The 288,358-nt window shown below is 43.8% G+C and overlaps 15 protein-coding genes and 1 long non-coding RNA gene across 21 annotated transcripts in view; 6 read left to right on the top strand and 10 right to left on the bottom strand.

Moving 5' to 3' along the window:
* Positions 1-3,915: 3,915 nt before the first annotated feature.
* On the bottom strand, positions 3,916-7,792 carry strc1 (stereocilin 1). Its single transcript, XM_079998140.1, has 5 exons — positions 7,746-7,792; positions 6,986-7,134; positions 6,765-6,862; positions 4,972-5,122; positions 3,916-4,231 (listed from the first exon to the last, which is right to left on the bottom strand). Exons 1-5 carry the CDS (start codon positions 7,772-7,774, stop codon positions 4,143-4,145), a joined length of 516 nt encoding a protein of 171 aa, XP_079854266.1. The 5' UTR covers positions 7,775-7,792; the 3' UTR covers positions 3,916-4,142.
* Positions 7,793-8,547: 755 nt separating this feature from the next.
* On the bottom strand, positions 8,548-10,604 carry LOC307228118. The gene is made up of 3 exons (XR_013844074.1): positions 10,499-10,604; positions 9,338-9,513; positions 8,548-8,656 (listed from the first exon to the last, which is right to left on the bottom strand). It is a non-coding gene; the product is annotated as an uncharacterized lncRNA (long non-coding RNA).
* A 39,123-nt stretch (positions 10,605-49,727) lies between these two features.
* Positions 49,728-62,786, bottom strand: tgfbrap1 (transforming growth factor, beta receptor associated protein 1). The gene is made up of 13 exons (XM_079997109.1): positions 62,690-62,786; positions 61,204-61,919; positions 60,040-60,234; positions 59,088-59,242; positions 58,777-58,859; positions 57,411-57,591; positions 56,755-56,915; positions 56,577-56,634; positions 56,348-56,491; positions 56,039-56,185; positions 55,443-55,602; positions 54,903-55,360; positions 49,728-52,820 (listed from the first exon to the last, which is right to left on the bottom strand). Exons 2-13 carry the CDS (start codon positions 61,898-61,900, stop codon positions 52,632-52,634), a joined length of 2,628 nt encoding a protein of 875 aa, XP_079853235.1. The 5' UTR covers positions 61,901-61,919; positions 62,690-62,786; the 3' UTR covers positions 49,728-52,631.
* A 1,105-nt stretch (positions 62,787-63,891) lies between these two features.
* Positions 63,892-67,579, top strand: LOC307227900 (cullin-4B-like; the record flags this gene model as incomplete). Its single annotated transcript, XM_079997341.1, has 4 exons — positions 63,892-64,191; positions 64,671-64,786; positions 67,120-67,233; positions 67,571-67,579. Exons 1-4 carry the CDS (start codon positions 64,098-64,100, stop codon positions 67,577-67,579), a joined length of 333 nt encoding a protein of 110 aa, XP_079853467.1. The 5' UTR covers positions 63,892-64,097.
* Positions 67,580-68,196: 617 nt separating this feature from the next.
* cul4a (cullin 4A) lies at positions 68,197-87,149 on the top strand. Its single transcript, XM_079997176.1, has 17 exons — positions 68,197-68,259; positions 68,398-68,471; positions 68,572-68,734; positions 71,539-71,628; positions 71,714-71,796; positions 72,164-72,231; positions 75,938-76,056; positions 77,399-77,591; positions 77,909-78,013; positions 78,722-78,832; positions 79,134-79,219; positions 79,308-79,415; positions 82,016-82,129; positions 82,863-82,968; positions 83,735-83,907; positions 84,504-84,656; positions 85,518-87,149. Exons 1-17 carry the CDS (start codon positions 68,224-68,226, stop codon positions 85,611-85,613), a joined length of 1,878 nt encoding a protein of 625 aa, XP_079853302.1. The 5' UTR covers positions 68,197-68,223; the 3' UTR covers positions 85,614-87,149.
* A 5,806-nt stretch (positions 87,150-92,955) lies between these two features.
* lamp1a (lysosomal associated membrane protein 1a) lies at positions 92,956-104,836 on the top strand. Its single transcript, XM_079997762.1, has 9 exons — positions 92,956-93,292; positions 96,289-96,395; positions 96,953-97,172; positions 99,132-99,296; positions 101,693-101,895; positions 102,370-102,495; positions 102,636-102,702; positions 102,862-103,029; positions 103,618-104,836. Exons 1-9 carry the CDS (start codon positions 93,241-93,243, stop codon positions 103,755-103,757), a joined length of 1,248 nt encoding a protein of 415 aa, XP_079853888.1. The 5' UTR covers positions 92,956-93,240; the 3' UTR covers positions 103,758-104,836.
* Positions 104,837-105,367: 531 nt separating this feature from the next.
* grtp1a (growth hormone regulated TBC protein 1a) lies at positions 105,368-122,125 on the bottom strand. The gene is made up of 8 exons (XM_079997149.1): positions 122,038-122,125; positions 119,010-119,161; positions 118,504-118,662; positions 118,274-118,398; positions 112,804-112,900; positions 112,127-112,299; positions 109,119-109,304; positions 105,368-106,219 (listed from the first exon to the last, which is right to left on the bottom strand). Exons 1-8 carry the CDS (start codon positions 122,121-122,123, stop codon positions 106,127-106,129), a joined length of 1,071 nt encoding a protein of 356 aa, XP_079853275.1. The 5' UTR covers positions 122,124-122,125; the 3' UTR covers positions 105,368-106,126.
* A 5,907-nt stretch (positions 122,126-128,032) lies between these two features.
* Positions 128,033-134,247, bottom strand: adprhl1 (ADP-ribosylhydrolase like 1). The gene is made up of 7 exons (XM_079997218.1): positions 133,838-134,247; positions 132,076-132,240; positions 131,792-131,917; positions 130,446-130,586; positions 129,645-129,772; positions 128,995-129,127; positions 128,033-128,860 (listed from the first exon to the last, which is right to left on the bottom strand). The coding sequence occupies exons 1-7, from the start codon at positions 134,049-134,051 to the stop codon at positions 128,691-128,693; spliced, it is 1,077 nt and encodes a 358-aa protein (XP_079853344.1). The 5' UTR covers positions 134,052-134,247; the 3' UTR covers positions 128,033-128,690.
* A 3,282-nt stretch (positions 134,248-137,529) lies between these two features.
* dcun1d2b (DCN1, defective in cullin neddylation 1, domain containing 2b) lies at positions 137,530-144,846 on the bottom strand. 3 transcript variants are annotated; one of them, XM_079997004.1, is made up of 7 exons: positions 144,727-144,846; positions 141,772-141,988; positions 140,713-140,881; positions 139,848-139,978; positions 139,588-139,670; positions 139,348-139,444; positions 137,530-138,280 (listed from the first exon to the last, which is right to left on the bottom strand). In XM_079997004.1, the coding sequence occupies exons 2-7, from the start codon at positions 141,824-141,826 to the stop codon at positions 138,201-138,203; spliced, it is 615 nt and encodes a 204-aa protein (XP_079853130.1). In that variant the 5' UTR covers positions 141,827-141,988; positions 144,727-144,846; the 3' UTR covers positions 137,530-138,200. The 3 variants fall into 3 exon arrangements, with proteins under 3 accessions (XP_079853130.1, XP_079853129.1, XP_079853128.1); XM_079997003.1 differs by lacking the exon at positions 144,727-144,846 and adding an exon at positions 143,975-144,407; XM_079997002.1 differs by lacking the exon at positions 144,727-144,846 and adding an exon at positions 143,828-143,958.
* A 1,408-nt stretch (positions 144,847-146,254) lies between these two features.
* Positions 146,255-161,218, top strand: tmco3 (transmembrane and coiled-coil domains 3; the record flags this gene model as incomplete). 3 transcript variants are annotated; one of them, XM_079997198.1, is made up of 13 exons in its annotated part: positions 146,255-146,518; positions 147,617-147,784; positions 149,093-149,272; positions 150,656-150,856; positions 151,719-151,847; positions 152,963-153,055; positions 153,576-153,762; positions 153,870-153,987; positions 155,929-156,124; positions 158,104-158,254; positions 158,350-158,429; positions 158,514-158,663; positions 160,108-161,218. In XM_079997198.1, 13 exons carry the CDS (start codon positions 146,255-146,257, stop codon positions 160,219-160,221), a joined length of 2,031 nt encoding a protein of 676 aa, XP_079853324.1. In that variant the 3' UTR covers positions 160,222-161,218. The 3 variants fall into 3 exon arrangements, with proteins under 3 accessions (XP_079853324.1, XP_079853325.1, XP_079853326.1); XM_079997199.1 differs by lacking the exon at positions 158,514-158,663; XM_079997200.1 differs by lacking the exons at positions 158,104-158,254; positions 158,350-158,429; positions 158,514-158,663.
* Positions 161,219-166,469: 5,251 nt separating this feature from the next.
* On the bottom strand, positions 166,470-170,264 carry LOC307228092 (potassium-transporting ATPase subunit beta-like; the record flags this gene model as incomplete). Its single annotated transcript, XM_079997611.1, has 7 exons — positions 166,470-166,628; positions 166,848-166,940; positions 167,102-167,164; positions 167,323-167,525; positions 167,631-167,744; positions 167,851-167,979; positions 170,153-170,264. The coding sequence occupies 7 exons, from the start codon at positions 170,262-170,264 to the stop codon at positions 166,470-166,472; spliced, it is 873 nt and encodes a 290-aa protein (XP_079853737.1).
* Positions 170,265-171,326: 1,062 nt separating this feature from the next.
* On the top strand, positions 171,327-179,715 carry grk1a (G protein-coupled receptor kinase 1 a; the record flags this gene model as incomplete). The annotated part of the gene is made up of 7 exons (XM_079998058.1): positions 171,327-172,028; positions 175,220-175,347; positions 175,664-175,821; positions 176,106-176,189; positions 177,497-177,621; positions 179,042-179,243; positions 179,423-179,715. 7 exons carry the CDS (start codon positions 171,327-171,329, stop codon positions 179,713-179,715), a joined length of 1,692 nt encoding a protein of 563 aa, XP_079854184.1.
* Positions 179,716-186,082: 6,367 nt separating this feature from the next.
* On the top strand, positions 186,083-210,241 carry tmem255b (transmembrane protein 255B; the record flags this gene model as incomplete). The annotated part of the gene is made up of 9 exons (XM_079997342.1): positions 186,083-186,149; positions 187,008-187,150; positions 188,662-188,724; positions 200,738-200,827; positions 202,619-202,699; positions 204,966-205,051; positions 207,093-207,255; positions 207,493-207,633; positions 209,993-210,241. 9 exons carry the CDS (start codon positions 186,083-186,085, stop codon positions 210,239-210,241), a joined length of 1,083 nt encoding a protein of 360 aa, XP_079853468.1.
* A 984-nt stretch (positions 210,242-211,225) lies between these two features.
* Positions 211,226-240,517, bottom strand: gas6 (growth arrest-specific 6). 2 transcript variants are annotated; one of them, XM_079998158.1, is made up of 15 exons: positions 239,954-240,517; positions 239,485-239,645; positions 234,685-234,709; positions 234,469-234,531; positions 230,489-230,611; positions 227,423-227,542; positions 226,257-226,379; positions 224,656-224,777; positions 223,498-223,616; positions 223,165-223,354; positions 219,489-219,653; positions 219,114-219,282; positions 218,199-218,338; positions 217,041-217,242; positions 211,226-213,044 (listed from the first exon to the last, which is right to left on the bottom strand). In XM_079998158.1, exons 1-15 carry the CDS (start codon positions 240,162-240,164, stop codon positions 212,893-212,895), a joined length of 2,085 nt encoding a protein of 694 aa, XP_079854284.1. In that variant the 5' UTR covers positions 240,165-240,517; the 3' UTR covers positions 211,226-212,892. The 2 variants fall into 2 exon arrangements, with proteins under 2 accessions (XP_079854284.1, XP_079854283.1); XM_079998157.1 differs by having other exon boundaries at positions 218,199-218,341.
* A 686-nt stretch (positions 240,518-241,203) lies between these two features.
* pros1 (protein S) lies at positions 241,204-264,513 on the bottom strand. Its single transcript, XM_079998159.1, has 14 exons — positions 264,314-264,513; positions 254,841-254,998; positions 252,376-252,400; positions 252,185-252,265; positions 251,699-251,821; positions 251,369-251,497; positions 249,962-250,090; positions 246,803-247,043; positions 245,823-246,009; positions 245,417-245,581; positions 245,094-245,262; positions 244,378-244,514; positions 243,570-243,798; positions 241,204-242,500 (listed from the first exon to the last, which is right to left on the bottom strand). Exons 1-14 carry the CDS (start codon positions 264,390-264,392, stop codon positions 242,274-242,276), a joined length of 2,079 nt encoding a protein of 692 aa, XP_079854285.1. The 5' UTR covers positions 264,393-264,513; the 3' UTR covers positions 241,204-242,273.
* A 4,114-nt stretch (positions 264,514-268,627) lies between these two features.
* rasa3 (RAS p21 protein activator 3) overlaps positions 268,628-288,358 on the bottom strand; it is a 47,942-nt gene continuing 28,211 nt past the window's right edge. The window contains exons 6-24 of the mRNA XM_079997848.1: positions 287,307-287,387; positions 287,062-287,134; positions 284,095-284,168; positions 283,858-283,962; positions 281,810-281,966; positions 281,386-281,534; positions 280,235-280,349; positions 280,068-280,142; positions 279,849-279,972; positions 278,417-278,523; positions 277,337-277,414; positions 276,911-276,988; positions 276,473-276,546; positions 274,748-274,854; positions 273,004-273,086; positions 271,841-272,049; positions 271,082-271,185; positions 270,366-270,549; positions 268,628-268,740 (exon numbers count right to left, since the gene is read on the bottom strand). Of these exons, the coding sequence (XP_079853974.1) occupies positions 268,665-268,740; positions 270,366-270,549; positions 271,082-271,185; positions 271,841-272,049; positions 273,004-273,086; positions 274,748-274,854; positions 276,473-276,546; positions 276,911-276,988; positions 277,337-277,414; positions 278,417-278,523; positions 279,849-279,972; positions 280,068-280,142; positions 280,235-280,349; positions 281,386-281,534; positions 281,810-281,966; positions 283,858-283,962; positions 284,095-284,168; positions 287,062-287,134; positions 287,307-287,387 (2,053 nt within the window). The 3' untranslated portion in view covers positions 268,628-268,664. The remainder of the gene's footprint in view (positions 268,741-270,365; positions 270,550-271,081; positions 271,186-271,840; positions 272,050-273,003; positions 273,087-274,747; positions 274,855-276,472; positions 276,547-276,910; positions 276,989-277,336; positions 277,415-278,416; positions 278,524-279,848; positions 279,973-280,067; positions 280,143-280,234; positions 280,350-281,385; positions 281,535-281,809; positions 281,967-283,857; positions 283,963-284,094; positions 284,169-287,061; positions 287,135-287,306; positions 287,388-288,358) is intronic.

The following is a 288,358-nucleotide window of genomic DNA, read 5'->3' on the forward strand; positions in this document are numbered from 1 at the left end:
AGACCATTACTCCTAGGTTTAAAATGTTTTTGAGAAGCCTAATCTACCTCCGAGGGAGGCTCCCAGTCACTCAAAATGACCCCCACACCCCTCCAGCTTCTACGAGGCCTCTCTGTCGAGACATGCTTTCGCTCTTATTTATATTGTCTGAATAAACTGTTCATATTATGTCTAAATAAGTTATATCTTGTTTTCATGCAAATATATATTTCATGAGATTTGATTTGATACCACAAACCCCCTGCATTCCTTTTCTATAGGTGATTGATGGAATGGGCCTCCTGCATGCCTTTCAAATCCGTCTCTAATTGTAGCATACCCAATGCAAAGACATATTCACTTATTCATTGACTCCCTTAAAAATAAGCTTAAAATTATACTACACCCTCTCCCCCGGGATTGCTCAATCCCAGTTCGACGTCCTCCTGCTGTGGGACCTAATACTCCTCCTGTGGTTCACTGTGTCTCCCTGTCGGTCAAGTGTCTCAGCTCGTACCCCGTAGCTGTTCCACACTCTCACACAACAACTCCAAAAGTTCTTTAGGGACACTGACGTTGTCCTTGGTACTACATAGCCACACGCATTTATTTTGTACTGAGAGTCGCCTGTCAATCAAGTCGCCTTATCTGCTCCAGTTCATGCCATGTGTATAGCTTCCTCCAAAGTTTTTGGTTTGGTGCTGCGCAGGTGTACGCCGATGCCCCCGCGATTCCCTAGCAATGATCCCACGCCAGGGAATCACGTGTGCCTGTGCTGTAATCTGGATATGCCTTAGCTGCTAGCCTACACAAATCATAGCCAAAATCACTTATGTTCTCTGCCACACTGCTTTTACGGTCCAGGAAGGCTACTCGGTTCCAATCAGCATGCACTGGTGGCTTCTGTAGAGCCCCTTTCAGATGCACATAGTTCCTTTTGAGGTCCTTGCTAAAGAAAATTCTTGAAGTCCCCTCAGCAAAAGGATAAGGTAGTTCAGACCATCTGACGAGTTCCAGACATTAACTTCAGCAGCTAGCTCATACTGCTCAATCCATGCAGTCCACTTACCCACTTTCCCCTAAAAAGGTTCCAGTATAAAAGCTGGACGCCAAACCAATGCCAAAGTTGATGAGACCGGCGCCCTCGCCTGGTGGTTCATCATCTATTCGCTTCTTTGAAGACGTAGCAAAAGCCAGCTCTGGCCACTTAGCTAGCTAGAACCTGTGGTAGTTGAGGTGAAAAATCCAGAAAAAAAAATCAGCTGCCACCAATTTGTAACGTGACATTGGGTCACTTAACTTCACGTAATTTGTTGACTCACAGTCTCACATTTATCCCTTTATTATTCAGTAGACATTCCTTTAACACCGAGCACTTTTGTTAGGCCCACGGCCTCCCAGCGCCACTAGAGGCCGCTCTTGCCCCATCTGCAGCGCCCTCCTTGAGCCAATTGCACACACCTGGGATCAATTACCTTCGTCACTCACACAGTATTTATTCAACAGCTCCCCAGTGACTCATTGCCAGACCGTCAACTAGCTTATCCGAGTTGTACTGCCACTGTCCTAGTTCCTAGCCCTTAGCGCTTGTTCAAGTCCCTAGCTTATGTCTCCTTGTTTCGTCTCCCCCTAACCTGCTTGTCTCCTCTTGTCGACCCGGTCTGTCCGTCCCTCTCCATCCAGCCTCTCCACAAGGATCCTGGACCCCTCCTCCCGGTCATCATCACCCCTGCCCAGCCCTGCTCCATCCCTACCTGACCGGGTCCCCCCGGCCATCTCCACCGTGTGGGCTAATAAACATCCGTCGTCTGCCTCCCGTCTCTCTGTGTCGTGCGTTTGGGTCCCTCCTAGCTCCGGTTGTGACAACTTTACCGCACCCCAACTAACTCTGTCGCAAGAGTTATAACAACCCTTGGCATATTTTATACTGCAGTAACGTGATAGGCTGAAAAGCTCACCTTACAGTATTTATAATATTTATAAGGAATATAATACATGTAAGTGTGGCAGACCCCCCTGCAAAACGCCACCAAGTGGTGTTTCCAGGGCCTTCTGGCACAGAGACACAGGCGATGGGGTCGAAAGTAACAGTTTTATTGTAGGGAGTAGGCAAAGTGGAACAAGCCCAGAGCAGATGGAGAACATGTCATGACAAGGGCTCCACCCCTGTGTGTGTGTGGGGATGGGGGTTTTAACCGTTGCATATTAATTGCTCTAACGAGCAACATGCGTACAGCCACCCTGGTCACGGTCCCAATTACCTAGACCCAAGACAAGTGTGGCTGCTTAAACCACACCACAATAAGGATTACATTTTGTGACAGTGTCACAAAGGCTAGTGCAAGTATCACATTATTGTGCTGATTTGAATGTATTTGACCGTATTTATTATATTCGCTATATGTATTTAACTATTATATCGCTATTATAATTAATTGTTGTGATTATTTATTAATTTTATTATCAATTGTCTTTTAAATGTGTGAAGCACTTTTTAACTTGTTTTAGGTGCTTTATAAATTGTCCTCACAAAATCCATGTATCCAAGTATTCAGAATTTTCTCTGCGATTATTAAATTCTGTATATTTTGGAGGCATGACATTTAAATTTTTTTTTTTCTATTTTCAAAAGAAAAAACAAATACTATACAAATATATCCACTATAATAGAATTTCACAATTTGTAGAAATATGTACAAGATTAAAAACAGGTTGGGGTTTTTATTTAATTTAATTAAGGCTAACATGAAGAACTCACAGCAACATTCTGAGAAAACGAGTGGTTAATTACAATAGGCAAGGACCAGTTTTCAATAAACAAGGTTTAAAAGCAACAGGTTTAACAAATAAACTCAGCATAAGTATCTTTACAGACCAAGGCTGTGATCTTCTGATTTTCTTCTTTCTTGTGATCTTGATTGATCAACAATCAAGTGCCATTAAAACAAACAAAAAAACTTGAAATAAAGAAAAAACATCATAGATTCACAACACAATAAATAAATAAGACCTCTCAAATATTGCATAAGATTATTGTAGTTTGTCATTATACCATTTAGTGTAAGATTTGTGTGTAGCATTGCATCTCTGACAACATTAATGGGTGTTTCATTCAGATCTATATATTTATATATGTATATATATATCCAATACCTTCTGTTCTGCACATCTCCCTCCCTTACACCAACCGCCTGCATGTCCTCCCTCCCCACATCATAAAGCTTCTCTTTGGCCTTCCTCTTTTCCTCTTGCCTGGCAGCTCCATCCTCAGCATCCTTCTCCCAATGTAGCTCTCATCTCTGCTACACACGTGTCCAAACCATCTCAATCTGGCCTCATATATACTGTATATAAATCCCCATTTGGAGTTTGTACATAGTTGCCCTCAATAGGTTCTTTGGTTGTTTCCACACTGATTTCACTACATTCAAAACACGTGAATCAATCAATAAATAATTTACCAGAAGGACAATACACAAAATAAATTCAGAGATTGAGAGAATAAATAAAGCGTCTGAAGTGCTGTTTCTGAAGGTACCAGACAGATGGAAGTAATTTTTTTGTTATGGTATACAGTATATATATACTGTATATATACACAGTGGTGGAAAGTAACAAAGTATAAGTACATTTTTACTGTACATAAGTACATTTTTATCTGTACATACTTAAGCATTTCCTGTTTGAGACTTTCAACTTTCACTCCACTATATTTCAAAGCAAATATGTATACAAATAATATAAACAATAATAAAAATATATATACTACAAATATATACTAAATATAAATATTTATTTATATTAAGAATATAAATGTATATTATTCCTATGTATTACTTTAAAATATATATACTTTGTATAATAAAAATACAATTTAAATTTTTTTTTTAATTTAGTTAAGTATATAATACTATAACTAAGTAATGTAGACGTAAGCAAGCATTTTATGTTAATCAGAATCAGGATCTGCATGAGCTTTATCCTTTACACCAGATATGATAAGTACATTTTTCTTTGAATACTTTTACTTCAGTAGAAATATCAGTGTCATAATTTCACTTTCATGAGAGTAATTTTGTGTCAGGGTATTTGTACTTTTTCCACCACTGTATATATGTATGACAATGCAAAATTCTTCAAAAGGGTGAGCGAGGCCACGGCAGTCAGGGACAGGGCAGCAGAATCCGCAGCGTCAGCAATCCCACTAGGAAGCACAGGGGGCTGGGGCTCAAAATCAGCCCTGATGACCTCCCTGTGGATGGAAACACAACACACACACACACACACACACACACACACACACACACACACACACACACACACACACACACACACACACACACACACACACACACACACACACACACACAGCTAGCTATTATGTAGGCAGGGTTGCTGTGCTAAATTTAAAAGCAGAGTTAAATCCTGAGTAAGAGCAGCAGGTGAGGGTGGTGTCAAGTCCCATATTGCGTTGTGTCAATTAAAGCTGTACTGGTTAAATCTAATATTGCAATATTGTTGTAATTTGTAATTAATTTGTATCCAAATATCATCATATTCACACCTAATATGAGAAACGGAGGGAACAAACCGGAAGTCCATTCGTTCCCATGGAGAGTCGGATTCCGCATTTGAAATGCTGTGACAAGCTACATCCGATCTAGGCTCCAGGTCTGACACTACGGCCGGGAGTGACGTCAGTCAAGTTTTTCATTGGAACTGGACTTAAAACTAAGTAAATAAGTCATGATACAAAATAATGACGTCATTAACATCAATGTTGTATGTCACTTCAATTCACCATCAATAAATCTATTTAAATAGAAGTGAATTGTACGTTTTTTTATTTTTGTTCATCCGGCAGCCGCTTGGGGGGGGTCCAACTGTCCGATGCAGATACGCATGACGGTGCGAAGGAGGCTTGAAGATCAGCTTTACAAATAAACTTGACTCTGACTTGACTCTTCAGTTGTTTTTATTTTATTTTTTTACCTCTGAAGTCCACAGGCCTGTCCTCCCAGGGGGTCAGCACCATGGCCAGGGCCGTCTGCTGCACGTCTGAGAGCGCGGCGCGCTGCGACGTCGTCACTGCCACCGCCTGCTCATAGGAGAACACGCTGATCTGGCTCTGGTCAAACACCACCTGTAGGGGGAGCAGGTGAGTTAAAGGAACAGGAAGAGTATACGAAAGAAGCAAAAGTCAGTCAAAGAGGCTCAGCATTTCCATATGCACTATATTTCTATATACTTCTGCAAATATGTGTTTTTGTATATAGTTCAGGAACTACAGCGATCAGCCACAACATTAAAACCACCAATAATAACCACTAATATTGTGTAGCTTCCCCTCTTGCCGCCAAAACTGCTCTGCCCGTCAAGGCATGGACTCCACAAGACCTCTGTGTGTTCTGACACCTTTCTATCACAGCAGCATCAACTTTATCAGCAATTTGTGCTACAGTAGCTCTTCTGTGGGATCAGACCACACAGGCTAGACTGCTCTCCTCCCGTGCATCAATGACGCCCATGACCCTGTCACCGGTTGTCCTTCCTTGGACCACTTTTGGTAGGTACTAACCACTGCATACCGGGAACACCCCACAAGAGCTGCCGTTTTGGAGATGCTCTGACCCAGTCGTCTAGTCATCACAATTTGGCCCCTGTCAAAGTCGCTCAGATCCTTACGCTTGCCCATTTCTCCTGCTTCAACACATCAACTTCAACAACAATCTTATCCCACCCCTTGACAGGTGCCACTGGAAAGAGCAATATTATTCACTTCACCTGTCAGTGGTTTTAATTTTGTGGCTGATCAGTGTATATATTCAGGAACTATAATATTTGGGGCTTTTTCTATTATCGATATTATGTATGATTGATAACTGAATGTCATATATTGTACATATTCTTACAAACTCTTACCATCTTCCCTATCCTACATCACGTTCCCTTACTGACTGTGGTGGAAAATACATTTTTCAACTTGCCCCCCAATACCTGTCCGACCTCCTCCACCAGCACACTAAATCCCGGAACTTGCGGTCCTCAAACATGGGTCTGCTGTCCATCCCCCCTACCAGATTACCAACTTTCGGGGACAGAGCTTTTCAGTGTGGCAGCCCCCACCCTCTGGAACTCTCTTCCTCCTGTAATCTGTAACTCCCCAACCCTGAATACTTTCAAAACAACCCTCAAGACCCACCTTTTCACCATGGCCTTTCCCCATTAGTTAGTTAGTTTAGATATTCCTTTGTTTTGTTTTTGTTCCTCTCTACCTTAATCTGTCTCCCCCTTTGTATAGGCGCTATACGAATTTAAGTTATTATTATTATTATTATTGTTATTATTCAAGTACTTCAGTGTATTTTGTTTCTCAGACTTTCAACTTTTACTCCACTACATAACACAGTCGCATTATTTTTGTGAAAAAATAAAATCTGGATTACTATTTAACAACCTGGTCCTAGGAACGGAACACGGTAGTTAAGTGAGCAGTACCTGTATTATATTAATCCAAGCAGATGTCAATATTAGTCTTATGATGCAGTTTGAAGCGTGACATTACACTAAAGACACCCCTATCTTTCCCAGCCCTACCTTTGTGAATTATATATTTTTTTTTACAATAAGTTATCCAAGATGGCCGTACTTAGTATTGACTGAAAACAAGTCTCTGGGGATATTTTACCACTGTTTTCCATATTTTATGTGGCGAAAAAAAATATATATGTACTGCACAATTAGTCAATTCAGGTTAAGGCAATCTTATCTTAACGTTGACTCACAGCAAACTTTTTGGGGGGAATCAGAGAGACGGCCAGAGGTGTGACTCCCTCGATCTGCTCCTTCACCAGAGCCGACATGGACATGTCTGGAAGACCCGCTGCACAGAGTGGAAATGTCAATCGACCCCAAAAGGACAACAAACCTTTAACCACAACGCAACATTGATCCACCATTGGCAGATGCTCTCACTGAATGTGATACAGCATTTTGATGATCGTACCGGCCAGAGCTCCGATCTCGATGAAGACGTCGGGCCCCCAGGAGCTGGTTGGTCCGAATGCCAGGCTGTGCGTCAGTAGGCGGACCAGGGAGAGGAGTTGCTCCTCCGAACAGGAAAGCCTCAGCCCACCCAGCCGCAGCGCAGCCTTACTGCGTCCACCAGGGGGGCGACAGAAGACATCCAGTCAGAAGCTTGGTCGATTTTTATGGCGATGAGAGGTTTTCGAGAGCCGGTTCTTGACGAGTTACTCGATAATAAGAGTCGTTCGTTTTTTCCAGGCACCAAAGGGTGACAGGAGACATTTGATCAGAGAAGATGGAAGCTTTGTTGATTTGTATGTTTCTTTTCCTTGTTTTACAATACTCTGGTGTCCAATTTAATTAAAATGTATCTCCCCCGGAAACTGGTGGTTGTCATTAGTATATCTAGTATACTTTTTAAGTATTCACAATTAATATGCTAAACTTATGTCTACTTTAAACTACTTAAGTTGTACTAAGTATGTTAGAAGCTGTACCTATGATGTGCTTACATATATAAAAAATAGCATTTTCATGTATTTTTGCTTACTTTTGGTTACCAAAATAATACATATTGAACAAAAACGCCTTAGTTAGTCAGCTTACTTACATAATTGTTCAATATACTCTGTTTATATACTGAATGATTGATAGTCAGAAAGACATATAGACAGATATTGAAAAAATGACAATGACTGTTACGAAAATACTGTCTTCATCTTAAAATAGTGTCTTCTCACCTGAACTCCACAGGGTTGAATGCTCCCATCTCTGTGGGTTTGGCCCCACAGACGATGTGTCCCATGGCCACCAGTGTGCTGGAGTCCAGCTGGCTGGGGCTGAGCTTGGTGGAGTTCAACAAGGTGGAGAACAGCAAAGAAAGCTAGGAGGCAGAAACACATGGAGAGGGAGATCAGACTGGACTACGGGTCAAAGTCTAATTGGATGCTGAAGTTTGACGTTTCTAACACAGTTTAACATCTTTATTTTATGTTTGTGGATCAGACTGTGAATAAATAGCGACATAAAATCTGATGTATAGCTCTATATATGCCTGAAAGAACTCTTTTGTAAACAAGAAGTGGCAATGTGGGGAAAAGGTACTGTATTTAATTCAGGCTTAGGGATCCTACTGTGAGTAAATAAGTTGTGTGCTTGTTTCTGGTGGAGTTTAAATAAACCACTTGGATCCATGTAGGAGGAGTTTTTAGGTGTATTGATTCTTGATAGATTTTTTAAGAAGAATAATTTAAACAATTTGTATATATTTCACAATTTGTATTTTATTTTTTCTTCTCCATTTTTCAGACTGTTTCAATGCAACTCATCAACTAATCGTCTGTAGCGAAACACACCAAACCTCACCATGACAAATTCCTCTATTTAAATGTACTGTACATAGCGGAATAAACAACATTCTTATAGTAAAAAATGATAAAATAATAATAATCATCTTGTCCGTTTTAATATCTACAGCCGTGTGCAGAGTGGCTACCTGTCGGCTGGTCCAGCCGTGGACGACGCCCAAGGCAGAGACACTGCCGACCTCAGTGAGACGCAGCGAGCTCAGCTCCTCCCGCGACAGCTGCAGAGCCAGCCGACCCAGCTGAGAGATCACACAGGGGCAGAAGGAGGACACGGGGCCATGCACCTACACACACACACACACACACACACACACACACACACACACACACACACACACACACACACACACACACACACACACACACACACACACACACACACACACACTCATATAAACAAAGAGAAGCACAGGTAAGGTTTCAAATGTCATCAGGATGTATAAAAAATAGCCCTTTACATTTAAGCATCATGTATTATATCTGTAATGTGTGACCTGTTTTCTTAAATATTGCAAATTAGACTGTATGAGATGTTGTGGGCAAACTGCAAGTTTAAAGGAGGCAAAATAAAAGCAATATGATAAAAGAACAGGCTTGTTACGTTCTTATTAAGTGTTTCAGGAAAATGGGGATAAGAGCCGATAGAATGACTAGTGAGTACAACCAACATTACAAGCATTACAGTACTTATATGGATAGGAATACTGTATGTACTGTATGTCTAATAATAATTATATTTAAAAAAATATATAATAATAATAATTATTATTATTATTATTAACATTAATATTACTATGCATGTTATTATTACTATTATTATTAATAACAAGAATATTCATGTGAGAATATTACAGCTTACATAGCTTCTCCATTTCTCTGCAAATGTTCTTGGTTAACGTCACACTCAATCCCTAGTGAGGATTTAATCCCCGACATGAGTGAATGAGCGATAGACAGAATGTCACCTCTTTTGCTTTGTTGAGCAGCTGGGTGTGTTGGTAGTCCGTGAGGAAGGGATCCTGTCCAATCAAATCCAGGCAGCTGGAGAAGGCCCTAGACGACATGGCCGCCAGGCTGCTGGTGGGCCATGCGGCCGGGGCGGTCGTGTGCAGGATCTCGCAGGTCGGGGCCGAGACGGCAGCTGGACGAGGAACGGGAAGACCAGACCTTTAATTTTACATATAGGGGCAGTTTTCCCTATGTACCCATATGTAGCTATGTAAATGTGATAGTATTATTAACTTTAGTAGTAGTATGGGATGTAATGATAGTAGTTTGGGAATTTTTATAATTATTAGCAGGCGCAATAGTAATACTGTTCGCAGTCATAGAAGTATTAGCGGTAGCATTGATGAACATAGTAATATGAGTAATGTAACTTGTGAGTCTGTTTGAATAAAAGCTTTAATTACTAAATGTAAATGCCACCTAAGCGTAAATAAATGTTCACTTCAAAATTACATTTAAAACTGGTCGCCATAGGTTTCCAAGGGCTGGGTGACATTAAGAAGAAAATTTATCATAGTGGTGATGTGGTTAAAGCAGCCGCACCTGTCTTGGGTCGTGGTAATTAGTCCCGGAATTGGGGTGACTGTACGCCTGTTGCTCGATAGAGCAATCAACGAGCAACATGTAAAACCCCTATCCCCACACACACAGGGGAGTGTCTGTCATGACAATGTTCCATCTGCTCCCGGCTTGTTCCATCTTGCCCAAACTCTACAATAAACTGGTGTGTTTACAACATCTCCGCCTGTGTCTGTGTCGGAGGCCCCTGAAAACGCCACTCGGCTGGCATGTGGCAGACAGATCTGTCACATTTATATTCATAATCATCGGAAAATTAACACATCAAAATATCTTAAGATATCCTATACATAGAAAAGTTTTGAGTTTCCTCAGATTGAACTACAGCATATGGGAGTGTAAAAGTATATCAGAACAAAGCTCTGCAATATCTCAGAACTCACATCACCAGTCACAGGGGCACCAGGGCACATTTTTCATCGCTTAGTTTAGACCCCAATAAAGCAACTTCTTTTACCTCAAGATAACACAATATCTTGCCCTAGTGTTATTGTATGCTGAGTGAGCGCATATTAGCAGATAACGGGCGCTCCACTCACAAGAGAGGCGGTTGGTGGTGAGGAAGCCGAGAAAGTACTGCAGGAGGAACTGCTGCCTGGCGAACAGAGTGCTGCGCTCCTCCCATGCCCCGCTCCGCAAGCAACGTACCCCCACCTCCCCCCTCTCCCACTCGGACTGGCTGAGGAACAGCCGTTCGATTCCGGCCATAGTCATGAGGTCCTGGAATCATGGAAACCCCCACACACATATACATATACCGTATAATCAGATAGAAATTAACCATGCATATACTGTAGAAAAACACCACATACAAATTTCACACAATTCAACGTATTTACACACATACATATACATAACATGTACATAACACATACATACATAACATATACATACACATAACACATACAGACATAAAACATACATACATAGTACATACATATATAGCACATATACGTACATATGTAACACACACTCTTAAACCATACATAACACATGAACATAACACGTACACAGCACATACATACATAACACATATACATACATAGCACATACATGCATAACAAATACACATACATAACCCATACACATTTTTTTGGTCCATTGTTTACCTTAGGTATATTGTTAGGTTATTTGCATCGTTTATTGTACATCCCTATTTTTCTATCTTCAAGTTAATCCCTAGTTTTCTTGTATATTGCCAATCTTTTCCAGGTCATCCTCAGGTTTATACCATATTGCTTTTTTCTTTTATGTGTATTCTTATGACTTTATTATTATTATTGCCTATTTTTGATGCGAGCCACAATTTCTATCCATCAATCAATCAATCAATCTATCATTAGTTTATTTTAATGCAACCTGGCTGTTCACGCATCATACATACACACACACACACAAACACATATACATACAACATAAAGTATATGCCACATGCACAGAAATACAGTTAATATATACATACACACACAAAAAAATATTGTAGCGACAAGATTCATCTATTCTATCAATCTATCTATTTTAAGTTTAATGTGGCTAAGTGGCCGAAACTGCCCAGATAGTCCAATACTGTAAATTCAAATATTCTACGGCTCATTTTCATTCGCTAAAAGAACAAGTAATAATTTACAGTGAAGAAAAGAAAGAAATAACAGAACCCCGAGGGAACTCACGGAGGAAATCTTCTGCAGCTTGTCTTTGGACAGGAAGAAGAGAAAGTGTCCCACCTGATTGAGCGTGGCCCTGTTCCAAGTTTCCACCGGGCTGCAGGAGAAGACAAACACTGGTTGTTATGTGATTTGTTAATGAGGGCTTTGCTTCCACCACAACCCACGGATGTACTTAATGGGAGTGGAAGTCATTTTGCATGAAGGTCTGGGCTAAATGACTACATGAGCTACTCAGGAATGCAGTTTAAGTTATGTACTCTATGTCATGTATACTGTATGTATGCAAACTTGCCCTATTTCCTATTTTTGACAAGTGTGAATTGTTGATACACAGGTTAATTCTAATTATTTATTTTAAATTTCAAATTTTTGTTTTATTGTAAATTGCAAAATCTTTATATTTGTTTGTTATTTTTTAGGTTTCTTGTGCTGTATATGGCCAATTTCTTAGTAAATTATAGCCGATTTGAAGCTGTTTGGAAACTGAATGACGCGGATTATGTGACACATTCTATTCATGCTAACGGTGGTATTGTATTTGAGATTAGTTATTAGGCAAACACTATATGATTTGGGATATATTCTGGAATATAATTCATTCATATATTCCATTTCCGAGGGACTACGGTACCCAAAAGTCTGGGGCTCCTCCAACATCGTGGCCACCAGCTGCTTCTTTGTGGCACTGTAGCAGAGCCCACGCAGGAGCTCAAGGCTGTTGACGAAGAAGCTCCGGCTCAGCTGGACGAACACTTCGTCCACCACGAAAGGCGCCATGATGCCCAGGGAAAGGAACTCTTCCTCTGTGAACTCTCCCGTGTACAAGCCCTGGAAGAAGAAGCACCAAGCCAGATCCAGGACTAAATCAGTAAAACCAAATTAATACATTACCACAGATTTCCATTGACTTGACCAAATAATGCAGCATCTGTGGCTGCAAGTGATTAACTGCACATTTGAAACAGTGGGAGAATGCTGAAGCGCAACTGAAAGTCTAACTAGGTAAGTGTAACTAGTGATGCAATGTTTTTTGGGGAATTGGTTCTTGATGACTGACTCAATAAAAACATATTTGCAATTTTCTTTGTCTTTGTTTGTTTGATTCAAGAGTCAGCGAATTCCTGTTTTTTTGGGTTTTTTTCTTTTAACCTGTGCTGTCAGCATGCTTGGCATACAACACAGCATATTTGTATGCCATTGCATCTAGAACAGAGTTAGTCTGCAAGTGGAGTTCAACTTCTCAAACTGCAATGCCACTTTTTATTCATTCTTTAATCATCAAGAACTGCTGCAATAACTCTGTCCTGTGGACGACCTGTGGGATGACAAGAGCACAGCTTTTTGTTACACAGAACCGCCGTCTCGTCTTTAAACAACTAATCACTACTCCAAGAGGAGGAGAATCACTACAGGTGAGACAGATAAACATAGAACCAAACAACAACATGTAGATGGAAAAACATAAACATAGAAACGTGAAAAACTGGAACAGCAATTCGGCGCAGGGCCACTTCCTGGCAGTAAATGAGGGAGGAAAGGAGAGGGATCCAACCAGGAGGGTGTTGGGGGTGTGTTCAAAGCAGTGGTGTGTGTGTGACTGTGATGAGTCCGGCTGTATATGGTTGGGTGTGTGTGTGTGTGTGTGTGTGTGTGTGTGTGTGTGTGTGTGTGTGTGTGTGTGTGTGTGTGTGTGTGTGTGTGTGTGTGTGTGTGTGTGCATGTAATGTGTGTGCGTGTCATGTGTCCACAGGTGACTGTAAGGGACTGTAATAATTATATGGTAGCGTCTCCAAGCAGGGGAAAAGGCCCCGAAGGCATCCCTGAGTTCCACAGCCTTATAGACATTCCATGACCACAGAAAAGCCCTGAGAACCCTTCCTTGCAGCTACAGAAGCCCGCGGAGCAATACCCACACACAGCCTCGATAAGCCTAAACCAGTCCCACAGAGCGCGCACACATACAACCCACCCACACAGGCACAAGATGCAGGCGCAGAACTGCAGACACGAGGCACGGACCGCCAGGCCACAACAGGGTCCATGAATGGCAGGACAGGCCAACACCCTGCCTGAACTGCCCACACCACAGGCGAGCTGGCCACCACGGCCAACAAGGGCGTGGATGCCGCGTAAGAGAGAGGCGTGCCCCACCGCAACCGGCCGGACGCCCCATTCAGCCCAAGCCCCAACAGCCCATCCACGTAGCCGAGTGTGCTCAGTGCAGGACATCTGGATGTTAGCCACCCCCCACGCCGACAGCCAGATACTGTATGTGGTACCTCCACAACCCACCATCCCGGGCACCCGCAGCAGAGAAGCCACGCAGCGGGAGCAAAGGCCAACAGCCGCCTCCCGCACCCCAACCAACACCCACGACAGCAAGCAGCCTCCAAGGGGCCCCGGAAGGCACCCAGCGGCACCAACCACACCCCACACCAACCTACAGCCCCGCCACCCCAGAAGACCCCAGTGCTCAATGTGTGCTGTTGGCAAATGCAGTTAAAATTATGGGATGTGGGGGTGCGGTCCTCCAAGCATGTTGCACCCAAATAACTCGCACCTCTCCTGTCCCACAGACCCTGGTCTGGTGGAGTGTTGTTCGGAGTAAGACTTTTGTGCGAGTGTATGAGCTCTAAGCTTAAATTAGTGGTATTACAATTGTAGGACATAAAGCATGTCAGGTAGGAGGGTGAGGGGCAAGATTGAAGCTGCCAGCCACATCCCTACCCACATAGCTCACACCCCAACAGTCCCACAAACCCTTGGCCTATTGTGTGGTGTGTGTACTGAGTTTGAGTTCTAGCACTGGGAGAAATAAGCGAAGCACAGCCAGATCAACGCAGGGGTGTAGTAGGCTGGGCAGCGGCCATGCGGACCACACCTCGGACCCGACCACGGAAGCCCCACCACCCCACCCACGGGGTAGACAACTCCAGTGGGAAACCCCAGCAGTGCGCTGACTAGCTGACCCGAGGGCCAAGATCCGACCCCGCAATCCGCACCCCCTGTCCCCGACTCGAGCCCCAAACCAACATGCGAATGCCAGCTGCAGGCACCCCCCAGCCCCCGTCCCCCACATGCGGAGACCGGCCAGCTAAACCCAGAGACAAGAGCAGACACACCCCCCAGCCTCCCTAACACCCCCATGGGGCCCTGGACCCCCCATGGCCACAGCACAAAGCGCCATGGACGTCCCCATAGCCGTCCCCACAGCCGTCCACACAGCCCCTTAACACCTACCCAATCGCAGAGCCTTGGTGAGACCCAGAGTGACCCGATGTGTTCGCTACGACCAAATTATTCGTCAGTTTTGCGTCACTATTTGAGACATTACGAGCCTCGTGAAAGACCAGGAGGCAGGCAAAAACAGTTGGACTCACTATCCTCTGCACGATCTTGTCCACCAGCAGCTCCTGTTTGGTTCTGGGGAGCATCAGGAAGTGATGTGGCTCATGGAGAACCATTCTCCTCAGAGTGTCCATCATGTCCACGGGGAACTTCTTAATGGTGCTTACCCTACAAGAAAAGTCAAGAAATGTCCTAAAAATCAAGATATTCAGAGACTCTGATACCTTTAGTTTAGTTGGATTATGGACAACATAATACAATATAATACAGTATATAAATGGTACCTTATTATATTAACATCTAAAATAAAAATATTTGAGAAAAGATGCAGCAATTTCAACTGCAATAATCACAAAAATCCTGATTGGACTGATGTAGAAAATATCTTCACATAGTATCGTACAATTATACAGAGATACAAAAAGTGAGTATTTTAAACTACCATAAAGGTTTCCCTGGTGTCAAGTGATCCTCATGGCATCCCTACAACAATATGCATATTAATAGAGGCAGATGTAGATGGTAATAAATGCAAAATTGACGACTCACGGCAAGGCCAGTGCCATCTCAGCCCCGAGATCCCCCAGCAGTTCAGAGAAAAACTCAAAGTGGTAAAGCTCCTCGATCACGCATTTTTTCTGGTGACAGGGCAGGGGTCAAACATGAACAATTCAACACTTATGGTCCAAGTGAAACTCACTTAACAGGCAACTTGCTTTTCATTTATAATGTTTTATCTGTATAGAATTATACAGACGGTAGGGGAAACATTGTTAATTGTGCTAAACATGGTCGGAGTACCAGTGAGGTGTGGAGGGGTCCACGCTGCTCTCTCAGAAAGTGCAGGATGTCTTTCACAGATAAGGTCGAGGGCTCTGCTTGGAAAAGTCTTCTCAGGACCTGACAGCTCACACCTTGACCCACCGTCCCCAGTTTCCTGGTCAGAAAAGAGGCAAAGTGCGATGGAAACTTCCTACACAAGTCAAAACCCCAGATAGGCAAAGTGCTATGTGCTACGGCTTCCCGCACACATTTTAAACATAAAAACTTACAGGAAGTCCTCCTTGTTGATGTTTGGCTTGGACTGAATCACCTCCTTGAATATAGCTTTAGCCTAGGAGAGATAAACCAGATATATAGTTGGTTGATCATTCAAGCTCTGCTGTGTTCTGTTGTGGTTGGAATCTCTAAGGTTAGTGTCTCCAGGTTGTTGTCCTCACATCTGGACTCAGTCTAGTGCGCATTTTTAAGGGCTGAGTTTTATCTTTGAATTGACAGGGAATCACTTGGAATTTAAACGGCCTGTTGATATTATTCCAGTTCCAGTTGAGGCAAAAAAAAATTTTTTTTTTAAATATAAGGGATAATGTATAGCCAGGCGGTCATTATCACAAAATAATCCTTGACTTGTATCACTCTTGTCTCACTCTGAAGGGGGTTATTTTGCAATACTAACTGGCTGGCTAAACTTTTCCCCATTATGTGACATACTAAAAAAAATAATTCACTAAGACAATATATTGATTCAAAATGACTTTATAACTATTATGAGTAGTGCTGCGGTGCACTCGGCGACTTTAAAGCTTATTAGCTTAGCTGAGAAAAATAGTCCACAACAATGTAACTAACAGGAATGCAACAGTACCTGGTATGTTATCCAACCATTTGGTTAGCCCCCCACGGTTCAATACCCACACATGAAATGCAGTATTATGGTATCACGTTAGCAGTCCACTGGACGCGTTGGGGCAGTGTACGGGCACTGAGCGCTGTACGGACGCGTTGCGCTGTAAGTGCATGCTTCCAATTAACATTTCAGTATTTTTGCACAAGAGGTCTATTTTTTTAATCAACTGTGCAGGGCTACGTAGCCCTTTCCATTGAAACTCAATATAAAATTACATAGAAATGTTTTTTCCAGTTTCCAGTCAGAAAATAACCCCCTGGGATGGCCGTGTCCCTCTTTATTACGACCTTTCTTCAGACACTGGCTTCTACTTGCACCAGATAGTGTCGGGTCGTTCGCGAACTATCCGATTCTTTTGAATGGCTCTATTATAGGAATTCTTTTTTTGTCAGGCTTAACAGTTTTATGTTGTGTTGTTTGTTTGTTGCCACTGGCAAATATTTCCCCTTCTATATAAGTGAGAGCCAATGCTCCTCTCTCGCCGGGAGGTGCCCTGGCTGAAAAGGAGTGCACCCACTGTCACGTCAGGTTCACAAAGCGAAGGCACACACACACTGGTCTGGCTGTGAGGTTTTGTTTCAATAAGTTATTGTGGTGTTGGGATGGTGTGGTTTGAGCAGCCACACCTGACCTGGATCTAGGTAATTAGGAAGCCAGGATCAGAGTGGCTGCATACCTGTTGCTCGTTGGTTGGTCTAACAAGCAACAGGTAAAACCCCCATCCCCACACACACTCAAGAGAGTGGAGCCCTGATATGACCTGATGTATCAAGCCCCCTCACACCAATAAAGTTGTGTGTTTTCTACAATCCCATCTTCTGTGTCTGAAGGTCCCTGAACACGCTACTTGGAGGGCACGTGGTAGACGAAACTGCCACAATAATTAATAATTTTTATATGTGAAGAGTACTGTTTATACCTGTTGTACACAAATATAACTAACTATAGTACTGGTTTTGTTTATTTTTTATTGTGAAATGTTCCAAAAATCAAACTTGAATACTAATTATTAACAATACACCCATGAACTTTAACCCCCGCCCCCGCCTGCCCCCCCCACAGACATACACATAGAGCGCAGACTACTATAAAAACATTTTTTAAACCTTTTAACTCTAAAAATAAAAAATAACATTTTTAAATATAAAGATACCAAAACCGTAGCGTTATCATGGCCCCAAAATCATGATACATACCAAACCGTGAGCCCACTGCACCGTTGCATCCCCATCCCTTTGCCTGACATGACAAACCTATTAACTGATATTAATGTGAAATTGGACATATCCGCATTCATCTCTTCAAGTCTTCCGTTGTAGTTTCTCCCTAGTGTGTAGCATTAGCTAGTGTTAGCATTAGCGTGTGGGCGGCGGGAAAAACAGGGGCCGTGAATCCAGGCAGGGAGAAGTGGCTGCCTGTCACAACCGCTATTGACCAATCAGAATCGAGTATTCCATGGCGCTGCATAATCATTTGAACCGTTGAACGTTGAACCGTTAAGGATATTAAATTTGATCGGCACGATAAGATGTCAGCCTGTTTGCCTTACCTGCTGGGTGTTCCAGGGCTGGGTGTACGTGGAGGAGTTGCTGGACACCAGTATGGGCGTTCTGGGCGTGACGCTGAGCAAAGGAGTGTCAGTCAGCAGCGGTTCCACCTTGTCTAGCCAGCTCACCACGTCGGGATAGCCCTGGACCGCACATCACGACAAGTTCACCAAGTTAATCACGAGTCGATCGGTGAGGACCTTCTTGTTATTAACTGCACGGAAGACAAGGCAGAACTTCAAAGGCAAATAAATTGTATGGCGCTCAATTCTTGAGGAAAATAAAATAACGCAAGTTGTTTTTGTGTGCGCATACTTTTATGTTTGTGTGTGTATGTGCACATATGTTTAAATGTGTATATGTCTGAGGGTCTGTGTATGTATTTATGCATATGTTCAATTAGATTTGATTGGATTATATCACATTTGAGTATGTCATATTAGATAATATTCAATGAGGTCTGATTAGGTCAGATAAATTATATTAGATTAGATAGAATCCTATTTGATTAGGTAAGTTTATATCAAATGTGATTTTATTAGGTGAAATTATTTTATATTATATTATATTATATTCATCAGATTTTAATAGGTGAGATTTAATTATATTATATAAAATTTGATTTGATTAGATTACATTAGATTATATGAAATGCAATCTCTGTTAAGTACCTCAGGCAACCCTGCGCTGCAACAACATGGCGTGAACAAAGTTGTTGAGTGGAGGGATAATAATGCTCTGGAGATCAACACAAAGGAAATGGAAGAGATTGTATATGTACATGGGATATTTATGTTTTTTTATTTTTAATATATTTGCAAAAATTTCTAAAAAACCTTTTTCGCTTTGTCATTATCGGGTATTGTGTGTAGATTGATGAGGAAAAAATGAATTTAATCCATTTTGGAATAAGGCAGTTACATTACAAAATGTGGGGAAAGTGAAGGGGTGTGAATACTTTCCTGATGCACTGTATATATAGATCAGAGAGTTCTGTGATTACGATGCCAAGAACATCACCTGCCCAGCACCACCAGTCGGAAGAGGCAGCACAAAACAGGCTCTCAGAGTGTAGCTGGGATATGATTGGGGTTAGCCCACATAAGCGCATATATATATTAAATGACACACCAAGGTTGATATACAGACTCATGTTATTGATAGACTCTACATTTTGTTGTGTTGTCAGCACTTTTAAACTGTAAAGTAATTACACTTTTATACAACATGTATATTCTAACTGTTAAATAAAAGCCTTTTTAAAAACAGAAGACGTTGTGTGTCGATGACGCTGTTTAACATTCCAGCAGGGTGTCAAGTCCCCATTCAGCAGGTTGTCAAGTGGCCATGTGACAAGCAGCCATGCGGCTTTGTTGCTCCTCCAAACAATTTGCATTCTGGGAGCTGGGTGAATGAAACCAAGTGTGGGGGGGAAACTTTGAGGGTGATTATCTCACAAACACAGTTTTCCACACCCTTGTCTTTAACAAGTCATAGCTTTAAAAATATTTGCTTGATTTGCACAAGTGACACCTGGTTCTTCACTTTCAAATTTTGCAAAAAAAAAAAAAAAAAAAAAAAAAAAAAGTCAAAAGCCACCAAATGTACCTAAAGTCTGCGGTGGGTCACATATTTTGACATAAAATAAGATAACAACTCAGTAAATTCTTGGTTAAATGCATTATTTGGTCTAGGCGGTCTGTAAACTTCTTAAAAATTGTCACCGGGTCCTTAGAATTTGACCAAATGTTCAAATTATGTAAAACTGCTATGTGAAATGGGACTGCTTTTAAAATCCTTCCTATTGATAACAGCACCCCCCCCCCCCAAGTGAGCTTGGGTTAGTGGAGAAATTTAAAATCGGGGGAGGAAAATAAAATCACGCGAGTTGTTTTTGTGTGCGCACACTTTTATGTTTGTGTGTGTATGTGCACATGTGATTAAATGTGTGTCATGATCTCCGCCTTTATCTACCTTCCCCTCCCTCTCCTTACCTGTCTCATTAATCCAACTCCATTCACCTGCGCACACAGCTGTTCCCGATCTGAAATCTAACCACTATATATGCCTCTCTCACCAGTCACCCATTGCCAGATTGTCTTCGATGCTTGCACCAGACTCTCCAGTGTTGTCCGGACTGATTCCCCGCTACTGACTCTGCCTCGCCCTGACCACATATCCTGCCTGCCCCTCCGCCTGTCTTCTGTCTATACTCCTCGTTATCGAACCTGCCTGTCCCCAACGACGTATCCTGCCTGCTCCCTGCCTGTCTTCTGTCCGCTCTACAAATAAAACACATTACCAAATATCCCTGCCTGTCTTTGTACTGCAATTGGGTCCTAACCACACCCGTTACAGTACAATCTGGCCAACAACGGACCCAGCACACAACCCTGAGTTGCTGGCACGCCTGGGAAGGGTGGAGTCACAGCTCCAACACCAGGAGGCTGTCCGAGCCTCCACCTCAGCGGACGTTCGGCTAGCAGCGGCTAGCCAGGAGCAAGGGCTCACCACGCAAGCTGCCCAGGTCCAGCAGCTCGCCATCGCTCTCGGTCAGTTCATCTCGCCGCCTGCCTCTCCGGACCCACCTGCACCAGCACCGGCCCAGCCTGGGTACTCCCTGGAGCCCCGGGTGGGGGTTCCAGAACGCTACGCCGGAGACGCAGACGGCTGTAGTCCGTTCATTACAAACTGTTCCATCCTCTTCGCTCTGCAGCCCCACACCTTCGCCCCCGAGGAAGCCAGGGTGGCGTTCACCGTAAATCACCTGACGGGCTGCGCTCGGCTGTGGGGAATGGCCGAGTGGGAACGACGCACACCAGCCTGCTCCTCCTTCCACGCCTTCGCCGCCGAGCTCCGCAAGGTGTTTGGGGTGACATCACGAGGTCCCGATGCTTCTGGTGGTCTCCTGGGTCTCAGTCAAGGGTCCCGCTCCGTGGTCGATTACGCGATCGACTTCCGCACCCAGACTCGACTGAGCGAGTGGAACCCGGCAGCCCAGATTGACGTGTTCCTGATGGGATTAGCAGAGTACGTGAAGGATGAGCTAGTTTCCCACGACCTGCCCACCTCTCTCGATGGCATCATTGAGCTTGCTTCCCGTATCGACCGACGCATCCAGGCCCGGCAGCGAGAGAGGCGTCAGAGGCAAGTGGATCGCCGCCAAGCAACCCGTCTTCCAGGTTCCTCCGGGCCACCAGCTCTTCCGGCCCGTCAACCCACGAGTGAGAGCTCTCCCATGCGGGGGTTGCCGGGTCAGCCTCACCCCAAAGGAGAAGGAGAGACGCCGGGTGGGGAACCTTTGCCTCTACTGCGGTCTAGCTGGACACTACATTTCCGGGTGTCCGGTAAAAGGGCCGGGCTCGCCAGTGAGGGAGGAGGTCCTGGTGAGCCACACCTCCAAAACCCCCTCCAACCTACGCCCCCTGTGCCAGGCTCGGCTGCTCCTGCCCCAAGGCTCACATTCCCTCGCCATACTTATTGACTCTGGTTCCGATGTTAACATCATCGACGATAACCTAGCACGGCAGCTGGGTGTTGGCTGAGTTCTCCTGCCTTCTCCGGTACCTGCCACTGCCCTGGATGGCCGCCTCCTGGGGACAGTCACCCATCAGACAGTGCCCATCCACATGCTCCTGTCCGGCAACCACCACGAGACGATACAGTTCTGCATCCTGCACTCACCTCGCCCTCACTCGCCCTCTCCTCCTGGGGTTCCCCTGGCTCCAGCGTCACAACCCACACCTCGACTGGACCACGGGGACTATTCTGGGATGGAGTCCTGCGTCCCATCAGGTCTGCCTGAAGCAAGCCGCCGCACCTCAGCCACCCACCAGCTCCAGCTCCGCACCCGACATGTTGGGGGTCCCCGCCCAGTACCTCGACTTCAGGGAGGTCTTCAGCAAGGCCAAGGCAACATCCCTTCCCCCGCACAGGCTGTATGATATTGCCATCGACCTCCAGCCCGGCTCCACCCCCCCCAGAGGCCGCCTGTACTCCCTGTCCGCCCCGGAGAGAGAGGCCATGGACACCTATATTAACGATGCCCTGGCGGTGGGCATCATCCGTCCCTCCTCATCCCCGGCGGGGGCGGGCTTCTTCTTCGTGGAGAAGAAGGACAAGTCGCTTCGCCCCTGTATTGACTATCTCGGTCTCAACGACATTACGGTCAAGAACCACGATCCCCTACCCCTCATCTCATCAGCCTTCGAACTCCTGGAGGGGGCCACGGTGTTCACCAAGCTCGACCTACGCAACGCCTACCATCTGGTCTGGGTTCGAGAGGGGGACGAATGGAAGACGGCGTTCAACACTCCCTCCGGTCACTACGAATATCTAGTGATGCCCTTTGGTCTCACCAACGCCCCCGCCGTCTTCCAGGCCCTGGTCAATGACGTGCTCAGGGACATGCTCAACAAATTCGTCTTTGTGTATCTCGACGACATCCTGATCTTCTCCCGATCCCAAGCTGAACACGTCCACCATGTCCAGACGGTCCTGCAGCGCCTCCTGGAGAACTCACTCTTTGTGAAGGCGGAGAAGTGTGAGTTTCACGTCCCGTCCGTCTCCTTCCTGGGGTACCTCGTAGGGAGGGGGACCATCCAGATGGACTCCACCAAGGTCTCCACCGTCACCACTTGGCCCGCCCCGGACACCCGCAAACAACTCCAGCGCTTCCTCAGGTTTGCCAACTTCTATCGGAGGTTCATCAGAGGCTACAGCACGGTGGCTGCCCCCCTCGCAGCCCTAACCTCCTCCAAGGTGCCGTTTTGGTGGTCCGCCGCCGCCAACGACGCCTTCCTGGCCCTGAAGGCACGGTTCACTTCAGCCCCCATTCTGGTATTCCCCGAACGGCAGTTCGTGGTTGAAGTGGACGCCTCCGACGTGGGAGTCGGAGCTGTTCTGTCCCAGAGAACCGCCTCCGACCAGAAGCTTCATCCCTGCGCCTTCTTCTCTAGGCGTTTAACCCCTGCCGAGAGGAACTACAACATCGGGAATAGGGAGCTTCTCGCCCTGGAGGAGTGGCGACACTGGCTAGAGGGAACCCAGCTGCCGTTCCTGGTGTGGACTGACCCCAAGAACCTGGAGTATATCCAGTCCACCAGGAGACTGAACTCCCGTCAGGCCCGTTGGGCGCTCTTCCTAACCAGGTTCAATTTCTTCCTCTCCTATCGGCCAGGGTCATGCAATGTCAAACCCGACGCCCTGTCCCGGCAGTTCCAGGAGGAGGAGGAAGACGCTGCTGACCCTGACACCATTCTACCGTCCTCCCGTCTAGTTGCCACACTCACCTGGGAGGTGGAAGAGAAGGTCAGAGCCGCCGCCTAGGAACAACCTGGACCCAGCTCATGTCCGCCCGACCGTCTGTTCGTCCTGCCTGACCTCCGGTCCGAGGTTCTCCAGTGGGCCCACAACTCCCGACTCACCTGCCACCCGGTTCGTCAATGCCTGCCCCACCTGTAACCAGCACAAACCTTCTCTTCTTGCTCCTGCTGGTCTCCTACACCCACTGCCGGTTCCTCATCGCCCCTGGTCTCACATCTCCGTGGACTTCGTCACCGGTCTGCCACCGTCTAGCGGCAACACTACCATCCTGACCGTGGTGGACCGGTTTAGCAATATGGCTCACTTCGTGCCTCTACCGAAGCTCCCGTCGGCCAAGGGCACCGCCGAGCTATTATTGTACCACGTCGTCTGCCTCCATGGCATCCCGGTAGATGTTATATCGGACCGAGGTCCCCAGTTCGCCTCTGTCTTCTGGAGGAGTTCTGTGCGCTCCTGGGGGCCACCGTCAGCCTGTCCTCAGGGTACCACCCCCAGTCCAACGGCCAAACGGAACAGAAGAACCAGGAGATGGAGACGGCCTTCGCTGCATGACATCACAACACCCGTCGTCCTGGTCCGAGCAGCTTTTGTGGGTGGAATATGCCCACAACACCCTGACCAGTTCAGCCACAGGCCTCTCCCCCTTCCAGTGCGCCTACAGCTTCCAACCGCCTCTGTTCCCGGCCCTTGTGAAGGAGGCTTCCTGCCCGTCCGTTCAGGCCTGCATTCGCCGCTGCCGCAGGACCTGGACCTGGGCCCGGGCCGCCCTCCTCCGAGCCGCTGGCCGCAACGCCTCTGGCACCAACCGTCGCCGCTCCCAGGGCCCGGAGTACCAGCCTGACCTCCCCCTGAAGGTGGACTCTAAGAAGCTGGCTCCTCGGTTCATCGGCCCGTTCATGATCGATAAGGTCGTCAACCCGGTGGCAGTGCGGCTCAAGCTCCCCAGGTCGATGCGCGTCCATCCCACCTTCCATGTGTCCAAAGTTAAGCCGGTCCGGGAGAGTGCTCTGGTCCCCTTGGCACCTCCCCCGCCTCCTCCGCGCTTCATTGACGGGGGTCCTGCCTTTTCTGTCCGCCGTCTCCTACGTTCCCGCCGGCATGGGAGAGGCCTGCAGTACCTGGTGGATTGGCAGGTTTACGGTCCGGAGGAGAGGTCCTGGGTCCCTGTGAGACACATTCTGGACCACTACCTCATCAGGAGGTTCCATCAGCACCAGCCCTCCAGACCGGGTCAACCCTCCCAACCGCAGACCCCACCACCTCTCTTGTCTGGACCCTCCAGCGATGGTTCAGAGGCGGACGATGTCGACCCTGTGGGTGCCTCCTCCGAGGCCCATTCAGTGGAGGACATGGAGATGGACGGGGTCTCCGACGAGTACTCCGATGAGGATCACGTGGCCCATTTCATGGAGGACCAGGAGATGGACGGGGTCTCCGACGAGTACTAGATTCCCCGCTACCGACTCTGCCTCACTCCGACCACGTATCCTGCCTGCCCCTCCGCCTGTCTTCTGTCTGCACTCCTCGTTATCGAACCTGCCTGTCCCCGACGATGTATCCTGCCTGCCTCCTGCCTGTCTTCCGTCCGCTCTACAGATAAAAGACATTACCAAATATCCCTGCCTGTCTTTGTGCTGCAATTGGGTCCTAACCACACCCGTTACAGTGTGTATATGTCTGAGGGTCTGTATATGTACAGTATGTATGCATATGTTCAATTAGATTTGATTGGATTAAATCATATTTGAGTATATCATATTAGATTATATTCAATGAGGTCTGATTAGGTCAGATAAATTATTTTAGATTAGATTGAATCCTATTTTAATTGGTAAGATTATACTGCAGTCTCTGCAGTAGGAGGACTGCAGTATCCCTGACTTAACCAAATCTCTGTGATGACAAAAAAAAAATCCAAATGATTAAAAGTAATAAAATCATGACATTAAAAGGATTATTTATTGAGAGATCTGATGTTTAAAAGACCAAAGTTTACAGATTAGGAGCAGCAGAAGGTAACAGAGGTTGTTGAGGCACTCAAATGATATTATGGTTAGGCTAAGGGGGCGTGATAATGAGCGTGCTACCATAGGTCTATGAAAGGAAATGATGGTGGTTATGGTGGAAGGCATATCAGTCACATTTAGGAGAGCTGAGTGGGGTGCTGGAGTAGAGGATGGAGGATGTGACTGTATAGTGAATGGGTGTGTTGGACTCACTGATACTACATGGGACACTTGTTTGTCCACTACTTTAAAGTCAAAACTGTTCGACCAAATAAAAATCTGTTTAAAGATTGAAGGCCAACCCTTGAGAAACTCTATGAATTAGCCTACCATAATAACTTATTAAGGCTACAAACAACATTGTCTCTGACCCCAACCATGTCTTGAACACAAATTGTTACAATCAAACCGTAGATACAGGGTTCCACGATTTAATAGGGTTAGACTGAAGCACTGTTTTGCACCAGTCAATCCTAAAATGAAATATGGAGCTTAATCCCAGATCAAATATACGTTGAAGGGCCTTGAATATTGTCTTTCATGGTTGTAATATTATGTTAAATGTAAGTATCTTTGTTTCTTGTCAGAATTTTTGTCTTTTCTGGGATGTTGCAAATGTAGCTGCTGTGATGCAAGAACAATTTCAGACTTGATCTGACAATAAAGTATTATTGCATCACATCATATCGTATTGTATCTGATTAGGTAAGATTGTTATTTTTAATTATGTTAAAGCAGGTTAAATTAGGTGGGATTATATTATATCAGATCATAATAAATCTGATCTGATCAGGTCAGATTATATTTTATTGTATTGAAGAATGTCTGATTAGGTAATATTATTTTAAATTACATTATATTAAATCAGATCTGATTAGGTCGGATATTAGATCAATCAAACAAGATCAGATTATATTACATTAGATAAAATCTGATGGAATGATGGGAGAACATTTGCTGCAATAGAGACATAAAATATACCAGTTAACTGTGTGTGTTGGTGTATTTCCGACTGAGTGCGTGTATGTGTGGGTCATACCCATAGTTTGGTGGCAATGGTGTTTGCTTGCGGAACACTGAGGCCAACGGTATGCTTGGCCATGGCGGGCAGGGAGGAGAGAAGGGTGTCGGCGCTCATCGCCCACAGCGCCTCCACCTTCACCCCGATCACAAGGGAGCCAAGAGCCTGCAGCCCACCCGGGACGCTCTGCTGGCCGACAAGAGACAGGAGGTGCTCGTCTTGTCACTGGTGACGTGTGACTCACAAACGATTCGTTTGCTAGTGAACAAATCTTTTAAACGAGTCAGGAGTCACTCCAGCAAGAGTTGTTCGTTTTTTTGTTTTGTTTGTGATGTGGTAACTTTACTCTCAATTCACTCGAACACTCGATTTACTTGGAAATTGAACAAATGTTTTTACCAAGTCACCTGTCAAGAACTGAATCTTGCAAAAGAGGACAACTTTTCATAACTGGTTGGGGCTTCACCTCTGACCAGGGCTGGGAGGTGAAGCTTGCTTTACACTGGATCCAACAAACAACAACATTAAACTGAAAGTCCATTTATTGCTATGGCGAGTCGGATTCTGCAGCCGAAAAGCTGTGGCGCTCTGTGGTGTGAGATTCACACCACCTGATTGAGGCTCCGGGACGCGTTGAAAATTTTCAATTGTTGGCTACAAAAGTAGGACCAGAAGCCATCATTGTTAAGCAACTGCTAAGCGTTGAAGTTTTAACTAATTTAAACTGCAAGTTACATATTAAATAAGGATATAAAGAGTGTTTTTTCACGCTCTTTTCAAACACTAATATAAAGGATGGGTTGCAGAAAAACTAAAGTTGCAAGAAGAGATATGGTGTTGGAAAAGGCTGCTTGATGCAAAATCTAGACACAGGTCATCCAATGGACGCTAGGGTGCCGATCCAACTGTCGGATGCGTTTTCGAAATTCAGTGTTTTGTTTTTTTAAATTCACTGGTTTAAGGAAGAACGTATTCATGTCAAATTATGCACTGTCAATGAGAATATGCGAGGACCAACAATTTGAATACTGTCATACTATAAATCAATCATTGATGGTTGACAAATCTTGACAAGTTTTATTCCAGGCCAACACATGACAGACATCAAGAAGCAGCAATGTAGAGGTATGGTATAAAAACAAACTGTTATTACATTTTTATGGCGCACATACCAATAAATATAAATTTGTGAATAAAAAACATAAATGTGATCAAATTGAATGAGTTTTCTCCCATCACAACACCGGAGGGAAACAACAGGTTCAACATACATCCCCCCAAAAAATACTCACCGTGTAACTTGGAGCCATCTTCTCCAAAATCATACTGGCCTAAAAGGAATAAAAAAACACACAAGTAAGAACGATGAAGGCCATGGATTAAGGTTTAAAAAGTGAATACGTAGAAATTGGAATTGGCAGGGAACTTCCCTTTCAAACATCAAGATGACTAAGTGCAAGTTAAAATATAGTGACATTCTTTGAGTAGTGATTTTGTCCATATTGCGGTACAATATTACAATTCCTTGAATTTTGACAGATTTGTACAAACGTCTCTTTGAAAAGGTCATATCTACCCCCAGGAAATGCTGTTTTCTAACAATTCTGCCGTTGTCTTCCTGCTATGTTACTCTTTTTCAACCTTCTTGTGGAAGCAGGATGGCTCCACAGCTGTTGGGTAGAGGGAGCTGAACCCCCCCCCCATTTCAAATGTGAGCTGAGGGTCCTCCTCTTGAAGGAGGTCTGCTTGTCGGCTGTTTAGCCGCCCCACTCCCCTCCCCCAAAACATCCCCACCAGCTGTGGACCACCTACGACTAACAGTGTCTTGAAAGGCGCAGTGAAAGGGATTGACTCATACTCAAGCTGTCCGACAGTAGACCTATCCCATATCACCTGGTAGAATCAATTAGCTAGGACAATGTAGCTCTTATAGTTTCCAATGGGAAAAGGAGTCAAGATGTTGTGGTCAAACCTGTTGTGGTTTTTACTGTAAGAAATGGATAAATCAAAGGTTTTTCACCTGTGTGGGAGTGAAGGACACAGAGGCAAGGGCAGGCAAGGCAGGGAGCAGCTGCGGTCGGGTTAGATTCTGCAGGAAGTCCACACCGAGCCACGGCAGGAAGTGAGCCAGCTCGGCCAGTTGGGACGCAGAGAGCGACCTTGGGAATTCTAACTCACCGCCGTTCAGGAACAAATTGGAAATCTGGGATGGTGGGATGGAAAATACACACATTATGGATACCTGGTCAGGTTGATAAAAGCGATAAAAGAAACCTGCCGATTTGCATTATGTCCGTTTGGGAAGCAACAAGAGCCAATTAACAGCAAAGGCCAAATAGTCGGCGCACAAATTGCAGGAGCATTGATCACAAAAACAAGAATTTCTTAATACATCAAAAGGAATAGTCTCAAAAGTCTGCATATGGCAAACATGAACAAACTGCATCAGCAAAGAGGATCAGTGGTGGCGAAGTTCACCAAACAGGAATAGATGGACACTTAATAAATGCCCCAACGTGCAGCCTCAAGAATTACCAAAGAATTGAATGAGCACCTGTGTCCCAGTCTCAACAAACACTACACCTTGTGAGCTTCACAAGCTGGGATTTATGGTTATGGTTCGGAAAAAGTTTATATCCAAGATCAACACGCAAAGAGGCATGAACCTGGTGTGAGGAGAACAAAAACAATGAAAATGTTTTCCCTGAAGCTGGACCGGTATTTATCAAACATCTGAGAAGCATTCCTAGGAGTGGCTCTAAAATTTGACTAGAAGTAAAAAAAATGCCTACTTCAGAGTAGGACAGAAATTATGGTTATGAAGCTTTCAGTTTCAGTAAGGAGTAAGACTTTTTGAGAATGAATGACATTGGTTTTTGTTTTTTTAATTTTATTTAAATATGGTAGCATCAAGTCAGTCTGTGGTCTTTTTTAAGAAAGCATATTTACTTGTCTCTGATGGGGGAATGCCCTTAATATGATGCCATCGTTGACACCTACTGTAAAACCCAGACCAGTGATTAGCATAGAGTGTTGTTTTCTGGATTACTTCACGTTAAGCGTTGGGGAAATGAATCTTCTTTTTTTTAACGAATCATAAAAAAAGCAAATATTACGGCCATGTGTTAAAGAACATGTCAAAGTGTTTTATTTATCAAATGCACAGTATAATACAGGGTCATTCTGAACAGTGAAATTCTTGTAATGAGGCAAGCGACAACTACGTAGAAGCAGCCACACCTGGCATGTGTGTAGGTAATAGGAGCCCAGGATCAGAGTGGCTGCATACCTGTTGCTCATGGGTTGGTCTAACTAGCAACAGGTAAAACCTCCATCCCCACACACACTCAGGAGAGGAGCCCTTGTCATGACACATGTGTCCATCTGCCCCAGGGCTTATTCCACCTAGCCCACTCTCTACAATAAACTGTGTGTCTGAAACCTCGTCATCTGTACCTCTGTGCCGGAGGTCCCTGAAAATGCCACTTGGGTGGCGTGTGGTAGTCGAAACTGCCACAAAGGCATTGGAAGAAGATATTGAAAAATATATATTTAAAAAAATTATATGTACATTAAATTTGGTAATTTACATGGAATGTACAAGTGACCAAAGCATACACAGTATTGTTCATGTGTCATCAATATGATTAGTAGCTTAGTATTGCTGGTTAAGAAGCCTGATGGTCTGGAGATAAAAAATGTTTGTGTGTCTTGTAGTCTGTACCCGAACGCTATGGTAACTTCGACCAGACAGCAGCAACGTAAAAAGTCCATAGCCCTGGGTGGCTGTAGTCTTATGATTTTCAATGATTTCCTCAGGCATTGTGTGTGGTAGATGCCTTGCACGGAGGGGAGATGGCAGCCGATGACTCACTTCGCTGTCTTCACCACCCTCTGGAGGGCCTTGCGATCAGCAGCAGAGCAGCTGCCCTACCAGGCAGTAATGCAGCAAGAGAGTATTAATGGTTCACCTGTAGAACTTGGTGATAGTTGTGGCAGACATGCCAAACTTCTTGAGTCTCCTCAGGAATACAGGTGCTTTTGGGCAGTTTTTATCGCAGAGTTCACTTGTCTGGACCAGGTGAGGTCCTCTTTGATGAACACACCGAGGAACTTGAAGCAGGAGACTCTCTCACCTTCAGCTCCATGTGTATGGGGGCATGACCCCACCGCTGCTGCTTCCTTAAGTCAACAATCATGAGAGAGAAGTTATTGGTTGTTGTCCTGGGACTATGTTGCCAAGATGCTGATCTCCTCTCTGTAGGTGATATCATCATTGTTGGAGATGAGACCCAAGATGATGGTGTCTTCTGTAAATTTGAGGATGACGTTGGAGCTGCTTGTAGCCACACAGTCATGCATGAACAGAGCATACAGAAGGGAACTGAGTATGCAGCCCTGAGGGGCTCCAGTACTCAGGGTCAGTGCAGAGGAAGTGAGATTACCCATCCTCACCACCTAGGGTCTGCCTGCTAGGAAGCCCAGGATCCAGTTGCCAAGGGAGGTGTTTGGAGCCAAGATTCTGAGCTTAGGAATGAGCTTAGCGGGCACAATAGTGTTGAACGCTGAGCTGTACCCTATAAACAGCATCCTCATGTATGTGTTTCTCATATCCAGGTGGGAGAGGGGTGCGTGGACTGTCAGTGCGATAGCGTCATCGTAGATCTGTTGGGGCGGTATGCAAATTAAAGGGGGTCCAAGGTGTCAGGAAGGGTCGAGCAGATTTGGTTCTTGACTAGCTGCTCTAAACACCTCATATTACCTACCAGGCGGTCATCATTCAGGCAGATCATGGAAGGTTTCTTTGGTACAGAGACAATGGTGGTTTGAAGTAGGTGGAGACCGCAGACTGATTCAGGGAGAGGTTGAATATAGAGGTCTATACCTCTGCATCTGTGTATTTGCCCTAGTAATAATATTGCTAAAAATAAATTATATTGTTTCTCAACCTCTCCTAAATCTCCTAAAAAATGATTTCGCTCCCACGCCTAAAAGTAGGACCAAATTTACATCACTCTAAGAATTGGGCAGTTAGGGACCGATTTCCTACTGTGAGCACCTTGATAAATATGGGCCCTGGATGCTTTTACCTTTGGAGAAAGCCAAATGATGACTTCAACTATCCTTGTTATTGATACATTGCAACATATTTGTGTGATTTTATCAACACCACGTATGTGTAGATAACATACATAAGCAACATTTACTGGAGACAGTAATGCCCTTGTGGTGGATGGGGTGGCTTGAGTAGCCACACCTGATGCTTGTTGGTTGGGCTAACAAGCATCAGGTTTAAAAACCCCGTCCACACACTCAGTCAGGATGGGAGTCCGGTGTCATGACATGTTCCATCTGCGCCTGGCTAATTCCGCCTAGCCTCATCTCTACAATAAACTGTTGTAAACAACTCCCCGTCGTCTGTGTCTCTGTGCCGGAGGTCCCTGAACATGCCACTTGGGTGGCGTGTGGTGGCTGAACTGCCATACAACTATAGGCCTTCTTATAAATGATAAGTATACATACGCATACATTTTGATGTAAAACAGGTTTTCCTTACAAATTCCTTGTCATCTCATCAACTGTGTTGTACAAGTGATGCACCAGATGTGGAGGGTTTTGTACCATGTGACTGGGCAGGAACTGGTTGAGACGTGCGCAGGCTTTGACAATGTCCTGGATCACAGCGTAAGCCTCGGTGTTCTTGTATATCAGCAAGTCCTCTGGCTCTGCAAGGCACGTCATGTTTCCTAACCTGAAGACACAATGCACCAATTCACCCACACACACCCGACTGCATAGCGGTATATATTACAATTACCTAGAATTCATTTTGGACTGAAGGTTCAGTGTGTTTGGATTGACGTTTCCACATAAGGGGGAGATTGAGCTATTAAATATTATGAAAATGACAACAATGGATTCAAAGATTTGCAAAAGCAGTCTGCCGGTTAATTATCTTAGTGTTTAGGTACTTTCAGAAGACCATACTTGGTCAGAACTTGAAACTGATCTCCCCACTTTGGTTCAATCCGACAGCTTTGAAATATGTTCTCATTTTTTGCATTCGATTACTTTATTCAGAAGACATTTTACTTTACAACTACACAATAAGATGTACATTTGTAAGTAGCAGGGGAAGCCACTGTACATAACACATCATCGTCAGCAAAGCATTAAATAAGCTTTATTCTATCTAGTATATCAGCATGACCCCAAGTGTGATATTGCATTTTTAAATTTGATTGCTTAAAATAACTTGAAATGAGGATTTTGCAGGCAAGCTATCTAATAGGGTAGTGTAGTGTAGTAGGCTGTTAATCTGCATACCAGCAAGCGTGGAATATCTCTGGACCAATCAAATCACTCCACCAGAACTAACAATGTGTGTGTGTAGCCTCCGCGACTGACCTGGTGAAATCCTGAGCTGTCATGTTTCTGTAAGCTCCGGTGAGGCTCTGAGCGACAAACTGCTTCTGGAGGAAGCTCAGAGAATTGCTCTGCAACACATCCAAACCCTCCAACAGCTCCATACGGACACAGACATGTTTCCCATTACTGCATTCAGTTATTTAGGCCAAAAAAAAAATCATTTTTGTATGCGCTTACTTAGCAACTCAATGGTATTACCTATTCTAAAGACAAATGAATGTGACTACTAATTGAAGCATAATTCATATTACAGCTGTCTGCTACAATCTATACAATCTACAGTATATGAATATAGTAATATTAGTATTATTGGCCTCATTGGAATGCATTTAAGCACTGTAAAAACAACTTGCAGCAGAGTGGCAAGTTTCTCAATAGTAAAGCGTTAAGCAAGGTTGTGATATGAATAAATGATGGGAAGCAACATTTTAACAAGGCTTGGGTTGGAAAGTAGCCAACGGATTCATTAAGGCAACGTAATCTAATCTCAGTTTCCACGCATCTTTAATTTTCATCTTTACACCGGGTGATCTTTGATATTCATACATCAAAATGGGATAGGTCAGAAGCTACCGAATATCCCTTATTCATGCCTTCAGACCGTTACTTATTGAACACGGCCTATGGGGGAATATCGGACACAATGGCGTTGACGGACAAAAAGGAGTCCGTACTGGCGGTCTTTTTTCTTTTTTTCCCGGCCGCCGTGTGACAACCGTAGCCCCCTGTGTGTCCCGAGGTTAATGGAGCCGACAGTCTCGCGGCTCCTCGGGTTTCGTTGCCGGGTGTCAGTGTTACCTGAGCAGGTGAGAGGTGCTGGAAGATCTGGAAGGGCAGGTAGGCGATCAGATTGCCAGTGTCCCTGATGAGAGAAGCGCTGCCCGCCAAAACGTTGCTGGGGCCAACCGCCCGGCCATACCACTGGCCAAAGGCCTGCCGCTGCTCCGCCGACATGAGGGGCAGGTTGCTGTTGATCATCTCCCTCCTGAAAGAACAGACAGGTAATAAGAAAAACAACATGAGGAATCTCACAATACTCTCTCACTATCTATCTATCTATCTATCTATCTATACTGTATATACAGTGGGGCAAAAAAGTATTTAGTCAGCCACCAATTGTGCAAGTTCTCCCACTTAAAAAGATGAGAGAGGCCTGTTATTTTCATCATAGGTATACCTCAACTATGAGAGACAAAATGAGAAAAAAAATCCAGAAAATCACATTGTCTGATTTTTAAAGAATTTAAGAAGAAGAAGAAGAAGAAGAAACAGTCTTTATTTATCACGCAACACACCACACTACAACACATGCTTGCACACACACACACGCACATGCTTTTGATGGTGGCCGGTGAAATGGATTCTCTGCTTTTGACCCATCCTTGGCTTGTCCTTCCTCCGGGGGCACAGCCAGGAGCAGTGGGCAGCATACGTGGATGCGCCCGGGGACCAGATGATAAATGTCCATCGCTGGTCAGACGATGATGGGTGCATGTTTTTAGTGGGAGTCCTTACTGACGTGAGGTGGAGGAAACCCCATGTGAGCACGGGGAGAACATGCAAACTCCACACAAAAAGGCTCCTATTTGGGAGATAACCCGCCGGAGCACGGTGCCAACAGCGCCCCAGGCGGGAATCGAACCCAGGACCTTCTTGCTGTGAGGCAGCAGTGCAATGCACTGCGCCACCGTGCCACCAATGAATTTATTTGCAAATTATGGTGGAAAATACGTATTTGGTCAATAACAAAAGTTCACCTCAATACTTTGTTATATACACTTTGTTTGCAATGACAGAGGTCAAACGTTTTCTGCAAGTCTTCACAAGGTTTTCCACACACTGTTGCTGGTATTTTGGCCCATTCCTCCATGCAGATCTCCTCTAGAGCAGTGATGTTTTGGGGCTGTCGCTGGGCAACACGGACTTTCAACTCCCTCCAAAGATTTTCTATGGGGTTGAGATCTGGAGACTGGCTAGGCCACTCCAGGACCTTGAAATGCTTCTTACGAAGCCACTCCTTCGTTGCCCGGGCAGTGTGTTTGGGATCATTGTCATGCTGAAAGACCCAGCCACGTTTCATCTTCAATGCCCTTGCTGATGAAAGGAGGTTTTCACTCAAAATCTCACGATACATGGCCCCATTCATTCTTTCCTTTACATGGATCAGTCGTCCTGGTCCCTTTGCAGAAAAACAGCCCCAAAGCATGATGTTTCCACCCCATGCTTCACAGTAGGTATGGTGTTCTTTGGATGCAACTCAGCTTTCTTTCTCCTCCAAACACGACAAGTTGAGTTTTTACCAAAAAGTTCTATTTTGGTTTCATCTGACCATATGACATTCTCCCAATCTTCTTCTGGATCATCCAAATTCTCTCTAGCAAACTTCAGACGGGCCTGGACATGTACTGGCTTAAGCAGGGGGACACGTCTGGCACTGCAGGATTTGAGTCCCTGGTGGCGTAGTGTGTTACTGATGGTAGCCTTTGTTACTTTGGTCCCAGCTCTCTGCAGGTCATTCATTAGGTCCCGGAGCCCCAGATCGAGGGAGATTATCAGTGGTCTTGTATGTCTTCCAATTTCTAATAACTGCTCCCACAGTTGATTTCTTCACAACAAGCTGCTTACTTATTGCAGATTTAGTCTTCCCAGCCTGGTGCAGGTCTACAATTTTGTTTCTGGTGTCCTTTGACAGCTCTTTGGTCTTGGCCATAGTGGAGTTTGGAGTGTGACTGTTTGGGGGTTGTGGACAGGTGTCTTTTATACTGATAACGAGTTCAAACAGGTGCCATTAATACAGGTAAAGAGTGGAGGACAGAGGAGCCTCTTAAATAAAAAGTTACAGGTCTGTGAAGGCCAGAAATCGTGCTTGTTTGTAGGTGACCAAATACTTATTTTACCGAGGAATTTACCAATTAATTAGGGTCAAGACTGGTATCTGCACGTGGTGGCCCTGCTACGGATTCCGACGACCCTGACGATCCCGATCTGAAGATACCGAAGAATCCAACAAAACCAGTCATACTAGAACTACACAGATTCTACATCAACAGCCCTCCGTCCTCAACAGTACAGTACCCACTACGCGTCTGTCAAGACGAGCCTCATGGCTAACACCGAAGTGCGTCTACTGCAACTGAACGCAGAGGGCCTGACACGGTCGAAGCGTGATCTCATCCAGCACATGGCCAACCAACATCAGGCGAACATACTGCTGCTACAAGAGACCCACTGTGTCACTGAAGACAAGCTACTCATCGATGGTTTCGACCTCATCAGCTTCATAGGTCACAACAAACACGGCATTGCCTGCTACACCAAACAGGGAATAAATGCAAGAGCCCTCCAGCAATCTCCAGCTAACTCTGCCATTGAATGGTGCACCATGGAAGCTCTGGGCACCACCTTTTGCAACATCTACAAACCACCACCTGCTGAGTTGGGTATATCCTTCCTCCCCACCATCCCAGTGAACTCTTTTGTCTGCGGTGATTTTAACTGTAGGAACATCAAATGGGGGTACTCAAACACTGACAGAAATGGCTCTGTTGCTAGCGACTGGGCAGAAAGTAACAACCTTCATCTGCTCTTCGACAACAAGGACCCCAGAACCTTTTACTCTGGCAGACACGGCACCTTGACATGCCCTGATCTGTCCTTTGTCTCCAACAACATCAGCAGACGCTGCAACAGAATGGTTCTACAGAAGTTCCCTAGATTTGGTCACTCGCCCATCATCATCTCCAGTGACATCAAGCTAGCCATCTCTAGCCTCAACAGAAGAAGATGGAATTTCAGGAAGGCTAACTGGCAAAAGTTTTCAGAATTCACCAGGACATTAACAGCAAGCCTACCTGACCCATCATCCAATGTGAATGGAGCTTATAACGCCTTCTGCATCCTGCTCAACAAGGCTGCCAAGCTCTCCATCCCAAGAGGCCGCAGGGACCCACATGTACCTTGCTGATAAAGACTGCGAGAAACTGTACAAGGAGTACCTGAATGCAACCGACACTGACCAACGCTCTCTCCGTGGTGGCCAACTGCTGGACCTTCTCGGGCAGAAGAGAAAGGTTAGATGGGAGGAGGAAGTAAACAACATCAACTTCACACATTCTAGTCGTAGGGCCTGGAATACGATCAACCGGCTAACTGGGCGAAGTTGCCCAGCTAGACCATGCCCCATAGCAGCGAATGCGATAGCCTCTGTACTCGCTGATAACGGCAGATGGAAAGACCGCTCACCTGAGGCAAAAGCCTTCACCAGAGAAGTAGTCGCAGACATCAGGAAACTCACCAGGACAGTTCCTCAATCCAGCTTTTTGCAGCTCTGAAATCCCTCAAGGTAAATAAGGCTCCTGGAAAGGATAACATCCACACTGAGTTCCTGAAGAACATGAGCCATGAGTCACTGACCTGGGTCCAGCTTTTCCTCTCTAACTGCCTAGAAAACCTGACCATACCATCCAAATGGAAGCAGGCTAAGGTGCTGGCCATACTCAAGCCAAATAAAACACCAGATGAACCAAAGAACTACCGCCCAATATCCCTCCTGTCACATCTTTACAAACCACTTGAGAGGGTCATTCTATCGAGAATAAACAACATCATTGAAGAGAGTCTTCCCACACTCAAGCTGGTTTCCGTAAAGGTCGATCAACAACAGATCAAGTGACCCGGCTAGTTCATGACATCGAAAGCGCCTTCCAGAGGAAAGAAAAGTTTGGAACAGTCTCCATCGACCTCACTGCAGCGTATCGTAGGGGATGGTAGCTCAGGCGGTAGAGCTGGTCGTCTAGTGATCTAAAGGTCGCTGGTTTGATCCCAGGCTCCTCCTGCTAGCATGGTGTAGTGTCCTTGAGCAAGACACTTAACCCCTAATTGCTCCTGATGGCTGCGTCCGTCGGTGTTTGAATAATTGTAAGTCGCTTGGATAAAAGCGTCTGCTAAATGCAATGCAATGTAATGTAATGTATGACACAGTTTGGCACAGAGGCCTCTACCTCAAGCTCCTGAAGACTTTGCCTGATGTTAAGCTCGTGAAGTTCATCATGCTGCTTATACAGGACCGTACCTTTGTACTGGAGACCTCAAACGGCCAACGCAGAAAGAGAAGAAGACTGAGGAACGGGCTCCCCCAAGGCTCTGTTCTTGCTCCTACACTTTTTAACATCTACACCGCTGACATGCCTGTTGGAGAGTGCTCGCTATACACCTACGCCGACGACTCAGCCATTGGATTTGGTGACAAAGCCTTTAGTGTGGTTGAGAATGCCCTTGAGAAAGATCTCTCGCTACTGAGCGGGTACTTCCATAAATGGCATCTCAAGCTTAGCCTGCCCAAGACAGTTTGCTCAGTGTTCCATCTTGCCAATCGATGTGCGAATACCATGCTGAACATCACACTCGACGGCACCATCGTCAGGCATGACCCCAACCCTAAATATCTCGGTCTCACTCTTGACCGTAGCCTCACCTTCAAGCCACACATCCAACAAGTTGCTGCCAAGACCGCTGCCTGTGTAAACCTCCTGAAGAGACTGGCTGGCACTGGATGGGGTGCAAACTTCACCACCCTGCGCACCTCTACCCTTGCCCTCGCATACTCCACGGCTGAGTATGCTGCCCCTGCATGGAGTCACAGCAGCCATACAGCCTGTGTTGATGTTGTGCTTAACACCACCATGAGGCTAATTAGTGGTGCCCTGCCATCAACCCCTGTCGAGTTTCTCCCCATACTGTCTGGCATTCCACCTCCAGAGCTCCATCGTAACTTCCTGACCTTGAAGCTGGCCTGCAAGAGTGCAGATGAGCCAACAAGCCTGATCCCCCCGCCTGCTGAATATGGCCACCAGAGACTCAAACGCAGACACTTCTCCACGGAAGCTAGGAGACTCCATACCACGAGCCCTCCACACCCTGGATGGATCCTTGACTGCTGGAACAAGCAATGGTCCGAGTCAACCTTTTTTTTTAACCTGTGCTGTTAGCATGCTGGGCATACAACACAGGGTATTTGTATGCCATTGCATCTAGGACAGAGTTAGTCTATAAGTGGAGTTCAAGTTCTCAACCTGTAATGCAACTCTTGACTAATTCTTAAATCATCAAAAACTGCTGTAATAACTCTGTCCTGTGGATGACCTATAAGATGACAAGAGTACAGTTTTTGGTAATACAGAACCAACACCAATCCCCCTCTTTGAACTATTTTACCATGTTTGGGTCTATAAACAACTAATCACTCCTCCAAGAGGGGAGGATTCACCATGGGTGAGACAATTAAACACAGAACCAAACAACATTTACACGGAAAAAATAAACATCGGATGACAACATGTATTGAAAAACAGAGTAAATGAGGGAGGAAAGGAGTGGAATTCAACCAGGAGGTGTTGGGGTGCATTTGAAGCAGGTGTGGTGGTGGTGTGTGCATGTGTGTATTGTGGGACCGCCTGTGTGTGTGTGTGTGTATAAAGTGTCTACCGGTGAGTGTACAGGACTTATCCCAATTGGTTCTGGTGTATAAGATCGGTATTATGTGGCGGTGCCTCCAAGCACCGGAAAGCCCCCGCCCCCGAGCTCCGCAGCTGCGTAGACACCCCACGGCTGCAGGAAAGCTTCAAGCATCCCGCCCTGCAGCTGCAGAAGACCCCTGGGCCCCCAGAGAAGCCCGGGGCCCGCGGAGCAACATGCAGCACGAGGAGACCCGGCACTCCAGGGGCGCACACATACAACCCACCCCCAGGTGCAGGCACAAGACGCAGCTGTAGGCACAGAACCCGGACTGCAGGCGCCAGGCACGGACCACAGGCCCTGATTCAGGCCCCGCGCCACCAGACCGACAACCTGCAGCAGTGCTCAGGCCACCCCCAAGGGGCTCCGGGACCCCCCATAACTACAGGCCTACGCGCCACGAACATCCCCAGAGCCGCCCGGGCACCCAACCAACCGCAAAGCCCCGGCAAGACCAGGAGGACCCCCACATGCCCCAAAACACCACGACATTGCCCCAACTTAGGAAGACTCAAGTATTAAATGATGGAGTTAGGATATAGGATTGAGATGCATTCTATCAATAATATAACCATTGGGATGTGGTGAGATTATCTCTGTTGTTCCAATTGAGTAATATTATTATCTTTACAATTGTTAATGCGATCAAAATGGGTTGGTGGTGTTTAAGTGGTGGGTCAACTGAGGAGCAGTCACCGAGGAGACATATAGTCGGGGAGACTGGGATGCTGTGACAGAGAATGGTTGATAGCTTCTTGGTGATGTTGGTTCAGAATGCTAGGATAGGTGGACAGAGCCAGAAGGGATGAAAGTAGTAATCTCTGGTATTAAGGGAACAGTGAGAACAAACATCAAACGTCAAATGTCCTTCTACTCCGGAGCAGTGGAGAGCATTCTGACAGGCTTTGGGAACTGTACTGCTCAGGACAGGCGGGCCCTGCAGAGGGTGGTGCGTTCAGCTGACCGACCACTGTAACTACCCTCCCCTCCCTGCAGGACTTATATACCAGGAGGTGTAGTAGCAGAGCCCGCAGGATCATGAAGGTTCCTCACTACCCCAGCAACAGACTGTTCAGCACCTCTGCAGTCACACAGTGAGAACAGAGAGACTGAGACAGAGTTTTAGGTAGCTATTGTGTTCAGTCTCAAACATATTTTGCATAATCACCAGGTGCGCTGCATTTACATTTCACTGCATGTATAAAAGTATGTGACAAATAAACCTCTTGAATCTTGAATCTTGAACGTTTTTATCCACAAAACCCATTTTGAACATTTTGTGTTCCATGATATGAGCTCTGTGCAGAATCTTATATTGGATGAGTTGCATTTTGGAGTTGCAGATCATAGAAAATGTGTTGTTGCAATAAGCTTCCACAGGTTGATATCGGTGGGAACAGGTATCATGATCAGTGTTGCCTAGAAATCTCTGTTTAATACATCCTTTTGATAAATTCTTCCATAATGCCCCATTAACCCCCTTCTGTTACTGGCTCGGGTAAGTCAGTGAAAATAGTGAAAGTGTTCCAGTATCCACATTATAGCTCATTGAATGAAGTATTTTCACTTTTGCCCATTATCAACAGCAGCAAAGAGCGCAAAGAGAGGTAGTGATTATCTAAATTTAAATCCAGCAACCTGGCTTTCTTTGTCCGTGCATTTATAATTCATGGCCCACCGACACCTCAGTGCATGATAACACAGGTCTCCTTATCAGCGCTTGACACCGGGGATGTGTTCAGATGTAGCGTAATGTAGATAGGCGAGATAGGATGACTGGAAAACATTTTAACCAATTACTCCACTTAAAATGCAGCTTGAGGTGTATAAAAAGTTGTAAAAAAAAAAACTTTAACGTGCAGTATTATATATTTAAAATGATCAATGAAGAGAATAAATTACAATAAGATACTCTCATACATGACTTATCTATTGATCTATATGATCCATTTTAGTTTTTTTCCCTTTTATCCTGGACTGATTACCTTTTAAATGTATGAAATATATTATTGTATTGTTTTATAAATGTGTTTGAACAGTGAGTTGCTTCTACTTTTATGATTTTGTATTAAAACACTCTAGAGCCCTAGAATTCCCATGTATTGTGAAAAATATCCACTCATCAAATAATGATGCAATATATTGCAGAATACACCAACCATTATCACTTTTCAAATGTTACATAATATATATATATATATATATATATATATATATATATATATATATATATATATATATATATATATACATACATACACATACAACATTTATTAAAAGGGTGTAACAGTACATGAGAAAAATCACAATATTTGGCATGTATTGTGAAATATATGTGGAGTCCTTCCATATAGTGAAAAGTATATTTTTAAAATCCAATTTGTTTTTTCAATATATGCTCTGTTTGTGAGGGAAGATTTCCAGGTCAAGCATGCAAACGATTATGTCTCCTCTTAGGCACGATTTCATGTGGAAAAAATTATTTGAGAAAAACAATTTGAAAAAGTGGCAAAAAAGACACATTGTGTGTTGTGACCTCACCACAGTGTGCCCTTCTTTGTTGCAGCTGAATTTAATTTGTAAACCAACAAAAATGCATTTTGAAGGTAAGATTGATACATAGATACTGTACATAGATACAAATGTAATACATAGAGAGATACATGTTACCCCCTGTACCCAGATATATCTATCCAGAATGGTCATGTTATTGGAATATTGGAATGCAATAAATACTGAATTTTTTCGAGATCAGTGTTTTCCAAACGCTGTACCCATGAGAGCTTGACAAGTGTACTCTGAATTTTTTTTCCAATTCAACTAAAAAATAAAGAAAAAATGGAAAATAGCTTTTGTTTTGCAAGGCCAAAATTTCAAGGCTGCACTAATTTGTCTAATTCATCACTTCCAGACAAAGGAGCAGCTCCAGCAGGACACATTTCAGTCTGAAAATGACGACTATTCAAGTGACTATTCAATGTTCAACTTTTTTTTGAGATTCGGTTTTTGCTGAGTCACTCAGTAAAACAAGTCGTTCAAATTTTCAGACTCTTTGTTAGTTTCATTCGGTTAGTGTAACGCGCAGTGAGGGCTGTGAGCGATGAATGACAGTTACTACTAATGTGAAACACTGTCCTAGATGGAACTATATGTGAACAGGTAGAAAACACTGCCAGACCTATGACCCGGTAATGTTACGGGGCTCAAGTGTAACACAAGACGGCTGCCACTCACACATTGACGTTGCTCTGTAGTGGAGGTAGAACTTTGATATCTGCGGGTGTGGCTCTGGGCAGCAGAAGGGCCAAGTCTGGGAACAGGCTGCTGTCCCTTGTCAGGTGGGACCCCATCAGCACGGACACCACCACCGACAAATAGTCGTCCGTCAGCTGGGAGGAGTTGGAGACAAGGGACAGTCGGCAAAATGTCAAAACCTTTACGAAAGGTCATTTTCATCTCGCAACCGTGGGGATACCGGGGGTACTCTGTTGACCTGAAGGAGGTTGTTGTGCCTGTTGTAGTACTGGAGGATCTGTCTGGCCGTGGTGGTGTCAACCGCACTCAGCATGGACCGGAGGCTGTCCAGTGGGATGCGAAAGTACTCCTGCTTAAGGTAAAAAAACAGCAACTTCTGAATACACAAGTGTTGTGTCAAAAGTGACACAATAGGTCATACAGAAGCCCAAGACACTAACCCCAAAAGGTAGCCAATTGTCTGGTTTCGGCAGTATTCTTAACCTCACTCCGTGCACATGTAAAGTCAATGGAGTGGAATAAGAATTCTGTTTTTAGCTATTTCATTTCTCCCTGCAGCAGAACATCAGAACCAGAGTGACCCCTAATACTTTTTTTCACAATTAACTGATTTTAGCACTCAAAATTTCTATAAAAGAGCTCTGGTTGAGAGCACTTGGCAAAAAGTGACATGTAGTAATCCAAGCTAGCACGCCCAAATCGCCAAACAATAAAACTTATTGTTCCTCTGTAGCTGAAGCTTTTATTTACTCGAAAACACCTCATAAGAGTAAAGAGCCTTTCATTGTCAACTCATAGATACACATCACAGAGTAAGAGAATAACTTAAGTTACCAGCAAACATCATCACCTTAATCAGGAAGAAACTGTTGCTGGTCACATCCCGTCCCGTCTGCATCAAGCTGGTCAGCACTTTCTGTGGAGGGGACCAAAAAGACCAAAAATACCTTGCTTTTTTTCTATTTTGAAATATGGAAACAGTGGATTATGGGACTCTCAGATACCGTACCAAACTGATAGACTTGAACCCAACGGTTCAATACAAATGCATGTACCATAACACCCCTAATGGACACACACACTCACAAAGTTGTGACACTATTGTTCATAATGTGTTGAAGAATCCGTATTATGTAGTAGTCTGTGGCCAGATAAATACATTTAAAATTTTGAACATAAGGTGATGACACTGATATGCTTTACAAACTGGATTAAATACATTCATTAATCAAAAGTCATTCATCCATTGTTTTAGACTTAAGTCAAATTAATGTAACAGCTGCAAAAATGCATTTTTCACTCCATAAACCTGGAGAAATTGGCAAACTCCTACCCCAAAACACTGCAGCAGAACCCTCTTGTTGTCGAAGTTGGTCTCCCTCTCCAGGTAAAGCATGACGGACTCCAGCACGCTGAGTCTGATGTTCTCTGAGACTCGCAACGAGGTCATCTGGCTCTCCTCCAGGGCCACCAAGATGACCACACTCATGCTGGCCGCCTGCTCCAGCATGTCAGCCATACGCTGAGAGAGCAGGCCTTCCACCCTGGGGCCCAGAGCCTCCACCCAACAGCCCAGCACCGCCTGTAGGGCTTCAGTCTGACCGGCTTCTGGCTGGCAGACGGACGTTAGGTCGGCGGAGCAGGTCCAGTTGAACCTCCTGACCAGCTGCTGGGCCAGGCAGGGCTGGGCCTCAGCACTGCTGCCGTTGCCGCTGTGGTTGTTAGCGCTGTGGTTCATGTAGCCGGCGCACAGCGTGCTTACCCACAGGCTGGTGGGCTCGCGGGCCAGAATGGATAGGAGAGCGACATCCAGACAGATGGAGGAGACAAAGTTAGCCTGGTCGTAATCCCAGCAGAGAGCCAACAGCGCTGCGTCCGGAAGGGCGATGCCCCAGCTGGGGTACTGGCACTGCTCTGAGGGCTTGAACCCCAACAGGCCTCCTCCTTCTGAGCCGGCTCCCCCGGAGATGGAGACATTGGCACAGTGCTGCAGCAGCCAGGTGTTGTCCAGGTTGGCCAGCAGGTTCTGCAGGACTGTGGCGTTAGAGCAGACCTTGGAGGTGAAATTGAAGGGGTCCAGTTCAGCGCAGAGAGCTAAGTCAGTCATGTCCACAATGATAGGCGTGGTCCACTCTGAGTATCTGCAAACCTGAAGTGTCAAACACCTAGTCAATACATCAACAAACTGTAAATATAATTCATGACTGGTTGGAGCTAGTCTAGATTTTATATTTTAAGTGCCAGGGTTCATGTACCAAAATATGTCACAGCTAACATACACACCTGTGGTAGCATCTCTGAAATCTCCTTCTCTGTGCAGACGGACATCAGCCATTCGTTCTGGGGTTCCAGCGTGAGCTTCTCAAACATTGGCATGTTGCAGCACACGTTCTTATGGAAGGCCGCCTGGTCATGCTGCCAACACAGTCCCACAACAGAGGGGTCCACCAGCCGTTCCTCCCAGGTGTGGTAGTTGCACCAGTCTGAGATGCTAAAGAACACAGGGGGTTTAGTCGGCAGGGAGCTCAGGGAGGCGGCGCAGTGGTCCTCCAGCCAGGCATTGCCGTTGTTGCTCAGCAACGCATTTAGAAATGTGACGTCGGAGCAAACCTCGGCAACAAAGCGCTGAGAATCAAGGCGGATGCACAGTGACAAGACGTCAAGGGAAATCAGCATGACGTCGTGCCACTCTGAGTAGCGGCAAGACTGAGCGACCAGTGCATCAAGGTTGCTGACCAGTGGTGGCAGCTGAAGCTCTGTGCAGTTGGGTATCAGGCCAGTGTTCTCAGGGTTGGAGAACAACACGGTGAAGAGCCCCACATTCTCGCAGACAAGCTTCTTCAGCCTCTCTCCGTCCAGGTCCCAGCAGAAGGCCACCAGGGAGGAGGGAACCTGCACCATGGGCTGGGCCATCCAGCTCTGGTAGAGGCAGAACTGGCTCACCAGGTGGCCGGGGTCCACGGAGAAGTTGGCACAGTATCCCCACAGCCAGTGGTTCTTCCGGTCAGAGAGAAGTTTCCTCATTAACGTCTCATTGCTGCATACCTGCTCCACAAACTGCTCGCGGTCATTGTCACTGCAAAGTGTTACCAGGCCGGCATCCACCGCATCGCCCCCTAACCAGTTAACATAGCTGCAAAGGAGCTGGCTGAGGCTGAGGGCAGCCCTGGCCACCCGTGGGTACGGGCGATCAGGAGGCGTCTCCTCGGAGACGTTCGGAGACGGCGTGGCCCAAACAGCACAGTCGGGCGACCGGGCGACGACTGGAAACAGCAGAGCTTGGACCACGTGGCAGCCGTTGCTCCAGACCTGCTCCAGCTGCGCGGGGCTCAGCATGCTTAAGGACTGGCAGAAGACGAAGACCGACGTGGAGGATCCCTCCTTCGATGAAGCAGCCAGGATGTCAGCACACAGGGTCTGGTTGAAAAGTGCCAGATTGTGGCGGTCGCACTTGAGTAGGAAGTCCTGGTGGCCGTCGTAGCCGCCTTCAGAGGAGCGGCCAAAGAGCAGGCTGTTCGGGCTCTGGCACTCTGGGCCTGGGTAGCTGCAAATAGTCTCTCCTGGGGCCAGGAAAAGGTCCAAAATGGAGTTACCGAAGGACCAGTTCACGTTGTGGTTCATGCCCCTAAAAATAAAGAAAAAGTTTCTATTGAAATATTACTATCATGTTATTAGTGATATTAGGTATTGTAGTTGTATAGCTTTCTGGCCTATACCTTAGGCTTTTTAAGCTTTTTCTCAGTTAATATTTAACTGAAATGCCAATTATTGCTTACCACATCAGGAGCTGCTTCAGATCTCCTGCAGAACAAGCGGACAATTAATTGAATTAGCACACTTTTTTTTTTTCTCGTAGAACAAAAAAATAAATTATTACACATTGTATTATGAATACCTAAACAATAGATATAGATAATAGATTACAAATAGTTAGATACATAATAGATACAATCAGATAAAATTAGATAAAACACTAATAAACATGGATATTTTGTCAGAATTTTTCTTGTCTGAACCAAGTACAAGTAAAATTCTAAGCAAGCAGTTGCAATATATTTATATCAGTGAGAGTATTTTTTCAGTAATTGATTTATTGACTACTATGCTGAAACAGAATTGAACTTTTGAACCATGGTGATGGTTCCATTATATTATAATGGAACCATCACCGTGGTTCAAAAGTATAACATGTTCTGGCTTTGAGAGGGAACCATATCACATAGGGCACATTGGCGGAGAACACGACACTGGCATCAGTATCTCATATCCCTACAGGCCACAATAAACGGCGTCATAGTCAAAATCCGAAATAATCCCAAATCCTACCTTGCTGGCACTGCTGGCGTTCATCTAACGAGGGGATTTGAATTCCAAATTGCAACCCTATCTTCACATAGTCCATAGGGACATGGAGCATTGCCACGATGAACCTTGACATGTAAGTCAGAGCCATGTCCACCAGGCCAGTCAGGGCGGACATCAGGGACCCGGACATGGGGATGTGGGACAATGTAGTCATGAACAATTCCTGAAACCCGCCCCGCCCCTCTGCCGCCGCCACCTCCTCTATCCCAAAGTAGGACCTCAGGACGCTGCCCGACTCCAAGGATCCAAATGCGGCGTTGAGCGTATCGACGCATGTCTGGGATCTCAGCGAGGAGAGAAAGGTAAGTAGAGGTTTAGCCAGTTCCAGCGACACCGTCTTTGTTAGTTCCGCTTCCAGGCCACAGTCCTGTCTCCCGGACAGGATGCAAACCAGCATCTTGGGAAGGTTCTCTGTGAATCCTTCGCCCAGTAAGGGCCTGTAGAGCGCATAGAGGCTAGTCAGAGTGCTGTAATAGGCGTTCAGGTCCAGTCTGCCCAGGGCGGAGAGGACCCCAGCATGGGATGTGGCCCCCTCTACGGACTCTTTTGGTTTTGGGGATGTGAGGCTTTTCGCACTCTCGTCTTTTTTGTTTTCTTTGGACAGTGAGTGGATTTGATGGATGACTCTGTGAATGTCTTCTTGCACATCAGTTCTCTGTATGACGTGGATTTGGGAGGAAACCTGCATCATGTCACACACGGAGCCTGTTGCATGGACGAGATGCATGATATTAAACTCTGCAGTGACTCTGGTCAATTTGATTTTGAACGCTTCAATATGTGTCGCCTTGTCATTTTTTTTAAAATTAAATTTGTAATAATAATTTTTTAAATTACTTTTTTTTTTAAGTGTTTAACTCACTTACAGTATTTAATGACCTGCTCTATAAACATGCTATGTATGAGTTATATAGCACAGGGGTCAGAAGTGAAGAAAAAAAAAAGTAATTTACTATAATAAACTTCAGTGTGCTATCTGAAAGTATACATAGTATGTTTACCACTAAATTTGATGTTTTCACACCTAATATATAAAGTTGTGAAAACCAATTCAATTGTATTTAGTGTCTTAGTTGTACTCAAGGTGATTAAATATATTAACAATATATTTCTGGTGACCAAAACCACACGATTAACCAGCTTACTGAAGTACATCCTAAATAAGGTCATTTTCTCACTAGACCTTTTGTTTGTGTATAAAATGTGAAAGTGAGGATACAGTCCTTCCACTAAACGTGCAGCATGTAAATGACTAACGCATTGCTTTGAATGAGAACAGAGAAGCAAAATAAGAACTACCAAAAAAAAAAAAGACACTTCAAGTACACCGGACAAAAAAAAGTAACACCCTTTATATTACTTTGAGTATGGAAAAATATACTTCTTTTTTCTCTCCTGGGTGGAAAGACAAGAATGAATATACATATCTACACTTTATTCATCGCAAAAACCTGAAAGTGCATCTTCACGGGCCCTGGGGAGGGCCGCACCCGGCGCTCTATCAAACAGGAAAAAACGTGCAAGAGTGAAAGAGTAAGAACGGCCACTTACCAAAGAGGAGCCACACAACACAGGCACTTGACGTCGGCCACATTTTCTCCAGGCTGCGGCTCTAGAAGCGGCCAAAGCCCCACTCACACCACCCCAAGCGCAACCGACGACGCTTCACACCCGCTTGACTGACGCGAATTGAACCATTTCTCAGTGATGCGTTTCAGGTCCCGCGCAAACGACGACTTCTGTCCCATCAGGGCGACGACGAGTGCTGCGTTGACGTGCGCTGCGTGCGTCGGAAACTCTAGACCCGCCCCACAGGAAAGTCTAATTAAGGCCGACGGTGAGAAGTAGGTGCGAAGTGAGGGCCGAGGGCCCAGGACCCGCCGAACGGATTTCACCGACAAGCACGACCGTTAGTGGTGAAATATTAACCGGCAGTGTTGATTAACCTCTCTGAAACCGGAGCCGCGTCACTGGAGACTCCCGAGAGGATGGGAGGGTGAGTTCAGTAACATATGGTGATGCTGACCCCCTCACACACGAACAGAAAAAAACAAAAACACCTTTTACTTGGAAAAAAAAACGGCACCTGTAGCGAAAAACATGGGGATATATCGGTATTCAAAGCATTATATCTAATAGATCTATTCCAATTTCCCCTGATATTTAATCGAAATAGCTCATTTCAGTTATACCTGCATTTGGCCTGCTAAAGAGTGAAATTCCCATTGGTGTGACGCGTCGGAAACATCTATAAACAAAAGCTTTAAAATACTTGTTAATATTATTCGCACAATTTTGAAAGGGGTTCGCTTTTAATTCTTATTTCTTAAAGGAAACCGGCACGAAAACCATTCTCTCTATACTGGATCGCTTGAAAAGATTCTGATGCCAGTCACTCTGGTTGACTGAAAAGGAGACAATTACATTTTCCAAAAAGCACTGAAGAACATTTTGGGGACGAAACAGGCGTCCTGAGGTGTGACACCCTTCTTGTTGAGAAAAACTGGCTTTTATTTCGACAGTCGTGGTATCCGAGAACACAATTAAGCAAATCAGAAATGACGGATTGTACCGTTAATAATGTAAAGCGGCAACTCCAGGATGATTGGTTAGCAGTTAATTTTTATTAAAATGGGACGGCTTTACAGTTTGTACATCCCACCCCCATTGTCATTAATTTACAAAGCAACAAACAAGTATAAATACTGTATATACATACAATTTATAAATTACAGTGAAATGTTTCCACATGAAGATGAGCAGTTCTTAAGGGAATTTCTGTTCAGAAAGATGCGTTTGCTACGTTCACATGAAAAAAAACCCCATTCTTTGTGCATTTCCTCCGAATTTCAATCAGGGTCGAGATCCAACGATCCCATCTTGCGTCTCCCTTCCTCGAAAAACATCCGGAAATGATGCCAGTTCTTCATAGAAATGGATGTTTTGTAGAAGCGGGCGTCAACAGCAAAGGCACCACAGAAAATATAAGACATAAAAAGAGTGAGTCTAACTTAAGACATTTGCAGGAGAAATCATACGTTAACATGGATGATCACATGGGTTCACTTGGGAGAAGCTTGCTTTGAGCATACTCAGTGATATTTGTTTTGACACTGTGGACTGTGAAAGCGAGAGGCAGGGGCTGGAGAACACCTTAGTGTGTAAGCGGTTGAGAACTAACATTATTTTCTCCCCATTATTTTCTCCTGCCAGACAATTAAATACAAAATAAAATTGCGTGAATGGACCAGAAGGTAATATTACCTTCAGCACATGACCCCCTTTTCAGACAGTGACCGAGTTGATAATTAAGTCCTGGAAGGATTATCTGACCCCACAGCCATTATTCAACTGCAGTTAAGTTTGTTTTCCATCAAATAGGGCTGCAGATAATCCTCTATAATGCCCATTCAGCTTTGTATGCTTTATTATTTTTAATATTCAAATATATTCAAAATTGTAGCGCTCAAATTTAGTACCGGGGGTTTACGCAGCTCCAATGAGAGCAAGTGTTTTCATGGTCTGGTGGAAAATGCCCGGCACGGTCCGAGAGCTGGTGGTTGGGATTTCGTCTGTGATGGTAGGGTTTATTTCCCACTTTCATCACCACATCTGTGGAACTACTGGACATTCTGGTCAAAGGCGCACTCTCCCTTGTACACAGTGAAACGCCGGAGAGGGCGATGTGCTGACGCCGTGGACTTCGCACACACTTCAACAAACTGGATGAATTTACATTAAACTTCATTGCTCATCACATGTGAATTGATTTGCTAGTGTTAGCCAAGTAAATTATAATCAGTTATTTACTTATTAAAAAAATAGACAACCGAAGGGCAATTTCAGCATTCGAATAGCGATATTTTTTTAATAATTGAATTTCGTCCCTGCAGCGCTACTGTCGATAGCATTTTGCCTTCACAGCAGGATAAATTGACCTTTTTAGAACCAATATTAACCAACATCTCAGCTTCACCGTGAAACTTGGTAGGAAGTTTAGCAGCTGTGAGTTATGCTTATGGACCAGGCAGATCAAGGAGCATCTTCAGCTAACAGTCCCACACCGACAAAAGCGTCCAAACCGCTCACAGAAATATGAACGACAACACTAACGTGTAGGTCTGTTAATTAGCGCTGTCTGACTTTAATTCTTTCTAGGGCAGCATAGTGGAGTGGCAGTGAAGGTGTGAGGGGAACAAATAGCTGCGACAAAGACCTGGTAGATGCCTTTGATGAGCGATTCCTACATTGTGAATAATATTCTATCCTTTTACCCCTTCAATTTTCATCAAGCTCAATGATAAGGCTAAAACAAGATGTATCCATTCTTAGTAAGAGATATGGAAGAAGCGCATAATTATTTTTCTGCTGTGCTTTGCTGCAATAACATTTAAACAGAGGTGGACAATCCGGCTTCAGAATGTAGAATTCCACTCTTGAGCTTTTGAGTCAACTGTGCAGATTTGCCATCCAGAGGCAACCCAGAGAGCAACGGATGAGCAGAATCAGCTGGATCAGTGTGTGGAGAAAGCAAAAACACGACAGCACTTATACTTTCTGAACCCAGAATCTTCCACCTCTGCATTCAAAAACAAAAGATCTCATCATCATCAAGGTTCCAGACATCTGAAGAGATGTAAAGACATTTGTTTTGAGTCCAGCGAAAATAGAGCCATTGGCTTTTGAGTTTTGCTGCTTTTTGCAGAGAAGAGCCTGACTTTTCTGGGTTTGTTAAAAACACTCATTGTGCGGTGTAACCACAATACAAATTCCACCTTTGACATTTTTTGTTCTTCATTTTTGGAGAGTCGTCATTCCCGCTTTGCTGCTCATAACTCACACTAACGCATAGACAGGTTCCCATCGAGCTAGAAATCTGGATTTTGTAGTATTATTAGGCACAAGAATAAATCTCATACAAATAAATCCTCACTGATGTTATCATGTGTCTATTGAGTATAAATGTGCAATAGTTACACAGGCCAGCACGTCAATGAATATGAAAAAAAAAGAAAGACGCTTGTATAAAGTTGTGTAGTGTGGTGGGAAGTTTCACGGGTCGGAGCCCTTTGGAGAGACCGAGAAAGAGCTATGATGCCATTGTTCCTGCAGTTCACATAAATCTATATCCATCCATCCAACTGTCATCGGAACAAAAATGAAGTGAGCATTGGATTCATAAGGAGCAGCCCGGGCGGTGAACTCACATGGACCTCATCCAGCAGTTGGGACCGTTTTCGATTTGATTTTGTCATCTCTCCGGTGTAAATTCACTGTTTTGTTTGTTGTTTCTTAGGAAAAGAGCGTATTATCGGCACTAAAATAAATAGCTTCCATCGTCCATTTCTCTCCTGCCTGCTTCGCTTGCGTGACTCAGTAGCCTCTGTCGCTGATTCGACTCATCAGGATAAGGGAGTTCTGTGCTTTTTGTCACCCCTGTTAATCGTTGGCCATCTTTCCAGCTCCACTTGTTCCCACTGTTTGGTGCCCTCTCGTGGCAGGCACGTTCCTACGTGTGGTTGGTGTTATTTGTCAAGGCTGTACTGGCGGGCGGGTCCCTGACTCTCTGTGCGGCACAGTGCGTGTGGACGGGGACACCTCCTGGGAGACAGACCACATTGGGCTCGCTGAAGGTGTTGTGGCACAGGTGGCAGCCCTTCTTCTCCGACACCAAGATCGGCTTCTTCCGCTCCTTCAACTGCCAAAATGGAAAATATAGATATCTTTTTTTAGTTATACAGGCATTGAGCGGCAGTAAACAGCACCGGACAATAGCCATTAAACGGTATCAAGTTCTCAAAAAAGTCATTCTTTGAGAACTTGAAGAATGACTCATATCATTGTTTACTTGAGTCAAACATGGTGTGTTTGTCTAACTGAGGGGAACCTCAGTTAAGAACAGAACCTGGGCTGTGGAGCGTGTTCCTACAACGCAGGTACAGACGGCAGACCTGCCAACCTTGGAAAAACATTTTGAGTACCAAAATAGTATAACAGGGAGTCTCCACGGGCTTTGAGTTTCTGCAACCAAATGACTCCATCAGTTATTCACACCGTAGCAGTCTCGCAACAAGGCTAGTCACATCGTACGTGAGCAACTACAGCTAACTATATACAGTATACAAATTAATCTCATTAGGATATACCCCTTAAAATACATCATCTCGTAAAGTTACCGAACATGTAACTAGAGATGCACCAATTGCAATTTTCTTGGCCAATGTCTGACCTGCAGATTCCGATCTGCTGTACGTTAATGACAAATACATCATGTTATCTGATCACATTCACGTGATAGGACAGCTGCACATACGGACTATCGCTGCAATTTTCAGTTACCACAATAGTGAGATTGCTGATTTTTGTGTTCATTATTGACTATGTAACCATAATACAACATGAAACTGTCCTTGAGTTCCAATAACATAAAACATAACATGGAACGGTCACTGAGTTCCAATAAAATACAACATGGGACTGTCACCAATTTTCAGTATAATTCAACCTGTAACTCTGACTGAGTTTTAGTAGGACACAACATATAACTTAACTAAACTTCAAATGAAAGTCTCTTTCACTTTTAAGTTCAAATGTAGCTTTCTATTATATTTATATGGTACTTGCCAGTCCAAAATAAATTGCATTCTTTACAAAATAATTAAAAATAAAACAAATCCAACACATCCAACTCTTCTCAGTCTCGTTCACTGGAAGTCCTCCTTCGTTCAACGTGCATTAAACCAACTGAATCAAATGGAACGACTTGTTTTACTGACTGAGTAGATATGCAGTCTGCACAATGTCGGAATATTGTCAGGCGATAAATAAATAATTGATCTCATCTTCTTTGTTTACCTCGAAGTACCTCCAACAACGAACATTTTCTTTAGTTCGCTCTTTTTGGGGCGTAAACTACACTACATTCGTATCGGTTTTGAGTACCGGAACATTTTTACTAGTATAGTACCTGAGCGCAGTATCGGGCGTGTAAATTTGACCGGCACAGAATCTGAAAATATATCTGACACTGATCGTCTGATCAAGAGTCATGGCCGATCAAGCTGAAAACCGGCTGCTGCTTCTCAGATAAATATATATATATTTTTTTGCATATTTTCAGCTGGCTTTTCATACCTGCGTATTTTGACCAAGAATTACATGGTTGGTACCCAAAATGGGTGCAGGTTAGCAGGTCTGAGAGAGGTACAAATATTGACAACCAGATAAATTGATGAAGTGATGCACCAGGTGAAATCAAGGCTCAGTAACGTTATTGTATTGCTGACCGTGAAAAATTAGGATAGTACTGGAATCAATAGAGCTACACAGTACATTCGGAAAATGTTCATACCCCTTCACTTTATCCACAAAATCTGTGGGACCTAATGTAGGCAGGTGTGTACCTTTCCAAATTATGTCCAATCAATTGAATTTACCACAAGTGGACTCCTGTCAAGTTGTAGAAACATTTCAAGTATGATCAATGGATATAGGATGCACCTCAGCGCAACTGCAAGTGTCATACAAAAGGGTCTGAATACTTGTGTAAGTGTGATATTTCAGTTTGTTATTTTTAAAACATAAAATTCTTAAAAAAAAAAGTTTTGCTTTGTCATTGTGGGGTACTGAATACTGGTACTGTAGACTGATGCGGATAACATACATAACAAAATGTGGAAAAAGTGAAGGGGTCTGAAATCTTTCCGAATGCACTCTGTATGAAGCATTAACAGTTATATGATTTTGATCATATCATACTTGGCGGTTGAATGGTGCTCACCCTGTCGTGCAGCAGCTGAAGGTTCTCGGAGCGGGACAGCCCCAGGGCCAGCCTGGAGGTGCGGCAGGCGTGCATGCTGGCCCTGACGGCGCATCCCAGGAACGGCCGTAGCAGTTGCAGGGACCATCCATCGGGGAGCATGCTCAGTACACGAGCTGCATCGAAAACCTCGCCATGCCGATTCAGCAGGTCCACCGCCGCCATCGCCAGATCTTCACCAGCAACATCTTTGTCCATTCCTGGGACAGTCCCAGCTAAATACACCTCCAGGAGGAAGTGGAACAGATGTTGCCTGTAGGCAGAGTCCTTAGAGGAGGAGACCCACATGCAGTAGGCCTCAGCTGAGCTGTAGTTCCTGAGCTGATGCACCAGGATGTGCAGCGCCTTGTCGTGCTCCTCCAGCTTCCCGTGGAGGGTTGCACGCTCCATTAGCAGCTGATCGCAGGTTTCCAGCTTACCTAAACGGAACGGGGAGCGTTTTCAATCTGTGCGGGGATGAGAATTGAGCGGTTCTAGCCGTCTACGAGGCAGGTGGCTCACCTAAAAGAAGCTGTACATGGTACAGGCTGGACTCCCTGAGCAGCGCCTGGAGCTTCTCTCGGGCTGCGGCTGCCTGCTCTTCAGCTGCCGGAGACTGGGAGAGCAGGTACAGCGTCCTCTCCAGGTACAACACAGCCAGATGAGTGTGGAACTGCTCCTTCTGCATCATGAAAAAATTAATACGAAAACCAACTAAGTAAGTTGACAAATTGATCTGATTAAAAAATTTTATTTCCAGATATCATTAAATTCTATTTGTGTGTTGCAATGTCTGGATGAATTAGAAAACTGTAATATAGACACTTTGTTTGAAAGTTATGCAACCATTTTCCAACAATGTCACAAATAATTAATTGAATTATTTATTTTGGGTATTGGACTGAATTTGTTCCGTTAAATACTTTTGTTATACACATCATATGGTATATATTGAAATGTTGGTAGCAATTCTCATTATGTATAAAATGTCAACATAATGAAACCTATTGTAAGCCATTTCATCAATATTGAACCGATTTGTCACCCTTTGTATTGAAATCAAATTGTCAGATCTTGCCCAATACCCAGTCCTATCAGCAACAAACACATTTTTGTACCTGAATCTGTTTCTCCAACACCAGGTATTCCAGATAGAGTAGCCCGGCCTGGCTGTGCTGCTCCAGGTAAGTGAGGACATCGTCGGGTTTCAATTGAGCTGACTGGTCCTTACCAAGGGACCTCTTGGTGAAAATTTGGATGCCTACCTGTAAACACAAGCACAACAAACCATGTTGATAGCGAACCTTTATTGTTTAATGCATTATGTGTCCAAGTTACATTTAAAGGTAGATTGAAGGTGTACGTATAGGCATGGCTTATACAATTCCATGATTGAATTAATTTCGTAGTATTTGTAGGCAGTTTACCTTGGGATCTTTCCTTAAAGCCCAGTCCGCGTACTTCCAGACTAGATCCAGGTTGGAACAGAAGCTCAGGAAGTCCACAATATACTCGTACAGGTCTGGCCTTGTGAAGTCGTGCAGATCTCCATCCACCACCCGTATCCACAACTATATGAAAAGGAGGAGATGGCATTTTATACAATGTGGCATTGGTGTGGTAGCTTAGTTTTTCCATATATGTTATATAGATCACCTGGATGGCTTCCGAATCCTGGCCATTACAATGGTATAGGAGCCCAAGTGCAAAATATCTAAAAGACAGAGGGAGGAAAAATAAGCATTCAGGTTCTAACTAATTTCTATTATGTAACATTCAGGGTACTTAAAAATAGTGGAAAAAAATAAATCCTAAATTGACTTGCAATACCCACTTGTGGTATTTCTCCAGCCAGGGTGCGCTGTCTGCAAGCAGGCAGGCGTTCTCGGAGGCCAGAAGGTCAAGCAGGCTCTCGTGGTCTTGCTCAGCATAGAGCTTTAGCAGCGCCGTGTCCACGTCCTCTCTGTAGCCGTTGGATCCCTCCGTGCCCCGAACCTGAAGAGAGAGCCGTGTGTGTGTACTGTGAGTACTGCACCTGGTCAAATTTTCTCAAACACTCTCTCTTTATCATCTCATTTTCATTTGTCTCTTTCTTGACTGCACTGTTTTTTGCTGCCTTAACGCCTGCATTTCCCTCCGGCGATTAATAAGTCTTATCTTATCTGAAACCAATTTTATATCAGCCAAAATAAATCCCCAAGCACACCAAGTATATTTCACACTTACATATTTTCGAGATATATTCTTTGATTTAACTCGCCAAAAACTCTCCGAACCTGCATTTGATTTTATTCTTTGGCGTTACATAATGAGCCGTAGTACCAAGCGACTGACGTTAAATTTGTTGGTTCCTCCATAATGGACATCAAAATAGAAAATAGTAAGGTTAGAAATGGACTTGAGTAAAAGTACTGAGTGTTGCCAGTAAAAGTCGTTGTTACAGCTGAGATCAACAACAAAAAGTTGTTGTTCCAGCCCTGAACCCTTTACCTCTCCCAGGTAGGTGATGAAGAACTTTTTGCATTGCAGGACTTTCTCTGGGTCCCCCTTCGCCAGGTGGTTGAGGTCGGCAAACTCGTGAAGTGGAGGGTGGCAGCGTGTAAAGGTGGTTGAAGAGGGCAGCAGCAGAGGGTAGAGAGAGATCAGCTCCCGCACGTCCAACTGGCCCTTCCTGAAAATTGAATGGGAGTTTACATTTTTATGACAAGGTTTAATCTCTAGGATTCCGGGCGATTCCCTTTCAGTATATACAGTAGTTTGACCACAATAAGTCACTGAACAAGCTTTCTTTTGACGATAAACACACACACACACACCATTATAGGGTTAAACACACACACACACACACACACACACACACACACACACACACACACACACACACACACACACACACACACACACACACACACACACACACACACACACACACACACACACACACACACACACACGCACGCGCACACACACGTTATTAATAGGGTTCATTCTGACATTATAAAAATAAATTCAAGGAAGCCCATGCCTGTCTTTTTATTTAATATCTATTCATTTTTGTTTGTTTCCTATATGTAGGAAACAATTTTTTTCTTAATACAACTAAGTTAAGGGACTGTGCCGTTCCGTTCCTTCTGCAACAGGGTGACTGCATTTGGCACATTACATTACGTTACGTTCCACACACACACACACACACACACACACACACACACACACACACACACACACACACACACACACACACACACACACACACACACACACACACACACACACACACACACACACACACACACACACAGGTTTTCTGAGGACGAAATTCAAGCACTACACGCACCTCAAGGACCCGGTAAGAACCCGGCATTCATGTATTCCACAGACACCCTGGACCCAGATAGTATTTGGAGTATTCAATCACAGAATGTAAAACACTTAAATAAAGCACAGTAAATGAGAATATAGGTACTCCTCACTTATTGACCTACCTGTTTAATGACCAGACTTACAACCAGCTCTCTTACCAGTCTGTATTGTACGCTGCGTACAATACCACGGTGTCTCAGCGTCAAGCATTTCATTACGCATCACCATTTATATACTATATATACTGTATACACACTATACTGTATATACACACACTATATACACTGTATACATCTCATCACCGTTCTCAGTCTCAGCCTCATTCCCGCAGTCTGTCAGTATTCACTACACTCGTGTTCACAATGGCCACGCCCCCTTACCGTGAAATAACACGGGTCCTCGCTTATCAACCAATTCACTTAAGGACCTGGTCCTAGGAACGGAACTCGGTCATTAAGTGAGGAGTACCTCTACCACAATTTCAACCTCTTACCTGAAGTGCTCTTTAGCTTCAAGGAACCGGAGTTGGCCAAACTGTATGAAGCCAGCTTGCTGTAGGATTCTTTTGCGCAATATCTGTATTGGGTTGAGGTAAGAAATAAGAACATGCTTCAACTAAGTCATCCCATGTCCTATAGTCCACAACAACAACAACAAAAAAACCCAATACAATTACAAACAGAAAATGTCGCAAATCATGGTCCCTAATCAATGCTTGACCAGTATGACCAAAAGTGTGGAGGCATGTTTCTCTCTCATAATGCTACTGCATTCTAAATATTCATCAATATTACTATATGCTACCTGGAACTTGTCTTTGGGAATGTTTCTTTGGGCTCCCTCTGTGAGGGTGAGGGCCTCCTCGACTCTGTGGCTGGCCAGCAGGTCCTGGATCTGTCGCTCCAGGGGCAGAGGTACCAGGATGTACACTGCCTTGGTGGAGGCCAGGACCACCTTACCTAGAAGATACATGGACCGCTCTGGAAAACCATCCATCTCTAGTAGCCACAGATTTACAGAACTACTCCTTGACCACCTGTATGGGAAGCCTGGCCTTTGTGGGATCATTCCACAAACATATAGGTGGACATCACTTGTTGCATCCCATACTAAAATACGGTTATATTTACGCATCACCACCTTCCCAACCCTCACTGTTTTCCTATTGGAAAGTGTGGATGTGAGCTCAGGATGTTACTAATAAAAAAAAAAAATTGGTGGCCTTGAAGATTATTTTATGGGTCATCCAAAGACAAATCAAAAATTTGAAATGTAGAAAGATGGAGGAAAAAATATGGTAAAAAAAAAAATCTGTCTGAATTTGCTGTCCAAGACTGTCCAATAATAATTTAGCCAGCAGAGGGCACAGTCGCCACAACACCCAAAACACAACAAGCTCATTCAGCTCCGTTGGGGAAAGAGTAAATTGAAGTAATTAAAATAAAATAATAAAAACATAACAGCCTTAATGAGGGCAAGTCTTCTATTAATTTCCTATTAAAGAGGGTAGTATTGAACCAGAAATAATCAGTTGGGTAACTTATAGCCATTGCATACGGCAGGTAATTCTCATTAAATTATACACTTGGCTATAATTGTATTATAAAGCACAATGTGCATATTTCATAGACGTTTAATGCCTAAAGTCAGCCTGACGGGCACAGATCGAGGGTTTGGGAGGAAACCGGCAATAACATTAATAGCAAAGGTTTTAAAATGATGTATCAAATATGGGTTGGCTCTGCACGTACAGTACCTTCAAAGTCCTGCAGGATGTGTCCGTCCCTGAAGGAGAGGGTCTGCTTCAACTGCTGATCCAGCATGCTGTGGACGGTGATGAAGCCCTCGTCCAGAGCCACCACATAGGGGAAGCACACAGCCGCGCCGATCACGCTCTCCGACCAGTTGACGGGAGCCCGCTGGGATGCGCCTTCGGCATTGGCAAACATCCCTGAAAGGGTACACGCGGAGAGTGTTAGGACAGGAGGGTAAGGAGAAGATTGTGATGGAAAAGAATGTTGGAGTGACAAATGTTGGAATGATAGACAATCTTAATAATAGCTTTGGGATTCAAAGTGCCATTTCTTCATGAGACTAATTTTCGCAGGACAAAGATCAGGCCTCATCTTAGACTCAAGCACACATTTAATTAGGACTAACTGAAACTGCCTTTCTCAGTCATGGTTAAAAATAGTCTCAGACTTGAACTAGTCTTGGTTTAAAAAAAAATTATAATAATGTGATTTCCAGAAGGAAGATTGGAGCTCATCTCATCTCGTCTAAATGGAGGCTTAAATTAAACCAGAGGCAGGTTTATCTTTGGATTAATGGATGTGGGCCTCCAAATTGACCTTGACAATAGAGAATCAGAATCAGAAATACTTTAATAAACCCAGGGGGAAATTACTTGAAAGAGAAAATGGATTATCTGGACTAAGACCACCACCAAGACCAGACAGAAGGAGCTGACTAGTCCTTCATTACCTTTGTCTAGGACTTCTTAGTCTAGAACTAGTTCTCTAATCATTTTAAATTAAGCCCGGCTCAGAAAACGCATTTAATTTAATTCTGAATTAAATGCATTTTCTGAGATGTGGGAATTTAATTCAGAATTGAATTAAGTCGGATTAGCTTAAGCCTGTTCTAGATGATACCCTGTCCGTGAAACCACCAAATACATCATCCACATCACTCTTTGTTATTAAAGGTGTACTGGGGTAAACAAGATTAAAAGCGGTCTTTGATGAAATGCAAGGTTTAGTCAAAACGAATCTACATGTTGGGTGAGCAAGCACAAAAAACACACTTGTGAAGATACAAAGACCAAGACGCAGAGATAAATAAGTCAGGTTGAAGTCCAAATCATCCTAGTCGAATCTCAGCCAAAAAGTTCAGCGGCCCAAGCTGTGGGGTCACTCACCGAGGCCCCCCGGAGCGGCCAGCAGAAACTCTTCCCTGCCGATCCTCTTAACGATGGGCCTTCTCTCCTCGCTGTTGTACGGGAACAGATCTTGGGCGGCCCCTGTGGCGTAGTTAAGGATCATGTACTGCGTGGCCAGGGCCAGGCAGAGGAAGTAACCGTCAAGGCTGACGGCGCACGGCTGCTCGGGCGTGGTCAACTCCTTGACCAGCTGAACCCTGTCCTCATACACCATGTAGATCTGCACCGTCCGCCGCTTGGCCGAAACAACGCCGATCTCCACGCAGAAGGGGTCGCCGCTCACCGGGTTCTCATTCACGCAGAACGCTGCCACGCCTTTGATCTTGGCGCCGCCGCCCGCCACCGAGGAAACCGTCTCCAGGGTGGCCATATCGACCAGGAACACCATGGCGTCGCAGAGGACAATGAGGCGATCCAGGGCCGAGGCCGCCCGGAGCTCGGCAACGGCCTTCTTCAGGCCCAGGTATTTGTGCGAGAGCTTCCGAGCCGTGAAGGTGATTGGGCCCTTCTGGGCGGGGAGCTCGTCCAGGAGGAAGTGGTGGATGAAGCAGTCGTTGGTGCCCACATACAGGTTTTTGCCGCAGCATTCTATGCACTCAATGTTGATGCGAGCCTTGTCGCCCATCAGCAGGTCTCGCTCCACTGCGGGGACAAGCTCAAAAGCCTTCACACTCATCTCCACCAAGGCATCTACACTGAAAGGCAGCAAAACATACAGACATCAACAAGAGATCTTCAACTGTAGACCAAAAAAATACACCACGTCAATATTGGATCTGACTTGTACTGATGGCTTTCTTCACGTTGGGTTTGAGTCCCAACGATCAAAGGGATCTGAAGTGTGTTGGTCTGTTATGAATTGATCTGTGATTTTATTATGTTTATTTATCAGGTTGTTGTTGTTTTTTTTTTTACTTTAGATTTCCGTGCTTTCATTCTTCTTTGCTTCTATTATATATTTTATGCTTCGTGTTAAGCACTCTGAATTGGCCTTGTGTACGAAATGTGTTATACAATTAAACTTGCCTTGCCAACTGTTCACCCTGTGACATAGGCCGAATATTAATACCATCCTGAGATACTTTGTTATGGTGTAAATTGTCTATTTGGGGAAAGCTACCCACTCTTATCTCCAGAGCATTTTGCTCCCAAATGCTCACATTTGAAGTATTACTTCCATTAGCATTAGCTAGGCTACAATGACTGCTAAAAGCTACCGACGGTCAGCGGTCTGTTCAACAACTAAACGCTTGTCATCTTGAGACTTGCATAACTCGTCGCACCCGTTCACCTGCTGATAATAACAACAATGACGATTATAACAATAATAATCGCAGGCGCACAGATAATGCACAGTTAGCTGCCTCGGAAATAAGCTAGCGAGCTAACACTAGCACCGCCTGCCGCTCGGGCTACCAGGGGCTATCGGCTGTCACTGGGAAAATGAAGCGCTTCAGCACGTTACCCCGAGCTGCAGGTGGAGTATCTGACGACGAAATGCCAAGTTTGACGACCCGCCCAGCCTCCCTTCCCCCGTAAGCCCAGCGGACTCCGGCTTGAACTCCCGCTGGCCGCAGGTGAATTGAGGGTGCGTTTCAGCAGCGTTGTGTTGCGTTCTGTTTCACGTCGGTACTCGGAGAACTCTGCGTTCCTCCTCGAAAAAGTGCAAAGGGGCGGCCATTCGGGTCACGAATTCGGGGCAGATCGCGACGACCCGAGTTGACCGAGATAACACACCTGACATTATAATCGGCACCGTAGCGGTACACACCGTTAAACGGCGATCACAGTTCCATTTGCATGTTTGTGTTTTTTTGTTGTTGTTTCTTTTCCGATAAAAACCTCTACCTTCGATCTTAACGACACGGACGTTTTGGATGACGACCGTAGACTTCGCAAGTTTCCTCATCAAACACAAATGTACTCTGGGCTCCATGTTTTCCCGAACAAAAGGGATGTAGCAAATTTTCCCTCGAAAGTGGGAACGTCGCTCGGAATTGCCGATTTCCGAGTGGTCCTGCAATGCAGCACTAGCTATCAGTCGTGGCTAAGTCATGTCTCAAAACGAAATAGTCTGAAGAGTGGTGACCACCTGCCAATTAAAACCTTCTTTTAATGCATAATCAGTTTATGTATTCAAACTTTAAAATTGGTTTGCACGACAATGACTTATCTACAATTCAAAACGGGAACGATCGTTGAACACAACTCTGGTGCCTTGGCTGCGTTCCATTGGAACTCGGAAATCTGTATTGTGTATGTAACGTCACACCACAGCCCTAGAGTAGTTGAGATCGAAGCGACACTCGTTTTTCTAACTTGAAAGCCACGCGAATGGAACTGTGTTTACAGCTAACCGGCATGCATGCGTGTTGCTGTAACACGGGTCTGTTGTCTCTGTCGGGGCCAGAGCGATCGGCCCCGAGGTTCCGGCCGTTCCTTTAAAGTTAAGAGTTTGCCCGGCGGGAGGTGGAGTTTTAAGAGTTCCGAAGTCAACGGAACGCAGCATTTTCACCCAGGATGCACCTGTCCAACGGAACGAGAAAAGCCATTTTGTTATGCTAGGTAGCAATGTGGCTAAAGCCGCTGTGGATGTAGGTCTGCGGCACGATGTTTTGCACTGCGGTGCTTTTATTTTGTATGCGTTTACATGGTAAAGTAAAAAAAATATACTCTCCAATGGTTGTCCATGTTCTAGAAGGGAGCGGAGTGATGAAGCTCTGACTTTCAAGCGCCACACAGAGGGGGAACTTCCAGCTAGCGGCAACTACCGTTATAGGTAACAGCGTATAGTTAGCACGGCTAGCTAACAGTTCGCTGTTCACTAAACTACTCAACTAGTCGCTTGCAAACTCGTTGGGTTTTCTGCTTCAATGGAGCACAACACCAACGGCGTGGCGAGGACATCTGCCGTGGCCTCGACCAAAACTGGCGCTTCCAAGAAATTAGTTATAAAGAATTTCAAAGGTAAGACCTCACAACCAGTGCGTCTAAACGTCACCTGCCTCTTCCCCAACTGGTCTACCCCACATTCACCGACCTGCCTCTTACCCAACGGATCCATGTTATTGTTACTGGTACTCACATTATTACCATTATCACCATTAGTTCTGTCATCCTTATTATGATTGTTATTGTCACTACTGTCATCAGGACTGCTGTTGTTACTGTAATGCTGTAGTTTGGACTTACTTTAGCTTAAATTCGCCCATGAGCCCTTCGGCTCACGAGTAAACATAGTCAGCTGATCAAGCGTTTCTCCCTGTCAACTTTTGTTTATAATGTGTCAATATGTATGATCTCATTTAACTTTTATCTCTTCATCTGTATCACTGTTTTACCTGCTGTAACCCCCCCACATGTATAGTTTTCATTTGCGAGTTTACATTAAGGCCTACTAACACGCATCTTGCACCAAATCTTTGCATGGTTGACCTGTAAAACAGATAGACCGAAACTGTCGGAGAACTACACCGAAGATACATGGCTGAAGCTCCAAGACGCTGTGGGTGCCATTCAGAATAGCACATCTATCAAGTACAACCTGGAGGAGCTCTACCAGGTAGGCTGATGTTTGGCTCCAGGGTATGTCTGTGATCCTCAAAAATCTCGAGGTATTCCTCACGGCGGCGTCAGGGTACCCCTGCAGGTCTGAGGCACACATCCAGCGGGGTCCAGTAGATATCAAACTAGACTGAAGGTTGAGAATGATATATGATATGACGACCTCAGTCACGATCCTGACATTTTAGTTGACAATTCATTGTTATTGTCTTTTTTCGTTAGTTTTGTGCCACACCCACTGTAATACCGGCATTAAATAAAACTTGTAAATTCTACATGACTGCCTGTTGCATAAGAGCCATGTATCGGTCTTGAAGATTGTAACATAACATTTTGGTTGAGGGTTCATTTTCCTCAACCCAACTGATGTAAACTTGTCTAATTCACATTCTATTTAATGCCACATTTCTAACACAGGTTCAAAAATCCCCTGGGGTTTGGATGGAACCGTACAATTGTGGAATCGAACAATTTTACAATAAGGCTCCGATCTGCCCAAATAATTGGGATCGGGCGATTATGTAATAACTGTAATGTGTGTGTGTGCACCGATCAGCCACAACATTAAAACCACCGCTAATAGCCACCAATATTGTGTAGCTCCACCTCGTGCCGTCAAAACAGCTCCGACCCGTCGAGGTGTGGACTCCACAAGACCTCTTAAGGTGTCCTGTGGTATCTGGCAACACTATGTAACTTTTTTTACCTTAAAATAACAATAGCTTCAAAATCATTTTGGTGGTTCACAGATTTGTAATATGGGGTATTGCACCTCTTTCATTCCCACTCACTCTCTGAACCCCTGTTCTTGCACTTTGTAACATCTGTGTTCAGGTACGAAACTGCAGGGAAAGTGCGATACACTTTACGTTACTATGTCACTAGCTTGATGTTTGGCTCCGGTAATTACTGTTTTGTTTTTTTTGCCTGGTAAAATTTATTAAAAAATAAACTATAAATTAAAAGCTTGCCAGTCAAAAGCAAAGGTAATAATGCTCACACAAAACGTAGCCGCTCCACCACCCTGACGGCCTGGGCCTGCCATTGGTGCGCTGGGCCCTCGCACCTCAACCAGTGCGTTCTGACCCTCACTTTCATTGCACCACAGGGTTTGTTTCACTCTCTGACTCACACTTGCAAGCCAATCTGCCAGGCTGAGCACATCTTGTGCCTACACTGGTAGTAGGGGGCGATCCCCACGCCCTCTCTCCCATTGCTTCCAGGGTTCCGGGGGATTTGGGAGAGAAAGGCTCCAGGGGAGCAGGGATTATATTTGTACAATGGACATTATATTTGCCTTTGTAACATAGACTTTTATTGATAAAGTTCACATTTGTCCAGTAAAATAAATACATTTTTGGACACTGGACCGAATTTTACGACAGTAGTGTAAAAGTGCAATTACATTCAAACTGTAGGGCTGCAAAATTCCAGAAGTTACACAATGGTGCTTTAAGTCCTGTAACTTGCGAGGTGGGGCCCCGTTGATCGGGCTTGTTGTTCCAGCACATCCCACAGATGCTCAATCGGATTGGCCGCTAACCCAGGCCATCCACATTATGTAGAAGAAAAGGTGATTCATCAGGCTAGGCCACCTTCTTCCATTGCTCCATGGTCCAGTTCTGACGCTCACGTGCCCACTGTAGGTGCTTTCCGCAGTGGACAGTGGTCAGCATGGGCACTCTGACCGCTCTGCTGCTACACAGCCACATACACAGCAAGCTGCAATGCACAATGTGTTCTGACACCTTTCTATCAAATCCAACATGAACTTTTTCAGCAATTTGTCCTACAGTAGCTCCTCTGCCCCCACAAGACCTAACATTTTGGAGATGCTCTGACCCAGTCGTCCAGCCATCACATCTTGGTCCTTGTCAAAGTCGCTCAGATACTTATGCTTCCCCATTTTTCCTGCTTCCAACACATCAACTTCAAAAACTGACTGTTCCCTTGCTGCCTAATATATGCCACCCCTTGACAGGTGCCATTGGAACGAGATGAGAAATGTTATTCACTTCACCTGTCAGTGGTTTAAATGTTGTTGCTGATCGGTGTATATTGTTTGCCCGGTCCTTGTTGGCCCGGTGGCTTGTACAATGTTGGGAGGGAGACTGCTGCTAACGAAGGGACTATTTTATATTTTTGTATCTTAATGCCATCTAGGTGTGTCATTACCTACAGCCTGGCAGCAGCTATGTGACTCGTAAACAAGCTTAAATCCAAGCCAGCAAAACCCTTACATCATTTGTACAAGTAGTTCTTCCTGCGATCTTCTGTTCTCTGCTCACATTGACCCCTCTCTCTCCTCTCCTCTCCCTGCGATCCTGGAAGGCGGTGGAGAACTTGTGTTCTTACAAGGTCTCCCCCACTCTATACAAGCAGCTGCGGCAGGTCTGCGAAGACCACGTGCAGGCCCAGATCCACCAGTTCAGGGAATATCCTTTTGTTGTTGTTTTTAAATTATTATTATTATTATTATTTATTTATTTATTTATTTATTTTTTATATATGCTATGACATGACTTGATATGAAAATATGTCAAATTATTAACTTGTGATCACAGACCTATGAGAGTAGGATGTTGTTTTGTGTTGTCTTATTGTGAAGTATTAGCTCAGTGGGTGTTTAACCAGATTGTACACTACTGTTTATATTTATGTTCACTGAATACCCTACGCTCTCTCAGGAAGTTCAGGGAAGTCTACATTCCACCAGCTGTACAGTCAGATATGAAATTGTCCTGTGAAAAATCTTGACAATGATTGTATATCTTTCTCTCAGTCATTGTAATAGCATAGTATCACTGAAGTTATCTGTCAGTACAAAATATCATTACGTCTTTGTTTACAGTTTCCACTTAAAAAGCTCAGGCCTTGGTGACCGTCTCAACAGCTCCTTAAATGGAGATGCTGGCCGAGGCAGACTTTTTTTTAGATTCTATTTATTCTAGATTTAGATTTCCTGACACTTCCCAGTCTGTCAATAACAGCGCACTATTTATTTTACACAATGCAACATAGGAGTAAATTTAATTATTATAATTGTCTAAGTGAAGGCTTAAATTGAACCTGGTAGAGGTAGGTTCATCTTTGGGTTAATGGACCTCCAGGTCGACCAGGTTGATATGGACTAAGCAATATGGACTAGTCCTTCATGATCTTAGTCTAGGACTTACTAATCTATAACTAATTCATCTTACTGTAAATTAAGCAACGTCTCAGTAAGGCATTTTCCAATTCTGGATTTATTTGAAGCAGGATTAGCTTAGTCCCGATTTCCCTCATTGTCCTACGCTTTAAGTCCGTACTGTTTTAAGTCTAATGACCAGGTGTAAGCATTGAGGTCTAAGCATTGTTTTAGCTTGAAGGCCAGGAAGTCTTTTCCTTAACCTGGAGCCCACAGAGTCTTTGGACAACCTGTCTTTCCTGAAGAGAATGAACCGCTGCTGGCAGGACCACTGCAGGCAAACTGTAAGGCCTGAACGCTCCATTCCAACTTTTTAATACATCTATATGCACCGCTACTTCACGAGGTTCGGCTTTACTGTGCCTCAATGTAGCTACTCTACAATGAAATACATTTTTTTCCTCTTTCTCCATCTTATTTAGATTATGATCCGGAGTATCTTTCTTTTTCTGGATCGTACCTATGTCCTTCAGAACTCCTTGCTGCCATCCATCTGGTAAGATCGCCGCTTTAGTTCCTTCCGATTTAATCGCCTCGGTCTTCTGCTTTACCCTTTCGAAACCTTAGCCTCAACCAAATTCCCATTTCTCACGCAGGGACACGGGGTTGGAGCTGTTTCGCACGCACATCGTGAGCGACGGCGGCGTCCAGAAGCGCACGGTGGACGGCATCCTGGAACAGGTCGAGCTGGAGCGCAATGGCGAGACGGTGGACCGCAGCCTGCTCCGGAGTCTGCTGGGCATGTTGTCAGACCTGCAGGTACGCTTCCTGGAGCAACTTAACCCATGTGCTTATTGGATTTTAATGGTAGTCTGCTCCGACCCCTGAGAACCAGCTGTTTTGGCCATTGCGAGAGACATACTCCCAAATGTGCCACTGGGAAGGATTTTAAAGTACCATAATCAGTTTATTCGAGGCACATTTACATATATTTTGAATTTGTCATGGTGAGGTTGGGTGCATTTCAATACAGACGATTAGCATTAAAAAAAAAAAAAAAAAAACCTCAACAGTCTTAAGAAAATAAAGAATACCAATAATCATAAAATAGAATAAAAATTACAATAAAAATTGTAAATGTCAAATGTATACAAATCAAAAAGAAATACAGAAATAGAATATAGAACAGAATATAAAATATAGAACGTGTGTGTGTGTGTGTGTGTTTGTGTGTGTGTGTGTGTGTGTTGCAATGCACAGGCTAAATTATCGTTTTGGGCATGTAGGGTTTACATTTTAAATATGAATTATTACTATGGACTACCTAGCTTATTATAGTTATATAGGGTGTACCATGGAAGAGCATGGACAGTTGGCCTGTTTTTCTGGCTGCTTGGTGTTGAACACAAAATATTGATATTAAGACCAGGTTTAATTTTATTTTTTAAATACTTACATTTCCATAGTCTGCAGTTTCTTCACAGATAGTTGGTATTAATTCCTCTTTCTTTTAAAAGATTTGTGCTGGGCTGTAATCCAACAGAGCATTTCCCAGGGTGGTTCTAATTCTAATGGAGCCCCACTTGACATAGAAAGGGGCTGCACATCTGAAGGCTTGTTTCACAACATGTTTTCTGAAATAGACAGCTCACAAAAAACTGACTGGGTTGTCTTATTTCACAGTTTGTGTGTTAGTAGGCCCATAAAAGACCCAAATGTATGTGCAAATGCACTGAAAAAGTGAGCTTTTTATAGGGAAAAGACCATCAGGGTTACAAATAATGTAACACACTTCTATAGATAGATAGATAGATAGATAGATAGATAGATAGATAGATACAGTTGTGGTCAAAAGTTTACATACACTTGTAAAGAACATGTATGTCATGGCAGTCTTGAGTCTCTTATTTTTCTGTGATGGAATGACTGGACACTTCTTTGTCACAAAAAACATTAATGAATGTTGGTTCTTTTATGAATTTATTATGGGTCTTCTGAAAATGTGACCAAATCTGCTGGGTTGCAGGTTTTGCAAATCTGCAAAAATATACATACAGCAACTTGAATGATCAATTTTGGTGAAAATTGCTTTGTGGCATGGCCTCTTAACTTCTTGTGAGTGATTAGGATTGCATACAAATGGTGAATTATCTGAGCCCATTTTAAGAGGGCTCGTTTGAAGCACTCATTAGACTCAGCCACAAACGCTACAATGGGGAAGTCTAAGGAGCTCAACGCGGTTCTGAAAAAGCGGATCATTGACTCAGACAAGTCAGGAAAGTCACCTGGAGCCATTTCAAAGCAGTTACAGATTCAAGATTCAAGATTCAAGATTTGTATTTGTCACATACATATACATACTTCCATACATATGTGCAGTGAAATGTAATAGGTCCCAAGATCAAGTATCAAGTGCATGGCATAGTTGTGTCACTGCCACGATCAGGAAGAAAACACAAGCTATCACCTGCAGCTGAGAGAAAATTGGTCAGGATGGGCAAGAGTCAACCAAGAACCACCAAAAAGCAGGTCTGCAATGAAATAGAAGCTCATGGAACACAGGTGTCAGTGTCCACAGTCAAGTCAGTGTTTTACATCGGCATAAGCTGAGAGGCTGCCATGCAAGAAGGAAGCCCCCTGCTCCAGAAACAGCACCTTAAGGCTCGACTCAAGTTTGCTGCTGATCACATGTACAGAGAAAAGGCCTTCTGGAGGAAAGTTCTGTGGTCAGATGAAACCAAAATGTAGCTATTTGCCACAATGACCAGAAATATATGTTTGGAGGAGACAAGGTGAGGCCTTGAGGAGGATTACCTAAAATACTTCAGTAAAACCTGAAATCATCAGCCAGTTGGGTGTTCCAATAGGACAGTGAGTAAAGGAATGGACAAATGAGGCGAGAATTAAGGTTTTAGAATGGCCTTCCCAAAGTCCTGAATGAAACCCCATCGAGAACATGTGGACTGTGCTGAAGAAACAAGTCTGTCAGAAAGCCAACAAATGAAGTTGAACTACACCAATTCTGTGAAGAGGAGTGGTCAAAGATTCAACCAGAAGCTTGTGGATGGCGACCAAAAGCACCTAATTGACATGAAGATGGCTAAGGGACATGTAACCAAAAATGAGCATTGCTCTATGTATGTTTTTGACCCAGCAGATTTGGTCACATTTTCAGAAGACTCATAGTAAATTCATGAAAGAACCAAAATGAATGAATGTCTTTTGTGACAAAGAATTATGTGCTCCAACCACTCCATCACAGAAAAACAAGAGTTGTAGAAATTATTGGAACTCAAGACTGCCATGACATACGTACGTACATGATCTTTACAAGTGTATGTAAACTTCTGACCACAACTGTAGATGCTTTGAAAAATGAGAAGACAAAAAAATAAATAAAAATGAGAACAAATGTCAAAAAATAAAAATAAACGGGAAAAATTAACTAATGGAATTTCCTAAAAACCTGGAAAAATTCAGAAAGATCCTAACCTTAAGAAAAGACACATCATTTGAACTAATTTTGGAAGCATCCGGGTAGGTGTAAATCTTATTCAAATTGACTTGTAAAATGGTCTGAAAATTTGTCGTTTCTAGCTCCTAAGTTCCTCCTTCTCCTTAAGGTATATAAAGAGTCGTTCGAGGAGAGATTTCTGATCGAGACCAACCGCCTGTATGCCGCAGAAGGACAGAGGCTGATGCAGGAGCGAGATGTGAGTAGCGACATCATTTTCTGGCCTATTTTTTTTCTAGGAGCTCTTTTAAGACGATAATGACTTACGTGTGTGTGTGGTCCAGGTGCCGGAGTACCTGCATCACGTAGCAAGACGGTTGGAGGAGGAGAACGATCGCGTAATCAGCTACCTCGACCAGAGCACTCAGTAAGTAATTCCCACTAGCTGCCCCCAGTTTGTTTGATTGTGAATACATTTGGGATTGGGTTTCATTTTGTGTCCACTGTGGATTATTGTTATGATATCACAGCTGCAGTGTTGGGTCAGTTTGTCCGCCATTGACCCTGTGCTGTAGCTCTATGCTAAATGGCTAAAGTGATGTTACATGCATGTCCATGTTAGCTAATGGTGCTACGAACAAGATAGGAATTTAAAGAACTCTTTAGCAGTAGATAGACAAAATTTAAATATGATGACAAATTTTGGTGTAAATGGACTCAAGGTTAACAGTATTTTCTCAATGATCTATGCCAATTTTGCACTTATAATTGTGCCCCCCTCCATTACCTTACAGAAAACCACTAATATCCTGTGTTGAGAAACAGCTATTGGGAGAGCACATGACTGCAATACTCCAGAAGGGTAAGGCTGCTGGAATCATCTGAGGATTTCCATTTAATGTTGACGGATACACATGTGAATGAAGGGGGGGGTAGTGTTTTGAACTAGTACTGTTTTCACACCAAAGTAGGGTCAACTCGCTAAAAATAGACAATTGACACCTTTCCCACTGTCAGGAGAAATGCCGTTTTATTCTGGTGTGTCACGTTCGACGTCATGAACGCGTCGGAAAAGGGGCGTGTCATGATTCGAGCGTGTTTGGGAGCAAAAGAGTAGGGGCGACAGCAACTTAAACAAACCACATATAACTGTAAAACTTGAAATAATAGTATTTTGAGCCTTTCAAAACAATCGGATCATTCATGAACGACACAACACAGTAGAAGCAGCATGGAGTGCATGCACCTGCACACAGATATGCCATGCTCCATGCATGCACCGATCCTTTGGCGGCGGGGAGCCGGGACCGGCTTGGGGCGGTGCTGGAGCTCTCGATGGGGGGGCGTTCTCCGCTGTGCTCCCCGTGGTGCGATTTCCACACTCAGAACACTATGGCTCCCCAATGCAGGAAAAGCAGTCAATAACTTCTGATTTTGATTTGGGGTAAATCTGATATGTAATGGTGGAATGATACACGGATATTCCTGTCTATTTATGCACCAACGTCAGGAGTTGAAGTTTTTTTCGCACAGGTAAAGGAGCCAAAATTAGCGGGTCGACCTGGGTGTCCTGTTCTCAGAGCTGATCGGAGGTGGAGCTGATTAAAACCCTTGTCTATTGCAGGGTCATTTAACCCAGGACTGAGACCGGGGTTTTTTCTTTCTACTGGTGACAAATGCCGACTGTTAGCAGGTGTTACCAGGTTTTTGGTGCAGTGGGAAAGGGGTATAATACAAACATGGATTATTTAATGTCTGGGGTGCTAGACAACGAGAATGTATTTTTTCGAGACACACCATTATGGAAAGGTCGATTGGGCTGATATTAGGCGTAATGGTGAAACGGAACTTAGCTGATCCTTAGGGATCACCCCTACTGTCCGGCACGCATGTGATGGTTGAATTTTGCAATTAATGTGCATAATCGCACAATCTAATCATCATAGTGAAACACTGTTTTACTGCCATTGTTACTCTTTAAAGTAGTAATTCCCTAAACCTGCGTGCTGTGTTTAAACAATGATTGGTTTACAGTATGTCGCGCTATGTTGCTGCTACTTAACGACATGTTGTGAATGAGCCGTGGATACGGCAGCAGCGAGGAGAGGGAGCGTATAGTAGACAACTCATTGGCTGCTGCTGTATGTCGCCGCTATGCGTCCACCATATTTGTGCGGTCAAGACCGCTAGTAAACAAATACAATGTGTATTGAGAGATGCAGACCTCTCTTCAAAATCGACTGTTACTTGCTTAATTCAGAACCGATTTTCATGAAATGTGGCTTGTTTTAAGCGTAAGAAATTGGCCATGATACTGGTTACCCTTTGGAATTAAATTCTCTGCGGGCTGATCTCATCAGATTTTTTTTCATTCACTACCATGCTTAAAGGAAGAAGGTATCTTGTGTGCCTCGTATTGCACTTTAATTTAGCAATTGAATATTTTATATATTTTGAGATTTTATTAAAACATTGGACATCTTGAATGTTGTTTTCATTCACCCCCCCACATGTACCTGCTGCTCAATATGCAAATCTTGTGATTATAATATACAGTAGCATTATACTGCATAATATAATCTCATAGAGAAGATTTTGATTGATTTTGTTTCCTTAGTTTCTTACTTGTATGGAAGATGAAAAACTGCTTGCTCTGAGACTTGATTTAGTAAAAACTGGATGTCTTTGTGTAAATACTTTACTTGTAAATAATAGGTCCTGCACTTCTGGAATTTGGAAAATTTATTTTCCACATTACGTTCTCTGCGCGCACGAACCCCACCGTGCGTATGTACGCTAGTCCCGATAAAGTCGTATATCGCCAATCTGAATTTTTTCACTATCGCCCAAGCCTAGTCTCAGTATCAGCAAATGACAGAACAGCACTTTCACGCTGAGATAATTGAGAATCACATAGATGTTGATGTTATAGTCGAGAAGCCCCTGGGTGGGCGTCATGGAATGAGAGAGGAATCGGAATCACACAATGGATGCAGTGGTTATGTCCCCATATGCTGTTTTCACACCAACATTAGCGGGCTGCTAAAAATAGGGATTGACACCTTTCCCATTGCCAGGAGGAATGCCATTTGTTTCTGGTGCGTCACATTCGATGTCATGAACACGCCGGAAAGGGGGCAAATCATGGTTCCAGTGTCATGGGGAATAAAACAGTAGAAGAGACAACAACTTAAACAAACAAGGCGAGACGACATAAAACTATAAAACTTGGAAAAAAAAGTATTTTGAGCCGTATCGTTCATGAGCGACCCAACACTACAGTACCGCAGTGGGTTGTGGGGGTTCTCCGCTGTGGTCCCCCCGGTGGGGTCTCCACACTCACGGCATTTCACGGCCCCCCACGCAGAAAAAAGTCAATCACTTCTGATTTTGGATTCTAAATGGGATATGAAATGATGGAATGATAGACAGATATTCCTGTCTATTTCGGTCTGGAATTTCTATGTGCGTCGCATTGCGCTGGTAAGGGGGCCAAAATTAGATCGGAGGTGGAGCCGATTACAACCTGGGGGTAAACTACTGTCATACTCCTTTCCCACTGCACCAAAAAACTGGTAACACCCACTAACAATCGCATCTCCCCCCCCCCCCCCGTTGATCAGTACGAGCACCAGCCAGAAGCCCGTTTTTATCCAAAGGATGAATATGATAAAACTGCGTTATATTCTTTGTGACACCTACAAGAATTTTTTTTTAACAAAACAATTAAAAAAAACAAAAAAGTGACCCCTCAAGCCAAGAAATTGTGTGTATTTATTTTTTTTACACCAGCTATTTGACATGTTTTTGTTTTTTTTCTCTTCCTGAAAACAAATAAAAACCCACTATTTGTGCTTTGCCAAATACCGTATTCGGCTCCACCCCCTTTCACACAGGCAGTCTTCAGCCGAATGCCACGGTTCGGATCAGACTCACCATTTTTCCAAAATGTTGCATTTAGCAGACACTTTTATCTAAAGCGACTTATAATTATTGAAACACCGACGGACGCAGCCATCAGGAGCAATTAGGGGTTAAGTGTCTTGCTCAAGGACACTACAGCGTGATAGCAGGAGGAGCCTGGGATCAAACCAGCAACCTTTAGATCACTACCAGCTCTACCTCCTGAGCTACCACCCCCTAACTAACATCCCCAAACTGTGACAACTCCTACTCAAGCACAGGCAGAGCACAAATACCCACCGTGCTCACAGTTATGAGGAAAACCACTTATTTGACTTTCCCAAAAACTAATATATTTTTTAAGATTTGTACGAAATAAGTACTGTAATAACCCACTATTTGTGCTTTGCAGAATATCATTTTCAGATTTGGCTCCACTCCTACTTTAGGTGCTTGTCCCTGCAATGTTACTGCTTTCATTTACAATACAGCCGTTCCGGCATTTCTCTGAAATTAGGTGGGAAATTGGTGGTACAGATTTCGATCCCTGCTCCCATTCACACATGACCCCATGCAGGAAATGTTCCTGAGCATTTCAGGAATAGACATGCATGTGTCAAAGGGGCTTTATACATATGTTCTAACTACTTCTTCTATGTCTTCAGGTCTGAGCACCCTGCTAGATGAGAACCGCGTGACTGAGCTAGCCCTTCTCTACCAGCTCTTTAACAAGGTGAAGGGAGGGCTGCCCACATTGCTGCATTTCTGGAGGGAGTACATCAAGGTAAACTCATCACAACACACACACACACACACACACACACTCTATGGCAGTACTTTGCACTGTGCATATGTCAATATTAGGGTTTAGCATCTCAGAAAATCATAACCTCATCATATCCCGACAACTCACTTGTATTGTGAAAAATATTAATCACAGGGTTCTTACCAGGGTGGTCCTTGAGGTGCTTGAATTTCCGCCCTCTGAAATTAGTGCTCAAAAACCTTGAAAATAGCCCCCCTTTGTGCTGAAGTGCTTGAAAAAACACAAGCATTGAAAACCTGTGATATTCCCCCTGGTTTTGTTTTTCAAATGGTAATAAAACGTAACAAAAGAAATTCAAGAATCCCTTTTATGACATAGACAATGTAGAGAAATGTACATTTTAATCCAGCATGGTTGGAAATGGACACTGATAATAGTAGATGACAATGAGATTTATATATATATATACACACATACAGTGAGACTAAGATTATATTTTAATTGATAAAGATCACATTCAAAATTGATTATATTTGTCCTTGAAAATGGTTCTTTAAAAAGTGCTTGAATTTCATTTTGTAATGCCAGAATGAACCCTTTCGTCAGGCGAAACAATCCAAAGTAATACCCCTTTCCCACTGCGGCAAAACCCAGTAACACCTGCTAATATCTGGCATTTGTCATTAATGGGGGGGGGGGGACACCCGGGATTCAGTCCCATGTCAAATTACCTTGCAATAGACACAGATCAGCATGGATTGGGCAAGCATTGGGTGTTGCTGGTGCCTGGGTGCGGGCATGGATACCCCATGCTGCTTCTACTGTGGTGTTGGGTTGTTCACGAACGATCCGATTCTTTTGAACGGCTCTTATGTAGAAACAAAGGGAACAGGGTCTTGCTGGGCGATGAGCAGTTGTTGTTTTTTTCTGTTGTTTTGTTTTATATTGTTGTTTGTTTAAGTTGCTGTCCCCTCTACTGATATATTTTTTTTTAATCCCAACCACTCTGGAACCATGACACGCCTTCTTTCCAACGTGTTTGTGATGTTGAACGTGACACACAACGCGATAGGAAAAAAAAATAAAATAATAATTGGCATTTGTCATGGCAAAGGCGTCAATCGGGTATTTTTGGCGGGTATACTTATTACACTTATTTTGGTGAGAAAATGGTATTAGTCACAATATTAGGCCTGAAATATTTGAAGGTGTTTTTATTCGAAAAGCTAAAGTCATGTCATTACATCACTTTCTAGTTCAATGTGATGCCCCTTAGTCTGCCTTATTTTTTTCCATTTCGCCCTCCTCTCCCCTCTTTTTGCTTGACTTCCAAACCCTCCCCATCCCCTCCTCATCTCAGTCCTTTGGAGGAGAGATCGTAGGCACACCGGAGAAGGACAAGGACATGGTCCAAGACCTGCTGGACTTCAAGGACAAGATGGACAACGTGGCCCACGGCTGCTTCGCACACAACGAGACATTCATTAACGCCATGAAGGAGGCCTTCGAGACCTTCATCAACAAGAGGCCCAACAAGCCCGCTGAACTCATCGGTAGGTCAAGGAGGGTTTTCCCCAGTATTACAAAAAAAGTACTTACTTTTCAGTGTTTACTGATTTAAGAACGTTTAATAATGCAATTTTCAGTTACTATGAAATACTCAATGTTACTTTACATACCTTGGTTCGCCCACTGCTTTGTTGAAGCAGAATTAGATACAGCATGAAACTGTCAATTTTAAAAGTTTCAAAAACAACATACAGGCAACTGCGGTGTTATGTTGCATTAGTATCAGGTCATGGAGTTTTTTTTTCATGGTTAGTTGTTCCCAAAGTGATGACAGCTTTCTTTTATTATTTTAACCATTCAGCCAAGTATGTGGACTCAAAGCTGCGTGCCGGAAACAAGGAAGCCACAGAGGAAGAGCTGGAGAGAATCCTGGACAAGATCATGATCATCTTCCGTTTCATACACGGTCTGTTCTATTTTGTTTTCCATGCTGTTACTTTTTTGGTCTCTTAAGGTGATGCCATTGATTTTGACAGTCAATGCATCATCATCATCATCATTGTTAATTTTTGTCCGTCTTCTAGTTAGTGTTTAGGTTTATGTACATTGCAGATTTTTCTCATTTATTTTTCAAGTAATTTTCACTGTTTTTGCTACTTTTAGGTTTATTGTATATATTGTACATATTTGTTGTTCATCAACAGGTTTATTATATATTCCTTTTTTTAGGTAACTTTTTTGTTGATTTTGGGGTTTATTGTCTCTTTTCACTTGTTTTGCCATCCTCTTGTTAACTTTTGAGGTTTATTGTGTATTGCCATCTTTTTTTTCTATTGCCTTATCATTGCCTACTTTTCTACTATGATTTACATCTAGGGATGAATAAAGTGTGTCTGTTTTTTTATGGTAAACTATTCACTTTTAATTGCATCCAGCATTGGAGTCAGCTGTACCAAGACCAAATGACAGATTTCACATCAGAGTCGCTAGGTTTGTAGTCATGCGAGTAATGTTGCTCTGCCACTACAAAAAAAAATAAGGATAAAAAATTCAGCCAAAAGCCCAAGAGTCTTACAGATCCGTTTGAAATGGATATTGTAGTTTTCAATAAACGGAGCGTCTCGCGATTCCGTTGAGCCTCGACTGAACTAACTGCTTCTTTTTCTCCCTCTAGGAAAGGACGTGTTCGAGGCCTTTTATAAGAAGGACCTGGCCAAGCGTCTCCTAGTCGGGAAGAGCGCCTCCGTCGATGCCGAGAAGTCCATGCTGTCCAAGCTCAAGCACGGTGAGTCTCTAGCTTATTATATACCACTCAGTCAGAGTCTTAGATACATTTAACTTTCACATCTCATTAGAAAGAACAATAGATATATATCGAAATGTGAAATATTGTCTTCCAAATGCAGGACTTTTTGTGATTGGGAGGTCACTTGTGCGGCCCAGTTGACTTGCCTAAAGAACACAAATGATTAATCATAAAATTCCACAACATTCTAAACATGACACGCATGTCACTCTAGCTTTGTCACGGTCGAACCAGCTGAAGTCAATCTTTATTATGTATTTGTGGTTCGGCCTTTTTCCAGAATGTGGCGCCGCGTTCACCAGCAAACTAGAAGGGATGTTCAAAGACATGGAGCTGTCCAAAGACATCATGATCCAGTTCAAGCAGGTACTGCTTACATTTTCAATCATATTTTGCACGGTGGCGGAATCGTCCATTAGTTAGAGCTTACCCGCAATTCCTTTTCTTCCCCCAGTACACTCAGAACCAAAGTGAACCCAGCAACATAGAGCTCACTGTCAATATCCTAACAATGGGCTACTGGCCGTCATACACGCCCATGGACGTACACCTGCCGCCAGAGGTAAGGGTGTTTGCGTGCAAGTATGTTCGAGTCTTAGTCTGTCTTGATGTTCAGTCTTCAGGGCTAATGCAGCAAGGTCCCTCAACACTATTATATTATATTATATTATATTATATTATATTATTTATTTATTTATTTATTTATTTATTTATTTATCTGGAAATTTTAAGGCCTCCACCCTATTAAAATAAAACATTTTGATGGGAGTGCTCTAAAACAAACGTGCTATTACACTAAGTGTGGGTTTAATCTAGGACACAACTAAGCTAACCCTACTTAAAATAATCCAGAATTTAAAATTGCCTCTCCGAGACGTTGCTCAATATTAGTTCTAGACTAAGGTTACAAAGGACTAGTTAACTCCTTCTGTCTGGTCTTAGTCCATATCAACCTGGTAGGCTTGGAGGCCCAGGTCCATTAATCCAAAGATAAAACTGCCTCTGATCAGGGTTAATTTAAGTCTTTACTTAGACCTAGATTAGCTTTAATCTTCCTTCTGGAAATCAGATTTTCTTTTTTCAGCTAAGACTAGGGCAACTCTGAGACTACTTCAAACCATGACTGAGGAAGGCCGTTTCATTTAGTCCATATTGAAACTGTAATTTAGTCTAAGTTTAGGCCTGATCTGTGTCTGTGAAACCGCCCCTAAATCACTTAATACTTTGCTGTAAAGATATACTGTGCTCCCAAATCTCACCTGTCAGTGCCCTACCATCAGGGCTGCATGGAACTTCCCCACTACCACCTTCTAGCTTGGCTCCACCCAAGATCCTGGGTCTACCTCCGTCATTGGTCAGAGGTTAATCACCACCCTCTACTGCAACTGATATTTAACGACAAAGGGAGGTGCTGGGCATTGAGTTTATTTTGAACCTAATATATACAGACGTGGACAAATTTGTTGGTACCCTTACAGCTCATTGAAACAAGACTTAATTTCTCCTGAAAAGTGATGAAATTAAAAGCAATTTTCTCATGTATACCTGCATGCCTTTGGTATGTCATAGAGTAAAGCAAAGAAACTGAAAAATAGATAAATTATTGCTAAAGAGATCAATTATAGTCTAAAATGGCTTGGAAGATTTGTTGGTACTCCTGAGAAAAGATTATAAATAATTTGATTATAGTGATATTTCAAACAAACTGTTTTCTTTAATTGGTACCACACATGTCACGCACATATAATCAGTCATTCGGCCAATATATGTATATATTTTTTAAACCTGTGCTGTTAGCATGCTGGGAATACAACACAGAGTATTTGTATGCCATTGCATCCAGGACAGAGTAAGTCTGCAAGTGAAGTTCAAGTTCTCAACCTGCAATGCAACTCTTTATTAATTCTTAAATCATCAAGAACTGCTGTAGTAACTCTGTCCTGTGGACGACCTATAGAATTACAAGAGCACAGTTTTTGGTTATAGAGAACCACCACCAACCCCCCTCTTTGGAGAACTATTTATCATGTTTGGGTCTATAACAACTTACTACTCCAAGAGGGGGAGAATCACCACGGTGAGACTAATAAACATAGAAATAAACATTGGATGACAACATGTATTGAAAAACAGTTAATTAGGTCCAGGAAAACTGGAACTACAACTGGTCACGTGGCCTCTTCCTGTCATAGTTATGGCAGTAAATGAGGGAGGAAAGGAGAGGAATGCAACCAGGAGGGTGCTCTGGTGTGTGTGTGTGTGTGTGTGTGTGTGTGTGTGTGTGTGTGTGTGTGTGTGTGTGTGTGTGTGTGTGTGTGTGTGTGTGTGTGTGTGTGTGTGTGTGTGTGTGTGTGTGTGTGTGTGTGTGTGTGTGTGTGGTAAGTCTACATGACTTATCCCCAGTGGTACTGGTGTAGAAGGTTGGTATTATGTCGCGGCGCCTTCAAGCAGTGGAAAGGGCCCTGAACTCCGCAGCCTTGTAGACACCCTACGGCTGCAGGAAAGCCCTGAGCACCCTGCCCTGCGGCCACAGAAGACCCCCAGGCTCCCAGAGAAGTCAGAGGGCTGTGGAGTAACCCCCACACCCAGCCCCGAGGAGCATTACCCACTCCCAGGGAGCACGAGGAGACCCCACACCCCAGGGGCGCACACATACAACCAACCCCCAGGTGCAGGCACAAGACAGGTACAGAACCCGTGCCAAGGCACGGACTGCAGGCCCGGATCCCGGCCCCACGGACTATTCTGAAGTGGCCTTCCATGAGCCCTGATCTGAATCCTTTCAAACATCCATGGAAAGAGCTGAAACATGCAGTCTGGAGGAGGCACCTTTAAAACCTGAGACAGCTGGAACAGTTTGCTCAGGAAGAGTGGGCCAAACTACCTGTTGACAGGTGCAGAAGTCTCATTGAGAGCTACAGAAATCGCTTGATTGCAGTGATTGCCTCTAAAGGTTGTGCAACAAAATGTTAGGTTAACGGTTCCATCATTTTTTTCAATGCCATTTTTTTTTTGTTTTATTATGTAAAATATTCTGTTGAATCAAAAATCAAAAGCAAAGTCTGATTTCGATTAAATATTGAATAAACAATGATGGGTGCCAATTACTTTTGTGAGTGTCAAGCTGGGGTCTTCTTGGTCTCTGCCCTCCTCTGTGTGTAGATGGTGAAGCTCCAGGAGGTCTTTAAGCTCTTTTACCTGGGGAAGCACAGCGGGAGGAAGCTGCAGTGGCAGCCCACACTGGGCCACGCTGTACTCAAGACTGAGTTCAAAGAGGTAAACAAAACCAGAGATAAGGATGCATCACTTCTTCACCAACAATACCAAATCCACTACTTTGGGTTAGACTGATTTTTCGCTCATGAGAACATTATGATCGACATATAAATCATTTCTAATATGTATTAATATGCTGCTGTTTGCTTTGCTCATGTCGAGCAGAAAATATGAATACCAAGACATGGTTTTTGAAATTAACTCGTATAGTAGTAGTATGAGTAGCATTGACAGGGTTCTTACCAGGTCCCTGAGGTGCTTGAATTTCGTCCTCAGAAATTGAAGTACTGGAATAACCTGAAAATATCCCTTTTTGTGCTGAAGTGCTTGAATAGTCCTTGAAAAAAAAAAAAAAAGATAATTGAAAACGTATGATATTCCCCCTGGTTTATTAATTTGAATCGAAATGTAATAAAACATTTCCAGAATCGCTTTTAAGGCATAGGTTATTCCAGGGAAATGGATACTTGTAATAGGAAATGACAATGGGATTACCATAATAATTGATAATGGATATACTAATATAAATAATAGACAACGAGACTAAGATTATATTATATTTCAATTCATAAAGATCACATAAAAAAATAATTGTATTTGTTTTGCGTGAAGTCCTTGAAAATTAAAAACGTGCTTAAAAGGTACTTGAAAGTCTTTGAATTTCATTTAGTAATGCCATAATGAACCCTGTATTTAGTCAGCCAAAATTTGTATGTGCTTGTACTTCCCGCAGGGAAAGAAGGAGCTGCAGGTCTCCCTGTTCCAGACTCTGGTGCTGCTGATGTTCAACGAGGGAGAGGAGTTCAGTGTGGAGGAGATACGAGCAGCCACCGGCATAGGTCCTATACTTTCCTATACTATATTTGTATGTGGACCATTATCACAGGGTGCCCCCTTGTTGTGGGATGGGGTGGGACGCACGATATTGGGGTTTACAATTTGATATAATGTACGTTTTCTGATTTTTAGCAGATCTCAATAGACTGCTTATATGTAATAGGCTTATAAATTATCTGATGTGTAAAAATGCGACGTCCAGATGCCAACGCCCTTAAGCTTATAAAAAGAGTGACCTAGCAGAGAAAGCTCCCAAAAAGGCATTTGTTGACCCCCTAAAATCCCCCCCCCGTAAAGGTTTTGTCCAGATATGTTGCAAAGTGTTTTTAAGACATTATCTTTTTATTAACTGTTGGACACACACAGGTCTTTATAAAGTCTGAAAGATTGTTTGAAATTTAGCTTTAGTCAATATAAGAAACCAAGCGAGTCATTTCATGACTATCCTCTCCTACTTTCATAAATATCAGAAAGAATAGATTTTAAATCTTTTCTTGATCTATTACCAGTGATGGGGTGGATAGGTTATGCTTGCAGACCCCATCAAACATTCTAAAACATCACATTATCTTTATCAGTGACATCTCTGTCACTGATCAAGCTTCAGATTTCCCTCATGAAACATCATTGTCTTTATGGTTTCACTGCCTCTGACTGCCACTTGGGATTTGGACATTTCCACTGCCGGTCAGGTCTTTTCAACTAAGATTTAACCGTAAAAAGCCCTCCATTTAACCTGGCCCGTGCTCGGCCGTCTACCTGCTACAGAGGAGGGCGAGCTGAGGCGCACACTGCAGTCGCTGGCCTGCGGGAAAGCCCGTGTGCTCAACAAGAACCCCCGCGGCAAAGACGTGGAGGACGGCGACCGCTTCAACTTCAACAACGACTTTAAACACAAGCTGTTCCGCATCAAGATCAACCAGATCCAGATGAAGGAAACGGTAGGAACCCTTGACGCCTCACTGTGTTCTTTGGGCGCTGTCTGCTGTGGTTTTACTCCTGGGGTGTGGTGGGTCCCCAAAAAATTCTGATTTATAACCGCTCCATGCCTGGTTTCCTTTATCAGTCGCACTTAACTTAGAATGGCCCAGGAAAAATCGAAAGATCGAAATACTGCAGCTGAAGAATCCGATGGCAGTTGTCGGAAATTGATGGTGTGTAAATCTGACCCCGTGGGTCTGGAATGAGGAAAGATGTCCCATGTCAAAATTAGGGTTTTCAGTTCCTGAGAGACAAGAATCAATCAGTTGATTACGCCTACATTTAAATATAATTGGGATTTGTCACGGTGAGGCCCAACAGTCTTGAAAAAATGGAGAATAAAAACGGTAATAAAGTTTAATAAAAAGTGAAGGTGTTAAAATATATAATGTAAAAAATAGTACATTGTCAAATATATACAAATAGCTGAAAAATAAAATAAATATGAAACAGAAATAGTCAGATATATATATTAAAAAAATAAATAACAATAAAAAACGCTGAAAGATGACTGAAAATGTGTGATATTCAAGGCTCGCGGCGTCTTTCCCTCCAGGTGGAGGAGCAGGTGAGCACCACAGAGCGAGTGTTCCAGGACAGGCAGTACCAGATCGATGCGGCCGTTGTGCGCATCATGAAGATGAGGAAAACGCTGAGCCACAACCTACTGGTGTCAGAGCTCTACAACCAGCTCAAGTTCCCTGTCAAGGTACACCAAATAAGCATATATTTATATTAATTTTTTTTCATTTTGGCTTAGGCTGCATCTGGAATGGCATGCTAGCATACTGCTAAGTACACCAAATTAGTAGTGTCAGTCGTGTCCAATATTATGATGTGTGAAAATAGTATGTGAAAAGTACCAGGGTGACATACTGCATTCGGTGATCGCCCACAATGCATTTGAGGCTAAGAGGCCGGTGAAAGTTTCTATGCAGTCTGGTCCTCAATCCACAACCTGCTGAAAGAAGTGGAGCAGCTAAATGATGATGCGAGTCATTCCATGAGATGGGTGCCATTTGGCCTTTCTATTTTCAGAATTTCTAATAACAAAGAATCATGAATTTTGAATTAAGCTTTTGAACTGAGCTCCTCTGTAGGCTTGAATTATGTTTTTATATTTTATGTGCTGTGTGGATGAGGAAACAGATTTACTTCTGAAAATAACAAAATTGTGATGGTAATAGATATTTTATTCTGTAATATTTGAGATGCAACTTCCATGATTCTATAAACGGACATGAAAATAAACAGACATTTGAAAATGTTATTAAAAACCTAATATTATTATTATCCACTTTGAATAACATTTTCTTATATAGTATGTTATTAATAACTTTAAATGAATAGTTTTTAGCTTGGCAAGCCTGTCAGATTATATATATATTTTTCATGTTTTGGACCACTCCTTTCATGGAATGACTCAAGTAGCCTATCTGAGAAGCCATCGTTCTTTTCACTTGCATCCTAAATGATGCTGGACGATAGTGCTAACATGTAATATGTCAGTACATTGTAAAGAAATGCAGAGAAACTCTTTTGGATGACTGACATGTGCCTCCCCTCCCAGCCTGGCGACCTGAAGAAGAGGATCGAGTCCCTCATCGACAGGGACTACATGGAGCGCGACAAGGAGACCCCCACCCAGTACCACTACGTTGCCTGAGCGACTTGTCACCTTTTTTTTTTTTTTTTCTTTTTTTCCTCAAGACAAGTTCAGAGCCGGGACACCCCCACCCCCCCTCCACACACACACACACACACACACACACACACACACACACACACACACACACACACACACACACACACACACACACACACACACACACACACACACACACACAACAGCATCCAGCCCTTCAGCCAACCCGGCTCTTCTCCGGTGCCCACCCATCCGTCCTATCAGGACCCTGAACACAGTCTGGATCAGACGGACACACAAACAAACAACCAAACTCAAAAGAGGGGACCCCATGTTGGGACTGGTCTGAGATCGGGGCTGGAGGATAAGCCCCCGGGGGTTTGTCGGATCGGTCAAGTGCAACTCGGAACGAGTCGGCTCATTCAAAACTTAACTGACGATAACTAGCACTTTTCCCACGTCACATTCTTTTTATTTTATTTTATTTTTAGTTTTTTTCTTTTCTTTTTCCAAAATTCTCAACAAATTCTGTTCGGTCTCCATCCGTTGTGGTTTAAATCACTTATATTCTTCTGTAGTAGCTTTTGTCTTAGATATATTTTTTAGCGTCTGTAGTTTTCTTTATGACAACTTCCAATGTTTTTTTTTGTTTTTTTTTTGTTTGTTTTTTTCCCCCCAGTTCTCGGCTTGTAGTAAACACCTGCTAATTTCCAGTTGAAGCGATATGCGTGTTCAGCAGTACATTTAACTGTATAGTTTCTCACCTCGATATATATATAAATCCACATACTGCCACGGACTTTTACTATTTACTTTATCTTTGTGGTCAATTCCACGTCACTTTCACAATCTGAGAACTTCGAACAAAAATGCGAAGCAGGTTCTAATTGTCCCATTCTCGTATGTATCAAAAAAAAAAGCACTCTCGTGCCATATAGGTCAGGAATGATGAATAAAAGCCCTACTTTTCACCCCAACCATCAGTGCTGTAGCTTGCTTGGTTTACTATTCCAATGCTCCTTGAAGACTTAAAAGGTTTGTGAAATCAATGAAAAATGTTATTAGCGACCACAGAGGCGTCGAGTGGCAGTTTGTGTATTTATACTGAGGTGAGGAACGTATACAGACAAATGTTCCACAAAGGTCCTTTGTGGCTTTAAGGTGCAAGAGGCGTATTTCAGCGCAAAGTTGTTCAAAAGCGTTTTGAGTCGGCAGGAGAGAAGTTTGGTCTTTCAGACTCACCGGGCTTATTAATAACTGAAGTTGACGAACCACGCGGGTTATTCCTCCAAAACATCTAATGTTTCCAGCTTCGAGCTGTTGAGTGTCGCACAAGCTGAATTTTCTTTTTGTAGATCAGGTTGAATTGTTTGTAAGAGTGGAGAGAATAAAAAAACAAAAAAAACAAAAAACAAAAAAAGTGAACCTGAATAAATGGATATTTAATGAATGGAGGATCAGCTTGTATCAAGCTTTCGGCTTGATTGTTTCATTTCTTATTTTCCTGTCTAATAGTGATCGACACTAAAGAATCACCAACAATTTAGTCATAGTGAATAAATCTTTAAATGACTCGTGAGTCGCAAAAGAGTAGTTTGTTCGCGACGCAGTAACTGCAGCCAGGCGCACAGACTGAACTGAGACTCGAATCTCGAACGAAAACACCCAAGAGCCCACGGTCAGGCATGCGCCCCAAGCAGAGGCACCGACAACCAAACCGATTCTCAGAGATCCGTGAATCGCAAGCCCCGTGTGCGGATCAACCTGTGAGAATCTTCTTCCCAACTCTTCTGTCTTTCCCACACCAACTAAATCAACCAAACGAAGAGTCGGAAAATTGAACTAACATATATATTTTTTCCGGTCATTCTCATGAAACCACCATAAAAGAAGTCCCAAATCAACTGACACACATAATCACAGAGAATGTGAAATAATTCATTAAAGTACACAGTGCCTTCTATAGGCCCACTTAGTCATTTTTAACCATGACATTATTTTAGTATTTTTTTCTGCGCTTGTCAGAGAATTAAGTACCCTAATGCGTCCGGGCAAAAATACATTGTTGCGGTAATGTACCCCGACATAACCATTACAATGTAGTATTTCATATTTTTGAAAGAAATATTAATTCTACGTAGAAAGAGCAGCGAGCGAATTTAGTGATGGAGTATACATTTTTGTGCTGTCAGTGTGTTCTGATATTTTACACTAAGCTAAGCCATAGTGCATTCATTACTGTAAGAACCATCTTGAATTGTCACGGGTGCATTACGGTAATGAGTTTTGTGGTACGAAACACTAAAATATCATAGTTAAAAAACGACTAAGAGGGCCATATAGAAGGCGTTTAACTTTAAAGTTTATATTAATTACTTCATATTCTCTGTGAATGTGTCTCAATTCATGTTTTATGGTGGCTTCATGAAACTGACCCCTTCACTGAGTCACTACATAAACCTGTCATTGTATTTCTGTGTGCACAGAAGCAGAATCCTGTGGCCCTCACTGCGGTCTTCACTGCGGTCTCCCTAAATCTAATCCGCAAATCTAAAGTCGTTACTTTAATGTTAGAGCCACAAATTTTATTATTATTATTTTTTTAATATATACAGTGGGGCAAAAAAGTATTTAGTCAGCCACCAATTGTGCAAGTTCTCCCACTTAAAAAGATGAGAGAGGCCTGTAATTTTCATCATAGCTACACTTTGACTATGAGAGACAGAATGGGGGGAAAGAATCCAGGAAATCACATTGTAGGATTTTTAATGAATTAATTGGTAAATTCCTCGGTAAAATAAGTATTTGGTCACCTAAAAACAAGCAAGATTTCTGGCTTTCACAGACCTGTAACTTTTTCTTTAAGAGGCTCCTCTGTCCTCCACTCCTTACCTGTATTAATGGCACCTGTTTGAACTCGTTATCAGTATAAAAGACACCTGTCCACAACCTCAAACAGTCACACTCCAAACTCCACTATGGCCAAGACCAAAGAGCTGTCAAAGGACACCAGAAACAAAAGTGTAGACCTGCACCAGGCTGGGAAGACTGAATCTGCAATAGGTAAGCAGCTTGTTGTGAAGAAATCAACTGTGGGAACAATTATTAGAAAATGGAAGACATACAAGACCACTGATAATCTCCCTCGATCTGGGGCTCCACGCAAGATCTCACCCCGTGGGGTCAAAATGATCAAAAGAACGGTGAACAAACATCCCAGAACCACACGGGGGGACCTAGTGAATGACCTGCAGAGAGCTGGGACCAAAGTAACAAAGGCTACCATCAGTAACACACTACGCCGCCAGGGACTCAAATCCTGCAGTGCCAGACGTGTCCCCCTGCTTAAGCCAGTACATGTCCAGGCCCATCTGAAGTTTGCTAGAGAGCATTTGGATGATCCAGAAGAGGATTGGGAGAATGTCATATGGTCAGATGAAACCAAAATAGAACTTTTTGGTAAAAACTCAACTTGTTGTGTTTGGAGGAGAAAGAAAGCTGAGTTGCATCCAAAGAACACCATACCTACTGTGAAGCATGGGGGTGGAAACATCATGCTTTGGGGCTGTTTTTCTGCAAAGGGACCAGGATGACTGATCCGTGTAAAGGAAAGAATGAATGGGGCCATGTTTCGTGAGATTTTGAGTGAAAACCTCCTTCCATCAGCAAGGGCATTGAAGATGAAACGTGGCTGGGTCTTTCAGCATGACAATGATCCCAAACACACCGCCCGGGCAACGAAGGAGTGGCTTCGTAAGAAGCATTTCAAGGTCCTGGAGTGGCCTAGCCAGTCTCCAGATCTCAACCCCATAGAAAATCTTTGGAGGGAGTTGAAAGTCCGTGTTGCCCAGCGACAGCCCCAAAACATCACTGCTCTAGAGGAGATCTGCATGGAGGAATGGGCCAAAATACCAGCAACAGTGTGTGAAAACCTTGTGGAGACTTACAGAAAACGTTTGACCTCTGTCATTGCAAACAAAGGGTATATAACAAAGTATTGAGATGAACTTTTGTTATTGACCAAATACTTATTTTCCACCATAATTTGCAAATAAATTCTTTAAAAATCAGACAATGTGATTTTCTGGATTTTTCTTTCTCATTTTGTCTCTCATAGTTGAGGTATACCTATGATGAAAATAACAGGCCTCTCTCATCTTTTTAAGTGAGAGAACTTGCACAATTGGTGGCTGACTAAATACTTTTTTGCCCCACTGTATATGTGTGTTTGTTTGTTTGTATTTGTTTTTTTTGGTGGAGGATGACCCAGGGTCTCGCAAGACTAGTTCCTGTAGCTCATACTATACATCACTAGCTGTGAATGCAAAATTATTATTATTATTATTATTAAAAAAATTTTACCTGTCATGTTAGCATGCTGGGAATACAACAGAGTATTTTTATGCTATTGCATCTAGGACAGAGTAAGTCCGCAAGTAGAGTTCAAGTTCTCAACCTGCAAAGCAACTCTTTATTAATTCTTAAATCATCAAGAACTAATGTAGTAACTCTGTCCTGTGGACGACCAGTGGGCTGACAAGTGTATGATGTCAGTGTTATATTGTAGCGCCTCCGAGCAGCGGAAAAGGCCCCGAAGCCACCCCTGAGGCCCACGGCCGTACAGACACCCCACGGCCGCAGGAAGGCCCTGAGCACCCTGCCCTGCAGCTACAGAAGACCCCCCCCCCCCCCCTAGCCCCCAGAGAAGTTGGATGCCCGCGGAGCAACACCCATGCTGGGCCCCAAGGAGCATAAACCAGTCCCGGAGCGCACAAAGGAGACCCCGCAGGCACACACTACCAACGCAGCTGCAGGCCGCAGGCCCAGAGCCAAGTCTCATGCCGACAGACGACACCCCGCCCGAATTGCCCGGCGGGGCCCCCATGCCCACGAGAGCAAGGCCGAGGCCGAGGGCCACCCTACTGCAACCAGCCAGGTGCCCTATCCAGCTGCGAGCCCTAATCGCCCATCAATGTAGCAGAGTGCTCAGCGCACACCACCTGGATGTCAGATATCAGTTGGTTACTCTGGACCTGCGTGTGTGTGTGTGTGTGTTCTAATCTCAGTTTAAACCATTCTGAAAATGAAAATGCACTCTGCCATGTTACCTATAAATTGCACAATTTTGTAATAACTTTGGGGTTATTCCATGATAATTTCCACGTTTGCAACCAGTGGTGGAAAGTAACAAAGTACAAGTTCTTTGTCACTGTACTTTTTAAGTCACTGTACTTACTTAAGTAATATTCTGTTTATTTTATTATAAAAAATATATAATATATACATAATTATTTACAGTTAAAAATGATTTATAATTAATTTTATAAATATATTAAAATGTGTGTGTATGTATATGTATATGTATGTATATATATATATATATATATATATATATATGTATGTATATATATATATATATATATATATATATATATATATATATATATATATATATATATGTATATATATATATATAAATTATATAATACATTAATAACTATAATCAGTGTATATGTCAGTCAGATTTTTTTGTAAATTGTAATCAGGATATGCATGAGCTTTATCCTTCACACTGTGTTACAGGCTCTGTTCCTTATCAAGGCACCAGATATGACAAAACACTTTACTCGTAATATCTTAAGTACATTTTAGAGCAACTACTTATATACTTTTACTTCAGCAGAAAGATCAGTGCAATACTTTCACATGCAACGACATGAATTGGTCTTCAGTCTGGGTCACGTGTTTCATTTGCCAAAGGACGAGGGCAGAATGTTGCAGCGTCAGGGTGATTCCTAGGAAAGCCAGGCCTGAAGCCTTGCCTGAAGCCTGGGCTGAAGCCTTGCCTTCATTCCTTTTCCAAGACTCCTCGCACCCCCTTGTGAATCGACGGATGCGATCAGCTGACTGTGCATGACCAGCATTGTGCTGTGCAGTCCCATGCTGGTGGCTTGCCATCAGCTATGTTGCGTAAAAAATTCTAATGTCTCATCTGATAATTAGGGTCTTTGTGTATTATACTGTAATGTAGGGGGAAAGCATAACTTCTGGTGCTTTGGTTAGTATATCCCTATTTTACCATTCAGCTAGTTTCAGAAAATACTCCTATGCTTCGACCGGTGGTCTATAAGGGTCATCCCAGTAACAAACCATTTTCCTTAACTTTATTTCATGCCTTTAGTTGTCTTGTGTTTAACGTATTTAGGCGTATGCGTCTGCTTAATCGCTTTCCTTTGTCTTTTGTCTGCATACTTCTTTGGTCTCATAACTCTCTGACATTACAGAACAGAAGCCTTTGGCTGTGCTTTGACATTAGACCTTAAGTGTGGGGGAGTCACGTCACGTGGAAGTTCCAGGAATAACCACCACCCGTTGGGAACTAGTTTGTAGTCCTAAACTGTAGCACTTTTGAGTGGGTAGGTCCTCCGTCAAAATCTACAACGATGATTGCCACTTGTGTTTCGGTCTGGTTAAAATAAGAAAGAAAATAAGAAATAAGAAAATAAGATCAGTGCTTAACAAAAGCCTACACAGTGTGCTTAACTTTGACCCGTGGTCGGTTTTTAATCACAAGCGACGGATGACGCTTGGGAAATTTGGAAAATTTGTACGTTTTTTTTACGAGCCTTGAAAATACAATGACAAAAATTGTAGTGGTGCCCTAGTGTAGTTTGGAGTTGCGTGCTGTTTCTTTGAATCTGATCTGAGGGTAAAGTGCTTGGGGTAGCGAAATCCCTCAATATGCACACTCGTTTGTTTCCACTATACAATTTATTCGAGGTGATTCCCGCCTGGGGCGCTGTTGGCACAGTGCTCCGGCGGGTTATCTCCCAAACAGGAACCTTTCTGTGTGGAGTTTGCATGTTCTCCCCGTGCTCACATGGGGTTTCCTCCACCTAATGTCAGTAAGGACCCCACCAAAAACATGCACACATCATCGTCTGACCAGCGATGGACACTTATCACCTGGTCCCCGGGCGCGTCCACGTATGCTGCCCACTGCTCCTGGCTGTGCCCCCGGAGGAAGGACAAGCCAGGATGGGTCAAAAGCAGAGAATCCATTTCACCGGCCACAATCAAAGCATGTGTTGTAGTGTGGTGTGTTGCGTGACAAATAAAGACTGTTTCTTCTTTTTCTTCTTTCTTTTATACACGCACGTGTTAAAACGGCGTGCAAAATTTAAAATCCAGCAATAGGTTTGTTTTTTGTTTGTTTTTTTGGGGGGGGGGGGATGAAACACGCGTGTCACGGGCTAAAATGGGCTACAACAACTCACATTTCCGAGTCCAGAATAGGACTTGAACACGCTCGCTTGGTGGTACTTGTGACACGGTTGCCGTCTTTCCCACGTGACCCGAACGCAGCATAAAGCCTCACGTGACGCGGGGCATTCTGGATCGTGGGTCGTAAACAAACGCGACAGAGTCGCTTCTGTTGCGTCTGTCGCGCCTTCGTCTTTTTGTTTTTCCTCCTCCTTCTTTTTTTTTTTTAATCCGCGGGTTTTTTGATTTATTCATTTTATTTATTTCCCGCTCCTGGAAGCGGGGCGTCAAGTGCGTGTGCTGCGCCCGCAATTCCACGCTGTTACCCGCAGGGACGGCTCTGTAAACAACAACAACAACAACAACAACAACAACAACAACAAAGATGGGCTACTCAAATTATTCCGTCGCCCTCGTCGCCTGTTTGGTGCTTCTAGGTGAGTTTCGAAGCGCCCGACCGCCGCATGCGAGTCGAACCGAAACGACGCCACACAGCCCGTTGTCCCGGGCGGCTCAGCGGGGTGACGCCTCCCGTGGATTTGCGTCAACCGACGTTAGATACCGCGCGTCCGGCGCGAAGCTAACCGCCGAGCAGCCCGTGTCGGCGTGCTGCTTGCAGTTCGCTCGGGTCGCAGCGTTATTCGAGCGGCGTTTGCCCTCCGCCCGGAGAGAGGAGCGCTCGGAGCCGCGGTGCGTTTCGAGCCCCACAGAGTAGTCCTGTCGCGGGCTGTTTCCAAAATAACACCAAATAAAACAACGTCGATAAAACAACGTCGATAAAACAACGCCGGCAAAGCAGTGTGAGCTCCTACAGTGTCTCCCAGCAAAAAAAAAGGTTGTCTACCAGTGTATGGGAGCGCTTAGAGTGTCTTCTAAGTGTCTATTGCTCACAGGGCGGCTCCTAGAGGGGATCTTTACTCACAGGAATGTCTCCCAGGGCGTCTCCTCGCTGATAAGGGTGTCCCCTAGTTCCTGTATTGTCCCTTGGACGGTCCCATAGCTCCTATCGTGTCTCCTACAGTGTCTATTGCTTCCAGGGCGTCTCCGAGCTCATTGAGTGCATCCTAGCTCCAAACTTGTCTGCTAGGGTGTCTCCTGGCCTCAATATTGTCTACCAGTGTCCCCTAGCTCCTAGATTGTCTTCTAGGGTGTCTCCTAGTTCCTCGTCTCTTAGAGTATATCAGTGCCTCTAGTGTCTCCTAGCTCCTAAATTGTATTCCAGAGTGTCTCAGACCATTGTCTTCTAAGGTGTCTCCCAGCTCAGAGAGTAAGGAAGTTAGTGCTAGGAGACACTCTGGGAGTCAATCTAGGAACCAGCAGACACTCTAAAATACAATCCAAGATCTAGGAGGCACTATGAGCTAGGAGACAGACACTTGGAGCTGGGAGTCACTTTAGAAGACACTATGAGCTAGGAGACACTCTAGGAGTGAGGAGATGCTCTAGGAGCTAAGGGACACTATGGATGACAATATAGGAATGAGGACTGAGAAACTCTGGGAGTTACTCCCTCCACACACATGTTTTAGATAAGGTCTCAACTTGAAGCTATTTCTTTTAAGTTGATCCAATGACTCCATCCAATCCAACAACTTTTGTAGACTGTTCTAATCAATGCCACTACCTGCTTGGTTATAATATCCAGATTACTGAAGATTGGTTCTCAAATATTTCCAACAGTAACGTGTGTGTGTGTGTGTGTGTGTGTGTGTGTGTGTGTGTGTGTGTGTGTGTGTGTGTGTGTGTGTGTGTGTGTGTGTGTGTGTGTGTGTGTGTGTGTGTGTGTGTGTGTGTGTGTGTGTGTGTGTGTGTGTGTGTAACAGTGGTCCTAATAACAATAATACCTATGGTAATAATAATAGTAGTAGTAGTAATAATGGTAGTACCACCAATAATAATATATAATTGTAACAAAAGACGGTTTAGTCTTTACACTTTGCAGCAACAGTATTCCCTCAAAAAATAACAGCAGCTGGATAGCCTCTTGTTTGACTGCGTACATATCAGTATCAGCGTGAGTGGCAGTAAATCTCCGGCGGCAATGGCCTGATTGCTGTGTTGTGTCAAAGTCTGTGTTTACCGGGTCAGTACGGAGGCCACGGCAGTGTCATGTTTCAGCCGGAGGAGGGAGGACATTAAAGAGGAGCTGGGAGAGAGAAACAGACCACAATAGACTAGACTATACTGTACTGTTCTGAGGGATGATAGACCAGAAAGGCCAATTGACAGGTCACTGTGGAGTCTTTATTACAGGGAAGAGCAAACTCTGAATTGTTAGATGGGATTCTTGGATTCATCTGCTGTGACCTTGAGCTATCGTGAAGGTGGTTCCCAAAAGTGAAATTGCTCCATTCTTTCTCCTGGAAAGTCCCTAAAGATCTTAACTCATCACAAGTGAAAGTACAAACAGCCCAGGCCAGTCAGGATAACAACTCCCCTGCAGTGATGGACGCTCTGTGGGCGCTGAGCGCCTCAAATGCCTTCACAGTTTTATCGCAGTAATTATTTTCAGTTTGTGAGACGGAGATTCACCCAATCCCCCCACACTTTTGTCAGACTCCCGACTCATTGAAATGAGTTGTTTGCTATGAATGACTTATTTGCGAGTCTTGCATCATTAACCTTTAGTAGGCCATAGTGATAAGCACAGTGACACATGTTTCTTTCATTTTCAGGTACAGCTCAGTCCGAACATGAAACCTGATATTGTGTAAAATTACCCATAATTCAGTCTTCAATATCACCCATAGCTATCCTTACATTTGCAGCACAACTCCTTGATTTTCTTTTTTTCCATTTCCTTAAGTGCGAGCAAACTGCTTTAATATCTCTCCCCACGATTCATCAGCATACTAAGTAAGGATGAGTGATTGAGGATTTAGGTGAATGACTGAGACTGTCGAGGCTTAGGTGGTTTGTTTCAGGAGATCTCCAAGACGCATGTTATCTCAACACTGGTGTAAAGCGGAATAACCTTAACGCTTTACTATTCATGGAAAAATACCTCTTCTAATTTCCTTTGTGGACCCCCCAGTGTTATCTCTTATCTACCCACAAGCAGGAAAGATAGACAGTAAACAACAATTGATAAAGTTGTTGATTTAAAAAAAAAATTTATAATAATAACAACAACTCTAACAAAGAGGTTAAAGGAGGGTGAGGAAGTCGAGTGTTTGTGAAAGCCCTTAAAATATGTCAGTCAGTCAGGGAAAGTCAATTTTGTGAGCCTGTCATGTTGTTGTGTTCACGTGCAGTGTGTGAACTCTACTGCCACCTGCTGGTTGTGAAAGGGAAGTAACAGGAAACCACGTGGTCGGCGTGTCTCAGAGTTCACACTGTTCACACTTCCAACCAGCCACAAGTCCCAAGTGTCAAACAGTATTGCTGGTCTGAAGTCACGTTGAGCATTAATAATAACGGTCGTCTGTTTCAGGTGGTGCTCAGGCCGTCACCTTAGAGGTGAGCGACGGAAACTCCACATGCATCAAAGCTGAACTCTCTGCCTCTTTCTCCATCACGTACAACACCTCCAGTGGCATGGTATGTCAAGTTTCTCAACTATCTAGAGCTCGAGTTGGTCCCTGGGCACTGTACTGCGGCTGCCCACTGATCCTGGGTGGGTCAAATGCAGAGGATATAATTTTGTTGTTGCCTACTTGTACAATGACAATAAGGTATCTATCTATCTATCTATCTATCTATCTATCTATCTATCTATCTATCTATCTATCTATCTATCTATCTATCTATCTATCTATCTATCTATCTATCTATCTATCTATCTATCTATCTATCTATCTATCTATCTCAGGCTAGAAACAGTGCTATAGGTGGTACCATAATTGCACTAATTGCCGCGCACCAAAAATGTAACGGCAGCGGGCTAACTTAGGTTTCACAAGCTACAGCTCACAGCAGGAGAACTACATTTCATGAGCCTTCAAAGTGATCGGTGAGTTGGATCCCTACTGGAAGGTTCATGAAGGAAGAAAAAAAAAAAAATAGTTGTTGTCTTCAGTATTATGTATTATGCCGTCTTCTGACATCATCAGGCTGTATCTGGGGCTCCTAAAATCCTCCTCTCCTCTTCCTTCCAGAGCACCGCACAGCTGGCTCTCCCCAACTCGACCACCGTGGATGCCGGCAGCAGCTCATGCGGCACAGACGTGGCTGCGGCGGAGCTGGTGGCCGTGTTCGGGCTGGGCCACGCCCTAGGCCTGAGCTTCTCCACCAACGGCAGCACATACGCCTTGGCCAAGCTGAGCCTGCAGTACAATCTGAGCGACGCCTCTGCCTTCCCCCAGGCCAACAGCTCCGGTGAGGACCTCAGTCCAACTCTGTCGATGGACTGGGATGGGGCATTCTAGTGAAAGGGACTCATACCCAGGCTGAATATCAAAAAATTAATTACCAAAATTTTAATCTAGTTGTGTTAGAGTAAGGTTTCCCAAGCTGGGGTCTGTTGCCCCTTCAGAGGTCCTCCATTTGATTTGTTTTTCAGGTTTATTTTTACTTTTTCATTAAATGTATTTGTATAATATAATACATTGTATGATATATATAGTTAATTTCTGTGAGATTTGCCACTTTTCGGCAATTTCAATTAAGTTGGATATACAACAGCATGGTAGTACATTACAAGCAGATAAAGTGTGTACATACTGTTTATTTATAAGACTTCCTGCTCTTGATAATCAGAGACAGATAATATGGAAGTACCAATTTAAAAACTGTTATGTGCAACACTCATCCTTCACGCATCTAAAATAAATCATTCTGTATACGCAGGGATGTAGCCAGCCTATGAGAGGGAATGGATATTAACGAAAAGTGATCCTGTTAGATCTGCATCTACTGTCTAATTTACCAAAAGGTGTTCTAAGGTTAATTGTCATTATTTTCTCCATTTTGTATTGTACTTTCCCAAATTATGGACATTAACAAAGCTAAAACACATCATATTGTATTTGACATAGGACTATTTTTGTCCTCACAGTAAAGAGCGCTTATACCGATCAGCCACAACATTAAAACCACTGACAGGTGAAGTGAATAACAGTGATCATGTTGTTCCAGTGGCACCTGTCAAGCTGTGGGATATATTAAGCAGCAAGTGAACAGTCAGTTCTTGAAGTTGATGTGTTGGAAGCAGGAAAAATGGACAAGGGTAAGGATCTGAGCGACTTTGACAATGGACAAATTGTGATGGCTAGACGACTGGGTCAGAACATCTCCAAAACGGCAGGTCTTGTGGGGTGTTCCCGGTATGCAGTGGTTATTATTGCTCCAGAGAAGTACAGCAGGTGAACCGGCAACAGGGTCATGGGCGTCCGAGGCTCATTGATGTGCATGGGGAGTGAAGTCTAGACCGACTGGTCCAATCCCACAGAGGAGCTATTGTAGCACAAATTTGTAAATAAAGTTAATGCTGTTAATGCTGATAGAAAGGTGTCAGAACACAGTGCATCACAGTTTGCTGCGTATGTGGCTGCGTAGCCGCAGATCGGTCAGAGTGCCCATGCTGACACCTGTCCACCACCTAAAGCGCCTACAATGAGCATGTGAGCGTCAGAACTGGACCATGAAGCAATGGAAGAAGGTGGCCTGGTCTGATGAATCTCGTTTTCTTTTACATCATGTGGTCGGCCGTGTGTGTGTGTCGTTTACCTGGGGAAGGGATGGCACCAGGATGCACTATGGAAGAAGGCAAGGCGGCAGAGGCAGTGTGATGCACTGAGCAATGTTCTGCTGGGAAACCTTGGGTCCTGGCATTCATGTGGATGTTACTTTGACACGTACCACCAACCTAAACATTGTTGCAGACCAAGTACACCCCATGGCAACGGTATTTCCTGATGGCAGTGGCCTCTTTCAGCAGGATAATGCGCCCTGCCACACTGCAAACATTGTTCAGGAGTGGTTTGAAGAACATGACAAAGAGTTCAAAGTGTTGACTTGGCCTCAAAATTCCCCAGATCTCAATCCAATGGAGCATCTGTGGGATGTGCTGGAACAACAAGCCCGATCCATGGGGGCCCCACCTCACAACTTACAGGACTTAAAGGATCCGCCGCAAACGTCTTGGTGCCAGATACCACAGGACACCTTCAGAGGTCTTGTGGAGTCCATGCCTTGACGGGTCAGAGCTGTTTTGCGGCATAAGGGGGAGCTACACAATATTAGGCAGGTGGTTTTGATGCTGTGGCTGATCGGTGTACTGTATATTCCACATGTATCAAAATAACGTCCTATTTCAAACTCGCCACTTTCCTCTAGATGTGGTCACTGTGATATCGACCTCTGATTTGGGGATCTGGGCCAGAGTCAACACCACCTACCGCTGTGTGACCCCTGACCCCATCCAGGTGGGGGCGACCAACGTCACTCTCTCTGACATGAGGCTCGAGGCGTACATGCCCGGAGGCGATCTCAGTCCAACTGGTATTACTCTTTATTTGATGTGTGTGTGTATGTACATATGTGGGGCAATTTGTTTTTAAATTCTGGATTTAACGTTCAGGATTTACAAATTCCAATGAAGTTGGGACATTGTGTAAAATGTAAATAAAAACATAATACAATGATTTGCAAATCCTTTTCAACCTATATTCAATTGAATACACTACAAAGACAAGATATGTCATGATCAAACTGATAAACATTACTGTTTTTTTGCAAATATTCACTCATTTTGAATTTGATGCCTTCAACACGTTCCAAAAAACCTGGGACAGGGCATGTTTACCACTGTGTTACATCACCTTTCCTTTTAACAACACTCAATAAGCGTTTGGGAACTGAGGACACTAATTGTTAAAGGCATCGTAGGTGGAATTCTTTCCCATTCTTGCTTGATGTACGACTTCAGTTGCTCAACAGTCCGGGGTCTCCCTTGTCGTATTTTGCGCTTCATAATGCGCCACATATTTTCAATGGGAGACAGGTCTGGACTGCAGGCAGGCCAGTTTACTACCTGCACTCTTTTACTACGAAGCCACGCTGTTGTAACACATGCAGAATGTGGCCTGGCTTTGTCTTGCCTAAATAAGCAGGGACGTCCCTGAAAAAGACGTTGCTTGAATGGCAGCATATGTTGCCCCAAAACCTGTATGTAGCTTTCAGCCTCAATGGTGCCTTCACAGATGTGCAAGTTACCCATGCCATGGGCACTAACACACCCCCATACCATCACAGATGCCTGCTTTTGAACTTTGCGCTGATAACAATCTGGATGGTCCTTTTCCTCTTTGGCACGGAGGACCCGACGGCCACGATTTCCAAAAACAATTTGAAATGTGGACTCGTCAGACTTTTTAAATGATATTATGGACGGTAGATGATGAAATCCCTTAATTCCTTGCAATAGTACGTTGAGAAACGTTGTTCTTAAACTGTTGGACTATTTGCTCACGCAGTTGTTCACAAGGTGGTGAACCTCGCCCCATCCCTGCTTGTGAACGACTGAGTCTTTCGGGGATGCTCCTTTTATACCCAATCATGAACCAATCACCTGTTTCCAGTTAACCTGTTCACCTGTGCAATGTTCCAAACAGGTGTTTTTTGAGCATTCCTCAACTTTCCCAGTCTTTTGTTGACCCTGTCCCAGCTTTTTTGGAACGTGTTGCAGGCATCAAATTCAAAATTAGTGAATATTTGCAAAAAAACAATGAAGTTTATCAGTTTGAACATTAAATATCCTCTCTTTGTAGTGTATTCATTTGAATATAGGTTGAAAATGATTTGCAAATCATTGTATTGTGTTTTTATTTACATTTTACACAACGTCCCAACTTTATTGGAATTGGGGTTTGTATTTTTGGTGAATTAAGTTGTCTTATTTCTGATTGCGCAACACAAAATAACAAATCTAGGCTAAACTTTATTTTCTAATGTAATTCAAAAAGTCCATCTATCTCTGACCACCTAACGTTGGTCAGGTATTCTGGAATAAATACAATGTGAAGGTTTTTCAAATTGCAATTAAATTAAGAAAGGAAATGAGCGTTTATGTTGCAAGATCAAAATTGCAAGGCTCCACTACTTCGTCTAATTCATCAGTTCCAGACAGAATAGCAGCTCCAGCAGAACAAGACTCTCTCTGAAGCCCTGGTTGTACATTGGTAGGGGCGAGGCGCTGCACTGCGCTCCGCCTGCTCCATGCAGAGTCAGCTCACCTGCTCAACTTTTTACTACAGAGGAACTAAACGGTGGAACGTAGTCACAACGCGTCATTATTGTCCCTCATTTCAAGACTCTAAAAAGAAACTGCACATAAATACTAATAAAACGTAACCTTTTATTTGTAAACTGAACTTCATGACGACGCTGTTAATTTACAGTAAAATCTCCAAATCTGAGTGAGCTGTTTGCATATACTATTTTGCCTCTGCGCCAAAAAGTAATTGGTAGACTTTGAAATTCACATCTGACTTGTGCTGCGGATCAGTGTTGTCCAACATATTATATATAAAACAATAAGACTTTTCGTAGTCAACGAGCATTTAATATGAATTACCTTTTTTTTTTTTTTTTCAAACTTTGACTTTAATTGAGTCCTCAGTAATTATTTTGAGTTTGAGTCGAAGATTCACTCTTTTGCTGGAGTGACTCCAGACTCCTGAGTCATTTAAATGATTTGTTCGCTCCGAACAAATCGTTTGAGTCTTGCATCACTCACTATTTGTAGGCCATGATAACAAGCACAGTTCTACATGTTTTGTGATGTTTTCAGCGGTTAACAGGATAGTAGGGTGCCCTGGGATTATTTCATTTAAAAAAACGGTTGGGGAAACCCCCAGGTAGCCTAACAACCGAAGACAATCTTTTTTTGTCCTCAGAAAGCGTGTGCACAGCGGACCAGGCCGTCACTACGGTGTTGCCGACGAGTGTCGCCCCGACGACGTCCCCGACCCCAGCACCGACCCCCACGGGGACCCCGGAGCGGGGAAACTACTCCATCAACATAAACGGCACCATGTGTCTCCTGGCCCAAATGGGACTGCAGCTCAACGTGTCCTATTCCTCAAAGTCGCAGAAAAAGGTAAAATATATGTATTCAATATGATTATGATGACGTGTCCGAAGAACACCGTTTTATCATATTAGAAGAAAGAAGAAGAAACAGTCTTTAATCGTCACACGACACTCCACAACACATGCTTGCACACACACACACATGCACATGCTTGATGGTGGCCGGTGAAATGGTTCCTCTGCTTTTGACCCATCCTGGCTTGTCCTTCCTCCGGGGGCACAGCCAGGAGCAGTGGGCAGCATACGTGGACGCGCCCGGGGACCAGGTGATAAGTGTCCATCGCTGGTCAGACGATGATGGGGGCATGTTTTTGGTGGGGGTCCTTACTGACGTGAGGTGGAGGAAACCCCATGTGAGCACGGGGAGAACATGCAAACTCCACACAGAAAGGCTCCTATTTGGGAGATAACCCGCCCGGAGCACGATGCCAACAGCGCCCCAGCTATTAGCAGGGTATTTCTGACTTTGTCCTCTCACCAGATGGTCCAGGAAGTGGTCAACCTGCACCCCAATCAGACCTCGGCCTCTGGACACTGTGAGACCAGCAGTGCTACGCTGGTCCTGACCCAGGACCAGAACACCAACCTCACCTTCGTCTTCACCCTGGTAAGCTAGCCCGCGGCTCCCTCATAAGGAGGCGACACGGCGAGCTCGGTTGAACTCATGTCAATGCCTTACAAACCTTAGAAATCTTCAGAAGTTCTAAATCAAGTGGGACCATTTTTTTTTTGTTTCTGTGTCCACAGAACTCAACATCGAACAAGTACCACCTGAGCTGGCTGAGTCTGGTCGCAGCTTGGCCCGATATGACAGGTAAGCAAGGAACGAAAAACATGGAATATCTGATATATCTGATAGAACTCCTGTGATGGCCGCTTCTCGCCATAAAACCTACCGTGTTACGCGGTGTTCGTTGACCTTCCCTCCTTTGGAACCTGAGCTCCTCCCAAAAAGGATCCTCTCCCTTTCCAGATCCGGTCTTGGTGAGCAACGACAGCCTGGACTACCTGCGCAGCACCTTGGGGCGCTCCTACATGTGCAACTCGGAGCAGACGCTGTTCGTCGCCGAGGGATTCGCTCTCAACACCTTCCGACTGCAGGTGCAGCCCTTCGGCGTCACCACCAACCAGTTTGCCACAGGTAGGCCTCTGTGTTGACATAAAAAGGAAAGATATTATAAATATTTTTGACCAAAATATCGCAATTATAATGTGAAAATAAACCAAATTATTAATTCATACATTTAATATTATTTAAATGTAAATTACATCATAGTAAAGTGGCAATCTTAAATGTTTAGCTGTTTTTGGCAGCACCTTTCCGGAAAGCAGTAATTGACTTAACAGAGATTTATTTAAATGGAAATCTTCTAAATTGGCGCTTTAAATTACTTTACATGAAATGGATAATTAAATAAATGTGTAATAATGTGTTTGAATTACAAATGTAAATGTTAGTTTTAAATGCATAATCATTTATTATGTAGATACGATGACCAAGCAGTGATGCAGTCTCGTCAGTTAAAAAAAATGACCATTTAATCACTTTAATGCAGGAAGAGACTTCATGAAAGCCACGTCACAGTGTTACGATACAACAGAACTGAAATGATATGATGCCCAGTCTCTGCACTGTACCGATACGGAGTTACGACCGGAGTCAATATCGACCTGTTGAGACCAAATGATGACATGCGCTTTGATTTGACTCGGTTCGTGCCGTCTCCAGCGGAGGAGTGTCAGATGGACCAGGACCAGATGTTGATCCCCATCGTGGTGGGAGCGGCGCTGGCCGGCCTGGTGCTGATCGTCCTCATCGCCTACCTCATCGGCAGGAAGAGGAGCCACGCTGGCTACCAGACCATCTGAGAGGAGACGCCGCCCGGAAGGAACCGTCCCGTCCTGTGTGCAAATGCACGTAAATGATAAAGTGATTGTGCGGGTGAATGAGAGGATGAATGGCGCCTGTGATGTTTTAAAAAATGTTTTTATTTGCATTGCTATTTAAACTCTTCCAGTTGATAGATGATTCAGAGATAAGTTTGTAAAGCTTTTCTGCCCCCCCCCCTGTCGGAATAAATGTTACGTATCGCTTTCTGGATAAGTCCGACGCTTGTGTCGCACCGAATCCGTAATCGCATCCGGCTGTCCGACCCAGGAATGAATGAACTTCTGGTTTGCCTAGGTCGGATTTGGTGTGAAGCAAGCCTGAGGACACTTACTTTTCAGTTTAGTTCAAATAATTGTGTTCTTGTTTTGGTCTTGTATTTATATTTTTGTAAATAAATGTCACATGACACAGCTGAGAGGGGACGGGAGTGCGAACAGTTACCACTCCTGGTCTGATTGGTAACAGTGCTTTCATGCAGTCAATTCAAACCGAGCACTAGGATCACTTTGCCCACAAGCCACCGTGGCTTGTCCTGCAGTTAGTCTGTATGCTGGTTTTTTCTCTTGAGGGCTTGGTTTTTAAGTCAATAATTCCTCACTATGAAAGAGTGCTATATTTTGTACTTTTTAGTGGTTTTGGGAAATTTCCAATGATGCCCAGTTCTTTTCATGAAAAGGGAATCCACTGAATGTCCACTCCTAACCATATGAATTGGTGAAACCCTGATTTTAAAAATAAATAAGGGGTTTTAATGTGGGTTACTGCTCTTTGCATGTAGTCAGAACTACATACTGTAACTGCATTTACTAAACCCGACCAAGGGCTGGTACTCTTTAATCTCACGGCTGTTTTTCCAAATAGCTCTTATTCTGAGGTTTTAAATATGAAAGTCGAGTGATTTCCTTATTTTTATAGACAGACCTTCGATCTGGTTTTGTATGAGGGGTGTCTCACTTTAGTCAATTAAAATTTACCCCAATTGTATGGTTTTGAAGTTTGCATAGATTTAGAAATTTATAAAGCAAGAAAACTTGAATAAAACTTTCAGTGAACTTGATACGTGTCGGAATTGTGTTGAATTTAAGTAAAAATGGAACATGCAAATTCACACTGGGGGAAGTCAGTCGGAGCAGCACCCGAGCATCAGGGGGGGGATGAGCAACCAGGGGGATGCTGGGTAACATAACGGAGGTGGTGGTGGTGAACTCCAGAACAGAAAGTTGACCATGGCTGGAACAAGAGTGGGGGGAAAAAAAAAAAGAGACGAGGCCGACTTCAATTCCCAGCTGCTGTTGTCCATTAAAGCTATCTTTCTATACCCTGAAGTCTAAACCATACCTCTAAACCATACCATAGGTCTATATCGTCACAAAATCAAATATAAAAAATGTGACAGGAAATGAGGAAGGAAACGTTTAATTGATGGGTCGTTACAGTGTTTTGGAATCAAATATTCTTGCATTTCTGATTTTTTAACAATTCTTTCACTGTTTGGAGTGCATTTAAACCTGAGTGGGTCAATTTGAACCTAAACATAATAGATGGACCCCCCCCCGCCCTCACCCGCCCTACATATTACAAAGGTTAATTGTGCTTGGACATTGAGATCATAGACAAAACATTACCAGGAACTATTAGGATATGTACCTACATTCTTTTAACTATTAATTTATCTAAGAAAGGGTTTAATTCTCAAATATTTCAGAGGCAGTAGGAATCCGTTCAGTGTGCAACCAGGATGCAAGCCCTGTTCTGCTCTGCTGCACCCCCTACTGTCAGCAAAGTGCAAAGCAAGATATTTGAAGTTATAACGATAGAAAAACAATAAGACAAAACTGTGTCAGATATCAAAATCAACCCGAATCGACCGTTTCGTGAGACTAGATCCTGTACTCTACATTCATTCTGTTTTCTTTTAGAAAAATCAACACTATTTATATACACTAATCTACAAAAATAGAGATCCATACAGAATAAAGTGGTTCCATGGTCTGCTTCGCAAAATGCAGTTAAGTCAGAGAAATAACATCAACAATTATTCTAAGAAAAGAAAAAGTGACTGGAAGTTTATCCCCAACACTGACTAGTCTCCCTCATCCTCTGGTGGTCTCACATTGGACTCGTCAGCCAATACGAGTATTGTTCGTAGTGCACAGTGTTCCATCCATTAGTTCAAATTAGAAATCCAATCAATGTCCATTGGAAAACCGCTGCAAGAAAAACTTTCTCTAAATTCCGACTTGGATATAGTTCGTGCATCGCAGTTCTTTTTATTTGGGGATAATCTCTGTGGGTGCCTTTCCGCTTCTGGAATGTAGGAGTGTGTTGCCAGGCATTAAGACGAGGGTCAGGACTCCTCTGCCACGATGCAAGCTTGACACGTCGTCCGCAGCTTGGTTATGGTTGCCATGGAGAGGCTTCCTGGTTCGGTGAAGACTTTCTGAGAGGTGGGGGAAAGAAAGAAAATTTATCGTACACTGTTTAAATATATGAAATAATATATAACCCTAGAATAAATACATTAAAGAATATGAGAGTGATTTGGAGGGTTTATTAGAATTTTAAAGAGCAAATGGCACAAGATCAGACAAATTCTCATCCGAGCTTCATCGCGACAGGCCACGGTAACAAGATATCTTGGGTGCTTCACCGGCTCACCCACAGGGCGGGCGGTTCTGGCTGGGTGTCGGCCTGTCGGCGTAGGACCTTGCTCTGGGCCTGTGGTCCATGTCTTGCGCCCGGGTTCTGCACTTGCGGGGTGGGGGTGGGTTGTACTGTATGTGTGCGCTTTGGGGGTGCAGGGTCTCCTTGCGCTCTCTGGAACTGGTTTATGCTCCGCTGGGTCAGAGTGGGTGTTGCTCTGCAGGCTCCTGGCTTCTCTGTGGGTTGGGGGTCTTTTGTAGCTGCAGGGCAGGGTGCTTGGAGCTTTCTTGCTGTCGTGGAGTGTCTATACGGCTTGAGGACTCAGGGATGGCGGCGGGACCTTTTCCACTCCTTGGAGCCCCGAGCGTCCATCCACGTAGCAGAGCTGCCGCCCACCTGCCGACGCCAGCAGGCCGCAATATATATGGGTTGCTCTGGTACCTGGGGCAACCGCTGCAGAGATCCCGCCCAACGGGAGCAAAGGCCGACTGCGGCCCCCCCGCACCCCAACCCCCACCCACAACAGCAAGCAGCCACCCAGGGGCTCTGGCTCTCTGTAGCCCCGCCAGGTCGCAGCACACCATAAGCCACCAGGCACAAGCCCAGCCGGCAGGGGGCCCACCCGGCGCAAGCCCGCCCGGCCATCCCCCGGCCAACCAAGCCCCCGCACCGATCCACCACCGACCTGCCACCCCAGAAAACCCCAATACTCAATGCGTGCTGGTGGCAATTGCAGTTAAAATGGCAGGATGTGAGTCCTTTAAGCAAGTCGAACCCAAATCACTCGCAACCCTCCTGCCCCGCTGACCCTGGTCCGGTGGAGTGTTGTTCGGAGTAGGATTGGTGTGTGAGTGTATGTGTTCTCGGCTAATATGAGTGGGATTAAAATTTCGGGACAGATGAGAAGCACGTCGGGGCAGGAGCGTGACGGGCAAGATTGCAGCCGCCCACCACATCCCCACCCACATAGCTCACACCCCACCCATCCCGCAATCCCTAGGCCAGGGGTCAACAACCTGCCGCTCTTTAACCCCTCCCCAGTGGCTCCCTGTGGCTTTGAAAAAAAATGATATGGAAGTGAATAACAGTCATTGTTCAACATTTTAATTTTCACTTCTCTTTGTTGTAGGCCCAAAGTGATTCTGACAGTCTCCAATTCTCAAAAATGTGTAGCCTATACACTGTATAAAAATAATGTTTTAACATTTCAGTAAACTAGTGCATCAGGGGTTTAAGTTTTCCAAGTTCAAGCTTTGATGGAACGCAGCTGCTTTGTAAGCACGCCACAGGAACGAACCAATCAAAATCGAGTATTCGGGCCCCAAAATCGAGTATTCGGGCCCCTTACTCACGCACATGCAGGCATTCCAGCCAATGGGAGAGCAGACAGCTGGGAGTGAATACTGGATGGCAGCTGCACGCGCTCTCCAGGAACGCAGTAATTAGACTGCAGCTCTGACCGAACAGCCATATTATTTATCTTCATATTTGGAACTATTTTGCGGGCAATAGCTATGCTTTCCAAATCCCCAAAAAGTCTTGGAGGAAAATAAAGAATTTAAAAGTGAGCGGACCGATTTGTTTTTTTCACCACCAACGCTGCTTACTCATGCTTAATCTGCGGCGAGAAATTAACAAACAAAAAAGATAATACAGGTACTACTCACTTAACGATGAGTTCCGTTCCTAGAGGGCGTTAAGTGAATTGGTCGATAAGTGAGGACTCGTTATTTCACGGTAAGGGGGCGTGGCCAATGCCAACGCTAGTGTAGTGAATACTGACAGACTGCGGGAACAAGACGAGATGAGAGATGTACGAGTATAATGAGATGAGATGTATACAGTGTATATAGTGTACATAGTGTAAGTATATATAGTGTATATAGTTTATATAGTATATAAAGGGTGATGTGTGATGAAATGCTTGACGCTGAGACGCCGTGGTATTGTACTCAGCGTACAATACAGACTGGTCAGAGAGCTGGTGGTAAGTCTGAACAGTTGTTAAACAGGTGTCGTCAAGTGAGGAGTACCTGCATTGAAAGACATTTCCAGAACATACACACTGCATTTGCACTGCAAGGATTCGCTGGGGATGATAGAAAGAGTGATTTCGGAACTGCTGTGAAAAGCAGAGCAAACGTACTTCTAAGAATTTTAAGAACATAAGACATTTCCAGCATAAATTTATGCGGTAAAGGCTTTATTGGTCCATAAAATCCCAACAGAAGGCAGGAAATGAAGTGTTTCACGCTCAAAATGTTATGAGGGAGGATGCCCAGACCCCCGCGACCAGCCATGGGTGCAGAGCGACCCGCCATTGCGCCTCCGCCATGCCGAGCAGCTCTGCGTCCCCATCAGGCCCCTGGTCAGCCCCCGGCCGCCAAGCATTGCATGCGCAACTCCAGCATGTTCAGCATGCTGACAGCACAGGTAAGAAAAATGAAATAGGCAGCTAACAGCAAACTGACTGGGTTGTCTTATTTCACAGTTTGTGTATTAGTAGGCCCAGAGACCCAAATGTATGTGCACAAGCACTGAAAAATAGTTCTTTATAATAGGTCCCATTTTCACCCAGTCCACTAAACTTTACATTAGCACTTCAATGTGAATTTTAAATTCATGAGCAGATATTGCAATATCGATATGTCAAATTCTCCGTGATCACTCTGATGATAAATAATGTTGGTCATTACCTTCATGAGGGTGTGGCACTCGTCCACGAACGCTCCGTGGGTGATATGTTTGAAGCTCTGGCAGACGTCCGGCAGCGACTGCGCCTGCCGGATTGAGTCCTGGTGGTGGTGAATGAGCGTCAGGGCCACACGGAAAAGGATTTTGGAGCCCTCGTAGAACAGGCAGTCCCAGATCCGCAGCACGGTCTGCGCGGGGTGGGGGGAGGGGCGGCAAAATATTTTTTAATGACAAATGCATCCACCATCAAATGTACATTCAGAATCAGGAAGCATTATAAATCAAATCACTAGGCTTTACAGTACTCTGTGAAAACAGACAAAGATCCATTAAACAGATTGTGTCAAGCTGCAGCTCGAACCTCAAATTCACATTGTAACTGGGACTTTCTTCAATTTTAACCCTTTATACACCAATCCTCCAGGTCAAAGTCCTTATCCGTAATAATACATTTGATTCGGATGTCGTCAAAATCTACAAAAGAGTACAGGTACTCCTCACTTAACAACCGAGTTCGGTTCCACGGTAAGGGAGCGTGGCCATTGCCAACGCTAGTGTAGTGAATACTGACAGACTGCAGGAACGAGACTGAGAATGGTGATGAGATGAGATGTATACAGTGTATATGGTGTACATAGTGTTAGTATATATAGTGTATATACAGTGGGGCAAAAAAGTATTTAGTCAGCCACCAATTGTGCATGTTCTCCCACTTAAAAAGATGAGAGAGGCCTGTAATTTTCATCATAGGTTCACCTCAACTATGAGAGACAAAATGAGAAAAAAAAAAATCCAGAAAATCACATTGTCTGATTTTTAAAGAATTTATTTGCAAATTATGGTGGAAAATAAGTATTTGGTCAATAACAAAAGTTCATCTCAATACTTTGTTATATACCCTTTGTTTGCAATGACAGAGGTCAAACGTTTTCTGTAAGTCTTCACAAGGTTTTCCACACACTGTTGCTGGTATTTTGGCCCATTCCTCCATGCAGATCTCCTCTAGAGCAGTGATGTTTTGGGGCTGTCGCTGGGCAACACGGACTTTCAACTCCCTCCAAAGATTTTCTATGGGGTTGAGATGTGGAGACTGGCTAGGCCACTCCAGGACCTTGAAATGCTTCTTACGAAGCCACTCCTTCGTTGCCCGGGCGGTGTGTTTGGGATCATTGTCATGCTGAAAGACCCAGCCACGTTTCATCTTCAATGCCCTTGCTGATGGAAGGAGGTTTTCACTCAAAATCTCACGAAACATGGCCCCATTCATTCTTTCCTTTACACGGATCAGTCGTCCTGGTCCCTTTGCAGAAAAACAGCCCCAAAGCATGATGTTTCCACCCCCATGCTTCACAGTAGGTATGGTGTTCTTTGGATGCAACTCAGCTTTCTTTCTCCTCCAAACACGACAAGTTGAGTTTTTACCAAAAAGTTATATTTTGGTTTCATCTGACCATATGACATTCTCCCAATCCTCTTCTGGATCATCCAAATGCTCTCTAGCAAACTTCAGATGGGCCTGGACATGTACTGGCTTAAGCAGGGGGACACGTCTGGCACTGCAGGATTTGAGTCCCTGGCGGCGTAGTGTGTTACTGATGGTAGCCTTTGTTACTTTGGTCCCAGCTCTCTGCAGGTCATTCACTAGGTCCCCCCGTGTGGTTCTGGGATGTTTGCTCACCGTTCTTGTGATCATTTTGACCCCACGGGGTGAGATCTTGCGTGGAGCCCCAGATCGAGGGAGATTATCAGTGGTCTTGTATGTCTTCCATTTTCTAATAATTGCTCCCACAGTTGATTTCTTCACAACAAGCTGCTTACCTATTGCAGATTCAGTCTTCCCGGCCTGGTGCAGGTCTACACTTTTGTTTCTGGTGTCCTTTGACAGCTCTTTGGTCTTGGCCATAGTGGAGTTTGGAGTGTGACTGTTTGAGGTTGTGGACAGGTGTCTTTTATACTGATAACGAGTTCAAACAGGTGCCATTAATACAGGTAAGGAGTGGAGGACAGAGGAGCCTCTTAAAGAAAAAGTTACAGGTCTGTGAAAGCCAGAAATCTTGCTTGTTTGTAGGTGACCAAATACTTATTTTACCGAGGAATTTACCAATTAATTCATTAAAAATCCTACAATGTGATTTCCTGGATTCTTTCCCCCCATTCTGTCTCTCATAGTCAAAGTGTAGCTATGATGAAAATTACAGGCCTCTCTCATCTTTTTAAGTGGGAGAACTTGCACAATTTGTGGCTGACTAAATACTTTTTTGCCCCACTGTAGTATATAAAGGGTGATGTGCAATGAGATGCTTGACGCTGAGACGCCGTGGTATTGTACTCAGCGTATAATACAGACTGGTCAGAGAGCTGGTTGTAAGTCTGAATGGTGGTTAAACAGGTAGGTTGTTAAGTGAGGAGTACCTGTACAAAGAATTGATATCCTCTTGTCTTCAAGCAGTGACTGAGAATGAGAATGCTTTCGGCCACTAGATTTATCTATGCAGTCTGATGGACATTCACATTAGTGAAACAGAAGCAGTTAAACTTAAGATAGAATTGAATTAAGCATGTTTTTGATGCTTGAATTAAAACATATTACATAAAATACAAGCTATAATAAACATAATTGCCATTATGCTGTTATTAAATACTGTTTTTCCATTTGCCACTTTCCACATTGTTCATCTCATATTTTACATACTATTCTTTTTGCATTTCACTGAAAATAACAACACTGTATATTCTTCAGACATATCTGTATTACTTGTTTTATTGTACTTGTTGAGCTGTTTATTACTTATTTTATTGTTCCCCACTGAGCTGCTGCAGTGCCTGAATTTCCCCTCCAGGAGGGGGATCAATAAAGTACCATCTTATTTCACAATCTCCCTCAAAAAAAAAAAAAAAGAGACATTGAAATTGATGTATTGTAAACTGTTTACCAGCTTTTACAAAATAAAAAAATAATCATGTAAAAAAAATATATAAAAGACAAAGGTTACAATGAGCCCCAGCTCACCTCCACGGGCAGGACGTCTATGTAGAGGCAAATGAACCAGCGGGAGACCACCAGGGTCCACATGACGTTGTGCTCTGCCATCGTCTGCCAAACCAGGGGAACTTTGACCCGAACCAACTCCCCCAAAACCTCCTGGTCCGTCTTCAGGCCCAGCATGGACGGGCTGTAGTAGTCTGACACACACAGACACACACTAACATTTCAATTTACCAAAACCTATATCCCACTGCCTCCATTTCCACCAATTCAATTTCAGAACATTGACTTCATTATGGATATCGCCATAGTCAGTGGTCTCCCATAATTTGCCTAGAAGTGGTTGGAGCCTTAATCCGTTTTTCATTGCTCTTGGAAACATTTCACTGGCCATTTGATCAATTAAAGTGTGGACTGTTATTGTCATTAGTTTAATCAGACAAATTTCCCCCCTGTCAGTCCCGGATGAACTGAAGCGTGCCAGACAGGCTTAACGGGAACCAGGAAGTGAAACACAGACACGCAGACTGGGATTGGTCACTCTCTCTCCGAGTGCCGTGCCAACCAAGTCCAAACACAGGTCTTAAGCTACAGACAGATCAGATCATGTGACCGCTGCCGGGCTATTTATAGTAGCAGGGCCGGACGGGCACACACGCACGCACGCACGCACACACACACACACACACAGGCACACACACCTGGTAATATCCTGCCCAGCAGTGCCTCCATTAGCCAGAAGGCCTTCTCTTCGTCTTTAGCCACGATAAGGAGGTACCCGGCGATGAAGTTCATCCCCTGAAACGGAGGAAGGAGAGACGGGGAGTTAAAAGACACTGAAGGTCAAACAAATGTTTGCACAGAGTTTCAAGATGTGGAGAAAGACACATTTCATTGTTTGAAATGATTTGGAATATAAATGATTCTCCATTTTCTTGTTGACAGCGTTTGAAGCGGTTTGTTCGCGATATGACCTACAGACACGAAAGAAAACCATGAGGCTGATTCCTACCTGATTAACGGCCAGTTCTTTCTTGGCATGTCTGTGCCTGTTCAGTGTATCACTATTTTTCAAAAGATTGTGGAAATTTGTGTTGCATTTTGTTTAATAATTCATATAATTCATCAGTTCAGGCCAGAATAGCAGCTCTGTGTTCATCAGAACACGTTTGACTCTGAAAGGGACAATTATACGTAATACGTAAAGGTTCGACTCTTTTTGAAATTTGCTTCTTGACGAGTCACTGGGTAAAAAGAGTCGTTCGATTTTCTGACTGTTTGTTTCATTCAGTTGGTGTAACGCACGGTGCGCGACGGAGGACTTCCTGTGAGCGAAAGTCAGAAGAGTTGATTCGGCTCTGGGGTGTGAATGGCTCATGTGAATAAGAGATATGCATTTCCCTTTACACCATTTATGTTCAATACATTCAATACAAGTTGTGCAAAAGGCGACGGCCTTTTTTCATTGGACTTTTTATTTAGTCAGTAATTATTTTCATTTTGCGAATTCGAGATTTGCTCGCTCTGCTGGGGTGACTCCAAACAACTGAGTCCTTTCGGAGATTTGTTGGCCTAGAACTAATCATACAAGCCTTGCATCACTATTAGTAGGCCATAACAATAAGAACAGTTCTACAAGTTTCTGATGTTTTTAGTTGTGTGCTATGGGATTCATTCATTGTAAAAAGAGTGCCGTGGCAGACAAAAAGGTTGGGAAACTAGGGATTTTGAGATTCAGATATTCTTTATGGTTAATGAACAGATGATTGTCTTACTGTGAAAATACATTTGAATTTGGCCATTATCTAACTGTGAAAATACATTTGAATTTGGGCGGTATGGATGTGAGGTTTTTAGACAATGAGTGTATAGTTGACATTTTTCAATCTTTAAATATTCTATAAAAAAATGTTTTATTGACACTATATTTTGAGTTACTTAATTTTGCTGTAATTTGTGTTCGTGAATTCCATTTGAACAGGCAGAAGTGCCAATGCTTTAAAATGGAATGAACATAAAAATCATAGACGATTAGGGCTGCCTGCGACTAAAGATTTTCCTAGTCGACTATTAGTGGTCACATCAAGCCATTAGTCGACTAATCATTGTACGTTATGATATTAATTTAATTATTGAAATATGTTTTTAGGGCATCAGAAAATGGTTTGAGTTCGAGGGCCGACAAAGAATGTTTGATAACATTGTTAACACTGTGCTACATTACAGATAAATACAAAACTTAATAACCAGCCCTTAAAATATTAATTTAATTTGCAAGCCCTGCGCACACAAAGTAAGCCACCTGTTAATAACACCGGTAAACATTATATTGGTTAAATTTATTTCGGCCTCATTATTTTAATAATGTACATATTTCAATTACATATTGATATGATTGGTACTGAAATGTGGTGTACGGAAGATTGTTTTCCTGCTGTCGGCGTCCCCTCGTTAGGGACCCCTCATTGGATGCATTTCCAGGGGCCGCGGTCTCTGTTACTCACTGAACAGCCCCGGCCTGAATCCCTGTCCCAGCGCCCCCTCAACCTCGCCACTTCCCGGGGCCGCGGACTCACTCGCTGCGTATTCCCTGTCCCCCTGGGACTCGGACCCACCTCTGGTCCGGCTTCGCCCGATCCGTCGGGGCATTTAAAATACGATTTGGTTATTGAAGGATGTGATTAACGGTTTCAAATGGCTCATAAAATATACGCAATATTTTTTCTGACTTCTAGACTGGTAGACTAGTCAAAGTTCAAACAGGGAAATCAGTAGTTAGGAACATCCCTATTCTGAGTGTGTCGGAATAACCAGCAAGGGGACTGAACATCTTGTTAATTCATCAGTAAGACCAACATGATAACTTATTACCAGCCTTTAAAATTTACAAGCGCTGCGCGGCTTGCATGCATGCAAACCATCAAAAGCTGTAATTATTATTATTATTTTATTTTATTAATGTGTAGGAACAACCAGCATTATTTTTGTTTAAAAGAAAATTTAAATGAAAAGCCCTCTAGCGTTTCATTCTATTCTACGATCAACCAACCAATGAAAAACTTGGACTCTTCTCGTCAACTAACGTTTGGTCGTCTATTTCAAGTTCAAGAAATTATTTGGGGGCAAGCCTACAGCAGATTGAAGTAACTTTGACGAACACGTGGTAATAAGCATAAACCAGCAATACAATACTGCAACTGTAACAGAAATGGCCGAGTCTGAGCGACTCAATGTATCATTGTCTCTGTGATGTTTTGAGCTCTGTAAAACCCAGCAACTGAATAGCTGCTTAAAGAGCCAGGGGCCATTTTTTCCCCCATCTGGCTAAGGTTCATCAACAAGCACGTGACAGTGAGTGATGAGTCCTCCGCCACCAGAGAAACCGCCACAGGGGCAGAAAACTGAAGCGGGGCGGTGTAGACTACAAATGAAAACAGCTGAATCCACAGAGCAGGAAGAGAATTGTCCAGGAAAAGGTAAGGATCGGTTCAGTGTTCAAGAGTGGCAAACCAGCCAAACTTCAATAAAGGGTACAACACAGGGTGGTTTAGAGTCTTCAAAGCCTTATATTCATTAGAATCACACTTATTCCTTGGGAAAAGAAAGTTATTCCTTCAAATACAAATAAAAATCTTGAATCTTGAAATACCCTTAGCTTTATCAAATGTTGTTTGACTCACTATGACAGGATTTTAATGTACTGCCCCGCTACTGATGACCTACTGGGAATTTCTAGAAAACAGGCAAAACCGGCCTGCACGGACATGTTTGCATCCAGTTTGCTTACTAAACATGGGGATCAAGCTGCCCGTCCCTAAAGCCAAATATCTCAGCAGCAATAGAAGTAAGAGAGCGTGTGGTATCAACATTGCAAATGCCCGCCCAAGTCTCAGCCTGTTTGTGGTTCGAAGCAGAAGAAAACAACTTAGCGATAGAACCTTTAAGGGTCCATGTGTTGGCGGGAATTAGGCTTTAAGGTTAAATAAGCTTAAATCATAAATATGATCTGACTTTAAATTGCCACTCTTAAAGTTTTTCATTTAAATAAATGCCTGCTAAGTCCCGGGTGTCTACAGTGACATTCCCACCATGAATTCAAATCTCTAGCGGCACAGTTAGTGACGTGTTTTAATAAGATAAAAGATAAAAATACTTTATTGATCCCAAAAGGCAAATTCCAGTGTTGTGGCAGCAATGACATACATGACAAGACAAACATCATTTACAAAAACCCACTGTTTTGAACAACGTGTGTTTGAATACATATTAAAAAAAACAACTAAATAAATAAAAAATAGAAATAATAGAAATAAGTAGAATAAAATAGAATCAAACTTAGTGAAAGGTAAAGCATAAAAGTGGAAGTTAAATGTGAAGTAAAAATGTGCCTTGTGCATTGCCATTCAGAGGAGGAGTTTCCTCTACTGGCACAGAGGGGGGGTCATTGTAGGTGGCTATTGCGGTGGGAAGGAATGACCTCCTGTAACGGTCCTTATTGCAGCGGAGCTGAAGGAGCCTCTGGCTGAAGACACTCTGTTGTCTGACCAGTAGGTTGTGTAGGGGGTGTGCAGTGTTGTCCATTATGCTGAGCAGCTTGTGCAACATTCTTCTCTCCACAACCAGCTCTCGGGGCTCCAGAGCAGCCCCCAGCACAGAGCCAGCCTTCTTTATCAGTTGGGTCAGTTTCTTTGAGTCGCTGGCTCTAATGCTGCTGCCCCAACAGAGGACTGCAAAGAAAATTGCACGAGCCACAACAGACTAGTAGAAGGTATGCAACATCTTGCTGCACTCATTATAGGATCTGAGCTTCCTCAAAAAGTAAGAGTCTACTTGGTCCCTTCCTGTAGACAGCCTCAGTGTCTTCCATCACCCAGCAGTGGTTGGTCCAGGTGCTAACTACCAACTGACTGACATCAGACAGGTGATACTGTTTGGATCTCTGGGAAGTGAGATCCAAAAAAACACACTTGTATTTACCGCTCTTCACCATAGGTGCCGCCAAAAACAACAAAACCGAAATCTTGGAGTTTGCCACTTTAAGCTTGCCTGGGAACCCGACGAATCTGCAAGCTCATGTTTTATTTGCTCTGCAGATATGTCTGGCCACCCTCCCGTGCAGACAGATTTCCAGCTGATCCCTGGCCAAATCCCATTTGCAAACTGGTCTGGCGATGTCAGGCTAACTTTAAGCACCATAAATATAATTTCAATACACTGAATTCGAAATTTTTCCCAAATTCAGTCAAGCCTTTACTACCAGCTCTGTGCGTTTCATGCACCCGTCTTCAAGGTTTTTAAAGTAAAATTAAAATAAACTTTATCCACTCAGCTCTTCGGTCTTCTGCGGCTGCAGCTTGATGCAGAGATTTGTGCTGGTCTGTGCAGCCGACAACAGAGCAGTTCCCATGCTTAGCGCTTGGCTTCGACATAATGTTAGCGGGTCCGGAGCTTGTGAGAATAAAATGGTGCACCTTGGCAAAGGTAGTTCTCAAGCCGTGGGTGTAGATACTCAGATGCGGGGGGGTGGGAGTTGGTATTATTCTTAAGCCCCTACTTGACGTAGGAGGGGGAGGCAAATCTGAAGGTCTTGCTGAATTCTGACCTAGGCTGCCCACAAAAAAAAAAAAAAAAAACTGACTAGGTTGTCTTATCTCACAGTTTGTGTCAGTGGGTCTATCAGAGACCCACATGTACGTGCACAAGCACTGAAAGTGTTTTTTTCACAAGTGGTGACCTTTAATAAAATGTGTTTTGTTGTTTTCGCATCAGTATGAATTATTATATATATATTTTTTTTTTTTAAACGCAGCTATAAAAACTGACAGAAAATGAGAACACTGGGTCTTGTTTTGCAATTCTGAACTTAAAAGCATATACAGTATGTTATGTAGGGTAAGCAGTATTACTTCCTCGCAACACATCTCACAAGCAGCTGTTGTTGAGAACTACATCTCACTTTCCTCTTCAGTGCCAACGCACGTGCCAATGGAGAGATGCGGTGGCTCATTGCCAGAGATAACTGAGTTGAAAACACTTCTGGTCGGTCCCCACGGTGGCCGCTGACATTACAGGGAATCCCAAACTACTCGTGAGTTCAAATACATTTTGTTTTTCAACAATTGTAAAACATGTCAATTGGTTTGGCGGTCTGCGGTCAGTGCCCTGTAGTACCTGGCAGTAGCCCACGGCGGGATTGTGGTGTCCGTACGCCAGCAGCACATTGTAAAGAGCTTTCTGCAGACAGCGGCTGGACGTCTTGCGGAAATGGACGTTGTCTGGAAATGTTCTGTTGAGGTCTGAGGAAGAGGACAGCACACACACAAACACAAACCAGGTGTCGGGTCATGTTCAGACTGCAGGTCAAAGTGTCCCAGATCCAGAAAAAAAGAGAGAGAGGTCACCTGTGCAAATGGTCTCCACCAGTCTGGGGTCATGCTGGGCCACCAGCATGGACTGGTAGTAACCGGGATTTTTCTCCAGGCGCTCCTGTGCTCCGCTGGCCGCCATCCATATCAACGTGCGGAACTGGTTCGGAATCCCCTTGCGCACGTAGCGCTTCACTGCGTGGGAGAGAGAACAAAGCCTGCTGCTGTTGTGGTTTTACATTGCGCTCCTGAGGTTCTAACTAAGTGAAGGTTTGGTATATTGTTCATCTCCACAATAAATGTAAATATAATAAACAAATATGGACCAAAACAATTCTATAAAAAAATGCACATTGTGCTATTTGATGTTTTTCAAGGTAATCTTGATTTGTCTATTTGGAAAATAAGATCCGTAAGTTCATTACAAAATAAATGTTTATGTAACGCCACAATGAGGTGGCCTTGCAAACAACTTGTGTAATTTGGAAACGCTTCCACTATCTATTTAGAAAAGAAATACATATTTAGCCAAGTTGTCTCACATTTTGCAGTCTTTTCAATCTTGCTCCGGCCTTTGAGAAATTTGGACCACTTGATGGAGCGCCTGGTGAGCACGGCCAGGTACTCCGACATGAGCTCCTCGTAAGACTCGTAATCAAAGTCTTCGGAGCGCTCAAAGCCGTACGGGTCCACCCTGAAGCGGGAAGTCAGAAGGACATGGCCTAGTTATATCACCAATAAAGAAAAAAAAATTGCTTTCAGACAGAGTTGCTGAACTAAACAGTCAATGGAATGTTTAGACTTTAAACGTAAATTAGCTCTATAATTTAATAGAAAGGCAAAAACAGCATTTCTATACCTCTACAGGTTTTGGGCCTTTCATAATTTGTCTTTTTCTATTCACAGGGTCCTGGCATATTCATTACGCGCATCTTCCAGTCTAGAGAGACACTAGTTCTATTCTTCAGGTGCTGTGTCATGTGCTTCAATAGCCTTTGTCACCAAAACACACGTCCAATTTTCTGCCTCCAGATTAACACTTCACGGAAGAGAGCGGCTGAAAGCAGCGTCTTAAAGATGCTTATGTAATACCATAATCTGACTGCTCCAACCTTCACGAGTGCAAAAGCACCTACAGCCCCAGCAATCCTCTACATTGAAGTGATAGAATTCATGCATGCATGGAAACACTTTTAAACGTTACTAACATACCTCAACAACACTAAACAACACGGCTCCATGCCAACGTTCTGTTGGAGTTGGCTTGTTTGAAAATGCAAATACCGGCTTCCAGCAAATGCATGCAAATGTTACACTTGCGTGAAAGGGCCATGTTTCAAACAACAACGCATAGCAGAACGTCATGTTACAGAGATCCCTGTGATCACTACGGTTGGAAAATAAGGGTCATGATGTCGTCATTACTTGGAATACCGCAGCTGTCTTTGAAATGCAGGACTTCTTGCGTCACCATAGGAAAAATGCAATTCCACCCTCTACATAAATGTAGTCATCTCTGGTCTCGTTGACAACGCCCGCCCCCAAAATAAAAATAACCGTTGAATGCTTCACAATTTTCTTTTTTACACCAAATGAACCAAAGTTACCAAAAATTCACTAGACACCTGAAATATATTATATTACCATCTTTATTCAGTGGGACGAATCACAGTTCGATTCTAGATAACTACTCCCATATCGCCCAGCTCTGAACTTTTTGATCAAAGAAAGGTTTAATCAAAATTCATGAATTTGATAAAGGCACATGACCAAAGACAATTTTCCCCCTGTCTGATTTTGCATATTTTTGACACGTAGCATTATTAATGTTAAACCCGAACTCTGATATTAAATGTGAAAGACTGATTTTACACTAATGATTTTTTGTAACTTAACTAAACGCCCAGGCCTCAGATCCAGTAACTGGTTCTGCCGCCTTTTGCAGAAACTGCTCAAATACTTCCAATTGCCATCGCTCGGTCTCGCAAAGTGCAGAGAAGAAAATGTGTGCAGCTCCTCCCTGTAGAACCGTGGCATGGTTTCAGAACTCTACCGGATCATCCAGATGTGTTTGGTATACATTAGACAGAGGTTTGTGTTTTTTCGTTCTGCTTTCTGCCTTGCTGTGCATGAATCCCCATTGTTACCCAGCGTCTTTCTGCCGGTAGAGTCATGAATACTGACCTAAGGCAGGAGCAAGCTGCAGATCCTGGGACGTTGCTCTACTCTTCCTGCACTGATGCCCAGCTCTTGGTGGATTATGGTATGTCCAATACTGTCCGAAAACTTGTCACTTTAAGGTTAATATTTATTGTTTATCAAGAGGTTATTGCCATATTTTATTTTACCGTTGATTGTTCAATCGAGGCATGGACTCCACAAGACCTCTGAACGTGTCTTGTGGTATCTGTTGCTCCAGAACATCCCACGGATGCTCGATCGGACCGTAACCTGGCCATCCACATGATGTAGAAGAAAAGGTGATTCATCAGACCAGGCCACCTTCTTCCATGGCTCCATGGTCCAGTTCTGACGCTCACATGCCCATTGTAGGCGCTTTAGGTGGTGGACAGGTGTCAGCATTCGCACTCTGATCTGCAGCAAGTTGTGATGCACTGTGTGTTCTGACACCTTTCTATCATAACCAGCATTAACTTCATCAGCAATTTGTGCTACAGTAGCTCTTCTGCCCCCACAAGACCTGCTGTTGTTCAGATGCTCTGACCCAGTCGTCTAACCGTCACAATTTGGTCCTTGTCAAAGTCGCTCAGACCCTTACACTTGCCCATTTTTCCTGCTTCCAACACATCAACTTCAAGCACTGACTGTTCACTTGCTGCCTAATATATCCCACCCCTTGACAGGTGCCATTGAAACGAGAAGATCAATGTTATTCACTTCACCCGTCAGTGGTTTTAATGTTGTGGCTGATCGGTGTAATATATAATATTCTGATCCTTTGTTTTGAACCACCCTTGGAGTTTGCCGTTCTATCACTGCACTGCTTGCTGTACTTGTATGACTACATGTGACAAATAAAGAATCTTGAAATCTCTTGAAGTTAAACGACTCAAACAACACTTGGGTTTAGATAACAAGCTGGGTAATAAAGGTTCACACCGGATGTTTGCACACTACAGAACGTAATATGTAAAATGCATAACCACTATCACAACATGACCAAATTGAACGTGAGCAATAAGCAAAAGGGGGCAAACTGCTTCAAGGAAGTGTATATTTAGTAATAAGACGTTACATATAGGGCGAGGCCACATAACATAATTTATAATCGATTCAATAATAGGCATTTGTACCACAATTTCATGTTCGGATTCAAATCATAAATCTCATATTGAATCTTGAATTCTGAACCATACGGTACGAAATTAAAAACTCAATGATGAAACCCCAATAACTGAAATTCGAGCAAATTACGCTAATTCTCGAAATACTCTACTCTCTACTAACAATCAGTCCAATGCTGCTGAAATCAGAAGTGATCTCTTTAACATCAGCATACTAAACCTTCACGAAAATATACTGCCCCCGGTGTCCGCGGAGCTTTCTCACCTCTCCACTCGGTCCACGGCCCTGACGCCGGCCACCAGCTGTCTGGAGCGGGTCCCGTTCGCCGCTTTGTCCCGTGGCTGCTCCATCGCGTCGGACCCTACGCCACTTCTGTCGAAGGGATCGGTGCCATGGGCTTCTGCAGCACACTGCGTTCAACGCTCAAGTGGAACAAAGGTCGCCACGGGAGTTGGTCAAACTTTCTCTTCCCGCCGCATCGGTACGCGCGGGGAACCGGGAGCCGCGGCGCACTTGCGCTCGGTTTGCGACTTGTGGGGATTAGCGACGCGAGATGCGCGAACGATGCGGTCGTTGCGAACGCATCTCGCCCATGAATGAACCAGGAGTCGGACGTCGGGAGTCACTCCGGCAAAAGCAAGTCGTCGGTTCGTTCGCGACTTAGAAGATTGGAGATAATTAAGAGGACTACAAATAAATGTGGTTGCGGAAAATGAGGCTCCGGCATTTGGCATACTTCATGTTGAATCATACCGATGCATACCACCAAAATCAATAACTGTGACAATTATTTTCGCATTTCTGCCAAAACAAGCAACTTTGACAGAATTGTGGCAGGGGCTGTTAGAGGCCCGGGCGTTGCATTCGTCCTCCTAAATCAATCTTTCTGACGCGATTATCTGAATGTTTTTGGCGAGAAAGCCCCCCCCCCCCCCTCGCTCGCTCACCCGCCAACTCAATCGAACAAACGAGTCGGGAAATGGAACGACTCACTTTTAGTTGAGTGACTCGTTGAAAAGCTGAATCTAAAAAAAAAAGTCGAAACTTTCATCACTAGCTCGGGCCGATGGGCTCCGTTCACCTGTCGCTGAAGCCCGCCCACAGTACACAGTACACAGTACACAGTACACAGTACAACCACAAACTGGATCGGTATTACAACAAAAAAATATATATATATATTTGTTCTATTTTAATCTATTTAGAAACAGAGACGGTTTAGCTACCTTTTCAACAGAGTTGTGAGCTGGCCAAGGTAAGGCGCCACAGGGCAATCAAGCCGAACACGCGACTTGGCCACGCCCATTTCCCGACGTAACGTCACGCACCAGCTGACGTAATTTTTACGTGCGGTTGTCAACGTGGGGTTTTGATCAGACACGCCGTTATTTCTGTAACTTTAGTAGAAACAGGTATGGATAAAAATAAAAAATATATATCTCCTCAGATGAGGGTCTCATAGACAAAATCTAGCAATGGGATCCGTCGCCAAATGCATATAAAAATGAAGGTCCTTGATATGACAAAGGTTCAGAATCACATTTGCCATGTTTCACACACGGACTCAGTTGAACAATAACATACCTGAACTACAGTTTAATCGTGCACGGGGAATCAGGCTAAATTAGTTTTTGCCAGCCAGGTGACAACATATGGCAACACATATAGATCTACCACCGTCGTCTAGTCTGCAAAGTAGCTGTGGGTCAATGTTGTTCCATAACCTTTACGATTGGCCTCATAGCTTATTTCCTGATGACCATGGATTCTCCTCCTACAACCATATAAATTCCTCCCACAATCATTAACATACATGTACTGTATATAGCCAAGCACTTAGTCATCATCATTGTCATGACTGTTCATGATTTTTGCATTGGGATTTTTGTCATAATGATTACAATAACAATATCATACTTTCAAGGTGTTTGTATTAAAACATCAAATTCTAGCCATTAAAATAAAAAATGAACTCCAAATTTGGGGAACCACTATTTTAGAAGTTAAAAGAGAAATAAATTACTGAATTGTACAAATTAAATATTCTCTTGAACTCTCTTGAAATTTAAATGTTTAAAGAGTATTTTAGGTCGATCAATAAGCATTATCTGGTTAGTTGGCATTGTCATATAACTGGGCTACACTACAGACTACAGAATTTTATGCCACATGGATGTTTATTTGTACCACACCCAACAGTACTGAAATAGCGTGAACAGTACTGACATAGGGAAAAAAATTGATTCTAGTCCCTAAGGGAACTGGGATACCGGAATAATTTATTCTGACAAGAAATGAAAGTCATGCAGATTGGTCAAGAACAATGCTGTTTTTCATCATCATAATCTAGCACATGCGGTAATATGGTAAACCTCGATAATCAAATACTCAAAAGATAAAGAAAATAAGTGCTTGAACAAATAACTTGGCCACTCTGTTCACCACCACTGTACTGTGGGTGATTTGGAGGTCATTGTTGTGTCAACATTGAGAGAAGTATTCTCTTCTTGACATAGAGAATACTTGTTAAGCAACGTCCATATACACATATTATCCTCAACACTAGAACCACTGACGGGTGAAGTGAAAAACATTGGTCATGTTGTTCCAATGGCACCTGTCAAGAGGTGGGATATATGAGGCAGCAAGTGAACAGTCAGTTCTTGAAGTTGATGTGTTGGAAGCAGGAAAAATGGGCAAGCGTAAGGATCTGAGCGACTTTGACAGGGGCGAAATTGTGATGGCTAGACGACTGGGTCAGAGCATCTCCAAAACGGCAGGTCTTGTGGGGTCTCCCGGGTATGTAGTGGTTAGTACCTACCAAAAGTGCTCCAAAGAAGGACAACCGGTGACAGGGTCATGGGCACCCAAGGCTCATTGCTGCACGTGGGGAGCAAAGTCTAGCCTGTCTAGTCTGATCCCAGAGAAGAGCTACTATAGCACCAATTGCTGAAAAAGTTAATTCTGGCTATGATAGTAAGACCCCACCTCATAACATACAGGATCTGCTGCTTATATCTTGGTGCAAGATACCACAGGACAACTTCAGAGGTCTTGTGGAGTCTCGATGCCTCAGGTGTGGTTTGAGCAGCTACACCTGACCTGGGTCTAGGTAATTGGGGACCCAGGATCAGAATGGCTGCATACCTGTTGCTCGTTGGTTGGTGTAACGAGCAACAGGTAAAACCCCCATCCCCACACACACTCAGGAGAGATGAGCCCTGTCATGACCTGTGTCCATCTGCTCCGGGGCTTGTTCTATCAAGCCCCCTCTCCACAATAAACTTGTGTGTTTTCTCCCCCTTTGTCTGTGTCTCTGTGCTGGAGGGCCCTGAACACGCCACTTGGATGCTGTGTGGCAGACGAAACTGCCACAGTGCGCTCTACCAAGTGAGACGCCTGGGTGCCCGATTAGTGATGGTTTTATTGTTGTGGTTGATCGGTGTAACTGTCCTTGAAAAAACATTTGTATCTGAGTCTTCTAAAAAATATATTTATTTGCTGTACAATGTTGCCCATTTGATGCATTTCTTTCCAGAACAATCAAAGCTGTGTCAGTTATGTTTTGTGGTAAATTATTAAACCTTAATTGTGTTAAATTTGTCAAAACAAGAAAGGAAACCACTAAATAACATAGAACCATGAGATTTATTTTCACTGAAAATCTTCCCAGAGCCTTAAAGTTAAATAATAATGCAGAAAACAGCTTTGTTAAACATGTTTAGTTTGACTGATCAAAGGTATTGAAATACTAAAAAGTAAAAGTGTCCGTGAAACGTATGATCTTGGGCTTATATGTGCGTTTCACTGAGGGGTCGCCATAGTTAATTGTTGTGTACTTTGGTCTCGCTTTTGGGTTCTCTACCTGAGGTTGACTTTGATTTACCAATGCTGAAACATGTGTCCCACCACATGCCTCACTGATGTTAACCTCAGAATGACTTATACTGTTCAGGGTATTGATTTCTCTTATATCATCAGGTGTTGATTTGCCTTCTTCTCTTCCTTCATCTTTCTCCAGTGGTTCACACTCTGCAATGTCCTCCACTCTCTCTTGTGTCAATACGTTCGGGGTTTGCAGTTTGATATGAGCAAACTGTGAGAGAGTGCCCTTTGAATGCTCTGATGACTTGCACCCATTGCTAAGTTCCATCGCGGAAGAATCAGGAGGTGCGAATGGAATTTTGAGTCCAGACGTGATATCTCCGGGGTCCGGTGCTGATCGTAGGAGTAAGGAGCTGGCTGCTTTAGGTCCTAGTAAATCCTCTGGTCCCAGAGCTCGCGGGAGGGGGTACTCAGCTGGTCCTCTGGCCTGGGAAGGATCTGGTTCTTTTAGTGGCTTGTCCCATAATGGGGCATGTGTTGTATACATACAAAGTTTCCAGTTTTTGTATTCTGGAGGACAATTGTCTTCAGTAGCTGCAGTGGAATGGCTGCTTGCATTTGCATCAACGGGAGAACAATGTAGGGCCACATCAGAAGATTGTACGGTCAAACTAGGAAATATTTCAGGGTGTGCTGTAGGTGAGTTGTCGGTGGTGGCAGGTTTTGTTTGACCAATGTATTGTTTAGGAGAGGACGTCACACAAGCCGAGGTCCACACTGTAGGACAGGGGACAATACCTGCCACATACCAGCTCATTGAAGCCTCCACTTGGGGAGAAAGTCTGATGGGCTCTGGGAGTGACCACTCCATAATGGAAGTTATATAGATTGCTGTTAGAATACCATATTTAACTTCATGAGCATGGCTATTTATTTCCTGAGCTGCCCTGTGAATCGTGCCATCTGGTTTTGAGCTCAAAATCTTTGCTGTCATATCGGAAACCTGTCCGTTGATGTCCTCTACAGAATGTGGACCTTCATGATTTTGGTGCTTGGCTTGACTTGTGACTTGTACAATCCTCAAGTAATCTCTTTGTCCCTGGATTGAATTTTCTTGTGCTAAAAGCTCCACGGGCCACTCTGTTTTCTGCTCTTCTTGTTCCTCTGTAGTTGATATATTTATTTTCCGCCGTTGTCCTACAGCCTTACTAGGTGTTAGCTGTCTTTGTCCCTCAGCAGTTTGACCTAGCTCCTTTTGTTGACCCTTTTCATGACGCTTCACTTGTTCTTTAACTAAACCCGTTGCTGTTTTCCCCTCTCTAGAAGGTCTGCCTTTTGAAAATGTCAAGTCACTTTTCTTGTACACAGTTGACATGGTTTCAAACTTTTCCACAAGGCAGGACAGTAGGGCCCCCTTACCAATCAGTCTAGCCTTCACACTCTTTGTCTCCTGTACACTCAAACCCTTTTCCTTCTGCTCAGCGGTGGCAAACCTGGCCACCATGGTCTTCACGCTTCCCGCTCTCTTCACTCCTGGTGCTCTTTGGGACCGGCGACTCTCACCGTTGGGCCGTTCGGCCTTCATTTCCTGCCTTTGCATCTCGTCACTTCTCCCACCTGATTCAAAAGGCAGCACTCCCACCTGCCGTCGGTGCGTGACAGGAGGTTTGGGTGTGGACCTCATGAATTTGGCCTGGAGGAGCTTGAATGGGGTGAGGTGTCGTGTTGTTTCCCCAGTTGTGCGGCTTCCCTTACGCTCGCCTTTTATCTTGTCAACTGATTTCTCAAACTGACCACTTGCCAAGCGACTGGAGCTGGTCCCAGCCGTCTCACCGGGGGGCGCTTTCTCTGCATCAGGCTGTGACTTTATGTCGGTGGAATTCAACTGGTAGTGATTCTGTTTAAGTGATTCTTCAACCAGCATTCCAGGCTGTTCACTGTTTATTGTCCTCCCATCGGCTGAAAGAAAAAACCCTGGGTTCTTCAGCTTTCCATTTCTTTCACTCGTCTGGCTGGGCAGGTCCTGCGTCAGATAGTGGAGGAGACTCTCAAAGATGTCTAGTAGCTCTGTCCTGCAGTTACGGTCTCTGATCAACCTCCTCAGTGTACTTTCTACATGGGTGATGCTGGTTTTCTTTGAACTTGGCCTGTGGAGAATTTAAAAAAAGACTGAATCCCAGAGCCGTCTACAGGTGCTACATATGTATTAATCCAATAATATTTACAGATGTCCACAGCAGAAGAAAGGGGTGTACAAATTATTTAATCGCTTACTTACGGCAAATAGTACCTGTGCTCGTGGCATGCTTGTAAGAGCAAATACACTTGTATGTCAGCAGAGTAGAGGAGGTAAGCTGTTTAGGCTTGAATGATTCTGGTGCTGCGGAAGCTGTTACAGGTTATTAGTTAAAGGGGGTCTTGGGCTGGGTGGGGAGAAACAGGGAGAGGAGCTTTTTTGAACTATTTGAAAAGAAAGGGTGTCAGTCATCTTCAAGTTGCCATTTTACCCTTACGGCTTAAGGTAAAGAGAGACAACACTTAAATAGTGGTATATAGTCCACTTTAATCTCATACTTACCAATCAACACATATTGGCGCTTTAAAAATATACAGAACACAATACATATTGTGCATTAACAGAGCAAAATCTAGCTACTCATCACAGTACGAATTGGATGGATTACAATGTTAGTTCTTAACCCAAATGAAAATAATCTCAAATTGCACACTGTTATCATTAGTCATTTCATAACTAGGGAGACCCAAATCCATTGGTCGTTATTAAAACTCACAATAGAACATTGGACCGGGGCTGTGTCTCAATAACGTAAAATGTCGTCCTTTGGTTGCTTCGTCTCCCTTGCTTTTGTAATGTGTGACTGTGATCCTTGGGATATAATATTCATATTTCTAATCCAGTGGATAGGGGGTAAAGACCAGAGGGAGAACGGTGTGGAGAGGAAAGGGGGCCGGTTAGGACTATTGAGATACTAGCAAGGAGAGGGAGGAAACAGTGATGAACAGAGGTGAAGAGATAGTATTCAGTCCCCCCTCATGGTCAGCAGTAGGGTTCAGGCCAGTGTTGAGCGGGATTACTTTTCTATGCACTTCTCCGCAGAAGCTGCCTTGTAAAGCGCAGCTCCCAGCTCTTCTAGCCGCTGGCGTTTATCCAAATCCTGGTACAGCGCTGCGGGCACCTGGTGGAGGCCGTGGAGAAGGCCGTAGAAAACACCTGCTATCAGGCCCGTGGCTTCACCCTCGCCTGGAACGACAGAATGGGTCGGTGAAGGCACGGTGAAACAGCGGTGAGAAGTCAGGATGTTTGGCTTGTTTCTGCTTTTAAGTGTTTCTGGAGAGCCTGTCATCTTATCTTAAAGTGTTAACTGTAGACATTACCTCCGTGGAACATGGCACGTCGACAGAGCTCCGTCCAGTCGCTCCCAGCTGCCAGAAGAGCGTCGTAGGCAATCATGGGGGCATCATGCCCCCTGCGGCCTGAACGGCCCTCTGAGCTCCAGCGCTTATACACCTGTGTGGATAAAGTGTGGATTTAATTGATTGAAAGGCCTGTGTGAAAGACGTTCTGAGAGCCCTCATAATCAAAACAAATGGGATGAAAGTCTCCGAATATACTTCCTTTCGGTCTATTTGCAACATAGTGCTGATCGTGTGTGTTGCCACCAGCCCTGGCCTGCTCTCAGCGTGTGGATGAAAAAGAAGGGGGCTGTTGTGTGAGCGGATGGGGATAAAGTTTTGATAGTTTTGTGGCCTCACACTGATTAGAGCGTGACCCGGTTGCCTGCGCTCACCAGCAATACACAATGATGAAAGAGGGGAAAGGGACTGAAGAGGCCCAACAATTATATCAACTGCCAGATTCATCAAGCCCTAACGAGATCCTACCCAATGGCTTGATGGGACCATGTTATTTGTATTTGAAATATTGTTTGTCTCTTCTTAAAATATGATGAGATTTTCCAGGTTAAACAGATGGTTGGTGTTTCTGTTAATATACAATATGCTCTGTAATTTTTTCTTCACGTTACCTTGTCTGTTTCCTCGGCATCGTAGCGGTCAGGAAACAAGGGCTTGTTCTGGCCCTCCCCCTCGATCCCCCTCTCCTCCAGGTAAAACTGCCACTTGGCCTCGAAGTAGAACCAGTTTTCCTGGTACTCTACAGAGGAACACACAGTTAGTGCACAGCAACGGGAGAACGCCAGATACCACATAGACAGAGGATAAAATATCATAGTATTGATTTTAAACAAAGAAGACCAAAAGGTTCCAAGAAACTCTTGTCTTTTTTGTGGATTTTCAAAATGATTAAAGCCAGTTGCGAGCGCTTTCAGATTTCCCTACCAAGCAAGTGTTTTATTGATGACTTTTAATGATCACTTGGCTTGTTTTCCCAGGAAGAGATGACTTCCATGTGAGGCCTAGTCTCAAAATTTGGATAGGACGCTGACATTGGAGTAGGAAGGTGCCCATTCACAAATGCAAATTTGCTACTATTTTTACCGTATTTATGCAATGTGTAGAAAAATGAATTGGGTGGGAAAGGTGATGTTCTGATTGAGTGCTGTTTAGCACTCATTTCCCAGCTCTTTCCCAAGAGGGACCAACAGCTATCTGCTATTTTGGTTGACTTTCAGGCTTTAATTTCCTTCGAAACTTTACCTTATAAATGACAAATGGTACGCCATACACTGACACTGCATCCCTTTGTATTATTGACTGATTGATTTTAGCAGTTTCACATGCTGAATTTATCTTATCCTTCATTCAGGCTTGGTAAGACCAATCTTCAGTACTAACAACAATGAAAGTTTCTTGCAACGCCCACTGACCGGACATGTGCCTTATGGTCTTCCTGCAGTACTCCTCGGCCTTCGGGATGACCTTCATCAGTTCTCGGCCCCAAGTTACGGGGGGTTTCCCCTGGATTGCGTAGGACGCAAAGAGCGCTGTGGTCAAGGAGCCCAGGAAACCTGAAGCGGGGAGTCATACCTTCACTCGGTCACAGTGATGCTACCACCAGAAAGCTCAGACTGACGAGAGTCTGAGCTTGAACCCTAAAGCCTGCTTCACACCGACTCCGTATATGCATCTGACAGTCGGACTGTATACCAGGAACACCCCAAAAGACCTGCCAAGAGACACTCTGACCCAGTCGTCGTCACAATTTGGTCCTTGTCTAAGTCGCTCAGATCCTTACGCTTGCCCATTTCATCCTGCTTCCAACACATCAACTTCAAGAACTGACTGTTCACTTGCTGCCTAATATATCCCACCCCTTGACAGGTGCCATTGGAACAACATGAGCAATGTTTTTCACTTCACCTGTCAGTGGTTTAAAAGCTGTGGCTGATTTGTGTATCTAATCTAACTATAAAGAGAGGAATCTCTGTCAGCCTGTCTGTCTGTATGTCCTTCGATTATCTCGACAACCGTTCATCTGACCTACTTCACACTTGGTTCACAATTTGGTGCAATTTGGACACGCGACACGTGTAATCGAAATAAACGTTCAATAAACAGCGAGCCAGCGGGGGGCGGGCCTTCAGGGCTCTGCGACTGCGTCACAAAGAGTGTCTTTTCCTGATGTGTGAGTTTAATGTGTGAGTCTTTCATTGTCGAACAGTACTGACATTGAGACTCTGTTAACCTGTGCCATTAAAATGTCTTTTAAAGTCTTACATTTTGAACGGGCATGTACTAGTGTTGGAGAAAATGGGAGGGATTATATTTCACAATACAACAGTGAGCAGTTTGCTCAGCAGGACATTTACCATTTTCCATGAATGAGAGTTAATAATGTCCTTTATATATATAAAAATTGCTAAAATTACACAATTCATTTATATAAAGAGAGATATGATAGTGTATAAGGTGACATCAAACATTAGGGTAAATAACACCATTATTTTATATGTGTGACTTATTTACTTGATTTTAAGCCCAATTCCAATAAAAAACTGACATGTAAATGTAATGTAAATCCAAGGAAATGAACGGACTTCCAGTTTGTTTGTCGTTTGTCAGATTCCGTATGAAGCAGGCTTTAGAGATAAAGATAGACATTGCGTGTCTTTTTTTCCTTGATACAATTATCCAGTGTGCTATAGCTATATTTAGATCCAGCCACTAAAACAGCACAGGAGAATTGACTGTAAATAGTTTTTGGGCGTCTCACCTGTGGGGTGGTTGTGGGTCATCCTGCCTGTTTCCACGCTGACCTCTACCAGCGTCTCCAGTCTTTCAGGCTGCCAGTACCTCATCCCCACACACATGGCCTTCGCAGCTGCCCCAAACCCGGAGCCTGGCGGACCCCACAGACAAACAGTATATATGAACAAAAAAATATATATTTCATTTTAGGGATGGGAAGAAAAAAACATATCAAAACAAATCAAATCATTTGTTGTGACAAATTCTTGAAATTTTCAGTATATTTCATCAGTATATAAGACGTTGCACCTTTTTCGTTGAAGGGCGTGTGCCAGGCCAGGAGGAAGTTGTGCGGGTTGAGGTGAGCGCAGCTCTCTACCGTGGCCGGATCGGGCGCTCGGCCCTGCAGGGACGCCATTGCCTCCACGTAGAGACGCACCAGCTCCCGGTAGAGATCCTCCAGACACCAGTAATCTACACGCAACAAAACACCTAGCCCATTTTTGTTTGAACGCCACTGCAGCCAAAGCGAATGACATGTAAAACGACAATTCACAGTCGATGTGTTTGGCAGACGTGCTGCTAATTTTAGACTCTAGGGCAGCTCGACTGCAGATTAGGGCCAGCGTGCCTGCAGAGCTGCTGGAGTTTCTTTCCAGACATACTGTACGATGGGGCTCCGCCGGATCCACCAGAAGATCCCCGACCCCAACACACTGAAGCTTCCTTTGTGTGTGTGTGTGGTGTGTGTGTGTGTGTGTGTGTGTGTGTGTGTGTGTGTGTGTGTGTGTGTGTGTGTGTGTGTGTGTGTGTGTGTGTGTGTGTGTTGCGTTTGAGGTAGAGTGGGTGCTCGTGTTGATGAGGAAGCATCACTTCTAATTTAGCAGTGCGGGATTTCAGAGTGAGGCAGAGGCTTTGCACTTCTCTGACACCGGCTAATTGAAGTAGAGGGGTGACATCACTTGGCTATCGGAGGATAAATGCTTCTGGCACGAGAATACACTAGAAAGAGTTTTGTAAATGAGGATATGGCAGGCTGCCATTTCTTCTTACCGAAAGACAAGAGCTCTTTGTGGTAATAATGTAGTGCTGTACCTTCCAATTTAGGTTTTTGACTCCTGATTCCCTGATACTATCCTAATGTTGATTGGACAATGGATCTAATCAATACGCCATTGACCTTAGATACCGACATTTACCCAAAAAAAATACTAATTCACATATTTTTGTTAGCCGTGTGCATTTCAGTACATGCTTGGGAGCACAAATGTGTGTGTGTGTGTGTGTGTGTGTGTGTGTGTGTGTGTGTGTGTCTGTTGGAATGTGCCTAAGCAGGGGGCTTAAACTTAAGAGCTGTCATCACCATTTTTCGGGGACTGCTGGTGGCTGGCTCAGGAACGGTATCCACGGGGGAACATGATCCTGGTGGATCGTGACAGGGGCTGGAATGCTATTGTTCAGCAAGAAAGTCCTGCGGTTCTCTGGAACGTTCTATTTCTATTTTCTACTTGTACTTGAAGCAACTGATAAAGTTCCTGACACAACATAGCAATGGCATTCACGTTGAGGCAACCACTGGCCTTTTATCTCCTCGGCGACGGGCTGTTTATGTGCACAGATTTTGGAGTGTCAACAGCTTACATCGTAAAGAAATTCTGCTACAGCCAGTTATAGCCAGATTCCATGGACTACGTATATACACTGTAAGCTATTACTGTTCCTCTACTTAGAGAACGATGAAAACTTCCAAATGGACAGATGCGCTGTGTGGTGTGTATCAAAATATGTGAGGACAATGGAAAAAGAATGAAAGGTCAATGACCTAAAAAGTTACCAATAGGATGCAATGTAGGTGTACTGTATAGTTTGAAGTGTACTTTCAAGGTGACATTTCAGAACAGAAGAAAGCGAGCCAATAGATGGAGTCAAATACTATTGTCTATGGCCATAACAGCATTTTGTTCAGAGGTTCGTTGTAGACAAAACTTAACAAAGAAAACTTATTTCCCACTCTTGATCTACAAATTCTCATCTCAGAAAGTCTTCCATCTGACTTCCATCTCAAACCTACCCGTGATAAGCGCCTCTGCTGTAGTCATATGCATCAGCGCCGCATCACTCAGGGGCCAGTTATCGGGGTCCAGTCTCAGGGCCCCCGTGCCGCCCAGTGAGGCCAGCTCCTCTTGGATCCGATGGCCCGAGGTGCAGCCCTCCCAGCGGCCCTTCCTGTATCCCAAAGCGTTGCCCGCAGCACCCAGGACCATGGCTGCCTGAAACTTCTCCATGAGATCGGAGGTTGTCTCCTGCCTGGCTCCCAACTGGTGTCTCTGACACCAAACCTATTCCACTGCGATGGGCGGTACCAACTCCGGTTGTTGACTTCAAGACCGCCTTCCGCAAGGTCCTCGGCTTTTGTGACACCTTACACATCAACAAACTGGACCAACCAACTTCACGGTTGTTCTTTGCAAAGAAGCTTTACCACCGTCCCACCTAGAAGCCCCCCCCCCGTATTATGCCCTTTATCAGCTCCAGCTTCTTTGTGTTTGGGTGGGAGCGAGTTCAACCATGGTCAGGTGTCTCCTAAAAAGGCAATCCCCATGGCTCCATAGCCTTTGTGGTTCAAAAGTGAGATGACTGGCTGGGTTGGCCGGGGGAGGTTGTGAGTGGACCAATTGGCTAATGGCAATGGCAACACCCTGCCTACCCCATGGGAGGAGGGTAGGAATTGAGCATCATCTCATACACACTGCCAACCCCCCTTACATGCCATGATACACAATACCGCCTCCTGCTTCATTCACTCATCTCATCCACGGCATTTGAAAATGCGTGTGTTTGTCATCTGATGTCATGAGAGAGGCCATTCTGCTTCAAATGCCACCCTGTATCTTCAATCATCATATCTTCTACACACCAAACCCTTTCGTCTTCTTTATCCATCCGTGGTTCCGTAGACGACTACTTTCCCAAACTGTGATCATCTTCTCCTTAACCCTACTTTCACAACTTACTCTTGTTGAAACACAAAACCTTTTGTCCCCGTTTTATAATTAACTATGTGGAGATGGACGTCGACCCCATAACCCCAAAAGTAAGGGGAGACAAAAGCAATGACCAGCAGAGAGATAATGATGATCTCCAGCTGGCATGATGCAACCCGATAGGGGTCAAGTGTTGCCATGCACACAAGTCATATACACCCACACACACTGTAAGGGGAATATAGTAACACATCATCCCCAACCCACTGAAAAATAGAAAGAAGACAAAAATATTTTTTTTCTTCTTTGTCACTCGGGTTGGGTATCGAAAACCAGTTCCAAATTGTCTTCCAAATAGCGAACCTCCCCCCTTACACTGTATTTCCTTTCCTCTTGTCCATGTTGACCAGCTGGACACTGTGAACAGCTTATAATGTATAAAAAACACTACTACACTCCAATAATGTAGACTAAATAAACACATATTTGGCAAATACATTATAACCAACTGTCAATGGCAATGAAGAAGGCTTGTGTCTATGAAGTATAATTGCAAAAATACACATAAGTAGATAAAATACAAGTCGTTTTAAGAGATAAATGACATACATTCAAAAATAAATACACCGTGCAATAATGTACACTGTAATTAATAATAATGCATTCACTGCTTAATATTGTTGACAATTTGTCAATTTTTTGGGTCAAATTCATGGAATTTAAATCCCTGTGATACCTATCCCTAATGACTACTGACTAACTTGCAAGTTACTGGGTTTTTAAAGCATACATTGATTTACTGTTACAGGGGGTAACCTTCCAAGGTGTAGGCACATCACACAATCATATTTGATAAAAAAAACAAAACAATTTGCTTTATTGAAAACCTTTTTGTCCAAAAAAAAAAAAAAAAAAAAAAGGTTCTGATTGGATTTTCTTATTAACACAAGACAATATGCTGTCAACATTTTTTTTTTTATTATTCGCCAGTGGATACTAATGATAATGATAATACTGTTTTGAGCAGAATGAGTCGTTGATATGCCTGAAAAAACATTTTCCGCAACAATGTTTAAAGAAAAATGAAGACGTACCACGTGTATCATTGTAGGACATTCCCGGACGATCTATTCTTATAAATGCTATGTCCATTTATAGGCCAACTACAATCAAGTGGGAAAGGTTTTGACTTGGCCATGCCGACCTCATCAATATTAACTGTGCCAACAACGGACTACAACACAAAGGGCACCGCAACTCAAAACGTGGGAACGTTTCTCTTCTATATAAAAGCTGTAAAACGGCTGAAATGTCTGCTGTGTGCCCGTGCGGCTATTCGAATAATGGCCAGGTTCGTCAGCCTCCGAAGCGAATATTTCGTTTGAGCCAATCGAGAACACCAGAGCGTGCCGCTTCCGACAGCAGGCCCTCGCAAATCCCCTTTGTAGCCATGTCGCGAACATCTTGTCATCTGTTTCAGTGTAATTCCCCTGGTTTAGGGACATCCAAGTGTAGTAAAAACAATGGAATGAAAAGGGATTGATTCTGTCCTCCGTCCTCGAGCTCAACTCTCTACGCTAGCCGCGTAACGTTAAAAAAACAAAACAAAAACGATCGGGCAAGACTGACGTGTCTGGTGTTCGGCACAGAGAACATAAAGCAAACACTCGTGTGGCTAAACAACAAAACACTTGCTGGTTTCACATTTTAGACTGTAGAGAACTACCGATACCTGAGTTCTTTATCTTTTAAATGTCACACTCTTTAGGCCACTATGCGTTTAGGACGCAGTGAGCCGTTCGAAAGTGTCGACAATCGTACTCAAGTCAGGCGGTCTTTTCCCGGTCTTACCACCGCGACCCCTTTCCTAACAAGCCAACGCCGGTAATGTACTGTATTCGCTGAACTGCAAAAATTAGGCAGACTAGTTCCAAGAACGATCCAAATGAAAACCTTGTAGGATGGAAGTGAAACTACGACCGTGTAAACAGAATAGCTATACAGCTGTGTGCGTGCTGTAAAATTATGTAAAATATTGAAAAAATAAAATAAAATAAAAACTTTAAAGTTATCAGTCAGTGCAGTTTGTAGAGTTGGCAAGTACAATAGTATGAGAAATCCTCCTGTGGAGATTTTCTTTCTTTTTCTTTTTTTTTTTTTTAAACAGACAGTCAACCGTGCCGGTCAGGTTGGTGCACAACAGCTTCACACGCTAAAATAAGAATTAAACTGAACCACCCCCAAACAAACAAAAACAAATTAAAAAAAAACAAAAACCCTAAAGTACGGATCTTAAACAGTTATACACATCATTTTCTGATTATAAATTCTTCTTGATATATATATATATATATATATACACACACACATACATACACGTACACACACACACACACACACACACACACACACACACACACACACACACACACACACACACACACACACACACACACACACACACACACACACACACAATATATATATTCATTATTTTAAAGCTTTATCTAGTCTCAGTCTCACGGGTACAGTAGCTCACAACTGTAACAATAGTGTATCTGCTGGTGTTAAATTTAAATGAAAAAAAACAAAAAACATGTAGCTCTGTCCATTTGATTGATTCCGCCCCCTTTTAGTGTCTTCACATAACAATAAAACCAGTCCAGAAATTTGACGCTCAAAAATGTTTTCAAAGATTTTTTTTCTGAACGAACGCACGCACACACACACACGATTTTCCTGCTCTCATGGCGATTATCGGAGGAGCCGATAAAATGGATCTAGATCACTTTTTCTTTATTCTTCAAACTTCTCCACTTCCATGGCACTGCTTAATGCTTTTTGGAAAAAATAAAAATTAAAATTACAACTAAAATAAAAACAAATAAACACACATGCAGAGATCAACATTCCATTCACAACTGGCAATGTCAGAGAATCCTGTATTCTAGTACATGACACGCTTGGATCGTGCTCTGCAGATTAGGGTGCCGGGAGCGAGGGAGCGATTCAAGCAGTTCGAACGCCCATCCGGCGAGTGGTCGGTCGGCTTAGCGGGGAGCGTCAGGACAGCCGGCGTCCTTCCCTGGAAGTCCGACTGCGGTCAAACAAAAGAAGCAAAAACTTCTCTCCTTGACGTTCCCCGGCCCCTCCTTCGTCCTCCTCTTTTCCGAAACGAGTAGTCCCAGGTCTCCTGCCCCGGGCCAAGGCCTCCTCCATCCAGTGAGAGAAAGAAATTTCTCTCACAATAGACGAGCTCGCGCACAGGCTGAATAAGATGAACAAATAGTAGTAGTAGTCGTCGTCGTCTCTTGTTTTTTTTTGGCTCACGTATAAAAATTCTCAGTCAAAAATAATTGAAAATTTCAAACGGAACTCAAGCCGAGGAGGAGGGGGGGGGGGGGGGGGGGGGGGGGGGAGCAGCGACAACAAACTCCTGCCCGTTGGCTCTTATATGGCTTTGCATTTGGCTCCCATCACGATTGGCCGAGCAAATTCCACGAAGTCGTCTATGAGAACGGGCCACGCTCCTGGAAGGGAAAGTTAGTTTAGTTTAGACAAGGTTCGTTTTTAGTTCCTGTCCGGAGCGCTTTGGGTACCGTGACTTTGGTAGCCACAGTGTCCTGGTGATGGAGTGGAGAGTCCACTGGTGCCCCCTGCTGACGTGGGATTCCGTCACACGAGAGACTTATCTAAAACGGTGTTTCTTCAACCACCTTCTCAAAAGGTGCGAAATAAGCTCTTGTGTTGCAATGTCGAAATTTTAAGGCTGTATGCAATTCCTCGGTTCCAGCCAAAATAGCTGCTCTGTTTATCAGAACAAGTTTCACTCCGAAAGTGGTCCAAAAGCTGTACCTTGTGCCGAAAGGTTCCACTCATCTTTGAGGTGACGAGTCACTCAGTCAAAAGAGTCGACTCGATTCAATTCATTCAGTTGGTCTAATGCACGATGAGCCAAGGAGGACTTCTGGTGATGAGCCAGAGCTCATTATTTTCAACATTTTAATTTAAATTGATGATTCCCTCGCTAACCCATTCTTTTGTCGAAGTGGCTCCCGACTCCCGAGTCATTTAAAAGCGTTGTTCGCTACGAATTAATCGTTAATGAGTCCTGCATCACTATCAGTGGGCCATAATAATAAGCACAGTTCTACATATTTCTGACGCTATTAGTGGTTAACAGGATGATGGTGTGGAGTTTCTTTGTAAAATGTGTGCCGTGGCAGAAAAACAACTAGAGTGTTGCTACATGTTTAAAATCCCTTCCTGACATTCCTTAAATAGTCACCTTTTTATTTTTTTTTTAGCTATTACATGTTTCTCCCCTATGCCACTCCCTGCTGCAATATCTTGATTCGACAGTCACTGCGATACTTCCCAACAAATAAATGAGAATCTGCTTTGTTTATCAATGGTTGCCACACTCCTGTTTTCTGTTTGGATGTAACTTGAGGGTAAAAGGAGGAAGTCGCCTTTAAATGTCACCGAGGACCACAACGTGGACTAATAACAACAACAGGGAAAAAAGCTTGACAGTGTGTTAATTCTCCGTGGCTGCTATAAAGCTTTGCGTTGGGACTGTGCTGCATCAGCCTACCTTCCTCGTCATAGTTTGACATGTCATCTGAAATCATGTTGCCAAAGTCCAGAAGAAGGTTCCATGTGTCCTTGGGGATGGACCTCTTGTGATGCTCCTGAACACACACAACACAGAGTGGATTGACACAGTCCAATGCATACGTATGGAAGTAGGATCAGTCTTACATAAATAATAAAAAAAAAAATTATATTTGATGGAGTTTACAAAAAAAAAAAAAAAAAAAAGACCCAAGCTCACCAGTAAAAATTGGTTCCAGAGGTCCAGGAACTTGAAGCGACCCGTCAAAACGAGATTCCAATAAGCCACGGCCATTTCTAGGTCTACAGCACAAAAGAGCATTAAAAAAGGGAACATTTGAAAAACTTTGACCTTCATTTCTGTAGCGAGCAAAGCCATTTGGCGTGGAACTTTGATCAAATTGAGGGCAAAAAAATCAAACCCAACTATCAGATTATTATTTTGTACTCTCGCGTCACTCCCAGGCCCCTCAAACTTACCCAATCCCTTTTGTCCAGGGTTCTTGGCGAAGTTGAAGGTGAACTGGTAAAAGTCTTTGAACTTCCCCGTGTCCTTCAGCTCCTGCTCCAGTCGGGGGAGGATCGCCTTCAACTTCTCGGGACTGTCGCAGCTGCGGAACGGGGTCGAAGACACGGGTTATGTCAAAAGAACAACTTTGCAACTTTAACCCCTTAAAGCAGGGGTCTTCAACCGTTTTTCAAATTTTGTTTCGCATTTTAAGCCTGGCCTATAATAACATATTCATAATGCCTTATTAACCTTAATTCATTTTGATTTATTTTTGTTTGTTTAGTTCCAGGGTGAGTGTTGATGTAATGGTGATCCGGAAAAAAATACAGTGAAATCCACCTCTCTCGTTTTCATAAATAGAATAAAGTTTCACAAATCGGAAATAGGGTTTGAAATGCTGTTTAGGCTTTTTATTATAATCTAGTCCAGGTTTGACTACTATAAGGACAGAATTTTTTTAATCTAGTCTTTTTATCTGGTCTGGAATGGCCTGTGTGTAGGAAAAAAAACAGTGATCTAACTTTTCTGTTGTTTTCGCGAATAAAATAAAGTTTTCACGAATCTGAAATAGGGTTTTACATGCTGTTTAAATCAATGCTAACCTAACCTAAACCTAATCAATTTTCTTTATTTTATCAAAATTCAGCCATACACGCTTTCAGCTGCTGTTCTAGTGTTAATTGTCGGAATTTACTCAATATTCTAATTTTTTTTTGTCTAAAATCAAAAATATATATATTTTTCACAAAAACAAACATTTGACATTAAAAAAATAATAATTGGCAAAGAAATGATCCTGGGTCATTTTCCAATGTGGACATTTTGAACGCTCACCCGAGCTCCATCATGCCTTCCAGGAACTCCTTCCTGCTGAACTCGCACTGAGTGGCGGCGCGGAACTTCCACGCCACCACCAGGACGCTCACGCTGGCCGGGTCCAGCGCCAGGTCGTCGCAGAACTGCTGGATGCCGTCGATGCCAATCTTGTTCTCATCCTGGGGGTCTGCAGAGGCAAGCGCGGGTTACGACGCAGAAAAGCCTATCTTTCTTATACGAAGAGGGCTGGGTGATAAATTTGATGTTATCACTTATCTTTCTGTGGTATTTTATTGTTTGGAATTTGAACATGACCCTCATGTTGGGATCAACAACTCTGTCATCTGAGATATAAGGATATCCAACCCCCGGGGATTAATAAATTATCTTATATGACCCAAGGAGGTTTATTTGAAAACTGCAGTTTGGACAGAGATCACAGCCATGAAGTTCAACATGATAAACTTCTGTTGGATTCTTTTAACATGGGATTTTGAATTTACCAGGGTTTATTCTGGCATTACAAAATTAAATTCAAGGACTTTTTAAATGCACTCTTTTTTCAAGGACTTCATTCAAAACAAAAATAATAATTTTCAATGTGACCTGAAGCAATTAACACATAATCTAATCTAAATCTCATTGTCTATTACTTAAATAAGTATATCTATTATATCTACAGTATATATTGATTATTAATCTTGTACTCTACGATTGTAAATGTCTATTTCCAACCATGCTGGATTAAATCTACATTTCCCTGGCATAATCTATGTCGTAAAAGCCATCCTGGAATTTTTAATTACAGAACAATTAGAATAACAAAACAAGGGGGAATATCACAGGTTTCCAATTATGATTTTTTTTCCAAGGACTTTTCAAGCACTTTAGGTATCTTCAGGGTATTCCGGTATTTGAACTTCTGACTTATATGCCAATGTTGTGATACACATGCACTTACGACGCTTTGTGTGAACTGCTGCAGCTGTAGAATTTCAGCCCTATAGGCTTGACCTCTTTTTAGTTCTGGGACAGCGGATACCCTCTTTGGTGCTTGACCCCCGAACTGGAGCACACCTTTATATCGGTTGTAGAGCTGCTCCAGCCTCTTGCGGTCCACCGACGTTTTCATGGATTCTTTATAGTAGAGGTCCGGGTTCTGAAAGTAGTTGTCGGTGGCGACCTCTAGTTTCCAGTCATTCTGTGTCAGGCAGTAGACGGCTGTCCTCTCCCCTGCCTGCGTGAAGGACACAAACTGCCGAACCTTGTCCTTCTGCGATGACTTCAGCTTATGCTGCAGGACACAAGTCACAGGTTGGACAGTTACTTTATGTGGCGGGTAGGGGGTAAGATGGGGTAAGATGTACAAAATGTTAATATTTACATACACTACACAAGGATGTATTTATAATGTGAGCAACTGGCAGGCGTCTTATTCAGAGGGGTAGACTGTGCAAATGGTACCGATAAATAAACATTGAAATATTTCCAGGATCTGAGCGCAAGGCGCAAACTTGTTGCTGTCACGGTGAAAATGAAGAGCACTCGGGTGTGCGGTGGCGATCACGGGGAGAAATAAAAGCAGAAATGGAAAGAGTTTGCCTTTCCGTGTGGACAACGCTGCGAGACGAGCAGGAAGTCTGTCTGTTATTTTGACTTGAGCTAGGGTGGCTGTCGCGGGATTTTCACTGGGGTTGCCAGAATCTCACACACACACACACACACACACACACACACACACACACACACACTCACACACACACTTTAGCCCAGTTTCAACAGCAGGGCGTGTGAACCACCGGGGCTCTATGCAGCACATGCAACATACCAAAAACGGAAAGGTACGTGCAACAGGAGCGGGTGTCAGCTCCTCAAACACCAGCTGACCTTCCGTCTCTCTCGTGTTCGCTACAGTGTCAAGAGCCGTCGCTCTCTACAATGCGACACTTCGCGAAGGACGCAGCGACGCCGCGTGTCTCCGCGCGGCGCCCCCGCCGACGCTCGGCCGCGCGTCGGCGGCCCGACCTGTCTGACGTGGCTGTAAAACGGGCTGCGATCGTCTTTTTATCTACGTTACCTACCATTTTTTATCACCCGCTGATTTGGCCAACTTGATATCAAATTGCTCCCGCTGCGCATGCGCGAAAATAGACTGCGCTACCACACTGTGGCGATGAAAGGTTCGACTCGTTCTTGAGAGTCGGTTCTGGAGGAGTTACTCGGTTATAAATAAGATTAAAAAAATAAAAATAATAATAATAATAAAGAGTCACGCACGGCGAGGGAGGAGGGGGGGGTTGCCAATGAACCATGAGCAAGAGTCAGAAGCGTCGCTTCCACCATTCTGAAAAAAATCAAACCATTTCATTCTGTCAACATTATCGGTTTACGCGGAAGAATGCGAAGCACGGGTCCAAAAAAAAAAAAAAGGTTTTAGACTCGTTCTTATTTGTGTGGAAATCAGAATTCGCTTCTGTCAAACGGCGTTATTGCGGTGGAATGCAGAAAGTACGCCACTGTTATTACTATCTGCCACTTGCCCATATCAGCCCCACTGATTGACTGTCAACGGAGATGGTGTGCGTGAGTGTTGTTTCTTATCTCGTTTCAATTTGTCTTCTCTTTCTCGACTGCATTGTTTTCTCGACCCTAACCCCATTAATAAATATCATCTCATCGCATCTCATCCCAACTTAGTCCCTGGTTATTATTATCAGTTTGCAAGCCAAAGATAATGTCGCTCGCCCGCGCAGTGAATCGAAGCTCGAGAGGCTTGTGTGGGCAGGCGACTCTTTTCGTTCTGAATCGGAATGAAGACTCAAACGAACGAGCGACTCTTGTTGTTGTTGTTGTTGTTGTTGTTGTTGTGACTCCCGGGTAATTTCAAAACTAGTTTGTTTTTTTTTCCGCTCGGCGCGACTCGTTCGCCACTCTCGCGTCACTATACCGCGGAGCCGTCGCGCCCTGGGGATCGTAGTTCTCAATAGGTTGAGCGCGAACCGGGCCCGCCGTGGTGAACGCACCTGCGGCTTTTCAACTTTTGCCACGGCAGCCGGTGTCTCCGCGTCGCGTGTTAGCCTGGCGGTAACGGCACCGGTGACTTATGACGTAGTCCTGCCGTTACGCAACGTACCATGTGTGAATCACGGGGTAAATCCACCCTGCTAGTCATCGGCCACACGGCGGTTAAAACCTTTTTTTTTGTTGTTTGTTTGTTTTTTAAACGCCGTTGAGCTTTGAGAACACCGTCCCGCCGTTACAGCCGAAACGTTACACTTACCTGACACGAGCCGTACACGCCCTTGGGAAAGGGGGAACTACAACTCCCACATCAAAACACACAAAGCTGCGTTTTGGAAGTAAAGTAACACCGACCGAAGTAGCACTACTCATAACGGGGGGGGGGGGGTATTTAGAACGCTACCGTGCGTTATGTAACCATAATGCGTCTCGGAGCAAAGTTGCTCAGATGAAGCTCCGGTTGGGCGAGTTTGAGCTTAACTCCAGCGTCGCCCGGTCACGAAATCCACGGCGAAAAGGGTCGACTCTTCAGGTTCGGTTCACCGCGAGTCACTCGGTTAAAAAAAACAAACAACAAAAAAAAAAAAAAGGGAGAGCGAGTCGTTGGCTTTTGCGAGTCTTCGTTCATTTGACTCCGTTGACGTAACGCAGGGTGGGCGAGGGGGGGTTCCGGGCGGACAATCAACCCGCACGCCTCGGTAAACTCGGTCTAAAGTGTCCCTCCGCCTCTGCGGTCGGCGTGACTCCCGACGCTCGAGTCCGAGTCGTTTGAGGGACGTGCTCGCCGCAGACGAGTCGTCCCTGCGCCTTGCGTCACCGGCGTCAAATCAGCTGGCTCCAGCTAGTCTTGACAGCTCTCGGGACCGGGGCTAGCTCGTTAGCCCTAGCTAGCCTCGTTGCCAGTCGAGTCACGGTGAAAACACTTCACACATTCCAAGTGTCGAATTCGACAAGAACCCGCCCGTCGGTTCGCTCCCCGCGCCACGTGAAAACACCCGACGGGCGACTCACCCCGGCCGTCGTAGCTAGCCCGGAGCTAACGTTAGCGAAACCCAAGTTCCTCTGAAGTTGGTCCCCAAGAAGAAGTTGAGATGTGGCGGGGGAGGGAGTTGTGGCACAAGGGCACCACTGTGCTGCCCCTCCGTCACACCGCAGGGGCACCGGGGGGGGAGAGAGCGCTGACATTTCACAGGTAGCTACAACCTTCGTTCTTCATCGTTTACTGCACAGATCGCAACTGTAACACCCTGTTTGTTTGACTTTCCCCGCTGTCGATATGATCGCGTATCGGTGCCGATTAATCGACATGATCGTGAGGTCGTTTCGTTGTAATATTGGGATGTCATCATATTTCATTGGTAATTTTGCATTTCCGAATTAATAACGGTAAGATTTTAGAATACCTCATTGTCGTTATTAAGTAAATAATACATATACGTATAAGGTTTTTTTTTTGTTTGTTTGACAAATGTCCTAACTTTATTTTAGTTATGATGTGATGGACTGTAGTTGGATAATTCCACATTTTAGGTTCATAAAGCAATATATGTGAGTGTCGAAATACATATTAATACATATTGTGTTATATTTCCCAGCTCTACTGCATAGAAAAAGACAAAGGAATTCATATTAATTGATATTCTCAATGGGTTTTGGAACGAATAATTTATGAGTGGACCATTGCATAATTTAATGCAAGCTTTGCGTATTTGTATTGTTTCTCATTATTTTGCAACACTGTCAAGCGTGGCTTGTTTTTAATTTTTTTTTTATTTTGCTTGTCACTGGGGTAGTGGGTACAATCACACCTTGAGGAAGACAGACCCCACTGGGTACCATCCAAGAATGCTGTGGACTCTTTATTCTCTTCATCCTGTCCAGACTTTTAACTCATTTTACGTGTTCTGACGTTCACAAAGTGCAACCTCAGGATTTAAAAGGCGGCAAAAAACTCTTCGGACTCAAAGCAAAAAAAAAAAAAAAACACCAGTGGCTGTCGGTCCCTTAAAATGACAGTGATGTGTATGCTGGTCCGTATGTTCTTTAGAGTAGGTGAAGTGCTGAACAGTGGGCCCATTGACTATGGGAACAGTAGCAGAGTAGCTGCAGTGGAATCAGTCAGTCACTGCCTATTTTGCTTCATTCACATTAGAAGAACTGCTGTTGATGTCGGTGAAAGAGTCTGATAATTGATTTGTGGTTGTCAGTATGGACACGTCATGCCATTAGGTATAAGTATTCTTATACATTATGTCTTTATCACCTCAGTGCCACTGAATACATGTTTGTCAAAGCTCGAACTGCCTGGATAGCTGTTCTTTTATTTGCTCAAGGTTGAACGGTACTCATTGTCAACAGAAATCTATCTTGTAAGCGCCTGTCCTTTGCCTGCTGCTCTCTATGGCTCTACACTTTAGCCAACATGTTCTTTGCTTTTACCCATGAGCTACACGCCCTCTGTCAATCCATTTCTCCTTCTCCGCTTTGTCATCCGCTTCTCACCAGGTGAAGGGTGAGGGGGGTGGGAGAGCGGGTTTGGATGCAGGTGGTTTGCGCTCTGATGTGCCTCGGCCTCGGCCTGGCCGGGGCGCTGGGTGGGCTGCAGAAGGACCACGTGGCCCAGCATGCCGTCAAGCTGCGCCGGGGCAGAGGGGCGGTGCCTAGCCACAGCTGGGTGGCCAACAACTGCAAGAGGCTGTCCGGCCTCCTGCAGCAGAAGAAGATAGCGGTCAGGAAGCTGGAATCGGCGGCGAATGCGGTCAGGCGTGACCGGGCGCTCTTGGAGCTGGAGAGGCTCTTCCAGGTGGGGGAACTAGGCTGTCAAGACAGGAACAGGGTGACCACACCCTCTCTTCTCTGTATGCTGGAGTTCAGAAGGTTGCTTGTTGCAACCTGACTGCATCATGGAGCTTTTTAAGCAATGGCTGATGTATATTTACTGACTAAGAATTACACCCTAAAATGTTGTATCTGTCCAATTTATTTATCAATATCTTGAAGCACACTGTGTCCTCTACTTTGAGTTGGTTTTAGTGTGTGTGTGTGTGTGTGTGTGTGTGTGTGTGTGTGTGTGTGTGTGTGTGTGTGTGTGTGTGTGTGTGTGTGTGTGTGTGTGTGTGTGTGTGTGTGTGTGTGTGTATGTATATATATATATATATATATATATATATATATATATATACACACACCCGATACCAGGTAGTATCAAAAGTTCTCCAGTCAAACAATACCTGCATTCGATCCTTTTCTAGAAAAAAATGACTTTGTATGGTCGGTTAGTATGACTTGCAGTCACCGCAAGTTCAAGTTTTCAATTTAATGCAACTTGTGATTGGCTCACTACTGCAGCAGCTACAAGCCAGCCAATCACCGCAAGCGTTACTCGATTTAATCCGACGGTGATTGGCTTACTACAAAGGATAGGCTTACAATTTTTCAAGTCCGTCTTAAAACAACAGTCAGGCGTCCATGTGAACAGTGAAAGAGGTTTTCCTCGCTGTAATCATTCCTCCTGTACTGGCTATTTGTCTAAAATTACACTGCCCAAATACTTCATTGTACGGTTTTGTACAGTTATTTAATAAATATTTCAATAATTTGAACACTTTCAAAATGTATTTGTCCAACAATTGTTTGGATGGGGAGGAGTGGTGGCATTTTATGCAACTGAATGCTTCCTTTCACATGATGGGTATAGTAGAAAAAAAAGTATAGAATGAAGTACTCTATTGGTATCGGTATCACTTTGAGGGTACTGGTATTGGTACTGGTATCGTAATTTTTTAAACAATACCCAGCCCTAGTGGCCCATATGTTGTTGTGAGGGCGGACATAGGCAGGATGTAGAGAGGCCATGTCTTGAACGCAATGAATGCCTGGTGTTTCACTGCCGGCTCTGCAGGTGCACACGCTGGAGGTGTTCCAAAAGGAGCTGAACGAGAGCGAGAGCCTGGTCTTCCAGGCAGTCAACAGCCTGCAGAGGGCCCTGCAGGGAGACTACAAAGACGTGGTCAACATGAAGGAGAGCAGCCACCAGCGACTGGAGGCCCTCAGGGAGGCGGCCATCAAGGTCAGGTTAAAGCCTCATTGTGCAACAGATTCTGAAGGAAACATCATATGTTGAAATGCATTAAGAATAAACAATATCTCTGGCTGGGCGCTCTAACTGTGAGATGCTCGCCTGTTCTGTTAGCATTGATGGCTAACAGTCAGACTAAATTATACTAGCATTAAATTTGCAGATTGAGTCACACTTTCTACATAGTATCGTCCACTGAGGCTCATGGTTACTGTCCTAGATGCCAGAAAAATGTGTTTGAGATTCCCAAAGAGCATTTAACATTTCACACACAATTCTATGGTAACTTAAGTGATTACTTATGCTGGCGACTCCTTTCATTTTGTGTTGCATAATATTGCAAATATTGTTTCAATTAGAGCATTGTTCATGCTCCAACTCCCTGCTCTACCCCTAGACAACAACAACCAAGAGAAGTCAGCTACAATGTCCGCTATGCTAGCTAGCACACTTACTACCCTGGTCAATATAGTTTTAACACCTTGTTGCTTTGCAGTGGAATGTGTCCCATAAAGGGGACCTATTATGCTCCATTTAACAACTGTCAATATAGGTCTCTGATGTCCCCAAAACCTGATTTTGAAGTTTTTGGCTGAAAATACCACTCAGATTATGCATTCGAAGCATTGTGACATGCCTTTAAACCCGGTCCGTTCCAAAACTGTCTGTTTCAGTGTGTGTAGCTTTAATTGCAAATGAGCAGCCAAGCCCCTAGTTCTGAGCCAATGGTGTTTGAGCTCAAGTTCTGGGTTCTGTGAGCTGATGAGTATTGAGCTTTACTCCGGCTCTGTTTTTAGGTGGGAAATAAGCAAACCAGTCGCTGAATCTTCACTCATATTACCTCTACAAGGCCCAGTTTAAAAGTAATTAATTCTGACTTTGGTTGCGGTGCTCCAAGCTTGTGGGAGACATGGACACCACACCGCGACGCCCCAGGACCAACACACAGGGATTTTTTTGTTTCATGTAAATGTCCGAAAATAAAATAAATAAATACATCCATCATAAAAACACATTTTTTTATTGGTTTTGCTTGGAGAAAAGCACAGCGGATTGGATGGGGCAGATGACCATATACAGAAATCCTGTGACGAACTGACATCAGCTCGTTCAGAGATTAGGAAAAATCCTTTAAAACCGAGCATTATTATTTCACACTTTAGCCACTGCGTGCGTGCGTGCGTGCGTGCGTGCGTGCGTGCGTGCGTGCGTGCGTGTGTGTGTGTGTGTGTGCCAGAAAATATGGAAAAGCATAATAGGTCCCCTTTAAAATGGTTTCTTCTTGTCTCCATACTTCAGGAGGAGCAGGAGTATGTGGAGTTAGTGGCGGCTGAGAAGCACCAACAGGAGGCGCTGAAGAGTGCGCTGGCTCAGAACAAAACTCTGTCCATGCTGGATGAGATCCTGGAGGATGTCCGCCGGGCAGCTGATCGTCTGGAAGAGGAGATAGAGGAACACGCCTTTGACCATAACAAGCAGGTCAGAGCACCAGAACCGCACATGGTTTTGTAAGTCTGTAGATGGAAGTTTTACTCGTATCATCACTCTAGTTGCTATAGCAAAGGAAATTCATAAATACTGTCTGAACTTTGTCACTTTTTTACAAAAAAGATCCAATATGCTTCTGCTGAGAGCATCCATGTACTATGTGCATATAGGGATGCACCGATTGTGAAATTCTGGGCCAATACAAATACCAATATTTAAAATAACAATTTGGGTGATAGCCAGTGGTGATACCCATGTTTTTATGTTATTTTATTTTTTTATTAGCGCAGTATATTTTAGCGCAGTATATTTTTTTATTACCACTGTGAGGTAACAGTGTTGTGCCACTGTTGCCTCCAAGCTTGTCCATTTTGTTTATTCTCCCTTTAGTGCCAGGGAAACAAAGAAATCTTCATTATAAAAAAATAACTTGACTGTTTTAAAGTGTTTCAGCCCCTCATCACACTATCTTTGAATGAGCACAAATTCAATCAAACAATATTATGAAGCAACCTTTCATATAACCTGATATAATCTTTCACATGGAGAAGTAAAAAAGAACTGTTTCAAAAACCTTTTTAGCCTGCCGTACAACTACCTACTCAATGAGAAGACTCTCAGTATTTACATAGCCCAACAAATTTATTTTGGGGAAACATAAATTAAATGTAAATGTAAAAGCGATTAGAAAATAAATAAAGTTAACGTAATCAATAATCATGGTTAAAATAGTTTACCATCCTCCACGATGGAATTACAGCCGGAGTTTTGTGCTGCAATGACAAACATTTTCCCAGGAATATCGCACATAAGTGGCTTAGATAAAAACCGTGGATTGATATAAAGTTGTTTTTTCTATTTATGAATTGCATTAAGGCTGTTTGGCACTGTAGCGATGAAGCAGATGGAGGATTTGGACGTGGTGGTCTCGTGTGGCACGGTTAGTCCAGTGATGAAGTTACAGCTCCAGGTTATTACTTGTATAAATTCTGAGATATAATAACAGAAACAAAATAATTTTGTTTCATATATTTTATTGCAGTACTTGTACATCACCATAGCAACATGTCGTCGCGCTTGTTTTGTGTTGCCACCCCACCCCCCCCCCCCACCCCCCCGCTTCCCCTGTGCCGTTCAGAAAGTGCCATTATTCTGTTCCCTTCCATGTGAATGTGGCATCAGACCGCAAATAACCGACGACATTTAGCCGGCGCAAAACTACGGCCCAACAGATAAACATCGGCCACTCCTGTCGGTGAATTTCATCTTATCTGCCAATGGCAGTCAACAAGGCGAATGTCGGCCGATACTAAAGTACGGCCGATAAATTGGTGCATCCTTATACATTCCGAAATTGCGTGTTTTTCCAACCAGATGAAGGGAGTGAACGTGGAGGCGGTGCTGAGGGTGGAGGAGGACGAGGAGGACGGGGGCAACAGAAAGAACTTGTCGCGACGGAGGGAGGTGGAGGACGACCTGGGACTGAGCATGCTCATCGACTCCCAGAACAACCAGTACATCCTGACCAAGCCAAGAGACTCCACCATGCCGAGGGCTGACCACCACTTCATCAAGGTCCCTTTGTCTCCACATACCCACTGAACACAATTTTATAGTCTACGTTAATGATGATTAAAAAAAATAAAAATTAAAAATAAATAAAAAAGATTGTATGATAAGTACCTCATGAGACAATCACTCAATTTGAAGAAACCTTTATCAGGGCTTGAGACAAACTTTTTTCCACCATTGTCCCAGAACCGTCGCCCAAAAAACTATTGGAACTGTCCCATAGTGAACGTAGAATGTCCCAATTTTAAATTGTTGTCATTATAATTATATCACTTGAACTTGATAACTACATTATAATTAGTAAAAGTCATCCATGTAGGTTCTTGGTATAAATTAAACACCATCCAAACAAATAGGAAATACATATTTTCATTCATACAGGCATGCATGATGACTGTTGCAGTAAACTCTCTTTTACCAACAGGGCCGGTCCGTGGAATTATGAGGCCCTAAGCACGGGTTTTGTTCACTAAGGACATCTTAGGCCCCCCCACACTGATCATGTTGCCCTCCCAGCAGTTGTTGCCCTAAACAACCACATAGTGTTTAAGCCGGCGGCCGGCCCTGTTTAACGATGTTGATCATATTACAGTACATCAGGCTAAACCAATTAGATGGTAACAACAGTCACTGACATTTTAATTCAGTAATTTTTTTGCAATTATAATTACAGTACTTATACTTACGTACTTTGAATTCTGACTGACAAAATGTTTGTTCCGGGATGATATCAAGGCGTCTGAATATGATGTTGTTGCTTAGCTTGTTATCGAAACCTCACCTAAAAGCCTTCCTCCACTGGCCCTCAGTCTCTAGTTGTTTGTCATCTGGATATTTATGCTAACCTTGTGGCCTCTGCACCCAGGACTTGGTGACAGTGGTGATGCTGTCCCTGCCCTGTGGGTGGATATGCGCTCTGTTTGGTCTACCCCCCATGTTTGGATACATCATCTGTGGTGTTCTACTGGGGCCCTCTGGCCTCAACAGCATCAAGGTGTGTGTGTGTGTGTGTGTGTGTGTGTGTGTGTGTGTGTGTGTGTGTGTGTGTGTGTGTGTGTGTGTGTGTGTGTGTGTGTGTGTGTGTGTGTGTGTGTGTAAGAATGAGTCTGTGAGTGAAACATGGCTTACCATCCGGGAGCTAGCAGGAAGGCTAGATCGATTGATGGATGAATCAATACTTTATTCATCCCCAAAGGGAAATTGCAATTGTCTCAACAGCTCACACAGGGAAAAAAATAAATAAAGCAATACAATACAAATATAAAAAAGAAAATGGTAATACAGTGGTAGCTCGACTTACGACTGCATCTACTTACGACTAATTCAAGATACGAGCAGCGATAGTCGCGAAAATTTATATTGACTTGGGACCGACTGCTCCAAGATACGACCCTGGAAATGTGCAGTTGGTGCGTCGGCGGCCAGTCAGCAGTCAGTCAGCGGGCGACCAACATCGTGTGTGCATTTGGTTCGTGGCTTATACATATTTTTTTCATCTTTACTGTATTTGTGCTGTGTATTTTGTTTATTTTCACCCTTCATGATTTCATAATTTATATGGGAAAAATTGCTTCGACATACGACTGTTTTAACATACGACCGTTCTTATAGAACGAATTACAGTCGTAAGTCGAGGTACCACTGTGTAAGGAAAAATATACAATAAACCTTATTTCGGGACCCTTGTTAACTCTACACAATATAAGTATGGCAATATACACTAAGCATAATGATGAACAACAGCTATAACCTCAATATAACAGAAAAACAATAAAAAATAAAATATAATTATGAAAAAGACCTTAAATAGTCCAAAAATTAAATATATATGGTCCTATACAATCACTTTTGAAATAAACAGTTAAGCAGAAAGATTCACTTAGGATAGAACTATTGATTTACAATAAACCTGACAGTAAATATAAGCCTAAAACAGTGAACAAAATGTTGGAAACAAACCCAAAACATACACTTCTAACCTAATAAATTAACATACTGAGCAAATTATTGCAATATTAAAACAAGAGTGCGATGTTTTTAGCTCTTGCCGATCCAGCTTGAACTTGACATTCTTCACATTATTTATAAAGTAAAACCCTTTTTTGTCAGTCTATGGTTCAGGTGGAGACGCTGGGGGAGCTGGGCGTCTTCTTCACCCTGTTTGTTGTGGGGTTGGAATTTTCCCCTGACCGCCTTCGCAAGGTACGTCAAGCTCCGCTAATAATCCAAAATGTCCTCCATCATCTCCTTCCTTCTCCAGTTTTCTTACCTTGAAGGGCATCGACGATATCAGTTATAACGTTATTGATATGTTTGTGAATTAAGTACGATTATTTTGTTTTAAAAAATCCTAGATTTGAAACGTATCTTGTATTTATTTTGCTGGCATATTTTATTTAAAAATCAGCCTTAATGTGAATTGTATGTATGTATTTGCTCCTTTACCATTATGGTGGCGGGGTCCGCGTTTCCCGGCAAGACAACTATGTTTTTTTTTGGATTGCCAATCTGGTCTAAGTACCCATTTTTTAACCACTGATGATGGCGAAAGGAGGTATACTATGTTGTAATACCCATTTTTGTGTCTGCAATGACAGAATTTCCCACCGTGCAGCTTGAGGTAGCCTACCTTCCCTTGCTCATCGTCTTGTTGTTTCAGGGTTAACGTTTACATTTACTACCTCAACGTCCCTTACATTTCTTTGCTTGTCCACGTGCGTAGGTTTGGAAGACGTCGGTTCAGGGCTCCTGCTACCTGAGTCTGCTGATGGTCGGGGCCGGCCTGTTGTGGGGGCAGGTCCTGTGGATTCGACCCACCCAGACGGTCTTCATCTCCAGCTGCCTCTCCCTGTCCAGCACCCCCTTGGTGTCCCGCTTCCTGGCAGGGGGCAGCCGAGGGGAGAAGGACGGTCAGTGTAATATCCAATACTTAGAAAAGTCTGTCTATCCTTCCTATCTATCCAATGTATCTTATCTTGTCTATCTGTCTGTCTGTCTGTCTGTCTATTGCTCGCAGGTGAGCTAGACTACAGCAGCGTTCTCCTTGGGATGCTGGTGATGCAGGACGTTCAGCTGGGGCTCTTCATCGCCGTCATGCCCACGCTGATCCAGGCTCAGAGCGGAGCCTTGGACAGGTCAGTTTGTCCTCTCACGCAGTGCTGTTTTAGTTTTTCTCACGTATCGGTGCTGTTACCACCATGACATTAACACGTCATAACATGAGTGATGATATCATATATTTGAGGGAGTTTTCTTTGGATACTAGAGTTGTGGTCTGATATCACACTTTTGATCACCATCAACGTGTTCAAAGTAGATTTCTTGTTCTCTCTGTGTTTTAATGGTCTCTTAACATTGCAATCATGACTCTTATGACATGGGCACGCTATACAACTTTCTGTCTTTTGATCGTAAATCTTGCAGTCTGATCAGCGACAGGGGCTCACACATTACAACATCTTTCACTAGAAGGAATACTGACGATTCTCTCGGGTCTCCAAACTACATTTTGTCATGAAAACACACGCAAGAATTGACTCCGGAAAGGACGCGGTACCATGAGCGAGACAGGATTATTTTTTTATTATATTCTTAATCACTGCAAAAATAACGAATAAAAGCAGAATTTAAATAAGAATATATATATATATATATATATATATATATATATATATATATATATATATATATATATATATATATATATATATATATATATATATATATATATATTAAAAACCTAGAGATGAAAAGTCAAATAGGTATGCTGTATGTTTCTCGCTGCTTGATATCTCAGCCATCAGTGAGTTCTCAGTGAGCAGTGAGACCATGTTGTGAGCAGTTCACACCACACGCTCGTCGCTCACGGGACGAGCTCACTATGATTTTCCTCTGATCTGGGACTTTGCTCGGTGATCTCCAAAAACCTGTCGGCGAGGGGAGAAACAGGCCAGAATCATGTAGTCTGAATTTGGCATTAGGTGCCAATTTCGACAACTGATATAACAATTAACATTGTCATTCAATATCAAAATGTTTTTTCCTTAAAATTTTTTGGGGTCCAGCCCGAAGGTGCTGTTCAGAACAAAATGGTGGTCGAAGTGTCTGGCGCTCAGAAAACTGGACATGAACAATAGATAGTTGTATAAGGGGCAGTTCAGCCAAGCTGTCATCCAAGTCTCATCCACATCAGGTTGAATTTGTGGAAGGAGTTACGAAAAGCCAGTGTTTTTTTGCACCCCTGTTAAGGTCACGTGAACACATTGCAGACGACTGATTGACCACAGAGAAGCGTCACTGCCTCACTGCGTCATCGTTGTATGACACAGCACATCCAGAACCAACTCATAGCACGCATCATGGCTGCTCGTCTGCAGAGATACAGCATCCAGTTTCTCTACTTATCGTTCTCGGGGTCTTTTGGGGGGGGGGGCAATTTAAGACAAGGACTCCCGAAATGTAAGCAGGAGAGAAGGGTAAAATCTGAGAGAATCCCAGTAAAAACGGGAGGGTTGACAGGTATGCCTCAAAAGCACACAGCACAATTATTTTTTAAATACTTACATTTCCCTCGTCTGCAGCTTTGTCACGGGCAGTAAGTATTGATTCCTCTTTCTTTTAAAAGATTTGTGCAGCCAAAAACAGAGCAGTTCCCATGCTTAGCTCTTAGCTTTGACATAATAGTAGCGTGTCCGGCGCATGCGCAGAAAAAATGGTGCACCTTTGCAAAAGTATTTCTCAAGCCGTGGGTGGAGTTACTCAGATGGGAGGGCGGCCTCATTCTAATGAGTCTCCACTTGACGTAGGAAGGAGAGGCAAATATGAACGGCTTGCAGAATCACATGTTTTCTGAAATAGGGAACACACAAAAAACTGACTGGGTTGTCTTATTTCACAGTTTGTGTGTAAGTAGGCCCATCAGAGACCCAAATGTATGTGCACAAGCACATGAAAAAGTGAGTTTTTCATAATATTTCCCCTTTAAGAATGCTACGTAAATATCGATTCATCTTAAAAACCGGATGAATAGTCAAGTCAACATCACTCATTGATCACTCATTGATGAATCTCCACAGCCTCCTGTTCGGGGGCGTGCGGGTTCTTTTCCTCCTGGCCCAGGTCCTTGTCTCCCTGGTGGCCGTGCTGCTGCTGTGCCTGCTGTTGAAGTCGCTCCTGATCGGCCCGTACTACAAGAAGCTGCACGCAGAGGGCAAAGGCAACAAGGAGATCCTGGTTTTGGGAACCACGGCTTTCGTCTTCTTCATGCTGACGGTAAGCTTGGCCGGGCTAGCGCAGTTGATATCCCCTTTATGGATGTTAAATTTAGTTTCGCTCCGTCTCCCCCTACTGGGCTTCCTGTGAAAACATGCAAAACATGACACCGAGGAGTGAAAGGGATATCCCACGCATTTGTCTTTGAAGATCTGTTTTTTGTTGTCCCTTTTTCTAGGGCTGGCAAAGTTAAAGCAATAATAGCGTGTAAATGCAGATTTGTTTTAAGGCCACTGCATTATTTGACGCATTAACGCACGCTCTGTTATCACCGTAGGACTTTTTTTTGAGGGGGGGATCCTTGGGATGAAATCCTCGCTGTCTGATCTCTTTGTGGGTGTGTGTGTTCTTTATAGTCATGTATCTGTAGTTGAAAGAGTGATGTATAAGGGGTCATCAACACAGATGGGCCTTCTGATATATCCATGACAATACAACATGCTTTCTTTCCGTCTTTCACTTGCATGCACGTACGCACACACACCCCTGGCCAATTCATACAGGTGTATGTACCACGCTGAGTCTGCAGAGAATACTCAAAATAAGCGGAAAATTGCCATAGCTATCAAAATCAGACTTTTAACATAATTGAAGATGGAAACTTTAGGGCTGCCCCCTGTCGTCGAGTTGAAACATCAGTCAGAAATCCTTCAGTCGACTGAGATTCCTCAAGTTGAGCAGTTTTGTTTTCATTTATTTTTTTAATAATTTTGTCAGTCAGTGTGCATTACAATAACAGGATAAAACAGATAGCATACAGAATGCACATTTAGGATTTCAATGATGAATTATAAATAAGTGGAATCATAAATATATGTGTGAATCGTCCGCCTCTGGATACGGACGCGAACATGGATCTCTGTGCGCCCAGATCGCCGTGTCCCGTTCCCCTAAATAAACCAACGAAAGACAGTGTGGGAACGGGGCACGGAGCAACAGGGCACGACTCGTACACTTGTTAGGATTATTTGTCTGCGCATAACAAATGGAGTGGGGGTGATTGTAGAGAGAGTCACAGAGAAAGTGTGCCCTTTACGCATATTTTTGTTCAACCGTTCCATACGCACTTTGTTTCGTTCCATAAGCAGACGTAAAATATAAGAACCTACACCTAAAATAAAAACGCACTGTTTTGACGCCACGATCGCGGGCACCCCATCGCCCGCATCACTAGTGTGAATATTGCTAGCGCGCATAGTCGGTTACGTTGGAGAGGGGGACAGGTGCGCAAAATGCGCCCCAATCGCTCCCTCTGTGCGCCCCCCAAGCCGGCCCGGCCCGCCGCCACTGCCCCCCCCCCGAATAGTCTAATATTTGTATTGAACAGCCAAACGGCCAGAATTTGCGATTAATCGCGATTGACTATTTTAATCGTTTGTCAGCCCCAGGTTTTTTCATTTTTTACATTATTTGTTGTTATTTTTTTTTTTTAACTACATTGTTCAGCATGCTATTGCTTTGTTTTATATAAATATATATATATATATTACTCAGACTCGCATTCACTATAGCAGCATAACCTTTTGGTCACAGAAAAGGGTCATTCTTTTTCGGTAAAAGCTTTAAAGGCCATAAAGTTCTGTCCTTATAGCCTTAGTTTACGTGACCATAATCTAACAATCACTATAAAAATGAAATACCACCACCCTTTATTTGTATATCCCCTTTCAAACATAACATGCAACTCAGAGTTCCTTACATTAATAGAAGGCCATCAAATAGTGAAAAAGCAAACAAGCAAAATGCATTGAATAAAAACAGGTAGATATTTTACACATACAGTATTATTAGGTCATCAATTTTGAACCATGAAGGATCACGATCATTCCTCAGCGAATGATTCTCTTGAATTATTGTTCTTTAATTACTGCTCTCAGTAAATAACGAAACCTGTTTATTAAAAGCCAACACCAGACCGTGTATTTGAACTCACCAGGGTGGCCTGGTGTGTAATGTTTTGGATCCTGGCTTTTGTTTAGGTGACGGACTTCTTGGACGTTTCCATGGAGCTGGGCTGCTTCCTGGCCGGGGCTTTGCTCTCCTCCCAGGGTCACATGGTGACGGCCGAGGTCATGGGCTGCATTGAGCCCATCAGAGATTTCCTCGCCATCATTTTCTTTGCCTCTATTGGTGAGCGTTGGTATTTTAGTGGCGAAATTAAAGTGCAAAAATACATTTTCTAGCCACTCACAAAGACCTTTCCTGTATTTTGTGCGATCACGCAGGTCTTCACGTGTTCCCTACCTTCGTATTGTACGAGCTGACCATTCTGGTAGTTCTGACACTGACCCTGGTCATAATGAAGGTATGAACTTCCTGTAATACCTTTTCATTCCGTGTACCTGAATTCGCCGCCCTCCCTCTCACGGCCTTCCTCATGCGCTCACAGTTCTTGATGGCCGTGCTGGTGCTGTCGGCCATCTTGCCGCCCGGCTCCCGGCACATCCGATGGGTGGTGTCGGCTGGCCTGGCGCAGGTCAGTGAGTTCTCCTTCGTCCTGGGCAGCCGCGCCCGGCGGGCCGGCATCATCTCCAGAGAGGTCAGTGACAGTAAGCTAGGTTGGCTAAATACGCTTTAGTCAAGTCTTTAAGTCAGGTATCCAGCTACAGGGCTGCCCTGCATGGTTGTTGTTTCCAACTATCAACTTGCTCTCATTGTAGAAGGCCTCTAAGCGCCTGTCACGTTCCTCCAAACACGCAAGGCGCTTAGCGATGCAATAGCATCGAGCGAAAAGCTAAACTTTGCAATGATGACTGTGACAGACGAGAGGGCGTGGTCAAGAGTCGCTCAGCGGGACCCAGCTCTGGCTCTTTCCCGTGACGGCGCACCTGCACCGGCCTGACTCGGCAGGGGCGATGTTGCACGTGATGTGTTCTCTTTCAGTGAGGAGAGGGTGCGCGGGACCCGACAAACCACGCTCCAAGAGTTATTGTTTTTTCTATTTCTGTTTGGCCAGCGAACCTTTTTTTTTTAATTTATTTATTTTTTTTAAATACGTTTCAATTAAAAGCCCATTACTTGGGCATCTCACTGTCGTTCTGTCTCCGTCTCCCTCCTTAAACCCGACCTGTGGGCCCTCAGAAACCTTGTCCGGTCAATATTCCTTTTCCGTTTTCCCCCTTATTTTCTTTTCTCAAAAGGGATGAAACGTCATGATTTAGCCACTACCCTGGCAACCAGTGATGAAAACCACTTTTTCCTGCCTGACGCGCTCACTAGCAATACTAGCTTGTTTAATAGAGAAGATTATTTTTTGTTTTTATTCTCAATAACCAAATCATAGTGTAGCTATATCTCACTGCGCTTGCTGTTTAATAGAAAAATCTTTTTTAGCGTCAAATTTTTGTACATTTCAAAATTGCAATTAATCGCCCCACTGTCATGGGATTAATTACGATTAATTGTTGTTATTGTTTGACAGCTTTAACAATAATACTCATCATTAAGCACTTTTTTTTGTACAGTTTTGACAAGTTTTAAACATTTGATCCTAAAATCACCTGTTTTTTTCATGTATGGTTGTGGTCCAAAAAAAAAAAAAAGAAAATAGTGCTACTATATAAAAATGAATGTCCAATGTCAAAAAACATAAATAGTTCAAAAATCTGGAATGCTAGCCTTCAAACTATTATGCTAAACCTTCAACTTTTACTGTTTGTTCCAGATCCAAAACTTATTTTGCATAGAATACCTAGACATAAAAGATCAATTTACATTGAAACAATTACTTGTACTCTTATAGTAAATTCTATATAGTATACATGTATTGTATGTGTATTTATATATATAATGTTTGATTTTCTTTTACTTTCTATTGAATTTGGTGGTGTTTCTTTCTTTCTTTCTTTCTAATGTAAATCTATTGTTAATGCTTCACAATATCAAACATTGTGCAAAAAGTCAGTTCGACCAGACCAGACCCTAGATGCTCCTTCCTGTCTCCTCATTTCTGGTGGTGACTTCCTGCTCCCTCCCCGCTGCAGGTCTACCTTCTGGTTCTCAGCGTCACCACGCTGAGTCTCCTCCTCGCCCCCCTGCTGTGGAGATTGACCACGCACCGCTGGGCCCCGCGGACTGAACGCAAGACGCTCACCTGACCGGAGGCGGCTCCGCTTGGCCCAAACTGCTGCTACGGACGAAATGAAACACCCCAGCGTCAATTCAGGATGAGAGGTAGACAATGGACGGATTTCGATTGTCTGCGCTTCATTCCTTTACAGAATTCTCTCTCGACGCTGAAAATGGTCTTCAAATAGCCATACGTATACACCCCCGTCCGACTAAATCCCCAGGATTTCCCGCCGATGGCTTCACTTCTTGCTCTGAAGATTAAGGACTCGACTTTCTGTTGTCGTAAAACATGTTCTGTGGATCCCAGCATCTGTTGAATTATATTTCCGCCACGGGTTATCAGTTGGACAAACACACCTCTGACGCTCGAGAAAGACAAATCCATATTCTTAGCAAATATATTGTCTTATCGGAGACTGTAATGTATAGCATTCCTTGCTGTGTATATAGGTATATGTGTCTCTGTGTGTATATAGTATATAAATATATACATACATACAGTATATAGGCATTTTCTATTAAATAAGTTGTGATGATCTACTGTCATGGGAAGTTCCCAGATTCCTGCTTTGGACGTGTTTATTCTAAGTCCTAGCGCTCTCTGGGTACTAGACTAGAAGATACTAGAGGATCTAGAAAGTTCTCTAGTATCTTCTAGATCCAGAGAAACTCTGGTACACAAGCAGCATCGAGGGCTGGGAGTGAAAATGATCAACCATTTCAAATAGAAACACTGCGTAGATTAGAACAGGAGCTGTGGCGGTTGTTTTCGTGGAGGGGATTTTGCGCAGTTTACGTCAAAATGTGCTCTTTTCACTGTCTCGAAATGACCTTTTTCGGATCTTTATGTGGGAGAAAAGAACTCCAAAGGCACCCAGTACTTTCAATGTTTTTTTTTTTTTTGTTTTTTACATGTCATTGTATGTAACCTCCATGTTGAATCATTTTGTCTGAAAAATGTTTTTCCAACGCTCACCTTTGATTGTGTAAAAATAAATAAATACAATTAAAAAAATACAGTATACAGTAACGACAAAAAAGTATCCACAATCAGTCGCTTTTGCACGCTGTCTTTTCTGATTTGTTGAGAAACAAACTGCCTAAATGATTATAGGGTGGAATGATGGAGTACAGTTCGTATTTGAACGTTAATGCTTTTCACTTGGCAAAAATATGTAGAACATCTGTGTAAAAATGTTTGTTTTTTTTAAACAACAAAATGTTTAAAATGCAGCCTTTCAAATCAGGTACGTCCTGTCCGTACTAGGGAGTGATCGCATTATGTCCTCGATTCCAAATCGATTACTTGCATGGGGAATAATACATTTTTTAGAAGGCATCTTGGCTTGGCACTGGTTAAAACGTGTGCCTAACAAAACACATCAATACCCCTGTTTTTCCATCATAATAAAGTTGTAATGCTTAGCCTATTGTCAATAAACACAGTCACAGACACTCAAAACATTTAATAAATTGAGCCAACACATATGTGACCCACCACAACAAAACTCACCATCTTGTGCATTTCTAAAACCGCCAGGAGCAGCCAAGTTGTAAAAACCTTTAGAGAAGGAAAATTAGATTTTTCCAGATTCGTGTTCCTTTGTGGGGTTTTTTTTTTAATCAAAGTATTTTCAAAACCGATTTGGATTTATAAATAGTAGAAAAATGTTAAACCGTGGCGTTAAATATTCCCGTTAGATTACACAACGTTGTGGAGGGGCAGTGTCACTGACATCACCGTCACTTCCGTAAACAAGACAAGGCTCAAGTTCAAGAGGTTTATTGGTCACATACATATACATACTTTCATACATATATGCAGTGAAATGTAATGCAACGCACCTGGTGATAACACACAATATGTCCTAGGGAAGGATTTCTTTCTAATTGACTAACTAACAGATTCCCTAAAACATAACAGTAAGTTGAATACTTGTAGAATAAAATAAAAATATATAGAATAAAATAAAGTAAAATGGAATAGATAGAGGGAATATGCTTATGTATATGGAATAGGCAATTATGTATATACAGATATGTGCATTAAATTGGCATGTGAATAGAGTGAGGTAGTGTTTGTGGGATAATACAGCACAGTATACAACAGTACGGCGCAGCAATACGGCATCACGAACAACCCAGAACAGTGACACAGTATGCGGTACAGTATGCTACACATAGTACAGTAGGTAGTGGAGCCTATGTGTGTGGCTCAGTGAGGACCCCTGGTGAGGTCAGCATTGACAGTTCTAATGGCTTGTGGGGAAAAAACTCAGTCTCTCTGTTCTCACTGTGTGACTGCGGAGGCGCTTGCATGACCGTAGCAGCTGGAACAGTCCGTTGTTGGGGTGATGAGGATCCTTCATGATCCTACGGGCTCTGCTACTCCACCTCCTGGTGTATAAATCCTGCAGGGAGGGGAGGGTAGTTACAGTGGTACGTTCAGCTGAACGCACCACCCTCTGCAGGGCCCGCCTGTCCTGGGCAGTACACTTCCCAAACCAGGCAGTGATGTTGCCTGTCAGGATGCTCTCCACTGCTCCACGGTAGAAGGACTTGAGGATCCTCACCAAGACCCGGAATTTCCTCAGCTGCCTGAGGATCAGGCCCACAACAACGGTGTCGTCAGCAAACTCGATGATGGTGTGGAGCTGGACCTGGCCACACAGTCATGTGTGCTGAATCTGATATTACCCTGGACTTGGAGAACATTTCAAACAGCGGATTTCAAAATGAATTCACTTTTCTAAAACATGTATATTCTTGCTGTAAAAGCTTTTTTCAAAACATAAATACGTTCAACGTTCCCTCAAAACACAAGAACAAAGCAGTGATTGGCCCATTCCGCAGTATGTTAAGCAGCCATGTGGCTTTGGCTACTCCATTTGCATTCTGGGAGCTAGGTGAATGAAGCCAAGTCTGGGCAAAACTTTCAAGGCGATTATCTCAGGAACACAGTTTGCCACACTCTTGTCATTAACAAGTCATAGCTTTAGAAAATATTTGCTTGACTTGCACAAGTGACAGCTTGTTTGGAAGCTCTGATTCTACTCTTTTAAATGATGCAAAAAAGTCGAGAAAAAGAAAGTATGGGGGAAAAAATCATCTTAAACAACTCTCAATCTCACGGTTGGACGTCTTCGGCTCTCTGGGTCAGTTGAGGCCTTCCACTAGAGGGTATTGTTTCATCCAAAAAAGACTGTTCTCCCTTCAGTCAAGTCCCCATGTAGTACCTCACTGGATGTGGCCCAATTGGGAACTTCAGAGGCAGAGGTCCCTGGGTTTAAACCAATTTCTTTTCACATAATATGGCTTTGATGGAGAAACTGAGAAACACAGATGGGATCTTAGATCCTGTTTACACCTGGCATTTACATGCGTCTTTGGTGATCCTGTCACAGTTCAAGAGGTCATATATATATGCAGTGAAATGTCATGACACCCGGTGATTATACCCAATAAGCTCTATAAGCACTAAAAATACTAAAAATACAAAAATGTGCAGAGGACAGCTCTAAGGCCAGGTGTAAACGCACCCAGACCACTTTGAGGGCACATTAGGAGGTGATCTGGGCCACATTGACGTCCTCTGCGTAGTACGCACTCAAGGCCTCAAGTATTTACACAAAAACATCCAGTTTTTTTCTAAATTAAGTGCCATAGCAACAGAAATAACAGGTTAAGCGTTCATTCCATTACACAGTGATTGGGACAGTCACTCTAAAAACACTGTTTTTATTTGTTTTGGCTGGAGGCACGGGAACCAAAACACGCTGTGGACCTGAGATCGCTCCCTATCCATTACGCACTGATTGGAACATTAAAAAAAAAAAAAAAATGTTTCATACAAGTAGAAACTAATGAAAACAAATAGAGATAAAATAAAAACACAGGAAAACCGGCGTGGCACGCACGGCACACCGTTGTCTGGAGGAGGAAAAAAAACTCCACTCCAATTCTTTGGGTTCAGTTTACGTTTTCTCATTTTCCGTAAAAGTAAGAAACTAAGGAAACAAAATAAATCTGATTTGCATATGGAGCGGGGAAGTGAGATTTGATCACAGGCGGTTACTCGAGACATGTGGAGACGCATGTTAATGCCCGGTGTAAACAGAGCTTATATGAGCTGATTCAAACGTAGGTTGGCACATGTTTCAATTCATGACGTCCAAGATCTCCAAATGAACACGATCCCTCCTTGGCCAAGGCCACCAGCAGAGGAGGTAACACGTGTTCTTAGAAGCGTGTATTTCAGTGACAGTGCCCCTGTTTACACCTGGCATTTACAGTACATGCCGGTTGGGTGATCCAATCACAATTGGACATCTCTAAGTACGGGTGCAAACGCACCCAAGATGCATCAAGGACACTTTGGGGAGATCTGGGCTGTAGGAAGGAAGGAAATAGGAAACAAGATGAAAAAACAAATACATCTAAAATAAAAACACAGGAAGACTGGCGTGGCGTGTACGGCGCACGGCTGTCTAGAGGAGAAAAATCTCCACTCCAATTCTCTGAGTTATGTTCGTGTTGTTAATTTTCCAAACAAGTAAGAAAATCAAGAAACTAAATGAATCTGTTCAGCCTGAACCCTGCGCTGCATACGGTACACACGGCATCAAAATTTCCGTCTCTATTGTTTTGATTTGAACCTGCGCGCCAAGGTCATCGCATTTGGTCTTTGCAAATGTAAGTGATGTACCTGTTTATTTGCATATGGAGCAAGGAAGTGAGATCCGATCACAAGTGGTAACTCAAGACGCATGTGGAGTCTATTCTAATGCCAGGTGGGAACAGAAGTACTTAGGGCTGTCCACTTGTGATCAGGGCCAGTGTGTGTGTGTGTGTGTGTGTGTCTGTATCCACATCATGTCTCCCGCATAAGCTGATAACCCACCAACCTTGCCGTCAGCAGGATTAATAGGAACCTCTTCAGCCTTGTCATCCTCTTAGCAATGGTGGAAAGAAACTTTCTTGTTTAAAAAATATATATATTTTAGTAAAACTAAATGAACTGTACTGCCTAGTAGGTCATTTCCTCATTGAGCTTCCTTTCCAGTTGCTTCCCCAAAGGTGCCAAGTTGTCCATTGGGCAGCTATTACATGCCTATAGCCATTTTGGAAGGAGGAGCCTGCTTTTGAAGGATCGGTTTGCTATTTTTAAACCCAGGCCTTAATCAAATGTGGGTCCCGTTCATATAATGTAGCACATATACACAACAGCAACACACATACAATGGCAACACTTGGCTGTCGAGAAACTTACCACTCTGCTGCAACAGGACACTTCTACTCAAACGCGTTACATTGAACATGTTTTGAGTAATAGTAATACCTCATCAATAACTACTTTTTGCAATTGCAGCGGCACATTCAACATGTAGTGTTAGGTACGGTATCTTGCCAGTAGGAAGCAGCGCAACTCCCTGTTCCTTGTCTCTTCCGTTGGCACAGGTGTAGCCAAACAGCGAATTCAATAAGACCATAGTGTCATACGTGGCACGTGGTGTACAAGAGTTACTGTCTGGTGATCTGTCTTTCATATGTTCACGTTCGCAGCATTCCACTCACTCCTCTTCCCATTACAACAACACTAGAGCCTTCTTTCTACACCTCTCTCTCTCTCTCTCTCTCTCTCTCTCTCTCCCTCATCAGTCTTGCTCTATGCACTTTTTTTGTATTTGTGCTTACAGGGTACAATGTAATCAAGGAAAGGATGTAATCATAGGATCACTGTTTTTAATATTAATTTTATTTAAGGAAAACCAACAAATGATCACATGATTTACTCGTCGGGGCTTGAAAAATCGAAATCGACGTTGATAGTTCTATGCATCCTAAATGTAAATATTCATCCACTCCATTGTATTATCATCATTATTCTTACATTTGAATTCACGGCACAAAGGTAGTCTTTAAACATGGGGAACGTCGATTCTGTGTGATATTTGGTTATTGCCAAAATCTGATTCGGTCCAGTCCTATAAAACTATCACATACAAGGCTAAAAAAGGGTATTGGTATTGGAGAGTATTCATAATACAAACATCTGAAATAATATAGAGGCTAACATCCCACATAACACACTATGTTCTATTGACCCTAAAAAGCTTCTACGTCTACACTGATAAAGTAATGGATTGAATCACCACAGGTTCTCAGAAGAAAGTGTTATTAGAGCACCCCCCCTCACTCCGTATGAACTCTAGATGTCGTAACACTGGTTCAGTACTGGCAGGGTTGCTGTTCTCCTGATTGAACAGTATTTGCATCATTTCAAAGCCTTGAGGAAGAAGACAACTTTTCCCTCATAGGGGTCGTGGAAGTTTTCATAGCTGATCTTCTCAGAGACCACCCTGCACTGGATCTTGGCCGTTTTCTTTTCAACCAGGCTGAAGCGCACGGCCACCAGAGGGTTGACGTACTTGGGCTTCACAAACGGGAGAAAAGGGGAGGGGTTTGAAGACGGTTAACCAGGCGGAGGGTATTTGTAGCTGACTTCAAACCAGTTTCCGATGGCCCGTCCGTGGGCTGACGTATTTCATCCATATTGGAAGACGTTCTGAAGTATTAAATGAGCAGATATCTAACAAAGTTATTCAGTGCCTTTCTGTCCTTAATTGTGTTCGCCGTGTCGACGCCTACTTACCTGGGCCAGTCTGCCATAGTATGGGAAGTAGGATCGATCTAGAATTCCCTTTTCGGGGAAATATTCCATCTTTTCCACATTTTCTTGTCCGTCCTAGACACACACACACACACACACACACACACACACACACACACACACACACACACACACACACACACACACACCCACAGAGAATGTATCCGCGCATAATTTTATACAAACCGCACAAGTTGTTGCTTATTATACTTCTTAATCCAGTATGCGTTACTCACCAGCACGGTGCAGTTGACATGTAGGGGTTGGTCAGTTTGGTTAGAGGGCAGGAAGTTAATAATCTGAAAAGACAGCATTCAGTTGAGGCGCCTCACTCTTTGTTTTCTTTTGATTATTATTGTTTTTTTAATGCTTGGATCAAACATGGCCAACACTAAAGACAACCTCCCTTCTGGGTGAAATGGAAAGGTCCTTAGTTCTGCTTTCTCTCTTAGCGTACCCTGTTCATCTTGATGATGACGCAGGGCATGGTGCAGTTGTAGCCGAAGGTGGGGTCCTCGAGTCCTGAGCAAGGCCCGAGCGCGCTTTGCGGGAAGGGGCACGACCACTTGGTATGACCGGGGGCGTTAAAGCTATTCTGGATGAAGTACTTCCCTTTGGTGCAGTTGTGGTGACAGTCGTGCTGCAGAGTGTCGTTGTAGGCTGAGAGCAAGACGTTTGTAGATTTTACATATGGGTTAAAATTCTATCCTAAAGCCTCCTCTTCTGTGGCTCAATGGGGGACCCCCGATTTGAAACGGTACTCACGTTGCAGGAAGTCCTGGAGGCATTTGGACATCTTCATCCAGCTGGTCTTGTCGGATATGTTGTAGGTGATCTCAACCTGCTCCTCCCCGTAGGTGTCGGGCCACACCATCACCCCTTGCCCCGTCAAAACCCACACACACACACACACACACACATGAGGGTCTGGGCCGAGATAATTCTTTCCTTATCCACTTAATATTTCGTGGGGGGTTGGTTTCACCTGGCGACTTGAGCTGGTCTTGGTAATCGGGGGCGTACGGGTCCAATGTGTACATAAGCACCCAGATGGCCAGGGAGAAGAGAGCGGTCATCACCACGTAGAACGCCGCGTAGTACAGACTGATGTACACTGTGTGTGTGTGGGGGGGGGCAGGACAATTACACATGATGTACTTTACAAGCAGTAATGCCAAAGAGAAGAGTTTATGTAAGTTATGAATGCAGTTGTGTTTGAGTTAACCGAGATCACCAAGGTCGAGGCGTCTCTCTCACTCTCAAGCTTATCTTCCACCTCTGCTTATCTCCGCACCAGCCGCCCCAATGTTATTCAAAGGACAAGAAGAAGTCATACGCTCGGGTGCTCACGTGTAAGCACACACACAGATGTGGGCTCACATGCCCTTGTGTGTGTGTGTGTGTGTGCCTGCCTGCCTGCCTGCCTGCCTGCCTGCCTAAAGGCATTTCTGAAGATCATTTTGTTCCATCTTGTGAAAAGATCCATTTATGGACCTTAAAGTCCTAGGTCATAAGTACCCTGGAGTCAGCTTTGAGTCAGCTTTGCTCAAACCAAGAAGTCATTGTCAAAATGTGAATGTGACCCGGCGACCCGAGTTATTTGTCAAAATAAAAGAAAAAAAGAAATCAAGTTTTTTACATTGGTACAGCACATACAAATGTCAAATCCCTAAACTGGAAAATAACAGGTTTACTCAAAAAGGAAGAGATATCTGTGTTCCTACAGAAGGGAGGAGTAAGGATCTCTACTCTATCTTCCTCTACTCTACCTCGACCCTACCTTTACTCGACTCTACCTCTACCCTCTACTGGACCTCTACTGTACCTTTCTCTAACTGTACTCCCACCTCTACCTCTGCATATCCCAACATCAACCCTTCTACTTCTGCTCTTACATCCCTCTACTCTATTTGGCTCTCTTCTACCTCTACCTTGCTCTTACTTTACTCTACCTCTACCTCTACATACCCCTACCTCTACTCGACCTCTACTCTACCTTCCTCTAACTGTACTCTACCACTACCTCTGCATATCCCTACCTCTTCTCTTCTACCCTACCTTTACCCTACTCTACCTCTACCCCTCTTCCCCTAGTCTTACCTCCCTCAACTCTACTAGGCTCTACTCTACCACTACCTCTACTGTACCTTCCTCTAACCTTACTCTACCTCTACCTCTGCATACCCCTACCTCTACTCGACCTCTGCTCTACTTCTACCATCCTGTAACTACTTTACCTGCTCTGCTCTACCTCTATATCTATCTCTACTCTACTCATTAATACATTTAAGAAATTAATTGAATAATTAATAAATCAATTAATTTGTTAGTTATTTATCTAGAAATTAATGAGCCAGCAATTTTCAACAATATCTTCATGAAACCATGAACATGAAATTGTTTAATATTTTGTTGATATGAAGACATATATATGATATAAAATGTTGCCTATTTTTTATTGATAACCTGTTTTCATAGGTGTTAATTCATTGACTCATGAGACGATAGCCCCAAAGTTTACCTTCCTCAGAAGTAACATTCTGCTAGTAGGTAAGGGTGCTTGAGCACTTCAAAATAAAACAAAAAAAAATGTCCCCACGTGTTGGCTTTCTTTATCCAATAATTCCTGCCTCCTCCCTCGGGCTGGGTATTGTTTAAAAAATTACGACACCAGTACCAGTACCCTTAAAGTGATACCGATACCAATAGAGTACTTCATTCAATAGCTTTTTTTTCCTCTGTACCCATCATGTGAAAGGAAGCATTCAGCTGCATAAAATGCCACCACTCCTCCCCATCCAATTCATTTGAACACAAATACATTTTGAAAGTGTTCAAATCATTGAAATATTTAATTAATAACCGTACAAAACTGTACAACGAAGTATTTGGGCAGTGTCATTTTAGACAAATAGCCAGTACAGGGGTAATGATTACAGCGAGATAAACCTCTTTCACTGTTCACATGGACGCCTGACTGCTGTTTTAAGACAGACTTAAAGACAACATTTTGAACCTATCCTTTAACAGACTGTTAAAGGATACTGTGTTCAGACTCTACCGTAGCTGCTGCTGCAGTAGTGAGCCAATCACCCATCACATTAAACTAAAGAACGCTTGCGGTGAGTGATCGTTTGACTGGAGCAGTTTTGATACTACTTGGTATTGGGTTATTTCAGTCGATACCTTAAAGGTATTGAGTACCAATACACAGCTCTACTCCTCCCTGACAGTAATTTAAAATACCACATCAAGTCTTGTGAGACTTCCTTTCATTCCATTCCTACCCCATTTCTCTGGAGTCCTGCCCATGAATGTCCCATTGTCTGAGTTCCAGACAAAGTGTCCAAAGTCTTCGCAGCGCTGGCCACAGGTCCTCTTCTCCTTCAAGGTGGCCATGATGAGGCTGGAAACACGCGACGATCCACAGCACAGTTATTTTACGTACTCTTCCTCTGCACCTCACCTTTCCTTTTCACTAACCGTGTCCCAAAGAAACTAAAGCTTTTATTAGTTTTTGTTTATTTTCCCCTCGTCTTTCCTCTCCTCTCCGGTGCTGATGTCTTTTTGCTATTGTCTTGCTCCTTGATCTCCTTCTCCTACTCCTTAAAAGTTGAATCTCGCCCGTGGGCCCTGCACCTCAGAGGTTGAGGCCTTATCTTTCATACCATATTTATATGGCCACGATAAGGCTGCTGTCGCTCGTGTACGGGGAAAACAAAGGCCTGGCCAACGTAGAAATAGGGAAAACTTTCCCCGTGCAAGTGTCCTTTACCCCTTGTGGTTGAAATGTAGAGAATCACCTTGAGCAGTTGGTATAACTTTACCAGGAGTGCAACAAGTAGGTTAGTTTGTGTGATATCAGTCATAATATTAATGAGCCACCCATGAAAAGTCCAGATACAATGTCAGTCCACAAGGAATTGGCTGAAACTGAAAAAGCCCAGTGCTTTCAACCTCCAAACATGAGATGTTGTATGTTCATATTCATATTAACATGTATGAACATTTTGACAGTGTGCCTCGCCCCCGTTGCTCCTCCAACTTAGGAAATTCCCCTTTTCCGTTCCCTCAGTGTTGTACCCTGCTCTATTGTTTGGCAGCGTGCCCGTGGATGAGCCCAGGATAACGTCTTATAGAGTTAGCGGACAAAGCCCCTTAGAGAAAGTTGATGAGTCAGATGGATGTGTGTGTGTGTGTGTGTGTGTGTGTGTGTGTGTGTGTGAGAGAGTCTGTATTGGAGTGTGATCCTATAGTCTCAAATTCTGCGATATCCTTGCTGAGAGCTCACTCTCTCGTGTCTTGCGCGTGTGACAGACAAACGGTACTTTCTACTCCCTGGAAAATCTTCCGTCCTGTCTGGGGTTCTGGAGAGTCCTCCCCCTGACTGAGTCTGTTGCCACCGGAGAGCTGGTTATTTTGATTCATTTCATAACTCTTCTTCCTTTCCGCTGTATCACCATGGATATCGGTGACTTGACAACGGTGGTGGCCAACTCTGCCTATATCTCAGCCCGAGGGAGCTTCGACGGCACCGCCAACCCGGCGGCCAACCGGGACAAGAAGTACCACGCCCGGCTCAAGCTGCCGCACATCACAGTGTGCGAGGGCCTCAGGGAGACCCTGGACTTGGGCTTCCAGTCGGTCTGCGTGGAGCAGCCCATCGGGAAGCGCCTCTTCCAGGAATTCCTCGACTCCAACAACGAGTACAGGGGTACGTGCCGTCTGTGGAAGGACATTGAGGCCTACAACATGGCCGAGGACGAGGACAGGGCCAAGAAGGCGGCCAATATATTATCCCGCTACATGGAGCCCGGCGTCAAATATTTCTGCCCCTTCCTGCCGGAGAATGGCATCACCAAGGTAAAAGAGAAACACCTGGAGGCCGGGGACGACCTCCTCAACGAGACCATGGAGAACGTGATGGACTTCCTGAAGGAAGTGCCCTACACCTTCTTCCTGGAGAGCATGTACCTGAAGAGGTTCCTGCAGTGGAAGTGGCTGGAGATGCAGCCCATGGGAGAGGACTGGTTCCTGGACTTTCGCGTGTTGGGCAAAGGCGGTTTCGGGGAGGTATCTGCGTGTCAAACGAAGGCCACCGGGAAACTGTACGCCTGCAAGAAGCTCAACAAGAAGAGGCTGAAGAAGAGGAAAGGCTACGAGGTGAGGGCAGCTGGTCAGCTCTCACTGACAAATGACGTGTTGAGCTGTTGATTGTTGCGTATGGTTTTACCCTGAATCTCCTTTTTCTTATGCTTTTCTGATGCACATTCAAGATTCAAGATTTTTATTTGTCACATACATATACATACTTTCATACATATATGCAGTGAAATGTAATGAAACGTCCATGTCCTGAAACATCCCTTAGCTTAACAAAAGCATTAACTAGAAGCACAGGGTGTTGTGATTAGGACATTAATGACCAGACAAATACTCTGACCTTCAGTTGAACATCTTAGTGGCTAAGATTATGGCTCTGATTGCATAAGACTATTACTCAGATCTATTATGCAATTTGGTAATAGTGACATTTAAGCTTTATTGTCCTGATATGAAACATTTTGGTTATTGAATTTGGCGTAATTCATGATAGTTGAGTGCACTCATTCCACGGTTATTTTTGGTGAAAAGTCCACGCTAGTTTCTACTTTTGCCACAATTGATTCTGATTTTAGAGAAAAATAAGATAATATAAATCTCTCAATTAAAATTTCAAGATTCAAGATTTCAAGAGGTTTATTTGTGACATACATATACATACGTTCATACATATATGCAGTGAAATGTCTTGGCAACGCACCCGGAGATTATGCACAATAGTTTTAAACCGACATAATAGCTAACTTAATAACTACCGAGCAACTAACTGAAACTAACTGATTCCTAAAACGTAATGCAGTTAGTCATTACAGTAGTATTAATAAAACAACATTTAAATAAAATAAGACCCAAATAGATAAAGATGTTTGTTTGTTTTTCATCTCTAGTCCTCCTTTCTATTTTGAATGGAAAGTTATCCATTAGATGTGGGTTTGATGTTTTGTCATGTACAGTACCTTCAGCTTAAGTGATGGCTATCGTATAGTATTAGAACAGCCTGAGCTCCTCCTAAAGTGCTGTTACTTCTGTGTTAATAAGTGGAACACCAGGTGAAGATTTTGCATATTGCATACTGGGGACACCTCACAAGACCTGCTGTTTTAGTGATGCTCTGACCCAGTCCAGTCGTCTAGCCATCACAATTTTTCCTTTGTCAAAGTCGCTCAGATCCTTACGCTTGTCCATTTTTCCTGCTTCCAACACATCAACTTCAAGAACCGACTGTTCACCTGCTGCCTAATATATCCCACAGCTTGACAGGTGCCATTGGAACAACATGATCAATGTTATTCACTTCACATGTCAGTGGTCTTAATGTTGTGGCTGATCGGTGTATGTGTGTGTATATGTATTAATATACTTCAAGATTCAAGATTCAAGATTTTTATTAGTCACTTACATATACATACTTTCATACATATATGCAGTGAAATGTAATGCAACGCACCCGGTGATAACACACAATTTGTCAGAGGAAAAATTTCTAATAGCCCAACTAACTGACTCCTAAAACGTAATACAGTAAGTCGAATACTTATAGAATAAAATAAAAATATATAGAATAAAATAAAATACAATTAAAAATAAAATGAAATAAAATGGAATAGATAGAGGGAATATGCTTATGTATATGGAATAGACAATTATGTATATACAGATATGTGCATTAAAGTGGCATGTGAATAAAGTTAGGTAGTGATTGGGATAATACAGCACAGTATACAACAGTACGGCGCAGCAATACGGCATCACGAACAACCCAGAACAGTGATACAGTATGCGGTACAGTATGCTACATATAGTACAGAAGGTAGTGGAGCCTAGTGTGTGGCTCAGTTAGGACCCCTGGTGAGGTCAGCATTGACAGAACTTATGGCTTGTGGGGAAAAAACTCCGTCTCAGTCTTTCTGTTCTCACTGTGTGACTGTGGAGGCGCTTGCCTGACCGCAGCAGCTGAAACAGTCCGTTGTTGGGGTAATGAGGATCCTTCATGATCCTACGGGCTCTGCTACTACTGTATGTGTATATATATATATATATATATATATATATATATATATATACTATATGTGTGTGTGTATGTATGTGTGTGTGTGTATGCATGCGTGTGTGCGTGTGTGTGTGTGTGTGTGTATATATATATATATACAGCATATATATACAGTACTGTGCAAAAGTTTTAGGCACTTTAGATGTTTCTCAAAAAACATTTATCTTAGACATTATTTTATTCCTTCTGCAATAGGGTGTCAATATGTCTGTAGCGTGACAACAAATTCAAACATACAACCAGAGCCACAAAGAACTATCCTCAGCGAAAAGAAGGAGGAGTCCAAGGAGTCCTGCGATGGTATGGCCCCCACAGAGCCCTGATCTCAATGTCATCGAGTCAGTCTGGGTTTACATAAAGAGACAAAAGAAATTGATACAGCCTAAATCCACAGAAGAACCGTGGCAAGTTCTCCAAGATGCTTGGAACAACCTACCCGCCTTAAAAGACTGTACAAGAGTGCCTAGGAGGAATGGTGATGTTTTAAAGGCAAAGGGTGACACCAAATATTGATTTCATTAAGGTTTTTCCTGTTTACCGCACTTTCTATGTTTTTAATTGAGAAATAAAAAACTATTCATGGCATTCTTTTTTAAAGCATCCTCACTTTACAGCATTTTTTCACAAGTGCCTAAAATGTTTGCACAGTACTGTGTGTGTGTGTGTGTGTGTGTGTGTGTGTGTGTGTGTGTGTGTATATACTGTATATACTTATCAAGCTTACACTCCTTCCCCAGCAGAGGTGCATACTACTTGACTTATGGCGGTGCTTTCGGTCTGATATGGTTAATTTGCTTTAGTGAAGAGACACATTATCCATGATTGTCAAGGTCTCACATCAAAACGGCTATTTTCCAAAACGGTTTACAGTAAGTGCATTTGTCGGTAGAAGTCAAAACCAATGCACATGACTTAGTTAGTAAAGCTGAGATGAGGTTAGAGAGATAAGGTTCTGCAGACCAGGAAAGGACTATAACATGAGCAGGTGCTCCAGCTAAGATCAACTAAAATTCAGATTAGGGTAAGGTTGAGTGTCCTTCTGAAGCGGAGAGGTCAGTAGGTGTTCTTGAAGGTCTATCTTGAAGAGATGGCTCTTCATTCCCCTGTGAAAAATTCTTCTCCTGACAGAAAATGAAAACCTTTGTTGGCTATCCAGAGTTCTGAAGGAAACAAACAAAAAAATGTGTCCCCTCTCCTCCAGGGGGCCATGGTAGAGAAGAGGATCCTGGCTCGTGTCCACAGCAGGTTCATCGTGTCCCTCGCTTATGCGTTTCAGTCCAAGACGGAGCTCTGTCTGATCATGACTATCATGAATGGAGGAGATTTAAGGTGAGTCGTAGTAGTTAACACTGACTTTAAGCCTATCCATCGACAATTCCTACTTATGCCCCAAATATTCTACACAATCGTTTTTGGGTTGGGGTTAGGTTTAGGGGTTATCGCAATGAATTATTTTCATTTGATGCCATTGGAAACACATCTAGGTGAAATAATCTTGTGAAAAGGCTTATTTATGGCTAAAGGTTTGGCAGGCTCTGAATAACTGGATGAAAAATGAAGGTCTGAATAGCATAGCTCCTTTAGATGCTTTCAAATGGTCATACCTCCAAACTGATCTCTCCTTCTCCCTTTCCATTCTACCCAGGTATCACATCTACAATGTGGACGAGAACAACCCGGGGTTTGACGAGCCCCGGGCGTGCTACTACACCGCCCAGATCATCCAGGGCATGGAGCACCTGCACCGGAAGAGAATTATCTACAGGGACCTCAAACCTGAGAACGTGCTGCTGGACAACGAAGGTGACCTGTGTCTTTGTGTTACATTTTACATTTCATGCATTTCAACTTTGCTAACTTTCTTTACGGCATGTAAAGACTTGACTTTAGTGCCGAAGTCACATTTGCACTCCACAAATAACATAGACACGCCTTATTACCGCTTGACGCTTTGATACCGTTTCCCCCACGAAGACAAGGACATCTTTGGTTTATCGCCTGAACGAAAGGCTAATGAGTTGAGAGATGTGGTCCACACGCGTACCTGTGACGCAAACTTGATATCCTGCCATTGTTTGCTCACGCAGGTAATGTCCGTATCTCTGACCTTGGACTGGCCGTGGAGTTGGCTGACGACCAGAGCAAGATCAAGGGCTACGCCGGAACTCCAGGTACGGGTCAAATAACCGCAGATCAACCCCGCTACAACGATCCACTCTCTCACCTGGTATTAGTTCAGCTTAGCTTAGTTTAGTTTAGTTCAGTTTAGGTATTTTTTGCTGGTAATGTCAGCATCAGTTTATTGCTGTCAGGTTCTCTCGCATGCAAATGACTCATGGTTCGTTGGGTCAAAGAGTCATGGACAAACCCCAATTCCAATGAAGTTGGGACGTTGTGTAAAATGTAAATAAAAACAGAATACAATGATTTGCAAATCCTTTTCAAGATATATTCAAATGAATACACTACAAAGAGAGGATATTTAATGTTCAAACTGATAAACTTCATTGTTTTTTTGCAAATATTCACTAATTTTGAATTTGATGCCTGCAACACGTTCCAAAAAAGCTGGGACAGGGGCAACAAAAGACTGGGAAAGTTGAGGAATGCTCATAAAACACCTGAAACAAGTGAGTGTCTTGATTGGGTATAAAAGGAGCATCCCCGAAAGGCTCAGTCGTTCACAAGCAGGGATGGGGCGAGGTTCACCACCTTGTGAACAACTGCGTGAGCAAATAGTCCAACAGTTTAAGAACAACGTTTCTCAACGTACTATTCCAAGGAATTAAGGGATTTCATCATCTAGAGTCCATAATATCATTTAAAAAGATTCTGAGAATCTGGAGAAATCTCTGCATGTAAGCAGAGCTCATCTGAGATGGACTGACGCAAAGTGGAAAAGTGTGCTGTGGTCTGACGAGTGGCTTCTTAGTAAAAGAGTGCAGGTAGTAAACTGGCCTGCCTGCAGTCCAGACCTGTCTCCCATTGAAAATATGTGGCGCATTATGAAGCGCAAAATACGACAAGGGAGACCCCGGACTGTTGAGCAACTGAAGTCGTACATCAAGCAAGAATGGGAAAGAATTCCACCTACGATGCCTTTAACAATTAGTGTCCTCAGTTCCCAAACGCTTATTGAGTGTTGTTAAAAGGAAAGGTGATGTAACACAGTGGTAAACATGCCCTGTCCCAGGTTTTTAGGAACATGTTGAAGGCATCAAATTCAAAATGGGTGAATATTTGCAAAAAAAACAATAAAGTTTATCAGTTTGAACATAAAAAATATCTTGTCTTTGCAAATCATTGTATTCTGTTTTTATTTACATTTTACACAACGTCCCAACTTCATTGGCATTGGGGTTTGTACAATGTGGTCAACAAGGTTCAATTTGGAGGACCAAATTCAGTTCAAAACAGTTCTCATATGACACGATGGAGGCAAAAGTTTATAACCCCCCCCTATTTTTAAAATCTGCAGGTTTTATGGCGCCGGAGCTGCTGAAAGGGGAAGAGTATGACTACTCTGTGGATTATTTTGCTCTTGGAGTCACGCTCTACGAGTTCATGGCGGCCAAGGGGCCCTTCAGGACTCGAGGAGAGAAGGTAATGCAACAGCTTTTGCCTCCTGTCAGTCAACATGTTTTTGACCCTGTCACATTTTTGTCCAAATGCTCTCCAGATATTGATAAATGGTCCTTGTGTCTTCTTGAAACATTAAATATTACATAGCGTCACTTGACACGGAGCTGAGCAGGCTTGCTTTGGTGGTCCAACAATGCCTGCTTGTGGTGTCATGGGGTATTACTATTAATAAATTAGGTGTCCAGGTATGAGCCATTGGCTGCTCTGTACGATCACATTCATTCTAAATTAAACATAAACACTGCCCAAGCTAATTTCACACTGTATGTGTAGTGACAGCGGTGCAGAAATGATTTATTCATTCGGGTAACATTAAAGAAATAGACACTGGTGCCAAAGATTACACACATTTTAGTGTTTTTAGTATTTTTAGAGCTTATAGAGCTTATTCCGCGTAATCACTGGGTGTCATGACATTTCACTGCATATATATATATGACCGTATGTATATGTATGTGACAAATAATCTCTTGAACTTGAACTTGAACTTGAACACCATGGCTATGCTATCAATCTGTATATTTTTGCTTTACCAATTTTCTTTTTTTAATGCTGGAAATACTCTGTTGAAAGGTTTGGTTTATTGCTATATTGGTTTGAAATCGCTGAAAAGGATCCTTTTAATAAGATATTTTATTTTTGGCTCACTGATGTCGAAGCGGTTAACTGCTGAAGTAGCAAAATTCATCGTAGAATCCCAAGGAATTTTACGATACGACGGCAATAATTAGGCAATGCCATATTTACTCTGTATAGCACTTATTCCCAGAGTTTTAATAGACTTTAAAAAGTACAGGACATACAGCACAAACAGCTTGGTAAGAAATTCATGGTTAACTTAGTACAAATAAATAAAGAGAGGGGAAATAGAACCGATCACAAGAATTAGAACATTCAAAAACACAGCGTGTGTGTTAAGCGGAATGGCCACGGGCCAGGCCCAGAGCTGATCAATAATACAGTTGATGTCAGCAGAGCGGAGCAGGTGAAACCAGAGCTTCCCGGATGCGGATTGGCCCAATAGCCTCCTTCCCTCTCTCGGGAATCTTCTGTCAATCCACTGGAAGAGGATGTGAACATTGTTTAAGTAAAATGTAAAGATCAGAGTTATACTACTCTTACTACTACAAATAATATTGAATATCATATATAGGGAATAAAGAAGGAATAAAACCATTAATAAGTTCAAGTAATTCAGGTTACAGTTGATCGATACAAGACAGGAAATCCAGCCTTGTTTTGGAACCAACGTGTTTCACCGATGTCTCTCCAAAATTAGGGTTTAGTGTGCCGGGTTTGGGTGCCCCCAGGAATATCGGCAAAACCTGCACTTGCAGAGCAAGACTGAAATAATGGGCCTTTCTTCTCGCTACTCCTCAAGGTGGAGAACAAGGTGGTGAAGAAGCGCATTCTGAACGATCCGGTGACCTTCCCGGAGCAGTTCAGCGAACACGCACGGTCCATCTGCGACAGCCTGCTCTGCAAAGAGGTGGACAAGCGGCTGGGCTTCAAGGACGGCTCCTGCAACGAGCTCCGGGCGCATCCCTTCTTCAGCGACATCAACTGGAGGAAGCTGGACGCAGGTGTGTGTGTGTGTGTGTGTGTGTGTGTGTGTGTGTGTGTGTGTGTGTGTGTGTGTGTGTGTGTGTGTGTGTGTGTGTGTGTGTGTGTGTGTGTGTGTGTGTGTGTGTGTGTGAGAGAGAGAAGGGGTTCGAGAAAATAAACCATGGAAAGAACCTTTGCTGTCCTGCTTCCTCCTCAGGCATCCTGCTGCCCCCCTTTGTTCCCGACTCCAAGACGGTGTATGCCAAGGACATTGACGCTGTGGGTGCCTTCTCCACGGTGAAGGGCGTGCAACTGGAAGACCCTGACCGGGACTTCTTCGACGAGTTCGCCTCGGGCAACATCGCCATCCCCTGGCAGGAGGAGATGATCGAGACGGGGCTCTATGGCGAGCTGACGGTGTGGGGCCCCACCGGTGCACTGCCCAACGACCTGCGCCGCGAATCCATCCTGGAGCCGCCGCCCAAGTCCTCCACCTGCACCGTCTGCTGAGGTCACAGAGCACTTGTCCCCGTCCATGCGACGTCTGGTTGGGCCGCACTAACAGACAAATACGGGTGCCCCAGAAAGTTGCAAAGATCTCACGTTTTGATAGAACTTTCACTTTACAATAAGCCATATCAACACAGTTACCTACATGCCCCAGCACTGTTTTAGGGCCTACTTGCTTAAATGTTGTGCCGTGTGCCAGTGTTTCCCAACATTTTTTCTGCCACGGCACTTATTACAATGAAAAATAATCCCCCGGCACACTACTATCCTGTAAATTCTCTAACCCCTAAAAACATCAGAGTAGAACTGTGCTTATTATATTATTATTATTATACTAATAGTGATGCAAGACTCGCAAATTATTCGTTCGTAGTGAACAACTCTTTGAAATGACTTGGGAGTCGGGAGCCACTCCGACAACAGAAGTGGGCGAGGGAGTGAGTCTTCAATTCACAGACGGAAAAGGATTAACTCTCGTTCATCATCCACACGAAGTCCCCCCTGACTCTCCGGTCGTTAAACCAACTAAATTGAATGAACCAAGCGTCGGAAAGTCGAACGACTCCTTTAATCGAGTAAATCGTCAAGAACTGAATGTCAACAAAAGAGTCCAACCTTTCATCGCTACGAATTGTTGTCACTTTCAGTGTGAAACTTGTTCTGACGAACACGGAGCTGCTATTTTGGCTAGAAGTGACACTTTGGATGAAATAGTGCGGCCTCGCACTTTTAATCTTGCAACACAAAATCTTATTTCCTTAATGTATTTATTGTTTAATAAAATTAATTAGTGTAGCCTTGCAAGTTTGATCTTGCAACACAAAAGCTAATTTATATTATTATTTTTATTTTTCAGTGGAATTTTAAAAACTTTCACAGCACCGTGCAATATGTCCTATTGTAATGTGTAATCTTACACATATGAGTAATTTAACTTTTCCCAATTTGAATGAAGTTTTGTGGAGGGAGTGAATACTTTGTGTTTAGTTGGATGTTGGTAATGATAAAAAAAAATGGGTTGTGAATATCTGTTTTGAATTATAGCAATATAGTGTTGATATGTATATTGTGTATGTACGCCTGCGGTGTACTCCAAAAAGCTATAGAGTCAAACAGTTCAACTAGAAGAAATGTATTTGTTTTATTATATTTATATTATTATCTAATTTTTCATTATGGAATAAAAAAAATATTGTGGCAAGCTTATGCTGTGAAACAAATTAATCAGTCGAAACAGGGTGTACTTTTATAAGCCACCGCCTGCTACACCGCACGATCAACAACAGAAGCTTCCATTTATTTTTACAAAAACGCAATACACATCAGAATCCCCGAGGCCACAACCAGCTACGTCAGTCCACGTCACGGTCCTTTCCTCAGTCAGCAACAGTAGCCAGAACATCCTGAACAACTGAAAACACATAATAAAACACAACTGAGACATAACATCTCCAGACCCATAATCCTTTGCGTTGAACACAACATAAAGCCATGGCCCACCTCCTTGGATCGCTACATCGCCCCCATCTGAGGGGTCAGTCGCCGCCAACGACCCCATCACCCAATACAAAGTCCGCAAAATGTCCTGATGGGGATGCTGACAAACTGGCTGCCGGCATTGCACAGAGGATGTCTCTGTAGGCACAGTGCGCCGGTCATGGTGTGGGGAACTGTGCTAATCCTCCTCCCCAGCAGAAGGAGGGACAAGGGGCCGATGGGGAGCGAGTCTGTCTTTGTGCAGCACCACTACACACCCCCGACCCGGCATGTGGACCCTGTACACCACCTCAGTCATCTGCTCCAGTGTTTCACCAGGTCCCTGACAGTGTGACTGCGCAGCAATCTCAGACGGAGCGGGGCCCTGAACATCCGGTCCACAGACGTCTTATGTTGCTGCAGCTCCTGGTTTGACAACGGAAGCCAACCCTCATCACTGCTGGTCTGGATAGCTGCCACCATCGGCGTCACACAATTTCGCTCCTCCTGATGCCAACAGTAACGGCACTCCATCGCCGAGGGCGTTGGTGTTACCATGCTGACACCCTGGCCGTGCTACACCTCAAGGCCGTGCAGATAAGGTCGAAAGTGCCGCAACGCCTGGACCACTGCCAGGAGCTCCCGCCAGGTGATGCACTAGTAACTTTCTGCCCGGCTCAGTGCCCAGCTGTAGTAGGCCACTGCCTGCTCCTCACCCCTTTTTCCTTGGGATAAGACAGCCACCAACCCCATGTTGCTGTTGTCAGTGTCAACAATGAAAGGCTGCCGGGCATCAGAATAGGCCGGCACAGGGCGACAAAAACCCCCTGCAGGTTGGCCAAGGCCCCCTTGAAGCTGTTGGCATGTACCAGCAGGTCATCCAGGTACACCACACAGTGATCGCGGGGAGTGGCTGCCAGCACCCTCTCCATCAGCCTTTTGAACGTGGCTGGTGCATTACAGAGCCCAAATCGCATGACTCTGAACTGCCTCAGTCCTTGCCCAATGGTTAACATTGTATTTGGCCAAGCCTCCGCCGCCAGCTTGACCTGCCACTAGCCACTTCGCAAATCCAGGGAGCTGAACCATCTGGAACCTGCGATGTAGTCCAGGGCATCATCGATGCAGGGTAGTGTTTAGGAGTCCTTGGTGGTGACAGCATTCAGATGCCTGTAGTCCACGCAGAACCTCCAGCTGTCAACCTTCTTTCTCACCAGGACGGCGAGCACTGCCAACGGGCTATCTGAAGTCTCGATCATTCCCGCAGCAGCCATCTCCCGGATTTTTTCTTCCGCTACACGATGCTTGGCCAGGGCCAGATGGTGGGGCCACATGTGGATGGGTGGGGATGAGCCAGTGTCAATGGTATGCTAGACCAACCCTGACTTATTGCAGTCCTCATCCTTGGCGGCGTAGAGGTTGACGTTGTTGGAGGAGCTCCTTCAGCTTCTGCTGCTGTTGGTGATAGAGTCCCTCATGGCTACCTTCCCACAGCTCCTGGACTGCCACGCAGGTCTCAGAAGAGGGAATGGAGGAAGGTGGCGTAGGGGACCCCCCGGCTGCTTGTGGCAATGTGGAGGGCCCCTTGGTGGCTGGCGTTGGCCTAGAGGACCCTCTGGTGGCTGATGCGGCTTGGGCAGCAGCTGTCTGCCGGTGGTCTCACCAAATCCTCCACCTCTGGCCAGGGTGTAGCACTACAGTTTCTGAGCCGATGGTGAGCATGGCCTGGGACATGTCGACATGAATGCCCCAGCAGGTCAGCATGTCCAGGCCAATGTTGCATGGGTCCTGGATGGGCTAGCCAGAACTCATGCATCTTCTCCTGGTCTCTGACACTAATCTGCACTGGTTCTTTCCCCCATCACTGTCCTCATCTGGACAACAGTAGGGGTCCAGAGGGTACCCCCCTGATGCCCTGCAGGATTCCTGGACGGACGAGGGTGATGTTGGACCCAGTGTCCACAAGGCCTTGGCAAATCTGGCCATTGGGTTCACAGTCAACGTAGTGGCCCCTGGTGTGGCCAAGGTGGCCCACCAGGGTGCATAGACCTTAGAGGGGAGTCCGGTTTGGGAGCGGGGTTACCCTCACTGGGCCGCTCCCCTGAAGTGGCCAAGGTGGCCCACCAGGGTGCATAGGCCTTAGAGGGGAGTCGGGTTTGGGAGCGAGGTTACCCTCACTGGGCCGCTCCCCTGAAGTTTCCCGGCGGAATGAGGCTTGGGTGCGGGCGCCGGGCAGTGGTTGGTGGTTGCTGCCGGGGCATTGGGGGTGGCACTCGGCAGACAGGCTCTCTGTTGTCGTCCTCCAGCTCATTGCCCTCACAGTCTGCCGCTCTAACACGTGGTCGGGGCGAGGGTGCCCTTGGTGGGGTGGCTCGGCTGCCGAAAATCGCCTCGGCCTGCTTTGCGTCGCTTAGTGACCGGGGTGCAGTGAGGAGCACATGCTGGCATAGGCGCTCTGGCGACAGGAAGGGGTGCAAGGCGAGGTACTCCTGGTCTGCTGCCCTGAACTGTGGTTAGCCACGTTGAGCATGGAGCCGCACATCTGCAGCGAGGATGCCAAGGCTCTCTCCTTCCTGCTGGTAGCAGCTGACTAGCTGCTCCTTGCTTTCATCTGCAAACAGACGCTGCCCAAAATGTCCTTCTAGTGCTGTGTTGAGGGCCTGAAAGTTGCACTACCCTGCTGGTGCAAGGTCTAGCAGTACCTGCAGCGCCTTTTCCTCCAGTGCCAGGGCCAGGTGGACGGCAGCCTCTTTTCCTCCCCATCGGCTGCACCGTGCTGCAAGCTGTGCCTGGGTGAGATAGGGCTCCCTTAGCGCCTCCCCACCATACCATGGCAGCTTAGCAGGGGTTCAGTGGGCAGTCATGGTTGACGGAAAACCAGCTGTAGGGGTCACTGGTGGTATCACTGGGGCTGTGTTCACGTCGACTCTGGCTGGTCCGGTCGGTGGAAGTCGTCCGATGGCTGATGGATTTTCAACGGCAGCTACAGCGTGCAGCGTCCCCCCTGGCCACTGGGTGGCGACTGATCTCAGTTTGGCTTCCATCTTGCACCAGTAACTCCCTCTTTCTCAGTCGAGATACACTTGCACAATCGGGTCAGGCAGGGTGACCTGTCAGCTGGTGTATCTCCCGTACAGCCTCTGCTATTTTGCGAGGCTCTCGTGAATTTGTTCCCACTTCTGACATCAATGTGGCTAGCCTACGCCATGAAACAAATCAGTCGAGACAGAGTGTTCTTTTATAAGCAACCGCCTGCGTCCCATACACTGCACGACGAACATGGGCAGCTCCCATTTATTTTTACAAAACCACAACCCACCTCAGAATCCCCGAGGACAAAGCTGGCTACATCAGTCCATGTCATAGTCTTGTCCTCAGTCAGCAACAGCAGAAAGTGCAGTCCGGGTCACCCCCAGCACAAACAACACAACCCAACACCAACAGAACATCCCGAACTGAAAACACATAATAAATCACAATGGAGAACCATAACATCTCCAGACCCACAGCTCTTTGCAACGACACAACATAAAGCCACAGACCACCCCCTTGGGTTGCTACAATATACGTATATATAAATATAGTTTGACAATACGTCCATTTTCTGACTACTGAGTAAGTGAATGTGTGGGTTCGTATATGCATTAATGTTATGTTCAAGTTCAAGAGATTATCCGTCACATACATACACATCGGTCATACATATATGCAGTGAAATGTCATGACACCGGTGAAATGTGCGTAATCGACACACGGTGCTTGCGCAGGCGGCCGCAAGGGGCGGCGCCACAATCGCGATTCTGGGTTCTATAATTATATAATAGGATTAATTGTCTGTGTTGTATTAAATATACATCTAAATCCTTGATATTCATTAGCAGTTCTCATTACCGTGATATGTAGAACTCAGTACATAATTACATTTGTACAGAATTCCTTCAATTATTTGACTATCGTGTATAGTGTCAGCTGCTCTCCCCTTTAAAACCAGCCCGTAGACTCAAATAGGTCATATTATAACTCTGAAATGTGTTGGTTTTTTTTACCAGAAATACTAAATGTAGACAATATGACACAGTCACTGTTTCTTGTTGTGCTGTAGCCTATCCACTCCCATTGAATCTCTGCAACATAACATAAAGATATTTTAAAGTTTTTATAATTTTTTTTTCAATATTATTGGCTGCTCTGTCTGTCTGTCTTGATATTAATAAGTTGATTTTGGTTTTGATTCATGTAAAAAAAACACTTGTCATTATAACAGGACATAATAATAATTAGAATAATACAAAAAAATAAAATAATAATAACAATAATAATAACAATAGCAGAACATTGATCTGAATTTCACACAGTGCTGCAGAGTGGTACATGCGGAGGTAAATGCAGGCGTCTGATTGGATAGAACATCCCTCATTAAATTCCATCGCTCTCGCTCTCGCTCCCCCACCTTCCCTTCCTCCCCCTCTCCTCCCTTCCTCCCCCTCTCCCTCTCTCCCCCTCTCTGTCCTCCCCCTCTCCCCCTCTCCCCCTCTCTGTCCTCTCCCCCTCTCCCCCTCTCCCCCTCTCTGTCCTCCCCCTCTCCCCCTCTCCCCCTCTCCGTCCTCTCCCTCCCTTCATTCCTTTATAGGAGCGACGGCGCGAAAGAAAGTTCAGAAGAAAACAACGCGGTTGCGATTTGACTTCAGATCGCATCCGCCCCCACGAAATATCGCGTTGTTTTGTGTGGTTGTCTTATGGACGGCGTTATTAATTATACAAATATATATATAGATATATATGAATATCTATCTATCTATATTTAAACAACTTCGCAGCTGTGCTCCGTGAAGTTCAAAGTGGAACAGACTTTCCATCGATTTCTTTTATTGAACCTTTCATCTTTGGCGGGATGCAGCAGCCGGTGGCCCAGCAGCAGAGCTGTCAGCAGACAGCGGGAGACACGCTGGATCCACAAGGTATTCATATCCATAAAGATATATGCCTTTTCAAACTCTTTCAATGCATTTAGTACTATGATTCAATAATTGAATAGCGCTGTTTTACATTTAGATATTCCCAACTCCACAACATACTGTGTGTGTGTGTGTGTGTGTGTGTGTGTGTGCGTGTGTGTGTGTGTGTTTGTTTCTGATCAAGCACTGTTCCTTCTGGGACACTTTCACAACACTCTAATAATAAATAGATAACAATGATTGATGAAAACAACAATTTTGACCCTATGCTATAAATACACAGCATTATATTTGTCTTGATCATCAAATGGAAGCATTGGTATTTTGTGTTGTTTATTATTATTATTATTATTATTATTAGTAGTAGTAGTAGTAGTAGTAGTATATAAAATAATTGTAGTTCCTGTGTAGGGCTTGTAAAAACATGGAAAATATTGGAATTTTCAATTATTTTTTTATTTAAATTAAGTTACCTAACACCTTAAGATAACGTTCCTAAATGCCCACTGCCTCTGCATGGTCATGGTCATAGCGGTTGGTTGTCGATATTTTAAGCCCTACAGTTATTTCAGAAATTAATGCAAATTACATTTCTCATTGCCAACCTTCAAAAGTATTTATCCTCCATAAATTAATCAATTATTATATTAGAATTATATTAGAATGTATGCCGTAATACGCAGAAATGCTTATAATATGATGGTTAAGGCTGGTTAATATCATGGGCAACTTCCTGATGAACATTGTGAATTCATTAAAGTGCTAATCCATAAGATTCCGTAAGCAACCGGTGCTTGATGTAAAAAAAAAAAGACTAGAAGTTGTTTGGACCTTTGTTGACTTTTTGACTTTCGGGTCCAGTTTTGTACATGAAGAGGAGGAAAACGGCTCTGCTGGTGACCGTGGCCCTGCTGTTGCTGTCTGTGGTGGTGTTGGTCGTGGGCTTGGTCTCTGCCACGCGCACCGACAACGTGCCCGTCGCCGGCCACTACTCCGGCATCGCTGTGAGTCCCGTCTACCTCCGTCGTATTTTAATGGTGTTGTACGGGAATAAGGGTGTGGTCTCATTGCGATTCAAGCATTGGTGTCGCCTAAGCTTTTGAGAAAAACCCGAGGTTTGTTCAAAGATGCTGAAAATCACCCAACATTTCCATGGGAAACCTCAGTCGAGCTCTTCTTTCACGTGTCGTTCTTCCATTAATTCCCAGATATTGTGATGCATAGTGATATGCTGAGTTCTTTGGCGTTAATAATATTTTTTTTATTCTTTCACATTTTCTTTAATGGCAGATGCCTTTGTTGACGTCCATGGCCTTTTTTTTGGAAGTTTGGGCTTTTTATGTCTATTTGTCATCCTGTCATACCTGTCACCTGTAAAAAAAAACAATATCTGCCACATTTGTCACATATTGCTCACGCAGCCATCTTGAAAGATGGATCTGTGCAGCCCTTTGGTCTCAGTGGTCGTGGTTATTTGCCGCACGAACAAACTTGGCTGGACAATTGGATATTAGATTGGTACTGGTAGGTGGGCATTGGGAATCCACCATCGGTTGGATGATTATACTTTCAATGAGTTGTATATACATTTTTTTCTTTTACATATCAGAAGTAGTAGTGGTGGTGTTGATGTTGGTGGCATTTTCCAACAGATTCTGTGATTGCATGTCTCCATCTCCTAATATATGGGTTAAGTTCTACCTAAGCCATATATCTCCACAGCCTTTTAACCTGTTTAAGGCCTCAAGGAGCCTGTCATGAGGACTGAGCAACTGAGAACCAAGGTCTCCACAGATTGTCCATTTTCCACCTCTTTTGTCTTTAATGCATGTTGGATTGAGTGCTGGGACCCTTATAGAAGTATAGTTCTACTGTACGTGATAGAGCCCATGTGGTCGTCATCCTGCATGGCTGCATCATGGGTCTACTGACTGCCAGCCGAATCTGTTGATTGAGCCTACGACTCAATTTAGCAGCATTCATTTCGTTCCTCTTACATAATGTCACACTGAATGACCCATGTCAGCCAGCCCTTTGCTTATTTTCTCCAATCTATGCTTCTTCTGATCAAGTAATTTTGTTTGTTTGGTCACATGAGGTGGCGGGGATATTTTTTTGTTATTTTCGGGAATGTTTGTGTGCAGTGGACCTGCCACCAACAATGGAGACAAGCATATAGATGAGCAAACACATAACCTAAATACTTTGAATCATTTTATAAGTCGCTCATAAAGTGCAATATACTGTAGATGAATATGGGGTAGATATCAAATATGGGATTTTTTAATGATAAAATGTCACAGATTCTGACTTTAATTAACTCAGCATCACAGGGGAAATGAATAACTCTAACTATTAACTAATAACGCGAGTGATGGTATTGTAAAATACTTTGACTGGTTAAAAGATATCTAAACGCAATCCATTTATCACATTGACCATGAAAAGCTATAATCAAGTAATGTCCCTTCATTCTCTATTCATCCCATCACTTGCCATCTTTCTCTCTCTCCAGCTGAGTTTGGGAGCCTTCCTTGGTATTGTCGGGATCCACCTGTTGGAGAACCGCAGACCTATGGTGAGTGTAGATGGCTTGAAAATAATGTGGTTGGTAACTTTAACCCTCTAACCCCCTTGTTGCCGAAACTTATTTGAAGACTCTTATTCGTATTTCTTTCTTAAAAAGCAAAAAGCATTCCTTATAAATACCTTTACAGCTACTGATAGAGTTTTATGGCAGAAGCACGATTGATCTACTGCTATTGTTATTTCCTCCCGGATGGATCAGTTAGGAGGTATGCGTATTTCTCTTTTAAGGTGACTGCTTTTCGAGCTTTGCTTACACGTGGTTCTAAAAGCAGGTCCCGGTTCTGGGAAAATGGGCCCCGAACACAAGCCATAAACGAAAAGGCTTGTGTTACAGGACATAACAGATTTAATAGACTGTTTATAGGAAAGGGACACTTTTGTGGGTAAACGACAAATCGGATTAGTGCACGCTATAGTGCAATGTGCGCGTTGTCCCCTTGTCCCATGTCCATTCACCTGACTGGATTTGTGGTGGGCCATGTGCATGTGACTGGTATCTGGGCATGGAGATCGGATTAGTATTGGGCGTTTGTTGGGACGGCCGACCTGTACGCTGAAGGATCCAGTTTCCAGTGTTCCAAAGTGGGCATCACAGTAGCCTCACCCACTTTCTGGAGGGTGACCCGGTAGCACAGCTAATGTAATCGTGTGAGTGCGGCTCCTCCGGTCCTTGGGCCGGCGGACGTTATCTAAGTAGCATCGTCTTCATAACACACAAAACCCTGCATGGTCTGTGTGTGTATGTGTGTGTATGTGTGTGTATGTGTGTGTGTGTGTGTGTGTGTGTGTGTGTGTGCGTGCGCGCAAATAATATGATTTTGAAGGACACCTGATTAACCACCAGTGTTAAGAGGACACTGGGATAGTGGGGACACACTTAGTATCCTTGTAATCAGAGTGTCCTCATAAGGCCTTAATGCACTTTTACAATAGGTTAAGATATTTGATTTACATCTCCTGCTTCACTTTCTTTCTTGATTCCAAAAATGTTATCGTGCTGTTTAAATTTATGTAATCCCAATTTTTTTTAAGGTGTGTGTCTGTGTGTCTGTGTGTGTGTGTGTGTGTGTCTGTGTCTGTGTGTGTGTGTTTGATGTTAAAGTTTCATGAGGTGCTCTAGGGTGTCGTGTGCCCTGATGACTGTGTCTTGCCTTACGCTGTAGTCTAACGTATCCAATGCACACCTCAAATTGAAGGTGCCCTCCTGTAACCCCCCGTCAGGTCCAGAGATTGAACGTTGAATTGATGGCGCGTATGTGTGTGTGTGTTTACCTGTGATAACCAGGGACAACCTGCGCCCAAAGTTTTTCTATCACCAATTATTTGCGGCCGAGAGATGTACAGGAGGTCCTGCAGTGTCTGTTTCCCTCCCTGGTCTTGGCCGACGTTGCCGTGCTTTAAATTTTAACGGTTGTAAACGTCCCCCTATCCACTGAGCACATGGCAGACTCGCAGGCACTCACACAGAGACCTTCAGACCAGGGTGCCCTCTTTTGCTCCTGTTCTTGTAATGTGATAGCCAGACCACTAGGGAGAGCGGTCTGGTTTTTAAAGAACGACTAACTGTATCGCAGTACCACTTACATCTTAGAACATCTCACTTCCTGGCATTTGGAGGCACTTTTCCCTTTGACCTCTTATGGTTGGTCGTTCATGATTGTTTCTTGCTGCTGTAATGTCTGAATTTCCCTCCGGTTTAGGGTTCAGGTGAGGCTAACCCTTATCTTATCTTCCCTGATAAACACATGCTTAAGAAAACAGGGAACAGATCCTTAATGACCTGCACTCACATTCTACTTTGCCGTGACCATTTTATTTTCCTGACGATGATGCTCACATTTTTAGACGCTAAGAACGCGACCTCGCATCGAATGTCAAAGTTACAGTATATATGTCCTTATGCCTGTAATTTGGGATGTCCAATCAAGTATCTTTGACAAACATCTGGTTAAGTCTTGCTCATATTAAAATTCATGTACAATGATAAAAAAGTCAGGAAAATGGTCAGAGGTCATTTTAAATGTTTGTGCTTCGTGTAGTGCTGTTCAGGTTCTTCAATGTTGCAACGGTGGCACGGGCGCTCAGTGGTTATGGAATGGTTGTCTCATAGCAGGAAAGTGTTGGGTTTGAATCCCAGCCATTCCAGGTCCTTTCTGTTTGGAGTTCTCATGTTCTGTAGGTTTCCTCCGGGTGCCCTGGTTTCCTCCCACCGTCAAAAGACACGTATGTAAGGGGTTCAAGACTAATACTCCTGTTTGTGCCCCTGACTGGGGCACTGGAAAAAGAGCTGGAGTTGGTCCCCGGGCACTGCACTGCGGCTGTCTACTGCTCCTAGCTATAGGATGGGTCAGATGCAAAGAATGCATCTGACCTCATTTCCCCAGAGAGATTAATAATAAATATATGTTAAGCTGAAGTAGGTTCATCTAGTCTTCACAATATATTGTCATATAAGGCTCTTTTATGTAGACTAGTGAAAAACGAATCTCCTTGTCAAAAGTTTTGGTGATTATATATATACCTGTTTGGCCAGACACCATTTACATCTATTGGTCCAACATTTCCCATAAAAAAAAATTCCACCTCTTCTGTTTGTTGACTGAGTGCTCCATTCCTTTTGATGTATTGCATTGCTTTTCCTGGCCAATCCTGTCTTTGTGATTCTGGGACCAATAAGTAACACAGGCTTAACATATGGCTTTAAAATCAGCAGTTTGGGAGGCAGAAGACAAAATGGCCCTGACAGACGCCAGAATAATCACGCGCGAAAGGAACCGATGCAGAAAGGAACTGATTGCAGTTCCTGATCGAGTCCATTGAGACCTGGAAACCAGCAACGCCTCTGAGGAAGGCTGTAGCCGAAACTGTCTTCAATATATTGTTGTATATCCAAGATATACTGTAAGTCCCTGTAAAGTGAATTCGGCTATTTGTTTGTACATGTTAGACAGTAATTGCTGAAAACATGTTAAACGACTGTGAACAATGTAGTACTGAATTGTCGAGTTAGACCGTTATTGTACTTGGTTTCACATAATTTTTATGGTCTGGAATTTTTGGGCGGGGCTAAATCATCACTCGATGACAGGGAGCACTCATACTTGGCATGGCCCCTCCCCTCTCTATATAAAGCCGCTGCGGACTCGTTCTTCGGTTCAGTGGGTGTGTGCTTTGTGCTCACTGAACGAGTCTGTCATTGCAGCGGCGCTCAGGTGTAAGGTTTCAGTGTCTTCAGCGGACACGCCCACAGTGTCTGAGAGCAGAGGGGACTGTCTTTTTTTGCACAATTTTGAAACCTAATTTTATATACTTGGCGATTTTTTTTTTAACCATTCAAATTTGACTTTGGGTTAATAACACATTTTTTGGTGACGCGACAAACTCATATTTAGAACACAATTATTTTTACTTTACAAGGACTTTAATGTCTCTCTAGTCCGGCAACCCTGATCCTAGGCCCAATTACCTAGACCCAAGACAGGTGTGGCTGCTTAAACCACACCACCCCCACACCACAGAGTGATTCTTCAATTCACAAACTAAAAATAATTACTGAGGACTAAATTAAAGTCCAAAAGGCCAAGCTATATAGCACAATTCAAATTGACTGATTTCCTCTTTGCATTCCACCAGAATAAATCGTTTTGACAGAGTTTGGGAGTCTCTGCCCACAGGTAAGGGTTGAGGGAGGAAGATGGAGTCTTTCTGGCCGAGGTGCGCCAACATGGCAAGAGTTTTTATTGTCCCTTTAAACAATAAGGTACGCTGGCCACAAATAAAAATAACAAAACTTATAAATATTGAGGTGGATAATAATCATCTCGGGTACAGGAGGAATGGTGTTCCGCTGCTGGGCTGCTGACGAGCCTCTGCGCCGATCCCCTCTGCAAGACAGACAAACATTAAGAAAACTCCCTGTCTCGAGTCGGACCAATCAGTGCCAATCAATGCCTACGCGGCACTGATTGGGCCAATTCAAGGCAGCTTGGCGGCCGCGGGAAAGGGAACTGTGCTGTTGTCTGCGGTTGGTGTTAGACCACGCCCCTCAGCTGTCGGCCGGGGAGCTGTCCAGCCGACAGCTGTCTCCCCCCCTCGCCCCCCCAAGAGCGGGAGAGAAAGTCAGCCATGACCATCTGCGCTGCTGGCCTATGGACCACCCGGAAGTTAAAGGGCTGGAGACCCAGGTACCACCGGGTGATCCGGGCGTTTGTGTCCTTCATGCGGTGGAGCTACTGCAGCGGGGCGTGGTGTGGGCATGGAACAGAGGGTTAAAGCGCGACTGGCCATCGGGGTATGGTGAGCCGCCTGGAAGAGCATTGCCCGGCGGCTCTTTGGCACCAACAACTGGGTTATCCCCTCTCCTGTCTGAGTGTCACGGCTCATCGATATAACCTGTCCCTAATCACCGAAAAATACGGGTGAGTGAGCACGATGTCAGTATGCCATTGATTTTAACTACCCCATCAAAGGCCCCGCGTGGGGGGTTGTCTCGCGACTGCTCCAGCGGAAAATCGTCGATAGGGAAGATTAATGGGCCCGGGGGAGATCCTACTTGGGATCCCTCCGCCTCTGCACCCCTCTCGCCTGCCAACGACCCCTTCACGTCACTGTGCACCACGCAACACTCACATTTCCATACCGGTCATGAATGCACTCCCCCAGGCTCTCTCATCAACGCGTCAAACCCTGGCCAATCCATGTCCCTGGCCAAAATCAGGGAGTGCGTCAGGCGGGAACTAACCGCAGCCTGTACCCTATGCTTTCCCTTGTAACGAATTTTCAGCCGGACCATCGGATACGTGTGAATTTCCCCATGCACACAACGAACCTCCACCTGTGACGCCTCCACCAAAGCCCCGGGTCGAACCAGGCGTTGCTGGATCATCGTCTGCGGACAGCCCGAGTCCAGCAAACCCTGATGTTTACCCCCTTGTGGCCTTACCGGTACTTACCGGACCACCAGGCCGAGTTCCATCCGAGGACAGTCGTGGCGGTCGTGGCCGGGCCGCCTGCAGTGTCTGCACCCCTTCCCTGACGTCTGCGCAGCAACGCCCTGGAAGCTGAAGGGGGACAGCGAGGGAACAGCACAGGAAGGGGAGAGAGCATCCTGCGGTACCACAGAACCTGGCAACGGGGGGAACGCCCCCTGGACATTGTCCTCTGGGGCATCGGGATGGGCTGGGGACCCAGCGAATCCCGCGTGGGTCTTGGGGTTAGACATAACGCCCCCCCTGACATTGTCCTTCGGGGCACCATGACCGGCTGCGGAAAAGGCGAATCCCGCGTGGGTCTTGGGGATGGACGTAGCGCACCCCGGACATTCTTCTCCAAGGCACCATGATGGGCTGTGGACCTGGCGAATCCCGCGTGACTCCTGGGTCGGACGTGGGTCTGGTCCTCTGGCCTACTGCCGGTCGGCGGTGGTGGGCCAGTGGCTGGGCACAGCGTGCTCCAGGGAGCTCATGCTGGCGAGGACGCGCCCCAGTTGGCAGCGGAGGTAGTCCCGCTCCCCCTCCAGGTCCACGAGGCGTTTCCGCAGCCAGCGAATCAGCTCTGCCCCTCCCGGGTCCCTGTTGGGAGTCTCTGTCCCCAGGTAAGGGTTTAGTGAGGAAGACAGCGTCTTTCTGGCCGTGGTGCGCCAACATGGCAAGAGTTTTTATTGTCCCTTTAAACAATAAGGTACGCTGGCCACAAATATAATAACAAAATGATGATTATTATTATATTGAGGTGGATAATAATTATCTCGGGCGCAGGAGGAATTGGCGTTCCGCTGCTGGGCTGCTGACGAGCCAGTGCACTGATCCCCTCTGCAAGACAGACAAACATTAAGAAAACCGGCAGCTTGGCGGCCACAGGAAAGGGACCTGTCTTGTCGTCTGCAGCCGGTGCTTGACCACGCCCCTCTATCTGACACACAGTTAAATTATTTTTGTGTGAACACCATTCACAAATCAGAGCCAAACCAACTCTTCTAACTCTCATTCATTGTTCACCAGAAGTCCTCCCTCACTCACCGTGCGTTACACTGGCTGTGTCAAACGAAGGAAGAGTCGGAAAATCGAGAACATTTTTTACTGAGTGACTCGCCGGGAACTGAATCTCAAAAAATGAGTCGAACCACACTGAAACTTGTTATTGATGAACACAGAGCTGCTTTTCAGGCTGGGTCTGATGAATTAGATGAATTGGTTCTGCCTAGCAGTTTTGATTTTGCAACACAAACGCTAATTTCCATTATTTACTGTTTTAAGTGGAATTTGAAAAGTCTACCATGTCACACGGCCCAAGTCTATATAAACAAACTGCATATTGTTAAACCACAATTTTAACTTGTCGGCACAACCTTATTTCATTTTGTCATCCGAATAATAGAAGGGGAAGGATGGTTGAATACAAAATTCTTTCTTTCGAACTCTGCCGGGATCTGCAACAGGGTCCACTGGGCCGCTTCAGCACTTAATCAGACGCATTAAGTCATCCACGTCCGCCCCTGGTTATATTTCACCAAACTGTCTCTCCTCGGGGTCACCTTGCGAGCGGGGAGCAGAACAGTGGTGCCGTTAGAGGGTAGTATTTTACCCGGTAGGCTGCGCTGTGGATGGCGCTTATTACCCAGACTGTCTAACGCTGACCGTGATTGGTAACCCGGCCACTCAGCAGTCGTCTACCTTAGCGCGGTCAATGGCTGCTAGTTGCGTAACACGATGAGGATCTTTTATTTTTATTTTATTTTACTTATATTATTCTATTCACTAACTGCATTACGTTTTAGGAATCAGTTAGTTTCAGTTAGTTAGCTAGGTAGGAATTAGGTTAGCTATTATGTTTAGTAACCATTGTGCATGATCTCCGGGTACGTTGCCAAGACATTTCACTGCATATATGTATGAACGTATCTATATGTATGTGACAAATAAACCTCTTGAATCTCTTTATCTCTCTCTCGCTCTCTCGCTCTCTCTATCTCTCTCTCTCTCTCGCCCTCTCTCGTCCCCTTGGAACTAACTCATTTCTAATACCTGTCCCACACTTAGATGGATAACCTTATTGTCCCTTATTGGGAAAGTTTGGTTTGTTATTGAGTCAAGATGGAAAGATGTAGGCAGGGGGACACACAGCGGAGCGGAGATCCCTTTTACTCCAGATGTTTATTCCCAAAACAGCGTTTTATCCCAAACTCTGGGCTTTTTGCTTAGCTGATATCACCACTGATGCTTTGTTTGGACCTGGTCTTTATATAATGTTAGGGGAGGGGCCTTGAAAAGTAGGGCCACGGTGCGTCATCCAACCCTGATTTAGGCCCACCCAAAACATCTGGACCGCAAAAATGGTCAGAAACAGTTTCGAAAGATGTTTTCTGCAATTACTTTCTAACATATATAATTTCTTTCGAAACAAATCACTAAATCCATTTTACAGGGAATTTAAGTTTTTAAGTACACTTTTCAAGTATCTGGAATTTCAGTTTCTGAGACTTTCGACTTCTACTACATTTCAAAGCAAATATCTCCAAACTTCTAGCATTAATTGAGTTTTTTTATTCAATCACGATTCATACTTATATTTGTAAATGACTATGACAACACTTTGTCACAACTTATGTTGCCATGTGTTATTCTGTCACTTATCCTGTTTATTTCTCCTGCCATTTCAGATTCGGTCTTCCCTAGAGTTCCGCCCCTCCCAATCAGCTTCCCCCCAGTCAGCATTGTGACATCATAGCGTTGTGACAGCATGTCTGTCTAGGCCTGGCTATACGTACCGGTCCTGTTCTCTCTTGCGGTGTCTGATTGTCTAGTACCTTCCACCCAGCTTTCCAGTGTCTTTGCCTGCCTGGCCCCGACCATGTTCCCGCCTTCTGAATTCTGGATTTACCCCTGCACCTGCCCCTTTCGGATTGTAACTGTAACAGTTCTGTTAAGTCTACTTGATGAATCTTGTGTCTGTGGTTGTGATTTTGGGTTCATTTCAGTCTCGTTCATTTCAGTCGTTACACACTTTAATGATTTTATTGTTAATTATAATCAGTGTAGGCATGAACAGTCATCTGCAGAAAAACGCTACAGTACAGTAGGTACTTTATGTTGTATTATAGACTGTTATACAAGGGCACTGGATACAACAAAGTCCTTTTACTTGAAATACTTTAAGTACATTGAAGTACTTCAATGTAGGTACTTATCTACTTTTGCTTAAGTAGAAATGTCAATGTGGTACTTGCACTTGTACCAGAACAATTTTGTGTCTGTAGGGTACTTGTACTGTATCTGAGTACTCGTTCCACGTCTTAAACGCAGGTGAGGTGAACAGGGGTCTGATGGAGGGTGCGGACCACTGGGGCGTCTTGTTCTCTGGCCTCCAGCGCTGAAGTAATGTTGAGTTATGCTGTTGTCAGGGTCTCATGGTCTCATCTCGCGCTTGCAGTCCCGTAAAAAGGCCAAGTCAGTTAAAACGCTAATGAAGCACGCTGTCTGGACCAGCGCTGGAGATAAAGTCCACCTGCATGGCCCGATCCACCAGGCTGCTTCTCCCTTTTCTGGTGCTATGTCAAGTACATATTAAATATTAGTAATAACCTGCAGTGACACATGGCAAATGCAAATCAATTAAATAACAAGTGAAGGCCTTTTAAAATGAGATTAATACTAAAACTCAGTCTTGAGTTTCAGCACATGTATGAGTTACTCACACATAGGTTGATATTGATTGAATTTAATTTAATTTAATTGAGTTTAATTGAGTTGTATTGAATTGAATTTGATTTGATGTAATTGTGTGAAATTAAATTAAATGTTATTAATAGAATTTAATTTGATTTAATTTGATTTAAATGTATTTAAAATGCTATATTTTGCATATTTTTATTTATTTTTATATATTGAATTATATATTGTATTTAATTTCATATTTATTTCATATTTAATATTCAATATTCTGTACAAAACTCTGTCTGTCTGACAGACTGTCTGTCAATCCATCTAGTAGATCTATCTATAACTATGTTACCAGTGTTTGATGTTGTTGGTTTATTACAAATTTAGTAATCACTGTTTTAGTTTAAAGTTATTTCAAGTCACATTTCTACACATGGAAATGTATAATAATTATGTAAAACACAGTGCTTAGAAGTTTAATTTTGTTTTAAACTGAGATTTTGTTTTATTGTATTTACTTTATTATCATTTTATGAGTAATAGATAGATAAATGGATGGATAGATAGACAAATATATAGATACATACATACATACCAATATATGGATACATGGATAGATAGATAGATAGATACATACATACATACATACATACATACATGCAGTACATACATACAGTACATACATACATACATACATACATGCAGTACATACATACAGTACATACAGTACATACATACAAACATACATACAAACAAATCCCTCAGAAACAGGGAGAGAAAAGGGATAGGACAGAGAGAGAGTGAGAGAGCAAAATAGAAAGAAAGAGGGAGAGTTTCATTAGTGTGTTGTTTCAGGAGGTCAGTACAGCAGGTCTGGTCCTGCAGGAGAAATTGGTGAGGCAGTAAAAGACGCTGTACAATAAACTTTATGATCAGACATCTGTGATCTAGCAGATGGGTCTGCTGGCAATGTGTGTGTGTGTGTGTGTGTGTGTGTGTGTTTGTGTGTGTGTGTGTGTGTGTGTGTGTGTGTGTGTGAGTGTGAAATGTAAATTTGTACTGTTCGGTAAGAGTTTGGGACTCAACAATCAACAATCTGAATATTTTTATTGTTAGATATGATTTGTCCAAACCTTATATCTGTCTATACTATAGTCAGTGAGATAACAGTGAAACTAGGATCAAAACAGTCATGATTCTACATTCTCTAAAGGTGCTTGCATCTTACAGATTGAATAATGGTGAAGTTAAATTATTTATCACTTTAGCTGGGGACCACCTGGAGCCTCCTGAAAGACCCGTGGGGGGGTCCCTGGACCCCACATTGACAGGGGTCAGGGGTCTCAAACTCAACTTACCTGGGGGCCGCTAGAGGTAGAGTCTGTGTGAGGCTGGGCCGCATCAAGTATTCCACAAAAAAAGGGTTTCAAATATAAAAAAAAAAAAAAGTACAACTTCTTTTCCCTTTCCTACTGCAACACTCTGCTGTCTTTATTAGGTCACTGATCACTCTTGTTGAGTCCGCCCACTTCCTAAGTCCTCTGTACCTTGCACTGGGCGACAGGATATATTTTCCTTCCGCTTAGTGTCACTCCGGAATCACGTTTCAACCAAGTGACTAACGCGTTGGCTAACTTGTCAACAAACACCACCGGAAGCTGTCACGAGCCTGAGATATGGTAGCCCAGAAGTGATAAAAAATAAAATAAAACGCCCAGGGCAACGACTTGCGCAACGACTCGGCAAAAAGGTGCGTGTGAGAAAAACGCGTGGGCCGCACTAACACTAAACTTTGATGTCAAGTAGGGGGCCACAAAATATCGTCCCGCGGGCCTCAATTGGCCCCCGGGCCGCGAGTTTGAGTCCCCTGAGTTAGATAGATCGATAGATAGTAGGAAATTGGAAATTGCATTGTCTCAACAGCTCACATCAAAACAATAGGCACAATTATAATAAAGCAAAACAATACAGATATAAAAAAGAAAATAGCAATATACAGTATGAAAAATATGAATATTGTATTGTACTGTAATATTTACAGTTTATGGTTAACTGTACACAATAAAACATGACATATACACTAAACCTGATGACAAACAACATTATTAATATTAATGACATTATTATTATTATTATTATTATTATTTATAATAATAATAATAATAATAATAATAATATTTTTGTTGAATAGAATAGTGTGGCTCTCAATGTGTGTGCTATGAATATGGAGACTGACTCCATGTGACTCAGAATGTGACATTGTCCAGTTTTAATTATATAAAATACAAGTTTGCAATAATTCAATTTTTGTAGTAATTATTTACTACAAAATGTGTTTGTTTAACCCAGTCTTGTGTTTCTCTTATTGCTGCTTTACTTGTGTGTCTCTATAATGTCTCTGTGTGTGTGTGTGTGTGTGTGTGTGTGTGTGTGTGTTTGTGTGCGCGCGCAAATAATATGATTTTGAAGGACACCTGAATACCCACCAGTGTTAAGAGGACACTGGGATAGTGGGGACACACTTAGTATCCTTGTAATCAGAGTGTCCTCATAAGGCCTTAATGCACTTTTACAATAGGTTAAGATATTTGATTTGCATCTCCTGCTTCACTTTCTTTCTTGATTCCAAAAATGTTATCGTGCTGTTTAAATTTATGTAATCCCAATTGTTTTTTAAGGTGTGTGTCTGTGTGTGTGTGTGTGTGTGTGTGTGTGTGTGTTTAAGGATTACTGTAAATCAACCTTGGTAACAAAAAAAGGTTGTCTCAGGAAACATCTGCCCCTAAATCACCCTCAACGCCACCAAAATGAGTTGCCTACATTTGAATAAACAGTTTGCTTAATGTGTATAACGCAAAAGATCTAAGAATGTTTTACCTTACCTAAAATGATCTGTTTTGTCTACGTTAAGATTTGAAGAGAGATCTGGTTAGTCTTACACGCACAATTCTAGACCTGATCAAATCAAGAGTAGCTTTAGTTTAGTATTACTGTAGTTCCCTTATACAGTTACAAAAACAGGAGCTTTAAATTGACATTAAAGGTGCCCTTCCCATACAGGAAGGGGACAAAACGAAGAGAGAAAGAAAAAATATACTGTGTACACTGTATATAACAGAGAAACGAAAGAAAATAAATATGGAAATAAACAAACAAACGAGCAAATAAAAATACAAGCAAAAAGACATGTTTCAATTACAAGTTTGTCATATCTTGGCCGGGGAATTGTCCATTATAATCAAACTGGATTATTATTATGATATCATTATTTGATTCTATATTTGCAGTCGTGAAGAATCACTAAAGTGTATGAATCTCCCTGCTCCTCCTCTCCTCTCTCCCCAGCTCCTGGCAGCCATCATCTTCGTCAGCATCGGAGTCATCATGTCTTTCATCTGCGCCATCATGGACGGGATCATCGCCATGGAATTTATTGTGCGTTTTCCAAACCTATGTATCTCCCCATACACGCACACACACACACACACACACACACACACACACACACACACACACACACACACACACACACACACACACACACACACACACACACGCACGCGCGCACACACACACACACACACACACACACACACGTCACTACTGGTGTGACCTGCAGTGTGTCGGGTCAGGTGACAATCTGAGGGGAGACGCGACCAATTGAGCGAAGCCGTAAAAGCCTCCTCCTGTTCCCCTGTCCGCAGATATAACTTTGTGAGTTATGGTTGGAGGCATAACTCGAGCAAACTCTGCTCAACTCTCATTACCTCAGCAGACTTTTCTGTGCGTTGAATGAATTCCTTGTTATTTTTCCATGGCTCTCAAGGGCCCGAAAGATACGATTTTAGAAGTGGTTGGCAAGTTGACAAAAAATGGTTGCCAAATTTGAAACATTTTCTGATTGATATATTGCCAATGATCCTATGTAATTATTACCTATATTAAAAAAAAATTCGTTTTTTTTTTTACATATTTAGTTTTTTTTTGTTTTTTTTTACATACATAAAGTGGTTGACAACAGGGCAACCAGAACGGCACAAGATGGTTGACAATGGCCCAAATCTGGTAGCCCAAGGCAACTGGACAACTGTTATTGTCGGCCCTGGCTCTGTCATGCACTGAAAGCAGTGATGTATTTTTTTTCCAAAACTTTATCTTGCAAACCCAACTCATTCTAATTACATTATAATTATTATGATTATATTAGAAATAATAATTATATTTAATTATAATAAATATAATTATTATAATTTGTATCTATATATAATTAAAATAATTCAATTATGAATATATATTACAATTATAGTATTAAAACTTCTTCCTCTTTTTCTTCTGGCTGCTCCTGTTAGGGGTCGCCACAGCGGATCATCTGCCTCCAATACCTTCTGTTCTGCGCATCTCCCTCCCTTACACCAACCGCCTGCATGTCCTCCCTCCCCACATCCATAAAGCTTCTCTTTGGCCTTCCTCTTTTCCTCTTGCCTGGCAGCTCCATCCTCAGCCTCCTTCTCCCAATGTCACTCTCATCTCTGCTACACACGTGTCCAAACCATCTCAATCTGGCCTCTCTCACTTTTCCACCAAACTGTCCAACCTGAGCTGTCCCTCTAATGTACTCATTCTTAATCCTGTCCATCCTTGTCACTCCCAATGAAAGTCTCAACATCCTCAACTCTGCCACCTCCAGTTCAGCCACCTGCCTTTTTGTCAGTGCCACCGCCTCTACACCGTACAACATAGCTGGTCTCACTACCGTCCTGTAGACCTTCCCCTTCACTCTTGCTGGGACCCTTCTGTCACAGATCACTCCGGACACTCTTCTCCACCCACTCCACCCTGCCTGTACTCTCTTCTCCACCAAATAGTATAGCAATACTAAATAATTATATTAAATAGTGAAAAGGTTCTTTAATATACTGTATATGTATATATAATTACTACAAAATAAATTCTGAATATATCTATACAATTATTATATTAAAAAGAATATACAATTATAGTATTTAATAGTATAGTATACAATTAATGATTATAATCAAATACTGAGCTAAATCGATTAAAAAACAACACTATTCACTGTACTGTCTATATATATTTCTTTTTACCTGACGTCGCAATGTGTCTCTCTGGTACAGTATTCCCTCTCTGCTCTTCTCTCCTGGATGAAGATGTCACTACCTTTCCCTCCTTTTCCCTCCTTTTCCCTCCTTTTCCCTGTACATGCAGGATAGAAGACCCCTGCTGGAGGACGGCTGTGAGTTCTACGCCAGCGGCTCTGGCTACGCTTATGACAAGTACTACACTGAGGTGAGACCCTGTTCCACGTTTGAACGGTCCTAAATAAGGTCACTCTGCGGTAAAATGTATATTAAAGTGCAGTCCATGACACTGGCGCATGTGGGATATGAGATAAATACCGATTATGGGATTTTTTTTAAATTCAAAATTATCTCACGGATTACCACTTGAGTAACTATTAACATGTAGAGTAATGCTTTGCGAACCTAAGATGAGAAATAAATGAATTATGTCCAATAAAAACATTCAGTCATTAATCCAGTTCCAGGCAAGTCAGTGAGTTTGCGGGTAAATATAACGTCTTGGAGCAATGGTAAATCAAGGGAATCATTTCCAACCGCGAAGGTGTTCAACTTAAATGAGATGCATGGAACTATGATGTCCTTCCGCATCACGCTGCTTTGGGGATGCTTTACTCGAGTTCTAAAATGCTGTGTGTGAGGTTTATGGCCTGTGTGGTTTTAGATCAGTGGAGTTTTTGGTTAGTCGGCTTTAAGGCCATGGAGTTGCATGTAGTTTATTTTTTGTTAGCTGAAAGGATCAAAGGTTTTGCCAACTGGATAGCGCCCTCTAGCGACCAATAGGGTTTTTTGTATTATTATTATTATTATTATTATTATTATTATATATATATATAATTTTTTTTTGTTGTATTTATTTATTTATTTATTTGTTTGTTATTATTATTTTTTTAATGATTATTATTTTTGCCACAATGCAACTAATCATCCGATTTACAATCCTACATCTTGACATTAATAAAATAACAAAGTACAACTGCTATTTTTACAAAGCTGTTTGAAAATAATGAATACAAAAAAATGGTAAAATGATGATTCATGGCTGCACGGTATTTGAGGGTTTTCATTGATTGTGCTCCAGTTCCAATTGAAAATATTTCTGGCTTCTCGCTCTCAGACTCGCTGGCCTCGAGCGTCCTAACAGCCTGGACGCCGTCCAGTTGTTTCTAACCTGCCTGGACAGATTTAATTTATCACATTCATTAAAGAGGAAAACACCAGAGTACTGAAATATGCTGATGATTTGCAGATCATTTTATACGCCAGGACCCATATAGATCTGTCTGAATGCTGATGTAGGCCCGTTGGAGTTCTAAGATGGTGTTTTTATTTTTTACATTTTTTTTATGAAAAGAACACACATCACTTCATAGAAATAAGTGCAGATTCCCGACAACTGGCACAACAACCTGAACCTAGGTTAGAAACGTGGATGGAACAAATGATGGAAAAATATGATGTCACATGAGAAAGAGATGCTGAGAAGACTGGAGAAGAAAGAATCATGATATTTCTTTATGATTATTAATTAGTATTGCTCGCTGTGGGGAAATTCGGGTGACACGGCAGCAGTGGAATGTTTTTAAATGAAAAATGAAAAATAACAAAAACAACAAAACATGTACACATTTAGTTGACATTGGCATTATGCTAACTTGTAGCAGTGAGCCCGATGTGGGCAGATGACGGTTAAGCTAAAGTAATCAAGTACAGGTAATAGACGTGGTATGCAGTAGCATAGTTTAGTATAATGACAAAATGAACAAAGTATAATAAGTATATTATAAAAAGTATAATTATTGTATATTATATATGTATATGTAGCAGTTATGCCTTCCACACGCCATCAGAGTGGTGGTTCCAGGGCCCGCCGACACAGAGACACATGCGATGGGGTTCAAGTTCAAGTTCAAGAGGTTATTTGTCACGTACATATACAGTACATACAGTCAAACATATATGCAGTGAAATGTCATGACACCCGGTGATTACGCACAATAAGTTCTATAACTCTAAAATACTACAAATACTAAAATGTGCGTAACCGACATTGTAGAGAGTGGGCAGGGTGGAACAAGCACGGATGGAGACGTGTGTCATGACAAGGGCCCCTCTCCTGAGTGTGTGTGGGGATGGAGGTTTTACCTGCTGCTCCTTAGACCGACCAAAGAGCAACAGGTATGCAGCCACTCTGATCCTGGGCCCCAATCACCTACGCCCAGGACAGGTGTGGCTGCTCAAACCACTCCATCCCCACACCACAACATAATAAGTATAATATAATATAGTAGTACAAAGTATAGTACAATAAAATAATATAAGAATATGGTAATTATATAGTATGGTATAATATAATATAATCCAGAATTATAGTCCAAACTGTAACTAGGAATAGCCATGTGTTGTCGTCTGTTGACATCACAATGACAAACATTGGATGAGAAAAAAACCAAACAGTGATGTCTTCTCTACAGGTGACGTGCCGCTCGTACAACGGCGCGTGCAAGCTGAAGGTGAAGAGCAACACGTGCTACTGCTGCAACCTTTACAACTGTGAGAGGTGAGAGTGGAAGGTGGAGCAGTGTTTTTCGGCCACGGCACACGTCTTACACTGAAATAATCCCGCGGCGCTACCCTGCTGTCTTGTTCACCCCCTAAAAATGTCATGTAGAACTGTTCTTATTTGTAGATTATTGTGGCCTGCTAGTAGTGATTCAAGACTCGCAACGATTCGTTCTTTGCGAACAAATCTTTGAAATGATTGGGGAGTTTGGAGTCACACCGGCGAGCGAGTCGACTCACAAACTGAAAATAATTACGAGATAAAAGTCATTCGGCCAAAAAGGCCAAGGCATTTGGAACGATTCATATTGAATGTGACTGGTTCACACTTTGTATTCCACCAAAATAAACAATTTTGACAGAATTTAATTATTCCTGTGAGAATTCCATTCACATCTCTGAGCCAAAGCGACTCTTCTGACTCTCGTTTCGGCGCTCACAGGAAGAACCGAATCTCAGAGAAGAATCAAACCTTTCACCACTATTAATAGCCCTCACCGGGGCAAATTCAGGAGAAATGGATTGGGGCAGCTAATAGCAGCATGAATTGATTTTTATGATGATCAGTTGCGCTAATCATATGACAACGCAGACACGGCTATTAAGTTTTGCTGCTGAGTGCAATTTGCACTTGTTTTGCATCTGATCGCAATTATCCATGTGGCAACGGAAATAATCCGTGTGTCACAGGGAGGGTAGGAGAGTCCAGTTGAGTCATTCTGCACAGGGCTTTAGCAGGAGCATTTACGCCACTGCTTTACACTTGCCCGTCTTATGAATTATCAGTCTTAAATAAACATAAAACTTTAAATAATTGCCGGACCGTAGTGCTTTTGAGTTAGTGTTTAAAGGGGACCTGTTATTCAAAAATCATATTTTCACACACATTTGGGTCTCTGAAGGGCCTACTAACACACAAACTGTGAAACAAGACAACCCAGTCAGTTTGTTGTGAGCTGTCCGTTTCAGAAAACACATCCTAAAACGAGCCGTTCAGCTTTGTGCCCTCCTATACATTATTGCAGTAATATACAACCGCTTATTAGAGTGAGTAAATCCACCCACGGCTGGAGTGCGGCCGGACCCGTTTGCATCGAAGCTAAGCACTAATCATGGGAAGTGCTCTGTTGTTTGCAGAGACCAGCACAAATCTTTGAAAAGAAAGAGGAAGTATTCCCAACTGCCCGTGACAACACTGCAGACGAAGGACATCTAACGATTTCAAAATGAGTTCTGCTGTTTTTCTTTCTGTCTGTGTCTACGTTGGATCAGTACAGTCAACCTGAACTGTGCGCGATCTGCTCCGCGTTTCTTCAAACACCGTAAATGTATTTATTTGGTTTTTATTTTTTCCAACATTTCCGTAATTGAATGAAACAAAAAAGCGTCAAGCCCCGCTGTATCGCCTGGTGCTCCAAACTTTGCGCTGCTCCGGACAGCGCAGTGAAAGTCGAAACAAACTTGTAAATTAAGCCTTGTACATCTATTTTGAGGGAAGATTCTCGATTTCTTGCCTCAAATTTGTTCAGAAACAGATTTGGATGGACTGATAAGGTCAAATCAGTGAAAGTTAGGGAGTAAATACAGCGAAACCCAGAAGCCATGCTCAAACCCCATTGGCTCACAGAACTCGTGGCTCCACCCACTGAAACAGCCCGTTTCCAGACAGGGAAGATTGGACGCATGTTAGAATGGCTCGGATGCATAATTTGAGTGGTATTTTCAGCAAAAAACTTTATAAACGTGTTTTGGGGACCTCGGAAACCATATATTAACTTAGTGAAAAGGAGCATCATAGATCCACTTTAATAAAAATGTAAAACTGTAAGGAAATCCTTGGAGGGGCTGCGCTGGTGCAATGCCAGATCCTGACGGGGTGGATTTGAGAAAAGCTGCGCAAACCCTTTGTGAATTCGCCCCTCAGGGTGAAACTCGCTCTGCAGGAGCTCATATTCTGTCTGGAACTGACATATTTGATTAATTAGTGCAGCCTTGCACAAGAGCTAATTCCCCCCCCACCTCCCTCCACTCCCCTCCAGGCCTGACAGCCACTCGCAGTACTATGAGTTCACCGGGGTGAGCAGCTGCTGGGACGTGATCCACCTGCACCGCCTGCTGTGGGCCTGTGTGGTGCTCAATGTGCTGGCCATGTTCCTGGGCATCATCACCGCCGCCATCCTGGGCGCCTACAAGGACATGGTGGTGGGCAGAGTTCAATATATTGATTGATTATTATTATTAATTGTTATTATCATCATCGTCTATCTATCTCTCTCTATTTATCTTGACCCAATACTGTCTGACTGTTATTCAAACTGTTATTTTGAGAACTACTTTTATTATATACTATAGTATATACTGTAGGTATATAAGTATAATTTCTGAGTAGTCCTTGAGTATAACGTTTATGTTTAGTTATGCATTTTGTTTTTGCCCCAGCCATACCCTGCCCCTCAGATGTCGCCGAGCCCGACGCCCCCTCCCCACATCCTGTACAACCCCAACCAGCTCAGCTACGCTGGCTTCTGCCCCTCTGGACAGACCCTGCCCGCCTACCCCAACTACCCCATACCTATGCAGGTAGGGGGCTGGGTATTGTGGAAGAATTGATTTGAATCATAATCATAGGGATTTTATAATCGTAGGAATGATATTGACATGTATATATTACCCTATCTGCCTATATATTCCGAATCCCAGGTTGTAAAATCCACACGTTTATCATTTACGATAACGCCCTGCAAGGTATACGTTATCACACTGCCCTGTCCAATACTTCATTGTGATTAGTCAGTAGTGACAATCTGTTAATAATGACCGTTGTCGCTGGCAACCACTTCTCAGCCCGGTTTCACGTCCCTCTAGACCAGGGGTGTCCAAACTTCTTTCACTGAGGGCCACATACAGAAAAAATATACGAAGGGCTGGGCCACTCACTGGGCCACTAGTGTATTAAAGTTAGCAAAATCAATCAAATGTAGGTCAATTATGCTTGATAATTGAATATACTTCAAGAAAAAAAACGACAGCACAGTTTTCCATTAATGAGTTTTCATTTATTTTGTTACAAAAATGGTTGGCAGCACAATCTCAAACAGCAGCCTCAGATTGCTTCTTAGTCAGGATGGTGACCTGCCTTCACAGCCCTGTGTAAAGGGGGAAAACAAGGGGAAAAGGGGATGGTTATATTTAAAGCTTATTATGCAAATAAGTTATTGGGCTTGTTAACACATTATCTAACGTTTACTAGAAAATGTCATCAACTGTAATTGACTGACTTCATTAAGTAATTGGGATTATTAACATGTGAATACTGTGTTATCTATTTTTAACTCACCTATAATGGGAACAGCGTTGCATTCAGTGGGAGCAGTGATGCTGCGCTTTGGACTGAAGGATGGCTGGCAGGTCAGGAGCAAGTTTGGTGTTTGAGATGCGAAGGACATCACAGAGATAGCTGTCGCTCATTTTGGTTCTCAATCTGCTTTTGTTCAGAGTGAACAGAGAAAATGTTTGCTCACATAGGTATGCTGAGCCAAACAGACTCGTCATTTTTTTTGCGTGGCGTCTCATCAGAGGAAACTTGGCCTTTTCCAAGCTCCGGTAGAAGTCGGGTAGGGAGAGAAGCTGATGTTGATTCCTCAGAGAATGATCACACTGCTTTTCAATAAGTTCTAATTGCAGACTCTCTTCCACTTCTTCCGCATCCATCAGGAAGGGAGTCGAGAACAGCTTGATTTGTTTCTCAATGATAGAAGAATCTTGGAAGCGCTGACTGAATTCTGTCAAGAGAGATGTGATCACGAACACACATTTCCCCTTTTTAGCAGAAAGCTTGGCCTTTGGAAAAGCAAATTTGATTTCGGACAGCGTCGGGAAGTGTGCAACATTGAAGTCGCGTAGTTGTGTCTCAAAGAGACGGAGCTTCACATCAGAATGGTAGAGTAGGTCCCCGTATTCAGCATCGACATCAGATTGGAAAGCCTGAAATTCTCTGTGGTAGAAGCCCTCCTGCTCGAATTATGTTGAGCATTTTCACAACAGTGTTGATCACATCGCCAAGTTGGACTGTCTTGGCACAGAGGGCTTCTTGGTGGATGATACAGTGCATTTTAACAGCCTCACCTCCACTCTCTTGCACCTTGGCGCACACCATAGAGGGCCATTCCTTTGCGCTCGCCTGTCATTGCTGGAGCCCCATCTGTTATAACTCCACACAGCTTGTCCCATTTAAGTCCCATCTTGTCAACTGCATCAGATACAGCTTAAAAAATGTCCTTACCCGTTGTTGTGCCCTTTAGACCCCTAAGATCGAGCAGCTCCTCCGTAATGCAAAAGTTATCGTCAACTCCCCGCAGAGAGATTAACAGCTGTGCGGTGTCTGTGGCATCTGTGCTCTCCTGGCATGAAATTAAGTAAAAATCAAAAACACAAGCTTTATCTGACCCATGATATTTTAAGTTAGCTGACACGTCTTCGATTCGCCGCACAACTGTGTTTCTGGAAATGCTAACGTCGAATTCTCGGTCTTTGATTGCTTTTGCTTTGTGGAGAAGCTGCCTTGTTCAAGACAGTAGTTCCACCTAGTATTAAAACTAAGAAGTACAGTACAGTCAAGCGCAAGTTTCCTGTGTGGGCTATATTCCATTATATTTTTTGAATTTGCTTCGGGCCAATTAAAACTGGACCGCGGGCCATAGTTTGGACACCCCTGCTCTAGAGTGATACAAGGTGCATTGGGTATTATGTTGAGATTCAGCTGGCTGGCTGTACATTATCCCTGACATATTTACATTATTATTTGGACTCCACCGAGGTCAAACATTAAATATAAGCATGGATTCAAAGTCTATTTTATATTTCCTTGGGTCTAGTAAATAATCAATCAGCTCTTTGCAAAAACTATAGCACCAACCTCTCCCTGGTTCTCCTCCTGTAGCATCACACCAACTATCAGCCGCCCTCCACGCCCCAACCGATGCCCGAGGGGGGTCCCGCCTCCAGCGCAACCTCCTGCCTGTCAGAGGACAGTCAGGGTCTGAACCAGGCCTCCTCGCTGCCCCCCACCCAGCCCCAGTCCCAAGAGGGCTCCCAGGAGCCCAGCGCCTACATGCTGACCCCCAACGCACCCATGCTCTACGGTTCCTCCTACGGCCTGTTCGAGAAGCCGCCGCCCTACGCCTGCTGAGCCCAAAGCAGACCATGGGCAGGGGATGGCCGTTCAGAGAGAGTTTTTATTAACTGTTCCTTCAAATTAATAATTGATCTTTGGGAAATCGCAAACTCTTCCCTCAAATTTACCTATTTTTCAATTATATTGGTAATAAATGCACTCCAGTAACCAAATTTGTTACCTCAAAGAAGTTGTCAAATAACTTATTTGTTCCCTTGAAGTGGGGGGAGACATATATATATATATAAAAATTGGTGTAAAATTCCAGGTTCAGAAAGTGAAAATTCTGCCATGTTTTTGCTCCAGCCGTGCACTCATCCAGCTGGTTTGACATCAGTTGGACCTCTTGATTGATGCTAATTAGCAAATCCAGGTTGTCGACTCAAAATCCCACAGTGGTATCTTACTTTCTAAACCCGGATTTTCCACCTCTGAAAAAAGAATACATTTCAGTTGTCAAATTCTTTCCCTCAAATTTTTGTTTCCTTCAGTTACAAATGTATTCCCTGTATGAATATATACAAGAATTGAGTTTCTCCTCCGGTGCTTAGGTCTGCAGCATGTAGTGACGACGTAGGATTGTTGGTTTTTTTGCTTAGCCAGCACATAGTCGGTCGTAAAACTGTCATGTTCTGAAAAGAAACCTGCTTTAATGTGTATAAATATAGATATGCATTGTTGAAATAACCATTTCTGTATAACCTCCATGTGCAGTTTAGCACATGGAGTTATACACAAGCAGACGTTTAGATTATTGTACATAACTTAGAATAGAGTCTAGAGTATGTAGTTAGGAAGGGATCGATTTTGTGTAATATATCCTATATCTGTCTATTGTGTTATTATACAAAAGATGTCAGCAAAAAAAGTTTAAAAAAAGGGCTTTGTTGTGAAATCTATGGCAAATGACTGTAATGTAACTGTTACTTAGTAATATTCTAAAGATCTGAATTGGTGAAATGACAGCTTTCAGTGGGTAAAATCACACGGTAGACAAAATGTTTTTTTAAAATACATGTTTACTCTATTATCTTTATACAACTGCCTTCATCGGGTTTTGAATTGGATTGAAGTATTTTGTGACGGTTAAAACAAATAAAATCAGAAAGGCAGGCTTCTCTATGCATCAGTACACATACTGGCAGTTTCAACGTGAAAAAAATAATAAGATACAAGAAGCTCAATATACAACACATATGATAAAAAAAAAAAAAAAATACATAACACGTGGTACATTCTGGCATTCATACATCAGAACTCTAGAAAAAATGATACTGAAAACAGAGGGAGGAAAATAAAATAAAAACTGGAGCCCTTTTTCTTTGCATTCACTTTCATACCGCTCCACGGATATTCGCTATTTTTTTTGGACTTGCACTCCGAACAGGCTCCGGTTTTCTCAGCACCTACAAAACAATCCAAAATACAATCTAAAAAGTTGTTTTGCTTTAGTCTCGATTTCGAATGTCTGCCCAAGAACCAAAAGGTAGGAGATCGAGAGCATTTCAAGATTTGAACGAAAGGATCGTTATTCTACAGGATTACCGGTTGTTGTTGCATTGGCGAGAGAGAACCGAGAACTTGGAGTAAAGTGAAACGGGGTGGCGGAAGGTAGTGTTTCGGGGTGCGTGTGCGTTTTGTTCCTTTCGAAAAAGCATTGTACAGTCACATATTTACAACCTCAACCTCAGGTTTTTTTTTGTTTTTCTTTTACAGCGCTCTCTCTTGGACGTTCAGTAGCTCGTGCGGAGGCTGCAGTGCTTTGTTCCTCTCCCTGTGCTTCTGTGGTTCGCTATCTGCTTCTAACCTGGGAGTGGGGTAGGGGTCCTGGCTAGATGGACGGTTAACTGTCGGTGCATTATTGGTTGGAAGGGTGACGAGCCCATCGGAATCGTGGCAACCCTGTTCCTACTATTGCTCGGGTAGGGTTCTCTTTGGAGGCACACATGTTGATTTGGTGAAGGCTGCAGATAGACGTGGATTGGGGCGAAAAGGGATTTGGATTGGTCGTCCATTTCTATCTGCAACCATGTGCAAGGCTTCTGGATGCTGCTCGTTGGGGTTGGGCGGGTTCGCTAGGTTTTCCTGACTAGGAGAGCAGGCCGCCAGGGGTGGGGAAAACCCAGCCACGGGTTAGGCACCGCTGTTATACATCTCGCTCGGTAAAGGCGGCCGTGCGCGACGCGACCGCAGGTTGGCAACCGGCACGAATGCGTCCGAATCACCCCAGGCCGCCGCCAGAGATGGCGTGAAGGTCTTCACTGTGCAAGGGACGCCTTCTGCCGTCTCATTCGCCTGCTCTGGATTTAAGGCCCTGTGTGTTGAGCGCGGGCTGACGAGGACAGCGGTACGCGAGCGATTTTTACGAGGCAATGCCGTGCGGAACTTGCCTTTAGCTAGAAGCTGACTCTGCAATACTGCAAAAACTGAATTCCCATGAACGTGTTTGAAGTGGCAACGTTATCTTTTTTTTTTTACATTCCAATAAAGAACGCTCGATTTTCCCTGATTGTCAAGGCCCCTGTTCACAGCAACGTTTGCGAAATCGCACTCTAAAGTCAACCAAATGCTGACGTATCCTGTTGTTGGCGTTTTTTTGTTTGTTTGTTTGTTTTTTTGTTGTTTTTTTCTGACTTATCAGAGCAATGACGGAGGGAGGGGGGGGGTCATTGGTGGGAGTCCAGCAGGGGGCAGGAGTGAGAGCGGATGTCGTTGTGTTTGTGGAGCGCCGTGTCCAGGTCCAGCGGCCGCCCATCGATGCTGACCTCCAAGCAGCCACTGTAGGACGCCGAGACCGGAGCAGACACCAGCGGCACGTCTGAGGGAGAAAAGAGGGCGGCGTGGCGGAGTTAAGTGAGCTGTACAAATAATAATAATAATAATAATAATAATAAAAGTAATGATGAGGAAAAAAAATTAAGTGATTATTAATGCACTGCGCTTCGTTTAAAGGAGACTAAAACAAAGCGCAGCACCTCAGAGTCATACCCTGCACATATACATTAAATTGGATGATGTCACAATGTGCTCTGCTCCACTACTTCTGGTCCTTCTGTTCATTCAGAAAATGCGCTATTTATTCCTAACTCCTCCTACAGATATGGTCCAATATTCATCAAACTTGGACCACAGCATGTCTGGACTGCCCCGAATACAATTCATTTGTTTGGCGTCCGTTGGTTTCATGGTTTCTGAGTGCCAGGCACCTTCAGCCGGAGAATGGGCAGGAGAATAATAATAAATATAGTTGCAGGCAAGTCCAGGTTAGGCGCGTTAGTCACAAATTAGTCACGAGTTTTCCGTGTATCCATGAAATGCAGCATCAGCTCCTGCTGTCTCTTGTCTAGACGCGGTGCAGACCCTGCACAGAGCAACCAGAGCCACAATGCGAGAGCCCCCCAAGAGCCACAACACTTACATAACAAATTGGATGATGATGTCACAAAGCTCCCTGCTCCGCCCCACTAACCCCTGTCCCTTCGCTCGGCAACTTCCGGTACTTCGGCTCCACTTCCTTCAGAAACACGTGTTTTTAATAACTCCTGCTCCAAATATAAACCCATGTGGATCAAAACTTGGACCACTGCATGTCTAAACTGCCCTGAATGCAACTACCATTCATTTGTGTCCGTGGGTTCGATGGTTTCTGAGCACCAGGCACTTTGACCGGTGATAACGGCTAGGAGAATAGTAAAAATCGGAACAAAAACAATAGGGTTCCCCTAAATATAGCTGCAGGCAGCAATGCACGGGATCCAGGTTAGTCACAGCAATTGCACCAATGGTAATAATGGAATCAATTGACGACAGTCCCATTGAACATTGTTATTAATGTGCTGTGCTTTGTTTAAAGGAGAATAAAACAAAGTGCAGTGCCTCAGAGTCAAACCTTGCACATACAGTGTTTACCAAATCAGATGATGCCACCAAGTGCTCCGCTCCACTGCACGCACGCACGCACGCCTGTAATTGGCCTGGAACCCCCGCCTATTTTCAACACCCAAAATAACAGCACTTTCCTTGAAATTATTTTTATTATGTTCTGTTTTTATTGGACTTTACAGTCCATTTATGCTATTTAAACGCATCTACAAACTAGGGATGTAAAAATGTGCCGACTAAATGACTGACTGTTTCCGTGTTCTCCGTGTCAACAGTAAAATGACAGTTTTCTTTTGATGGCTTATTCAAAATGTTCTCAAAACTGAACTGTTTTTCAAATGGGAGACAGAGGTGTGCGCTGCAGGGGTTTTGCTTTCTCACTTTGCGTGTCTGATAATGGCAACTTTGCATACGATTCATAGGGTTCTCAGGAAACCCCGCGGCACAATGAAAGTGATTAAAGATCCCATGAATGGGAATGAAAGATCCCACCTCGGCCGGCGTGTGCAGAGGTGGTTGGGTTCCCAGACGCCCAGGGCTCGGGCGGAACACCGCCTCCACCTGGTCCGTCTGGCATATTACTCATTTATATATTTACATTTATTTCTATATTTTTTGCCTTATTTATTTCATAGGCATATTTTTTTTCATTTGCGATGATGACGGTAATGACCTCAATACCCTGGTGACATTACGTGACCTTGGTAACCCTAATCAGAGGCACTTTAAATGACTGCCCTCACCGTTCCTGTGGGCAGCGAACTGTGAACGTGATTTCTCCACCATGAACAGGATACTGGGCTACAACTTACACAACTCATAATTGCGTTTGACAGCAATATAGCCTTAAATTTAAGAATTTACTAAATAAAGACAAATCTTCACTTTTGGTTGGTGAAAAACAGACCTCCCAAACAAGCTGCAAAGAGAGCACTTGGGGGCCTGCATGAAGATTTCAATAAATGGGCTTTCTGTGGCAAAATGTCCATATCCTGATGCCTTGGTGACATTTTTCTCCACGCCAAGGAAGATAAACTGCAGCAATGAATCTTGCACACTGTGTTCATGATGCAGCTTATCATCGTCATCATCTCCTTGTGATCACTCTGTTTTAAGTCTTGACACAGAGCAAACAAAAATTTGAACGCAAATATAAATTGCAGACCGCCTGCTGCACCAGCTGACCAAAGCTGACCGCGCCAAAATGCCGTCCCGTGCGCTTCGCCTGTTTAGGGCTTTTTCGGTGCGTACCAAACGTGCCTGCAAAAAACTCAAGGGAAAACACTCTACAGGTACTCCTCACTTAACGACTGAGTTAGAGTTCTGTTCCCACAACAACAAATGTTAAGCAAATTGGTCGATAAGCGAGGACCCGTGACTCTGGTAGTGAATACTGACAGACTGCGGGAACGAGACTGAGAACGGTGATGAGATGAGATGTATACAGTGTATATAGTATATATAGTATAGTATATATAGTGTATATAGTATAGTATCCATAGTGTATATATTGTAAATAGTGTATATAGTATATAAAGTAAATATAGTGTTGACAGTATATATAGTATATACAGTATAGTGTATATAATGTATATAATATATGTAGTATACATTGTGTATATATAGTGTATATAGCATATACAGTATAGTGTATATAGTATATAGAGTGCATATAGTATATATTGTATATATAGTTTATATAGTATATATAGTATATAAAGGATGATGTGATGGGATGCTTGGTGGTATTGTACTCAGCGTACAGTACAGAATGGTCAGAGAGCTGGTTGTAAGTCTGAACGGTGGTTAAACAGGTAGGTCGTTAAGTGAGGAGTACCTGTATATACAGTATATATTAAACAAACTAAAAATATATACTTAACTAAATAACAAAAACTATGTGGCATTTAAAAAGGCGTCAACAAGTACAAGTGTCTTGAAATTGTTTAAGGAGAGGGTAAATAAAATGCCTATTGCGATGTATCCACTTACTCAGCCTCGGGGCGGCTTCCGGAAACACTCTAAAGTGCAGGACAAGCTCCAGTTTAAACACCTTTTCCCTGCAGTGCGTTCTGTCATTTAAGCCAGTTACACGCATTAATATTTATATGCATATCCTTTTGGACGCTTGAGATATGTATACAGTTAATTATATACGGTATACTGTATATGTTATAGAGTATATGTATACATATTTTGTTTTCAAAAATGCATACAGCAAGAGAGCAGAACTGCAGCGTCCACTTCTACAAGCTGTTGATTGATGCAGATGTATTGTTTTGTATGAACATACGCAACAAACATGCGCAAAAAAAAAGATCCAAACACAAAAGCTGGAGTTCATATAATCATAATTATGTTTTACATAGATCAATAACAGTGCTTGGTACATTTGTATGAGGACGTCCCTCTATGTGATGGTTGGGGTTGAAGATCAATACAAAGTGAAAGTGATCTTCTGTTTGTTTTGGGGAGTGTGACTGAATCACTTTTAAAGCCGTTTTAAGACAAATTCTAATGTCAATTTAGATAGATTGTCAGACAAATCAACTCTTTCTTGAAGAAGGCAAGTATACAGGTAAGTACTATATATTTGGTACAGGTATTGGTAGATGAAGGTAAGTATAAACTGAGTTGGCTGATCACTAGCAGGTAGCAGGTAATTTTTCTCTAATTTGGCAAAAAATAAATGCATGGATACCTAAAATCAGAGAAATGTGGATATTGTCACTCTGCATACATTTGCATAAATTAACTGGATGTGACTGTGATATACAGTCGGTTTGATACTATGACAAAATGTACTCATTGTGAGTAACTTTGGACGAAAGCGTTGAAAATCCTAAATTACGTAATGTAATGTAATGTAAATTTAAATCTATACCTATTTAATGACTTCTTAGGCCTAATATTTATAAAACTGTGTTCCTACCGGGGAGGCCTCCTATGAAGGTGCTGGAGGGAGAGTGCAGGTCAACGGGGTCCTGGAACTCCTCGGTGCGGCCGGGCCGGCCGTCCACCAGCAACAGAGTCCGGTTGCCTGTGACGACCATGCGGATCACGTGGCTCTCGCCGTCACACAGCGGCGCCGGAGCGCTGGCCACCAAGGTGTCACCGGCCGACACCAGGACGAACTGAGGAGAGAGAGAAACACATACACAAACGTACGCACAGACACACACATGCAGTTCAGAATTATTTTTTTTTTAATCTCTTTCATTAGATTACATTTCGGTCAGAAGTGACTTGTATGGTTGAAAAACGAGGGAAATCAGCTCCAGGTCAAAAACGTACAGAATTATCCCTTGAGTCTCTTTTTATGGCCACTTTGACTCCTGAATCAACATTACACGTTTAGAAGTTGTATTCATTGTATTTTTATTTAACTTGCCGGTCTTGCTCCCTCTCAGTTTCTAATATGTGTGGAAATAAAACTTGGACTTGACTTTCCACAGGCTAGTGCTAAAAAACTGACCAATTTTAATATTGCATTGTTATAGATAAGGCAACACATTATTAAATTGACAGAGGTAAAAAAATAAAAATAATAATAATAATAAAATAAAAATAATAATTAAATGAAAAGAAAATGTGCCAACCTATATTTATGTCCAATTATCTATATGATATGTTATGTATAGTCTATTATTATCTATATGAATCTATATGTAATAGTGTATCTGTATTATTATATGTGCAATGTCAATGCTTAGCACATAGGAGTCCTGACAGTAAAGCATAGGGACCAGTCATACGAGTTTTTGCGTTTGACGTGTGGAATTGTATGAGTTGAGTTGCTGCTTCCATCTGAGAGTCTGTTGTTGTTCCACAGTGTTCGGCAGTGGAGAACACAATACGACGGGAAATTAATTATTGATGTCAAAAAATTGTTGCAGCTTCAATTAAAAAGCAAACCGTCGTCATGTTGTTGGACATCAGTGAATTATGCACTACAACGTCCTCCCTGACACAGCACTTCACAATGGAAAATACAGAGTTTTAAAAAGGTGTGTCGTTCCAGTATCCGGAACAAACTGCATTGGATTCGATTGGGTGGAACGTAAAAAATACACGAGGGTGTAGTACTCACGTCTCGCCATTCATCGGTGACGGGGTGATTGTCTGCCAGAGCGACGGAGAGAGGTACGCTATCCTGGTGGACGAGTGCAAACAGCACACCGACGGCGGAGGTCGGACGCAAGGTCAACTCCACGCTGAGATTCTGGGAATCTGCTCAGAGGAGAGAAAATGAAAGAGAGAGGGAGAAAGATAAGTAGAGCAGAAATGGATAAAATACGAGGAATGCTAAAATGTTGACAAAAACCTGGGCGACGACAAACTCCCACTGAACTAGTAATCGTCTACTTATCTAACGTAAACTCGCAATTATGCAATTCCTATAAACATTTACTATTACACACACATGCACTTACTTTTTGGAGGGCTGTGCCAAGAAAATCACGGTTCTTCATTAATTTCCACTAGATCTCAGTTCCTGCTTTAGTTCTCGGAACAAGCTTGTTTGCTGGGCCCTTTAGAACCGGGCCACAGAGAGGCGGGGACTAAATATGACCTAATCTATGATTGGCCCCTTCAATGTCACTCAGGGTTGATGTAAACTCAACAGGATGCTTCACACCGAATCTGACAAAATCAAACCAGAAGTCCATATATATATATATATATATATATATATATATATATATACACACACACACACACACACACACACCTTCTACATTTTTCGCACTTTACAAATATTATATGAGCTGATCAAACTACTCGCTGTTTTACTGGAAAAAACAAGCTCTCTCATTTCCCCTGACATATTTTTGGACGCAAAACTGGAACTGTGATGCGATTACGGATGTGAAACAAGCTTTAGACTTGGTTTTGATGGATAAAGTAACGTACAGAACAGAATTAGGAACCAGCAGGGATTTATTGGGCCTTCCAGTCCCCACGGTTCTGGGTGACAGAGATGAGGTCATAAGAGGCATCGTACCATAGCTGATGTTGAAGAGAGCAAAGCCCGTGCCGGGATAAAACGCTCCCGGGGCCTCGGTGCTGAAACACTGCATGTTGTCGTTGGAGCGCACAGTTTCCTGGATGGAGGTGTCTTCGCCCGTCAGCCACCGCCACTCCCTCATGCAGCCGTCCAGACGGGGGTTCACCTGCATTATCGTGATTTAATGCCGGTTTGTCATCTTACTACCAAAATTTCCACGTGATTTTTCGAGTGGTGCCGTGTCATGATACACAATTTTGTAGTGTAAATGAATAAGGATGTGACATCAAAATTTGGATGATATGAGGGCTTGTTTTCTTACTTCTATGGGATTATCACATAGTTTATTGTTACAGAGCCTCGGTGGACTACCTGGTTGACAAGGCCGTCTTCCTTGAATGGGACGCCCCCCACGGTCAGGTTCAGTTCGTGGATGCCCTTCTTCAGCGTGAACAGGTCTCCGTTCACCGCTATCTTCATCACCGCCTCCCTGTCGATTTTGATCACCAGGCTCCGCCCCTGTTCCTCCACCGAGATCTGACGGGTAAAGTAAAGGGGCGGGGCAGGCAATATTGACGTTAAAATTCTCAAACGGCTCAGTAAGTTCCTCTGTAATAAAATGCTGAGTAGGATATAACGTCAACCCCCGCTCTCCTGTCTCTGCATGGAACGGGCTGACAGACCACCTCCTTTTCGGTGCTTTTGTCAGCTCAACCGCCATGAACGGGGAATTGCTGCTCACCCTGTCTGGTGTCTACTAGCGCTCTTCTTCGTTTACTACTTCCTGCTTCACACGGTACCTTTTCTCTACTGCCCCCAGTGGTTTCTGAGAATACTGCAACGGAGAATGTGCCAGCTATAAACGGCCTGCTTTCTCTGTTCAAGTTTAAGTTTAAGAGATTATTTGTCACATACATATACATATCATACATATATGCAGTGAAATGTCATGACACCAACCAGGGCTGTATTCTCTATAATTGGAAGTCAGCAAAACCTCCCCTCATGAATACAAAGGGAAAGAGAGGTGATGACCTCTCTAAAACTAGAAAAGTTTAGGTATTCCATAGCAGTATATAGTATATAAAGTATATAAAGAACGAAGCAAGCCGCCTATAAATTACACCGGTAAACATAATATTGGTTAAACTTATTAGGCCCTATTATTATTTTATTAATGTAAACATTTAAATTACATATTGACATAATTTGCACTGAAATGTGGCGTACGGAACATCGTTTTCCTGGTGCCGATGTCCCCTCGTTAGGGACCCCTCGTCAAGCGCATTTCCCGGAACCACGGTACAACGCCCCAACCTTGCTGCTTCGCAGGGCTGTGGACTCCTGCGGCTCCTTTCCTGTCCCCTGCCCCCATGGGCTTGGGTTCACCACCGGCCGGCCTCCGCCCAGTCCGTCGGGACATTTAAAATACGATTTGGTTATTGAAGAATGTGGTTAACGGTTTCATATGGCTCTTATAATATAGGCAATATTTTTTACAATATATTTATATATATATTTTCCGGACTTTTAGACTAGTCTAAGTTAAAACTTCAGTTTAAGCGTCATGGAAATCAGTAGTTAGGAACATCCCTATTCTGAATGTGTCAGAACAACCAGTAAGGGGACTGAAGATTTTGTTATTTATCAGTAAAACCAACACGATAACTTATAACCAGCCTTTACAATATACAGTGGGGCAAAAAAGTATTTAGTCAGCCACCAATTGTGCAAGTTCTCCCACTTAAAAAGATGAGAGAGGCCTGTAATTTTCATCATAGGTACACCTCGACTATGAGAGACAGAATGGGGGGAAAGAATCCAGGAAATCACATTGTAGGATTTTTAATGAATTAATTGGTAAATTCCTCAGTAAAATAAGTATTTGGTCACCTACAAACAAGCAAGATTTCTGGCTTTTACACACCTGTAACTTTTTCTTTAAGAGGCTCCTCTGTCCTCCACTCGTTACCTGTATTAATGGCACCTGTTTGAACTCGTTATCAGTATAAAAGACACCTGTCTACAACCTCAAACAGTCACACTCCAAACTCCACTATGGCCAAGACCAAAGAGCTGTCAAAGGACACCAGAAACAAAATTGTAGACCTGCACCAGGCTGGGAAGACTGAATCTGCAATAGGTAAGCAGCTTGTTGTGCAGAAATCAACTGTGGGAGCAATTATTCGAAAATGGAAGACAGACAAGACCACTGATAATCTCCCTCGATCTGGGGCTCCACGCAAGATCTCACCCCGTGGGGTCAAAATGATCACAAGAACGGTGAGCAAACATCCCAGAACCACACGGGGGGACTTAGTGAATGACCTGCAGAGAGCTGGGACCAAAGTAACAAAGGCTACCATCAGTAACACACTACGCCGCCAGGGACTCAAATCCTGCAGTGCCAGACGTGTCCCCCTGCTTAAGCCAGTACATGTCCAGGCCCGTCTGAAGTTTGCTAGAGAGCATTTGGATGATCCAGAAGAGGATTGGGAGAATGTCATATGGTCAGATGAAACCAAAATAGAACTTTTTGGTAAAAACTCAACTTGTCGTGTTTGGAGGAGAAAGAAAGCTGAGTTGCATCCAAAGAACACCATATCTACTGTGAAGCATGGGGGTGGAAACATCATGCTTTGGGGCTGTTTTTCTGCAAAGGGACCAGGACGACTGATCCGTGCATAGGAAAGAATGAATGGGGCCATGTTTCGTGAGATTTTGAGTGAAAATCTCCTTCCATCAGCAAGGGCATTGAAGATGAAACATGGCTGGGTCTTTCAGCATGACAATGATCCCAAACACACCGCCCGGGCAACGAAGGAGTGGCTTCATAAGAAGCATTTCAAGGTCCTGGAGTGGCCTAGCCAGTCTCCAGATCTCAACCCCATAGAAAATCTTTGGAGGGAGTTGAGAGTCCCTGTTGCCTAGCGACAGCCCCAAAACATCACTGCTTTAGAAGAGATCTGCATGGAGGAATGGGCCAAAATACCAGGAACAGTGTGTGAAAACCTTGTGAAGACTTACAGAAAACGTTTGACCTCTGTCATTGCAAACAAAGGGTATATAACAAAGTATTGAGATGAACTTTTGTTATTGACCAAATACTTATTTTCCACCATAATTTGCAAATAAATTCTTTCAAAATCAGACAATGTGATTTTCTGGATTTTTTTTTCTCATTCTGTCTCTCATAGTTGAGGTATACCTATGATGAAAATAACAGGCCTCTCTCATCTTTTTAAGTGGGAGAACATGCACAATTGGTGGCTGACTAAATACTTTTTTGCCCCACTGTACATTTAATTTACAAGTGCTGCTTGTTAATTATCGGCAAAAGCTGTAATTATTCTACAGAATGTGTCGGAACAACCAGCAAGGAGCTGAACATTTCTTTTTGTTAGTGTTTCATACACGGGTCCAGCCATATACTGTAGGTTTTAAGGTTAATTTTGAAGGGAGTTTTTTTTTTTCTGCGACTAACCAACTAATGAAAACTTGGTTGACTAAGATCTCACTGACTGAAACGTCTGGTCGACTATTTTAGGGGCAGCCATAGAATATGTACATACATACAAACATACTTACATACATACATACAGTATGTGTGTGTGTATATATGCACACACACACACACACACACACACACACACACACACACACACACACACACACACACACACACACACACACACACACACACACACACACACACACACACACACACGTATGTAATATAATAATATATTAGCATGATCACAATATATATAGATTTGTATAATTACAGAGATCCTCTATGAATCTCACTCGATTTCAATATAAACAGTGACACTTTGCGTTTCACAGTTTAAGAGTAAAAGAGCTGGGTGTGATGGACTTCTTACAGTTATGTTTACAAGGACGTGTCAAAATATGCAAAAACATACCTGAGGTGGCCTTTAGAAATCTCTCAGTATATAATATATATGCATACAGTCAATATTTGTCCACTTGAAAGAGCTTTATTTCAAGTCAAGTATTTTAATTATGTCCATGGGATGTTATTTACCTTCCTCCACTGTCCGTCGTTAACCAGCGGCCCGCTGCTGGTGACTCTGCTGACCGTGCCGTACTTCAGCTGCAGCTCCAGCTTCCCGCGGTGCATCGCCAGGACGATCCAGGAGCTGTTCAGGTGGCCGCCGGCGAAAAAGATCACGCCCTCTGGGTCGTACGTGCGGAAATCGAACTCTGCCGAAAACCTGGGTGCGGAAGGAGGGATCGGCACATGCTGTCACGTCATTGGAACCCGTTCATAAGTCATGTATTATTGGGGTTTGGTTGCAAAGCATTTTTTCTCCCCCTTATCACTTTAAGAAATTGACTCGATGCTAGATTGTTTTACCCAGTTTGGACCTTCCTGCGGAAGCGCAGCCGTACCACAGGTACGCCGCTGAACATGCGACCCAGGTAGAGTGAACGGCTGTTCCTCTTTAGCGACAGGGTCATACAGGGAGTTATGGGCTGAAAGAGAATTTGGAAAAAAAGGGAAAAGGAACTTGAGTTACTTTTCCACCCAATATCAGGACACATAAAAAGATTTATATATTGCTTCCGCCAAGGAAGTAAAGTCTTCACTGCGTCTGTGTGTGTTTGTGAACTAAATATCTATAAAATGGTAATGAATGAGGCGTAGCTACTTCTGTCATACAACTCGACGGTGCCACACGCTTCCACGCCCTTATGGGCTGGTCTATCTAAGCAGCCAACCCCTCTTACCCCACCTGCTTTGCTTGCTGTGTTGCTGCGCTCCATCCACCTAGCCTACAGCCACCTGGTGGGATCTACTCTTCCACCCAGTGGGGGCAATCAAACTCATCACACCAATATTTCCAGCTTATCAAAGATGCCTCTGTTTTCTGTACCCCTTGGGTGATGAGCAGTGGAGCCAGATGCTCAAATTCAAACAATGCTAAATAAATAAATCAAATAATTTTAAATTCTATTTAAAAGTTGTCTGTCAAAAATTAAATTAATTATTTTTTATTGTTTTGGACAAGCCGACTTTGTAATAAAGAAGCCATAATTACATTGTGACAGCCGTAAGAATCTTTGCCATGATGCAAGTTTTTTTTCTAATGGCTTGGCTATATGGTAGAAATAAGGGCACTACACGAGTTTGTCCACTGGTGGTCTCCAGCATTAGTCATTACAATACTATAATCATTATGGGTGGCATTTACATTACGGCACTCCGATTGTAGATAAATAATAATAATAATAATAATTTGGCATATTTGGTTAGCTCGCAATGCAGGGACAGAGGACAGAAGAAATCCCAGCCCCGGTGCCAATTTCACATCTATCCATCAAGTTTCTCCAAACCCAAGTCATGTTGTTTTTATCAGCATGTCTTAGCACAGGTGGCACAGCGTAAGATCTGCGCTCGAAAAGTAGATTGCAGAGTGCTTAAGCGCTGATGCCGAAGTCAAACCGCATATGGGCGACTTATAGATGTTTTGTTCCAAAAAAAAAAAGAAAAAAGAATAAGAACGCTTTTCACCTTACAGCTCCTGAGGTCCGGGCCAAGCTTCATGCCTTGGCGACCGTCACAGAAGCACCGGAAGCTGCCCGGCGTGTTCACACACTGCTCCGCACACACCGCCTCCTCACACTCGTCCACATCTGAGCACAGAAAGGTGGAAAAACGTAACAGTCTGGCTTTGACATTAACCGGTGGTATCTACCCATTTCCGTACAACCTTAAAAGGCTGCACCCTTTTAACCGGTATGAGAACCGGTATGAGAACTCACTAATAAATAAGACTCGTTTTCACAGGGGAGCCAAATGGGTCAAGCAGTGATTATTTACCGTTTAGATCACAGAAATGAGTGATTATTTTCCGGATCTCCACCATAAGTAGCAGCATAACATCAAATTTAAACACATTGTTTTTGGCACAAATTAAGTTAGCCCAATTACCGATACGCCTTTTTCGCCGTATTCAAAAGCATCTGCGGAGCGTGTCTCGCCTCCCACGTCAGATTTTGAAGGGAGACAAAGATAAGATGGCATCATAAATGTGTTTATGACTTCAAGATAAGGCCTCCAGCTGCTTAAAATGCATGTTTGGAGGAGCGAGATCATTTGAGATTTTGTTTGGCAAGGACAACGCTGTGCAGATGGTTATCTTGGTGTTTTGTAACCAGAGTGTAGTGTTTATTCTGTAAATCAAACGGGATGGTTGGGTTTTACAGCATACAGCGAACTTTATCAGGCAAAGCGTGCAGTGGAATAGACTGTAAAGTTGCCTTATTTTGTCTGTTAGCAGCCTTTATCCTTGCGGCTAACCTTATAACAAGACTTTAATCGAGAGAGGCCCAATCGGGGGCCAAGGGTGAATATTTACTTTGACTCGAGCTCAGCTAAATTTATGACATGGCCTGTGTTGTTACTGGCCCATGCCTGGTGAGACAGAAACTTTGTTTTTACAATAAATCTCTCTTTGGAAAGGACAGTAGATTAGATGTCACTTTATTGTCCCCACGGGAAAATGGAAACACAAGAAATACGACTGGTGGTTGAGAAATGAGTGATGGAAACCAGGGCTGGATATCAGCCTAATCCAGCAGAATTGCTAAGGCACCTCTCTAAGGCCTAGGACCATCCATCACTTACAGTAACATTACTTTAAAGAGCACGAACACGGTGGTATTTCATGAAACATTTCATGGAATACCACCATAAAACATCATAAAACGTGCCATGTATAAACTTCTTTCTTTATGACATTATTCACTTTGCGGCAGACTCCCTGCAATTCCTCCATAGACCCAGAGGGGGGTTGAATTGAATTTTTTTAAATTGTATTGAATTTTTATTATGCGACAAAAGTAGTAATAAGTCAGTTACTAAGGCTGAAAATACTTTATTACAGCTAATAATCTGTCCAGAAGGAACTGATCATGGAATCCACAGAGAAAATTCTAAATTGGGGTGAAATTGGTAAAATACGGACGATATCCAGCCATATGGCGACGTTGACCTGTTACCCACTTCCAAAGATGTTTTCTCTCAAGTGTATCTAGTATACATTCCTGACTTGACAATACAGCTGCATCAACTCCCACGGAGGCTCCAGTGTGTTTGTGTGTGTGGCTTACCAATACAGCTCTTGGTTTCATTGTCGTAGATGTAGCCCGTCTCACAAAAACAATCGTAGCTCCCCTCCTTGTTCACACACTGCGCGGTCCCGCACACAGCTTGGTCTTCGCATTCGTCCACATCTGAAAACACAGCAACCGGTAAGCTACACCTGACCCGAGGCCACGAGAGCTTGGGAAATTAAAAAATTAAAGATAATTGAGTTGAGATAGGAGAGTTCCCGTTGCAATATCCCATTATAGATTCAAAATCTAATTTTGAAGGTTCTTCACAGTAATCTATATGATACCCTAAAGTAGGATATCACACAAAGGCTGGGTGATATACTGTATCTATATGATATTGATTCTGAGTTATGGTATTGGTATTATCTAGGATTTTGGTTATTGTAATATTGTGATATGGTTAAATGTTGTATTTAAGGCTGCATTGCGGTCAAGTAATAAATATCTTATGAAAATATGTAAATATCTTATGACAGCCTCCCCGAAATACTGTCAAAATCAAGGAACTCATCAAAAAATATTGTGATATTGGACTTTGTCAATATCGTAAAGCCCTATACGGACCAAAACTCTGGTCATAAAGACAAAAAATAATGTGAAAAATTATACTTTTTTCTTTGTCGTTAATTTAGAACAAAACAATGTGTATTAACATATGAAGATGTTGTAATTCAATGGCAATGGCCACATCCTTGTTGCAGAAGCTCTAATCCATTCAGAGACTTCAGAGCAAATGTTCATTTCAACAGCAGCTACGGTGACTTTTCTTTTGTTTAGAAACATGACGGATTGCACAACCCTTTTTAAAAAGGTTAGCAAGCGAGGACCACCCCAAATGAATTCCTTTGGGATTATTTCACAGTTTGTTATTTGTTGTGTTTGCAAAGGCAAAGTCCTTGGGCCAATTTGCACAAAAGTTTCATCGCTGTCTTTGTCAAAAATAACCTTTTCTGCCTGACAGTCAAAGAAGGAAACACCTGCCACCAACCAGACGCTGGCACGTTCTGGCCTGGGAGCTGAATTTATCCATTTTCCATTCACGTTTCTATCCGACTCCCTCATTTTGCCTAATTCTGCCTGAGGCTATATTTTCCCATCTTCTTTTGACATCTTGTCATGTAAGAGTTATTTTATTGCAAACCTGTGCATTCATGTCTTACCGTGGCATGCGTGACGTTCCACTAATGTGTAGCCTTGGTGGCAGGAACACCGGTAGCTGCCCATGGTGTTGTTGCACTCATGGTCGCAGCCCCCGTTCCTCTTGCTGCACTCGTTCAAATCTGAAACAAGAGTGAACATCAAAAGTTGGGAGGGAAGTACCATTATTGTATGTATTTGGAAACATCGTCAAGGACATTGGAGTTGTTAGGCATCCCAGTTAATCAGGTAAAGTTGGTGTGAATACTACTATTCACACTATTTCTAGCAAAAGCGACACCACCGTCAATTAAAGATCTAAGATACTTGATTGGACAGAATACCCTATGCATTTTTCAGGGACTTTGAAAGCCGCTAAAGAAAAGCTCTATGAACAGATATTCGGTACTCTTGGCTGAAGTGGCGCGAGCGGCAGCACTGTGTTTATGAGGAGTGTGGCTGCTGAGTGGAAAAGGCCCTTCTTTAATCCCAACAGACAGACACTGTTTAGGTTTCCTCTCACAGAGAAGTGACAGGATGACTCACTGTGGAAATGTGTGGAGCAGCACACAGAGCGCAAAAGGAACAACCTTTCTTTCTCAGACACTGTGTCCATACATTTAAAATGGATATTATAGTTGGATACATTCAACAGTTATTGTTTTGCGATGGTAACGTTGTCTCCTCCCTCTCCCTCCTGCGTATATACAGCAGCAAGATGTGACCTCTAAAGAAACATGTGACTTTCCACTCCAGACCCTGTGACCATATGTCCTTTTCCTCTGGTTTATGCTAAATCAATACATTGTTCAATCACAAAAACAACAACAGCAGCAGCAGTAACCCAGTGTCAGGAACCTGATTATCTGACAGCTGATAGGTCCAAGAGCTGTTTCAGCTCTGTTCACCACGCAAAATAAACGTCATAATCACCAGTTGTTAATGTTTTTCTAAAATGTCTAAAATAATCGACCTTCCTTTTTAATATACATAAATAATTTCATGTATGCTTAAATACCACGCAATCCCTTGTAAACAGAGCCAACAATACTTACTAATAGTTTAGCATGCTTCTTCTCTAATCTGGGAGTGGGTTGGGCAACATTGCAAAGCAAACATTGTTTTTAATCTCACTTTTGCAGTAGACCTGTAATAATAATAATAATAATAATAATAATAATAATAATAAATAGAACTGCAGCAGCAATACACAGGGTCGTGTTAATTCGTGTTGGGTGCGTTTTACAGTTTTCCTGGGTTCTCTGAAAGGCAGCGCGATTTTCCGAGTTTACATTGAACGCCCCATGGGCTCCCCCCGGTCTGTCGTCTCCTGGTTGCTCGTCTTGCAGAGCAACTACTATGTGGTCTAAACAGCGCAACCCTCCTGTCTTCAAAACAACCGTCCATGTTTGCCTGTAAATCATAACTTCTCATTGTTATAACTCACCCTGTTGTCTGGTGAAGTAGAGCTGCACTCTCAGTGACTGGTGACCGTTTGGTGCCATGTCAGGCACTTCATTTGTTGAGTTTTTTCCTTTCAGTAAGTTATGTTTCCATGAAATATGAAAAACGTTGTGGTATTTCTGTGAGTAATTACCAGTGCACGGCTTCTAATTTTCCAGATGCCTCGCTGGAAAGTGAACACATCACTCAGTCACATTTCAGTGGTTTCGAGTGGACCGAGGAGTTTTTGTGGATTACTCTTTATTGTATTTTTTATTAATCTGGCAAAGTATTGTGGACCATGGATTTAAAATATCGATCGCACATATCTACTGACATCGACCAGGTAAGAAGCTATACACATACACACATAAACTGAAAGTTCGGTAACGTCAAACAAGTACAGAGTGACCGAGTCTACGCCGCACACTGGACACAGTCCGACTGGACATTCTCAATCAGAATCTGTACATTTATAATAAATAGTATGTGGACGTCATAAAGCGTCTCACTATAAATCTAATTTTGTTCATTTTGTTTACGAATAGTGACGTGTCAGTTAACCAAGACAGCTGAAAGTTTGGGTCAAAGTTGTTCGGTTTTTCATTCATATCTGCTCTGTATGTGGATCAATTTGGATTACATTTAAAACCATCAGGTCTTTAAATGACACCTTAACCGTGTTCGTAAGTTCTAGTGAAGTAGATCTTCAAGATAATTTTAGCTGGGTTGGACAAAGTCCGGCGTGAAATGCATCGGCCCGTGTCTGTAATATCGATCTAAATTTGGTTGGTTTTTCACTAATATCTGCGCCGTATGTGGATCGATTTGGATGAAACTTCAACAACGAGGTGTTTTTGACAGCCCGGTTCAAACAAGATGGGAACTGTGTTCGTGTGTTATGCCGAAGTTGCTGTTCCAGATAGTGCTAGACTTCAAAATTCTGAGAATTTTTCCCCGAACAAGTAGTACGACTACTACTACTACTACTACTACTACTACTACTACTAATAATAATAAAAATAATAGTATTATGTATAATAATAACAATATAGCACTGCTGGAAAGGTATTCACATCCCCGGCTCGTGCCTCAAACTGGAGAAGGTGAACATGCTCGTCTCCTTGGCACGGAACCTCGACAATGTCAATTGCAAATCAAACAGACCACACATTTTCTTTTCTTGTTTGTTTACTTAACAGGGACAAGTATAATAAACGGGGACCGTCCCAGAAAAACGCATTTTGGCTTAATCCTTTCAGGCAATGCTGATCTATTTAATTTAGTTTTATTTATTTAACACTACCATACCTAGATGTTATATTGTATATAAAGTGATGTACTGTATGTATTTCATGACAGCAGTGGGGGACTATTACTTGAACATTGTGCCTGGCGCTGTACTGAGGCCTACAAGGATAGCAGGGATTAGACGAGAAAGTTGATTGCAGAAGAGAACAAGAGAAGAGCCACAGTGATGACACACCACAATCATCCTGGGTGATGTGTTGGCTAAAGATGTGCTTACAACGGAGAAGACATTGTTAAAAAAAAAAGAGAAAAGATCCGACCTCCACGCCGACCTCTAATGTGTTTGAATGTCACTCTCTAACCGTTACTTTCTCATTGACGTCACTTTTTCATACCTTTCTCACACCTGGCTCCCATCCAGCCTGTGAAGCAGTGACAGAGGAAGTCTCCCTTTTTGTCCTCGCAGCGCACCATACCTCTGGGATTACAGGGAGAAGGAGAGCACTGGTTTGGGATGTCTATGTGTGGGACAGACAGAGAGAGAGAGAGAGAGAGAGAGAGAGAGAGAGAGAGAGAGAGAGAGAGAGAGAGAGAAAAAGACAAAATAACAGCCAAAATGGGGATGAGTCATTACTGCTTTGAAATCAAATATAGCAACAATGGGATGCTTACCACGATATGATCAGTATTTTAATACCGTAGGTACAGGAAGGGCATTTCCTGAGCCCTTCATATCACGACTTGAGTATCAGTATAAATAGCACCATGCTGGCTAAGCTTCCCTGTCAGAGATGCGCCAAGTCAGCCCCCCGTGGCATGCATGTCCTCTTGGTGGTAGGAAATGGGATCCCATGAGGAAACAAATGTCTGTCTGTGACCACTATTCCTTATCCCAGCTGGTGTATAGCTGGTGGTTTTGTAATAGTGTATTGAAAAGCAAATGTCTATGTCTGTTGTTTAAACGCCCGCCCCTCCCCCTGTAGTTTGTGCAGTATCCCACCAGTACAGCTGACAAAGCAGGGAGATTGGCTCACTACAGGACAAGTCTGAGCATGTCGCTCGCCAGGCTTTTGGAGAAAATAAAAGGCAGAAAGGAAATCAAAGATGAAAGAATGTAAAGAGAATGAGACAAGAGAAAAACAGGCCAAAGAAAAGGGATGAATATGGTCAAAACGTCACAATATGACATTATTCTGTAATGTAATTACCAGTGTAAAATGCATGATGAAATGTTTTCCAAGGTTTTATGGAAAGTGTATACAGGTTGTAAAATTTGACCAAATGCTAACTAATTATTCACTGCTTAGAACAGTAGTCACTGACTGTAACCCATTTCCTGGAACAAAAATATATAACCGCAATACACAATTAAATCCAGCGCCAGAGCTAAATAAAATCAATATCCATTACACATACTTGTGAGATCCAAAAGGCTAAATTAACAAGTACACTTGTTATTGTTAACGATGGAAGACGGTGACTTCATTTGAGAAGCATTTTTCATTGTGGTATCCTTATTGCAGAGCCTAAGACTAAGCAGATGCTTTTAAATCAAACTTTAAAAAGGAGTTCTCATCTTCCGCATTTTCAATATTATTTTTTTCATGTTTTCTTTTTTGCATCTGCCCATATTAACTTTAAAATTGAAAAACCAGGACTATTCTCTAGTGCAGCTCAGCTAAAATGATACTGAATAAACTCAATGTATCTGGTCAGTTGCTATCTGAATACAGTGCTACTTCCAGTAAGTGTGTTCAAGAGTGTGAAATCAACTGTATCATTAATTCCTGCATCATTAATATTAATATCATTAATGTGAACCAAACTGGCAGCTGCAGCCTGCTGCAGGTATTCATCCAGAAAAATGACAACTTTCCAATGCTTTAATTGTGGAATATTCTGTGCAACAACATGGACAGTCTAAGTGCAGAGCAGTTTTGTTGTCCACAACTAATTTCCACGGGCTATTTCACAAAGGACTTATTTTCTGCAGACTGTAGCCTTCTGGAGGGAGGCTACATGGAGGAAGGAGTGAGAAAAGTGAGCTCTCTGCGGTTTGAGGTTAGAGCAAAGCAGCTGTCAATCCCACACTGTGAGGTAAATGTGAATTGGTGGAAAACGTGGCGCAGAGATCACGAATCAAACACTTTCATTGGCAAATAAGCTGACATTAACTGGCACCAACATGCACTACTGGCTTATTTGTGAGCCATTTGGCTATTCCAAATGTAACCTCATATCGTAGTATTCATAATAGTTCCTCAATTCCTGTCACAGAGGCTCCGACCCTCTGTGATGCGCAGAGGAGATTCTCAAATGAGAGTAAGAAAAAGAGAAGGTGGAAACAGGCAAATAATGTGCCACAGTGCTGCAGCTGAGTCACTGTATCACCACCCCGCCTCCACCCCCCCTGCGCTCGCTCCTCGGCCAATGAGAGTGAAGCCGGGTCCGTTGTATCCTGATGCAGCATAAATATGAAATAAAATGCATCTCTCTCTCTCTCTCTCTCTCTCTCTCTCTCTCTCTCTCTCTCTCTCTCTCTCTCTCTCTCTCTCTCTCTCTCTCTCTCTCTCTCTCTCTCTCTCTCTCTCCTCTCTCTCTCCTCTCTCTCTCTCTCTCTCTCTCTCTCTCTCTCTCTCTCTCTCTCTCTCTATCTCTCTCTCTATGCGCAGTTGTGACGCGTGATGAAAACGGGGGTGTGTCAAGGTGAATCAGCGCGGCACGCTACACGTGTGACAATCTAGTTTGACGAACTAAACCCATTTACGCTCAATTACTTTTCACATGTTAACAAATAACTGACAGTTTGTATGAACCGGACGTTATCTGGAGTGAAAACGTGATATGATATGAGATAGATATGATAAACCTGATATGCTGAATACGTGCATAGCATAATAAACTACAAGGTGCACCGTTGCAGTGCCGATTGTTTAAAATGTAGCCTCATAAAAACAGCAAATGACTTTGCACCCCCCAGCTCAAAAGTTGGTCTCTGGTCCCGCTAAGTTCCATGTGAAATGACGTGGTTTAAAATTGCAGGGGAAAAAAAACATTAGAGATAGATTTACTTTGAGACGCAAGCCCTACACTCTTCTTACACACGTCACTGTCGCAGCAGATCCATCGCGACACGCATTAGGTCCGACGCGCTGGCGGGAACGAGCGATCGACTCCGTCCACTTCTCCGTCAATACCTCCACAGAGCTTCTCCTTCGCTTCCCCTGCTGCTCTACTTGGAAGGAGCGTGATGCAGAGATGCTGCAGTGCAGCCCAAGCCCTGAGCTACAACTGGAACTGGGTCCCACCACGGTTACTATTAATACACCGCAGAGAGGAAGGAAGGGAAATAGGGGAGGGAAGGAATGGAATTAAGAAAAGTTGGATAGATACAGTGAAGCCACTTTCCCACTTGCACTGAAAGCCGTTAATGTACTGGCAATGTTTCTTATTGGCGTCGTGTGGTAATAGGAGCCCGTCTCGATGTTCCATAAAAGTCGTTCCGTAAATTTCCCCACTCTCGACCTAGTATCATTTCCGGAAAAATGCCGGTTAGGCTGTGAATGGAAGTGTGTGGGAATGGAAGCAGCAACATTGCCATAAAGTATGGATCGAGCCGAATCTAAATAAAGCATAAATAGTGGGTTTTTAAGAATACTAATTGTGTACAAATATTTAACAAATGATTTGTTTTTGTGAAAAAAAAAAAATTGGAAAAAGAATTGGAAAATTTTTCTTTTTGGAAAAAACTGTGGCCGACTGCCACAGTCCGATCCGAACTGTGGCAGTCAGCTGCAAAGACGAGGAAGTGAAACATGTCCAGTCTCTGGGGAGACAGGTCTTTATATTCTTAAATGTTCTTCTTTTCCTCCTTAAAAATTCCACTCAGACCCACGACGTGTCTTTTAGAGGGGTGCGGTGCAACCACAAGCACTTCACTTGCCCGCCAGCTGCACTGCAGCGTGGATCCAGAGGGAGCAAGCGGACAGGGAGAGAGTGTAGGACAGGTTGAAAATGATCACACTGATTTAATAACATTGGGTTATGGTTGTTGGGTCCGGGGAGCAAAGTGCTGGACTAAAAACCAAACCGATTCTGTTGCCTAGCCTCACGCGATATTAGACACGTCTCACGTGAGCATTACGTAATGTAACAGTCATCTATGTGGGAACGGACTCCATACGGAACTTTTCCATAAAGGAGGCCAATGTGGGGATGACTACCTACTGTCTTTGCAGGATATTTTTTATTCAGCAATGTTACGGATTCCATGTGGGAAAAGGGCTTTAGGAACTATGTTGGTGAAATTAGTGTAGTATCCACCTGCTCACTGACGCTGCTGTTGGCAACGCACCGGCTCCTGAGTCAAACTTACTGTGGACACATGTCATCAGGTCCTGTCTCTTCCTCTCCGAATCTCCAAACTTCTCCATGCAGGCTATAGCAGCAAACAGATCAAAGAAGAAAAGAAAAACAATCATGTACTGTTATCGGCAACCCCCTCATTCACGCTTACACTCAGATGAGAGGGTGAGAGACGGTAGGGTGGATGCGATATGGCAGAATGAACCACAAGGAAATGACAACTTACCTAAATACTTGGGATAAAAGTATTCCTGAAATCAGGGCAGAGACATAAGAAGGATACAGTTAATATGATGGAAAAGAAAGACTGTCTTATACAACATCAAGAAATATTTACTAAGATCCAACCACTCCTCAGTTCATCTCCATGTGCTTATATTCAGCGTGCCTGACAGTACAAAACAGAAAGGCAAAACGACCCAACTTTCTAATTGTGCATCAGTGAAACTTATTTTGTATGTGCATGTGTGTTAGGCAGGTCTATATGCGCATGGGTCTTCATAAGTTCATCTTTTCTCTAGTGGGTGTGACTGATGCCAGAGGCTCTAGTGGGGATTCTCTGCATTACTCACAACACTGTAGCATATTTACTGTAAAAGCTTTACATACGAGCAATGGACACAGTTCATTTAATCGCATTCAAATTAGGGCTGAACTTGATGACAATGTTTTGTTTGCAGATTAAATACTATTCAACCGATTAATCATGTGACATATATTATGTTAAAATATTTAAATGAAACCAGCACACAATTTGTACCATAAACGATGGCAAACTTTTGCAGGAGATTTAAGCCATTAAGACTTCACAGAACCTCTGGTGCAGTCCAGAGTCTAACCTATTGGTTCAGTCTTTATATTCCCTTTTTATATTTTATATTTCTTGAGTGGTGTTAAGCTCGCCGCCGTTGAAGTAGAGCAAAGTGTTCTCTCGAGTGATGATTCATGCCTCACCCTCTGGCAGTGCCATGCACAAAACCAGGACGGATGATGAATAGCAGGAGACGAATACTTTAACTTTAAGAATACTTTGACTTTAAAAGGTTAATCGAGGTCTGGCTAGGCACCTTGGCTTCAGCGAACGGAAGTAACACTACAGCATGCAATTATAATTCGGAGGATTCTGTGCTTCCTACATTTTGGGGGAAGGCACTTTTCTGTATGAGCAAGACAAGGCCCCTGCGTCCATATAGAAGTCTTTGGTCAAGACCGGTGTGGAAGAACTTGACTGGTCTATACAGAGCCGCAATATCATGCCCCATTGAACACCTATGGGTCAAATTAAATCACACACTGTGAGCCATGCCTAACTGCACATCAGTGCTTGACCTTATATATGCTATAATGGCTGAATGAGAGCAAATCCCTGCGGCAATGTTCCACTATCTAGTGATGGAACATTGGTTGCTTGCTTATCTAGCTACAAAGAGCTCCCTAGCTGAAACTGTCAAAACAGGCAGATGGGATGAGATGCAGAAACGACTTGCTTTAAAACCAGCCACTTTCGTTGGGCAATTTATTTGGTTTTATAACAGTTCCAATCGATAGGTTTTCTTTTGTTTGCCATTCATATGCCCAGCAGTATGGACCCAGCTCACCCAGCATTCGTGGAAGGGGGGGTCCCTTTCTGAAGGTTGCTTCCAGAGGGAAAAACCTCTGGGTGGGAGTTTTCGCTTGCCCATCCTTCCCAAAACTGTCAAACTATCCCACAAATGTTAGTCCTTTGAGACTGTAAGTGGGATTTAAGTACAATAGAAACTAATTTGACTTGACCTTGAGAGCAGATGACAAAATATACTTCACCTACAATTATTACAGGGTCTATAAATCAGTATTGTCATATTTGTATTGCATGTGTTACATCCTGACAAAATCATAGTCATACAGTTGTGTGAAATTCACCATGGGTAACATATTCTCCCGTATCACCCAGTCTCTCTCTCTCTCTCTCTCTCTCTCTCTCTCTCTCTCTCTCTCTCTCTCTCTCTCTCTCTCTCTCTCTCTCTCTCTCTCTCTCTCTCTCTCTCTCTCTCTCTCTCTCTCTCTCTCTCTCTCTCTCTCTCTCTCTCTCTCTCTCTCTCTCTCTCTCTCTCTCTCTCCCCCCCTCCCTCTCCCTCCCTCTCCCCTTCCCCCCTTGCGGAGGAAAGTGCAAAGTCAGAGATGTGCACGTTGAGAATGAATAATGCATCCACGGGTGAGACTGCAGTTCTGTGTCACGAAGACCCAGACACAGACACGCACGGCTCAGCTACTGCCGGGTTGGGTCCTTACCAGATGTATGGGCACTCCCACATGCACGCAAACAGAGGCCTCACCCTACTTGACCTATTCTGCTGAACTCTGCTCAACCAAAATTTTTAAATTATCCCTTCCATCACACACCAGTCTAGATTGCTTATATTGTATTTTTTTGGGGGGGGTTATTGTGGATTCAAGACGTAGTTCAGGTGCAGCCTTTTCCTGCATTACAATGATTCAGTAGAGTTAAGATACTGAAGATACTACCTGCTTATCATATCCACATGCTAGCGTTTATCCAGCATTCAGATTAAATGTTGCACAAAATCTCCAAGCAATCCCCAAAATGCTGTCACATTATTACTAGAACTTCTGTCCAAAGGTACTGTTGTAGGATTACTGTTATACTGACATATGATTTTACACACACAAAACGGCCACACACACACAGCGTCAGATTTTCCCCCATTCCCTCCCTGACAACAGCGAAACACAAGGTCTCTGCTCAAAGAGCCCGGATTCAAGTCATGAATCAGATGCTCCATGTTGTCATAGCAACATCACCAATGCTCCATACAAGTACAGTTGAACCATTTACAGTACATACCGACTTCCAAATCAATCAGTGAAACAAATATATAGCTTATTGTTGGCTTTTCTTTTGCTAGTAGGTGGTGCTTTACTTTTTAGGGAAAACAGGAAACATGAAAACATGTTTTCAGGAAACATGAATGCGCAAGGCCCATTGATCGCGTGGATTAATCTTTACTTTAGGGACTTTATTTTCCTGACAACACACATTTCTGAGGGGTTTAAATCCATGGAAACTCTACTGTAACTGGCATCACCCGTCACCTACTGTAGCTTACTGAGTCACAAACACAAACACACGCATACCCACACGGCTCGGGTTCAGAGGCTTAAACTCTACATTCTCCGCCAATGAATGTTCAGCACGGTCCTATGCCCTGTGTTTCACATAATAATGAGCACATTTGCCAAAGCATTATGTTATTTTTAGTTCTTGTACTCGGGGGATGGTTTGCTAATTCACTTAGATGTATTACATACTCACTAGGCTTATTCACATGGCTGGAGAAGCTTATCCGCAAACTGATGACAGAAACCTAAACAAACGATAATGAAATAAGCACTCAAGTCTGACCCATACACAAAGATTGTTTTGTTACTGTTGTTGTTTGTTATTGTTTGTTTCATTTCCACCTTATTTCCCCCAAGTCGGCATTCCCTCACTGTACCAGCTAAGCAGCCTACCTCCCAAACGAAACAATCAGAAATGATAAACAAAGTGAAAATTCCTTTGCATTACTGCATGGGTTTGCTTTTAAGCAAGATGATTTACATAACACGTGGCCGAGCACAGAGCATGTAAATAGGATTATTTGAGGTTTGTGATAAGCTTTGGGCAGACGGAGCAAAATAAAATATATACACGTGTTGGAAAAGCTATGACATATGAAATCCAGACAGACCCTTGTGGTTGGGTTTTGGCTGCATTCTTTCAACCAGGAAAACAGCTCATATACCAAAAACAAAGAATTGTGTGCGTGTGTGTGTGTGTGTGTGTGTGTGTGTGTGTGTACCTGCATGCATGTGTGTATGGTATCTTCAAAGAATAAGAGTTAGTCATCCTGATTCAAGGTCTCTTTCTTCTACACACATAGAATCAATGCCATTTCCTTGACATTGCAGTTTCCTACATTTTCCCATTATCAGCACTCTCCACTGATTGGAAGCATGTACACCAAGTCAGACAGACACCCATCCATGGGGGCAAGTTGGTTTAAAAGAGTAATTCCTGGATGTAGTTATCTGTGTACGTGCAAATCTGGTGGGGGACAACACATCATTTAGTTAACTCATCTAACAGACTAATGTTTTGGACAGTCTAAAAGTTAAAATATTGCCTTTTTGCCTATTTGTATTTAAATGGAAATAAGCGAAATAAATAAATAAAAGAAAAACAACTGGTACAACCGCCATGTCTAAGTAACAGACTAAATTGCGATACAGATTTATTGCCATGTGAATAAATTAGTAAAAAAAAAAAAGAAGTAGTACAGAGAAGTAAAAAAAAAAAAAAAAGAGTACTGAGATTGTTACTACAACAGTTCCGACTTTGATGGAATTTGTTGCATAATCTCAGAATTCTGAGAAAAGATTTTATTTTTTTTATTTTGCCGGACTAATTGGAGATTTCCGGAGAAGAAAAACGTACATGCGAATATTTATTTTTAAATGTGGCCTTAATCACCTTCCCTCCATCTCCTACTTTTACCTTATTTCCTAAATGTTGGTCAATTATAGCTAGTCGTAACTAATGGTATATATTGCGGTTTACTCTCCCTACCACTCGTTTTTATTGCCGTTATTATTTGCGCACGTATTTTCGCCCGACTTCTGGATCTGTCGCTCGGACCGCCCACCGACCGCGACGTTCAGTTCAGCCCGAGCAGACGACTCGTCGACTGTCCTGCGCGCGTCCACCGCGACCCGACGCACTTGGCGCGGGTGGCGCCCGCCGCCTCCGCCCGCCGGCTCCGCCCGCCGTCTCCGCCCGCCGTCTCCACCCGCCGCTCCGCCCGCCGTCTCCGCCCGCCGCCTCCGCCCGCCGCCTCCGCCCGCCGTCTCCACCCGCCGCCTCCGCCCGCCGCCTCCGCCCGCCGCCTCCGCCCGCCGTCTCCGCCCGCCGCCTCCGCCCGCCGCCTCCGCCCGCCGTCTCCACCCGCCGCTCCGCCCGCCGTCTCCGCCCGCCGCCTCCACCCACCGTCTCGGGGTCGTTCTCGAACACCTCGCGCGCCTCCTCCTTGCTGCAGCGCTCCTCCACGCACTCCCGCTCCAGGTGTCCCTGCTTGGTCTCCTCGAACACCTGGTAGGCTCTGCGCCGCCTGCCCAGGACGTGGTTGGCCTGCTCCGGGGACAGCCACACTGCCGAACAAAAGGTCAACCGGCGGCCCCTTAAGACCAGTATAAATATATATTTGTTTATTTGTATTTTTTTTTTTTTTTTTTTTTTAATAAAGTGAAACTTAAAAACAAAAACAACGCACAACCACCCGCATGGAGGTGGAGACATATGTAGGCTGTAAACACGAAGCAGTTAAAAAATAAAGGGTTTAAAAAGCCCTGGGACGTCTCGTCAAAAATAGCCGTTACTAATAATGTCCCCAAAAACATGGGGGTGGGGGGGGGGGATTTAGCATGCTAGCTAGCCCCCCTCGCAACGCTTGACTTACGGCTTGTGGACCAGCAGACAAACAGCAGGATTAGGAGGGATTCCAGTAGAAAGGACTTGGCCGGGGTCAACCTCATCTTGGCTGGCTTTCTCCAAACTTTGCTCTCGGCGCCCTGTCCTCTCGACTCTTCGGCTCGGTTGCACCGAGAGGGGGAAAGAAAGAAAGAAAAAGAAACGACACGCCACGGGCTGCTGCGGAGCACTGCAGGCATCCAGCGCCTCCAGTCCAACTCAGTGATAACTGGTAGCGCTCGGCTTTTATTGATTTATTAATTAAAAAAAAAAATTTCACCGTTTTTCTACCTCCGAGCTACGGTGTCGCGTCCCCCCCGCCCCCCCCGCCGCGTAATCAGTCACGCAAGGCGGCTATACCGTTCCCGTGCTCCGGCTACCGCGGGCGGAGGATCCCCATCTCGCTCCGTGACTCTGCCGTGGTGTTGTTCGCTGGTCGCTTAGCCGCAGGAGGAGCACGCGTCGCGCCACTCTGCCCTGCGGTTGGAAGAACGTTGGGGCAGGAGTTTGAAACGATGCAGGTAGGGCTAGTCTCCCTCTCCCTCTCTCGCTCTACTCCTCCTCCACTCTACATCTGTCTATTTCCCCCCCCCCCCTCTCTCTCTCTGTATTTACTCCCCTCTTTCCTCTCTGCACTTCTCCTTCCTCCCCCTGACACCCCCCCTGCCGTATTCTACTTCTCCACCTCTCCACCTCCTCTGTACTTGCATGGCAAGGTCGTACTTTTTTGAAGTATCTATCTATCTAAGCGGTCCACGAAAGACATGTACGTCCGTCCAATAGTGTCAAAGAGTTGTTGAAACGTCCCAGGTTTACTAATACCCAGCACGCTTTATCAGCAGCAAAAACAAGCCATGCTGAAAAACAAAAATGTGTGTTGTTCCCATGAATTTGCACAGGCACAGAAATGAGTCACTTTAATGGGAAAAATGCCCGGCGCTTATTTGACACCGTCAGGATGTGCCATGTTGCTCCTTTCACTTTTGTTTCCCAGATTTCCTCCGCAGCGAGGGATCTTTCTGAGAAAATGTGTTTTCGCAATCGCATTCCCTTGCCGTGTCTTTTTTGCCCTTCACCACAACTTGTTTCTTCCTCCGATGGCTTCCACTCCTGACACGACATCTGGGTCATGCTGAGTCCGTCACTCCTCTCCAGTCCAACAACCGCCCTTATTAACCAATGACTAGAATTTAATGTTATCATTTCATTTGTTGACATTCGCCTGACAAAAAAAAAAAGTAAGGTTTTGACCAATTTTTATTAAAACAAACAGAAAATAACCAACCAAATACAACATTGAATTATAAATTAAAAGGTTGTTTATATACAGGTGAATTCTACAGACGATCATGACCAACACAAAAATGGGAGCAGCTGTAGGAAATAGTGTCGCAATAGAAGAGAGAATGAGAACGGATTATAGTAGATTCAGACATCTGCAGTAGAGACATTAGAGATGTTAAGGGATCTTAAAAATCCTGGTCAGCTACGGCCAATTGTCTAATTTCTTTAAATAAAAACCCTCATCTAACTCACCACATATGTGATCTACAAAGCTCTGCTCTTTATTGGCCTTACTTTCAAATAATATAATTTATTTTCTAATAATGTTATCCAGCTTCTTAGCCGTTCAACGGAAGGTAGTTCTTCCATCACGTCTTGTGAAAAATATCTAATTTAGAGCTTCAGAGAAAGGTAGGGAATGTGATTCAAAATATACCCATCACAGGAAGTCCTCAAACCTGACAGAGAGCTCTATTTCAGCCTCTAAGCTCATTTCACATATGGAGCTTAACCCAGAAATGTTCAGGTTGAGTTGTGTGTGAACTAGAGCAGGAGGCGATTTTCTCCATTTTTCTTCCAATTCCCATAAATCCTCTCTACGGCTACAGCTTGAACTAGATTCCCAGGTCATGCCCAATAAAAGGTTATCACGTTAGTCAGTACGATGCTGCCCACACAGGGAAAGAAAAGCAATAACAAAAGATTTCGGGAGACTTGATTTTGTTGTTCATTCGTTTTGTGGCAGCAGATTGAAAACACATCAACATAGAAGGCATTTATGTGCAAATATCTGGAAATTGGACCAATGTCACCCAAAGAAATTCTATCACATCCTATGCAACACTCTAATTTAAGGAATCAATCTCAAATGCTCAAGTCTAAAAAGGTAAAAAAAAGCCAACCGAGCCCGAGTTGGAGAACCTGGCAGTACCACAGGTTCCATGGGTGAAAATGGGTTTTCTTCTCCGCTCGTCAGGTTTTCCTTATATCCTTGTAAGATATCCTCTCATGTGGCATTTGTTGGTTTAGTTATTTGGCGGAGGAATCTGGCTGCGAATGAAGTCATTTTCAGTGTGGCTCAGACTCAGCCCATCAGAGAGAGTCGGTGGGGAGAAGGGAGGGCAAGAATGGGACTTTATACTGTTGTGTTTACTCATTGCCTCATCAAAGTCCAGCTGCTGACCATTGACTGCCACCTCCATGCAGCCGTAGTAATAGGCGGTGACTGGCGTGGCCGAAATTGGAACCTCATCTGATAGAGAGAGAGAGAGAGAGTCAAAAGGCAAAGGTAAAAAAAAAAAAGAAGCAAGAGAATGATGAGACAGTGTCGCCAGCTGGTGTCAGAGCCCTAATGGCAATGTGGTTTGGGAATGTCCCCTTCTTTCTAAATGACCAACAAATGTACCGTGGCCCCTCAGAGATCCCATTCTCAGTCCTATTAGTCAGTCAGTCAAGTAGAAATGCGTAGTGGAGTTTCCGTGGAAGGCGGTTGTTTGGCTTGGTTTTTTTTGTCAGTCAGTGCATTACAATAACAGGATAAAACAGACATAAGCTTACAAAATGAAAAGGGATAGCATTTAGATGGAGAATTATAATTTAGGGGGATCATAAATATATTTTTTATGTGTGAATGGTCCGACACGGACGCGAACAAGGCTCTCTGTGTGCCCAGATGGCGGGGAGCAACAGAGAGCCGTGCCCCGTTCCTCAAATAAAACAACTAGGAACAGTGTGGGGACGGGGAACGGCGCCAACTCGTAGACTCGTTAAGATTATTTGTTCTGCGCATAACACATGGAGAGGGGGCGATCGGGGAGAGAGTCACAGAGAAAGGGTCCCCATTACGCACAGTTTCATTCCAGTACCGTCAGAGAGGGAGACAGGTGTGCACAATGCACCCCCATCCCCTCCGCGCCCCTCCTCAGGACGTAGCCCTAGGCGGCCGCCTATCTTGCCTATAGGAAGAGCCGAGCTGGCCCGGCCTGCTTCCACCCCGCCGCCCCTGCCAGCGAATAGTCAAATATTCACATTGAACAACCAAATCCGATTTGACCGACAGAATTCTAAGACGGGTACAGCCCTAGATCCAACAGTCCATTCAAGGCCATTAGCACATTAACATCCATCACTGTCATCCATGCCAGTTCAGCATCTGGGTGAAGGTGAACTCATTGGATGAATGACCTAATCCAGCAACTATGGTTTTGACTCAAACCTCCAACCGGAAGTGCATTAATAAACATCTTAATCCATTTCTAATAATCTAACATTTGAAATAACGGTCACTTGTAATAACTGTGTGACTTTCGTCAACGTCTCACCTGGAATGCCACCGACGTAGGTGCTGAGGGGATTTTGCATGGTGGCGTTGAGGCGATCCAGCGCCTCACGCAGGGCGTTGGGCTCAATGTAGGAGACTGTGGAGACGTTGGCGGAGAGCTGGATCTCTGAGGGAGTGACACTCAGCTCCACCGTCAGACGTTCGGGGAAACACAACATGATCGTCCTGAGGGTCGCTACAGGGACGCCGTCCAGGAACAACTGTAAGTTCTGTACAAGAGAAGTCACGCCAAATGTATTTGCAAGTATACTCGATGTGCTTCACATCAAAGACAGGTGCACAGAAGCCCTGTCACCGGCGGTGTGACCATAGGGCGACAAGACAAGAGCATGGCTTCACACTGCAGCCTCGTCGCTGGCGGTGTGACCATAGGGCGACAAGACAAGAGCATGGCTTCACACTGCAGCCTCGTCGCTGGCGGTGTGACCCTAGCATAACTGTGCAGGACTTCTTAGATTTCACTTTCACTTTCAATCTGACCGTGTTTATAAAGCAAAACTGTCACCTACAAAACAGCTGCTCTGGCTCAACAACAGAGACGGAAACAATGTCATTGTTGATCTGAAAATGAAACCCCGGCGGTCCTATCTTTGGCTATGTTAATGGAGACTGGTGTTGGCATGGCAGGTGGAGGTAATAAACAAGTACTGTGAAGCCAAGGAAAACACACACACACAGGGTTCATTCTAAAACAAGAGTAAACCTGAGCACAGCTTTCTCCACTTGGCATTAGCTAAAAGAGGTCATGGTCGCCAGTGGAGTTCATGTTGAAGTAAACACGGACTCACAGATTCGTCCTCGCCCTGTGCTCCAACGGAGAGCGACAGTGGAACTGTGTTGTTCTGAACAAGAGCAAAGAGGACCCCAGTGCTCTTGGACGGACGGATGTTCAGGCTCATCTTCACCTGCCAGCTTCCAGACTCACCTGGACACACACACACACACACACATATAGACAAAACTGAGAAAAATGCTCTGAACGTACTTTCTGTTGGAACATACTGCTGTTGAATTTGTCAAAAGTAAACCAAAAGTGACCAGACCTTTGTCCATCCTGGTTCATTAGTTAAAGTGTTCTTAGCTATTTAGTGAGAGAACCCTACAGCATGGGCAAGCATTGAACAGTCATTTGTCAGCAGTTACCAGATCATGCAGACAGTCAAATGTTTTTTCCCCGTTTTTTGCATTTGAGAATTTCTCACATTGAATTCTGAGGTTGGCCTCATGTTTGCATTATTGGCTGTTGGAGTTGGCACTTTGAATAGAAAACACTTGATAACAGCATGGCAACAAAAAATTTAATTTTCTTTATTTTTTGCATTTTAGATACTCAAAAAATACAAAAATCGATCGGTATAGTTGTAGAGGTGCAGCCGTTTCACATCATATTATATATTCATATTCATTCATTCATTCATTCCTGGCCAAGATCTGAACCTTTCAATGAACCCATACTGTAACATACTGTATGTGCACGTACTGAACACCGATTTGAACTACTCACTGTAGTCAACGTTGAACTGAGCCAAGCCTGCCCCGGTGAAGTAGGATCCTTTTTCCACGTAGACAAAGCAGTGCTTGCTCTTCTTCTCCTGGATGACCTCTTTCACACCTGACGCCCCCTGGTTCATCAAGTTCCAGCCCCGGATGCAGCCGTCTAGACGGGGGTTGATCTACAAGATACGCACACACACAAATACAAACACATGCATCTGTCATCACATAAAAGCATTCACTCTCCATTACAGATACTGTAGTTATCCTGTGAGGGTTACGGTCATCACACAGGTTGTTGTTAGTATTCACTTATGAAGACTGTGAACTTACGGCTTTGATGATGCTGTCGGTGCGGTTGGGGAGGCCAGCGATGTAGACCTTGGTCTCCAGTTTGCCATTGACGGAGGTGAAGAGACTCTCGGGGCTGTTGATGCTCATTACCGCCTCCTTGCTGATTTTAACACTGATGCTGCTCTCCAGCTCGTCCACAGAGATCTACCAAGACAAAGACCCTCATTTACCCGTTCTATTACAGGAAGGACTTGATCAATACCAATCCACAATGTCCAAGGAAAACTGACAACAACAAAACTAAAACAACTGCATCAAACCTCATATCGCTTACCACTCCCCACCATGTGTGTAGGGTTTTTCTTTAAAAATTCAGGGGGTGATTTCACCAGATTGAGTCTCTGCTTTGCACTTTGTGTATTCATCATGTGTGCACTCCTCTTACCACGTGCCACTGGCCATCATTGATGGCTTTGCCGCCACTGGTGACCTTGAAGGTGTGCTGGTTCTTAAACTGGACTTCGATACGGCCGCCTCTGAGCCCCAGCATGAACCACGAGTCCTGGGAGGACTCCGCAAACAGGACCACCCCCTCAGGGTCGAAGGTGCGGAAGTCGAATTCCGCAGCAAACCTAAAAACAAGGACCGAACTCACTGAATGAGCAAAAGTCGGAATTAAACCTTTATTATTCCAAATTCTGTCTGTGAAGTGAGGTGTATAAGGAAGTTGAGTGGCAGGTTTGGTTTTTACATTAGTATTGACAATTTTTGTCACTTGTCCCTTGTCCATCAACTATCACAGTTTGAGAACAGAGTGGGTATGGGAGGGGCCAAGGGGTTAACAAAAAATATGACCAATCAAGGAAGGAGGCTAAAAATCTTGGGAGGAGCCATGATACAGGCTGACTTTTGTTAACATGGTCTAAAGCTGTGTTTTTCAACCACTGTGCCGTGGCACACTAGTCTGCATTGAAAATGTTTTAAATTGCACTTAAAACAAATAAATAAATAATGGAAATCAACTATGATGTTGCAAGATCAAAATGGCAAGGCTGTACTAATCAGTTAGTTCCAGCCAGAATACCAGCTATGTGTTCATCAGAACAAGCTCAAGTTTTACACTGAAAGTGATACAGTAACTACTAGTAGATCATGATTATAAGCACAGTTAAATACGTTTGTGACTTTTTTGTGGTTAATGGATTATCGGAAGGATTATTTCATTGTAAAAAGACTGGCGTGGCAGAAAAATGGTTGGGAAACACTGGTCTAAGAAAGGCGTATTAACAAACCATCATAGGGTGCTGACAGACAGCGCAAAAGTAATATCTCACATGCTTTGCACCGTATGTTCTCCTGCTATATACAAGAACACCATTAGTTTATCCAGCTTTAAACTGCTTTTTTAAATTGTGCAACACTCACTTGGTGTTCTCGGGCAGACGGAAGCGCAGGTAAATGACAGGCAGGCCAGCAAACTGCTCTCCCAGGTAGAGCATCTCGGGGTGCTTGTGGTCGTTCAGGTCCAGGCAGAGGGGAATCTCCTCACAGTAGCGCTCGTACTGCGCCAAGCGAAGACCCTGGCGGCCGTCGCAGTGGCAGGCGTAGCTGCCCAGTGTGTTAATGCAGGTGCCGTCACACATGTTCAGTAAACACTCGTCCACGTCTGTAGCGACACAGGCAGGCAGAATAATGGAATGGATCTCTAAACTGTTTTTTTTATAATAATATCTTAAAGCACACATTCATTGTTTTAGCTTGTAATGACTTCGATTTTTACTTTTTTTACACTCCTTTTTTTTTTGGGTATCTTTTAACTGTATTTTATTTGTTTTATTGTAATTTTAACCTATTTATACCTCTTTGTACCTTGTAAGAGTGAGTCAGAGTGAAGCTGGGGTAGGGTTGGGGTTAGCCCACATAATAACTCTAAGAACTTTGACGATATTTGGCATACGGACATTTATATATTAAATGACACACCGAGGTTGATATACAAAGACTAATATTATTGACAGACTGTACATTTTGTTGTGTTGTCTGCACTTTCAAACTCCTAAATAATTCCACTTTTATAAAACATGTATGTTCTTAAATAAAAGCTTTTTTAAAAACAAAGATGTTGTGTGTCGATGATGCTGTTTAACAATCCCTCAAAACACAAGAACAATGCAGAGATTGCCCCATTCAGCAGGGTGTCATGTCCCCATTCAACAGGGTGTCAAGTGGCCATGTGGCAAGTAGCCATGTGGCTTTGTTGGTCCTCCAACCCCTTTCCATTCTCGGAGCAAGCTGAACGAAGCCAAGTGTGGGGAAAACTTTGAGGGTGATTATCTCAAAAACACAGTTTTCTGTACCCTTGTCATTCGTAAGTCATAGCTTTAAAAATATTTCCTTGATTTGCACAAGTGAGACGTTTTGGAGCTCTGATTCTTCACTTTCAAATGACGTGGAAAAAAATAGTCAAACAGCACCAAATGTACCTAAAATCCACAGTGGGTCAAAAATCAAGAACAGAAAATATACTTTTTGAATTTGACCAAAACTTTTTCAAAGTCCCTGCAAAGCAACAATAAATATGTGTTATTAACCACCCAGCCAAATTTCAACAAAAATCACCAAGTATATAAAATTAGATTTCAAAATCATGAAAAAAAGGCAGTACTCTCTGCTCTGAGACGCTGGGGGCGTGTCCACTGAAGATTCTGAAACCACGCCCAATCGCAGAAGAGGTGCTCCAATACATACATACACAGTACAAATCCAAAATCAGAAAACCAATAGCAGGCTGTTTTTCGTTGTTTTGATTCTGTTCTTAAAATAAGAACAAGAGAAACATCTCCGTGCGCTCCCAAGGGAGCGAGGCTCTGTTCCGGCTCTGTGCACGGAGCCTTGTGCGCCCAGATAGAGCCCCTCTCCTGGGCCTCTGGCGAAGGGAGCGAATCTGGACTGAGCTGATCACCCTGGCGACCTGGCTGGACAACCAGCTCCGGGAGCGCCGACTCAAGAGGAACGTGCGGACCCAGCCAGTACTTCCCGCTCCGTCAGTGATGTCCCGGTCACTGGCTTCGGCAGTTCCCGAGTACTCTAGAAGTCCCTTGAGCTGTTCCAAGCCAGAGCCATCGCAACTCGGTGAGCTCATCTGTCTGCAGAGGAGCAGGCCCGTCGCCTGTTGACCTGGTGCTGTCTGTACTGCAGCCAGACTGGACATCTTTGGGCCACCTGACCGCTGCGTCCGGGAAATGGGTCGGTTCGTGCGACATAGGGGAGGTGCATACGAGCCGAGCTACCTGTACCCCTCCTCTCATCCCTTGTTAGATACCGCCCTCTTGTGGTGGAGCAGGCGCAGATGAGAGCTTCTTGGACAGAAAAGGGGTGCACCAGTTGGGCTTATTGCCCGTTCCCCTTTCTGTGCCAATGGAAGCCAAGGCCCTGACCGGGTTGTGCCTGGCCCGAGTACAGCATCAGACCATTCCCCTAGGAATGGCCCAGGAACGTCAGCCAGACCCAGGTACCGGACCTCCCAAATGCCTGTTTGTTCCTGATGCTACAGTGGGCTCACTCATCCCGTCTCACCTGCCACCATGGGATCACTTGTACCTTGGCCTTCCTCCAACAATGGCTCTGGTGGCCTACCCTGGTCCCCGACACCCGAGCTCTCGTCGCAGCCTTCTCCACCTGTGCACCACCATCCTGCCCATCCCCAGTCGCCCGTGGTCTCACATCACCCTGGACTTCATCACCAGTTTCCCGTCATCCAGTGGCAACACCAGAGTCCTCACCATCGTTGATCGGTTCTCAAAGTCTGCCCACTTCATCGCCCTTTCCAAGCTGCGGATGGCTACTGGTGGCCCATGTGTTCCGCCTTCATGGAATCCCCGGACATCCTCTCTGACAGGAGTCCGCAGTTCATCTCTCAGGTGTGGCAAGCTTTTTGCGCTGCCCTGGGAGCCAAGGTCAGTCTCTCCTCCAGTTTCCCCCCCCTAGACCAATGGCCAGACGGAGCAGGAGAGTCAGGAAATGGGGACCATGCTCCGTTGCATCACCACCGCAAACCCCTCCTCTTGGAGTGCCCAACTCCCATGGGTCGAGTACGTTCACAACACACTCCTCAAAGTTTCCACTGGTCTGTCCCCCTTCCATTTTGGCATCCAGGGCAGATGCATTTCAGGTACAAAGGCACCAGAGCTAGAAAGCAAACTAGTGTAGGCTGTAAAAACTCATTAAGATTGAGTGAGAGAACCACTGATGAATGCGCTCTACTCTTATATAGTATTAGGGGAGGGGCCATGCCAGACAGGAATGCGTTACGTCACGGGTCCCTGATTTAGGACCGTCCAAAAAATCAGGACCACAAAAACAGTTTGGCAGTCTCCAGGATTCAGTACTACATAAGTTCAGTCTTTTTACATGTTTTAAGCAATAACATTTTAACATGTTTAATGTGTTTAGAAACAAATCTCAGAATTTACTTGATCAAATCTGAACGGGGTAACTGAGGTTCATTTCTAGGGATATGTAGGAAGAACATCCAAGGCCACCTGTGCAGCTGGCTAATGAAACGACCGGGGAAGTTAATCTCACCGTCGCAGGTTCTGGAGTTTAAGTTGTATATAAACCCTGGGGGGCACTGGCACTCGTACATCCCTGGTGTGTTGGCACACTTGGCGGGCTCCTTGCAGATGCTGGGGTATAGTAAGCATTCATTGATGTCTGACAGAGAGAGATTGAATTAAGATGTTACATACAGTACTATCACAGACAGTTGTAAACCTTATTGAAAATGATGCATCAAAAAAAAAAAAAAAAAAAGTGATTGAATGTCATTGTAGGTTTTGTACATTTAGCTGTCTTAAACCAGTGTTTCCCAACCTTTTTTCTTCCGTGGCACACTTTTTATAATAAAATAATCCCATGGCGCATTAATATCCTTTTAACCACGAAAGGCATCACAAACATGTAGAACTGTGCTTATTATTATTATTGCCTACTAATAGTTATGCAAGACTGGTGAACGATTCTTTCGTAGCGGACAAACCTTTTGAATGACTTGGTAGTCACTTAAAAGAGTCAACTCATAACTGAACAAAATAATTACTGAGGACTCATTTCAAGTCTGAGACAGAATTTTTTTTTTACATTTATATTTGACATATAGCTCAGGAGGTAGAGCTGGTGGTCTAGTGATCTAAAGGTTGCTGGTTCGATCCCAGGCTCCTCCTGCTATCATGCTGTAGTGTCCTTGAGCAAGACACTTAACCCCTAATTGCTCCTGGTGTCTGTCGGTGTTTCAATAATTGTAAGTCGCTTTGGATAAAAGTGTCTGCTAAAAAAATGTAATGTCTAAAAAATAGAACGATTACTTTTACTGAGTGACTCGTCAACCTTTCATCATTAGGAACAGTCCTCACTCTAAAAGTGAAACTTGTGGTGCTGGAGCTGCTATTCTGTCTTGAGCTGATGAATTACACAAATTAGTACAGCCTTGCAATTTTGATCTTGCAACACAAAAGCTAAGTTCCATTCTTTATTTTTTTAAGTGGAATGTGAAATTCTTTTCAGGGCACACCTGGCAAGCTTTCACAGCACAGCAGCGTGCTGCGGCGCAGCGGTTGGAAAATGCTGCTAGTGTTTGTCAAGACTTTGTACTTAACAAGTGCAGCACAATCAAAGGCAAATATTGCACTCTGAAACTCATCAGAGATACAAATACGACGACAAAAGTAAGGAGTCTATGAAGAAGCACACTTACTAGCCTTACTAGCTTCGAGTCCGAGAGTAATGGACTGTTTACACTATCGAGGAATGGACATCTTTTGAGATGTTTATAACATTCTATTACATCAGAGTTCAGAAGCAGGTCAGCCGTGTTGAGGAAGTCAACAGCTGTAATAACAGCCTTTATCGAAGCACAGACTCACAACTCTTCTAAATATTATCAAGCCCAAAGTAGCTTCTGCAGAGATGGACTGGACAGGGAATAATCCTTACCTATACAGTTGATTGACTCATCATTCGTGAAATAGCCGTCCTCGCAACTGCAGCGGAAACTTCCAGCAGAGTTTTTGCACTTTTGATTACATCCTGCCAGAAATTCTGGATCCAAACACTCGTCGATATCTGCCCGAACACACAACACAGAACACTTGAAAGGGTTCACATTTGATTTCAAGGTGAATGTAGTGGAATTTAACTTAAACTGTTTATCTGTTATTTCCTTTCTGGAATACTTGGCTAGTTAAATTGCTTATTGCAGCTTCGGGGAACCATAAGAATTCAATCACGACCGATGGATAACTGATCGGCTCAATCGATACCCACCATTTTCACAGCGCAGGCCCTTCCAGCCGGACTTGCACACGCAGGTGAAAGCACCCTGTCCGTCCACGCAGCGTTCGGAGCCCTCCTTGTTGCACGGGAACGGCGAGCACTGGTTACTTATTTCTGCAAGGGATACATACGCAAGTAGGATGCCGCCAAAACGTGTATAAAAAAGAAATACGCCTAAGTATGATCTAAAATTATGTCACGATGATCCATAGTCGCAATGATACCAAAGCGTAAGTAACAAAGTGAGTCTGCGATGTGTCCTTTACATTAAGCAAGTATAACAACAAATGCAACTAAGTTAAAACTGAAAAAAATGACTATTGATTGTGAAAAACAAGTATAATCACTGTTGTAACTCTATGTAACAGAACGGAAAGTTCTTTCTGTCAGAAAGGTGATTACAATAATACTAACACTAATACCACTGCAACTACTAATACTACTACTAATAATAATACTTGTCCTCATGCTCCGTACCATTCACACAGGTTCGCAAATCGGATGGAATGGAGTCGGTGTTGTGGTTGCTGATGCCAACGCGATGCGAACCAAGACACACTGCAACGAAAGACTCATAGATGTGAGAGCGTAACAAACAATAATATATTAACAATATTAAGAGGAACTCGAATGTGGAAGATACATGAAATAAAAAAAAGAAAACTTACCAACATATTTGGGGTAGAAGTATTCCTATAAAAACGACAGCAAATTAAATTACTTTTATTGTTAGCAGTACCTTTCACGGGCGATAATGTCAGATATAGGCTTTAGAAAACAGTTTATATAATAAGACAATTGAATTGGAAGGCTTTCTAAACATATAAGATTTAAAGACAAAAGAAGAAATTCAATTTTTCTACAGAAAGTTTTGGTTTAATCAAACTTGTTATGACAACATATTACAGTACTGCTAGATCCAGGGTTCATTATGGCATAATGAGATGAAATTCAAGGACTTTCAAGTACTTTTTTTAAGCACTAGTTTTTTCATTTTCAGGGACTTTGCGCAAAACTAATATAATCAATTCAATTTACATTTTCCTGGCATAATCTATGTAGTAAAGGCGATTCTGGAAATGGTTTGACGTTACAATTTTAATAACAAAATCAAACTTTTCAAGCACTTCAGCGCAAAAGGTGCTTTTTTCAAGGTATTCCAGTACTTCTATTTCTGAGGACAAAATTCAAGCACCTCAAGGACCTGGTAAGAACCCTTTTTATCATTGCTTCTTCCATTTTACTCTTAAACTTTACCTTGAATGTACACACACACAAGCATAAGGCTCCATACTAACCTGAATCACTCACTGATTCACCTACATGCCCACCCACCTACACGTGATTAGTCATTAGATACACAAGTTAGGGTTCAATGACTGCCCACCACCCCTCACAACTGTGAGGCATCTCCAAAATACATTTAAATACATTTGAAGACGTATAATTACATTTTACTTTACTGTTTAAAATCTACAGCAAGAGTGCAGAAATAAATACATTTAGTCTCTTATATTGCCTCTCGCAAATTGACAATGCAGACAACACTCAACTCTATCTCTCCTTTTCCGCTTGGGAAAAGCATATTAAGATACTACACACAAAATTAACTTATAAATGAGGTATTGTACTTAGAAACTGCTAAATGATGTAATGTAATCTAATTATACTTATTAAAGCCTGTTATAATTGTTTTTATTTTTATTTTTTGTCTCTAATATTGCCTTTCGCAAACTGACAATATGCAGATGACTCAACTCTATCTCTCCTCTCCATATCGAGATACAACCGACAAGATTACTTAAGCCTCTTTCCGACATGGAATCCATAACATTGCTGGATAAAAAGTATCCGGCAAAGGCAGTCGGTAGTCATTCCCATACTGGCCTCCTTAATGGTGAAGTTCCATTTGGAGTATGTTCCGACATTAGATGACTGTTACGGACACAGTACGTAATGGGTTAGGGTTAGTACTTTACAGTTTGTCCAGTGTAGATGCGATTGTTTGAACAATCTGTCAGCAATGGACATACAATCTGAATCGTTTTGTTTTTTTTCCCAGGCTCTCGGAGACCAGGCTTCGCTTCCCGTCTACCCGCCCCTCCCAGACGGACTCGGTTCCCTCCGCTGCAATAAGGTCCCAGAGCCCCCTTCCCCGGACACAATAACCCAAAAACCAATGTTATTAAATCGGTGTGATCATTTTCAGCATGTCCTACACTCTCTGCCTCCGGAGAAGGAACGTTCTCCACCCGTTCTATCTCTCCCTGTTCGCTTGCTCCCTCCCCGGCTCCGTGCTCAGGTGCAGCCGGCGGGCAGGCAAATCGCTTCTGCCCGATGTCCCCAGCATCAAGACCACATCCTTTTCCCACATGACATCAATACGGATCATTGCCAGTAGATTTACAGCTTTCAGTGCAAGTGGAAAAGGGGCTTTATTGTACTTATAAACTGTTTAATTACATAATGTAATGTAATCATACTTATTATAATTATTGTTTTTTTTTACCTTTTTGTAATATTGCCTCTTGCAATTGACAATAAGCAGATGAAAAAACTATCGCTCCTTTACCCCTTCGGAAGTACATATTGCGATATGACTGTCAAAATGTACTTATAAATGACTTATTGTACTTATAAACTGCTTAATGTTGTAATGTAATGTAATGATACTGCAGTGTGTAGAATTTACGGAACTGGCAAAAATGGAATACAATATTCATAAGTATGTTTTTATTAGTGTATAATCCCATGAAAATAAAAATTGTTTTTCATTGCCTTAGAATGAGACGTTTTTTATCTACATAGTGAGCAGGTATGCTTCATGGAGGCCGCCATGTTGCACTGCCATGTTTCTTCTACAGTAGCCCAGACCAGCCAACCAAAACCTGGCTCTAGAGAGGGCCTTTTGCATTTTTTCACAGCCCCTGTCTCTTCCACAGAGGTGCACTACCATGGGGAGAAGTATTCAGTTGGTTGTGATCTGTAACCCTCACCCATGCCACTTAATTCTATACACTGCACCTTTATGGCCTACTTTTATCAGTAAAACCTGAACTGATGTCAAATTGAGACTTTTTGTGGTCGCCTGGACGGAAATGATCTATACTAGTGGGGTTCGCTGTGTCCTCACCGTCTCCGGGTAGTTCTCAAAGATCTCCCTGGCCTCCTCCTTGTTGCACAGCTCCTCGATGCACTCCCTCTCCAGGTTGCCCTTCTTACTCTCCTCAAACATGGAGTTGGCTCTCCTTCTCCTGGTCAGGAACTGAGAAGCTCCGCTCCGACTCAGGACTACAGGGGCAAACACACACGTGACACACCAGTTAGGGTTATTTTGAGGAATACCTAGTTTGATGATATTTAGGGAATGATTATCGGCGCTTTCATAAGATATCTCCACCCAAGAAATATTTGAGGAGCATTCGTTAGTCGTGTGACTATTCTAACCAAACAGGTGGAGGCATTACCGTACTTTCCGGACTATAAGCCGCTACTTTTTTCCTAGGTTTTGAACCATGCGGCTTATACAAAGGTGCGGCTATTCTGTGGATTTTTCTTCCACCGCTAGGGGCGCTCTAACCGGAATTAGAATCAAAAATAAGATGGACGAAAAATCAATGCAAAGAAGAATACGCTACTTTTTCTTTAGCAGATAGAACGCGGACGATAAATTACCAACTGGTAATTATTTTCAAATCCTCGCCCCTTCATCATGGAACCCACACGAAGAAGTTCGTATGATGCAAGTTTTAAGTTGAAGGCCATCGACATCAGTGTGAATCGGGCATTTTAAGCTGCACTCCGGGTTGAGTGGGAGGCTTGGATGACAAGTGGTGAGAAGTAATTTACAAAAACTGGCCGCATGCGAAAAGCATCTTTTTCTGATGTCTGTCAGTGAACCCTAACAGCGTGGAGTGCTGTGAAAAAGATCCACCATCACCAACGGGTTCCGAAAGGCTGGACCGCTACGCGAAGAGAGCGGCGCACCTTCAGAGTCTACTTCACCGGAGGATGACAGTGACACGGAGAGCGAGACTGATGGAGACAGATGTGACGAAGCGCTTCTGAGGCTGTTCAACTCCGACACTGAAGAAGACGACTTCATGGGTTTCAGCGAAGATGATTAAAGTGACTTGTGGTTTCAAACACAGGAGAAATGAAGGTAAATAAATGCCGTTTTTTTTCTCTTAGTTCTGTTTCGTTTTAATCAGCAAAGTTGCTGCCGTGTTAAAAGGCACTGTTCGGAAAGAATCTGTTCAGGTACATACATGTACATTTACAGTTCAAAATCGTTCTGTACATGCAGTAAATATCTAATTTTTCAACATAGATATCTGCGGCTTATGGCCCGGTGCGGCTTGTATATCTCTTTTTTTTAAAATAATGCGGATGCGGCTTATATACAGGTGCGCTCTATAGTCCGGAAAATACGGCAATTTGAATAGGTAGGACAGTCAATAAGGTTCAGAAAATTGCATTACTTTACTGAAATACAGCCTTAAAAACAACATTTAACTATATAAAAATATATCTATGATTTTTCACATTATTTTTGTTGCTTTTATGACTGGAGTTTTGGTCGGATATAGGGCTTTACGATATTGACAAAATCCAATATACATTTTTTTTCTATGAATACCTTGATTTTGATCATTAGACAATATTTTGAGGATGTTGTCAGAAGATATTTATATATTTTCATGAAATATTTATTACTTTAACACTGTAATGCAGCCTTATAGACAACATTTAACTATCGTATCACGATATTAGGGTAACAGGGACTATGCTCCATACTCACCCAGTTCACTGTACCAGCCCCCACCTGCCAGTGGATCACTAACTTCCTGACAGACAGGAGGCAGCAGGTGAGGCTGAGGAAAACCACATCCAGCATCTAGTCAATCAGCACTGGCACCCCCCAGGGATGTGTGCTCTCCCCTCTGCTCTTCTCCCTCTACACCAACGACTACACCTCAGGAGAGCCGTCTGTTAAGACTCCCGAAGTTTGCACAGGTTGCACAGCTGGCCCTCTGGTGTGGTCAGAACACCCTGGAGCTGAACAAGCTCAAAACTGCGGTGATGACAGTGGACTTCAGGAGGAGCCCCCCAACACTGCCTCCCCTCACCATGCTCAACAGCACTGTCTGCTGTGGAATCCTTCAGGTTTATGAGATCCACAATCTTCCAGGACCTAATGTGGATCCCCAACATTGACACAGTCTTCAAAAAGGCCCAGCAGAGTGTCAGGGTTCGCCCGGGTCCTACCAGCATCAGCCACTAGATGCCGCCAGTACTGCCTTTTCAAGGTTGCTCTGCTTCACCTATTTCTGTTCCTGATTACCCTGCCTCATTAGGTGATATGTTTCACCTGTGTCTCGTTTGGTCGTCCCTATTTAGACCCTGTCGTTTGTGTCCTCAGGCGCTCAGTCTTGAGTTTGTCTAACCTCATGACAAGGCTCTTGTCCCAAGCTCCCGAGACTTCTTATTTGTTTTTGCCCAGTTTTTGTACTTGTTTTGAGTAAACCTCTATTTTTGCCACCTCGCCTCTGCCTTGTTCTCTGCACCTGGGTTCACTCAGCATACCCCCGTAACAGCAAGACTGAGCCACAACATGGACCCAGCAGAGAGCCAGCCTCCAGAGGTGGAGAGCCTGCGGGTGGCCTTGACGAACCAGGGGGCTGCGATTGGCCGACACGAGCGGGTTCTCCAACAGGTCCTGGACAACCTGCAGTCGCTCGCCCAGGCCGTCCAGCAGAGCCAGGCACAGGCTCCACCTATGGCCCCTGCGCCAGCGCTGCCTCCCATGGACCAGCGTCCTCCAGAGCACCGCGAACCACGACTGCCGGCGCCAGAGAGGTACGACGGTAACTCAGGGGGCTGTCGTGGCTTTCTGACACAATGCTCCCTGGCTTTCGAGCTCCAGCCGTCACAGTTCCCCACCCAGCGCTCACAGGTGGCATACGTGGTCACGCTACTCACCGGCAAAGCACTCTCCTGGGCCACAGCCATCTGGAATCGGCAAACCCCGGCCTGCTCCAGCTACCAGGCTTTTGCCGGGGAGATGCGCCGAGTGTTCGACCACTCAGTCAGTGGGAGGGAGGCGCCGACACGGCTACTCCGGCTCCACCAGGGGGGACAGAGCGTGGCGGACTACGCCATCGCATTCCGCAACCTCGCTGTGGCGTCTGGATGGAACAGCGAGGCACTCATCGCGGCCTTCCAGGAGGGCCTCAATGAGGGTGTCAAGGACGAGCTGGCATCCCGGGAGGTGCAGGAGGACCTGGACACGCTCATCGATGCAGCGATTCGGGTGGACAACCGCCTCCGGGAGAGACAAGGGGAACGCGTTTTCCCCGCTTCACCAATACCAGCGCGCAGAGCGGCTCTGGGGACGAGGCCTCCCGAGCATCTCCTGGCTATCCCGAGCCCGCCTCCAGCATCAAGGTAGCAGCCGATGCAAGTAGGCAGCACACGGCTCTCTCGGTCCGAACGTGACCGGCGGATGAGAGAGCGCTGCTGCTTGTACTGTGGGATCCGGGGCATTTCCGTTTTTCCTGCCCTGAGCTCTCGGGAAAAGCCAACTCTCGTCCAGGGTAGGGAGAACTGCGACGAGGCCAACCTTCTCTCCCGAGCTCGAGGCGACCAGGGTCCTGCTGGCTGCCTCCCTCGCCTGGGGAGATCAACATCACTCCCTCCAAGCTATGGTGGATTCCGGCGCTGCAGGAAGCTTCCTGGATGTAGGGCTAGCAAAAGCCCTAAAGCTCCCTCTGGCACCTCTAGAGCATCCTCTCACGGTGACAGCCCTGGATGGAAGACCACTGGGGACCGGTAGCGTGTGCCATCTCACCGCCCCCCTTTGGCTGTCACTGGAGGGAAAACATTCAGAGGTAATCCAGCTCCACCTCATCCACTCTCCTGAGTTTCCACTGGTCCTGGGCTACCCATGGCTAGCCCGTCACAACCCACATCTGGACTGGGCCTCCGGGCGTCTCACCGAATGGGGTCCTGCCTGCCACACCACCTGTCTTCGTTCTAATCCGTCTTCTCACCCTCTCGAGTCTCCAGTCCGTGTCCAAGCTCGGGCCCCTTCCCAAGCCCCTGCCCACTCCGGAGTTCCTGTCCGTGTCCTGGCTCCAGTCCGTATTCAAGGTTCCATCCATCCCGAGTTTTCACGAGTGCCCCACGAGTATGCCGATCTGAGGGAGGTCTTCAGCAAGAGACGGGCCACCACGCTTCCTCCCCATCGGTCCTATGACTGCGCCATCGACCTTCTGCCTGGCACCTGCCCTCCTCGGGGACGTCTCTTCTCTCTCTCTGCCCCTGAGACTACAGCCATGGAGGAGTACATCCGGGGGGCGCTCACCTCAGGTTTCATCCGCCCTTCTACCTCCCCGGCGGGCGCAGGGTTTTTCTTCGTGGGTAAGAAGGATGGCGGCCTGCGTCCCTGCATTGATTACCGTGGTCTGAACAAGATCACGGTCAAGAATCGCTACCCCCTTCCTTTCATGTCCACATCTTTCGAGCAACTGCAAGGCGCCACCATCTTCACCAAACTCGATCTTCGAAACGCATACAATCTCGTCCGTGTCAGCGAGGGGGATGAGTGGAAGACCGCCTTCAACACACCTACCGGCCATTATGAATACATGGTCATGCCTTTTGGATTGGCCAATGCTCCCGCTGTCTTCCAGGCCTTTGTAAATGACGTCCTCCGTGAGTTTCTCAACCGCTCCGTGTTCGTCTACATCGATGACATCCTCATCTTCTCCAGGACCCTTCCCGAACACATACAGCATGTGAGACAGGTCCTTCACCGCCTGCTCGCCAATGGCCTCTATGTGAAACTGGAGAAGAGTGAGTTCCACGCCACCACCGTTCAGTTCCTGGGGTTTGTCATCACCGAGGGTCACGTCCAGATGGATCCTGCCAAGACCGAAGCCGTCCGGGACTGGCCACCACCCACCTCGGTCAAACAGGTGCAGCGCTTCCTCGGGTTTGCCAATTTTTACAGGCGATTCATTCGGGGTTTTAGCACTGTAGCGGCTCCCCTCACCGCCCTCACTAGGACATCCACAGCCCGCTTCGCCTGGACTGCGGAGGCTGAGGGGGCGTTCAGGGCTCTCAAGACGCGGTTCACCGCTGCCCCTGTCCTGGCCACACCAGAGCCTACCCTACCCTTCGTGGTGGAGGTGGATGCTTCCGATGTGGGAGTGGGGGCCGTCTTGTCCCAAAGGACTCACGACAAGAAGCTCCATCCTTGTGCTTTCTTCTCCCGTCGCCTCACCCCAGCGGAACGGAACTATGACATAGGGAACCGGGAGCTACTGGCAGTCAAACTGGCGTTGGAGGAGTGGCGGCACTGGCTGGAGGGGGCCCAACACCCATTTGTCGTCTGGACCGACCACAAGAACCTGACATACATTCAGGATGCCAAACGCCTCAACTCCCGTCAAGCCCGATGGGCCTTGTTCTTCAATCGGTTCAACTTCATCCTGTCGTATCGTCCCGGGTCCAAGAACCTCAAGCCCGACGCTCTCTCCAGACAGTTCGACCCTCCTGAGCTGGTTGAACTCCCCGAGCCCATTCTCCAGAACTCCTGCATCTTGGCTCCGGTCCGCTGGGGAATCGAGACGCAGGTCCGGCAGGCCCAAAGGAGGGAGGCGGATCCCGGCAACCTGTTTGTCCCGAAGGCTGTCCGATCACAAGTCCTGCAATGGGGGCATTCATCCCGCCTCACTGGCCACCCGGGGATCTCCAGGACCCTCGAGTTCCTCCGCAGGCGTTTCTGGTGGCCTACCATGGAGCAGGACGTCCGGTCCTTCGTCGCTGCCTGCACCATCTGCACCCAGAACAAGAACCCCCGGTCACGTCCCATGGGGCTGCTGCATCCCCTTCCCATCCCCAGTCGGCCCTGGTCACACCTCTCAATGGACTTCATCACCGGCCTTCCACCGTCTCGGGGCCACACCGTCATCTTCGTCGTTGTGGACCGGTTCTCCAAGGCTTGCCGCTTTTTTTCCTCTGCCCAAGCTCCCCTCAGCTCTGGAGACTGCTGAGCTCATGGTGCAGCACGTTTTCAGGGTGTTCGGCCTGCCCCTGGACGTGGTGTCAGACCGCGGTCCGCAGTTTGCATCCCGGTTCTGGAAAGCATTCCACCAGCTCCTCGGCGCCTCCGTCAGCCTGTCCTCCGGTTTCCACCCGCAATCCAATGGCCAGACGGAGCGGGTCAACCAGGACCTGGAGACAACACTGAGGTGCCTCGTGTCCTCCAACCCTGCCTCCTGGAGCGACCATCTAGTGTGGGCGGAATACGCTCACAACACTCTGCGCTGCTCTTCCACTGGCATGTCCCCGTTTGAGTGCCAGTTCGGGTACATGCCTCCTCTGTTTCAGGAGCAGGAGGCGGAGGTGGGAGTGCCGTCAGCCCAGCGGTTCGTCCAGCGGTGCCGACGGACCTGGCAGAGGGCTCGTCAGGCCCTGCTGAGGACATCCCAGCAGCAGCAGATCCAGGCCAACCGACGGCGCAGACCAGCGCCTATGCTCCGTCCGGGCCAGAGGGTCTGGCTGTCCACCAGGGACCTTCCATTACGGGTGGAGTCACGCAAGCTCGCGCCACGGTATGTTGGGCCCTTCAAGATCGTGCAGCGGGTCAATCCTGCCGCATACCGTCTTCTGCTCCCCAGGTCCATGAGGATAAACCCCACCTTCCACGTGTCGCGGCTCCGACCGGTGGTCACCAGCACCTTGGCGCCCACCACGAGGCCTCCTCCGGCGCCTCTCATCATCGACGGTCAGCCCGCCTACACGGTCCGCCGGCTCCTGGACTCCCGCCGGGTCCGCGGGGCCCTGCAATACCTGGTGGACTGGGAGGGTTACGGGCCGGAGGAGCGCTCCTGGGTTCCGGCCCGGGATATCCTGGATCCCTCTCTGATCCAGGATTTCCGCCGTCGCTGCCCAACACTCCCTGGAGGAACGTCGGGAGCCGTTCCTAGATGGGGGGGTCCTGTCAGGGTTCGCCCGGGTCCTACCAGCATCAGCCACTAGATGCCGCCAGTACTGCCTTTCCAAGGTTGCTCTGCTTCACCTATTTCTGTTCCTGATTACCCTGCCTCATTAGATGATATGTTTCACCTGTGTCTCGTTTGGTCGTCCCTATTTAGACCCTGTCGTTTGTGTCCTCGGGCGCTCAGTCTTGAGTTTGTCTAACCTCATGACAACGCTCTTGTCCCAAGCTCCCGAGACCTCTTATTTGTTTTTGCCCAGTTTTTGTACTTGTTTTGAGTAAACCTCTATTTTTGCCACCTCGCCTCTGCCTTGTTCTCTGCACCTGGGTTCACTCAGCATACCCCCGTAACACAGAGGATGTACTTCCTGCGCCAGCTCAAGAAGTTCAACCTGTCCCAGGAGCTGCTGATCCAGTTCTACACTGCAATCATCCAGTCTGTCCTCTGCACATCCATCACTGTGGGGTTTGGTTCAGCCACCAAGCGGGACAGGAAAGGACTACAACGATCTGCCAGGACCGCAGAGAAAATGATTGGTGCCAACCTGCTCTCTATTCAGGACTTATACATGTCCAGAGTCAGGAAACATGCAGGAACCATCACTGCAGACCCATCACACCCTGGACGCAACCTGTTCCAACTCCTCCCCTTTGGTAGGCTCTACAGAACACAGTAAGCCAAAACAAGCAGACACAAGAACAGCTTCTTCTCACAGGCTGTCACTCTGACAAACACTTAAATCAGTCACACAGCGTCAGAGATAATTCCTGTGCAAAAAACGGTAACACTGAACACTCACTGTACATACAAATTCAAATTACATATATGGGAGGATAAACAGTTTTTAACGTGTTGTCATTGTCAATATAAACCAAAACACGGTGTATATACCTTACATTGTATATATGCATATTATGTCAAATCCACCTATGGAGGCGGATGACTCGCTGTGGCGACCCCCGGGAGCGGCTGAGAGGAGAAGATGTCAAATCCAACTACCTCATGTATATAAAGCAACCTGTTAATTATTCCATATTTATTCCAGCATCTTTGCACTCTGCACCATTGCTTTCCTGCTACAATTTCAGTGCGTGTGCGTGTGCGTGTACAGTATAATTTTATGTACATCTACATCTGTATATACAGGTACTCCTCACTTAACGGCCGAGTTCCGTTCCTAGGACCAGGTCGTTGAGTGAATTGGTCGATAAGTGAGGACTCGTGTTATTCCACTGTAAGGGAGCGTGGCCATTGCCAACGCTAGTGTAGTGAATACTGACAGACTGCGGGAAGGAGACTGAGACCAGTGATGAGATGAGATGTATACAGTGTATATAGTATATACAGTGTATATAGTGTATGAGGTATATATAGTGTATAGTATATATAGTATATGTAGTGTGTGTATAGCATATAAAGGGTGATGCACGATGAGATGCCTGACGCTGAGACGCGTGGTATTGTACGGAGCGTACAGTACAGACTGGTCAGAGAGCTGGTTGTAAGTCCGAACAGTTGTTAAACAGGTAGGTCATAAAGTGAGGAGTACCTATATATGTGTATATATATATATATATATTTTTTTTTATATACATCTACATCTGTATTTAGTCGTGAAATGTTTGTTTTAGCTTGTTGTCTTTGTTTCAGCTGTATGTCTAAGTCCATGTTTGTACATTGAGAGAAAGGGAAAAAAACTGAGTTTGATTCCTTGTATGCACTGTATGTGTACATACTTGGTGAATAAAGCTGATTCTGATCTGATAGCCAACATCCCAGTCAAAATCACATCACATGCCTTCTATTCATGTAAAGATAAGACATAGGACACTATTGATCCCGAGAAGTTGCGGCAGCTAAGTTCGGAGCGTGAGATGCAGAGAGAGAAGATAAAACACCATATTTACAATATATCAACAAAATAAAAAGAAGTAATGAACAGCTCAACAAGTAAGATGAAATAAGTCATTATAACTCATAATAAGCAGTTTGAGAATGCAATTTCAGTCGGATTCAGTGCAAATGGTTTGATATGAACAATTTATGTGGGAATAAAAGGTGCTATAAACAAAGATTATCAAATTAAAAAATAAATAATAAATGTAGGTTTATTGAATACTGACAGTTTTTTTCTTTGTATGTCATTATTATTATGTTATACAAATTCTAATTTTTAAGTCTGTAAACATAGTTTCCTTAATGTCGATATACTTATATAATAACAGCAATCCGACGAAATAATGAAAGTCCCATGAACAACAACGATGCTTGCTGAGCTTCTACTGATGTTTATTCGCGGCACGCTGCCAGCGGGGCTCGGCGACGAGAAGGAGTCTGGAAGGTTTATTGCGAAACCATGACTTACCAGAAGTGACCTGGGGATTAGGGGAAACCTTTTCCCAAGTCTATACCTGAATAAAGTCCGTTCGTACCCATCACAAAACCCGTTCGACTCAACGTGGTTACCGGGTCAACTTTCAGAACCGAGCGCTCAGCTCGCTCGGCGCCAAACGTGCTCGCCCGAAACGCACTTTTCCTGGACTCCTCACTCGTTTTCTTGTATTTCACAACGTGGTCCCCGGTCGCCGGGCTTACTTACGTCGCTGCGCGTCGACGAGCGACAGCAGAAGCAGCAGAGGCACCAGCGGCCCCCACAGCGGCCTTCTCCTTCCCCACATAGCGACGCCGGACCGTTACGCCTCCGCTGCCAGGCCGCCAACTGAACGCGCCCGTACTGCCCCGCGGAACACCGCGTTTCTGGCCGCTGGGTGACGGCGAGCCCCCGCTGCTGGGACGGAGTCAGGGTACACACACACACACACACACACACACACACACACGCACACACACACACACACACACACACACACACACACACACACACACACAGACGCACACACACACACACACACGTACGTACGTACGCGCGTACTGTCACGACGCGTTGCCTGACCGGAAAGGCTCCTTTTTGTTTTGTTCGACGTTCTCTGCTCTGTGGTTTTTTGTTTTTTTAATAAACTCTTCTTTCGTTGTTACGCCCCCTCTGTTTTGATTGTAAATTGTTTTATTTCAAAAACTGTTCAATCTGTTTTGAATGTACAATTTTTGAAATGAAAACAAATGTACATCTGTGTTTATTGTTCTGTCACCTCTCTGTGAAGCACTTTGTAACGGGTTAGATAACGCTTTACTCACTTACTTACACTTTAGCAACTACACTATTTAGTAACTACACTATTTAGTAACTACACTGCGCCAGAGAAGGCGTGAAACTCTTGGACGAGGGTCGTTTTGGCACCGAGCACTTTGTGGGCGCGTTACTGAGCCCACATGGTAGAAAATAAACCATAGTGACAATATGAAAAACACGAGGTAGTGATAAGGAGCCTGCACGACACTAAATAAATTAAAAACAAAAACAGACGACAAAGTTTCATTAATATTGTCTTCATTTAGTTATTTGGGCGGGGGAAAAACATCACATTTTCACCATTCATACCACAGTTTATGTACACATATATCAGGCTTATCTTAATACTTTTCTTTTAAAAAATATTTATACAAAATACACTGTTGTCCCTTTATTATATGAGTGTATCCCAGGAGGATTGTGCCGCAAGGTCAGCAGCTGTAGGTGATTTTGAAAGATCATACCGTGGAGTTTTTATTTCACTGTTTTGGGGTTATTATTATTGCATGCTGAGACACCATTATTGCATAAGACACAGCTTTTTTTGTGCATTTTTTAGGACAGAGGAATTATTTAATATGACTTTCTTTTTTTGTTTCTTCTCGGTCTTGGCAATAAAAGGCGCCGGTGCTCGATTCGGTAACCCTGCAGATTGGCTGGTAAAAACCAAGCACTCCTTTACAGAGTGCTGCAGCAACGATGCGGCTGTAATATGTACACAAAATAGCTTAGGAAAACACATTGGCAAGATTTCCTTCAAACAGAGGCATTGACTCTATACAAAAAAGCTTTTTTTTTTTTGTTTTTCTTTTGTTTGTAGGACAAAGTAGAGGGTTTGGTTCACCATAAAGCCTACTTCACACCGAATACGACAAACGACAAGAACAAACCGGAGGTTCATTAATTCCTATGGAGAGTCGGATTCGGCACGGGCAAAACTGACGTCCTGCGGTGCGGAATTTCCGCGTCCGATTGAGGCTTTAGAATGTGTTCTCATTTTTCAACGGATGCGACAAGTTTTGGTCTGACACTACGACCGGAAGTAACGTCAGCTTAGTTTTTTTTTATTGGAATTTGGCTTAAAACAAAGTAAATAAGTCACCCATTAAACAAGGACGTTATTAACGTTAACCTTGGTTGTCACCATATTCACAATCAATAAAACTCTCTTTATATAAGTGACTTGCGTTTATCTTTTTATTGTTAAATAAAAAAACCTTTTGCAAACACTATATAAAGGGAGTTTTAAACTGTCATTAGTGGAAAAAGGTAAATGTCCTGCTGAGCAAACAACTTGCAAAGTACTGGGAAAAAAAAAAAAACAGCTCTCCCATTTTCCAAAATTTGTGATACGAAACTCAGACGCAGTTCATCCGACTGCCTGGATGCGATTACGCATTCGGTGTGAAGTAAGCTTGACAGCATGTTAGCACTCCCGCTACAGACTGCAGTCTAATAGGCAGTGATTTCATCAAAACAGTTGAGTTACCTTTCCCGTGTAACACTGAAAACATTTGATTGGCAATAACTTGTTGTGTATTTTGTTACGAAACCACAATCAGTCAGTGGCTTATGTGCCAATCGGGATACACACACACACACACACACACACAGACACAGACACAAACACACACACACACACTACTAAACATACACACCGCCATTTGCAAAATACAAATTGTTCAATCGCTTCATATAGGAGGACATTTCTGTCCGACAAAACTGATCCGTCCAAAACATTTGAAAAAAGTATTTCAAATGATGAGTTTTCCCCAAAAAGGGGGGAATTTAGAAAGGTTACTGGCACTGTTGGGTATATATCTGTTATCGCTGGGGGGCCGGGGTAATTTCTCTAGCTGTTGTTAATAATAAGAACAGCTAGAAACCTTTTGTTTGAACATACAAAATGAGTTATTGAAATTCACCTGGACTGGGATCGGTGCTGGTTCGAAGAGAGAAGAATTAACAGTGCAATGGGGTTAAAGTGAATAAGCCCCTGTACCTTCAAAATCCCGCAGGATGCTGAGTAATGAGATGCACGGCAGGGAATGTCTCAAAAGGAATGCAAAACAACCAAGAGGTTTAAAAAAAATCCACAGGGACCATTTTCTGAAGTAAAAAAATAAAATAAAAAAAACAACAACAAAAACACCATCCGAGAGGGGAGCACTTTGATACTAGAAGAAAAAAAGGATAAGAACACTGTTGAGAAGCCCGTTTAAAAAGAACTTTCTGAAAGGACTGAACTATCATGCTGCCCCCACACGCACCCGCGCGCACACACACACACACACACATACACACACACACACACAGGGTAACAAAACCCGGATGGAAATGGAATGGAAATACAGCCCGAGTCCTTCCAGCTAGAGTTTGGTCTGTCGGACTTGAAATACAAAGGAACGTTTTAACAACCATTGATATACCATTAAAACCATTTCTTTCCTTTAAAAAAAAAAAAAACCAAAACAGAACAAAACAACAAAGAAAAGGAGCTTTTTTTTTCCTTTTTTAAAAAGTGTGCTGTGAGCCCTCGTTCATCCGTGGACTTCGGAGGCCATTAAAGTGCGTGGTCACTGTCAAAAACTGTCCAGTGAAGACTCGGCACATCACAGAGAGTTTTCCATAGTTTCTCTCGCTTGTTCGTCCAGAGCTGCTCGTCTCGTCCTTTGCTCTTTTCCTGATATGAAGTCCGGCATCTTGAGAGACGTATTTTCCGAAAATATCCATTTTAACAAGTCATTTAGCCCTTCGTTGAGTCGTAAAATCAAATACAAATAAAAAAACAAAAAGATAAAAACAATGACCAAAGGTGGGAGATCTTCTTTTTTTGCTCATTTCCGACCTGGTCATCTAAAGCCTGTTTCACACCGAAAGCCACAAACCACAAGAACCATCTGGAAGTCCATTAATCCGTATGGCGAGCCGGATACCCATTCAAAATTGTCTGCTCATGCGACAAGTTTCAGTCCGACACTAAGACCGGAAGTTACGTCGGTCAAGTATTATCGGAACGGCGCTTAAAACTAACTAAAAAAGTCACGTATCTAAAACAATAATGTGATTAACATTAACCTTGGATGTCAACATATTCATTATCATTATAATACATTTATAATTATAGAACCCACAATTGCGATTGTGGCGCCGCCCCTTGCGGTCGCCTGCGCGAGCACCTCCGTGTCCATTACGCACATTTTAGTATTTTTTGCGCTTATTGTGCATAATGACCGAGTGCGTTGCAAAGACATTTCACTGCATATATGTATGAACGTATGTATATGTATGTGACAAATAAACCTCTTGAATCTTGAATCTTATTGTTGTATAAGGGAATAGAGTCAGTCGTTTTAATATGTCTCGGACTTTGCAAACACTATATGGTGGACGTTTTAAACTCTCATTCAAAGTACTTGCTGTTGTGCTGCAAACAAAACAGCTCTCCCTTTTCCCCCTCACATAATTCGTGAAGCTAAACTCAGATGCAGTTCACCCGACAGCCACTAGGGGAAGCATCCGACTGTGTGTGACTGATGCGATTATGGATTCGGTGTGAAGCCGGCTTTTATCTTAAGAAGAGTCATGACTTTTCAAGATAATGTAGATTCAGAATCATATCAATAAAAAAAACAATAACGTGATTTTAAGCCTCAACGCTAGAAGTAAGTAGGTTGTTAAAATTTTTTTTTGTTTTTCAGTGAATGAAGTCTTGCTGGTCGTGGGGGCGTACGGGCAGAACTGTCCTCGGACTGTGGCTTTAGATGGAGTAGGTGGAGCTCTCCGACTGCTGGCGGATGTAGCACTGAAAGCTTTTATCACCGATTGGATGCTCCCTGGAAGGAAAAAGAAAGGGAGAGGAAAATTATAGGGTCTTTCTATTCCTTGATATGTTCTTGACAACCGGATTTCTATCAAATAGTCTGATGAATTAGTTGATATTTCTTGATTATTTTTGTTTAGGTCTGTATGTAGATAGAAATAGTTTTAACATATTTACAGTTTTGAGGTATAGCTCTACATCCTACATTTTACTGGATGTAGTATGTCAGTCAACCTGGTACTTTTTCCACAAACTATTTGATGCATACTATGTTTTGGGACATACTGAAAATGCTCACATATGCAAGTACGCCATATCGTACCCAACACTGATGAAGGCTGTAAAGCGGAATGATTGAAATGCAGGGAAGACACAGGAGCTAAGGAGCTAGGTAAAAATAAAAAGTGCAGTTTCTCCATATTGAGAAACAAAACGCAACAAGTGCAGCCCAGAAATAAGCAATACACTCCCACAAAAGGTACAATTGAGATTGAACGGGGACTGAGTGATGTGAGTAAGGGCTCAAACAGGTAAAGAGTGTCACCACTCAGGCAACTCAAAAGCTTGTAATGATGAACCAAGTTAGCCTAGAGAGAGAAGAGCGACGTCCAGTGGTCATTCTCAGATACTGCAGTTGTGACAGCGAGATACCCCAGATCAGGGGTTCACTAACTTTTGGCTGGCGACCCCTAAAACAAAACAAAAAAAAAAAAGGTCAAAAGATCTCGCGACCCCCTCATTCTAACTTGCTGTTGTTCGCTGAAACAGCAGTACGAACCTCCCTGGAGTTGGCACTCCGTGTGATAAAATCATTGCCATTCGTGCTGCGTTTGCGCTGATTTTTTTCTGATCATTTGTGCTGCTATGGTTTTTGATATATTTAACATTACATTTCATGAGCTGTTACTTCCCACCCCATCATCTTCCATGTCCCCTCGAAAAGTCTTGTTCATTCTACGTTTGTGCTTAGGGTGACCAAACGTCCAGATCTGTGCGGGGCAGTCCGGAATTATGACCAATTGTCCTGCAAACAGACGGAATGTCTGCATTTTTATAAACGGAAGCTTGTGGAGTGAAATATATACATTTCTATCTTGTTGAGGTCTATCCCCATGCATGCTGCGCAGAGAATTAGCGCAGCAGCAGCTTCTGTGACAGCAAAGTGTCTACCCTCCTCCCTCGCAGGCTGCGCTGCGAAAATGTGGCCTAATGAAAAGTTATTCATTGTGCATCTAATGAATAATTTAGCGGAGAGAATTATTATAAGTATTTTGACTTTTAAAAAATGATTTACATTAAAAAAAAAACAAAAAAAAAAAAAAAAAACATTTTCCTTTTTTTGTGCATGTTTAGAAAATTATCTAGCGACCCCCAGAAAATATTTGGCGACCCCCCCCCCGGGGTCAGGACCCATAGTTTGAGAACACCTGCTGTAGATAGATAGACACAGACAGACAGAGAGACTTTCAGACAGACAGACAGACAGACAGACAGATAGATAGATAGATAGATAGATAGACAGATAGATAGATAGATAGATAGATAGATAGATAGATAGATAGATAGATAGATAGACAGACAGACAGACAGACAGACAGACAGACAGACAGACAGACGGACAGACAGAATAGCACGTACTGGCTGCCTATCTTGGTCTTCTTGAACTTGTCACGTTTGTACTTGGTGTGCTGTTGCTCCAGAGTCTGGATGGCTGACACGATGAGCTTCAGGGTTTTGTAGGTTTCCTGCGGGTCGTCGATGACGAAGCTGGAGTATTCCTCCTGCTCAGGCCCGTCGTACACAGACTTACTGCCACAGGCCTCTGCACGGAACACCCAAGGGACGACAGACATTAAACATGACATTTATTTTCCCTGTGGGATGAAAATACCTCGCATCTTTCTTTCATCCACATTTCACGGTCACTGGACATAATGGATTGTTTTTAAAACAGACAAGAGCTCAACTGAAATATGTCAGAAAGTCTTAAAATTCCTTAGAAGGCTATTTTACACCAGAAACCACTTACCCTTATATAGATGCTGCTCTCGTTCAATATCAACATTGTGATATAATATCATATACATTGGAAACCTCTTATATGGAACAAAAAAACTTGGGACAGAATCATTGCGATATAAAGGCTGTTTAAATAATTTGCTTATAGTAATCAAGTAGTCTGCTCAAGGTGACCATTTTGGGTGTTTTCATGCATGGCCACATATGGAAAAAAAATGTAAATGACAGAACAAGCCTCAGCCTCAAAAACATGAGCAAACGCCCACATATGCACCCACAACCCACACACAACCCACACACACACACACACACACACAGAGTTCTGATTGTCTGACCTTGCATCTTGACGAGCTTGGTCATGTAGGTGCTGAACAGGGAATAGATTCTCTCAGTCTCTCGGTCTCCATCCACGTCCAGCTGGATGTTAGCCGGGAGGCAGCTGGAGGGGAGTACATGAAAATGAGGAAAACATTTGACTAAGGGGTGTACGGAGGGCAGTTTGAGGCCATTTCCCTGTTCCGATATTCAAATTCAGTGTGTGGAATGACTTAATAATGGTGTAATTACAGTGACTATAATGATGATTACAAATACATTGTAATTGTGTTGTAATTACAATGTTTTTACAATCTAAATACAATGTAATGACTAATATCGGCCGTCCAGATCCTGAGTACGCAATGTAACTACACTGTAATTACACTTACACAATACAATTACACCAATACTATTCCTGTACTGTAATTACTCATGTTGGCCGTGCAGACCCTAGAGCAACAACACACAAATTAATTACAGTGTAATGACACTGAAATTACACTTACACAATACAATTACACCAATACTGTTCCTGTATTGTAATTACTCATGATGGCCGTGCAGACCCTAGAGCAACAACACACAATTTAATTACACGAATAAATTTCCTATGAGCACACGTGGCATGATGTGTCTGTTGGACGCTTATTTTAGGCTGTTTTAGGACTACACATTTGATTCTTTAACTTGTTGATATAAAAACGTAACACTATATACAATTTCCATCCAATAATTGAAGTTTGTCTGTTTTTTTATCCTATGGAATTTGGACTCACCCGGTGCAGGGCGTACACCCAGGGGCGGTATCTGCGGACAGCTTGCAGCACAGCCAGTGGCCATTGAGGTAGGCGGAGGGGTGGTAGGTGCTGAGGCGCTTGCGGTTGCATTGGCTGACCTTGGTGAGGATGTCGATCCAGTCCCGCGCTTCCACGCAGTTGTTGGCCTGGATGTAGAGCGCCCTCTCTGGCTGTATGACCTGGAACATCTGGAATGGTTTTGGGAAACAACAAAGTGTGAAGGAAGTAATTAATTGGAATGGAATACTGGGAATACTTTGGCAGGGCCGGAATAGTGTCTGTTGAAACATTTGACAAATGACATAATAATAATTATAATAAAAGATCATAATAATATAATAATAATAATAATAAATATAGCTGCAGGCAGAAATACACAGGGTCCAGTTTAGTCGTGTTAGGTACGTATTACTTTTTACAAAATATACCATAATTTTGTATCAACAGCAATTAGAAATTTCTTAATTTCCAACATTCCACAATTATACAATTCCCAGCTACTTCACAAATGTATCGTTATACGAGTGTTTTTTTGTAAATGCAGTGAAAACAGAGCGCTATCACACCATAATACACACAATTCACAAGTTTATTATTATAGTTATTCATGTTTTACAGAGGTTTTGAAGTATGGCGGCTGACAGTGCTGCATTGGCTCATTTGTTTGACCAATCACTGTTGACTTACATTACTAAAGGTTGTGTCGCTTAGTTTTTAGAACCACGAAAAAGTTGCTGCGCTGCAAAATGCCTTCTGTGACCAAATACAGTTTTCAGGGTTCTGTTAAACACAGCACGAGTTCCAATTTTTAGAGTTTCCATTCGATGCAGCGTCGTCTCCTTCTGTCTCTCGTTTCGAACAAGCGTAAATATATGGAATGCTAAGTGGAGCAACCGCTATGCAGTCTACAACGTGCAAGTCACTGGATGCGAATGACCTCAGAGAGTCGACGCCTGGACACATCGGATGATGATGTCACAACAGTTTTTCACTACCTTTTCACTAATTCCTGTCCATCGACCTTGATCAAACTTGAACCACAGTATGTCTAAAACGCCCCGGTTCCAACCTCAACCCTCTCCGTGCGTACTGCGGTTGCCGTGTGTTTACTATACAGTCAAGACAGGTTTAGGGGTTCTTACATTTTTCATCTTGAAGGACTCCTCCTCCAGCCTCTCTACAGCCAGGATGTTTTCTATTGGGATACTGCAGAGGGCGCTCTCACCTGGAGAAAATAGGAATTACACCAAAAAAATGTTTTGTTTTTTTTTACTAATGAGTTCAGAGCAGAGGGAAAGAACAGGAAATAATGAAATGAATGGATCTGTGACAAAGATAGAGGGAATAAAATATCCTATAATAAAACATTATATAATAGGATTTTATATTATATAATATATAAATGTGTGCATGGCAAAATATACTTAAGCGTATGCAATATAGTATAACAGTATTATATAATATTCAGAATTCATTATATGAATACAGTGGTACTTTGACTTACGAGTTTAATTCGTTCCGTGACAGAGCTCGTAATTCAATCTGCTCGTATAGCAAATCCATTTTCCCCACTGAAATTAATTGAAATGCCATTAATCCGTTCCAGCCCCCCAAAAAAACACCCCAATTTTTTTGGAACGTGTTTTTAAATAAGAAAAATGTTTTTATAAATAACAAATATTGTATAAAAACATCATAAAAAACAATAAAAGAGAATGTGTAGATCGTTTTTTCCTTCTCGCAGATGATACCCTCCGTCACGCTATCTCCTGCAAGCTGCTTCTCCGTCAACCACACCAACAGCAGATTCTCCATCTTTTCATGGACAGCGGTCCGCAGCTTAGACATTATTTTAACGCCCTTGGCTGGCGTAATACCCTTTATCGTCTCCTTCTGCTTCAGTTTGGTACATATCGTAGAAGTACTACGCTCGTACTGCCTCGCCAATTCCATCACACGCACACCTCGCTCATGTTTTTCTATTATTTCGCGCTTTAACTCAATGGGCATCATCCGCTTCTTCTTCTCAGAACTTGCTTTTTTCGGGACCAAGGTCGAAAAAAAAATTGCCAAAATAACTGCACAAAAAGCACAAATCGCGAGCACAAAACACAAAAGGGATGCTTCCACGCTCAGGTAACCAAGTGAAGTGAAGGAGTGAGACGCGGGATGCTGGCCGCATTCGCTGGCCACGCCCACCAGCGGCGGCGTACCTGAAGCTCGCTCCTTGTAACTCACATTTTTGCCCACAAATCAATACAAAAAAATCGGCGGAACGACGGCTCGTAACTCGGGAAAACTCGTATGTTAGTGCGCTCGTAAATCAAGGTACCACTGTATAGGAACAATCTGAACATTATTTAGGCCTATATTGTGAGTTAAAATGTTTTTTTTCATTTAAAACGATCTATCAAAATAATTTGTTTGAGAGCAATAAGAAAGTATTGCCAATGAGACAGTCATCCATTATCCAACACCAAAAATAAAAGACAGACAGCTATAAAACAAGCAGAGAGGAAACACGTGTACGTGTGTGTGTGTGTATGTGTGTGTGTGGGTGTGTTTGTGTTTGTGTGGGTGCTTACTGTATGTGGGTGTTTGCTCATGTTTTTGAGGCTGAGGCTTCCTCTTTTTGTTGAGGTCCTGTTGTAGCTCAACTTCACTGAAACTTAATGCCAAACACGCCTCAGTGTGTGTGTGTGTGTGAGTGTGTGTGTGTGTGTGTGTGCGGGTGCGTGCGTGTGTGTGTGCATGCTGCAGGCCACTGCCCAGGACAAGTCTCCACAAAAAACTCTCTCACTCAGAATATGATGATTAAAAACATCAGAACGGGAGCCGACGATCCCACAGAACTGTAAGAAGATCCTAACAAACCTTTGACGTTACCTTTGGTTTTGTGGTAGGTGAACTCGTGGTTGGTCAGGCGGAACCACCTCTTTTTGAAGTTCTTCATGCCAAAGCGGTTTCTCCCCTGAGCTCGCTTTATCATGAACCTGGAAAGGATTAGGGAATTAGAATGTGCAAGAGAAGACTTTAAGGAATCCTCACAACCTACCTGAAGCTGCAGAAAAGTATAGGATTTTTTAAAAATGTGATATTATTCTGTCAGTTATGGTATCTATTAAATAATATACAAAATAATATAAATATAAAATATATCTATACCACGACATAGATGATTTTTTTTAAATTATAATTAAATTAAAAACATAATTTAATAGATGTAGTAGATAGAAGTCTCCATTCCACCCAGCTCCAGCCACTGAATTCGATTCAGCGGCTGTCATAGGTGTGATAATCGGCTATTTTTGGCCGAACGACATCATCCGCTGACGCTGATGTGACGACGGTTCATCACTGTGCATCACAGGCCGTCACATTTAATAACAAACTCTTCAAAATGTCACGCTTGCAATACCCATTTAAAGTAAAGCATTGGGGGGTTCTACAATGTGATTGGCTGGCATGGGCTGGGGGGCCAGGGCTGGGGGGATAGCTGCATTCACAGACAGAGAGAGGGGGCGGATGGTTTGGGGTAGGGAATGGTTGGGGGGGGGGGGGGGGGTCACAGAGCAAACGGCCTCAAACTTACTACAGTGAAGCTCTTACCTGCCCTTCGTGCTTTTCGACCCCTTCCCATCAACCCTCTTTATAGTCAGTTTAACACTCCTGTGCCCGGCGGCAGAAACAGAAGAGAAAGGGGATGGGGTGGGGGTGGTAGGTGAGCCACTCGATCGGTCTAACCACAGTTATATTAAGATGGGCCGCAAACGGCAACAGAGGCGTGTCGTGTCGGCACAGCCGCTGGTTTTGATTTGAGAAAGCCGCCGCGTTTCGTCGAATGCCTACATGACCACAGGCCCAGGCGGAGCTCCGACAAAATCAAAGCTGTGGGTTCAAGTTTCTAAAGGTAAAGTTCCTTCCACTTAACAGAATAAGCCCCTCTGAGCTGTGATGCAGTATCTCCTCTCTCTTCCTCTTACTGACATTCCACAAGTCTTCGGTGTCACGCGATCAAACCTTGATTCTAAAGCCGGCTTCACACCTAATCCAGCAAACGACAAACCGGAAGTGCATTCATTCCTATGGAGACTGGGATTCCGCGTTCGAGGCTTGGGGATGCGTTCACATTGTTTGTCCGCTTGTCCACTCATGCGTTTCCGAGCCACTCCTACCGGAAGTGACCTCGGTCAAGTTTTTTTTTTTTTCTAAAGTTTCTTTTTTTCTAGTTACGTATCTAAAATAATGACATTATCAACGTTAACGTTGGATGTCACCATATTCACCATCAATAAATCTCTTTTTATATAAGTGAATTGTGTGTATTTAAATTTTTTTTTGCACGTTGCAAACACTATTTAAAAGGAGTTTTAAACTCTCATTCAAGGAAAAGGGTAAATGTCCAGCTGATTAATATTTTTGTGACGCGAACCCCAGACGCAGCTCATCCCACGGCCAGTAGAGGGTGAGGGGCTCCGATTGTCCGATGCGTTTTCTGATTTGGTGTGAGGCGCGCTTGAGGGTTCTCACTGCTGTGGATACGTTGTAATTCAGGGGGCCCTAATATGGCAATTATCCCTGATAGTTTGGTTGGCGATCCGGCGGACTTACCCTTCCTTCAGCATGATGGGCGTCTCGATGCTCTTCTGGTCCCAGCGCCCAGAGGAGGAGATGAGGTCCAGGAACTGTGGAGCGAAAGAAAAAATATATTTAATATATATGATTAACATTGCTTCTGTCTTCAATACTGATTCCTTCAGGATTAATCAAAAACATTTCACTAACAGAAGATGACATAGCCAGAGGCTCTTAGGCTTACACTCTCACAAGCTTAATATAGAAGTAATTAACCCTCTTCGTTCAGATCCTGTCTTTATGCATCAAGCCTTGCTACGCCTTAATTGCACTTGATGCTTTCTCATTAATTTCATTTTTGGTCACGCTTTTCCCTTTCCATCTTTCCATCTAATCTATTATAAACAATCGGCAGGCTTGGCTGCTGTGAAATCCAGACCGACAGCCCGTTGTGGAAGGAAACAGATCACTCACATTTTTCACAGCGTCCGCATATTTCTGCTCGTTGAAGTAGTCGTAGAAGGCGGCCATGTAAGATTCCTTGAAATTGGCCTGGGATGGAAAACAAAAGAGAGGTTAGACCTTGTAGCTCAAAGGAATAAGTCTTTTGTCTATTGCCAACCGTGTGTGTGCATAAGTAATGTCAGACGTCCAGTTCCAGTAAAAGTCGAACATATCGATTTGATGTTTATACATCCCAATGTGAGTAAACAACACAGAGCATTCACGCCGTTTGTTTTTTTGGCGCAATTTACATAAACCGCTCGGGCCGATTTTGGAACCTCCCGAACCTCCCAAACAAACCGATAAACTAGGCTCTGCAGTGCACAAACAAAACGGCCGGTTGACTTGCGCGTCTGAAATGCACCGTATTTAGTTCTACGGGTTATGAAAGCTCACCGATTTAGACTTGGCGAGACTGCCCAGGGTCTGGATGGTCTTGGAAATGAGGGTGAGGGTCCGCGAGGTGGAGGGATCCTGTAGAGAGAGGGAGAGAGAGAGCGAGAGGGAGAGAAAGAGAGATTAAATGGAACTGAAATGGAACGGCGACCCAGGTTTTGGACTGGGACACTACAGTTGAGAACCCCCTCTTTTAGGGACATACTGAGTGGCCCATTGGCCACCCCTCCACACCCCTGAACTTTGGTTTCTTACCTAGTATGTCTGCCGCGGACTGGCCGGCTTTTACTCTTGTCTTCAGTGTAAGTTCAAGAAGTTATTTGTCACATATATATATACATATACAGTGGTAGCTCGACTTACAACTGCATCTGCTTCGGACTAATCCAAGATACGAGCAGCGAAAGTAGCGAAAATTTGTATCGACTTGCGACCAAGATAGAGACTGCTCCAAGATACGAGCGTGGAAATTTGCAGTTGGTGCGTTGGCGGCCAGTCAGCAGTCAGTCAGCAGGCGACCTATATGGTGTGTGCATCATATTTTTTTCGTATTTACTGTGTTTGTGCTGTGTATTTTGTTTATTTTCACCCTTCATGATGAGTCCCAAGAAGAAGGATGATGGGAAAAAGAAAAAGGCAATGATTCCCATTGAAACTAAGAAGGAAATCATATAAAAATAGGAGCGTGGTGTATATGGGAAAAATTGCTTCGACATACGACTGTTTTAACATACGACTGTTCTTATAGAACCAATTACAGTCATAAGTTGAGGTACCACTGTACATACGTTCATACATATATGCAGTGAAATGTCATGACACCCGGTCATTACGCACAATAAGTTCTTTAAGCTCTAAAAATACTAAAAATACTAAAATGTGCATAATCGACACAAAGTGCTCATGCAGGCAGCCGCAAGGGGCGGCGCCACAATCGCGGTTATGGGTTCTATAATTATATAATAGAATAAATCGTCTGTGTAGTAGTTTAAATGTATTAAATATACATTTAAACTTGAACTTGAAGTTAAACAACACGATTGGAATATTGGTGTCTGTTGGCCATTAAAGGAAACTCACGGGATGGTGCGGTCTCAGCTGGAACAGGTTCGGGGAGAGGATGGCAGGGGCGAAGAAACGCAGGAAGATGAAGCTGCTCACCGCCGTGTAGCGCACATCCTGGTCCACTGGAGAGCACGCCGCAAAAAAAGGTGTGGTGTGAGTTGAGTGAATCAAGCCCTTTTGTAGGTTCTAGCTCTTTGTCACAGTTATAAGGCTATATTCAAAGCAATACTGGATGATTTTAGATTGTATCATGTCTTTATATAAGTGAATTAAACAATCAAATAATATATACAAGTCATATAAATAAATACCTTTGTCCAGATATCAACAAATATGGTGGATTCCAACATCAATTCCTAATATAATCTTAGTCCTGTGTGGCACAGTGCTTGCTGCGCTGTGCCACAGAGCACACTTGATGGGTTCGATTCCCACCTGGGGTGCTGTTGGCACCGTGCTCAGGAGTTTGCATGTTCTGCCCGTGCTCACATGGGGTTGCCTATATATAACATCGGTAAGGACTCCACCAAAAACATGCAAAAGGTCGTCTGACCAACGACGTTTGGAGTAACATATCACTTCCTCTTTTTTAAACGTTTCATTCCATTTTATTCCGTTCTCATTATTCTATATAAAAAAAATCTGACTTAATGTTAATTGTAATTGTAGAGAAGCGCACCAATCCTCGCCATGATAAATTCATTATGTAAATGTGTTTGGCAGAACAAAACTATCCTGATTGCGATTCTGATAGTGATTTTGGAGCAAATCTGTTACTGTATCTGTAGGGATTCGATGTTCGGTGGTTTACATCTATGAAAAAATATAAATTCCTTTTTTCTTTGCATAATTAATTTTTCATAATAATTGACGAGGACCCCCTGGAGGCTCATCAAACAAAAGGCCATGTGAGAGATGTTTAAATGTCCTGCAGTCAGGGTGTTAGGGTGTGAGTGGGCAGATCTGAAGGAGTCCGCGTATAACCACATGCCTCATTAGACAAAATGAAAGACACGGCCAAGAGTACTACTTACTTGCATCCCTTAACTGCTTGTATAGAAATGGCGGCTGTACACCACGGTGGCCAGCAGATGGGGCCAGAATACACACCATCGGTACGGTACAGTATATAATATATTGTATACTGTATAATGTAAATATTATTTACATACACAATGAACGGTGTGTAGGCGAAAACAAAAAGGTAATCACAATACTTTACTATCTTGTGCTAAGCCACATATGAATAACTGCGGTCCCCTGTTCCTACGTTGCCGTGAACCCACATGGCGTCATTAATCAGGGTTCAAGTTCAGTTCCAAACCGAAGTTCGGCAAAAACGCTCCAATGCATCATGAGAACGGACGGGAAAAGGAAAAGGACGGCCTTGGCCTTGACCCATTGGCCCCCCCACCCAGCCCCTCCATTGTGTCACAGAGCGGGTTACCTTGGAAACGGGTGGCGGCGGACTCGCGCAGGGAGAAGAAGATGTCGCACATGACGGTGGGACAGCGCACGCCGGAGGCGGTGATGACATTGAAGATGCGGTCCACGTACTGCCGCAGGTTCTCCTGGGTGGCGGAACGCAATAGATGGGACGTTGTTGTTGTTGAACGTTGTATACAACCACAGACTCATGTACATATAGACACAAATACATGCTCACCCTGTTTGTATCCAGGTTTTCTGACTCTTTGAGCTTGACCGGGTCGATTTCACAGGATTTGTGTTCCGTACATATCTGTTAATTACGAGAAAGGTATTATATAATTTTTTTAAAATTCTATTAATTTCCCTCTAGCGTGACTAGACATGACTGAACGCGAGACACACCTCGTCGATGATGGGCTTGAGCGTGACTTGCAGGTAGTGCATCCCCGCCAGCTTCATTGTCTCGTCGATGCACTTGGACGTGAGCGAGTTGCCCCGGAAGATGGTGTTGGGGTCTCTACAGGGGGGAGGGAGGGCGCGGGATGGACGGAACAGTGTGTTTTAACAAACTGCCGTGTGACAACACAGGAAGCCACCTGAGAGCTACCTTCATATTCACAGCGAAATAGAAAAGAGTTCAGTGTGACCCTGACCGATTTGTGCCATTAAATGCAAGGAATTTCACTGGTGGAACATGTAATTATTGCTATTAATGTCATTTATTCTAAAATATAGTTATTAGTAATGTTATTAAAAGCTGTTAATGAGAAAAAATGTGTACTAGGTATGAATGCTATACAATAGTCTGACATAAATATTCACTTATAAATATGAATGTTAACAATGGCAGTCTGTTTGCATAGGTCTATGGCCCATACGCCCCCTCAATTATAATTATTATAAATAAGAAGTTAGGCTGACCAATCATTATGGATCATACTATAGAACATAATATTTGTTGTTTATCAATAGAAAATGTTGTTACTGAATGTTTTATCATATATTGTTTTATTATTTTAAAATATATAATATTTAAAATATATTTTTTTATATTTTTATATTTGTAATATATGTAATGTATATTTTTTATTATATCATATTTGATATTTTATAATAATATCAAGTTATGTCTGATTTATAATTTTGACGCTACTCTGAAGAAAGTAGTAAAAAAAAAAGTACCAAAACAAAAAAACAAAACAAAAAAGAAACCACTTACGTTTCTGCTAGTTTCTCCTGATGGAAAAAAGGGTTAGACTAATAATAATAATAATAATAATAATAATAATAACAATAATAATAAAAAGAAAATCGTATGTAGACGCAGAGATCCAGTCAATCAAATTGTTAATTTAATAGTTCCATCATTTCACCCTACCTAAAAGGTAACCTTGATTTAACTTTTATTCATCCACTGATATTTTTCACCATCTTTCAGGCTACACACCTGGGAACTGCTGGTATTGCTTAAAAAAGCGATTTTATATTTTATAAATATATAAGATAGAACCTATTGGATAGATCTAACCGATCTATAGATCTGCTAGACTTACTGTGTGCGGTTGACTTCGGCGTGGGCGATGGCACTAATGAACGGAACAATTTTCCCGTAGTGGAGGAACAGCCGCACCAGGGGGATGGCTGCTTCCTGCTTCTCCCGACACACATCGCCCAGGATGTGAGCCGTGGACGCTGATACCGGCTGCACACACACGCACACGCACACGCACGCACACGAATGCAAACACACACACACACACACAGAGTAAGAGAGAGGAAACTGGTGAGTGTGGATAACACACACACATCCACAACACTATGGAAAAGAAAGGTTTGCAAAGTAAGATTGAATGTGTATGTGGCCTTTCACTCTAACTATTTCCAGCATAAAAATACATGTGCAGTGCAGTGTAGTGGGAGGGAGGAGGGACTGGGATGCTTATTTGAGGCTATAATATGTCAGGAAAAGTGCTCCACCTCTACATTGGCGGAGTGCAGCAGCAGGTCTCGCAGAGGGGTGTAGTACTCAGAAGGGAAGACGTGGTCCTCGGTGTAGACGATGTTCAGTCGCAGGGACCCCAGCTCGTCCACCTTCACCGACTTCCCCCCGTTCTCCCTGGGCTGCAGGAAGTACCTGCAAGCGGCCGCCCGCACGACAGCGACAAACACGCTTTTAATGGAACTTACATATTAATATGTATTACTTGGATACCTTCTCCCGTCTATCAATGGCATCGTTCGAGTTTCATCCAGATCGGCTTGTTATTGTGGATGAAGGCTGTGATCAACAATCGCAACCTCACCAAGATAGCGTCACGCACAGATGGATGCTGCAACGGAGAAGCCTTACCTTCATGCGCAAGTTGACGGAGTACACAGATCACGTGAGTCTATAACCCAAACCATACCAAGATACTGTCACGCGGAGATATTACATTACATACATACATTACATTTCACTGCATATATGTATGAAAGTATGTATATGTATGTGACGAATAAACTTCTTGAATCTTGAGATAGAGTCACGATTGGACTTTAACTAAAGGATTATAAGAAACAAACTCTTAACCATACTGTACTAAGTTACAAAGTGACAGGTATTATTTTACCAGAAGACGATTGGATTAAACAAAGTGCAGCGTAATAAATGTCATAAATATATACACTTCCGAGGACAATTTACACACGCCAGAGTAAGTTCTACAAAATAAAAACCCAATAACACCACTGTCAGAATTTATAGACATTCCAGAGATATCAATGTATACAAACTTCCTGAATTATGATTACTGCTTTCAATCACCACAAGAAATGACATAATACAATATAATACAATATTTTCATTCTTTTTGTTTTTGGGTTCCCTTTCAGATGCCTTAAAAAAGCCCAAATTCCAAGGCAGCGAAGAAACAATGGGCAGAACGTGCTTCTTGAGAGGTCAGCCACTCCCCTATAAAAAAAAAAAGACTAAAATACTTTCTGAAACCTCTGAACAAAACTCTGAAAACTCTGGACAAAAATCTAAAGTAAGGACCGCAAAAAAACTCAGAAAGAGACGGATGGAAAAACGCCTATAGAGGTTGCTGCAAAATCTCTGACAACATTTAATACAGATGAAATACAGATGCACGGTATGAGGGCTCCAGGAACACGGAGTGTGCAGCTGTCAGTTTGACGGCAGTACTTTAGGGCAAGACCCCAAAATATTTTGACATGGACAGCAAGTGACCTTGATGATGTTTTGATAGAGGGAACTAGCTTTTATCAGCACATGAAAACATCTGTTGATCAGTTTGACAGTAACAAAAAGGAATTTATTTTCACAAATAAATGTATTGTTCAGTCATCCACCATAGTGGTCTCTGTGGTCTACCAGGTCATTTACTATTTCCCGGTTTGATACAACTGTGTTTAACTCTTATTGATTCTATATTCTCTTTACGTTGATGTTGAGAGCAGCAGAGAGGACTTTGAAATTGATGCATAAAAAGCACAAATGGATGCATAAAGGACCCGCAGACCCCCACTTGATTTGTGTCCCCCGGGCATGGGGCCGCTGGCAAGGTGTCTCTTAATTGTTCTACATTGAAGGTGGCAACCCTACATGCAGTGGCTCCGACCTCAACAGGCTGGAACCAATGAACTTCTGCAGTCACAATTTAACGTAGGGCCGACTACCCTGGACCCTGCGTATTGCTGCCTGCAGCTTTATTTTAATTATTATTATTATTATTATTATTATTACTTTTTTTCTTTTCAAATGTTCAAACCAATCCTATTGGTTCCATGAAGGCTTTTCCTGGCATCGGTTGTAACATTTGAACATTACACTTCAATCTTTCTTCAAAAGTGTCCAAAAGAAAAATCCTTGACGGCTATACAAATAAATTATACAAATAAGTAAGTAAGTAAAAAAGTAAAAAAATAAACAAGTAAATAAATAGGTAAATGCATCAATAAACAAAAGAACAAACAAACAAACAGTAATACACGGCTTGAGAGGAGGTGAAGGACTTGCTCACCATGCGTCGTGAACGCCCGATTGGCCCAGAACCCTGAGAGGGACCCGCACCCCTCCGAGGAACTCATCCCCGAACTTCAGGTTGCTGGCGTTCCACAGGTCCACCCTGCGTGGCAGAAGAAAAAGCACCAGTCAGAATATGTCAGAATATGTCAGAATACAGTATGTCAGAGAACCCCCAACAGACGAGACATTGGCAGAGACCGGAAGCCAGAAGACATTTTTCCAATCAACTCACCTCAACGCCAGCTTGTCAACGTCTTCCTCTTCAACGTCGAACTGGCGCTTGGTGTAGCTTAATGGTCGGGTCACCTAAATATACACATCGGTACACACAGGGGAAAAACAGTCTATAAGTACTGCTTTTTTAAAGTAGTAATCCATCATTTTTTGGGGTTAAAAAACTCCACATTTGATACTTCACTTATGGCACTTTACAACAAACAGCCGTTTCCATTGTCGGTGGTGGTGTCTGCCTTTCCTGAAACTGTTGCCGAGAATTATATGGATTGCCACTTCAAAGCAAATTTTACCCCAGGTCTCTCCGCGAAATGAAAGGTTAGAATGAGCTCTCAACCAGTTCTCTCCATATAGTGCAGGTGTTCCCAACCTTTTTATTATCACCGACCGGACCGCCGTGCACAAAATGTGCAAAAAAAAAAAAAAGGAAGCACCCCTGTGTTTCGAGGGTAAACTCGGAATTCCGCCCCCGATTTCGGGACCGGCGAGCAGATTGAGGCGCGCCGACGCGGCGAGCGGGCACCCCCGACCGCGTCGCCGCCGCCTGCCACTGTGATGCAGCGTATACAGCAGAGGGAGGGAAAATAAATAATAAATAACTCGATTGTGGCGGGCCGTGGTCAAGCCACCGCTGCAGACAGGCGGTGCAGGCTCCCATCTCGGGGCCGCTCAGCTGCTGGGGAATCGGGGAAAACCATTGGAGGGGCACCGCTGGTTGAGGAGAAAGTAATTTCGGTTCTGTTTTTCCCCGCAGTAGAGGAGGTGCGTGGTTTTGGAGACACGGGATCAGACCCCGCAACACGGGCGCTAAGCACAGCAGACCGGCCACGATACGGCGGCAGCGCGCATTAAGCGCAGATGCGCCGGACCCTCCCCCTGTTGGTCGGCAAGGTTATGATTTTGCCTTTGGCCCAGGAGCCACCTTTTTGTTTAATCTGTAATAAATACACGCCAATCAGCACTGTTTTGCCTTTGCCTGCCTCCCCTCGGTCATTCCCTGGCCCTGGGCCAGAACACCCGTTCACATAGATATTAGATAAATACATCTACAATAAAAACCCACTGTGTTTATTCGTTTTTGCTTGCTTGTTTTTGAAAACAAGCTTGGAGTTTGAAGAACAAACTTGGAGCTTGTTCGCAAATCAATTTCTTTGCAAGAAAAAGAAGAAGAAAAAAAGCACAGGTTAAATAGGGCACCCCCGCCCGCCTTCTCACGGCCTGGTGGCAAATGGCCCCTGGCCCGGCACCGGTCGTGGCCTGGTGGTGGGAACCCCTGATGTAGTGAGACTAGTAATACAGCCAGAAACTACTGTGCCTTCACCTAAAAGACAGACCCAGATGTAGACTACAATCGAGGGAAGATGCGGCATTGTCATTTTGAAATCTACTTGTAACAAATTTGCTTGTTCTTTCGAAAACAATGAGTAGATCTGAATTGCTTTGCATTCCACCAAAATCATTTCGACATAATTAATCGAGTCCTGGCAAAATTACATTCGCAACCGACTCTCGTTCATCGTTCCCTGGAGGTCACTGGAAGACAATCAAACGAATGAAGAGTCGGAGAATTGAAGGACTCTTTACTTTTTACCAAGCGAATCGTCAATTAGTCAAGCTCAAAAATGAGTCAAACTTTACACTACTAAAAGTCGTCTCTTTAAATGTGAAACTTGGAGCTTGTTCTTATTTTGGCCGGAAGTGATGAATTTGATGAATTAGTACAGCCATCTTGCAACACACAAGCTCATTTCAACATCAGCTCATTCAAACACTTGCACGGCACACATGGCGAGCTCTCGCCACCGTGGTGGAAAAACACTGAGTTATAACTGTTCTAATGGTCCAAATTATGACCCAAACCACATCCTCAGCTGGGGACCTTTTCCGTTCCAAATTTGAAAGGGGACGGAGCACATGCAGAGAACAATGAGAGCAATTGCTATCTCCCCAGAGCCCCTCAGCCCGCGGCCCCCTGACAGTGGCATGACAGACGAGCGCACAGCGATGTGTGTGTGTGTGTGTGTGTGTGTGTGTGTGTGTGTGTGTGTGTGCGGCGGGGGTCGAACGTGAGAGGGTCTTGTCGGACACAAATCAATGGGCTGGATTGTTTGGCGGAGGTGTCTGAATCAATCACGCTCTTGTCCCGCCGTCCGCTGCGGGTGGGGGAGGGGAGGGCGGTTCTTGGGGGGGGGGGGGTTAAAGGAACACACGACTCCCAGAAGGAGGATATAGATTGATCGATGAATAGATTGGTTGATTGGTTGGCGGGGGGTTAAAGGAACACTGCTAATTTTCAACGTAATTTCCACGTCGTCGTTAGGGGCGGCATGTCTATGACAGCTACAATCCTTGCCAATGTTGTCTTTAATCACTGCTGAAACCTGTACTTCCACTCCGTACCAGCGGTTACCTCATATTAGGAGAAGATCCAAGGAGAGGACACGGCTCTGCTTGTTGCTTGTTGCTTGTTGGGTCTGAATTGTCGGCTCACTGTGGCGCAATGACTTCCCCATTGACCATAGCGCAGTCGGACACTGTACTTTTTGACTATTGTACTTGGGTTACTGGCATTGTGGAAAGAAAAAAACACTGGGAGTATATAAACATAGAGTATCTGCATTGAGGACTGTGATTTTGTTGAGGCTGCTGTTGTGGTGCGCCCATGGTGTATCGCCAGCAGGACAAGGATTTAACAGCCTACACTTACACCGTTGATTCGTGACACTCTTATTCAGATCCCAAAGGTTGACTTCCTGTACAGTAGTATAACGCTATGTAACGTATCATTCGTTAATGAGGGGACGTTCACACCCCCCACCCTCAACCTTGGCATGGGTTGGCCATGGTCAGGACAACTTTCCTGACTCGGCCTGGATTTGTTTGCATTTCGGTGGTTTATAGTACTGATACCAAGGCCTTTAAAAGCCGGCAGAATTTGGGCAGCGTGAGTAGGTTTACCCCTAACCTCAAAGTAGAAAACCTCCTCAAACTGGGGGTTGTTGGTTTTCCGCTTCACCTTGGTCTTCTTGGCTTCAGACCTGAGGGGGAAGAAACCGAGGAGAGAGTTACAGTAGATGCCGCATTTAACAGGCACGGCTGAGATGTGTTCAGGGAGGCTGACAAAATGACAAACGACTCCCAGAAGGAGGATATAGATTGATCGATGAATAGATTGGTTGAGTGGTTGATTGTGTGTGTACGTGCACTGACCTGGAGGGTCCCAGGAGTGAGACTGCAGCATACGGGTCACACTGGCCGTTGACGATTGGCAAACCTTGGCACTCCAACACTCTGTGGGCACACGTTCACATTCAGCATTAATGTGTGTATGTGTGTGTGTGTGTGTGTGTATATGTATATATACAGTGGTACCTCGACTTAGGACAGTAATTCGTTCTATAAGAACGGTCGTATGTTAAAACAGTCGTATGTCGAAGCATTTTTTCCCATATAAATTATGAAATCATGAAGGATGAAAATAAACAAAATACACAGCACAAACACAGTGAATATGAAAAAAATATGTATAAGCCACAAACTACGTGCACACACGATGTAGGTCGCCCGCTGACTGACTGCTGACTGGCCGCCCACGCGCCAACTGCAAATTTCCACGCTCGTATCTTGGAGCAGTCGGTCGCAAGTCGATACAAACTATCATTGATCGTATCATGGATTAGTCGTAAGTAGATGCAGTTGTAAGTCGAGGTACCACTGTATATATATATATATATATATATATATATATATATATATATATATATATATATATATATATATATAATAAGAATGTATGGCTTTTGGGTTGCTGGCATTGTGTTGTCTGACCTCTAAATTCTCTTTTTGGACTATCTCCCTGTCTGTCTCTCTGTCTGTCTGTCTGTCTCTCTGTCTGTCTGTCTGTCTGTCTGTGAGCACACCCGCAGTGGCCGGGCTCCAGGATGACATCATGGTGTAAAGGGGATTATTGCCACAGGGCAGGAAGAGCCTTGGACGGGCAGCCTGCCGCATCACTTCCTGTGTGCAATTCCGTTGTTAGTCACTCTAAACCCTGGGAGTCTCTTCACAACTGTGCGTTACCAGCTCCTATTAATGTACGTGTTACAACTCGCCACAGGCCCATGGAGTCCACACACAGACACACAGACACACACACACACACACACACACACACACACACACACACACACACACACACACACACACACACACACACACACACACACACACACACACACACACACACACAGTTCACACAGACG

The sequence above is a fragment of the Zeus faber genome (assembly GCF_960531495.2).
Source record: "Zeus faber genome assembly, chromosome: 3".
NCBI lineage: Eukaryota > Metazoa > Chordata > Actinopteri > Zeiformes > Zeidae > Zeus > Zeus faber.

Bases quoted from the DNA above. Each gene is read 5' to 3' on its own strand.
- strc1 (XM_079998140.1), bottom strand. From the start codon at position 7,774: ATGGGAGCATTCAACCCTGTGGAGTTCAG. The intron at 6,863-6,985 runs GTACGATCATCA...CACTCTGTGCAG, and splicing joins CGAGATCGGAGCTCTGGCCG to CGGGTCTTCCAGACATGTCC. The intron at 5,123-6,764 runs GTGAGTCAACGT...CTCCCCCTACAG, and splicing joins TTCCCCCCAAAAAGTTTGCT to GTGGTGTTTGACCAGAGCCA.
- tgfbrap1 (XM_079997109.1), bottom strand. From the start codon at position 61,900: ATGAGTGTGAAGGCTTTTGAGCTTGTCCCCGCAGTGGAGCGAGACCTG. The intron at 56,186-56,347 runs GTAAACTGCCTA...TTGTGTTTACAG, and splicing joins CTTTAAGGAAAGATCCCAAG to GTAGGCATCCAAATTTTCAC. The intron at 55,361-55,442 runs GTGAGCCACCTG...CGTTCCGTTTAG, and splicing joins CCATGTACAGCTTCTTTTAG to GTAAGCTGGAAACCTGCGAT.
- cul4a (XM_079997176.1), top strand. From the start codon at position 68,224: ATGAACCGCTGCTGGCAGGACCACTGCAGGCAAACT. The intron at 71,629-71,713 runs GTGAGTAGCGAC...TGTGTGGTCCAG, and splicing joins GGCTGATGCAGGAGCGAGAT to GTGCCGGAGTACCTGCATCA. The intron at 82,130-82,862 runs GTAAACAAAACC...TACTTCCCGCAG, and splicing joins TCAAGACTGAGTTCAAAGAG to GGAAAGAAGGAGCTGCAGGT.
- lamp1a (XM_079997762.1), top strand. From the start codon at position 93,241: ATGGGCTACTCAAATTATTCCGTCGCCCTCGTCGCCTGTTTGGTGCTT. The intron at 96,396-96,952 runs GTATGTCAAGTT...TCTTCCTTCCAG, and splicing joins ACAACACCTCCAGTGGCATG to AGCACCGCACAGCTGGCTCT. The intron at 97,173-99,131 runs GTGAGGACCTCA...ACTTTCCTCTAG, and splicing joins CCCCCAGGCCAACAGCTCCG to ATGTGGTCACTGTGATATCG.
- grtp1a (XM_079997149.1), bottom strand. From the start codon at position 122,123: ATGGAGCAGCCACGGGACAAAGCGGCGAACGGGACCCGCTCCAGACAG. The intron at 118,399-118,503 runs GTGACCTCTCTC...CCTCTTCCTCAG, and splicing joins GGTGGAGACCATTTGCACAG to ACCTCAACAGAACATTTCCA. The intron at 109,305-112,126 runs GTGAGCTGGGGC...CACCCCGCGCAG, and splicing joins TAGACGTCCTGCCCGTGGAG to ACCGTGCTGCGGATCTGGGA.
- adprhl1 (XM_079997218.1), bottom strand. From the start codon at position 134,051: ATGGAGAAGTTTCAGGCAGCCATGGTCCTGGGTGCTGCGGGCAACGCT. The intron at 130,587-131,791 runs GTGAGACGCCCA...TCCCCGCTTCAG, and splicing joins GACCCACAACCACCCCACAG to GTTTCCTGGGCTCCTTGACC. The intron at 128,861-128,994 runs GTAATGTCTACA...CTGTCGTTCCAG, and splicing joins ACGTGCCATGTTCCACGGAG to GCGAGGGTGAAGCCACGGGC.
- dcun1d2b (XM_079997002.1), bottom strand. From the start codon at position 143,866: ATGACTAGCAGGGTGGATTTACCCCGTGATTCACACATG. The intron at 139,671-139,847 runs GTAAGTTTGAGG...TTTGTGCTGTAG, and splicing joins CCCTGGACAAAAGGGATTGG to ACCTAGAAATGGCCGTGGCT. The intron at 139,445-139,587 runs GTGAGCTTGGGT...GTGTGTGTTCAG, and splicing joins TCTGGAACCAATTTTTACTG to GAGCATCACAAGAGGTCCAT.
- gas6 (XM_079998157.1), bottom strand. From the start codon at position 240,164: ATGCCTGCAGTGCTCCGCAGCAGCCCGTGGCGTGTCGTTTCTTTTTCT. The intron at 223,355-223,497 runs GTAAAACAATCT...TTCCGCACCCAG, and splicing joins CGCAGGAAGGTCCAAACTGG to GTTTTCGGCAGAGTTCGATT. The intron at 213,045-217,040 runs GTAGGAACACAG...TTTCTCCCTCAG, and splicing joins CTTCATAGGAGGCCTCCCCG to ACGTGCCGCTGGTGTCTGCT.
- pros1 (XM_079998159.1), bottom strand. From the start codon at position 264,392: ATGTGGGGAAGGAGAAGGCCGCTGTGGGGGCCGCTGGTGCCTCTGCTG. The intron at 247,044-249,961 runs GTGAGATTAACT...GTGTCGCTACAG, and splicing joins AAACTCCAGAACCTGCGACG to ACGTGGACGAGTGTTTACTG. The intron at 243,799-244,377 runs GTGAGTCCGTGT...TCTCTTGTACAG, and splicing joins CACAGGGCGAGGACGAATCT to AACTTACAGTTGTTCCTGGA.